The sequence below is a fragment of the Nycticebus coucang genome, chromosome 17 (genome assembly GCF_027406575.1).
Source record: "Nycticebus coucang isolate mNycCou1 chromosome 17, mNycCou1.pri, whole genome shotgun sequence".
NCBI classification, from domain to species: domain Eukaryota; kingdom Metazoa; phylum Chordata; class Mammalia; order Primates; family Lorisidae; genus Nycticebus; species Nycticebus coucang.
In genome coordinates, this window is record NC_069796.1 from 26,029,934 (window position 1) to 26,318,291 (window position 288,358).

Genomic DNA, 288,358 nt, shown 5'->3' on the forward strand with positions numbered 1-288,358 from the left:
AGGTGAGATTCTTGTATGCAGCAGATATCTGGCTTGAGTTTTTGTATCCAGTCAGCCAACCTCTTTAGAGGACAATTTAAACCATTCACATTAATTGAGAATATTGATAAGCCTTTTGAGAGTCCGGTGGACATTTTTAATCCTTTTGCGACTATGGAAGTTGGAATTTGATCAAAATTTTCTGTGTGGGTTTACTTTTGTGGTGGAGGATTATGCTGGTCTTTATGGAGGATAGGTGTGAGAATATCCCAGAGAGCTGGTTTAGTTATGGCAAATTTCTTCAACATGTGAATGTCATTAAAGTATTTAATTTCTCCATCATAAATGAAACTCAGTTTAGCTGGGTACAGGATCCTGGGTTGAAAGTTATTTTATTTTAGGAGAGTAAAAGTCGATGACCATCCTCTTCTAGCTTGAAAGGTTTCAGCAGAGAGATCTGCAGTTATTCTAATATTCTTCCCCTTGTAGGTAATGGTTTTCTTTTGTCTGGCTGCTTTCAGAATTTTCTCCTTCATATTAACTTTAGTAAAATTGATTATGATGTGTCTGGGGGATGTCTTATTCAGGTTGAGTCGTGCTGGAGTTCTGAAACTATCTGCTATCTGAATATCAGAATCTCTTGGCATGTCTGGAAAGTTCTCATTCATAATCTCATGGAGAAGAGACTGTGTGCCTTGTGAAGCCACTTCATTGCTTTCGGGGATCCCTATAAGAGGAATATTGGTTTTCTTAGATTGTCCCAGAGCTCTCTTAGAGAGTGATCTGTTTTTGCCCTCCATTTCTCTTCCTCTTTGATAGTTGGGAGCATTCAAAAGCTTTGTCTTCAATGTCAGAAATCTTTCTTTCTGCTTGCTCCATTCTGTTACTGAGGGATTCTACTGTGTTTCTCAGATCTTTGAGGGCTGCAACTTCTTGTTTCAATGTGTCAAAATCTTTGGTCATTTGTACTTTGAATTCGTTGAATTCTTGAGACATCTTTTGGGTTACTGCTTGGAATTCTAATTTGATCTTATTTACTATCCAGATTCCAAATTCGATTTCTGACATCTCAGCTATTTTTTTGTGCATGGGATCTTGGGCTGTGTCTGTTCCATTGTTCCTTGGGGGAGTTGATCTACTCTGATTATTCATATTGCCAGAGTATTTCCATTGATTTCTCCTCATGATTGTTTTTCACCATTGTCTCTGGCTGTCCTCAGAGTTGGGGAGGTGTCTCTTCAAGATTAGACCCCAGGGGAATCGCTCTATTGTTGCTGGATCTTTGTAGGGAGTGACCCTGTGTAGCTCCTCTGGGGCTGCCCCAGCCAGGTTTTTCTGGTCTGGAGCAGCTCCAGAGTGTGACACACCCAGATCCAGCAACAAGGTCAGGGGTGGGTGGGGTGTGCACATGGGTCTGGGAGTGCCTGGGGCCCAGTAACATGTTACAGAGGGCCCAAGGCTCCAGCAGTCTCTGGCCAGGAGAAGGGCTCCGCGCAGAGGCAGGGAGGGCTCTGGAGGGCATGAGGCTACCAGAGTCCCTGGCCATACTAGCAGCCGGTGTGGAGGCAGGGAGGGTACAGAAAGGAGGACGCAGGGTTGCACAGCTCCTGGGTCGTGGGTCATGGTGCAGCTGTTATGGGTCCAGACGGGTGCCAATGGCTGGTCGTAGGTCACAGCGCAGCTCTTCTGGAGGTCTGGGCTGGTGCCAACGGCTGGTTGTGGGTTGCGGGGCAGCTCTTACGGGGTCCAGGCAGGTACCAGTCACTGGTCGATGTGCAGCTCTTCTGGAGGTCCAGCAGGTGCCGATTGCGGGTCGTGGTGCAACTCTTTTGGAGGTCCAGCAGGTCCCTTCCTTCCTTTCTTTTGAATGACTTACTGTCACTCAGCTGGAATGCGATTGGTATCTCAATGCATCCTGGAACTTCTAGGCTAACGTTCCTACTGTCTCAGCATCCCAAATAGCTGGGATGACAGCCATATGCCACCACTACTCTTGGATAATTTTTAAATTTTTTGTAGAGACAAGGTCTCACTATATTGCCTAGGCTGGTCTCAAACCCTGGGCTCAAATTATCCTCCTTTCAACGTCCCATTGTGCTGGGATTACAGGTGTGAGCTATTGTGCTTGGCCCACAGATACCTATAAGGTACTTACTCTCCCAGCATATCCAGATCAAATGGGAGTAAAGGGACATTTGAATGCTAAAATGAATTAATAAGGTGGTAAGTTGACCACTAAATACTTAGCTTCCCTCTTGCACTCAATATTGTATTAAAGTTAATGTAACATAGTGATTCAGCATTTAAAAATAAGAAATTGTTAGTAGACTCTGAAGACGTCTCTGCCAGCAAAATTTTGTACTTCTTCTAATAAGAATAAATTACAATGACCTTCTGAATATATGTTTAAAGATTAGTTTCAAAAAATATGAAGTCTTGGGGAAATGTAGCTTGGCTATTAGATAATGTTTAAAATTTTATTTCTGAAGGTAAAAATTAAACCAGAGAAATAATTCACTAAAAGAAGAAGTTACCAACCCAGGCTAATTCAGGTTACCCTCTCATCTGTGACTTTGATCTCCCTCGTGTCTCCAAAATTCAACCCATGGAGTCTGGTTGATTGCTTCATTTCTTTCTTAAGCCATAGCATTTCAATAATCCATTATCCATGATTCTTCAGTGTGAGATTTATGTTTGTTTACTTGTTTGAATGTCATGTGGCGAATCAAGAGGCAGATACCATCAGTTCCCATCACAGTGGTGACAAGCTAGGTTGGCAGTTGAGCTGCTGGTCTGGTGCCACTGCCCTGGGTAAAATGATAGCAAGATCACTCAGGAAATTCAAAATCACCACAGAGAGAAGCCAAAGATGGCAGCTTATTTTGGGAACCCTCTATCACGAGCATGCATTTGGTCTTGGAGCAGCCTTAGCGAGCTTCCCTTGTATCCAACTGCCTCTTGATTAAAGGGACCACTGACACCTGCTATGGACAGAATGACTTTCCCTTGACAATGCTGTCTCACGATTGTCTGTAATTTGTCTTAGTACAAGGAAGATATTTTATTGCTAAATATTTGTCTATTGTCTATTGCTAGCAGCACAGAATGAAAGATCGTTCCTGGAAGGCTAGACAGTCATTTGACAAATTACTAATAGTAAAACCTTATAATAATGTATATGGCATTTTAATCACATAAACTATGCATCTGAAGCAGGAGGCATAGCAACATAACTGCTGTTTCTTAAAAAACTTAAATTTGTAACCTTCATTCTTCTAGTGTAGTTCACCCAAAATTATTTAGCTACTCAAATTTAAAAATTCAAAAGTGTTTTTTTTTTGTTTTGTTTTTTTACCAGAACAGTTAGATGAAAGCAAATAATTCCATGTTCATTGTGACTAAAAATTAAGAATGACAATTGTTAGGGCACTAAATCATGCTTTTCCTTTTTCATTCTCTTGAATTATTTTCTTTCCTTCTTTCATAATTGCTACCCAATCTACCTGCTATTCAGGTAACTTCTTTTGCTAATTCTAGTCAGGATGGCCAAAATGACCCTTTATAAATGGTAAATGACATGTGTATATTGAAAGGAGATGGGCACCTCTGTGTTACTAGTCTCCGGGATTTTTCACTGATTTTAGATTCAGCAAGCATCTCACAAATCTCAAGAAATAATAAAATAATAACCAACACTTGCAAGGACAAGCAATGCTTTCCTGGTTGAGAAGTGTCAGGTCGATTTGGGATTCCCCCAATCCCCGTCATGTGATATGGGTTGGATGTTTCTAATTACTATCAAGAACTGTCAACAAAACTGTTTGCCTCTTTGAATTGGTCTATTAAAAAAATATTTGTTTTCTTGTTTCTAACCTTCCATACATTAAACCTCTCCAAGGTCAAATTCTTTTTAGTTTAGATTGCAGTCACTAATTTCTTTCTTCCTCAAAATTAAAGCTAGAAATACAACATCTTTCAATAACTTTTTAGTTGTGTTAAGATGATCTTATTTTTGAATAGCTTCCATATGGTGTCTATGAGGCAAATACTGTCGGGTGTTGAAATGGGCAGATTCTGAGAGAAGTTGTGTCTCTACCTTGTGTGGCAGTAACTGCACTGATGGCTTGTGATGACTATCCTTCTAGGATGGTGTAATGTTCCCTGCATTACATAAGGACAGATGACACCGATGGTCTTTCCTGATTGTCACATTCACATCAAGTGCCAAAGCGTTGTCTTCTTCGTGAAGGGTGATGATGGTGTGACCTCCAGGTTAAAGATGTGACTTGTCATAAAGCATGTTCAAACTAGTAACACGGGGGATGTTCAGAGCAGAGAACTCTTTCTTTGCTTCGGTGACTTGGTGTTAGTACTTTTGTAAGGGAAATATGTGTTTCTTTATCACATCCCTGTTCTCTCTTGTCTTTATCTAATTCTGAATCTTCTAACCTCTCTCTCGTTCTGTGCACTTCCTTGTCAATTTGTGTAAACACCACACACCTGCATTCACACACGTGCACACACATGCATCCAATGCTTACTAGACTGGCTGGCAAAGAGTATGAACGAGTGAAGGAATGGCTGATAAAATAAAAGAATAACTAATAAAATGAATTCCATTGGAATACGAAGGAAGATTTCAGTATTTCGGAGCTGAATCAAAATGTTTTGTTGCTGGTTTTATCAAAGTAAATATACAGATTCATTATTTGGGGGAATAGAGAGATTCATAACACATCCGTAGACACAAAACAAATCTCAAAATGATTCCTAAGCTACAACTACTACATTCAAAGTGACTGGTAATTTTTGTGAGTGTAATAAGATAAGTGAGCACAAAATATTGTAATATACGTATTAAGTCCTGAAAATAAATTATAAACAATTGGTTGATTACTATTTTTTAAGTTTATACTTTTGTCTAAGACACTAATTTTTAAATTATTTTCAAATCAAAGTTTTAAGTGTTCTCTGCCCCCCTTTTTTACTTTTTGTTTTTCTTATTGGTCTATGATACTTCATTAAGAAAGAATCGAAATATGTTAATGATTGCAATAGCAAATTAATCTTACTGAATATTTTTCTAGTCTAGATAATGTGAAAAAATTATGTAAAACATATGTATATGGCAACACCTTATATTAGTAAGATATGATGATTATTTAATGATTAAAAAATTAAAGAAATATATGTGAATTGTATACAAACTACAGGCAATATCTGTACTGGATAGTGTCTGAGCCCTCCAGATATATTTGACCCTCCCCCACTACGTAGCAGGCCTGGAATGTGAGTGAGGTTGATCCCACAGGTGCTTCTAAGGCTGGGTTCTGCTGGGTCCTTTCCCACTGCCATAGTGACTGCTTTGGGGTGGATATATATTTCCGACTAAAGCCAATCAACATTTCCTCATTCACAGTGATTAGCTATGTTGGATTACTCAATTAGAACTAAACAATGAACTTCTGTTCTAAGGTTATGGAAGGAAATCCTCTCTCTCCAGCCACAAACAAAGTCACCTGTAGCCCTGGTTACTGCTGGCAGCCACGCCAGGCCCATGAGGAAAACCAGCCTTCAGAAGAAGCCACATTGTTTATGGAAGAATGGGGAGATGGAATGAGACTATGCCCTGATAACATCACTGGGTAACCTTGAAGCACCTTTAGCCTCTGGACCTTCTAGTCCCCTGAGCCAGCAAATTCCCTGAGAGGATGTTCACAGCACAATGACCACAGAAACATCTTCCATTTGGCTGGGAGCCCTGAGAAAGTCCTAGAGGAGAAGACGTCTGAGAAATGGCTTCTCAGGATTCCCTACGATCACCTTGTTTGTTTTATACTTAGTTAATATTAGGTGCTTTATTAAAAGTATGTGAAAATGATTAAAGAAATAAAAATCTAATATTTGCAGAAATCGTATTTAATTTTACAGACAAGTCTCTAAGAAACTTTGTTAGAGACATGATTAGAGATATAAAAGACATGGAACCTGGAATAGAAAATGCATTAGAAAAGACACAAACAACATCAAAAAACATATTAACTGCACAAACATGGAATTTCTTGGTAGGTGTACTAGGCTAACAAATAGATCTTGGAACCTCAGCTGTTTTGAGCCAGACCTATCTCCAACATTTCCAATTGTGTTAGGTGCATAGATAATAAGAAATATTTTTAAATGAATGAACAATTTACTCTCAAGAAGTAAAAGAAAATTAGTATAAAATTACTGGAAGAGAAAACTAACCATAGGAGAAACATCAATACGTGCTCCCCAAGACAGTGGTGACATTTTAAGGAAGACAGGGAATGCAAGCAAAAGAATGAATGAGGATTGTGCCCTGAGTTGAAAACATTTCCTGGTTAAAAAATCAACACTAATATGAAAAATATAAGTGCATGAATTAGTCTTTTATTGTTTGGAAGTGACTGGAAACAGTGCTGACAAAGAAGAGAAAAGGGGAATTCATTGGCAGCGTGTCGGGGCTCATGGAATCAGCAGAAGGCTGAGAATGGGCAGAAACCAAGACTACTCCAGAGACTAAACACAGGATTTATGAGAAGAAAAGGTGGAATGCATGTTGCCTTTTGCTTTTTATGTTTTTTTAAATATACTTTTCAGTTGCGCCTGTCTCTGAACTTTACATCCTTTCTTGTTTTCTTTTGATTTTTAATTAATTTTCTTTTATTTTTGAGACAGAGTCTCACTATGTCACACTCTGTAGAGTGCTGTGCCATCATAGCTCACAGCAACCTCAAACTCTTGGGCTCAACCAATCCTCTTGCCTCAGACTCCCAAGTAGCTAGGATTACAGGTGCCCCACCACAACACCCGGCTAGTTTTTTTCTATTTTTAGTAGTGGCAGGGTCTTGCTCTTGCTCGGGCTGGTCTCCAACTCCTGAGCTCAGGCAATCCACCTGCCTCGGCCTCCCAGAGTGCTAGGGTTACAGGGTGAGCCACCGTGCCCGGCCAGGATGGTGCTGTTTAAGGACAAGGTGGAGGTTGGTGATGACCAGAATGAAACCCATCTCAGTGGAGTCTATGAACATTTGCTTTGAGAAGACTGGAGAAAGAATTGGAAAATAAGGTACTACTCTTTTGAAGATCGCTTTTTCTGTGAAGGGGAGCACAGAAAGACGGTCAAGAGAGGCTCATGTTCTCTAGACGGTGCTGCCTATGCATGTTCCAGAGTGTGGAACTGCATCACAGGATGGCATCCCCTTCCCTGCAAGTGTCCGAGGCTGCTTCCTTCTCATCCTTCACATCTCAGCTCTATGTTACCTGTTGGTCCTGGTCTTCTTACATTCTTTTATTTGTTCCATAGCATTTCCCCCCGTCCATAATTATCTTCTGTGTTTCTTTTATTCCCTCTACCAAATAAATTATGAACTACATGGGCTCTGTTGCTTACCACTGTAAAATCAGCATCCGGAAAAGTGCCTGCTACATAGGAGAACCTCAAAAATTATTTGTGGGATAATTAAATAAATGAACGACTAGAACTTCAACTGTTTGAGATTCAAAGACCCAAGATTCAATTTGCTGAAGAGTCAAGTTCAATGCTGTATAATCCTCTGTCTAGACAGGGTCCACTCCCACTTAGGTTAAGTGGTAAGGGCTAGGTACCTGAATTTACTGTCCCTTCAAAGCTGTATACATGGGGAGAGAGGCAATTCTCACAGGAATATCAAACACCATACTAGTAGCAGTTTTCAAATGGCAAATGCTCACTGCAGTAAAGAATAGTAAGGAAGGGGCAGGAACTTTTCTTTCCTGCCACAAACAAGGCAAAAATGAAAAGTTTACATTCCTATTCATCAACGAATAGCCATCATTTTATCTCCGTGTTTCCAGAGTACAGACTTTAGGACCAACGAGGCAGACCAGTCTCACTGCTTGCACAGGTAAACATCCCTCTCTATTAAAACAGGCTGGAATCTGGAGATAATTAGCCCCACTTTATCAAGCAATCAACAACACAGGGAAGAGGTCACAAAAACAATAACAAGTGAGCTAGCTCATTCCTAAGAAAAACAGAAGTGAAGCCTTTGCAATCAGTAGGCAGATGTTTTGGCCGGTAAGGATCGTGGCCTGATTTGTGCTTGTTTGGGTGCTGTTACTCTGGCCTCTCTGTCACCTTCACCCTCTCCTCTTGTCCTCCCTGAGCACCAACACACTCACTCAGACGCCGGGACACAGACACGGTCACAGTGTGTTCACCGAAATGAGGGCAGAGTGAACTTCCCCAGGTCAAATCTGCAAAAGGCGGCCATTGCATCTGCAAAGGAGGGACCACTAGGAGGTACCCCTGCTTGAATTTATTTACTTTTTTTTTTTTTTTCAGTGCTTGGGATACGTTCAGTTAGAAGAGTATTTTTGAAATCCAAGACCTGCTTCATTTATTTATGGTTTTCCAATCGGACATTAATGGCTAATGGAATGGTAACCCTGATAGAATAATCAACTCTCCCAACACAGCAGCATATCCATTCTGTTTCTGCCAAGGATCATGCCTAGCACACAGGGTGTTTTTAATATTTGGTGGAAAAAATGAATAAATAAGCAAATGAAAGAGTGAGTGAACCGATGAAAACTAAGGGCTATTTCCTGGAGCAGAGACCCTAAAGATCTCGCCTATGGCTCTCTCTCCTCTCTGCAGCACGTCGCCTCATTGTAAATCCATCATCTGTTCTGTCTTGCTCTTTTCTTGTGGCTGTGTTTTTCCTTCTAGCCTCCTTTCTGGACTATTGACACTCAGCCAAGTGTGGTAAGGCATCCATTGGCAGCAGAGCATATAAAATATCCATACTCCTTGTTGTATGCACACTCATTTGTGATTTCTGATTCTAAGAAAGGGTACATTTTTGACAGCCTACAATGTAAGTTTTCAAATTGTATGCAACAGTCTGCAAGAGTCCCTCTAAGCTTACAGCATTTTTCCAGTATAAAATAATGTTAACAGAATAAGTGCTAATGATTTTACATCTATCGCTGGAAGTTTTATTATAATACTCTTTTTTACCCTTGAGGTTAATAGGGAAGATGATCATTCTTCGTAAAATTCAGTTGATCTTTTTATTTTCCTCTTTCAGATATTTTTAATTTTTGAAAATCTATTGTTTATTTCAGAGTATTACACATAATTTGCATTTGTACATTTTAAGTTGATGTTGTAAGTGTGCCCTTCACCCAGAATCTGTGCATTGTGTCAGTTAAGTCTGAATTTACCCCACCCTTCCTTTCTCTCTCCCTTACTAGATTTCCATTGAGTTTTGTTTCCATATGGGCACGTAGTGATAATTGCCTAGTTTCGATTTAGTATTGGGAACATGTGGTGGTTGTTTTTTCATTCTTATAATACTGTATAAGCTATAATACATTCTTATAATACTTTATAATACTTTCCATCTAGGTTGTTACAAAAAGATCCTAGATCGCCCTCAGCTTAGATTCAGAGATCAGATCAGAAGGAACCAGCCAAAAATTCTAGAAATAAGAAAAATTAAAGCAAAAGTTTAACTTTTAAAGGATCATTTCGGTGACTTTCACTCATAAGTACTTTTCCTTCACTTAATCAGAAAAGAACAATGTCAGTAATCCCGGTAGTGGCCTAGTTAGTCTAGAATTCTGTCTGGCCAATGTGTTTTAAAAACATCTGCTAATTTCTTCAGCACCACCTTCTGAAATATAGCCTCTATGCAATATTCCTTTTAGGAGGAATGAGAATGGAAAAGTCACTTGGTTTTTCAAGGACTTTTTGAAAGCCTGTTTTTGTACCAGCAGTATCTCTGCACCTCTCTTTTTGATCAGTAAGATGTACGATAAGATTAATAACCATTATAAATAATTAGTGCCTACAGTGCCTTTCACCAGCCATGATTGGAATGACCTTCCTTTTATAAAATATTATGAACTAACTACATGGCGAGCATCTGCACATTCCTCTAAAATGCACTAAAATATATCCCATTCTGTGAGTTTTTTAATAAGATGGACCAAAGAAACAGAACCATGTTAGAGCTAGAGGGCATAACAGAAATAGTTCAAGTGTTTCTTTTAAAAATAGAAAACCAAAGCAAAGAGAGGTACGATGATGTTTTCACTCTGAATGGGCGGCTACCTAGATGCAACTCCCATAGCCCAGTCCTTCCTTTTCTTCATCTACCCAGTTCGCGCAGACTTTTCCACCCAGAATACCAACTGCTCAATAGTTCTTGACTTTGCTCAAAGGGTCATTTCACCAAAGGGATGGGTAACTTAAAATTTTATTAGTGAAATTGGTACTATCACACTCATTAAGTGATAAATTCTAACTATTCGTTCCTGATACTATTGCAGTTATTTGCTCTATATGCCCAACTCTAAAAGCAAATTCTGTGATGAGAAACATAGTTGTCATACCAACCTAACTTGTTGTGGGGTGGGCTGTGTTATTAGGTTGGATGAGTCTAGGACTTATAAGTCAAAAGCCAGAAGTGATTCTGAGCTGTAGACTCCAGAGCTTTTATATATACTCTCTGCCATAGACCATCGGGGTCCACAAATGCATCTATCCAGGGAGAGAAATAGCAATTGGCTAGGAGAAAGTGGCTGGTAAGTTCAATCACCAGGAAAGAAGGAGCAGCGGCTGCAGATGAGTTGTGACAGGGAGCAGAATACCGCTCATCAGGCACAAGGCAACATCCCCTGTCCAATTCTGTGTCTCGAAAGAAGTTTCACCTAGAACGTGGCTGGGTGGGTCTTCTCTGGGGACCTATGGGGCCTAGGAAGCGCAGATCATCACAATGAGGGGTCAGTCTGTGGAGAAACTACTTTTCTCCTATAAACCAGTCCATTTCTGTCTGTGCACCCCTCTCAGACAGCAGCATGGCTGTTTCCTTGGTTTGGGCACAAAACCACTGCGTCTGTTCCACTTCGAATGGGTTTTCCAGAAGTGATAACTATGTAGTGATTCTTCATCTGTTCTCATGCCTGCATTTGATTTGTGAGATGTTTAGAGGGGTCACTGTGGCTTTGTAGCTGAGGATTTTTATTCTTTGGGGCGTTAACTGCTCTTTCCATAGCCGTTGTGGTTGCCAAGCAACAAGAGACCGCAGAGCTGTAGATTCTGAAACTCTATGGAATGGGGAAAGTTGGTGTCTGTCCCATGGACAGGGGATCCTAGTGGGCCTGGCTTGAGATGGGAGAATGTTATAGCAAGAAATCTGTGGTCCCAGAGTCTGAAACGTCAGAGAAAAGCAGGTAAGTTCCTAGATCCAAAATACTTCATGGGAATTTCTGGGTAAAGTACTGAGCCTTTACTCGGTACTTCAAAAAAAAAATAAAATAAAATAAAATAAAATAAATAAAATAAAACCCTTTCTTTAAAGTCTGGGGAATAACAACAGACAGACGTCTCATCCTTTCCTGGAGAATGAGCCTTTGAAAGCTGCTGTCTTTCCAGATCTTAGGACAGGGCCTACACACAGTAGGGGTTCAGTAAATTATTTGTTGAAGGAATGAAATGTTCTTCACTTTCTCTCCTCAAAATCACATACCCACCCACCTCAACCCTTTTACTAGCGTGGGAAGGGGCAGCTGCTGAGCCAGCCCTCTATGAACGACTAAAGTGAAATGTCACCTTCACCACTCTCGCCGAGAGATACCCACAGGCACACAAAAGCTGGGTCATTCCTTCTCTCCGTGTTCCCCAAATAAAGACCAAATCAACTCTGGCTACAAATAGGGAAGTACGGTCCATCTCCATAATGACCTACAGTTTATTAAGGCAGTCCCCAAGTTACAAGCATCCAAGTTACACTTACAAATGGCAGCTATTAACAGTAAGTTACAAACATCCAACTGATGTATCACTTATACTTGTGAACAGAGGCTATTAAAGCTAATAGGTAAATGTACCTGTTCCAACTTATATGCAAATTCACCTTAAGAACAAACCTCTGGAACCTGTCTCATTCATGATCTGGGACTAGAAATTTTCCATGTTGACATAATACCCATTTCTTCTTCAGATGTGGAAATATCTTCTGTTCAGAATTTTCTTTCAAGTCTTGAGTGATAATGTGACTGCACCTTCTCTGTAAGGCAGTATCCTGTGTGGTGTGGGGCAGTCACATGCAATCCTGGCAGTGTGATAAGTTTTAAACCACTCTTTCCTTATATGAATGTATGAGACTTGTTTTTATTTGTTTTTCACCTTGGGTCTATGGTCCATGGATAATAAAGAAAATTTATGAATTTGCCAGATTTTCTGTTTTTTCTATGTGCAAAAGGAGTCCATGACCCTCAAAAGATGAAAAATATTGAGAGGAAGAAAAAAATTTTTTTTTGTTAAAGCAAATGAAATTTAGCAAATTCTCATTTTCTTTTATTTTCCCTGCTCAAAGAACCTAAAGAGATGATATGTCAATTTGTAGACAATTAGAAAACTGAATATCAGGTTGCCAAATGGAGGGAGAATGCCGGGCATTTAACAACTTTGAGATGAATAGCCTGCTGTGCCACTAGCAAAAACCCCAAATGAGAAGCTGGACTTTGCTTTCATTGTAAATTGTCACTAGCATTTTTGTCCTCCTGATACATGGAGCTGAGTGTTCTGAGCAAGAGGAGAGCAGGGCTTTTGAGGCAGATGGGAGAACCACTCTATTCTTGTTGACCTGTAGATGGGTTCAATTCACCTCCTTCACTTCTAAGCAGGAACAAACTGGTCCCATGTGGCTGTTGGCTGCCCTTCCCTTTTTTCTTCTCTTCTCATGCCCTTGAGACAGACCTTCTCCACAGTTTACATAAACTGAATGGGAACTTGCTCCTAAATCGTCTAAGCAAGAGAGAGTTAGGTCCCACACGCCATCAACCTAAGGAACAAAAAAGCATTTTCCCAGGAAGGCCTCTCCTGTAGGAATTGGATGTTGAATAGAGCTACATGAATTGTATTAAAATCATTTATTCACATAGACTAATGGGTGACTAATTGCTATTCCAATTCTATTTAAAAAGCATGGAATAAAATGTTCGGAAAGTAAATAGAAAGGCATTTCATTTGAAGGAAAGAAATTTTTATATTCTTGTAAAGCACGGAGAAATAGACTATTCTAAGGTTTATGTGTCACGTTACTACATATTAGTCCTTGCCAATAGAAATTTAAAGACGTTTTCCCAGTTGCCCCATGAACCCTGAAGAAAACACTAAACAATACAAACAAGCTTTATAAATACATTTGGTAATTATAATTTGTTTTATCTCAAGGCTAATAGGCTTTCTAAAACTTTCTTTTTTCTTAATTATTGTACAACATGTCTTCTATTATGTATGCTGAGTTACTATGGTTACTCTGAGGCCATGACTCATGACCTTTAAATATTATTGTCAGGCAGCCAAAGCTCCCTCATTTTTGAATCACTAGTTTTGCTGCAGCCTATTCAAAGAAGGTGGTTTCAAATAGTTCTTTCTGTGGTACGTTTGCAGCATATCTGAATAGGCCCATCAGGGTATTGTACGCACAAGGTCTTGTTTTGTTTGGTTTCATTCAGTGACCAGATAGCAATTTCTCACTTGCTCACTATGGCTTTAGGTGGATAAAAAAAATAAACAAAGCATCTCTGAAAGTGGCACCGAGAAATGCAAAAACACAGATAGACTAGTAATTGTATGTATTGCGAAATATAATAAGGACTATAAAAGACAGATGTCCAAAAACCATCTGTGGAATATAGAGTCAAGAAACGCTAGTAGGGTTACAGGGGGAGGCAACATTTGAGTTATGGTGTGAAGAAATGGTAAAATTTCAAAAAGCAGAAAAGAGGGCATGAGTGTTCTTGTTGGAGGAAACAGCTTCAGAAAAGGATAAACACCCTTCACAACTATTAGCTGGTAAAATTTAGTGGCTGTATCACTTTCGCACGGCAGGATAAACTCATAGAAGACAAAATTTGTTAGAAGGTGAGAGGATTCAGTTTCTTAAGGTCTTTCAAAGCCATTTGTTGGTTTGTCCAGCAGCTGTGTGACCAAAAGCTTATTTTCCATTGTATGACAAAGCGGTATTGTCAAGTAGAAAACTCCAAAATACAGGTTTTTGCTGATTCAGGGATGATGCAAAAGAGTCATTATCTCTCTCAGAACCCCAGCGTCTCCTTCCACTAAGTGAGAATTTAATTAATTTTGTTCAGTAATCACTGATTACTTTGTGAACATTTTTAAATGGCTCTAAGTTTTTTGAAAAGCGAATACAAGGGAGAGACATGCACAGAAATACAAAAGCAATATGTTCACCAGGGAGACGGAACCTAAGGATTTAAAAGAAAGGCTTCTTGATTGGCAACAATAGAATGGACCCTTTACATCAATGAGGTTTATTTAAATCATTTATTCCTTCAACAAGTCGTTCTGGATCATCCTGTCCCTCTTCGAGATGCTAAGGATGAAATAAGAAAAACAACAACAACAAAATAATTCTCTCTCTTCAAGGAATTTACATTTGCAGTTGAAAGGACACACAAAAATATAATAAATAAGCAAATTACATAGTATGAGTTCCGGCAGTTAAGTTCGTGAACTTATCCTAGAAAAAGCCTACAATACCTCACTGCTGAATGTCACTGTGGTCACCTGCGGTGGACTCCCCTTGGGAAGCTAGGCCCCAGCACCCGTGCCTAGTACACCCTTCAAAGCAATATTGGAACTCTTTGTCTGGAACGACCATCAGAGCTGTCCTCAGATGAGGACCCTCAATTAAGTTTGTGAACTCATCCTAGAAAACGAGCTTTGCAGGGTGGACTAGACCCTGACACGGGTGCACAGCTTCCCCGGGGAGTCCTTGGAAGGTGACTGCAGTGATATTCAGGACTGAGGCATGGAGCACTTTTTCTAGGACAAGTTCACAAACTTGAATTGTCAGACCTCATATATTGGAAAGTGGTATGTACTACAGAAAAATACAAAATATGGGGATGAAGTGAGGGGCTCAATTTTAAATGACAGGCAGAGGGTAGAGATGGGGATGTCTGAGCCAAGACAAGAAGGGAGGGTGAATTCCCACCAGGATAGATGTGGAGGAAGTGGGAGGACGTGTTCTGGAACCATGGGATGTCCTGGGGCTGAGTGAAGAAAATAACTCTAAGAGGTAGTGATGAGTCACTGTCCCACGCTGTTAGGGAAGATGAGTCATGACAGACGACCCCGGGGCTATATGGTACTGTGGGGATCCCTGCTGAATTTGACAAGTGCAGTTTCAGTGGCCTGGTACTAGTGAGAGCCTGACTGCACTGACTTTAGTAAAAAAAAAATAGGAGGAAAGGAATCGCAGACAAAATACAGTTTTGCTATAATCTTTATGACGAGGGGAGTCAGCGTGACCTAGCAGAAACCGAAGGGGTGAGAGACTTCCAGACGTGATAAAGAACAAGTTTGTGAGCTTATGGGACCACCGATCCAGGAGGCGGAGGGCAGGAGCCCAAAGTGTACGAGGCAAAGAATTCCCTAAGTCTGCTTCCTCCCTCTTTTTTTTTTTTTTTTTATTTAGTTGAAATAAGAGATTTTGCAGGTTTTCAGAACAGATTGTACTGTTCAGACTGCTTATTCTCAAGAGAAGCTATAAAGGCTATTTTATCTTCTGCAAGAAAAGTTTACATTCCATTATTCTTATTTCCTTTTGAAAAGTCCAGAAATTGACATTTGGAGGAAATACTTTGGAAAATTTATCTTAAATGTTACCGTGTAAAGAGCTATTTGATGTGTTGGGGGCGGGGGTGGGTGGTGATGGTGGTGGTGGTGGTTGATGTGCACGCATGCGCACACGTGTGCCTGAAACGCAATTTCAGAATTCTAAATTCTCTATTTCAGCCCGTCCTCAAGCAGTTCAGATTCAGATATAGAACAAAAAAACAAAGCATCGGTAAGAAATCCAATTTGTATGAATTCTTTTTTAATTAAACACTTATTATAATTAATGAAACAAACTTCTTTAATTCATATTGAAGTTTTCTTGATGTAATTTAGTTTTCATAGTTTACTAGAAAAGATGTTTAAAATGGAACGTGGAATATTCTTTTCCAAGTAGAAGACTAAGTGGGGTGGAGTGGTAACTTGGGGATGTGGTGTGGCCTTTTGAATTGTGACCTGTAATAAACTCCAGGCTGTTCCCTGTGGCCCTACAACAATGTTAGAGGCCCTGAGCTGCTCTGAAATATTCACTTATATTCTATATGAGGAAATCCTGGAGTTCACACATAAGTGGTATAAATCAGATACGTCACATTATTCGGCTTAGTTAAGTTTAAGTCATGGTCTAGTCCAGATATATTTAGTTTCATTCTCTTTCAGGTCAGCTGATGACATGCTTAGCTCTGATGCTTGAGGTCTTGTTATTCATGCCTGGGAAAGCTGGGCCCTTTCTGCCTGAGCACCGCTGGGTCTCTCCCTAGGCCCACTGTGAGCTGCTAAGAAGTGTTGAAGCTGGGTGGTGGATACATGGAAGGTCGTTACACTAGCTCTCTACTTCTATGTTAGTTGGAGAATTTTCCTGAAGAATGAAAAAAAAAAAAAGCTATCTGTATTTCTCTGAGGCTCCCTAGGTCAGTTTTAGGACGTTCTAGACTCCACCCAGAGACATTTGTGGAGCTTTCAGCACCAGTGTAGAGGCAGTGTGTTATAATCCTATGACTCAGAATCCAAATACTTGAAGTCTGATATACATATGCCTGTTCCAACCTGTGTGATGACAGCCAAGTCGTTTAAACTGTCTGAACCTTATTTTTTTCATTTCTAGAATGAGGACAATGTTATTTCAATAGTCTATTTCAAAGTAAGATATTTGGGATATGAAAATGTTAGATAAAGTACCCACAAACGTACAAAAGTATAGTTAGTTGAATTGCTAGCATTTAAATGGACTCCCCTGTGGGCCAGAGGACTTTGCTCTTCAATTTCACTATTTCTTTGTGGATTCAGCATCTCTGGTCTGTTGCTCCCTGCCCACCCCAGCATCATCAGCTACAAACAACAGATTCCTTTGGGAAAGACATATGCAGAACCCCACTTCTGCCCCCAAATTATTCTTAAAATATTCATATTCTTATTCTCAGTGTAGTTAGTTCATTTCATCGGGCCCCAGACCAACTGGACATAGCTGTCCCTTTCATGATCATTTTCAGAAAGAAGATTTCTTTGAAGAAAAATAAGTCAAAGGGAAACACAATTAGATGGGTAGAATGTAGTTTTAATTAAAGTTGTGTTTTCTTCTGCTAGCGATTCTTTCATCTTGGATTGCTCTTTTTCCAACTAGGAAATAAAACACCCAATAATGAATTTTCATTTTATTTAATGGAGCTTCTTATGATTCTGTTGTCTAAAGAATGTCCCTTGTTGGACCACAGGAAAACAATTTTTCTCTGTGTGATTGGGACCTTTGGGTTTCAGAGACAGGAAACCTCAGAAAACCAATCTCTGCTAATGGTGCTAATCAATCAGCACCCTAGAGGTAATCCTCTTGTTGGCTGCATCCCGCTGAGAAGGACAAGGTGCCAATTACCACATTTAGATGTCTGCCTGGGGCTTCCAATTAGCTTCTTGGAGTTCAGAATCTATCCCCTTCCAATTTATATTTGACAAGGTTGGGAGCCCTAGGACTCCAAGGAACTGGTTCTGCTTTCGTTTCTGTCTTTTTATATTTCTAAAAGAATACGTTCAGCTGGAGGAAGTTAGGATGGGATACCCCAAGGTTGTGGGATAACCCTGTGACTGCTGCCTCCTTCCTCAGCACTGTCCTTTCTAAATCACAGAACTCATAGAACATAGAACTTAGCAGAACAGATCCTGGGAGCTACGAGAGACCAAATTGCAAGTGTGTCTCAGGTGCCTGTTTTATTTATTTATTTATTTATTTATTTTTTTGGTGGTTTTTGGCCGGGGCTGGGTTTGAACCTGCCACCTACGACATATGGAACCGGCGCCCTACTCCTTGAGCCACAGGCTCCGCCCGCAGGTGCCTCTTTTAAATAACTGTGTGTAATAGTGGTGGGGAAGATGGAGGTGATGAAATCATTCCAATTCTGTGAAGATTTCTTGACCACCCCAGCAGAATGAGCCACACTCCACCTTCGTGCTGTGGTGGTTCTTTATCTGCCATTACTGCACCGTTCTCTGCATCGACTTGAACTTGCAGATTCCTTTGGTAGACTGTTCATTCCTAAAGTAAGGACTGAGCTTTCTTAGTCTCTGCATCTCCAGGACAAAATTTTAGATCTGAGAAGGGTTCTCAATCTGTATCCTTTGAAATAAACAAATGGACTGAGAGCCAAGCATAGTAACTAGGTGATTGCCTTACTCTTTCTCTGAATCCTTAGAACAGCATGCGAGGGCCCTGTCTGGGATCATCACTACTATACTGATACTTCAAAAATATATATATTATTGTTACTATCAAATTAGAAATTAAGAAGTTGAGATTCATGGAGATTCAAGGAGCTCCAAATGTTAATAACCAAAGCATATGTGTTCACTATAGCATTGTGGGAATGTCATGGGATAATCCAGGGAGAGTTTATTTTATTTAGATCTGCTTGCCAGGTTGTCCCCATTTATCTGAACCCTATGCCTTTGGGTCTGTTGGAGGATTAGGATGTCACACATGTATAAACTGTTGCCTTTGCTCCATTGTAACATCTTCTCACAGAACAGCTAGTGCATATAAATCATCTCATTTGAAATTGTTTAGGAAATAAAAATTCTATTGCAAGGAAGCTTGGCTTGAACAGGATAAGGTTTGCTTGCTCTAAACTATTTATGAGAATCCTGACACATTGATAGGGAAATGAGTGATATGAAACAGATGATGTCACCGGTTATGTGGAGCAGCACATCCCAAACTGAGAATATGGGTATGAATTCATTAGTGCTGGAATGTATGTGAAGTATTTCACTCACTCTGCAAAACTGGGCTTGTTCTAAAATCTCACAAGCCCTTTAGCATTCAGGTTGTAATTTAGGGATGACTTTATTAAAGAATCATTACATGCCAATGACACAAAAGTACTTTTAGAATTTCTGATCTGTGAGATCCAAATCATAGCCTGCTATATAGAAAGTCAGCATTCCAAAAGACCTTAAAGTAACTAAAAGATTTGACTTTTGATAAATGGAAGAAAGCAAGTGGTGTCAAATCATGTTAATTCTGTTCTTCTTTTACTACTTGCTGTGATTGATTCTTAGTTTTGTGGGAAACATATATTCGGTCACACTTCTGTTCTCTATAATTTTTCCTTTTTTTGGAGACAGAAAAATTTTGGACTTTGTCATCCCTAGTAGAGTGCCGTGGCATCATAGCTCACATCAACCTGAAACTCTTGTTCTCAAGCGATTCTCTTGCCTCAGCCTCCAAGTAACTGGGACCACAGGCGCCCTCCACGACATCTGCCTATTTTTAGAGACAGGGTCTCATTCTTGCTCAGGCTGGTCTTGAACTCTTGAGTTCAAGCAATTCATCCATCTTGGCCTCCCAGAGTGCTAAAATTACAGGTGTGAGTCACCACACCCGACCTGGTATCTATAATTTTAACACTCTAAGATGACTTTCAAAAGATTCTTCCCTTTGATGAGCAAATTGTCAAATCATTAATGAATCAAGCTTGGCAATATATTGCTTGTATTTTAAATAAACTTCAAATTTCAGATGTTTTAAAGTAGATATTCCTATTTATTATTAAAATGAGAGTACTATAGAACTGTATTTCTACGTACATCTAAAGATTTGTTGTTGTTCTAAGAAATAGGTTATTTTGTTTTATATTCTAATAGGTAAGAAGTGATATCTCAGAACTTGTTGTTTTATTGTTTTGCCTCTACCCCCTACCTTTTTTCTTTCTTCCTTCTCTTTCTTTCTTTCAGCTTTACTGATATATAATTAATACATTTAAAGTAGTCACGTTGATGAACTTCGAGATATGTAAACACATATGAAGCCATCCCACAAGGTAATGAACCTATCCACCACCCTCAAAAGTTTCTCATGCCTCATAGTAATACCTCCATCTGCTCTTCCCATCTGTCCACATCCCTCAAGAATAGGGGCATATAATATGAACCCTTTTTTCCTGTCTTCTTTCACTCAGAGGAATTAATTGAAAATTTATCCATGTCATAGTGGGCGTGAATAGTTCCCTTTTATTGCAAAATTTTATCCCATTATGTTGGATGTACAAATTTGTTCATCCTTGCTATAGTTTGGATATGGTTTGTTTGTCCCCAGCAAATCTCATGTTGAAATTTGATCCCTGGGGTTGGAGAGGGGTCTAATGGGTCTTTGCATATTAAGAACAGATCCCTCATGAATAGATGAATGCCTTCCACTGGGGGGCTTCTCACTCTATTCCTTAAGAGCTGGTAGTTAAAAAGAACCTTGCAACTCTCCATCCAGCCTCTCCTGGTTCCCCCTCACCATGTGATCTTTGCACATGCCTTGTTCCCCTTAGACTTCTGCTGTGCGTGGAAGCAGCCTGAGGGCCTCAGCAGAAGCTGAGCAGATGTCAGTACCATGTTTCTCATACAGCCTGCAGATCCATGAGAAAAATAAACCTCTTTTCATTATAAATGGAAGATGTTCCTATATAGTAATGCAGAATGAACTAAGTTCTTTTGCCTGTTGACTAATACTTAGTTATTTTTTGGGTTTTGGCTGTGAATAAGGTTGCTATGAACGTTCATGCACAAGTTTTTGTATTGATGTGCTCATACACTTTCTTTTTCTTTAGGCTATAAATTTATTTTACCTTCTCAGAAGAAGAGAAGGGGTAAGAGAGAGAAAGAGAATGGGGAAAGAGAGAGAAAAGAGCAAGGAGATGGGGTGGCATTCCAAAGAAAGAAAGGAAGAATGCCTGCCCTTGTATGCTTCCTTTTCTCCTGGATAAATACCCATGAGTGGAATAGTTGAATCATGTGGAAAGTATACTTTTAACTTTTTAAAAAACTACCTGTTTTCTAAAGTGGTTGTATCATTTTACATTCTTGCCAGCAGTGTATAAAAGGTTCACATTATCCGCATTTTTTCCAACCCTACTAGGCCTTTTTATTGTAATTTTAGCCATTATGATAGATGTAATTATAACTTTATGGACTTATTTGCATATCCTTAAGAACTAATGATGTTGAATGTATTTTAATTTGCTTGTTTGCCACCTTTATAGCTTCTTTCTTTGAATAGGTATCTATTCAAATCTTAAAGTATCTATTCAAATCTTTAGTTCATTTTTAAGCTGTATTGATTGTTTCTTATTAGTAGTTTTTTAAAAAATATATTCTGGATTTGAGTAATTTTTCAGATATGTTTTGCAAGTATTTTTTGCAGCTTACTCTTTTTCTTCTCTTAACAGTGTTTTTAGAAGAGCAGAAGCTTTTTGTTTTCATGACATTTAATTTATCAATTTGTACTTTCATGGATCATGCTTTTGGTATTTAACCTAAGAAATCTTTGCCCAAGGTCACAAATATTTCCTCCTAAGTTTTTTTCTAGAAATTTTGTAGTTTTAGAGATTACCCCCACCCTGTTTCTGTTTCTTTTCCTTTAAAAAAAAAAATAACACATAATTATACATATTTGTGGAGTACAGTGTGATGTTTTGATAGACAAATACAATGTGTAATGATCAAATTGTGGTAATTAGCATGTGAGGTCTAACAATTAAATTTGTGAACTTGCACCATGTGCTTACATTGGCAGCACTGTACAAACAACTTGCTGAGGTTTCATAACCTTGGTATATCAGTGTCTCACAGATGTGTTCATGTTGACACGTGGCGGTGTCTTGCTGAGTAGTGTTCACTATTGTCACATGGTTTTGTGTGCCATCAGGAGAACATTGAAGATTGAATTAGAACAACAAAGAGACATTAAATTTCTTTTTAGACTTAGCAAGAATGGAAGTGAAATCAGGGGTATGTTAGCCCAAGTTATGAGGATAATGCCATGAAGAAAATGGGTTAAACATTTTCTGAGGGAAGGGAAAGTGTCATTGATGAAGAATGATCAGGGCTGCCAGTAACAAACACAACTGATGAAAACATTGCAAAAATTTGCCCAGTTGTGTCTCAAAATCGTAGGCTGATTATGAGAAGTGTAGCAAACCAAGTAAACATTGATACAGAAACAGGAAAATCTTAATTGAAAATCTTGGCGTGAGAAAAGTGTGGCTTTTCCATCATAACAATACACCAATTCACATAGCACTGTCTGTGAGGGAGTTTTTAGCCAGTAAACAAATAACTGCATTGGAACAGCCTCCCTACTCCCCGATCTTGTCTCCAGTGCCTTTTTTCTTTACCTGAAGATAAAGGAAATATTGAAAGACGTTTTGTTGACATTAAAGTCATCAAGGGTAATATGATGACAGCTCTGATGGCCATTCCAGAAAAAGAGTTCCAAAATTATCTTGGAGGGTAGACCAGGTACTGGGATTGGTGCACAGCTTCCCAAGGGGAGTACTTCCAGGGTGACCGCAGTGGTATTCAGCAATGAGGTATGTAGCACTTTTTCTATGATGAGTTCACAGACTTAATTGTCAGACCTGGTATTTATCACCTCAGATATTTATCATTTCATTTACAATTCCCTAGTCCAGCTATTTTGAGATATACAGTGTATTACTTTTAACTATATTTACTCTACTGTGCAATGGAACACTAGAACTTATTCTCTTACCTAACTATGACTTTGCATCTATTAACCAACCTTTCCCTATCCCTTTGCAATGCCCTCACTCTTCTCAGCCTCCGATGCACTTTCCTATTCTTTACTTCTGTGAGATAAACTTTTGTTTTGGATTCTTCATATATGTGAGATCATGCAGTGATCATTGTCTTTCTGTGCCTAATGAATTTCATTTATCATAATGTCCTCCAGGTTCATCCATTTTGCTAGTGACAGGCTAAACAGTAGTCCATTGTGTAAATATACCATATTTTCTTAATCTATTCATCCATTGATGAACACTTAGGTTGATTCCTTGTCTTGGCTATTGCAAATTGTGCTGTAGTAAAAACATGGATATGCAGGTATCTCTTTGACACATAGTTTCATTTTATTTGGAGTTATATCCAGTAGTAGGAATTCTAGCTCATATGGTGTTCTATTTTTAATTTTTGAGGAACCATCATATTCTTTTTCATAGTGGCTATACTAATTTCCATTCCCAAAAGCAATACATAAGAGTTTCCCTTTCTCCACATCCTTGCCAGCATTTGTCTCCCCCCACTTTTTATAGTATTCATTCCAACTAGAGTAAGATGATATATCATTGTTGTTTTATCATTTCCCTGATAATTAGTGATTTTGAGCATTTTTTACACATACCATTTATGTGTCTACTTTTGAGAAATATCTACTGATATCTTTTCCCCATATTTAATTGGATCATTGGTTTTCTGCCATCGACTTAAATTTCTCATACATCCTAGGTTAATCACTTCTCAGATGCATAGTATGCAAATATTTTCTCCCTTTTTGTAGGTTGTTTCTTCATACCATGATTGCATCCTTGGCTATGTAGAAGCTTCTTTTAAGGGAATGTTTTATTTTAATTTTAAAATGACATTTTACCTGCTTAACTGTGTAGAATTTTGGGGGTGGTTTGTAATTTTCTAGATACACTTGAATGACAAAAATCAAAGCCAAAAGCCATGTCTTTGGACAAAAAACTAAATTATGCCTGCATTATTTTATTTTATTTCATTTACTTTATTTTATTAGACATCTTTGCAATTGTGAATTGCGGTATGATAAACATTTGAGTACAAGTGTCTTTTTGATGAAATGACATCTTTTCCTTTGGGTAGTTACCTACCCAGTAGTGATTTTGGATCACTACCCAGATTGCTGGATCAAATGATAAGTCTACATTTGTTTCTTTGAGAAATTGCCGTATGTTTTCCACAGATATTGTACTAATTTACAATCCCACCAATAGTGTATGAGCATTCATTTCTTTCTACATCCATGCCAGATCTATTGTTTTTTGACTTGGTAATGGACATTCTGTCATGGGTAGTGGTATCTTATTGTGGTTTAAATTTGCATTTCCCTGATGATTATTGATGCTGAGCACTTTTTTTTGTTTGTTTATTGACCATTTGTCTATCTTCTTTTCTTTTTTATTTCAAAATATTAAGGGAGGACAAATGTTTTTATTACATGGCTTGAGTTAGGACAACAAATGTGCCCATCATCCAAATAATACTCATTGTACCTGTTTGTCTGTTCAGATTCTGTTCATGTCTTCTGCCCACTTTTTTAATGGAGTTGTCTGCTTTTTTCTTCCTGATGTATTTGAATTCTTTGTAGAGACTGGATATTAGCCCTTTGTGAATGCATAGTATACAAATATTTTCCTCCATTCTATAGATTTATTTACTTTGCTAATTATTTCCTTCACTGTGCAGAAGCTTTTTAATTTAATTAAGTCACGCTTATTTCTTTTTCTTTTTGCTGTTTTGTCTTTGAAGTCGTAGTGATAAATTCTTTGCTTTGGCCATTGCCTAAACGAGTTTTAGCTATGTTGTCCTCCAGAATTTTTTTTTTTTTTTTTGTGGTTTTTGGCTGGGGCTGGGTTTGAACCCGCCACCTCTGGCATATGGGACCAGCGCCCTACTCCTTGAGCCACAGGTGCTACCCTGTCCTCTAGAATTTTTATAATTTCATGCCTTATATTTAAATCTTAAATCCATCTTGAATTAATATTTGTATATGACAAGAGATATGGGTCCTATTTCATTCTTCTGCATGTGGCTATCCAATTTTCCAAGCACCATTTATTAAATAGGGCTTCCATTCCCCAGTGTATGTTGTCCACTTTGTCAAAGATCAGTTGCAGATAGATGGTTTTATTAATGGGTTGTATATTCCGTTCTTTTGGTTTTTGTCTTTACTTTTATATAAGTAGCATGCTATTTGGGTTACTATAGCCTTGTAGTATAATATCGAGTCATGTATTGTGATACCTTCAGATTTGATCTTTTTGTTTAAGATGATTTTGGCTATCTGGGCTCCTTTTTAGTTCAAAATGAAGCTTAGAACCTGTGAACTATAACACTGATGTATTAATGGGGATTATGTTAAATTTGTAAATCTAATGGGGATTATGTTAAATTTGTAAATCACTTTGGGCATTTTAGTATGGACATTCAAATAATGTTGATTCTTCCAATCCGTGGGATATTTTTTCATTTGTTTGGGGGCATCCATGATTTCTTTCATCAGTATCTTGTAATTCTCCCTGAAAAAATCTTTCACCTCTTTGGTTAAGTATGTTCCTAAGAATTTTATTTTCTTTGTTGCTGTTGTAATGGTATTGGGTTCTCGATTTCACTCTCGGTTTGACTATTATTGGTGTATATAAATGCTACTGATCTGTGTACACTGATTTTGTAACCTGAGACTTTGCTGGATTTATTTAACAATTCTGGGAGTCTTTTGTGGTGTCTTTAGAATATTTTAGATACCAGATCATATCACTAGCAAACAGAAATAGTTTGGCCTCATCTTTCCTGTTTTGGATGCCCTTTATTTCTTTCTCTTGCTTGATTACTCTGGCTAGGCCAACTTACAATACTATGTTCAATAGAAGTAGTGACAATGGGCACCTTTTCTTGTTCCAGTTGTTAGTGGGAATGCTTTCAACGTTTCCCCACGCAGTTTGATATTTGCTGTGGATTTGTCTTATATGGCTTTTATAATTTTGTGGTATGTTTCCTTTATATTTGTCGAAAATTTTTATCAACAAATTGCGCTGTATTTTAATTGAATGCTTTCTCTGCATTGAGATCAGCATGTGGTCTTTGTTTTTGGTTTTGCAATAAATCACATTTATTGATTTGCATATGTTGGATCTTCTTTGTATCTTGGGGATGAAACCCACATGATCATGTGAATAATCTTTTTGATGTGCTATTGAATTTGGTTTGCTAGTATTTCGTTGAAGATTTTTGCATCTAAGTTCCCAGGGATATTTGTTTGTAGGTTTCTGTTTTTGTTGTATTCTTTCCTGGTTTTGGTATGAAGGTGATGCTGGCTCACAGAGTGAGTTAGGGAGGATCTCCTCCTTCTCAATGCTACAGAATAATTTCTGTATGACAGGGTACCAGTTCTTTGTAGGGACTGGTAGAATTTGGCTATAAATCTGTCTGGTCTGGGAATTTTTCCTTGATAGATATTTTACTAGTGTTTCCATCTTACTGCTCATTGCTTGTTACTACTTGTTCAGGATTTCTATTTCTTTCTGTTTTAGGCTTGGGAAGTTGTGTGTTTTTCAGGAATTTATCCATTTCCTCTACATTTTCTAGTTTTTGTTTTTTTTTTTTTTTGTAGAGACAGAGTTTCACTTTATGGCCCTCGGTAGAGTGCCATGGTATCACACAGCTCACAGCAACTTCCAACTCCTGGGCTTAAGCGATTCTCTTGCCTCAGCCTCCCAAGTAGCTGGGACTACAGGTGCCCACCACAGCGCCCGGCTATTTTTTTGTTGCAATTCAGCAGGAGCCAGGTTTGAACCCGCCACCCTCGGTATATGGGGCCGGCGCCTTACCGACTGAGCCACAGGTGCCACCCTGAGATTTTCATAGTAGTCACAGATGATTATTTTTTATTTCTCTGGTACCAGTTGTATTGTCTCCTTTTTCATTTTTGAATGAGCTCATTTGGACTCTATGTTCTCTATTTCTGGTTTATTTACCTAGAGGTCTATCAATGTTGTTTATCTTTTCAAAGTACCCACTTTTTATTTCATTGGCACTTTGTATTTTTGCTTGTTTTTTTTTTTTGTTTTTTTGGGTTTTTTTTGTATTTCATCTAGTTCTGAGCTTTATTTATTTTCCTCTGCTGGCTTTGGGTTTGACTTGTTCTTCTTTTTCCAGTTCCTTGAGGTATAACACTAAATCTGTCTTCCTTCCTTCCTTTCTTCCTCCCTCCCTCCATAAATTTTAGTCTTAACATTACACTTACTGTATGCCATAGATTTTGGATGTTTGCATAATGATTATTGTTGAGTTCAAAAAAAATCTTTTGATTTCCATGTGAATTTTGTCATTGACCCAAGCATCAATGAGTAGTAGGTTATTTAATTTCCATGACTTTGTGTAGATTGGAGAGTTCTTCTTGGAATTAGCTTCTAGTTTTATCCCATGAAAAGATATATGGAATGATTTGTATTTTTCTGAATTTCCTGAGACTTTCTTTGCAAATTAACATATGATCTATCTTGGAAAATATTCCATGTACTTATGAGAAGAATGTGTATTGTGCAGTATATGCTGAAGTTTAGGGTAGAATATTCTGTAGGTGTCTGTTAGGTCCATTTGTTCTGGAGTTCTGTTTAAGCCCAGTGTTTCTTTGTTGATCTCCTGCATCGATGATCTATCCACTAGTATCAGTGGAGTATTGAAGTCCCCAGTAATTATGGTGTTGTTGTTGTTTTCTTTGCTTAGATCTAGTAGTATTTTATTTATGAATCTGGTAGCTCCTATGTTAGGTGCAAATAAGTATTTAGAATTATTATATCCTCTTTCTGAATTGTTTCCTTTATCATTATATATGACTATCTTTGTCATTTCTTTTTATCATTGTTGATTTAAAGTCTGTTTTACCTGATATGAGAATCTAATCTTGCTCACTTTTTGTTTCTATCCATGTGGAGTGGTTTTTTTCTTTTTTTCCATCCTTTACCTTGAGTCTATGAGAATCCTTGTGAGTTAGATGAGTTACTTTGAGATAGCAAGTACTTGGGGTGTGTTTTTTCATCCATCCAGAAATCTATATCATTTAAAAGGAGTATTAAGACTGTTCAATATTAGCATTGATATGTGAGATACTACTCTGTTCTTCATGTTAAATGATATTTAGTTCTTTTTTTTCCCCTTGTTTTACTGTTTTATAAGCATTGGGATCTTTAACTTTCACATGTTTTTCCATTGGTGGGTATGATTGTTCCTTTCCACACATAGAGCAGTTTTAGGCATTTCCTGTAGGGTATGTCTAGTGGTGACAAATTCTCTTAGTGTTTGCTCATCTGGGAAAGACTTTATTTCTCCTTCATTTATGAAACTTAGTTTTATAGGACACAAAATTCTTAGCTAGCAGTTATTCCATTTAGAAAGACTAATAATGGGACCTCATCCTTTCTGGCTTGGAAGGCCTCTTCTGAGAGGTTTGCTGTTGGTCTGATGGATTATCCTTTGTAAGTAACTTGTGACATTTGTCTTGTAGCTTGAAGGATTTCCTCCTCTGTGACTTTGGTCAGGCTGATGACTATATGTCTTGGTGATGTCTTATTTTCTATGAATCTTCCAGCTGTTCAATGACTATCTCATATCTGGATATCTAAGCCTCTAGCAATACCAGAGGACTTTTCTTCTATTATTCTCTAAAATAAGTTTTGCATGCTTATTGCTTTTTCTTCTTCTCCCTCAGAGAAACCTAAAATTCTTATTAGTTCAATTGCATAATTTCATATTTCTTCAGTGATTGTTCATTCATCCCTGTTCTTTTTTTCTTGCATGTTTTCCTGACTGGCTTACCTCAAAATCTTTACCTACAAGCCCTGAAATTCCTTTTTCCACTTGCTCTAGTCTGTTGTTAAATATTTCTAGTATATTTTGAAATTTCCTAAGTGACTCTTTTTTTGAGACAGTTTTACTCTGTCACCTTGGGTAGACAGCCATGGTGTCATCATAGCTCACAGATACCTCAAACTCTTGGGCTCAAGCAATCCTCTTGCCTTGGCCTCCCCAGTAGCTGAGACTACAGGTGCCTGCCACAAGGTTAGGCTAGTTTTTCTGTTTTCAGTAGAGATGGGTCTCACTTAGGCTCATCTCGAACACCTGAGCTCAAGCGATCCACCCACCCTGTGCTCTCAGAGGGCTAGGATTACAGGTGTGAGCTATTACAACCGGTCCTATGTGACTCTTTCATTTATTTACATTATATTATCTTTTTTCTAATGTTATCTTTCTCTTTAGTGAATTTTTCATTCAGATCCTGAATTTTTGTGTGTGTTGGGGGTTTGATTTCAGATGATACTCTATTGCCTCGTCAATTCCATTCTTTTTACTTGCCATCCATAATCTGAATTTAGTTTGCTGATATTTTTGTTGAAGATTTTTGCATCTATGTTCATCAGAGATATTGGCCTGCAGTTTTCTTTTTTGTTGTTTCTTTGTCTGGCTTTGCTATTGGAGTGATAATAGCCTCATGTAATGTTAGAAAGAATTTCCTCATTTTAATTGTTTGGAATAGTTTAGGAAGAACTGGTATTAGTTCTTTAGATGGTTTAGTAGACTTTCAGTGTCATTGCTGGTTATTGGTCTGTTCAGGTTTTCTATTTCTTCATGATTTAATTTTTGTAGATGGTATGCCCCCAGTATGTTTTGGTTTTTATATTTAGGTCTCTGATCCATTTATAGTTAATTTTGGCTACTGATGATTCACAGCTGAGTCTCTCCCCAGGAATTCCCCTCAGCTAAAGAACTCCATTGCCTTAATACATGCATTACCTTAATGCATCAACCTGCATTCAATGACTGATTGATACAGGACCAAAAGATCTGGCTTCCTTGCTTTGATTGGGGACAATTCCAGTTCTCCCCTTGGGATTGGCTGAAGCCTCTGTTGTAGTCTTGCTTTTTTCCTTCCTTTATAAATACCATCTTAATAAGCCCTCTGCAGCCAAATCCTTCTTTCAGAGTATTTCCTGGGACCCTAACCTCATATAATCACAAAATCAGAGCAGGCCATAATTAAATGAATGCAGTTTTTTGGATGGAAATTCATAAGAAATGTGCTAAACTTCTGTGTGCTGACGCTGAGAGCAGGATGAAAAATATGAATAGAAAATGTCATGGTAACTTTGACAGCCCTTTAGAAAAATCTTTCTTAATATAAGTAAGGGATTTAATAAATATCTGTTTGCAAACATTAAGGAAGTAAAATACTTCATTTAACAAAACATGGTAATATTTATATATTCAATCTAAAACATTTACTTTCTGCTACAAAAAAAAAAAAACCCACAAATCGTATACAAATAGAATCTTTACTTCTAGAGACTTTGGCTAAAGAGAAATAGTGTTATCTCCCCAGATCTTGGGAGATAAGATGTTAGTTGGAGTTCCTATCCATTGTTCAACCTCTCACATGGCTACTTTCATGTTGCAATCTTACAATAAATGGAGTACATGTATAACCATCTTTACCCAGTTTACATAATGTAGCCTAAATTCTATTCAGAAATAACTTTTTCACAGATTTTCAGATCAAGGAGTACTAAGAAGGGTTATAGTAGAAATAGTATATCATTGCAATTGGTGGGAATTTTTTTCTTGCCTGGTATCTATAAAGATCAAAACTTTAATTGATTTTGATTTAATTTGATTATTGTTACATTTTTGTTTTTTTTTTTTTGTTTTTTTTGTTTTTTTTTTTTATTGTTGGGGATTCATTGAGGGTACAATAAGCCAGGTTACACTGATTGCAATTGTTAGGTAAAGTCCCTCTTGCAATCATGTCTTGCCCCCATAAAGTGTGACACACACCAAGGCCCCACCCACCTCCCTCCTTCCCTCTTTCTGTTTCCCCCCCATAACCATAATTGTCATTAATTGTCCTCATATCAAAATTGAGTACATAGGATTCATGCTTTTCCATTCTTGTGATGCTTTACTAAGAATAATATCTTCCACGTCCATCCAGGTTAATACGAAGGATGTAAAGTCTCCATTTTTTTTAATGGCTGAATAGTATTCCATGGTATACATATACCACAGCTTGTTAATCCATTCCTGGGTTGGTGGGCATTTAGGCTGTTTCCACATTTTGGCGACTGTAAATTGAGCTGCAATAAACAGTCTAGTACAAGTGTCCTTATGATAAAAGGATTTTTTTCCTTCTGGGTAGATGCCCAGTAATGGGATTGCAGGATCAAATGGGAGGTCTAGCTTGAGTGCTTTGAGGATTCTCCATACTTCCTTCCAGAAAGGTTGTACTAGTTTGCAGTCCCACCAGCAGTGTAAAAGTGTTCCCTTCTCTCCACATCCACGCCAGCATCTGCAGTTTTGAGATTTTGTGATGTGGGCCATTCTCACTGGGGTTAGATGATATCTCAGGGTTGTTTTGATTTGCATTTCTCTAATATATAGAGATGATGAACATTTTTTCATGTGTTTGTTAGCCATTCGTCTGTCATCTTTAGAGAAGATTCTATTCATGTCTCTTGCCCATTGATATAAGGGATTGTTGGCTTTTTCCATGTGGATTAATTTGAGTTCTCTATAGATCCTAGTTATCAAGCTTTTGTCTGATTGAAAATATGCAAATATCCTTTCCCATTGTGTAGGTTGTCTCTTTGCTTTGGTTATTGTCTCCTTAGCAGTACAGAAGCTTTTCAGTTTAATGAAGTCCCATTTGTTTATTTTTGTTGTTGTTGCAATTGCCATGGCAGTCTTCTTCATGAAGTCTTTCCCCAGGCCAATATCTTCCAGTGTTTTTCCTATGCTTTCTTGGAGGGTTTTTATTGTTTCATGCCTTAAGTTTAAGTCCTTTATCCATCTTGAATCAATTTTTGTGAGTGGGGAAAGGTGTGGGTCCAGTTTCAGTCTTTTACATGTAGACATCCAGTTCTCCCAACACCATTTATTGAATAGGGAGTCTTTCCCCCAAGGTATGTTCTTGTTTGGTTTATCAAAGATTAGGTGGTTGTAAAATGTTAGTTTCATTTCTTGGTTTTCCATTCGATTCCAAGTGTCTATGTCTCTGTTTTTGTGCCAGTACCATGCTGTCTTGAGCACTATGGCTTTGTAGTACAGACTAAAATCTGGTATGCTGATGCCCCCAGCTTTATTTTTATTACAGAGAACTGCCTTAGCTATACGGGGTTTTTTCCAGTTCCATACAAAACGCAGAATCATTTTTTCCAAATCTTGAAAGTATGATGTTGGTATTTTGATAGGAATGGCATTGAATAGGTAGATTGCTTTGGGAAGTATGGACATTTTAACAATGTTGATTCTTCCCATCCATGAGCATGGTAAGTTCTTCCATTTGTTAATATCCTCTGCTATTTCCTTTCTGAGGATTTCATAGTTTTCTTTATACAGGTCCTTCACCTCCTTCGTTAGGTATATTCCTAGGTATTTGATTTTCTTTGAAACTATGGTGAAGGGAGTTGTGTCCTTAATTAGCTTCTCATCTTGACTGTTATTGGTGTACACAAAGGCTACTGACTTGTGGACATTGATTTTATATCCTGAAACATTACTGTATTTTTTGATGACTTCTAGGAGTCTTGTGGTTGAGTCTTTGGGGTTCTCTAAGTATAAGATCATGTCGTCAGCAAAGAGGGAGAGTTTGACCTCCTCTGCTCCCATTTGGATTCCCTTTATTTCCTTGTCTTGCCTAATTGTATTGGCTAGAACTTCCAGCACTATGTTGAATAGTAAAGGTGACAGAGGACAACCTTGTCTGGTTCCAGTTCTAAGAGGAAAAGCTTTCAGTTTTACTCCATTCAGTAAAATATTGGCTGTGGGTTTGTCATAGATAGCTTCAATCAGTTTTAGAAATGTGCCACCTATGCCTATACTCTTCAGTGTTCTAATTAGAAAAGGATGCTGGATTTTATCAAATGCTTTTTCTGCATCTATTGAGAGGATCATGTGATCTTTATTTTTGCCTCTGTTAATATGGTGGATAACGTTTATAGACTTGCGTATGTTAAACCAGCCTTGCATCCCTGGGATGAAGCCTACTTGATCATGACGAATGACTTTTTTGATGATAAGCTGTAATCTATTGGCTAGGATTTTGTTGAGAATTTTTGCGTCTATGTTCATGAGTGAGATTGGTCTGAAATTCTCCTTTTTGTTTGGGTCTTTTCCTGGTTTTGGTATCAGGGTGATGTTTGCTTCATAGAATGTGTTGGGGAAGATTCCTTCTTCCTCAATTTTTTGGAATAATTTCTGCAGTACAGGAATAAGCTCTTCCTTGAAGGTTTGATAGAATTCTGGAGTGAAGCCATCTGGACCAGGGCATTTTTTGGTTGGAAGCTTTTTTATTGTTTCTTTGATCTCAGTGCTTGAAATTGGTCTGTTCAGGAGCTCTATTTCTTCCTGGCTGAGTCTAGGGAGAGGGTGTGATTCCAAATATTGATCCATTTCTTTCACATTGTCAAATTTCTGGGCATAGAGTTTCTGGTAGTATTCAGAGATGATCTCTTGTATCTCTGTGGGATCAGTTGTTATTTCCCCTTTATCATTTCTGATTGAGGTTACTAGAGATTTTACTTTTCTATTCCTCGTTAGTCTGGCCAATGGTTTATCTATTTTATTTATTTTTTCAAAAAACCAACTCCTTGTTTCATTAATTTTCTGAATGATTCTTTTGTTTTCAATTTCATTGATCTCTGATTTGATTTTGGATATTTCTTTTCTTCTACTGAGTTTAGGCTTAGATTGTTCTTCTTTTTCCAATTCCATAAGATCTCTTGTGAGATTGTTGATGTGCTCTCTTTCAGTTTTTCGAATGTAGGCATCTAAAGCGATGAATTTTCCTCTCAAAACTGCTTTTGCAGTATCCCACAGGTTTTGGTAGCTTGTGTCTTCATTGTTGTTATGCTCAAGGAAGTTAATGATTTCCTGTTTTATTTCTTCCTTCACCCATCTGTTATTCAACAGAAGATTGTTTAATTTCCATGCCTTTGGGTGGGGTCGAGCATTTTTGTTAGAGTTGAGTTCCACCTTTAGTGCCTTATGGTCTGAGAAGATACAAGGTAAAATTTCAATTCTTTTGATTCTGTTGATATTTGTTTTGTGTCCCAGGATATGATCAATTTTGGAGAATGTTCCATGGGGTGATGAGAAGAATGTATATTGTTTATCTTTGGGGTGGAGTGTTCTATATGCGTCTATCAAGCACAGTTGTTCTAGAGTCTCATTTAAGTCTCTTATATCCTTGTTTAATTTCTGTTTAGAGGATCTGTCCAGCTCTGTAAGAGGAGTGTTAAAGTCCCCTGTTATGATGGTATTATCAGATATCATATTGTTCAGACTGAGTAAGGTCTGCTTCAAGAATCTGGGAGCATTTAAATTGGGTGCATAAATATTTAGAATTGAAATGTCTTCTTCTTGTATTTTTCCCTTGACCAATATAAAGTGACCATCTTTGTCTTTTTTGACTTTAGTTGCTTTAAATCCACATGTGTCTGAAAATAAGATTGCAACTCCTCTTTTCTTCTGAATTCCATTTGCCTGAAAAATTGTCTTCCAACCCTTGACTCGGAGCTTTAATTTGTCTTTTGAAGCCAGGTGTGTTTCTTGCAGACAGCAAATAGATGGCTTGTGTTTTTTAATCCAGTCAACCAATCTATGTCTCTTCAGTGGGGAATTCAAGCCATTAACATTTATTGAGATAATTGACAAGTGTGGTAGTATTCTATTCGTCTTATTTTGTGAGAGTCCATTGCTTAGTTTTATCTTTTGCATCAGTGTGGAGGTTAGGTTCTGTCCTTTAATTTCTGAGTTCTTACTTTGCTGCTGATCCATTGTGGTGGTCAGTGTGCAGAACAGGTTGAAGTATTTCCTGTAGAGCTGGTCTTGTTGTGGCGAATTTCCTCAATGTTTGTATATCCGTAAATGATTTGATTTCTCCGTCAATTTTGAAGCTTAGCTTAGCAGGGTACAGAATTCTGGGCTGAAAATTGTTCTGTTTAAGTAGATTAAAGGTAGATGACCATTGTCTTCTTGCTTGGAAAGTTTCATTAGAGAAGTCTGAGGTCAATCTGATGGATTTGCCCCTGTAGGTCAACTGGCGCTTACTCCTGGCAGCTTGCAGAATCTTTTCTTTTGTCTTGACTTTGGAGAGGTTCATCACAATGTGTCTTGGAGAAGCTCGGTTAGAGTTGAGGCGACCTGGGGTCCGATATCCCTCTGAAAGCAGTGTGTCAGAATCTTTGGTGATATTTGGGAAATTTTCTTTTATAATATTCTCTAGTATGGCTTCCATTCCTCTGGGGCATTCTTCTTCCCCTTCTGGAATTCCTATAACTCGTATGTTGGAACGCTTCATAAAGTCCCATAATTCTGACAGTGAACGTTCTGCTTTCTCTCTCTTCTTTTCTGCCTCTTTTACTATCTGAGTTATCTCAAAAACTTTGTCTTCTACCTCTGAAATTCTTTCTTCTGCATGGTCTAACCTGTTGCTGATACTTTCCATTGCATCTTTAAGTTCCCTGATTGACTGTTTCATTTCCTTCAGCTCTGCTATATCCTTTTTATATTCTTCATATCGTTCATCTCTTATTTGATTCTGTTTTTGAATTTCCTTTTGGTTATTTTCCACTTTATCAACAGTTTCCTTCATTGTTTCCATCATTTCCTTCATTGTTTTCAACATGTGTATTCTAAATTCCCTTTCTGTCATTCCTAACATTTCTGTATAGGTGGAATCCTCTGCAGTAGCTACCTCATGGTCCCTTGGCGGGGTAGTTCTGGACTGGTTCTTCATGTTGCCTGGAGTTTTCTGCTGATTCTTCCTCATGGGTGATTTCTTTTATCTGTTTACTTGCCCTAATTTTCCTTTCAATTCCTCTTGCTCTTTAAGTTCTTGTGCCTGTGGACTAAGGGTTACAGGACCAGAAGGGTGAGAAGGTTTAAGAGCAAAAAAGCGATGAAAGAAATGAGGACCGAGTGATAAGAAAAAAAAAAAAATGAAAAAAAAGAAAAATAGAGAAAGGAGAGTGGTTGGGTGAAAGGAATATTGACAAAAAGAAGAGAGGCACAGAAAGAGGGAGACAGAGCAATATAGGTGTACAGTAGGGTACTTTGATACAACCTTAAAAAAAAAAAAAAACACCTTCTGGGGGTGCCAAGTGGGGTGGTTCACTTGAGGTCAGCAGCTCTTTGCTAACCTGATCAGACACAGTACCCCACCTCCACCAAGTAGAGAGGAAAGACAAAAATGCTATAAATCAAACCAAAACAAGCAAACAGAAAACTTTACGGGATAAAATTGGCTGGAAAAACCAAATAATAGTGGTAGAAACACTAACAAAAATGAAGTTCTGATTATTGAAATAGGCAGCAATGGGAAATTATAATTAAACTAGAAAAATTGAGAAAGAAAAAGGATCTGTATGGAAAAGGTTGAACTTAAAAAACAAAACAACAATCTAGAACGTCAAAATAAACAAAAAAAAAACCAAACCAGAAAAAAAACCAAACAAACAAACAAACAAAAAAAAAAAACACACACGCAACCAAAACCAAAGCAGTATGTATATGGAATTGAATATTGTCTGGGCAACACGTGGTCTTCTGGGGTATGAGATGTTAATCACAGTTCTGATACGACTGGAGGCTGCTAGTTTCTCGAACCCCAGCAGGTAGACACCCTAAATCTCTCTTCAGCCCACTTAAAAGGCACTTTGAACTTGTTCACTTACTGAGCAGAAGCTTTCTCAGGGAAGTGCTTGTTGCTGGAATCACTGCTGAAGTGGCTATCCACTTACCCTGTGTGTCAAAACTGGTCTCCCTCTGCCCCCGAGGGTTAGGGCTGCAAGGCGGCTCAGACCCCGCCCTTAGGCTACTTGGTCGCTGGGTTACCAGCTCCCACCCAATTCCAGCTCTGCGACCCTGAGGGCGGAGCTTGCCAGGGCAGATCGCTCACAATGTCTGCCTGTGACCCAGAGCCAAACTCTATTAGCTCCGTCTGGCTCAGCGGCTCAGACTGGGGCCCTAGACAAAGGCCAGAGTTCTCCGCACTCCCGCTCAGGCTCTCCCCAAGGCAGTTCAGCTGAGTGCCAAGTCCAAAGACACCAAAACAGTTCACAGGTAAGGCCTTTCTGGTTTGCAGTCTCGCTGCTACTGAACTTACAGTTGCGGGCGGGTTTAGGCGGATTGAACACAGGCGACCACTTGCCGGTTTTCCACTGTTTTAGTCCTCCTCTTGGGGTCCAGAAGTCTCTCGCTGACTCCCTGTATCCTCTCAGGGGTGATGATAGGCAGATCCCACCAGCCAGAGATGCCTGGAGTCCTATATCCCCAGACTCACGGTGCCCAGATGCAAGGAAGCTGTTACTCGGCTGCCATCTTGCTCCACCCTCCTACATTTCCTATTGTTACATTTTTGGAAAGTTATTAGATGCAACTGGCTAAATTCTTAATATTTTATTCACCTTAATAGTTTATTTCTCCTTTACAAACCCATCCAAGGTGGGAGGCACAGAGGATCTAAGGGACTCTTTGGATGGATGCTTCACCAGGGAATCCAGCATTCGGAAGGAAGGGACAAACTGTTACAGTGAATGCTCCCCCCAAAAGTTATACCCGTCACTCTCTTCCCCTTTCATTGACCCAAGAAATCACATGACCCAAAAGAACTTCACTGCTGGGGAAACACGATCATATCATGTGCCTGGGAGATGTTTTAGAAATACTTGGTGGACAGAAAGTTACAGCAACATAAAGCTTGATTTAAAAAAATAATAATTAAACATAAGAAAGGAAATACTATAGTTTAGTACAAAATAAAGGAAATCATTATTTCCAAAAGCTCTCATTTTAACAAATTCTATTTAACTTGAAAGTAGAATCCATAAAAAAAGATCTTAGCAGTTTAAGATGAGGTTGGCCAAAGAACTGGGCAGAATATTCTTTAGAAAGTGATCCTTCACAAGCATTTGGGCAACATGCCCTATTTCATTTATGATTTCTGTTATACGATAAATGTATAAGAAACAAAAGGTTCTGTTTTCATGCAAATGTGTTCTTTTAATTTTTAAAAATGTCAACAGGCAAAGAAATTTAGAAAACATGTGGTGCTGAAATAGATTGTTTACAGATAGATGTTTTTCAGAATTTCCCCAAGAGGCACCAGTGTTATAAAGGACCTCTAAAAACCGAAGCATTTGAGTACCTTCAAATCTGTTTTATCAGATGCCACTGGCATTTCTTCCTCCATTTGGCTCTTTCAAATGGCAAAAAGTTCCAAACAACTGGCATAATTTGGGGAAAGCATGCTAATTTATGCTGTGTGGAACTGACACGTTTTATTTTCTATGAAGGTGGAAGGTTGAGAAGTGTGTGTGTATAGAAGGAAGGGAATTTTGAGATGAAAGAAGGGGACAGAAATTAAATATACATACTTAGAGGTCAAGGGCTACTCCGTATTAATATTTTGGATGAAAGCAAATCTCCTGACCATTTAGATCAGAGGAAGACTGGGTGGAGCACATGTGTGTTGAGATCCATCTAATCAGTGAGCCTGACTTTGAGAGAACATTTCAATTGCTGTGACATGAAAAATTTACTTTCCAAAACTGTTCACAATTTCCTTGAGAAAGGATACCCTTCTCAAGGGCTAAAACAGTTACTTAATCTAGCCTTTCCCAGAGGGTAAATTTCCCCTTGGGAGGTTCTCTCCTGAAGGTTGGTGAGTGGTTGGCAGGAAATGGGGTTCGCAGGGGGTGAACAGCACATGGATGCAGGCTCTTAGGGAGAAGGCGTGACCTCTGGCTGCTCTCAGCCTCACCAGGCAGATTAGATAACATTGGCTTAATTTATTTTGATAGTTCTGTTAAACTGACACTTGCTGCTGGGAATAATAGCCCCAGGTCTTCATGTTAATAGCTGAACTGTTTGTGTTAGATCAGGTATCAGAGACAATTGGTTATTTCAAAATACATTTAAGACTTTCAATGAATGTGATATGTTATCTGTACTTAGTGAAGTTAAGAGAAATGGAAGATTTCTCCAAGTTTTGATTAGCGCTTGCTTCTTCAGAAAATTGGCTGTCTCCTTGAACAAAGGTTACGCATTAATGCACAAAAATAACAAAACAATGTAGTCTCTGAAAATTCTGTATCTTATAAGGAAACTTACCCTTTAGCATTATTTTAACCGGTTTAAGAAGACTGTGACTCAAAGGGGTAGGGCACCAGTCCCATATGCCAGAGGTGGCAGGTTCAAACCCAGTCTCGGCCAAAAACTGCAAAAAGAAAAAGAAGAAGAAGCGTTCACAAATATCCCAAATAAGTAACAGAAAACTCTTTGTAGCACCTATTGCAATATCCTTGATGTATTACGTCTTATAAATCAACGAGGAAAGAGTAGAACTTAAACAGAAAATGGATAAAGGATGTAAAGCATACCTACAAAACCAGACCCAGTAAGATGTCTATACTTGTAAATCCCAAATAAGATGTCTAAACTCAATTGAAAATAAAGAAACAGACACTTTCAAAACTTAGATGTCATATTTACCTGAAAATTTGACAAATATGAAAAATATTAAAATGTCATTGCCAAAGATATAGAGACTCAGAGTCTCATATATTGGTGGTAGGTGTGTTTGTTTGAGGAATATACTCTTAAATATGTAGCAAGTATATACTCTTTAAAATCCAATAATCATTTCTTTAATTTGTAGTAAGAAAATATAAAATAAAGTCACAAAGATATGTATACAAATATGTTTATCATAGCATTGTCTAACATAAGGGACAACTGCATATGCACATAAAGGAATTTATTGTGACCGGTACAAATTATGGTAGTTTTAAAGATAAAAAATTTAGGGAAGTGACATTTATCATTAGTGAAATATGGACTGCATCTGTGACATACTATTAATTCAAAATGATCACAAATTAACATGTATAGTATGAATCCAGATTTTATATAGTATGCATCTTACAAGAATACACACACGAGATTAGAAAAGGTAATATATTAAATGTAGAAATCATAGGGTGGTGAGATTCTGGATTCTTACTTTCATTTTTTATGCCCTTTTTATTGTCTAAATTTACTATGCCATAAATCCATCAATGTACAAAGTTATGATTTAATAAAAAAATTAAAAAATTTAATATGCAAAATCTCTGTGGCACGGAGATGATACCGAACACATTTTTTGTTTCTTCTTCCCATCCTTATAATTTTAAAATCCATTTATTTGACCACCTCTGATCCCATTCTCAACTTTCATCATATTATGCACTCCTGAAAGGTTGGGACTGTAATTAATTTATCTTAAGCCTCCAAGGTTTCGCTCTGGGCCTTATGTATAAAAGGCACTCAATAAATGTTGGGATGATTCTCGTGTGTTTGTTACTGAATAGCTGGACACATTTCAGTTAGGGAATACAATTCTCTTGAGTCATACACTTAATGCAAAGGAAAATTAAATTGTAAGATATTTTAAAATCAAATGGGGTTCAGAAACACTCTTTGGAAAAGACTAAGTCCTGTCTTGTCTCAAGTGCCTAAGGAATGCTTTAAATTCTAGAACAGCTTGCTTTCCCTCGGGGCAGTTACTACTTGGAATCTTCCTTAAAATAGAAATATCTATGTCAGTGGTGAGTACATTCTGGATCCTGTTAATCTTTCTTCTTATGAATACAACAATGTTTGGAGCTTTTGCTTCCCAATGTGCTCATACATTCTTTTCTGATAATTGTGTTACTGAAAATCTAGGGGAAAAGCGTTCCATAATAACCTTCTTTGTGACCACAAATCTTGTCATGCTGAGATCCAAATGGTCCAAATGATCAGAATTGGTTTGTGGTTTTAAAATGCAGTCTACTACCTGCAAGGCAAGGTAACTTGCAAATAACTCAAATTTTTAACCCTTAGCAATTAGGAAAATGATCAACATCATACACTATCTGAATCACATTAACCCATCTACACTTTATATTTTTAAGGTCATTTTTCAAATAATTTCTAGAAGAAGAAAGGCATAGTAAAAAAATTCATTAGAAATTTAAATGAAGTGTAACTATATCAAATGTCTTTATGTCAAGTAACAATTCTGGCAGGCAAACTTTACAAAAGTTGGAAGAATTTTGTCACATATCCTCTTAGCAAAGCAAGGAAGTCCAAGGTTTTGTTAGAAAATACTGTGTGATAGTCGATCCTATATGAGATATCCTGTTTTCTTTACTGTCCCTAGAGATATACTGTTTACTCTTTGATTCATGAATTTGAGGACATTCGTTTAAGTCTGTAGGAAATCATGACCTGAAGATTCAGTCTTTTCACTTATGTGATTAATTCCATCATCATCAGCATCTAAACCAGACACTAGACACTAGTCCAGTAGAAATAAACTGCTAACCACAAATGTAATTTAAAATTTCCTAGTAGCCACATTAAAAACTTTAAAATAAAGAGATGAAACTAAAATTTAGTAATGTATTTTATTTAATCAAATATATTGAAAATATTATCATTTCAACATATAATTGATATAAAAAAGTATTAATGGGCTGTCTGACATTCTCATTTATTGTGCTAGGCCCTCAAAATCTAGTCTGTATTTTATGATTTATAGCACATCTCAATTCAAGTTAACCACATTTCTAGTATTTGAAAGTCATGAGTCTTTTGCAGCTACCGTATTTGACAGTGTTGGTTCAAAGTGCTTGTCAATGGTCTCTATATTCATCTTAGAATTTGTCTGAGAATTTTGAAGTCTTCCTCTGTCAATTTCCTTCTCTTTGTACATTACGGATGGAAAAATTCAGTCTTCTCAGCTGTGCTGAATGGGAACTAAAAACAGACCATCAACATGGTATCTTCTCTTCAATGCCTTCTTGAAAGATGATTTAAAAAATGGAAAGATTATGATTAGTTTCACTATTGTACTGGCATTCCAGGAGTGTCCATCACTTTTTGGTTTTCTCTTTAGTCTTTTTAAAAGTCATAATTAGAAATAATTGATGAATAATGATACAAAAATTCTAAAATGACAAAATGTGTCAAATATTGGAAAAAGAAGATCTCTAAGGTCCCTCAATATATCTTAGATTTATAAGAGGCTCCAATACACTTTTATGGTAATTGCAAAATAGAATGAATTTTATTGTATTTTTAAAAAATAAATACGTGATCTTTGTTATTTGTAAGACTGTTAAGAAAGGATAAAAATTCATGAAATATTAATTTTTACACATGAAATTGGTCAAAAAAAGAAACAAAACTACCATTGGGTCTAATGAACTCTGATGGTGTAGGGAGGGTTAAATTGCAGTAATTAAACAACATGTCCGGGTAAGTTTCAGGCCTTTTTTAAATTTCCCTTTTGTCCCCCATAAGCTATCATCTTACAGGACAGCTTTCCCCCAAGTTTTCTTTTCAAAATTTCCTGGAAAAACTTTTTCCTTTAGCTGTAGTCCACCCTCCTCTTGTTCCTACGTATTCTCCCCTATCTCATCTCAGAAGCCCCAAAGAACATGTCAGCTAGAAGGTGAGGGAGGAAGACATGGAGCAGACCAAGTTAAAATTCTTTTTAGTTGGCAGGGTGGGATACAGGATTGCCCTTCCCAATTGCAGTTTTGAATTTTCGCTCTTAGATTATGTATAATGTTGTACATGTTCCAATCTGGCATAACCAGGCTAGGTATAGTCACCTAACGCTAAGACTACCACTTTCTAGCCCTTAGAATCACCTCCTAGGCTTTCTCCCAGAAGCGACACTACAGAAGCATAAACCTACAACTTAAAAAAGATTTATTTTTTTCTTATTTACTACTATGGCTCAGGCATTATACTGAGCGTTTTCCTGCATTGCCACACTTATTCATCACAGTAATCCCTAGAGTTACCATTTTTCCACTTTCATAGAGAGTAAACAAAGGCTCAAAAATATTAAGTTGCTTGCTTAAAGTCACATAAACAATAATAATTATTTCAAGGACTTTGTGTCAATTAGATTCACATCTGAAATCAACAGAAGCCATTCTAGGTAGTGTTAAGAGGGAAATGAATTATTAGAGAGTATTAGGTATTTCAGAGGCTCTTTAAGAGAGTCAGAGAATTCAGCTTGGAAGACTCCAAGCTAGGTAGCCTAATTCTACCTAATTAGTCTGCAGATGCTGGTGACAAACCTGCTATGGCTGTCACTGGGCAATAGGCCCCACATCACTTGTCACTTTGCCTGAGTATGAGATATTACTTCTAAGTCTTCTGTCATTGTAGTCTTTAGAAACAGAATGACCCTATCCACCTGGCCAGATTCTGTTGTGTTGGGCACCTTTTCCAAATCTCTGTCATCTGTGCTGGTGTGTCTACCTGGTGGAGCCTGAGTCACATGCCTATTTCTGTGACTGCGAAGGATGCTTGAGATGGAGTTAAGGAATTCTAGTTTGGACAGAGTGATTCAGGAGATAGGAAGGCAGAACAGAACGGCAAACAGCCAGCACAGAATGAATTTGGTGTAAGGGTCTTCTCTTCTCATTTCACAGATTAACTGAGGCCCACTGAGTAGCTACATTGGCTGTGCAGTGCCTTCTCCACCATTCTGACCAGGCCTCATAGAAACATTCTGACTAGGAGACCTTAAAAGAAGTGGAAATTCACAGAAAAAAAAAAAAAAAATGAACCCTGTCTCTGTCCTCTGCCTGCCTTATCGTATTGGAATGCACTGTGGAAAGTGTGGTTGAACTTTTATCTGATACAGAAGGATGCATAACACATTTCTCCTTCAGATCTTGGGGAAGGAGGGGGTCTGTGCAAATGTCGGGCTGGGAGGAAGAAAAGGTTTCTTGTGAAAACCTCTCGGGGAGCATCAATCTCAACTAAGGATTTCCTTGCTAGGTTTTGGGATCAGCATCATTGGAGTATTGAGGGCCTTCTTATCGCAGTTACATTTTTTGAATTTTTAAAAAATTTACTTACTTAGAATTTAAAACTCACTGGCAGAAAAAAGTTCCCTTCACTCTGACCACTGCCACTTATAAAACATTTGCTGTTGATTCTACACAGTACAGCAAAATTTAGCCAACAACACTAACTTTAGAAAAACCACAGTCAACTTGGGCAAAAAAAAAAAATCTATCAATTCTATCACCTCACTCAGAAGCTGACTTGAAAATCATTCTTCCTAGGGGCATGTATCTTTCCTAAAATATTGGGATTCAGTGAGAGAACGAAGACATTGTTGGTCACATGTCAAAGTACTCAAAATCTAAACTTACGTATGTTGTATAAGAAAATAAGTAATTTTGTCACAAAAAACTCAACTACTCAAAGCACCATCTTTACAAATGAGAAAAGTATTTGCAATTTTATACCCCACATAACTGATAATTTTATTTAAAAAGGAATAATAATTTGGGGATTCTTTAAATTGTAAAAATAAAAATTCTTTCCTTCAGCAAGATTACCTGATTTTTTTCCTTTTTAAAAATTTAAGATTTCACATATTCAATCTTTTTTGAACTTTATTGTTCTCACCACAATCCTGTGAAATGGGTAAAAAACATTTGAATTAGTTTGAATACAGGCTAATTCCTTCACTTCATAATTTATCTGTTATATACATTTGTGTTGTAGTTAAGTTATTTTTAGAAAAAAAAAATTATCTTAGGTAGCACTTGTAGATCAGTGAGTAGAGTGCCGGCCACATATACCCAAGCTGACAGGTTCGAACCCGGCCCAGACCAGCTAAACAACAATGACAACTGCAAAACAACAACAACAAAAATAGCTGGGTGTTGTGGCCGGTGCCTGTAGTCTCAGCTACTTGGGAGGCTGGGGCAAGAGAATTGCTTAAGCCCAGGAGTTGGAGATTGCTGTGAGCTGTGATGCTGTGGCACTCTGCTGAGGGTGACATGGTGAGACTCTGCCTCAAAAAAAAAAAAAAAGAAAGAAAGAAAAGAAAAAAGAAAAAGAAAAAAACGACCTTAAATGGTGGTAAAATACATTTTAACAATTTCCCAGTACACAGTTTAGTAGTGTTAAGTGTGTGCACATTGCTGTGCGACTCGCTTAAAGAACTTTCTCATCTTGCCAAACTAAAACTCTATACCCATTAAATAGTTACTCATTTTTCTCTCTTTTTTTTTAAAGAAATTGAAATGTTTTCCAATGGTTAGACTGCCTTGCTTTGTCTTTTTTTCCTTTTGTTTATTATGAAGAAAATATAGCCATGTTATAAAAATCTTCACTTCATGGTCAATAAGATGGGTTGTTGCTGGGAGGTTTCAGTTCCAGAAACCAGACTTCCCTGGAAGGTATGCTATGGAGACTTGCTCTACTGTTCAGAGATAGGAACAATTTTGTTTCTTTTGAGGTTTGGCATTTCTCTAGAAATAAATGATTATTCATTCCTTTGCACAATTTACAATGGCGACAGCAAGAGCATAGTAACTCTCATTTATTGAGATTTTTTATTTTATTTGAGAATAAAAATTAAAGGTGACTGGCGTACAATATTCCTTTTAAATAGAAATTTCTTTCTTCTTGTATTTTTTTGTTTATTTTGTTTTGAGACAAAGTCTCACTCTGCTGCCTAGTCTAGAGTGCTGTGGGTCAGCCTAGCTCACAGCAGCCTCAAACTCCCAGGTTCAAGCAATCTTCCTGCCTCAGCTTTCCAAGTAGCTTGGACTAGAGGTGCCTGCTGTGAAGCCCAGCTAACTTTTTAATTTTTTTTTTTTAAGTAGAGATAGGTCTTGCTCTTGCTCAGGCTGGTCTCGAACTTCTGAGCTGAAGCAATCCTCTTGCCTCAGCCTCCCAGAGTGCTAGGATTACAGTCATGATCCATTGTGCCTGGCCCAGGAAATGTGAGCTACGTGGATGGCACTGAGAAGGGTGTTTAAACAAAAATATACAAAATTATGCATATGCGTGCAGGTATGTGCCCATGCGTTTTTTCTGCTAAGAGAATCCACAGATTTCATCAGGTACTCAAAGGAGTTTGTAATGCTTATAAATCAAAATGGCTGAGCTATTTTTCTATTGTCTATAAGATTTGGCATGATCTGTTTTTGAAATTATCTTTTATTTTTATTTATAAATATTAGTTGTCTATTTTTTGATACTTTGAGAAAAAATAATAATAAGTTAATTAATGACTCCATACTGAACCTCAGAGTCAAAGCATTCTATAATAGAAATACTCTTATTTGACAATGTGAATGTTACTTTCTTTGCATTACTATTATTATTATTGCTTAATCCTTCGTTGCAGCAACTGTCTGATTTCTTTTCTGAATGTATTTGTCTTCGTTTGTTCTTTGCAAGGTTTATATTTCTGGTCCCTATCTTAAACATTGTTATTGTTGTTAAATTTTAAGCCCTTTTTAATTTTGTGAAGGCAAAAAGTGGAAACCTAATGAACACATGTGTATGTGAAAATAAAAAAAAAATATATATATATAAAATGGCGGGGCTATTTTAGGTCATAAAACAAGTTTTGTAACATATAGAATATTACACAAACTCAAATTCAAGTCTCCTTTAACCCAGATTCTGTTTTATTGTTAACTTTAAGTTAATTTAAACCATGGAAGGTATATATTGTTTACGAAGTCCCTTTCTCTTCTGATGCTGTTTATACAGGGTCTCTAAGAATCTAAAAAGGTTCTGGGATGTTCAAAAACAAATTAGGACTGCCTCTCACCACCTTCCAACATCGACCTGAATCCTCATAAAGAGAAAGCAAAGCCCCATGGCACAGAGCAGTATATATGAGTGAGCATAAAAGTATTCAATTAACCACCAAATGTTGGACATTCTTTGCATTTTTATATAAACCCAAATCCCAGGCTTTTTGTATTAGAGAAAATTTCTAAGCTGAGGCTTCTGGTGGAGGTATTAATCATGTCTGTCTTGCTACTACTTATTTTCCCATTTAGCACAGTGCCTGGCAGATAGTGAGCCCTCAATAAACATTTTTTGAATCTAAGTGAATTAAATTGCCTTGAACTGAATTGCAACGAGAGTTGGCATGTTAAGAGTTTTGGGTAAGCCATTATTTAAAGTTATTTATGAAGCTATCAAGTATCACATGGTCATTTCTGTTCGAATTTCATGCCAACAATCGCTTTATAAATTAAAATTGGAGTCAAAAATTCCTTCCCTTTTCTTCTATCAGCGATGCTATAGAAATGGAAAAGTAGTTAAATCTTTCACAGGATGAAAGGTTGACCTTTAGGAATATATTTATTTCTAGAAAAATAGTAACCTGGAATCTTGCTAAGGCAGACAACTTAATATAGAATACAGATTCATCTTGGACTAGATCCAGGGGAATTCAGGGACCATAGTTCTGAAAAGGCTACCTGGTAAAACATTTAATTCATAATTTAGCAGAGACCGCTTGAGTTGGGGGGGGGTGGTCTCTATGCTTTTAGATTTCATAAATTAGTAAGAATTTTCACCCCATGTATAATTAGGGTTAGTTCTTATAGGACTGCCAACTTTTGGCTTTTTTTTCAAGACACTAAAACACAACGATTTCCATATACCATCATCATCTGTTAGACAAAGGCCCTCTTAACAACAAAACAAGTGGAATGATCCTAATCTCAGAATGAAAAACAGTCCTTTAAGTGCAATAAATTTAACTTTATGAAAATGTCACAGTGCTCTTTTAAAAAGTTTGTTTTTGTTCTTTCATTGCTGACTGGTGAAAATGTTATTACCATCCAACACTGATGTATGGGCTAGCATTTGGGAAGCACTAATATAATTGAACCCCTTTGGGCTGAGGTTTCTTTGCTTCCCCCTCCGGATTCACTGTCCACCCTACTCCACTCTGCTGTTTTCAGGAAAAGCTCTTCTCTCTGGACTGGTGATTTAGCCTCTCTTGCCCTCTGGCTTTTTGTTGGGTGCAGCCCAAGGGAGATACAGACAGGAGAACAGAGGGTGAAAGGAGAGAAGGTCAGGCTATTTATTCCACTGATCCATTTCTTCTCCCTCCAACCACCACTGCTGCCCAGGCGCAGGTTGGCCAGGGCTGTATTCCTCCCCTCAGGCTCTCTGTCTAGATCTGCCAGCCGCGCTCTCCCCTTATCTCTCCTGCTCCCTCTTCAGGTCAAGGTAAAGCAAATGGCACCTGATTTCTAGGGGCCACCTCACCATCCTTTGCTGATGCCCCTGATTACATCCACATCTTTGTAAATAGTCCCTTCATTTAATTCCCCTCAATCACTCCATAGGAGTGGCCTGTTTCCTGCTGGGGCCTGATCAAGACACCCTTCATTTAAAGAGGAAAACACTGAGGCACAGATAAGTGAGATAGCGGCCCAACGTCACACAGTCACTTAGGATCAAGTAGGATCCAGACCAGGGCTTTTCAGGTCACGAAAAGTGCTCCTTGGTCTGTGCTTCCCTGGTGTCCTCCCAAGCCGCCTCCTGCTCAGTCATGTTGACAGCGGCAACTACGGTCTCTAGTTGTAGTTTGTTCATATTTTGATAAGATTGCGGCAACCCCAAACACAGAGGAATGTAGTTTTCACTGAAACGGATTGGACAGGAAGATTGAGTTTTAGACTCACAAAAGCTACACACATAAGGATATGAGAGTGATGAAATTTCCACTTCCAGTGAATTCTGATCATGAAAGGTGAGAGGGGAGGGATGACAGAAATGTGTCAGGGTAAGGGACTGGGGTGCAGTGATGAGCTGGGGGAGGATGCTCGGTGGGGGAAAGCCTTGGATCTGCCAGAGGAATGTGAACAGGGATGTAGAAGGATGAGGAAGAATAGGGCCATAGGTGCCTATCAAGCAGGGGAAAAGAGGAATGGGCGGCGGTAGGAGTGAATTGATGAGCTATTAAACAGGAAGCTCGCCCACTGCAAAACGTGTTGAAAGCACGTTTTGTCTGGCAGGAAGTTACTGCACCACTGAGCAGGGGCTGCTGCTGAAACTCTGGCTTTTTAGAAGATTGTTAGGACATTTCTCTAAAACTGACCCATGTCAAAATTTTTCTACAAAGGTGGAATTTGCTGTCACCACACTTGTATTTAGTAATCCTACTTTCAAATCCTACTTTTAAACATGCACATATTTAATACATTAGCTTTGTTCTTCATTACATACTTGACTGAGTTTCCCACTGCTGCTGTCTGATCGCTTGTTGCAAAAGTGCCCCTCGTGATATTTCCTTTCATTAGGGTTTCAAAATAAGTTTTGATATCAAATTATTTTCTTTAAAGAAGTTGGGATAGTGGAATTATTAGCGTTTATGGAGCACTTTATCGAAGCGTTTACCTGATTAACTTCATTCGATGTTTGCAACAATCTTCCCATCACCCAACAAGGCCATCTCCTTGTCCTCTGCTGTACCTTCTGGCCCCTGGCCTTGGCAGTATCCCAGACCAGATGCATGGGAAGTACTGTTAAAAGAAGTCAGTGTTACAACTCTGAGCCTGACCCTGACGGACTGCAAATTCTACCACAAACACCTTCCTTGACTGCTGACATTAAGCCATCCTCTGGCCTTGTCCTTCTGGAGTGATAGGATTATAGGCGTGAGCCACTGCACTTAGCCTTGGTTTTATTTACCTTTTCAGAGAAGCAATTTTTGTTTCATTGATCCTTTGTATTGGTTTTTCGGTTTCTGTTTAATTTATTTCTGCTCTGAGCTTTATTTCTTTTCTTAAACTGGCTTTGGGTTTGGTTTGTTCTTCTTTTTCTAGTTTCTTGACATGTGATGTTAGATCACTAATTTGTGATCTTCCTGTCTTTTGGATCTAGGCAGTTAAGGCTATGAACTTTCCTCTTAGGGTTGCTTTTGACGTATCCCACAGATTTTTGTAAGCTTGTGTCCCCTTTGTCATTCAAGGAATATTTTGATTTCAGTCTTAATTTCATCATGAAACCAAGAATCATTCAGCAACAGGTTGTTTAATTTCCATGACTTTGGGTAGATTTGATTATTTCCCTTGGAATTGATTTCTAGTTTTATTCCACCTCGATCTGAAAAGATACGTGGTATTATTTTTAATTTTTAGAATTTGCTGACACTTGTTTTGTGGTCCAAGATATGATCAATATTGGAAAATGTTCCATGTGCTGATGAGGAAAATGTGTATTCAATAGTTTTGGGGTAGAATGTTCTCTACGTCTGTTCCATCCATTTGTTCTAGAGTCATTTTTATTTATTTATTTTTTGCAGTTGTTCTAGAGTCATTTTTATTTATTTTGCAGTTTTTGGCTGGGGTTGGATTTGAACCTACCACCTCTGGCATGTGGGGCCAGCACCCTACTCCTTTGAGCCACAGATGCCGCCCCTTTCCAGAGTCATTTTTAAGTCTAACATTTCTTTATTCATTTTCTGCCCTGATAATCTGTTCAGATCTATCAGTAGAGTGTTGAAGTTACTGACAGTTAAGGTGCTACCATTTATTTCTTAGATCTAGAAGAATTTGCTTTATGAAACTGGAAACTCTTGTGTTGGGTACACATATATTTATATTGTTGTGTGTTCTTGTTGCATTCCTATCATCTTTTTAGACTTTTAGAAGTTAGATGACTAACATCATCTTTTTTTTTTTTACCATCGATGATTGGAAGTCTATTTAATCTTATTTGAGAATGGCTTCTAATGGGAGGGTTCTATTTGTATAAAATATTTTTTCCATATCATTGCCTTGAGTCTGTGTGAACTCTTGTGGATTAGATGTGTTTCTTGGAGATGATAAAATACTTGGTTGTGTTTTTCAATCCATTTAGCCAGTGTATGTCTTATAAGTGGGGCATTCAGTCCATCCCCACTGAGCATTAGTGTTTTTATGTGGGATATTCTTCTTTTCAACATGTTGGATGATACCTTATTGTTTTATTTCTCCTCTTGTGCTATTGTTCTATAAGAGCTGTGGGCTCTAATTTTGGGATGTTTTTGCACTGGTTGGTGTCTATTATGCTGTTGTATATATAATGAACTTTGTAGGGCAGATCTAGTAGAGACAAATTCCCTTAGTATTTGCTTGTCTTGGAAATGCTTAATTTTTCTTTCATTTGTAAAATTTAGTTTAGTAGGATACAAAATTCTTGACTGGCAGTTATTCTACTTATGGAGTTTAAAGGTAGAACTCTATTCCTTTCTGGCTTACAATGTTTCTCTTGAGAAGTCTGCTGTTAGTATAATGAAGTTTCCTTTGCAAGTTATTTGATGTTTTTGCCTCATGGGTTGTAGGAATTCTTCCTTCACGTTGACTTTGGCCAGTCTGATGACTATATGTCTTGGCGGTGCCATTTTTTGCAATGAATCTCCCAGGTATTTGTTGTGCTTCTTATATCTGAATGTCTAAATCTCTAACAATTCCAGGGAAGTTTTCCTCAATCATTCCAGGCCTTTTGCTTTTTCTTCTTCACACTCAGGGAGGCATATGATTCTTAGATTTGGCCACTTAACATAATCCCATATTTCTTGCAGACTTTGTTCATTTCTCTTGATTCTTGTTCTTTATTTTTGACTGTGTTTATTTGAAGAGTTGTCTTCAAGCTCTGAGATTCTTTATTCTGCTTGGTCTAATCTATTCCTATAACTTTCCACTGTTTTGAATTTATCTAAATGAATTTTCCATTTCTAGAAGTTCTCTTTTTTTAAAAATATATCTATCTTTATAGTGAATTTTCATTCATTTCCTTGTTTGAAAGGACATGAACTGTTTTCCTTATTTCTTTTAGTTGGTCTTGCATTTTATCTTGGATCTCATTGAGATTTCTTACAATATCTATTTGTAGTTCTTTATCTGTCATTTTGCTATTTTCACTTTGGTTAGGATCCATTGCTAGAGAATCGGTGTGCTTCTTTGGGGGTGTCCTTTCACTGTAATTTTTCATACTTCTGGAGTTCTTGCTCTAATTTCTTCTCATCTGGAACAGTTGTTGCTTCTTATTTTTATTTTCTTTTGTTTAGATACCCCCACCCTTTTTTTTTTGTTTGTTTGTTTGAAAAGATGTACTTGTCATTCTTGATAAACAACTACTGTAAGAATACATAAGAGAATCAGAGTGGTATCTTTATATGATACACAAGTGTATGTTACAAGATCTCCCCTCACTCTTAAGGCTGTGTCTGTAGGATATGTTGGGAAAGGACATTTGGCTTTGCCTGTGGCTACTTTGTTGGAGGTATAGGTTCTGGATGGATATTTTGGTTCTAGATATCCTTAGTGTGAAGGTTTGCTCAATTGCTAATTATTTGTAGGCTGTAGTAGTTGTGTACTGTGTACATGAGCAAATTCCCTGTCTCTTGTTGACAAGAGAAGATAGAGGTCTTTGAAATCCTTTCTTTTCCCAGCCCTGTGGTCTCCTGAACAGCGTAATTTAAATTGAAATGCCCAAATTTTAATCTCTAAGACAGTAAGTGAAGTTTGGGGGTAAGAGTCAGTCACATCCTGCATTATCGAGTCAATCTATGTGCTAATGGGCTGCACAATTTGTCCTCCCTCCCAGTAGGTGGCACACAATGGGTGGAGAAGTGAGATGGTGGCCACCGCCTTTGTTTGGGTCTGTGATGAAGGGGAGCAACCCTGAGGGGGCTGGCAGCCTGATGCTTTGTTTTCAAGAAGCTCACAGTTAATTGGCAGCAACAGCTCTTGGGCTCATAAAAATAGAGAAGCTCCCCAGCAGCTTAGGAGCCTGCTGACTACCAGAGGAGTGAGGGAATGTGAAACAAATCCCCTACTGCCTGTTTCCACTGGGCTCCAGGTTTCTGGGGGGTCCCTCTGTGCTAAAATTTTGCTGCTTCTTCTGCTATGCAACTTCTTCCTATGCAATCTCTGGTAGCTTCCAGCACTTTTCCTTCAGAATTGCACATGAGCTCTGTTTTCTGTTTTTTTTTCCATGTAAAAGTTTCCCTTCCTTCTGAGATGATCTAGTGACTGATGTCTCTAGACAGCCATCTTGCCCCACCCCTTCCAGTGCTTTTATCTTCCTGGAAATTGTTATCTTTCTTGGCTGTGGAAATTTTAGGTGTCTGGATAAAAAGGCCTGAAGAAATAGATTAGGTGATTGTCGAGTCTACTCATACAAAATTTAAGAAGTTTCTCTTGAGATCAAGCATCCTTTCCAAAGAGAGGCTCCTTGGAGATAGCAGTATAAATCAGGGATTCCCAATCTTTTAAAAACTGTTTGGCCTCTTGACGGTCCCCACTTTCTGCATAAAATGTTTTGCAGAATGCTTTTATCTCTAAGTGATAATACCAAGAATTTGTTTTTGTTTTGAGAATTCTTACACCCACTCTTGAAATTATTGGAATCATCATAACATACTGAGGATTATTTGTTCGTGTCATCCCTAGTATCACCATACAGCCCAAGATGTCATCCTTTAAAGGTAAACTTTTGAGAGTAGGTATGTAGCCATGTGTGATGGAGGTTGACTTTACAGTCAACTTGTTTGTGAGACATAGAAATATGTTTCTGCCCCTCATGGCATAGAGTTTCTTTTATATCAGAGGCCAGTGGCACAGCCTTGTGTTTTAGCACACAGTATGAACCCTTATAGGACTTGCATTAATGTGTATTTTTATGACTGAGTCTATTTGCCGCTAGATGGCTCTATTGTATCATCAAGAAATGCACACGTGTTGAATTGGTCCTCTCAAAAATGACCGGGGGAAAACAAAGCAGCAGTTAGACTTTTAAAATATATAGGAACACAGTTCATTTTTTTAATGGGGTTAATTAGAAGCAGCTGCAGCAGCAGGAGTATTCTCAAGAAAACAGGGCACACCCAGGGCAGCTATAGGAAGCTCATAATCCTAGCACATACAAAGTTTTCCTTTTTCAGTTTTCATATTGCTTGGTAATTAGTAATTATCACAATAGGCAAAGAGTAGTTAGAAAGCATTCTGTCTCAGCAAGGCCTGTAACTGATATTTCTATACCAATTTTATATACTCTTCACCTTGCAACTGAGAAAAAATAACTTCAGAAAAATTTTGAGAGGTGAAGTCTATACATCTGCTGATTTGACTCAGATTAGCCAGGCTCTGAGGAAGAATGATCTGACTCAAAAGCACATGGTTGTCTTTGCTTCAATGATACTTGTGATAAGAATAAGATGGTGAAGGTCAGAGCGTGCGGTGGTGCTTCTCTGAGTTCCAATGGCTGTACCTCCTTGTTGGTGATGTTAAAAACACAGGCATTCTAGGTAATGTCTCCCATGTGGGATATAAAATTTTGATCCTAACATCTTGAAATAAGAGGAAAAGTTACAGAGTAACTTTAATTACTCATTAATGTGAGTAATTTTATCTTAATTTTCCAAAACTGTTCATTATCATCATTTAATTTTTGCTCTCTCTTTAGGCTTTAAATTGTTAAATAAGACAAGTATCATAACATTTTATTGTTTTAGTACTGTGTTAGGAAAAGAGGAGAACTTGTGGTGAGTTTATCAAGCTTATCCATAGTCTGTGAAAATTGTTTGAGATGCACTGAGGAAACTATGTCAAAAAGTAATATTTCATTCTTGTTTTAAAGAGAGAGCCCCTGAAAACTGGATGGAAGCCATTTACTTTGATCCAGCTTGAGTCCTTGGAGAGTTGCCTAAAGGAAGCAGAAGAGAAGGCTAAAGCTTTATCTGAACAGGTAATACCTGTCATGGGAACTGGAAAAAAATGTGCAGCATGGCAGGTGTAAATCTAAACACACTGTGCAGCTTATGCCCCATTGCCACACACTCATGCTGTGACTACATATGACGCACACACACCGGCAGAGCATCTCAACATTTTAGATGTAACAACGCTTACTTTCACCTGCATGGACCTTTTCAACCTTTAAAATTTTTTTTCACCTTTGTATTTTACTTGATTTTCATTTGCCACAGGCCGTGAGTTAGGAAAGCCTTCTTTAAGCAAGGGGTTTCCTGAATAAGCAAAGCCTATTTGCATTATAAACAGATAAGCTCCAAGAGGAAATAAAACCAGTGGGAATCACATTAGACTTACTTTCTTGAAGTATTTGAAAAAAACTTCCTTGGAAGAGAATTTTTTCAATATTGACTTTGATCTTGGGTTTATGAAACTCAACAGAAGCAAAGCAGGAGCAGGTCATGGGTGGAGCTGAGTGTGCACTGGGTATATAGGTACTTCTCACGTGCTCTGCATAGGCAGTGGGTTTCTGATCTCAGAGGCAGTGGCTAGGGTATCAGAAGAGCTCTGACCAGGGACTGGACCATTTCCCAGTAAGATTATACTTTGCAAACACTTTGGGACAAGCAAATAGTGCAACTATTTGTTATTACTGCCTTTTCCTCCTGAGCAGAGGGGTTGGCCCCAGAAAGCCAAGCTGCCTGAGCTATCTGGACTCTGGTTCCCCCCTCTGGCACATGGGCACCAGTACTCTTGGTGACAATCAATGGAGGGAAAGGACAGAGAAGGCCCTGAAATGTTATAAAAACTCATTAATTTCTCATGGATTTGGATGAGAATATATAATATTCTAGAAACTTTCAACTTTCTTTTTGAGACAGAGTCTCACTCTGTCACCCTGGGTTGAGTGCCATGGTGTCATCATAGCTCACAGCAACCTCAAACTCTTGGGCTCAAGAGATCCTCTAGCCTCAGGCTCCTGAGTAGCTAGGCCTACGGGCCAGGTTAGTTTTTTTTTTTTTTTTTTCAGTACAGACAGCATCAGGCTCTTGCTGAGGCTGGTATCAAACTCCTGAGCTCAGGTGATCTACCCACCTCGGCTTCCCAGAGTGCTAGAATTATAGGCGTGAGCCATTGTGCTGGGCCAGAAACTTAAAAAAAATAATTTTAAAGATTTGAAAAACAATAAAGGTAGTGTTTTTGTACAGAAAACATTGCATCAGAATTGCATCAGAATTTTATAAGAATGTTTATAGAAACTAAGGAGTTGCTGGTACTACAAAAAAAGAGGATGATTAACTTGTAATGTAATAAATTGATACACACACAAATGGCCTTCATTGCTTTTTTCAGCTTACCAAAAAATTGCATTCCTTTGGCATGTTTATTGTTTATTAACTAAATGTGACTGACACAAAGGGTCAGCAGGGGACATACATCAATTAACAAAAGAGTGTTGCCCTTTTGGGAAAGTTTCCATCTCAGCCTCAAGCCAATAGCACTAAGCTGTAAACTGCTTTTTTTCCTCTAAAACAAGCCTCCTCCGAGGGTGGCAAAATTATAAATGACAAAAAACATAATGATGATTATGAGGTACGATGTCAAAGAAAAAGACTAAGAATTTCAGAGCCTCCAAAGTGAGAAAGATTTTTGAACTAACTTAAAGAAAGCACCTCGGCTAGTATTAGATTGCCCTAAGATGTATGTTTCTTTTGTAATCGAATGGCTTAAATGATTTCTCATTCAGCTCAGCAAGGTTCAGTTCACTCATAAAAATGCCCATTCCTCTTGTTCTTTATAAAATATTTTTATCCAAAACAAATACTCCTAATATTTAAGATTCTTAACCGGATGATCCCTTTACGTAACACAAAACATTTAGATGTATTTATTTTTTCCTGTGCTTAGCACATGAATATATAAAGTGGAAAACGGGATTTCATTCAGCTTCTTTGTACCTCCCATCAGTAAGATGCTGGTTAGATGTTTTGGGGAGAAAGACATATAAGCCAGGGCTTCACTACTTAAGTAGGTCCCAGACAATAGTATCACTGGAAAAGATGGGGAGTGAAAATAGACGTTTTTTATGACTCCAAGATAAACCTCACTGTAGTCTTCAGTTGCAGGGTCTGTGTGCGCTATTGGCTTGTAGTACAGTTCTTGAAGTTGCCAACTTTACATAACCAAGTAAATGTAATTGGAAGTTGGCCATGGTTTGAAGAAAAGATGAGTATAATGTGCAAGAGCACAGTGCAGGCATTTTCAGTCTTACATTCTTAATTAAGTTGAGCATTTTATTAAATTTGGCTGTCTCCTCTGTTACCATTGATACCTGTCAGCCCAACATAGACACTGTTCTCCAAGGATTTCATCTTGAAGTTTTGCTTTCCCCAAGTGTTTGAGTCTAGCCTTATTCTTGAAAAGGTTTTTACTGTGCCTTTCCCTCTATTTTAAAATTGAAATTGACATCTGACATCTTGAAAAGTGAGATGAGCAGATAGGGAAAGGAGGGCAACTGCTATTTCTTCAGAATGTTCTTAATTTCAGCGTGGAACACCTGTCTCGAACAATCAAACGTTTGTCCACTGGGTGCCACTGTCTTCCTTAGCAGGCTGTGCCACTAAGGCACTATGGAAAGATTGTCTTCAGTGTTAAAGACAATGAATACACTCTGTGTGGTGTGTGTGTGTTTATTTTTTTAGAGACAGAGTTTCACTCTGTCACCCTTGGTAGAGTGCTGTGGCGTCATAGCTCACAGCAACCTCCAACTCTTGGGCTTAGGCAATTCTCTTGCCTTAGCCTCCCGAGTAGCTGGGACTACAGGCGCCTGCCACAATGCCTGGCTATTTTTTTGTTGCAGTTTGACTGGGGCGGGGTTTGAGCCATACACCCTTGGTATATGAGGCCAGCGCCCTACTCACTGAGCCACAGACACCGGTGTGTGTGTGTGTGTGTGTGTGTGTGTGTGTGTGTGTGTGTGTGTGTGTGTGTGTGTGTGTTTTAAAGGAATATTTTTGCTTGCTATACTTGCTATACACATCAAGGCTTCTTTTAAATGTCATTAATTTAAGATTTGTCACAAGGATGTTGGAAATAATCACAGCCTTCACTGGTAACCCAAACTGTATATGTTAGCCATGTGGCTGAGCACTGGCCAGATGGGCTGGCCCCGTGGGGTAGGAGAGAGCAGAAGCAATGACAATGACCAAGATCTGTGCTGGGACCAAGGAGTGTCCATTCATGGTATCGTCAGTCAGTGAATCTCCTCACTGTTAGTCAAAGCCCGACCTCCTGACTTTGCCTCTTAGACGAGAACGAGGATTTAACTCCCAATGAAAAGTATAGATGCCTGGGGTTGTCACCTACACTGAACATCTGTTAATCCTGGGCCCCAGGGTATTCACGCTGGACATTTCTAAGGTCCCTTTCAGCAAGGTCTTCCTTGGTCCATTATGAAAAAAAAATTGGAAATAGCAAAGAGATAAGGAGATTGTGGTCGCTTCCTCTGGCCAGGTCACAGAGTAAACAGAATTATTTCGGGGACTTCAGTCTCACCAACAATTTTTCCATCCTTCTCTGCAGTCATGTCACAATCACGACTGTTACATACATTATCTCTCTATGTGTATGTCTACGTATACGTGTATGTATTTATGTATATGTGTGTATATATATAATATATATAAAAGATCCAGATAATTTATAATTAACTTTTATCCTGAGTGATAAGGATAAATAACTCAAAACATTACCAAGTTTTCCTTAAGAAAATCCTTGATTGTGTTTCCTGTTGGTTAAGATGAGTGGAAGGAAAGCCTATTCCTGGAACCTGGGTAGTAAGTAAAGAGGAAAAGATACATAAGAAAGGCGGGGAAAGTTTTCAGACTGGGAGAGAAAGAAAAAAAACAAAGATTTCTGGATATGCCCCTAAAAAGCAGTTTATTTTCCCAGTGCCTATGAGAGGACACATACGGTGCTCTGGGTGACTGCTGTTTGTGACATAGAAGCTTTTGTGCTGACACAGTTTCTACCAAAGTGTCAAGAAAACTCAGCCCACAGTTTTACCATGGAGCACGCAGCCAGATGCTCCCACATGCAGAGTTCCCCAGCCAGAGCCCCTTCTGGCAGCAACTTTGGCCTAGAGCGTCTCCCCTTCATCAAGGCTCTGGTTCCCAGCTCCAGCCGGCTCCAGCCAGCTCCACTGACTGCTTGCTTTACGACCATGGGCAATTCACTCCATCACCCTGTCATGGTTGTCTTATCTAAGAGTGGGTAAACATGCTAGTTTCAGAGGGCTGTTGAGAAGATTAAATCAGATGGGTGTCTGCCTTTCAGTAAGTGTTATGCTCTAAATGTTTGTGCTGCCCTCCAATTCATATCTTGAAATGTAATCCCCGGTTGATGGCATCTGTAGGTGGGATCCTTAGTGGTGGGTGAATGGGGTCAGTGCCCTTGTAAAAGATGTGCAGTGGGGCTCCCTCGCCTCTTCTAGCACGGGAGGACAGAGCAGGAGGGCATGGTATGAACCAGGAAGTGGGCCCTCATTCTGGCTTTGATCTCTTCAGTCTCTGAACTGTGAGAAATAAATCTGTATTGCTTAGAAGTTACCAAGTTCATGGTACTTTGTTCTAGCAGTGCACGTAGACTGGGACTGTAGGTTGTCAATAAATGTCAGTTGATCTCAACTCCTACCCGTGATCATAACAGATCACTGTGTGACTCTCTTCATGCCTGGAGCCACATCAATTAATCACAGTCCCAAAGGATCACCAAAGTCTCACACACACACACACTTAGACCACACACACACACACTTAGACACCTGTGTGTGATGTATGTTTATATAGTTTTTCTTTTCTGGTGTCTCTCAACACTTAAAGATGGCCCAAATCCTAGCATGGCTGTCCTTCTCCAAGAGGAGCTCTTACAATCTCTCAACCTGGAAAGCACCCCGCCCTGAACCCTGCCCCTCAGAGCCCTACCCAAGCTCCCCTGCCCTAACTTGACGCCTTCCCACCATCCAGCTTTCTCTTCTACTCTTTCTCAGCTCTTTCTTTGGTAAAGGGAGCTTAGTTCTTTAACCTTGTTTTTTGTTCCTGCTTTACCTCTTGGGGCTGTTTCTGCCTGTTTTTTGACTTTGCCAAGACTGGGAATTAAAAGAATAGCATGGGTCATTTTAGGATTTGGTTGTTTTTTTTTTTTTTGGCAAACTGAGGATTATTGAGGGGGAGGGTCTTCCCTCACCAAGGAGGTGACTCTAGTCTCAAGTATATAATCAGAAGTAGTTTTGAACATTTTCTGGGTACTGTACCTAGCAAAATATTAGTTACATAATAAGTGTACAATAAACAATGGCTAGAAAAGAGATTTCATAACTTGATGCAAGGTCTAGGAGGTGGGAAGCCGGGTGGGAAACTTGACCTTTTCTCTTAGCCCTTGTTTCCCCCCAGTAGGAATGAAACTTAGACAGCCATGGCAAAGGGCCCCTTTGTGGTCTTTTAGACTAGTTTTGTCTGTTTTGCTTCCATAAAGAAAGATTTATTGGTTGTACTAAAAATGCAGAGACATTTAAATGGAGAAGAACATGGTAATTTCATTTCCCAGTTTTTGGAAAAAGCACACGTGAGCATTTTTCTTACTTTGTAGTGATAGCTCATGTGCCACTGGGCGTTACTTTTTTTCTTACCTGATGAGAGAGACCTTTTGTAAAGCCTGAAATAAAATGAGTAATAGGGCACTCCTGTATCCCCATTTGAACTCTTCTGACCAGGTGTGTCACGTGCCAAGAAAATCCCTTTACCTTTCTCCCCCACTACCCCACAACCCCACCCCGAGATTTCCCTGCCTAAGGGTCTCTCCCACCTTGAAGAATAGCTGAAGCAATAATGGAGACAGAACATGAGGAGAGAGTGGGGTGGAGGGTGTCCAACCTCCCATCCTCTAGGCATGCATGCCTAAGACCAGATCACCATGACGCTCTGTAAATGGTGGATGGAGTGTGGAAGAACTAACATTTACTAAGAACCAAATGTTCTGGGTGCTGTGCTTAGATTTGCAGACATTTTCTTTGACCCACACAATAATCCTATGAGGGCTACTGTTAGTATAATCCCCATTTATTCTGAGGACAGTAAGACTCAAAAAATTATCATTTGCCTAAGGTCATACAATCCATAAATGGTGAATCTGATATTAGAGTCCAAGTATTTTTAAAATGTAATGCCCATGTTCTGAAGAGTGCATGGTTATAGGCTAAAGCCACTTAACACAAGTTTCCTGTGGTGTAGCACTGAGCTGGAAGGATGTACCTTGGTTCCCAAACTGGCACCTGAAGGGTTTGTTAGACAGATAGCTGGGCCCTAACTCCCCACAGATTCAGCATATCTGGGGTAGGGTTCAAGAATTAGCATTTCTAACAAGTTTCCATCTAGTTTAAGTTGAGCACCAGACACTAACACAGACCCTCCGGCTGAGGTTCGTCTTCACCCCTGCCTTGTGCACCCCAGCTGCACAGGAATGACTGCATCAGTTAGGATTAGGTTTGGGTGCATAAACTAGACAACCCAAATGAGACACAGCAGACATTAATTTTTCACTCGCATAAAGTCTAGACATAGGCATTCCAGGACAGGAAGCTCCGTAACTCTTGGAGGCCTGAGCTCTGTCTCTTGCTGCACGCACAGACGTGGCTCCCTCCCTCAGGCCCCAGAGGCTGCTGCTGCGGCTGCCTGGCTCACATCTCAGGCACCGTGAAGAAGGAAAAGCCAAGAGTCAGGCAGGGATGGACATGTGGCAGCTGAGCAGCCCCTTTGAAGAGCCCTGTCTCTGCTAAAAACAGAGAAAGTAGCCTGGCATCCTGGCAGCCACCTATACTCAGGAGGCTGATGCAAGAGGATCTCTTGAGCCCAGGAGTTTGAGGTTGCTGTGAGCTATGACACCATAGCACTCTAGCTGGGGGCAACAGAGTGAGACTCTGTTTCAACAACAACAAAAAGATCTTTTCTGGAAACCTAAGTTAATGAATTCTTATATATTGCTGACCAGCTCTATTGGTATGAAGGCTGAGAAATATTGGTATTTAGTTGGGCACATTGCAACCCCCAAGAGTATGGAGATCCTTTTATTAAGAAGGGAAGAATGGATATTTGTTTGGCAAATGGCAATCTCTGACTCACTTGTCCAACCCCTTGACCATATTAGTGCACACAGAGTATTGTCTGGGTAACCTCAATATTCTTTGTAGGTGGTCCAATTTTCTCAGAACCATTTGTTGAAGAGATGATTCTTTCACCATTGAATGATCTTGACACACTTGTCAAAAATCAACTGGGCATAAACATATTGGTTTATTTCTAGACTCACAGTTCTATTCTCTTGGTCTATGGCTGTGTGATATTTAGTGGTACTGCCAGTTGGAAAACATGGTCGTCAGATTTTGTGCCTGGAAGATATTTACGTTCTTAGAGCACTTCATATGGAAAAAGAAAAAAATACGGGATATGTTTGTTCAGCATCTCAAACCAAGACAAATGAAATGAGGTTTTCTTCATTTGGTTTCTCAATTCTCCAAATCCCTGACATCATGACAATGCCCTATAAAGATGTGTTAGCAATTGGATGCCCTTTTAATGGGGAAAAGATGTGGGAAGGATGACAAAAAAATATTGTTCCGACAACCTTGTGCTCCAAGGTTGAGAAAATCTCAGTAAGAAAATCTCAACAAGACAGAATGCCAAGTCCCAAGTTAGCAGAAGATGGCAAGAGCTGAACTCTTAAGATACCCCTTCCCGTTGGAGTCATATGATTGCCTGGAATGTAAGAGGCGGGGACAAACTATCTGTGATCTTTAGTTGAAGAAAGAAAACATTATGTGCATGTTGTTGGAATGAGCAAGAAAGTTAAAGAGAATCTGAGAGGAGGGAAAAAAGGCAAAGGATGGAGTAATTCAGTTCTGCAGAAGGCCTGTGTCTATTCTGACTGGCTCCCCCACATCTGCTCCCCTGCAGGTCCAATCTGACTTACTGCAAAGACCTAATCTGGGGCGCTACTGGCTTTGCAGGGTATTCAAAATCAAGATCAAGCCAAGTTTAGTTGGTTTTTTTCTTCTTTGGTTTTTGGATTTTCTTGAAGCACTCATTCTTTTGTTTAACACGTATGCATTGAAGGCCCACTGTATGCCAAGCACTTGCTAAGAAGGAGGAACATAGCAGGTACCAAGACTGGTAAGATCCTTGACTCAGCTGACATTGTAGGCAGAGGACACAGGCAATAAACAAAGAAGCACTGAAAATAAATAGAGCTACAGGTGGTGCGAAGGAAGCATTTTGCTGGGCCCCCAGGAAGGGTGCGGATGGGTCTAGCAGGACCTTAAATATCACTGGGAAGTCTGGTTACTCAGAGTAGACTGGTTAAGAGCGGACTTTTAACCTTGAGAAGCTGGTGATTGTAGCTCTGTGTGTGTGTGTCTGATTCTTGTTTTTGATAGCGAACAAAGCTGAGGCCAAGTTATTGCCCTGGGTTTGCTCAAGGTTCTTGGGCTCAGGTTTTCTCCTCAAGATGGGTTTTACAAAGATCATGGAACTTTTTAAGACTTTTTTGGCCATAAGTTACTAAGAGTGCGCCCCACCCATGAAACAGGACTCAAATAGCAGTTGGTGGGGAAGGAGGAAATGGTTCATAGTAACATATAAAGGAGGATTCTGACAATTTACTTTCTCTGAGAAGTCTTAGCCACTGGCTAATATGTATCTTCAATTCTTTAGGCATGTCTGTGTGTGTTGTTATAAAGGTTGGACTAGAAACAAACCAAAAAACCACCAAAAAATACAGTTATGTTTGACTGTAACAATTATGAAATTGTCAATCATTTTATGCCTAAGGCCCTAAAATTTACACCCATTATTTTCCTTTTAGTATATCTTAGTGTTCAATTTATATTTTAAGTTTAGAAATGGGAGGAACAAAGATCTCCAGCAAATTTTTAGATCCTGAATATGTGTATTGAGAAGCTAAAAATAATTTGATGTATACTGGATTGTCTAAAAAAATGTTCTGGTTTTTTTTTTTTTTCATTGTTTAAATGCAACAGTGGATCCCTTGATGTCAACTTTTTGAAATAAATAATGTGCCCCTGGTAGGAGTATTCATTTCTGCAAATGCTCAGAAATTATGCCTGATGTGCCAATCTGAAATCATGAGTTTTTGTGAATGAGTTTTTGTTTTCTGAACTATTTTGAAGTCTACTTTAATGCCATAAAATCACAAGCAGTTTATTTGACCTGGAATGGGTTCCTTATCACCACAAAACCTAGTTATAAGAAACTTCATTAAATAATTCAGCTATCCAGGCTTCTGATGGATTTTACAGCAGACAAGTTCCCGCTTTAAAATAACAAAAGTCAACAACCTCCCATTTAAGCAGATGTTAATCATCACCCTTTTACTTGAGTTGTGTGGGGCATAAACTGGGAGACTCAGAAAATGTAAGGAAAAACAATACAGGAGTTGAAGAGTTGTTTCGAATAGGATCAGAGGCAATGACAAACCAGCTTCTGTTGTTATTGTTGTTGCAGGAGGGATGTGTGGACTGCTGTTACATAACAAAAGACTTCCTTTTGCTTGTAAATGTCAAGATCAAACAGAGGTCAGTTTTAAATAGCTGACCGGGTGGTAATAAATGTGACTTTCTTGTCTTAGAAAAAGCAAAGGCCTTGTCCCTTAAGAATTATGGCTCTGCTGATAAAAAGAAATACCTTTTTTTATATGGGCATAACCTGCATTTGTTCATGAGGTTTTTTCTAAGACGGCAAACTAACTTTCACTTAGCTTAATGTCTACAGGTAAATTAGAAACATATATGCTTTCGTTCAATTATTCATTTATTCATTCAATAAACATTGACTGTTAGCTGGGTATTCTATTAGGTACTCCGTGCATTTTATTTAGCTCGTGCATTTCTCCAAATGGTCCTAGAGAATTGCATAGCCCATTTTGCAAATGATGAAAGCTCCTTTCTGGGCTTAGAGCCCTTTGTCTGGTCATTTTATACACTTTCCCTTGGGGATCTGGCTTTAGAGTGTCAGGTCTGCTGAGAAGGACCAGTCCTCATCAGTAGTCCAGATCTTCCCTGACCCCCGACTTGATTATCTACCTGTCCACTGAACATCTCTACCACAGTTCTCACAGTCAACTCAAGCTCCATGACTCCAAAATTCAACCCATCTACGTCCTGCCCGGTTCCTGTTCCTCCTCCCACATCTCCTAGCCAGTGATGGGGGCCACCAGTCACCTGTGCTGCTTTCATCCTTTCCGTTCCCTCACCCCTCACATACAGTCAGTTGCTAAGTACTAAGTATGATGACTACCGTGTGGTTCTTGAATCCATCTTCTTTTCTCTGTCTTCCACCATCATGGCCCTTGTCTGGGCCAAGTCCAACAGCCTATCCTAATGCTAACTTCATTAAGGCCCTTGTTCAGAGTGACTCCTCAACACTATGACCAGAGTGGAGATTCCCCAATACAGATCTCATATTCTCTTCCACTTAAAACTCTACACTAACCCCCTTTCCCTGTCCACATGAAATCTCTCTTCCTTACCACATCTCATGATGCCATTTATGATCTGACCACCTACTTGTTTCTCCAGCTGTATCTTACACTAGTCCTTGCGTACCCAACTTTCTTTTCTTTCTTTCTTTTTTTTTTTTTTTTGAGAAAAAGAGTCTTACTATGTCACCCTCGGTAGAGTGCTGTGGCATCAGTGCTCACAGCAACCTCAAACTCTTGGTCTTAAGTGATTCTCTTGCCTCAGCCTCCCAAGTAGCTGAGACTACAGGCACCTGCCACAATGCCTGGTTACTTTTGTTGTTGTTGCAGTTGTCATTGTTGTTTAGCTGGCCCAGGGTAGGTTCGAACCCTCCAGCCTCGGTGCATGTGGCCAGGACCTGTGCTAAGGACACTGAGCCAACATACCCCCACTTTCAATGACATTACTTTTAATTCCTTGAATATATCATAGTCTTACCTTTTGCACCTAAGAAGAAATGAAGCTCTATTCTTTCTAGTCATATTGCACTTACTGTATCCTTTTTCCTTTGCTTCTGCCTATGCTTTCTCTGTCCTCCTCCCACCACCTCCTCTGTCCTCTTTATCATCACCTGAAAAACCTCAAGAAACGCCTTCATTTCAGAACTTTAGTTAGATGCCACTTCACCCAAAGTGCATTTCTTCTCTCCTTCAAATTTGGGTTAGACATCTTTCCTAGGTGCTTTCATAATCTATCTTCCAACACCCACCCCCCGATCATAATTGTCTGTCTGCCTGTACCCCCTACTACACCACATGTCCCATGGAAGCAGCTGGTCTCAGAGTTCAAAGAATGAAACCATGGACCATGTGTATCAACAAAAGGACAGAGTTTATTGACAGAGAAAGAAGTAGATAAGGGAAAGAAGATCAACAGAACCTCTGGCGATGGAGGTGAGGGGAACCCTAGTGGGAAGCATCCATGGGCCTTTGGTCTAGGGGTTCACATTCTCCCTGTGGGGGTACAGGGAGTTCATCTTGGTAATGTATGTCCAGAACATGTCACAGTGGGCAAGGTGCTAGCAGACAGAAAACAATTAGGAAATGAATGCAGTCCTGAAAGTCCCCATCCCGGGTGAGGCCATTCTAGGAGGGTCTGTCCAGATGAGATACTTATCACGCTGTTTTTCTCCGACTCTGCTGGAATCCAGAGAATGAGGTCTGGAAAAGGCCAGTTTGCCCAGGCCTAGAAAGAGGGGCGGGGGTGTCACTATCCAGCTCTGAACAGGGAAACCCTGTATCATGTCTATACCCCACAAGACACCATTTGTCCCATGGAAACAACTCAGGCAGTAACTGCCCTGAGGTCGCGAATCAAGTTAGGATCATCCCCTGGTCTCTACTATCAAAGCCCACACTCTTTACATTTTGACACTTGGGGTTGCCTGTAGAGTTAGAAGGGTTAGAAGGAGGCATATTAATATTTGTATTCAAGAGAAAAAGCTCTGAGGGCACTGAGAAGGCCAGATGTGAGAGATCAGAGCAGGCACATCAATGTACAGGAACTTGTGAAAATGCACTTTAGAAATAATAAAGACCTAAGTCAGTGGTGGAGAGAAAATAGAGATAAAAAATGTTTATAAATTGTATTCGGCGATTAATTAAATGTAAGGACTGAGAGAAAAGTAGGACTGACCCCAAGTTTCAGGTGACCGTGTGCCCGAGATCACCTCAACTATCTTACACCTGAATCATTAGATCTTAAAGATGATTCATTTTCAATGGAAGCTTCCACGCAGGCTCAATTTATCACTTACGCTCTGGACTCTTCTTCAAAGTTTAAGATGATTTTGAATTTCCTTATTTAGATCTTCTGAATCTTGGATGTCCTTTGATATTACATCAGACTCTTGAAACTCATTTCCTAGAAATAGGGTTTTCTTCTACCCACTTTTCAGTTCCCAGAGTTTCGGGGAGAAAATTTTGGGTGACCACGTGCTTTGTGTATGAAGATCTCATTCATTAGCCTTAGGAACCGTTTAATGTTCAAAGCTGGAGTGACACACAGGCAGGTCTCCTGAAGTGTTTGAATAAAATTAGAGGGACAAGCAGCAGCCCAGTGCACAGCTTTCCAGAGTGTGGCCCAGGGATGGCTAGAGGTCGCTGATACCCTCCAGATAATCTGCATAGTTAAAACTACTTACTTAATTACACTAAAATGTTCTGGACCTTTCTGCTATCATTCTTGCATGCATAGACAAGAGTTCTCCAGATTCTACATGGCAGATTGAATGCAAAGCAGATACAAGAATTCAGCTGTTCTCTATTAAGCCAGATGCTAAGGAGATTTGCAAAATGAAAACAATACCACTCTCTTCACTAAGTTTTTTTTTTTTTTTTTTTGTAGAGACAGAGTCTCACTGTACCGCCCTCGGGTAGAGTGCCGTGGCGTCACACGGCTCACAGCAACCTCTAACTCTTGGGCTTACGCGATTCTCTTGCCTCAGCCTCCCGAGCAGCTGGGACTACAGGCGCCCGCCACAACGCCTGGCTATTTTTTTGTTGCAGTTTGGCCGGGGCTGGGTTTGAACCCACTACCCTCGGCATATGGGGCCGGCGCCCTACTCACTGAGCCACAGGTGCCGCCCTCTTCACTAAGTTTTTTTTTTTTTTTTTTTTTTGTAGAGACAGAGTCTCACTTTATGGCCCTAGGTAGAGTGCCGTGGCCTCACACAGCTCACAGCAACCTCCAACTCCTGGGCTTAAGCGATTCTCTTGCCTCAGCCTCCCAAGCAGCTGGGACTACAGGCGCCCGCCACAACGCCCGGCTATTCTTTGGTTGCAGTTTGGCCGGGGCTGGGTTTGAACCCGCCACCCTCGGCATATGGGGCCGGCGCCTTACTGACTGAGCCACAGGTGCCGCCCCTCTTCACTAAGTTTTATTGTGAGTTATTTTTAATGAAAATATTATGTTATCATATACTAAGTTTGTTATTATTATTATTATTATTGTTATTATTATTTTCAGTTTTTGGCTGGGGCTGTGTTTGAACCCTCCACCTCCGGCACATGGGGCCGGTGCCCTACTCCTTTGAGCCACTGGCGCCACCCACTAAGTTTATTATTTTTTAAAAACAGATGAACAGAAGTACTTTTAACATTTCTAAGTTTTAGTTTCTAATACAGTAAATATCAATAGATACAACCACATGCATAAAGGCTCTTTGAAGTCCTCAATACTATTTAAGGGTATAAAAAGGTCCTGACTAAGCAGTTTACAGACTTTTGATTCTGTGGTAGTGTGTGATTTAAGGAGCCAGAGCCGGTTTCAGAACATGAATCGTGATGAAAACCACCATTATATAAAATGGAGAGTAAATTGAAATATGTCTGGCTGGGCGGCGCCTGTGGCTCAGTGAGTAGGGCGCCAGCCCCATATGCCGAGGGTGGCGGGTTCAAACCCAGCCCCGGCCAAACTGCAACCAAAACATAGCCGGGCGTTGTGGCAGGCGCCTGTAGTCCCAGCTGCTCGGGAGGCTGAGGCAAGAGAATTGCGTAAGCCCAAGAGTTGGAGGTTGCTGTGAGCCGTGTGACGCCACGGCACTCTACCCGAGGGCGGTACAGTGAGACTCTGTCTCTACAAAAAAAAAAAAAAAGAAATATGTCTGGCTGATAAACAAAATGGTAAACGCTAAACAGGACTTCTAAAGAGAGGAATCCCATCGGTTGATGACAAACTTGCACAGCTGGTCATGGCCTGTCATTGAAAAGAAAATATCCCTCAGTTAGGATGAGGAAATCGATGAAACAATACATGTTGTTTATACTTCCATAAGACCTAGAGTGAAAAAAGAATTGTCTATGTCGTGAGACTCTTCTTCACCCCCACCCCGCCACCCTGGAGCCCCATCAGTATCTGCCCACCTAAGTTCCTCAGGAGCTGTTTCATCCTTCCTTCTCACTGAACTTTGATCACCACCTGTCTTCAGTTTCTCAAGCTGGTTTTCACAACCCCAGCCCACTTACATATGCCCTACGTTGACACTGCACTTCTGATTCTAATGGGATCATTTTAAATTTATAGCACCCTCAGGAAGAAATATATCTGTCTCAGAATTGTATAAAGGAGGAAAAGGTAAGGGCTGTGCTCTGATTCTGCCTACGATGGAGATTAGAGTCTGGGTTTCAGCGGTTGAGTTCCATCCATTCAGTCAAGGAACAACTCCAGGGAGTGTTCTTCAACTTGGCGTACCCCAGAAAGGCATTTGCTGACACGGACTGATTACATGGTGTGTAATATGTGAACGCTTATAGAAAAATAGTCTATGAGGATTACAGTGGGTTGTGCAACCAATTTCTAATTTTTCCTCTAAAGAACAGATAAAAATAGAAATCTCTTGCCTAGTTTAACTATGGGACAGTTCTGGTCTGGCTTCTAATTCCAGGTCCTGGGACATCTGTGGGTTCGACTCTGTTCTCATTCTATCCCTGTCAAGATGTCTGCTGCTTCCTTCGAGGTCACTTACTATCTGTCTGTGTGTCTAGGTCCTGTGTCACAAAGAAAAAGAAAAAAAAAGTCTTTAAAGTTTCACTGACCTTGGTTACTGTCAAATATATTTCCCCAAATAGTTTCTCTTGGTAAGGCAAAGGACTGGTGCACCACACGGAGGCCTGGAGTGTGCGGAGCCCTTCTCCGCCCCCTTTCCCCATTTCTACTTCTCTCTCCTTGTCTTGAGAGTTTTCTGTTTTCTTTGGAACTCACACACACTCTAAAGATGCAATATGTTGCATTGTGATTCCATTCTGGTGAGAGCATTAACTTTCAGCTCTAAAATTCATCTGGGAGCCAGAGTTTCCAGAATGGGTACCTTCCTCCTTCAAACCATGTAGGAGACTCCCTTTTATAACCCCAGGAGACTTTTCTCAAAGTTGCCTAATTTTTGTTTCCAAAGCCCTAAACCCATCAAAGAGACTAAACGTGGACTTCAGAGAAAAGGAGACCCAGAGAAACTGAAAGATAGCAGAATACATCTTCCCCAGTCTCTGAGGAGTGCAGAGTCAGCCCTGGGAGACCCAGTAGCAGGGGAAGCCTGTGACCGGCTCTGTGAACGTGCTCTGAGAATGGGCCACATTTGGAGGGTCAGGCTGCATCCTAGGCATGGCGTCTGGCCCTTTGCCGTGAGACTGCAGAGTTAGCTCACCTGGGCAATCTCTGCTTGGGGACAAGGAGTTTCTGAACAATGACAAGGGTGCAATCATGGAGGTTTCCCCAGTGCCCTGAGGATATAAACGGCTCTCAGGGAGAACAACTCTGGGGAAGGGAGATCTTAACAAAATGATTGCCTAGTGGTGGAGACTTTGAGTTAAAAAACAGGATTTACAGAAAATAAAAAAGGTGGTAAGTGTGGCACACTTGAGTTGTGGATTGATAGCTGTCTGCGTTACCCAGGCAGCAGTAGCTCTATTTCTGTTTAATGGCTTTCTGTCCAATGAGATGTTGGCTTAAATTTCTCAGAACTTGATACTATTGCTTTTTGATTTTCATGTTCAGCTGTTGACCTTTACATCCAAGCCCTCGATTGATTGCCGCACCTTCTGCAAGTCTCTTTGTTTCTCTGCTATTCGTACGGCTCATAAGACCTAGACATCTTTTATGGAGATTAAAGGAATCTTAGAAATCCCTAGGCCTGAACGCCTAACTTTGTATTTCGATTATTGATTGACCTTTTAGTAAATATTTTTATTTTCACTCAGAGTTTAAACGATCCTTTATCATTCTGGGTTTACCCGTGCCCAAACAATGTGGGAGTGTTTTGAGTTGAATTGTATGTCCTCCAAATTTGTATGTGAAAGTTCTAACTTCCAGTACCTCAGAACATGACTTTAGCTTTAGAAAGGGTCATTATAAATGTAATTAGTAAGTTGAAGTCATACTGGAGCAGGGTGGGCCCCGTCATCTTATATGACCGGGGTCTTTATAAAAAGTAAAAATTTGTACATAGAGACATGGGGCGAAAGCCAGGGGAATATGAAGGCAAAGACCAGGATGAGGCTTCTACAAGCCCAGGAAAGCCCAAGATTGCCAGCAAACCACCAGAAGCAGGGAAGAGGCATGGAAGAGACTCTTTTGCATGGCCTTCAAAAGGAACCAACCCTGCCGACACCTTAGCCTTAGCCTTGTAGCTCCTGGAACTGGGAGACAATACATGTCTATTGTCCAACCCAGCCTCCTGTGGTATTCTTCTATGCCAGCCCTGGCAGACTAATACTGGGGGCTACCCATGCTTCTGAATGATGGGCCTGTGGAGGTCTATTTTAAGACCTAGAAACCTGTGCATAAACCTAGAAATGGCTGTAAATAACCTGTTAAGGCAAAAATATAATATAATATAATAACTGTAAAAGTCTGTTTGTTTAGGATGAGGTCAGGATGAGGAATTTGTTGTTTGTTTTAGCAGTAAAATGGAAAGGAGACCAAACCAGTTCTGTGAGTTAAATGTATCTTCAGATACAGGGGTTCCTGCTCATTCCATAGGTAGGATGGATTATTTTTAAAGTGCTTGCCTTTCTTGTTTGTTGCCAGGAAATTTCATAATTTGTGGTACTAATCCAAGCCAGCTTGCAAAGCATTTAGCACAAGGGAAGCCTTTGTTTTTACATTAAGTCCCTCCTCCTCTGTAGCATGAGTTCTGCAAGGCTTGGCAAGTCTAAATTTGTTTTTGTGTGGTTTTTGTGTGACCTTGGAGAGCTACGCTACAATATTAATTGCTGAGTATCTATGTGTGGGCCATGGAGGAGAAAATCTAGGAGAAAAAATAATGAGAGGAGATAAATACAAAAATTTACATTACTTAATGGGATGGTTTTGATAATTGAACTTGGTGATAGATTGAGCAGACACTGAGGGAAGACAGTCCTTTATCTTTGTGGCTTAAACATATGTGTAGATGGGTAGTGCCATTTACTGAAAGGAGGAAATCTGGTAAGGGCATAGATTATCAGGAGTTCATTGCAAATATGTTAATTCTAAGATGCCCAATATATATTGAAGTATCAAGTAGGTTATTGGATATATACATAAGTCTGAGTGGTTGTACATTCAAATACTAGGAGTCATCAGTGTATTATTAGTGTTTAAACCGTGGTGCCTAAATGAGGTTACTTAGAGAAAGAGTAGAGAGAAGGCAGGAGGGCCTATGAGCAAAGAAGAGGAAAATTTGGCAAAGAAAACTGAGAACCAGGAAGAAATCCAGAGAATGGTGTCCTAGGAGCAAAAAGGGACAGTGTTTTAGGAGGCATGAGGTGCTCAGACGGATAATTGTATTACCGGGAGGCTGAATGAGAGGACCAGAAAATTATCCATTGTGTTTGATTGAATGGAAATCAGAAGTAATCTTAACAAGATGAGTTTCGGTAGAGTAGTGGAAGGTAGAAGCCAGATTGAAAGAGAAGATTGGGAGAGGAATAGAGAGAGAGAAAGAGAGAGAGATGGGGGGGAGGGAGCAGGACTCAGAAACAAGCACAGTGACAGTGGCGCAGCGATAGATTTTGGTAAAACTGGACTCAGCATCCAGGGTGCCTCTGCTTCCCAGTTGAATGAACCAATTCATTCTATTATTTTTAAATTAATTAATTATTGAGATGGGAGTCTCACTTGTCACTCGGGCTGGAATGCAGTGGTGTGATTATAGCTCACTGCAGCCTCAAACTCCTGGGCTCAAGCTATCCTCTTACCTCAGCCTCCTGTGTAGCTGGGTCTACAGGTAGGAGTCACTATGCCTGGCAATTTTTTTAAATTTTTTGTAGCAACACATCTCTCTATGTTGTGTAGACTGGTCTTGAACTACTGGCCTCAAGCTATCCTCCTGCCTGAGCCTCCCGAGTTGCTGGGATTACAGGCATGAGCCAATATTCCCTGCTAATTCTCTTTGTAATCTAAGCCATTTTGCATTCAGTTTCTTTAACATAGCTTCAATGGTTCTGACAAATAGAGAAATCGGTGATATACCTAAGACCGGAATTTAGTATTAATTCTCCACCTAGAGAACTCCCTCTGCCTCTTTTCTTGGTTGTAGTCATGGAAAAAAAAAAGGTCAGGGGAGGCTCACAGAGGTCAAAACAGAGTCAAATAGTTAGGCTGCCTCCACTCACTGCACTGCCAGGACAGTGAGGCCTCCCTATCTCTGAGAAATAGTATGTGGATTCGCAATGGCTGGTGACAATTGTAAGTTGTTTTTCTGTATATTGGGCATGTCAGGAGTGATACATTTTTTATGTAGTTTTTAGGCACCATATCATGAGAATTCTCAGCTGGATTTGATTGAAGAGGAGATGACTATAATTGGACATATAAATGCGGAGCTAAATGCAGTAACTTGATGGGATTTTGACTTGTCTCCTTTTGGGAGATGGTGAGTGCATTTTTGTATTAATACAGAATAGATGTGTACATTGTATCAGGCAGGAACATTCTGGGAAATGCATATATTTTTGACCATAACAGTGTAATTGTGCCAAACATCCAGGAGGTGGACTGTAATTTGCCCTGTTTTTTTGTTTGTTTGGCTGGGGCTGGGTTTGAACCCACCAACTCTGGCATATGGGGCCGGCACCCTACTCCTTTGAGCCACGGGCACTGCCCAGTTTGCCCTGTTTTTATGTCTGCTTTCTCTAGAGAATGGCTTTTTTTTTCTGACTCTAATCTTGTAATAATTCTGTGGCTGTGAATCACGGTTTTTCTGGCAAGAGGGAATGACTTTTGAGTACATAACATATGTTCAGCCAATGATGATATCCCATTTTCTTGACCATAAATATTGATCCTGGAGAAGTCAGATGAACTAAGATGGGGTGAACAGAGTTCTTCCTACATTTTTTCTGGAAGATAAATTGCCTTACTATGAAGACCATGAAACTGAAAGTCTGTAAGTAACATTTCCCCCACTGTGTGAAGACAGCTTGTCTATAGGGGGAAATAGTGAGGCCAACCCATCGGAACAGCACCAAGATGTAGATTTAGAAAAAGACAGAATACTACAATTCTATTGGAGTGTCAGGAATCTAATAGTAAGTTAAACAATACCTACTTCTGACTTCACAGTTATAGAAGCCAATAATTTTTTGTGCATCTTAAAAAAAAAATAAGATTGTAAGAGAGTAGCAATAGTAGGGTAAGGGAAAATTTTAAGAATTTTGGGAAAAGAAGCAAAGAAATGGAATGATAATGAAAGGGAAGGCAAGAGAGGGTCAGTGGACATCTTTTGTTCATAGATATCACTATGATGCATTAATATGCTGAATGGAATCCTCCAGAAAAAGTAAAGAACGCAAAAATTGAGTGGGTGATGAGCGTGCGTAGTTAAGGAGCAAGACTTTGTGACAGGTAGAAGTGATGGGATTCAAAGCTACATGGAAGGGCCAGGCTTTGATAGAATGTTTCCTCCATTCATTTGATAAGGATGCTTTCCTCTTCAATCAATAGAAAGTCAGTTAAAGAACTATATTAAGACCATAGCTATCATTTCACAGAACAGTACAAGTTAAGTCTAGAGGTGAGGCAGTTTTGGCATTGGTTAATTCAGTGGCTCAAGAATGTGTCCAAGATCATAGGGGCTATCCATCCTTTGCCCTACCATCCTTAATACGTTGTCTGTGTCATACTTGTATGATATCTTTAGCAATTCCAAGTATTATATGCAGTTAAAACAACTCCCTGATAAAAAGAGATGTGCTTCTCCTGTGTGTCTTTTTAAAAATCTCGTAAAATCCTCCTCTAGCTCCAGGGGTATCTATTGAGTAGAGTATTGGGCTGTTGCACATCCAAGTCTACCCTAATCTCTTATGTCTGGGAATGAGACCTACACAGCCAGCTTAGTTTAATCATGGTTCACGCTCTGGGGCTGACCAAGACCAGGCTCCTCTAAACACATGGCTGCTAGCTAATCCAGATTGGGTTTTGGTTAGCAAGGGATACATGGGGAAACAACTATTGGGAAATAAATTAGCAATGCCTCCTGCAGTAAGTTTGCATATTAGCTGGTGAGGGAATAGCCATCTGGCAGCTTCTAGTTTTTCAGTGAATTATTAATGAGATTGTCATTTGGGGTGAGGAGTAAGGGTAGAATTTTGAATAAAATAGAAGTATAAAATGATATTTGAGGAGAAAGTCAAAGGAAATATGTAGTTCATCTCAAAGAGCAGGAAGGCCAATTTACTAGGAGAAAAAGATAATGGCATTTTGATTTCAGGGCAATATTGAGTACCCTTCTGAGATTTGTGTTTATTAATTTAAAATGAAACTAGTTGAACCAATTTTGTGATTTTTTTCTAATAACATTCAGTGAATTGTTGTAATGCTAACAACTTTATAAACTTGAGTGCTAACCAGAAGGTCATTTTATTTAGTTAGTTGTTTTAAATCTTTTTTTTTTTTGAGACAAAATTTCACTCTGTGGCCCAGGCTGCAGTGCCCCGGAGTCAGCCTAATTCACAGCCATGTCAAACTCCCGGGTTCAAGCGATCCTCCTGCCTCAGCCTTCCTAGTAGCTGGCCCTACGGGCACCCACTACAATGTCACCTGGCCCATTTTTTCTGTTTTTAGTAAAGACAAGGTCTCGCACTTTCTGAGGCTGGTCTCGAACTCTTGAGCTCGAGCAATCCACCTGCCTCAGCTTCCCAGATTGCTGCTGGGATTACAGACATGAGCCACCATGCCCAGCCACATTTTATTTTTTAACAGAGGTAAAATTCATACAACACACAATTAACCACTTTAAAATATATAGATCAGTGCCATTTAGTGCATTCCCAATATTGTACAAGCACAAGTTTCAGCACTTTTTGATCATTCCAGAAGAGTATTTAATGGTACTTTGTATCTATCATTGCTTTCACATCCTCTCCCTCCCATTCCCTAACAATCACAATCTGCTTTCTATCTCTATGTATTTACCTATTCCAAATATTTCATATGAAAGGAATTTGAGGATTCACGTTTTCATTCTGAAAATAAAAACCACTGTCATTTTAATAGGGATTATGTTAATTCTGTAAGTTGCTTTGGGGAATATTGCCATCTTAACAATATTGAAATTTTTAATGAATGAACATAGGATGTCATTACATGTGGTTAGGTCTTTTTAAATTTCTTTCAATAGTTGTTTTATAGTTAAATATATTCCTAAATAAATTTGATAATAGTACATAGTTTATTCTTCAGATAGTATTGTGAATGAAAATGTTTTTATTATTTCCTTTTCAGATTGCTTTTCGCTAGCTGTATCACTCACGCCTTTTCCTCCCTGTGTTTCTGATACTTTGAAATCTGGGGCTTTGTTGACCTTGGACAGCCTGGTCCTCCCAAGGATAATCAATTCTTAGAAATAGCAAATGACTTGCCTGAAGCATGTATTTTATATGCAAGGTAACCAATCTAAGGCCCAAACCTCCATTGCCTCCCTCGTTGGGGCTCTCATACTCAGGGCCACTATTCCATTGTCCTAATCACCCCAGGTTAAAGTACTAGACAACTATGATCAACCCCTATTCCCCAGAGTTCACTGAAATTTTCAAAACTAGCCAATCCCAAGCCTGCTTACCTGGACTCACCTGTCTCATCTTAAGAATGCCAGAATAAGAGCCCATGCTCATGTCTCCCCCCTACTCCCTCGGCCTCCTGACCAACTCTGATGCTTCCCTGTGTGGCCCTGTGATCAGGCATGCTTCTTCCTCTGTATAACTGACAAACTATCTTTTCAATGGCAATCATCCCTTGATCTGAGGCCTCACTTCATCTGAATAATAATAAAACCTACACTTTAAAACTTTAGAGCACTGGTATATAGAAATATGAACCGATTTTTCTGTGTTTATCTTCTGCTCTGCAACTTTATCAAATTTGTTTGATAGCTCTACATGTGTATGTGTGTGAGTGTGTGTAGGGATTGTTTGAAATTTTTCTGTAAGTAGAATAATGTCATTTTCAAATATAAATAGTTTTACTTTGTTTCCAACTTGAATGTTCTTATAGCTAATTTCTCTGGCTAGGACCTGCAGTACAGGGTTAAATAGAAGTAGTGAAAGCAGACATCTTTTCTTGCTCTTGATGATCTTAGTAGGAAAACTTCCAGTCTTCCACCATTGAGTATGATGCTAGCTGTGGGATTTTTATAAAGGTCCTTTATCTTACTGAGGAAATTTTCTTTACCCAATCTGATAAACATTTTTATCACAAAAGTATGTTACATTTTGTCAAATGCTTGTTTTACACCTCTTGAAATGATTATGTGCTATTTTCCCTTTTTTCTATTAATGCAATGAATTACATAATTGATTTTTAAAATATTGAACAATTCTTGTATCCCTAGGATAAATTCCACATGGTCATGAAGTGTAATCTTTTTAATGTGCTGTTGGACCCAGTTTGCTAACATTTTGATGAGGATTTCAGCTTCTATATTCATAAGGGATATTGGGCTATAGTTTTCTTTTCTTGTAGTAGCCTTATCTGACTTAGGTATTAGAACAATATATCAAGAAATGTTTCCTCCTCTTCTATATTTTAGATGAATTTAAGTAAGATTAGTGTTAATTCTTTTTGAAATTTGGGGTAGTTCCTTGACTGCAGTAGCAGATCTATTGCTGACACTTGTCCCCTTTGGGATAGAAGCTGGCTTGCCTGTTGTGTTGGCTCAGACTGGAACCATCTTCCAACAGGTGCTTGCACAGATGAGGTAATTCCCCAATTGCATAAAAAAGGGGTGGCACTGAGACTGGGACCCCCTGAAATCTGCTGTCAGACAGAGGATGGAGAGCCCCATCTTGGTTCAGAGGGGTGCATATCACCAAGTACATTCCTGCACCAATAAGATAGTCTTTGACTGCAGAGGGAGGGTCCAGAGCTGAGACTGGGCACCTCTGCTGTGGGATAAAGGCTGAAGAGCCCCACCTGATAGACTTAGAGGGTCATTCTTCCCACAAATCCCTACAAATTCCCTGACTCTAGCAGGAAAGGTTCTAGCTGAGACTGGGTCCCCTCAGAATCTTCTGTGGGGCTGAGTCTGGAGAGTGTATCTCATTGGCTCAGACAGATATGATCTCCCCGAAGATTTCAGTAAAAACGGGATAGGTTCCCAACTGCAGTGGGAGGGGCTAGAGCTGAGACTGAGTCCTGTTGGGATCTGCCATGGGAGGGAATCCTTGTGATAAGCCCATCGGGGAGGCTTAGACTCCACATATGGTAAGATATGGGCAAGCCTCCACCTGGGTCCTTATGTGAGCAGAGCTAAGCTGGGACCTCAGTTGAGAGCAGTACCTGAGGGTAACTTTTAAGTAATGAGACTGATGCCAGGGAGAAGACAACACTTTCTGCCAAGGTACTAGTGTGCACAATTCCTTCTGGACCCATTGGGGAACTGAGCTGTTTCTGGGCTTGAACCTAGAAGCAAGATCTGCACGGTAGATCAACCCACTGAGGGTCTATCTGTAGTCTAAGAATTATCCTTCTAGGTCTTGGTCTCCACCAGCCTTTCCCCAAATCTTACATGAATCCTAATGCTCCCACATAGAGACTTTTGACTGTATATAATTGCAGAATTCTTGCTGTTATGGGGGGTGGGGTGGGCAGGGATATGAGCAGTTTACCTTCTATTCTGCTATCTGGTAACATCACTTAAAAGCACATAACTTCTTTGGTTTCGCAGATTCACAGCTGGAAAGAAATTTTACCTCAGAAAAAATTGTATCTTGAATCTTGTATCAGGTTTAGATGATATTTAGATAAGCCTTTGAACTTTAGACTTTAAAGTGGATTCTAGGACAGGTTAAGGTAGAGGCTGATGGGATCAAATGAATTTGCATGTTAGAAGGACATGAATTTTGGTGGGGGGTCCAGAGGCAGAATGCTATATAATGAATGCTTGTGTTCCCCTAAATCCCTGTGTTGAAGTCCTAATCCCCAGTGTTTGAGGTGGAGGCTTTAGGAGGCAATTAGGTTTAGATAAGGTTATGAGGGTGGAGCCTCCATAATGGGATTAGTGCCCTTATAAGAGAAAGAGATCAGAGTTCTGTCTCTCTCTACCATTGGGGGTATGTGCGTAGAACAAGAAGGCAGCCATTTATAATCAAGGAGGAGAGACTTCACCAGTAGCCAATGATACTGACACCCTAAAATCATATATATTATTATTATTTATTCATATCTAAAGTTTCATATCATGTAATTGCTGTTTTAAAATTGTCTGACTTATACTAAAAACTAAAGTATAAGTTTTTCGAGGATATGAACACCATTACTTTCATTTTTTAACCTCCAAATCTTTGCATAAAATACAGCTTATTTCTTTTTTTTTTCTTTTTTTTTTTTTTTTTTGTAGAGACAGAGTCTCACTTTATTGCCTTCTGTAGAGTGCTATGATGTCAGGACTCACAGCAACCTCTAGCACTTGGGCTTCAGCAATTCTGCCTCAGCCTCCTGAGCAGCTGGGACTATAGGCGCCCGCCACAACGCCCGGCTATATTTTGGTTGCAGTTCAGCCGGGGCTGGGTTTGAACCCACCACCCTCGGTATATGGGGCTGGTGCCCTACTCACTGAGCCACAGGCGCCACCCAATACAGCTTATTTCTTTAAAAAAAAAATGAGTGGATAGGCTCGGCGCCTGTAGCCCAGCGGCTAAGGCAATGGCCACATACACCAGGGCTGGTGGGTTAGAACCCAGCCCGGGCCTGCTAAAACAACAGTGACAACTACAACAAAAAAAAATAGCCAGGTTTTGTGGTGGGTGCCTATAGTCCCAGCTACTTGGGAGGCTGAGGTAAGAGAATCGCTTAACCCCAAGAGTTTGAGGTTACTGTGAGCTGTGACACCATTGCACTCTACCGAAGGTGACATACTGAGACTCTGTCTCACAAAAAAAAAAGACTGGATAAATGAATGTCTGTGGCTTGAATGAGTAAAGACCTGAAAACAATAGAAAGTAGATTGAAAAGAAAGGCAGCAGTGGTGACTGAAGGGATTACAGCTGAGACAGGAGGTGGGGACACAATGGGCCTGATTGAGAGAGAACATACTTGAGATCGAATAATGTCAGACTTAGAGAATGGTTTCCACTTAAGATTAGCATGGCCGCAAGAAGTGAGCAAACCAAATACAGTCTGGGTTCAGGGTTCATGGCTTGTAGAGGTCATGATGTCTTCAGATATTTTGTTTTACAGTTTAATAAACAACAAATACTTAGATAAAACCCAGAAGAAACTGTTTATCTGAAGGAGGTGGAAGAATAATTATAATAATAAGAGCTAGTAGGTGCTTGATCTGCTCCACCTTTTGTCCTGAGTGTCTCCTCTTGTATAAACTCACATAATCCTCAAAACCAAACCCCGAGGTAGGGAGTATACTTTCCATCCCCATCAGCATTTACAGGTTAGAAAATCAACCCCAGAGAGGCTGAGCAACTTGCCTATATCACACAGAGAGTAAATAGCAAAAGTGAGATTTTACCAAAGGGTTTGACTCAGGAGTCTGTGTGTTTAACCACTGCACATACTGCAGCTCTAGTACCCCAGAAGGTGCTCAAAGAGGCCAGACTCCAGTCCCAAACCACTTAATGCCATAGGGAACACCCAGCACAGGTCTCCAGGTCACTGACAGCCAAAAGGCATAGTCCCAGTTGGTAACAAGTGCATTCCCTCTGGCCTCACATTGGGTTTGATGATTCCCCAGCACAAAACACAATGGCTATGCAGGGTCTGACAGAATAAACATTTGCTCAGGGAGTGAATGTTCATGTAGATGGATGGATGGGTGCCAGTACATGTGGCATGCTCACAGGATATATGATGGTCCAGTATTTATGATGTGCTTATTTCTGTGACAGACTGACCTCTTCATACATCCCCATTTGGTAAATTTTTTCAAAATGAGACAGTGTGCTTTGCAATAACACTCAGGGTAACATGAAAGAGATAAGTAGATATGATCCATGCTTCAGAGGATACACTGGGAGTTGCAATGAATACAGAATTGCGTGTCCCTTCCCAGGGACTCTTTCAGAATTGTTGCTGAGCTCCAGAGAAAAAGCACAGTGAGCTGTCTGAATGATAGCAGAAGCTGTTCCAGGGGCTCACCATGGGACTTAAGGGACCAGGGACTATCAAACTACCACTTTCCTCAGGAAGAATCCGCAAACATACACAAAGCCTCTGCTAGTGATTTTTTGGTTGTAGTTTAGCATAGAATCTGTCTTTGATCAGACTTAGACTTGAAATTCCTGCATTTCAATCTAGCTCCATGCACCCTGCTGCTAGCATAGTGAACATTCACAGGCTTCAGAAGGCCCACTCTGCCCACTCTGTCAAACGAGCTGTAGCCCCCAAGAGTCAAGATTCAAGAGCCATATGGAGACCACAATATGGTTTGCAACTCAGCTGTACAAATAAAGTGCAATCTTGAAACATAGTGAGATCCTTGCGCTAGAAATTTTTCTGCCCATGGTAACTATGTGGTCTCATCTCTTGTCCAGAAAGATCTTAATTATTAAAAGTAAGTAAAATGAGTTATTTCCTTCTTTTTCTATACTAGTCATTTGTCATCTATGAGGAATATTCCAAAAGCTGTTTTGATATTTAGTAGATATTGGTGAAAGATAATTCACTTATAAGTTGAACTTTTAAAAAGAGCTTTTGAAATGTCACTATACTTACGTATTTTTATAAGAAAATATCTTTAGCTTGCAGTCTCTGAAGGAACAAAATCAAAACTGCTTAAACAAGTTTCCTCGCTGGAGGAAAAACTACAAGCTCTGGGCCATAAGGAAGCCAGTGGGGAACCGTACGAAAAAATGGTTCTTGTGAAAGACCAGGTAAGTTGTAGAAGAGAAGTTACCTTTATTTTAAAAGTTACCTAACCTTATATAAACTGACAGTCATACAAAGCCATTTGTAGCTGGGTTAGAAGTTCATATTTAACTTCACAATGGTAAATAACAACCTGTATTTCCTGAAAATAATTGTATTCCTTGGTGAATATTGACATATCAAAATTCATGTTGTTACTAGTAGTTTCAAAGTTTGTTTGACATGTATGCTTTTGAATACTATTAGCTGCATTATTTTAGTTATTCTATAAATGATATTAACTGCACAACTGTTTCTTAGTTGTCAAGGTTAAACCTAGTCAAAGAATAGTTTCTTTTATATAGTAAAACAGTCGATCTTAAAATTTGGCATATTTTTTATAAGAAATAATTAGTCTCTAAATCTCTAGATATATATGTGTATATATATATTTTTTTATTACATACATATACCTTTTGTTTAACCCCAAAGGCTGTGCCTTTGAAATACATGAATGTTTTATGTGAAGGTGTATGCATAGGGGTGATACATGGTGTATTAACATTGACCGTAGCACATGAAGCCAACACTATTTTTTCCCCAACATTTCCTAGTTCTTATCACATCTGTGTGTTTCGTCTTTGGGCTCTTCCATAGAATGGAAAAGGAACAGGGACAGGAGGGATGATTTTTTACAGTGATGATTTTCTTTTCTTTTTTTTTTAAAGCAAACTTTATTATTATTATTATTATCATTTTTGCTGTTTCTGGCCAGGGCTGGGTTTGAACCCACCACCTCTGGCATATGGGGCCGGTGCCCTACTCCTTTGAGCCACAGGTACCGCCCACAGTGATGATTTTCAAAAACAATCTAGCTGAGATAATGCTGCCATTTACAAGGCTAGAGAGCTGGTACATATTAATATTTGGCATATGTTTAATATGAAAAAGGAAAAGTTATGCACTTGGTTTCTAAACTTTTCTCCTTTTCAGTACATTGAGAAATTACAAGCTGAAGTAAAGGCTTCCCAGGAGCAACTTATAGCCCATGTAAGTGTTTTCCTCCTTTTTTCATTCCTTTGTTTGTATCATCGTTATCCTGGAAATGAACAGAAATTTGCCATAAGTTATGAATGAGATTTGTCTGCGTCAAACCGAATCAGTATTTTTACTGCCTCCACAGACGTGTTTTCCAAAAATAAAATCCTTACTTCTTGTTGATGATAAAAATTACAAACTGAGTTCTTATTATAATCAGATGGTCTAAGCAAGTACTATCAGGATAAGAGAACTAACGCTAAAGGAAGACTAGAAGTCAGGCTTGTTTAATGAGTAGATAGATGTAGAGAGACAATTGTCATGGTAATTATTGACGCATCCAATACAGGTCTAGAGCAGTGCTTCTTAAACTTCACTGTATGTGAGAATCACTGGGAAAGATTCTTAAAACAAATTGCCCAGAAGTTCTGTTTCCTGCGTGCCTGGGTTGGTCCTGGGGATTTGTACTTGTAGGTGATTCTAGATTCAGATGATCATGATGCTGCCAGTCTTTGGACCATACTTTGAATGGCACTGTTGTGCACACACACACACACATACCCAAACGTACACACATATACACATGTATACACAAAAAATGTATACACATTTTAAGAAAGGGAAAAAACCTGGGTTCGTATCCTGCCCGGGTTCGTACCCTGCTAAACAACAATGACAACAACAAAAAACTAGCCGGGCATTGTGGCGAGCACCTATAGTCCCAGCTACTTGCAAGGTTGAGGCAAGAGAATCGCTTAAACCAAAGAGTTTGAGGTTGCTGTGCACTAGACCCCATGGCATTCTACCGCCGTCAATGTAGTGAGACTCTGTCTAAAAAAAAGGAAAAAAAATCCCCAAATTTGTAATATTCAGGTCATGTTTGACTTCTATAATTGCAAGAAGTGCTCAATGTGACTATTGGCATATATTGAGTATTGCAATTTTAAAACAGTTTTTTCCTTTCTTAAATGGTGTATACATTTTAATTGATGTTATCTATATATTACTTTTCGAAGTTGAATTGAATTACAGTAGCAATGTGTACTATGACATTCACTCAAAGATGGCATTAATCAAATGAATCCGAGCATAACCACGTGGCCAGCAGGACAGTCAGAGAAAATGGTGGAGGCGTGGGTGTCTTTAAAGGAGCACAAGACCATTTTGAAGTGGTATTTGAAATTTGAGAATGTTGTGGAAGTACAACAACAATGGAAGTGTGAGTGCGCAACAGAACCTCGAACGCACCTAGAATTGCACACATCTGTGATAAGTTTGGGATTCAGGGTACTGTCTCTGTGTGATGTGCACAAGGGAAGATCCAGGGGACCTCGCCCAGCAAGTCCTGCACAGTGATAGGAGTGGACCCTTGGTCAAGTTGCTCAAGCAGTGGTCACTGTCATCGCAAGTGTCTGAACACTAATGGTGATCACTTTGAGCATCTCTTATAATTGCAGAACTCAAACATGACTTGTTTTCATCTTTTGTTATTGGTATATATTGAGTATTACAATTTGAATACAGTTTTTTCCTTTTGTAAGATGTGCGTACATTTTTTGCATCCTCTGTGTATGTTTGTGTGTGCATAAACACACACACACACATATATATGTACACACAATCACACACACACACCCCTCAATATATATACTCATTCTAATCTAGTCTTGTGATGTTTAGGGATATGCCCATATAAACTAATCAGAGTATATAATTATCCATTTTCTCTTTCAAGTAATTCCATAAAGGAAGCTTATGAATTTCTAGGGCAAATTTCATTTAAATGTTAACCATGTTTTTTCAGAGAACAACTCATGATCATCTTGAAAGGGGGGGCACTCAACCAGCAGAGATCTCATAGACCACCAAGGCTTGTACGAAAGATTTTTATCGGCGAGGGAGGGATGCTGCAGAGCAGCACCAAGAAGGAGAGAAAAGCAGAGAGAGAGAGGGGAGAAAAGAGAGAGGAAAGAGAGAGGAGAGACAGAGAGAGAGAAGAGAGAGGAAGAGAGAGGAGGGGAGAGAGAGAGAGAGCATGCGTGCGAGAGCTATATAGGTTCAGTTAGGGGAAGTCTTAGAATGGTGATGGGATGGTAGAATAGCCAATAAGGAGTTACTGCTCTGGCCAGAAGAGCCATTAGGGGCAAGCCATAAGCTTGAAATTTTCAGCGGGTAGCTGTAACTTTAAGAGTGAGACAGCTAAGCTTGGTCTGTAGAAAGCAGGAAGGGGCTTTTCTGGAGGAGGGGCTTTCTCTGGGGCAATTACCTAACACATCTCCTGCCAAAATGCCCTCGTGTATTATTCACCCTTAAAGCAGACACCCATCACTGTCTTTTCCAAAGGATCCAAACAACTCTAATGCCTTGGGCATTTCCTCAAAGACTTGCTCCTTTCCTTTAAGTCATCTCCTCTACTTACATTCTGGCTGCCGTGGGATGATTTCTTGATTAAGGATGCTGGCCAGTCATGTTAATGACCAACCTTAGTATCATCAAGCTCCTCAGACAGACCTGAAATCTAAGAAGCTGCAGTCCAGAAGACCTGCAGAAAAGACTGCAAAATAATAAATTCTGGTGACCATCCCACTGGGGATTGAAATGAATAGACTTGGGTAAAATCTTGGTAATTGCCTCATTTTTGTGCTGGAGAAGAATAAAGCTAATCTGCTGTGGCAGTTAGCAGAGACTTTAAATTCAGAATCCATTTGGCCTTCTATGCTCAATTGATCAGTGTGAAAATGACTAAGGGCTGCCTTTGTGGCACTGTAACATATTCAGACACAAATATGTCACCTTAGCCCTGTACTCTGTAGCAGAGGCCTCTCCCCTGGCCTGCCCCTGAGGATGCCAGATAATAACTATTGTCAAAGGATGTCCTTTCATGGAAGATTGATACCTATAGCTATTTGCATGAAGGGAGATTTTAGCTCAGAAATTTTTTTTTTTTCTTTTTTATTGTTGGGGATTCATTGAGGGTACAATAAGCCAGTTACCCTGATTGCAATTGTTAGGTAAAGTCCCTCTTGCAATCATGTCTTGCCCCCATTCACTAAGCTTCTAATACTAGCTTCTAGCATCTCTTCATAAAAAAACAAAACAAACAAAAAAAAAAAACAGATTTAAAAAAAATGTAATCCCTGTGTTCTTAGGGCAACTCCTGTGGTGCCTTCTTCATTGCGTAGTGTCTATGAATTCTGTTCCTATATTATGCTGTGACTGTCTTGTGTAAACTGGAATTTCTTCCTTCCATTAGGGCACTGATATGAATAACTGAGATTTCTCATATATAATTGACCAACACTCAGGTTTCAATCTACTAAGGTATTTGTCAAGATTTTGCTTCAATTCATTAAGAAAAACTTAAAGTGAAAACACTGTTCATGGTAATGTGTACACTGAGGGGATTGTGTGTCTTCTCCCTCCCTCACCTCTCCTACCTCTCACTGACCCTACTTGTAAAATAGAGCCTCTGTTTTTCTTCGCACTTTCTGTATCATTTGATGCTCTGTGACTTTGCTCACAGTATTCTTTTGGACTGGGGTACTTTTTCCTTCCTTACTTCATTCAAGTAACTTTTACTCCTTTTTTAAGATTTATATCAGGGACCACTTTCTTCCTTAGTCCCCAGATTACTGTCTCTGGATGCCTATAACCTTCCATAGATACATCTGTTAAAAGAAAGACTTCAGATAAATTTAATAGAGTTTATTTGATTGAAAAGCAATTTATGAACTGGGCAGTACTCAGAATTAGAAGAGGTTCAGAGAGCTTCATCTAACAGTGTGAACTGAGAGCTTTTATAGGCCAAACACAGAGGCAAAGTAAAGAAATTATCTAACTGGCTACAGCTAGGCATTTGCCTTATTTGGGTATGATCTGATCAGTTGGCTGCCTGTGATTGGCTGATGCTAAACTATTTCAGGTAGGCTGAAACCCAGCTATTTGTTACAATAAATATATTCCTAAATTAAGCATCTGTTTGTATATTATATTAGGTTGCAATCTGTTGCCTAGGACATTGAGGTGCAGAGATAGCTTCAGACCAGTGGCCTCCTGCTTATTTCATTTAACAGAGCTCAACATGTTATAGTTGTTGACAATATCTCTTTAGACATATGTTCCCCATTAGACTCTAAGGTCATTGAGGGCAGGGCCAAGAATATGTCTCTGTATCCAAGTATAGGATTAAGTACATTCTCTACTCAGTACATTTTGCTGAATCGAGTTGTATCTTACCATGATCATGTCATTTCCTCAGCTCCAAACCCTAGACTGAGAATACGGTCACCTATTACCCCAGAATAAATCTATCATGCTGATCATGGCATTTATCACACTGACAATGATGGCCTGACCCCTTTCCTGTCTCATCTTCAGCATATGTCTGGGACCCCCAAGTGCTTCATGCATCCCTGCCTTGAAGGCTTTCTTCACAGTTCCTTTCCACCTGGAATACCTATCCCTGCCATTGAGCTTGCCAGGTTTCTCCCATTCTTTATCAAGACTTTTCCTTCCAGGAAGTTCTTCTTGACCAGCAACCTAGAAGTAATCTCTTCTTCCTTGGTGCTTCCACAGAACTTCTCTGTACCTCTCTCCCATGGCAGATGATTTGATGTGGCATATCACTTTTCTAAGACTGAACAGGGAGTGGGTCTATTTACCCTTCTGCCTTCCATAGTGTCTTGCTCAAGGCTTTGCATAGATTTCATTTAAATGAATTGTTCAAATAACTAATTAAAAAATAAAATTATTTTGGCATTTATAGGAGCATACTTTATAACTCACGGAAAATCGCTTGTTAAAAGGCATTGTTTTCTTTAAATATTAAAGGCATTAGTTTAACCAGTGGCTGATGCTTTTAAGGTGCAAAATGCAAAGACCAAAAGGATATGATCTCAGAGGGAAAAACGGAAGGAAAAAGATAACAGAGAAGGACAACACAGTTGTGGGAAATCCCTACTTCAGTTGAAGTAAGAAGAGTATCTAAAGAAACATTGTCTTAACATGAAAATTAACAACCTAGGGTCTGGGCTTGCTTTTATTCAGAGTTCACTCATCTAGAACTTCATAGTTGAATGATATTAAAGTATAATTAAATTGATAGCCACAAAATGGAGAAAAGATACAAGCCTTAATATTTTAGAGTTATCATTTGTTTGTATTCTGAAAATTAAAATCTCATCCTATTAACTTTACTGTGTCTAGTCACAAGTTATACTTTTAAAAAAATTATTAAGAGTTGTTCCTCCCAATGCAGAGGTCAGTGCCCAGGCTAAGGTGCCCTGGGCGTTTATATCACTCCCTCCCATGTGATTACTTATCCACTTAGCAACCTACATGGGATAAAACAAATATTTGAAGTGAATGTCTGTAATCACTTTAGAGATTATTGTTATAAGTTAGGGCAATTTGGGTTAAGACTAAGTATCTTAAGGAAAAATTCCTTTTAAAATTAATGCCTTCCGACTAATTGATCCATTTCTTGCCTATGTTTAGTATTTAGGGGTTTAACCCCATCTGTCCACAACATCACTGATGATCTGCAGTAGCCCAAAAGTCTGCCTCCTTTGATCCCCACTTCCATCCCTATGGTCATCCCAACTTTTGGTGTCTAGCTACACACAGAACCTGACCAAGGCCAAAAGTTCTATAGTAGTCAATGGGATTAGTTTAAAAATGGTCACCTCGGTAACTGGCAGTTGGCCCTCAAATGTCATATCATTCTCTATACTGTCCTGCATGCTTAAAGTATTTTATAATAAACTAAAATGTTAAAAACATTCAAATGAAGGAATCTTTCAAATGAAGTCTGCAATATGCTTTAAGTGGTAGGATAGATGAGTCTGCCCTTGAAACCTGAAGTTCCTGAGTCATGGTTCCAGAAGATAGATGCACTTAGACTTGGCAACTCAGGGTGAGAAGCACAGGGCATGGGAGAGGCCACCATTAGTACCTATGGGAGGGTTTCCCCAAAGAGGAGGTATAACTCCTTTCTGCCCTTCTCTAAAGAAACTACACTACCATTTTACCTTCTTAATTAAGAGTCTACAAGAGCTTCAAATTAGATCACGTGCAGGCTCCCCTGCCAATTCTAAGCCCTCTCTGCACCTTTCTCTAGTCACCTGTCATACTGTGCCCCACGGTAGATGATTTGATGTGGCACATCTCTTTTCTAAGACTAAACAGGGATGGGTTTATTTACCTTTATGCCTCCCATAGTGTCTTCCTTGAGGCTTTGTATAGATTTCATTGAAATGAATTGTTCAAATAACTAATTAAAAAATTATGTATAATCTATGCAAATTGATCTTTCCTTGCCATGAAAGGAGACATGGACTGTTTTCTTGGGTTTTGTTCTGGGACTATTTTTTGCTGCAAGAGCATCTATTACTATACCTGTGGCAGTAATAATTTCAGTTGCATCTCTTCATCAAGCTCTTGTAGACTCTTGGAGGGCCTGTAATTGAAAGCACCCTATCAGATACTAGCTGGGGAGTGGACATGTGCCCTAAGCCAATTGGATGTTTTCTTCCTGGACTCTCCCATATTAATTCAGGTGAATTGTCCTCTTCCTTGAGAGGAAAGACAGTGAGCTGATACATTCTTCCAGTGATGCCCAAGGCATCATGGTTTACTTTATGCTGCCCAGACCAGAATGGCTGTAGATTCTGCCTCTTCTAAAACTGGTTCCTGTGGCTTTTAGGAACCACGCAATAACTGTCCAATAAAATCCCTTTTCCTTTAAGCTAGTTTCAGTGGTTTATAAGTAAGTTGTAATTCTTATGTTATCCCAGCAGTTCTTAAGTTGTGGCCCTTGGACCAGAAGCATTAGTATAACCTGGTAATTGTTTGAAATGCATATTTTGAGATCTCATTCATACCTCCTGATCAGAAACTCTCATGACAGGATCTGGCAATATGTATTTTTAAAAGTCCCCCAGGTGATCTGATGCTGGGTAACATCTGAGAAGTAGTAGGGTCCCTGTGGCTTTCAGCCCAGACCCTCACCTTCTGATCAGAGTCTCCAGGGCCTCACTGTCCTGGTGCTGGGAAACCTCTCCAGGCCCAATTCCTGGCACAGTGCCATGCTCTCAACATGGTGTGGCCCACCATCTGTATCTGTTCAACTCATCAGTCAAGTGGGCACCATCTGCCTGCCTTTCTTCTCTAAACCCTACACTTCTGTGTGCTCTAGAAGTATCACTTCATTCCTGAAGCTTGTCATGATTAATTGTACTGTAAAGTGACAGTGATGAGTAACATCTGAGAGTCGCGTCACAGTACATAGCTTCCTCAACCTGCCCGCCCACATGATGGTATTATATTTCACAACAAGCCTATGAGGTAGCTATTACTCCTCTCCTCTTTAGATGAGGAAAGTGAGAGTCAAAGACACAGAGCCTGGCTCACCGTGGGTGGCTGGTACGTTGTAGCAGAGCAAAGAGCAGGCGTTCTGCCTCCAGGGCCCTGTGTAAGCTTGACTCCACTCCCAGTGTGGAATTTTTGCTGTATATATATGCTAATGCACAGATGCTAGCTGTGATGATAAATTAATTTTTATGATCGTTTAACGTTATTGTATTCCTCAGACCCCACGGCAGAGTAATCAGTTCGGGAGACTTTAGCTGTAGGATCCAATTGATGGTTGTACCTGGAGCCAGTGAGAAATGGGGAAATTCCTTTCCTGTGAACCATTCTTTTCAAGCCAGATATATTAATCTTAATGATTGCATGTGGGATCAGTCAAGGAAATATTTTGGTTGTGTGTTATTTACATTATTATGGGATGAACCCCTCTCTGCTCCCACTTCTTTGTCTGGATTATCTGCACTGGATGATTATTTAGCCCCTAATTTTAACCCTTTGTGTGGTTAGTCCATGGTTCATCTTTCATGTGCTTGTTTTTGATCAGGGAAGAATGGTGGCTTTCCAATCCCATTGGCATGGGTGGCTGCCGGGCTGCTGCGTGAGCTCAGAAGAAGAGGGGCCTGAGCCCTCCTTCACATCAGTAGGTTGTTCCTAAGCTAGAATCAGTACTCTCTGAGCTGTGAGCCTTTAACAGATCCCACCCAGTAAGAAGTGATTAAGTGGGTAATTTCTAGCACATTGATGAGATGATATTCAAAATAAAACTTCAGAGCTCCAGCAGGATCATATTATGTTTTTCTTTAAATCTCTTTCTCAAAAATCCAAAGCATACTACATTGCTCTGGGAGCCATGAATCTTTAATCCAATCTTGTTGGATTTGCCAGTGAGTGCAGTTTGTGGAGCAGGGGCCTAAATTATGAGTTGAATCAGTAACATCACACAAGCTTGGATTGTGGCTGGAACCTCAAAGACTTGTTTTTCCCTTTCTGATGAAGCCTCAGTATTATTCCCTCATTATCTTATTCCCTCACTATCTATCTATAATGGAACTAGTAAGTTTAAGCTGAACGGCCACCCCTGGCCAGTTCCTGATCCCCAGGCTACCACTGCATGTGTCTGGTCTTTGTGTAGCTGCCTAGTAGGACACAGGGTGTAAATTTTTCTCATAAATACATATTAGCTAACTTTGTATTTCTTCAGTCTCTTATTTGTCTTGATAAACTTGGAAGACATCGCCCACTAACATCCTATCCAAAAAAAAAATATATATATATATATACATATATATACAGATTTTAAAGGCCTCAATTTTTCAGTACAGATCACTGTTATAATTTCTACCTACTTATCAAAAAAAACAGATGGGAATAATGTAGGACTGTTCCTAGCAATTTTTCCCATTGATCTAGAGCTTTATTCGTCTATATAAACCTTCAGCCATTAATGTTTACCCAGGAATTACCCTTTCCTATACGAATCTAATGGAAATAATATTGTTATTACTTGTTCTCTTAATAATTAAAGTTACTTTAAGAAGAGTGAGGGGGGCGGCGTCTGTGGCTCAACGGGTAGGGCGCCGGTCCCATATGCCGGAGGTGGCGGGTTCAAGCCCAGCCCCGGCCAAAAAAAAAAAAAAAAGAAGAGTGAGGGGCATACCCCACCATTCTAGAGAGAAGCTGTGGGTGTAAATCACAAGGATATTTTACAAGATTGCTGATCTCTCTGACCAAGTCCTGCCAGGGAGGAAGACAGTGATGGGGCATCCGATGTCCCCGCCCGTGACCTTGCAAAGGTTCCTTAACTTTTGCTCCTGTTTTTTGTCCAAAGAGGCTATCTACATTACTTACCTGATAGGATTCTTTGGAGGCGATACAAAATTGTGAAGCGAGATCACCCACATGAAGCCTTTGTACCGTGCCCTGCACATACTAAGTGTTCAGTAAACCTCTTTAGAAGTTTTCCACAATGAAATTATCTTTTTCAGTAACTATACCAAGATTTCATGGGGTTACTGGCAATAATCATATAGAATAAGGTACCTCATTTTAGCTGCCTATTTATTTTATGGGTGATATTAGGAAATTAATTAACCAAAAACTCAACATTACTTTCTGAGAATCCTGTCACGCCCTGTCAGATCAGTGCTATCTCAGTTCATAGAACAATCTCCTCGTCATTTAATTGTCTGTTTCTTTGTCTTTATCCCCCATTGGATTATAAGCTTCTTGAGGGTAGAGCCTGGCTCTGGTTCTGTCTCCTGAGTAGTAGATTCTCAGTAAGTATCTGTTCAATCAGTCAATCAATCAGTACGTGGTGGGTGAGCAAATGTAGGGGGCTTTTGATCCAAGAAGTGTCATTGCAGTCACTGCATTTGTAAAAGATGTCAGTTCTAGGCACAACTGATCATTTCTAGCCAGCTTCACTCCACTCCAGGAGCTGATATGGAGTCAATGTTTGTGCTCAGTCTAAGCTTTAAAAAGCTTGCATGAAAGGAAGCATACAAAATACAGTCTAGTTTTTCTTTCAGATAGTTAGCTTAAAATTCTTTCTGAACTGAGTGAGATCAGCAGAAAGCCAAATTTCTAGACAGCAGTAAGGTTCCCTGGAATTGCTGTTATTAAACGTCAGTGAGGGGGGCAGAATAATGCTAAAAACTGAGTAGGGATGAATCGTACAAGAAACTGTCCTGTGAAGGTTCTCACTGTGTTTACCGTCAGATTATCACTGAGGACATTTATTATTCTATTAGAGAATATGCCTTTCTGCACCAATAATGTTGATGCTTCTGATGAACACCAGACTTGATTTTACTCCGTGGATTCCCTTTTTGGTTTCCAGAAATGGTTATTTTAACTATCAGGAAAGCTAGAGCCAAGTTTTTGCCTTGCCCCTAACAAATGACGCTATCAGGGTGTGAATCGTGTGGACCATCTTCCTTCCTGTCCTATCTTACCACTTTGTGCTAAAATTCCCTTTACCACATCTTTAAGCTCTAGTCTTAGTGGCTTCTCCCTCAAAGCACCTTTTCAAGTGCCACTAAATCCTTTCTGAAAGGATTTCAGAAGAAAGGACGTAAGGGAATTATCGACTGAGACCGTAGATGACTCTGATTAGTTCTTTCAGAGTCAGCTCTGTGGACTATAGATTTGGTTGCTTAAATCTCAGGTCTTGGTCAAAACCCTTAGCGACTGCTCCCTGGCCACAGTGTTCTCTCCTGACATTGCCCCTGCCCTCTACTGCCAGTTGATGCCCAGCGATGGTATTGCTTTGAGGTCTTGGAATTCACTAAGGATTCTTCCAGGTTCAGACTGTCACCCCTTTCTGGAGTGGCTTTTCCCCCTGCCTTCCCCTCTACTCATATTTCAATCCCAGCTCATCTCCACCGGGTGACAAGCCTCTTCTGACACCTCGGGCAGCTGTCTCTCCATCTAGTGCATGTTCTACGGATCCTCTTTTAGCCTCAATTCTTCATTGGTTGAGTTCTGAGACTTAGCCTTAGTCACACATAGTTGGTGACACACAGTAGGTGTTCAGCAGATGCCTTCTTCAATGAATGGACACGTGCATGAGAGAAGATATAAATGTCACACTTGCCACTTATTGTTTATTTTTAAAAATAAGCAAAACAACAACAATAATTGGGTCTTTCTAATTTATAGAAAATCATCCAAAAAACATAATAAAACATTGTTTACTTATATTTTTTTCCTACTTTCAAAAGGGAAGAAACAAAATCAAATAATAATTTTGCATATTAATCGAATTTAGCCTGGATATTAAAATTTTAGCTGTTCCCTTGATATGATTTTATACTCTTATTAAATATTAAAAATAATGTTTAATTTAGCCATATTTACTTATTTGTACTCTATTTAATTTCACAAAGGATTTCAGATGGCTTATAAGAAATGGATTTATGAAATAGTTGATTTTTAAAAAGCACTATAAAGTACCATAATTGAGAATATGTATCTACGAAACAAAATGGCAACATCGGGAAAAAAATTGAATATGCGTGTGTAAGTCTCAACTTCTTATACAGTACAGTTGAAACAGAAATATAGCTTTGATCTTGCTAACAGCCAAAGGCAAAAATAGGACAAATTATGAGATCAATAATTCTTATGATATGGTATGGGAGGGAATTGGAAGGGATATTGTTATTTGTTTTCTATTTAGTTAATTCTGAAATGAGAGTTTATGTTGGATTTCATATGGGGAATATTGACAGACATAGTGTGGGGGAAACCCATTAATAATATGAGACTAGCAAATGTAGTAATGGATTTTGTTTGGCTGTTTCTGTAATTTTCATCAAGAGAAGCCAAAGAATAAGGTGATTATAGTCTAGCTGGCATTGCATACTCTGATAATCCGTCAGGCAGAGTCAGTGGTAGTCAGAGTGAGTAATGTAGGAGAGAGAAGTTGATCAGTACCAGGTGTGGGGGTCGGGAGGTGCCTGCCTTCCATAACAGAGAATGAGGCCCAAGGTACCAGCTCATCCAGTTTTTCAGGAGATGAAAAATCCACATTTTTGGGTGAAATCTCACTTATTTAATGTTAGCAACTAATTAAAATAAAATAGAATGTATGGCAAACAAAATATATTTATAGGTAGCCTGAATATGAGGCTTACTCTGGATTTTAAATTCAAGCTACAATTTTCTTACATGTGTTCTACAATTTGAGAATGTTCTTTACATGCTTGAAGTATACGGGGATTGTAGGTAAGGGGGAATTGTTTCAGCCACTTTAATTTTGCTAGTTGGATAATGCGAGCTTTGTAACCAATCGATCACAAGATTCTCTTATAACCACAAGGGAATATTTCTTGCTTATTCAAGTGATAGGTGTCCTCTTTGGTGGACAGTGAATTCACTGTTATTCATCATCATTCAGGGATAAAAACTGATGGAGCCTCTCCCATCATTGACATGTAGGATTCAAGATCGCTCTGGGGTTGACTCTGGTCTATGCAGTTGTCCAGAAGAGACCAAGGAGGTGTGTGCTGGGGAAGTTCCTAATGGGCTATAGCTGGAAGTAATGCACCTCATTTTTGCTCACATTCCATTGGTTAAAACTCAGTCATGAGTCCATATTAATTTCAAGGAATGTCAGAAAAGGTAGTCCAGCTGTGCACCCCAAAAGGACATGGAAACACGGATTTTGACGAGCAATTTTGACAGATTGGTCACACCAGTGTTTCAGTCATTTATTTTGTCTTGGATCTATACGTCTTCACAGTTTGACTCTAGGGTATAGGACATTACAAATTGGCTTTTTGTTATTATTATTAAACCAAGTGAAACTTGATATTAAAATTTATTCAGTAAATACCAGAAAATGCAAAGCTACGGGAAAGACTGTATGATGTACGTCCACGTCTTGCTCCATGATACTCGTGGAACAAAAAAGTCACCTTCTTATTTTTTCTTTAATAAAACTCAAATCTGACTCAAGCCTCATTTGTTATTGTTAGCAAAAAATTCAATTACAGTCATTTGGGAGGAAGAGAGATCCTCTCTCCTCCCTGAGATTTGTATAGATACCCCAGGGATTTTACTCTCCAGAAGCTGTGTGGAAGTTGTGGTGGTTGTCCCCTCTGCTCCATTTCCTTGCCTTTGATCTTATTCAACAACTTGTGGCTCTTTTTGTTCAGTGCTAACCTTTGACAAAGGGTTTATGGGATCTCCTGGTCTATATGCATCATTCACTTTCCATCCTTTCTAAATACACCTACCTACCTGGGGGTCTTATTACTTAAGGACCTGTGTCCTAAGTGAGGACCCTGCTATCTTAAGGACTCCCAGTACTTAATTAATTCTTTCTGCTTTTGATAAAGCTCTTCTTAGATTTGTTTACTTCCTTTTACTTCTCAAAGCACCAGCCTCCCTTTCTTCCTTACTTGGGCATTTTTAGATGCTTCTATTAATTAGAACAAGTCTCTGGACCAAAAGCCTTCCAGATGCTCAAACTCCACCAGAAATGTCAATTTCCTCCCTTTGTGTGGGAGTTGAGGGCGGTGGCAGCGATGATGAAACAGAGATAATTCCTCCTCCTGAAAAAGTTGATGTTTTCAGGTTAGATTTATTTGAAACCTGATGTTTAAGAGAGTTGTACTATGTATACGCAGATAATAACACATGAAAAGGTGTAGACAGAAATGCTTAGATAATTGAATACAAATGTAGTGTACACGGTTGTTTATTTTATTGCTAAATGTGAAGAAATATTGAAATGATTAAGGATAATAAAATCTGAGCTGTTAGCTTTAGCTACAAGCACTGACATTGGCTTTGACTATCCGTTTGCATGTTAGATATCTTCTAGTCCTCAATGATAAGTCTATCACCATTACCCGGGTTGCTAGGCGGTAACACCCAGGAAGCGAACTGTGAGTGCTTGTACCAATAATCGGAACCTATGATAGCGGCATGGGCAATTTCCAAGGAGAAAAAAGAAAACAAATGGCTGTCCCCCCTCTTCCCAGTTCTGTCCCACTACCCAGACACTTTGTATACTCTCTGCCCCTACAGGAAATTGGAAGAGTTGGTTACTACTGTTTTTTCTTTTTTAATTTTATTGTTGGGGATTCATTGAGGGTACAATAAGCCAGGCTGTACTGATTGCATTTGTTAGGTAAAGTCCCTCTGGCAATCATGTCTTGCCCCCAGAAGGTGTGGCACACACCAAGGCTCCACCCCTCTCGAGCTTCAGCCACTTGAGAAACGATTTTCCCCTGTGAATTTTCCCCTGTGAACATTTAAGACAGAATGTTCAATAAATATCCCTTTTACTAGCTGTGTGTCTTTGAGTAGGTTGCTGGATCTAAGGCTTAATTTCCACAACTGCAAAAGGCAGATACTAAATGCTTCTAGCTCGCAGCAGTGTGACACAAGAGTTAAATGAGTTAATATCTATAAAATTCCTAGATCAGAACCTGCAAAAGAATAAATTTGATATGTATTCGCTAAACAATAAAAGAACCACCAACCCCTCCCCCCCAGCAAACCAAATAAACTATGGTCTATTCACTGGTAAGCCTTATCCGCATTCTTTGTGACAGAATTCTCTTCAATGTTCAGCATTGTGACTGTCTGTAAAATGGGATAATCATGGAACCATCCTCACTGGGGTTATGGTGAGGATTAAATAAGATGCTACAGGTGTAGCGCTTAAGGTGGTACCTAGGACACAGCCAACAGCCATAAATGCTGATGACTTTTAATATTGCTGCAGCTGCTGTTGCAATATATGCGTTAATGTTTATCTAGCAGTTTATGAGCATATGTACTTTTCAGTACCAGATTCCATTGTACTAACTGTAACTTTTAATTACTTCACTGTCATCACATGTCGATGTCGAGCCCAGGGAATCGCTCATTCTTTCCACGCTCGAGGAGATGGTGCAGGAGGCCACTCTGTGGCTGCCAAAGGGGCCTCAGGAAATTAGCACGGGTATTTGTACTCACCTGCACTCCAGCAGGAGCACAGCGATTGCATTAGGCAGCTGTCAATGCCACGGGGAATGGAAAACTACTGCCTAGGAGTTTTGCAGCTGCAAAAGATAGTCCTTGATGCTTAGAGGCAGTTCTGACCGCAGCCTGTCCGTCCAGCTTTGCCCCGCCTGCCAACCTCTGCTTTCCCACCCCCTGCAGAATGTCATCCTACCTGTTTCTCTCCACTTCTTGCTTGACCCCATAAACAGATGTCCCAACTGGGAGTTTTTATGACGCATCTTCCCTGGGCTTGGTGATAAATGAAATACAGCTGACTTGCCCAAGTTTCTTTGACATCCATTTTTGGACACGCTGTTTCTGGAAACACTTGTGTCCCTTTAGTGTGGGACCCAGTGCGGGGTGGAGAAGGGCCGGACAGCTCGTGCCTTTCCGTGAGAACTTTTAGATGTTACCCTTCACCTTCCTGAAGTCAGTGCGTGGGACTTAAAATTATCCCTATTTTATTCTTCCGTCTTTTTTGTTTTGTCTTGTTTTTGTGTGAATCTTCCCATTCGCAAATTCGCTGTCAGGAATTTCTCTAGAAAAGAAGCACCCTCTGTCAGATCAAATGAGAAACCCTGGAGCTGTAGAGAATGTACGCATTAAATTAGTAAATTTTAATGCAGTTTCCTAAAAATCATTGAAGATCTTAGTCCCCTCTTTTGCAAAACAAAAAGGAGAAATTGTTTACAATTTTAATTGTTAATTTAAGTAACTGCTTGTGTGCAGATGTTTATCATTGACAAATAGAAATAATTTCAAATAGAAATAATTCTTTCCGATAGAAATAATTCTATCTTTTGCCCCATCTTTTCCCTTTGTATTAAGGGCTGACATAAAACCCCCTTGGGAGATGCAGGGAGGGAAAAGGGGTCTGGGAGAGTATGTGAGCCTTTATGAATGAAAATATGTTTCATAGCCTTGGAATTTGTAATAATACTCAGTGACCATATAAATAAATCGTTTAGACAGATTTGTTTAAACGGGTGTGATTTCTCAGAAGAGGAGAACCAGGTCAAAGAGCTGACAAATGGTTTAGATCTGAGTCATCTTAAAATAATGAAATACTAAAATAATAACTCTACACCTTTTAAACTTTTTCCATTAAACATTTATGACACTATTGCGTTGTAGGAACTAAGGAAGACTTGAGTTTCTCATAGAAAGGATACTAGTAAATCACAAAATTCCAAGAAAAGGCGAAGGAATGCAAAGCCCAGAGACTGTTCATTCTTCAACTATTTTTACTGATGCAAACTGACCAGTCTCTTATTGTTGGTTCTCAGCGGTGCAGGGAGGCCTGGCTGTGAGTGTTACTGTCTGTCTTGAGGAGGAGCAGGAGGCTGGGGGTGCAACAGAGAGGCTGCTGCAGGTCCTCACAGAGCACAGCAGGGTGGGCGTGGGAGTAGGAACAATGTGGACAGTCAAATTGGAAGTTCAGCAGAGGGACTAGGTGGAAATGAGAATAGCAGGCGTTCTTCTGCTTTGTAGAATGCTAATGAGAACACAGCTAGATGTTTACATTGAACATTAAAAACAAGTCATGTCCCATTTGAGCTCATGGGAATGTTTTCCCCTCAAGACTCCTCTAGGCACAGAACACGCTCATCCTCAGAAATAGAGCTCAGGAAGTAACCAAAGTAACTTCGGAGCTCTGCTGACAGTCACCCTGAAAGACTGCAGTGTTCAGTGAAGAGTCATTGTTGTAGATGAAACTTTTACTGGGTGGAAATTTAGGACTGAGGTGGATGTTAGCCTGAACGAATGGCATGGTAAATGCTCGGTGAATGTACAGCTTTTAGTTCATTGGAGTAACTCCCAGTTTAGTTGGGAGGGGCTCATTCACATTTCTGGGCATAGGTTTGTGACCTCTCCAGAAGTGTGATACAGGGAGATTTATTTTGCCTTTATTAAATTAAGAATAGACTTCAGAATAGACTTCCCAGCAAATTGATCTCTTGCTGGTCATTCGCAAGTCTGACACCTTTGGAAAGCAAGCCGCCAAATGAAATTACTGCCGGTTCCCCTGCTCCTCATTCACATCGTATGTACCTGTGTTGTCTTAGACACTATGGAAAGTAAACAGTGTTCAAAATCGTCTTTTAAGTACAACACTTTTTTTTCTTAAGGTACTTTATTTTTGATCAGTTTTCATGGATGGGTTTTTGTTTTATTTTTATTTTAAAAACCATGTGTTCTGGGGACATTTTTAGCCTCCAAATGTAGTTCTCTGCACACATCGTTAATAAATATTGTGACAGCAGGAGCTCTCTCTTTTAGCAATGACCATATGTAGCCTTAAAAATGCACAGGAGGAGGACTTCAGTCTGCTATTTCTCAATCTGAAACTGTAGGCCCCTGGATGTGTCCTCATGTCCACATGGTGTCTTCATAGACTGCGTGCTTGGGAACTATCGTATACGTCATCTTTAATGTATTTTAGGGAGGGCTGGTAGATAGTTGTGTCATTTTCCATGGACTCCCACAATCAGAGCAAAGTAAATCTGAGGTAGATGGTGAAATGTCAGAATATCCAGTGAAACCCTGCCTCTTTCCTGTTGGATTTCATTTAGGAACAAGTGATAAAAGAGACTCAGTCGTGAGGCTGGATCTGTGCAGTGGTTCACTTACGATGTGGATGGAGAAAGCAAATTGGGGTTTAATATGATTTATATAAATTCGCAGATTCTTTTATGGAACTTACTTTAAACATGATGAAGACAATCTCCTCTTAGGCCTTCCAGATAACCAACTAGCGTATAAGAGTTTCTTTAAATAGAAAAGCGTAAGAAAGAGAATTTGTCAAAATCAAGGGTTGACTATATTCTCAATCAGGTTTTTTTGTTTTTTTTTTTATTAAATCATAAACACATAGATCATGTATACATTAATGCATTTATGGGGTACAATGTGCTGATTTCATATAGAATTAGGAATGTTTACATCACACTGGTTAATATATACCTCATCTCGTTTACTTAATTATTGTATTAAGATGTTTATACTCTGTACTTAATAGATCCGAAGTGTACCCTTGCATTATGCACCATAGGTGTGATCCCAGCACCATTCACCCTCCCTCCATCTTCCCTCCCCCCTGCCCTTCCTTCCTCCCTCCTGCATCTTGGACCATAGTTGTGATCTATTCTTCATATGAAAGTGTGAGTGATTATAAATTGGTTTCATAATAGTACTGAGTACATTGGATATTTTTTATCCATTCTTGAGATACTTCACTAAGTAGCATATGTTCCAGCTCCATCCATGTAAATGTATCAGGTTTTATTAAATATACAGTATGTATATAGAAAACACAAAAACCAGAGATCCCTATTTTGTCTCTAAAACTTTCCATACATCACTGATACTTAGATAAAGCTTTGAGATAATGTATATTCGTATGTGTTTGAGAGGGGGGGAGAAGGAGATTAAGTAGTAGGAGGAGGGGGAAGGAGATTAAGGAATAGGACCACCGACACTTACGACATGACGGGCTTGGCAAAGAAATTAGATTCAGGGTTGGCATTTTGGGGAAAGTACCTTAGCAAGCAGCACATACTCTTTTGTGGATAATATTGTATCATTAGTGTTAAACATGATGAAGGGTTCAAGTTGCATCAGTAAAACTTTGTCCTATTTATACCCTGAAGGGTAGAGAGAATTTGCCCAATTGAACCAAGAAATGGCGGCTTTTCTACAAAGGAGGCAGATAGAGCTTTGCTAGAGCCTTAAAGGTGATTAGCCAACTTGGGGCAACCTCGAAGTTCACCCTCAGTGGGGCTTATAAGGTAGAGTGCTAAGATATCAGTCGTGTTCTTGTTTAACCAGAATATATTCTAACCACTTTAAGCAGAATAAGTATTAATTTGAAGGTCATGGGTAAATCCTAAACCCTCCAAGAGATCCAGAAGACCAGACTTGGAAACTGAAACTGGGAATGCTGGTCCAATCACACCAGAGAACTTCCCCACCGAGCCTGCCAGTGCTGCTTCCTTGTAGCTAGTACTTCTGATCCTGAGCCCTGGATGCCACCCCAAGAGCAGGTGTTTTTGGCGTGAGTGGAGTGAGCATAGCAACCGTTCCGCTCTGAATTCTGACATGAATGCTTCCGAATGGTAAAAGGGAGGCCTCAGGCCTGCACTGAGGACGCATGGAGGTAGCAAGTGAAATTTAGGCTTCTGAGGCCTAGGAAGATGGGGAAACTTAGGAAAAGATGGTTGGCAAGCAAAAACAGAATGGTGAATTGCTACCATACCTACGAAATCCAAAAGCTGGTTCCTAGGGTTAGCCTGACCCCGTCAGTTCCTGGTTCTCAGACAAAAGAAAATCACAGCAAATTCAGCTGCTGCCTGGGAAAATACCAGAGTTCTTAATGATTGACTTATTCAGGCTCTTTGTTTCTTTAAACCTGGTCCTTATTATATCTGGTTTTAAATTTGTCAAACAAAGACGATAATGTGATGTTATTAGTTATTCATATTGTTAGCCTTAGTAGTTACCTTTTTATTTATGAATCATAATTGATTGGATGCTGTGATAGTCTTTCTTTTTCACCTACTACCAGGTACAATGTCACACCTGTTGGCAATTGTTGGATGGCGGGTACAGAGCCCTGGAGGAAATAGTGACACCCTATGAAAGTGGTTCTCAACTTTAGTGAATCCTGGAATTACTTGAAAAGATTGTTTAAAATATAGGTAGAAGAGTTATAATATGACCTAGCAATTCCACTCCTAAGTATATACCCTAGAGAATTAAAACATATCCATAGCCCAAAACTGGTAACAACTCAAACGTCCAACAACTGATAAACATATAAACGAAATGTGAATACCCAACCAAGTGGAGTATTATTCATCCCCTGAAAGGAATTCTGATTTATGGGTGAACATTGAAAACACTATTATAAGCAAAAGAAGACAAAAAAAAAACAAAAATCACATATTGCATGATTCCAGTGATGTGAAATGTCCAGAGGAGGTGGATCCATAAAGCTACCACATAGATTACTGGTTGCCATTGGCCTTCTGGGGTGAAATGGATAGGGAGTGACTGCTCATGGATGTGGATTTTTTGGTATGTTTATGAAAATGCCCTGGACTTAGATAGTAGTAATAGTTGCACAACTTGGTGAATATGATAAAATTTTCTGAATTGTATACTTTAAAATAGTGACTATTATATCTCAATAAAAAAGAGAAAAAATTACAAGTAGATTTCTGAATATTTTCTCCAAAGAATCTAAAACCATATTTTAGAGTCCATAAAATGCCAAATACAGAAATATATTTTTATTTGGATGCAGCTGGCCTGTTAACTATACTTTGAGAGGGAAGGCGTCTGTTCCTTATATGTACAAACCTCCTAAGCTATAGCATTGTAGAAATATTCATATACATTCACAGTTCTGCAAAGTTCATCATCTTGCCTTAGAAAATATCTGTAAAAGTTGTACTAAATACTGTCAAGAGTCTTCAGAATATAATATATGGGGAAAACCCACAGTAGTTTCTTTCCTTGCTACGTTGCTACATTGTACAAAATCATTGCTAAAAATCAGTAAACTTAATGCTTTTTGGTCCACATGATAGGTGTATACTTTTACTCTTAACCTACTTGTGCTCCAGAATAAACAAATTGCTACCTCTTAATGTCACATAATAAGAGCCTAAAATACTCTAATTTTAATTTTATTAATTCATTATTTTAGCAGAATTTAGCATCAGGCAGGCCTGTACATTGGTTTGATATACTAAAGACCCAGCCTCTAGGGCAGCGATTCTCAACCTGTGGGCCTGTGGGTTGCGACCCCTTTGTAACAATGAAATACATCCTACATATCAGATATTTACATTACGATTCATAACAGTAGCAAAATTACAGTTGTGAAGTAGCAATGAAAATAATTTGATGGTTGGAGGTCACCACAACACGATGAACTATATTAAAGTGTCGCGGCATTAGGAGGCATTAGGAAAGTTGAGAACCACTGCTCTAGGGCCTCGCCATCTAATGGAGTGGTTCTCAACCTCAGCTACACGTTAGAATCAACTGGGAAGCTTTAAAAAGTATATTAGACCCTGAATTCTACCCCCAAGAGATCCTGATTTTATTGATATGGAGTGCAGACTAGATATCAGGGTTTTTAAAATTTCCTCAGATCATTCTAATGTGCACCTGAAGTTTAGAACCATTGTTATAAGAAAGAGATTAGCCCAGACATAGGTCCTGCAGCATTTTATGACAAGTGGAATGGCAGAGTTGCCAGACATTTCTGTGGGAACTCAGAGGACCCATCCCTCACCCAGGCTGAAGGTGGAGGATGGCTCTGCAGTAATACCTGAGTAGAGGTGTGGGAAGGAATTGTCCAAGTGAAGATGGAGCAGAGAATAGAAGTGATCCAGAAAGTGGAAGGACGCAAGAAGAGGTGACAGAGCCTGCATGTCAACCAGAGGAGAGGCTCAAGAGACGCGTCATGTATTTTCTAGCTGGCAGCAGCCATTGGAGGTTTCCTGCGACACTGCCTTGAGTTGGTAAGCCTGGGACTTTGATGTCATCTTTAAAAAAATATCGGATCCTGAGTTCTTTGATGTCATCTTCTTTTCTTTCAATTGAGGAAAGGCACTAATATCCCAAACCCTGAATGGTGGGCTCACAGTAGAATAAAATTTAGCAGTGCTGACTTTTCCAGCAATCCCGAAATGGATCCTAGTTTGTAAAGTGTTTCATACATGTCTACCCGTATCAGTCTCGGTGCCACTTTTTTGGAAATGGTTACACCCATCGTCCCAGATCCTTATGGTCCCCAAATTAAGTAGCAATTGAAAGTAGCAATTGAAAGAAAGCAGGCACAGCACAACGACCAGGCAACTGCTGGGAAGGAAACTAACAAGGTCTTTCCTTCAGGAAGTGCTGTTTTTGTTTTTCTTTTCACCAAAAGAACTCTGGAGGTTGGATAGTCACTGTCTAATCATGTCAACAGGCCCTGCTGTGGGGTCCTGGTCCTGAACTCTTGCTATCTTTCCTGTCAGATTGCTACACAAAAGCAGGTGGTTCTCAAGCACGGTAAACAGCCCGTGCGTTATTTCTACAGGAATGTTTGAGGTTGTAGAGAGGTTGCCTTTATCTGGTGTGGTGGAGTCAGTGATATGACAAGGTATGTTTTCTTTTGTTGAGTCTGGGTGGTCACTTCTATCATGTGACTTTAAAGACCTGACATGAAAGAAGCTTAGATCTTGGCAAACTTTTAATACCATAGGAAAAATTAGCATAGAAGCCAGAGCTTCTGTTAGTCCTTTCTTTTTTAAATGTTTTTACTTCTAAAATGTATAGATTGTGTGTATTGCATCCTGGCTTCTGCGATCCTTTCACAAAGAAGTTTGCTTTTTTCTTGAATCCCACCTCAAACAAGGGAGATTTAACAGCTGGCCCAAGATTAGAGTCATGTGTGTCCTACTGTGAATAGGCAGAAGGACCTTTAGGCTTCTGATCCACGATATAAATGAATGGCCCATTGTCTATAAGGTATTTGTACTTGAACAGCCCCCTTAGTCTCTATTTTCTGGGGTACTTTATGCTTATTGGTTTTCATAAAGTATTTTAAAGCACACATGCATACACACACACACTCTAATATTTTAATTAACTTTAGCATTTCATCCTCATAAATGCTGATTTGTGCATTTCTGATTTGTCCTTTACTGATTTGTGTTACCTTAAAATAGTCCTATCCTGAGCAGATAATGCTGTGATTTTTGCGTGTGACTGAGTGAAGATAATTTCTCTCAGAACTTTTCATATACATCTACAACATGTTATTTATATTACATTTTTAAACAAGTCATCTTTTAAAATTATTTTGCTCAGCTTTGCTCTGTGACCACAGAATGTAACCAATGAATATTTGGCCAAAAAGGTCAATAATCTAAAGGTATATGAATCTTAAAACTTTTCTTCTCCTTCCTACTTTTTTATTCCCTGTGTTAACAACATGCAATTTCTATACTCCATAACATAACAAAACACATACATACATGTTATTTTTCTTAGGTTAAGATTTTGGGGAGAGTTTGTTTTCATAAAAATGTGAATTTCAGTATGGGTCCCCTTCCAAATACATATATCATATGTTTTCATTTCTTTCTTTTATCAATAAATCATAGATATATTGCTAACATTATTTTATTTATTTATTTATTTTTATTGAGACAGAGTCTCACTTTGTGGCCCTTGGTATGGTGCCGTAACGTCATAGTTCACAGTAACCCCCAATTCTTAGGCTTAAGTAATTCTCTTGCCTCAGCCTCCCAAGTAGCTGGGACTATAGGCATCCACCCCGATGCCCGTTTGTTTTTTTTTTGTAGAGACAGGGTCTCAATCTGGCTCAAGCTGGTCTTGAACCTCAGGGCAATCCACTTGCCTGACCCTCCCAGAGTGCTAGTGTTACAGGCATGAGCCACCATGCTCGGCCTGTAACATTATTTTAAATAATATACTCTTAAATTAGGGAAATACATGCTAAAGATTATTTATATCTAAATATATATTTAACATAAAAGTGTTTCATTAACTTTTAGACCTCACTTCCTGTCTTCCCTTGCCCTCTGATCCCCATCTGGCTAATTGGTCTTCAAACATTCTTTCCCCCCCTTCCATCCCCATAATAAACAGACGCTGCACACACACACACACACACACACACACACACGTGCAAACACGCTGAAAGCTCAGGCCAGCAAGGAGCTCCTGTCATGCTGAGTGATAACTACAGGCTACTGATGTGCTGGCAAATGCTTAGCAACCAGTTCTTGGAGGCAGGGAGCTGATAGTGTTTGCCCATTTTCGGTGGTTAAATATTCTCTCCCACTATGGTCCTTTTTAGGCTACTAATGTTAGATCAACCAGCTCCCAACTTTTCTGGAATTTTAACAACTAGCTCTCACAAATCCGTATGAATAGTCAGGTTGCGGCTGACTGAGGCTGTGCTGCCAGGGTAGAAGGCCGCCTGACACCAGCACCCTGGAGTTGGTGGAGGAACTCATCTAAGCAATCGCTTCTTTCTCAGGAAATCCAAAAAGTCATCTCATCCCCTTGCTTTAATCTGAAGTTGGGAAGGTTATTCCTCGCCTTTCTAAGAATTCCGTGAGTCCCTTCTAAATACTCCAGGGATATTTAATGTGGGTTCCCATCTGAGACTGAACGACCAGGCTTCCACGAACGGTGTGAGCTCCTCTGTTTTACTGATGCTGATGCTAAGAGTTTGCCCGGGCATGCTGCAGGTGGTCTTAAAGCCCAGCTCAGAACCCACTGTCTCCGGCATCTGGAATCCAGAGTAATACTAAAAAGGGAACTTGGAAGGTCAAGTACCATCCTAGGTGGTCCTTAGGCCCACTGTGTTTGAAGCCCCCTCTCCTAGTGGGTGACTCTCCCTTCATGGCAGCATCATGATAACTTGCATGACCCCCGAGGTACAAGGTGGTGCCCAGCAGGACTGACTTTAAATCTTCAGGGATCTTTGAATTAGGAAGATAGCTATCAATGTCTCACAAGCTCTGTGGGCTCCAAAACTTAAGTCAAGGGACAGCAAAGGGAAGATTTAAAGAAATTAAAATCTAATAGCAAGTCAGTAATTATTAAACCCCAACATTTTCCTGGGCCTCTTTTGATTCAATTGCCCTGCTTCTTTTTTCTTGATAATCGGGATCTTAGAAATGCAACTCCAGGAATGACATTCTGGGCTTCGTAGGGCTGGGCCTTAGACAGCTAATCAGGAAATGTTAAAAACCACTTGCGCTTCTCAGAGTAAAGGGCCTTTCAGGTTGGCCCATGGTATAATCACTGGCCTCGGGACCCTGGCTTTCTTCTCAGGAAAGCCTTTTGGGGCTGAGATGGCCTATGGGACTTAGGAAATTGAGAGATTGGAAAGAGATAAAAGCTCTGCTTAAGTCCTCATTCATTTAATTATCAAATATTTACAGGATCCCTCTGGTGGGATATATCCTTCCATGTGGAAATGATATTTGAGTGGGCAAAAAAGACAATAAGCAGATGAACTAGTAAATATATAAAATATCAGGTAGTAAAAAGGGCTAAAAAAGAAAACAGAATATGGGCTCAGCGCCCGTAGCACAGTGGTTATAGCGCCAGCCATATGCACTGCTGGTGGATTTGAACCCAGCCTGGGCCAGCTAAACAACAGTGACAACAGCAACCAAAAAATAGCCAGACATTGCGGCAGGTACCTGTAGCCCCAGCTACTTGGGAGGCTGAGGCAAGAGAATCACTTAAGCCCAGGAGTTTGGGGTTGCTGTGAGCTGTGACACCAGGGCACTCTACCGAGGGCAACGTAGTGGAAGAAGAAGAAGAAGAAGAAGAAGAAGAAGAAGAAGAAGGAGAAGGAGAAGGAGAAGAAGGAAGGAGGAGAAGAAGGAAGGAGGAGAAGAAGGAAGGAGGAGAAGAAGGAAGGAGGAGAAGAAGGAAGGAGGAGAAGAAGGAAGGAGGAGAAGAAGGAAGGAGGAGAAGAAGGAAGGAGGAGAAGAAGGAAGGAGGAGAAGAAGGAAGGAGGAGAAGAAGGAAGGAGGAGAAGAAGGAAGGAGGAGAAGAAGGAAGGAGGAGAAGAAGGAAGGAGGAGAAGAAGGAAGGAGGAGAAGAAGGAAGGAGGAGAAGAAGGAAGGAGAAGAAGAAGAAGAAGAAGAAGAAGAAGAAGAAGAAGAAGAAGAAGAAGAAGAAGAAGAAGAAGAAGAAGAAGAAAACAGAATATAGAAGAGGGTAGGGATCCCAGGAGAATTTGGGAGCCATTCTACACAGCTGATCAGGAAAGCCTCACTGGGAAGCTGTTATCAGAGGAGAGATCGCAGGGAGGGAGGGTAGAAGAGAGCTCTAAGAACACTGTCTAAAGGATGTTGCACCAGAGGCTTGAGGAAGGACAAAGACCAGGTTTGGTTTGAGGGCACAGTTCTCTGCAGGCTAAGAGATCTAAGCATACAGGTAAATTGGCCTTCCAGCCTGAAGTGCTGTTGCTGCGGGGTCAGAGGCTGGCCCACGTTGGCCAGGCACTGAGGCACAGAGAATGACACCCGCTCTCATGGTTCTAGCTCTTAAGGCAAGATTTCCATGGAGAGGAGGAACCAGTGCCTCTGCAATGCTCCTCAAGGAGTGCCCCAAATCTAAACAACTACCAGATTACTCCCCGAGAATGATAACCCTGCCAATCAGCTCTGCCTTGCCAGAAGGCAGTCCAGGGGCCTGCCCCTCCCCCGTCTCAGAGTGCTTTGTAGAATCCTGCTTGTCCTCTGAGGACTTGCTGACAGCAACAGTGCCCTGACAGTAATCTCATTGTCCAGGTGTCACTCCCACACTTTGTATGGGTGAAGTCTGTCTTTTCAAGTCTGTGGGTACAGGTGATATTGACAGAGCCCGGGGCTGTTTGCAATCACGCCCCTTTCCTCTACCACCTGCCCAGCTCTTTGGTCCCTCTGATTTTGATTACTGAGTGCCAGGTTGATCTGTTTGCCCTTGGGATTGTCCAGAAGTTTCCATTATGCCACATTATTGGGCATCACATTTAATACGTCCTTGACATAGTTTTCTCACCTCTCCACTGATTTTACCAATTCAATTCTGCCCACGGAAGTTTATTTTATTAGTGAGTTACCCTTTCTCTACCACAAGGGTTAAAAGCTGCTAAGCTGTTGTAGGCCGACTTGCCTCTGGGCAAGTTGATAAATTTCTACTCTCAAGCCTTGTAGGGGTCTCCGTCTTCTGAAAAGCCATTGAGAACATGTAGGACAATAAGAGTAGTCCCCAGGGCTCCATGCCCTCTCTGACCTCTACAGCCACCTGAAGAGTCCTTCTTACATGTTCCAAGGAGGTCATAGGACTTTCCCTGATGCCTCTCTACAATCTTGTTTTACAGGTTTTATTAAAATTGGTGAAAGACTTTCTGGTCCAACTGCCCACACAAAAGAATGCTTAGCGATTGGACCTGTTAGTTGCCAACTGACCAATTTTTTATTTGCTGATGGAAATCATGAGCGTTTCCAAAATGCACAGTCCTTGTGTCACCGAGCACAACAGGTCACCCAGGCTGCCACCTCGTGCATGTACCTCGGCCCAATGGCAAGGTTCCTAACCATGAAGCACATCGAGAAAGAAAGAAATGACAGCACACAAATGGAAGACCAAGAGCTTTTCTTACCCCCCCTCACACTTTTGGAAATAGTTGCTACACCTAAAAGAGTCTATCTCCAAGGACAAGATGAATATTGAAAGATCTGCTTCACTTAAGGAAACAATTAGCCACTGTGGTTTTCCGAAACATTAACAATAATATCAAAAACTTCTTTCTTAGCCACTAGAAAGGAAAGAGAAAAGGTAGAGAGAATAATATAACCTTTAGTTTTGATTGAGAAAGATGCCGGAATTGCTCAACGTCCCATGAAATCCATTTGAAGGGATCCTGTTTCCGTGTGCCAGCTGGAGGGAATGTTATTTATAAAAGCAACAAGCAACATTCAGTAAGGAAGCAGAACCTGTGAAATAATGTGCAAAATTTTTATTTCTAAACTTCCATTCTTAATGCTTTTTCTCACTGGGGGTTTATAGAAATTAAACAGTTTTACTTGAGTGTATTTCCAAAACTCCCCAAATCTTTCCCTTAATGGAGTTCTTTCTGAGCATTTTTATTTGCATGGAATTTCACAGATTCAGTTGGGCAGATTTGGAATATCATTAAATTTAGGCATTGCCTCCTACATCAAAATGAAGTCAGAGACTATGTTAAAAAATCCATTGTGATTCTTGGAGGATGGGCCTCCTGTGGGTTCTGTGGGATACAAGTCACTTTAGCAAGCCTCTACCTCCCACCTCCTGCCCCAGCAGGGTCAGTCTCTGAAAAGAGGAGATTCAGGAAGAGCTCCTTATGAAAATATGTTATTTGTCACCACCTGCATTAAAATAAATAAGGTTGTTTTGGTGCTAAGTCTTTGAGGTCAAACATACTTGTTTCCAGAGAAACAATGAAAAGTATTAAAAGGTTTTTTTTTTTTTTGTAGAGGCAGAGTCTGCTGTATCGCTCTCGGGTAGAGTGCCGTGGCGTCACACGGCTCACAGCAACCTCCAGTTCTTGGGCTTACGCGATTCTCTTGCCTCAGCCTCCCGAGTAGCTGGGACTACAGGCGCCCGCCACAACGCCCGGCTATTTTTTGGTTGCAGTTTGGCCGGGGCCGGGTTTGAACCCGCCACCTTCGGCATATGGGGCCGGCGCCCTACTCACTGAGCCACAGGCACCGCCCGTATTAAAAGGTTTTAATATGGGAGAGGACAAGCTCATAGCTGTTCAAGCATATGAGCTGGTCTTTAGGATGTTTAATATTGCACGTACCTTGACAGGAATACCATGACTAAGCTATCAAGCTCTTTGCCCAAATTTTGATACTCTTAGAAGACTAAACATAAAGGTATCTTCATCAAGCGTTGGCTTTCTTGTGGAGATTGACCAAGAACAGGTAGTCACTTGCAAAAGTTATGACAATAGCATTTATTGTTTTAAATCTATTAAAAACCACTCTTAATTTACAATTAATATAAAAACATGTCACCCATAGTGGCGTCAGAGTAACAGTTCAGAGACCTAGTCTGGAAGCTAATAAGTCATGAGTGGTGTCTGTCTCAGAACATCAAGAGAGCCACCTTTGAAATAAAACTTAGAGCTTAGACTATGAGCAGAAACATCTCATCAGTCATAAATGGCAACTCCCCAAAGTAGCAGGAGCCTTGGAGGCCATCTTATTCAAAGTTCTTGCAAGACTGGGACCTGTCAGCAGCGCCCCAAGGCAATCAGCCATGCTCTGTCAGGAATGTCTCTAGTCCTTAGAGGTTCCCATCCCTCCTACTCATGGCATTAGGGGCTAAAGCTGTCCTCTGTGTTGAGACCTAACGAAGTCATACACAAACCCTTCCCCCACCTTGTCCTTTTCCCTCCCCTCCTGTGCTCCTAACACAAAGACACAAAGGACCTAGTTAGCTCCACCCCTGAAGGTCCTGCTGAAGGACCCTAACTGACCAAAGCCCTCCAGGCAAGCTGCAAAATTAGCCCACTCCCCATGGCCCCATATAAAAAGGATCTCCAACTGCTCCTACAGGCAGACACCACCTTTGCACTGCACAGGCGGGTCACCCTCCCCTTTCAATAAACCTGGCCCAAACATCTCCACTCAGGTCTTAGCTGTGGCACTGCCACTTGCACCTTTCACTCTGGACATGACTTGGGTTTCCCAGAAGGATTCACCTCTCCCCACCCCAGGTACCTCTGGAAGGGCCTCCTGCCAGTCCCCACCTCATCCAAAAGCACAAGTTCTTCCTTCCATTTACAGTCAATGGTGCACATGTCTATATACATTTGCTTTTAGGGGAGACTAAAGATTATCTTACTAGACAGAAGATGAGTTGGTATGGATTATTAATGTTCGAGGTTCATAAACCAAATACAGCACATTGTTAGAATTTGAGGAGGAAGATATTCTGTACGTGGCCAGTCTTGTGCAATGCTTGACAAAGCTGCAAATCTACTGCTGGGAAGAGAAACAACCAGGAAGCCTTGTTCTCAAGACTGCCTCAGCTTATGAGCTGATTTTTCATTTTCATTTGCTGCCCCCCTTTTGATTTTGCTTCGTAATTATAGATTAATGTGAGTTTAGCGTTATCCCTTTCAATTTAATTTATTGATGGTTATTAGGTTAAGGATTATTTGGATATTTGGGTGATGGGTAGTAGCATTAATAGTACCTTTGGTTTCTAGCTTTCAGATAACTAGTTATTAAGATACACACACATTAAAGCTTTAAACAGCAATCATCCATATCACTAATGCTAAAGAAGATGTGTACGACCCCCACACCACCAAAGGCCACCTCTACCTAATGGCCGGAAACCTCTTTGGTGTGGTGTGTTAACTGAATTTGTGAGGACTGAGTGGCCATGTGCTATCAATATAAATGTAATAAGATTAATGTATTCATTTTCAACTTACAAGGCATTGCTTTAGAGCACAGTATAATCTATAAGCTCAAACTGCGAGCTGTTTCTTTTCTTGGTTATCACCAGGTTCTTTTTCAGTTGAAACGGAATAAAGAATCAGGTAGGTAGGTTAGAACCTTCGGTTTCCTTCATCCCACATCCTGGAAGTAGGCCACAATTAAAACAAAAGCTCAGTGGGTAGGGTGCCGGCCACATACACCCAAGGTGGTAGGTTCGAACCCAGCCCAGGCATGCTAAACAACAATGAAAACTCAACAAATAATATCCAGGCATTAAGGCCGGCGCCTATAGTTTCAGCTACTTGGAAGGCTGAGGAAAGAGAACCGCTTACGACCAAGAGTTTGAGTTTGTTGTGAGCTGTGTCACCACAGCACTCTACCCAGGGCAACAGCTTGAGACTCTGTCTCAAAAAAACAAAAAACAAAAAGGTGGAGGAAAATCCACTGCTTTAAAACACAACATACTCTACAACATGTTAAAGTTGCAGAGGGATACGCATAAACTTTCTCTAGGGGATATGGTCAGGTCACCAAAGAAAATGTTTTTGCATAAAGGAAACTAAATGGGTGAAGAACTTGTCTAGTTTTGGTTGTTCTACACCCAACCTGTGCATTTTCTGAAACACAGATAAAATTGTCCTGGCTTTATTTCATAAGAGTCGTTTATGATTTTAGTAAGAGTTGGCATTAAGTAAATCTGAAAGGCATGTTCTTTAGAGACGACTGTCTCAGTTCTTCTGAGGTTTAAACTCTTTATTTTTCTTGCTGAGGTGAGGCTCATGGTAATCTTGAATTGTGTAAAGACCTTAGAAATAAATGTTCTTCCAGAGAACAGGAATGAAGAGCATCTCTTAAGTTTCTTTACTTCCAATGTCTTGGCAATGCCTTAGAGATAATATTAATAGAGTAATTTCTTCAAAAAGAACCATGTTTTGATCACTGTACTTTTCTATAGGTAATTTGAAATCAAATATTGAAATATACATGCATACTCATTTTTTAAATAGCAATGACAATGTTTAAGATAAGGACTAGAGGGCGGCGCCTGTGGCTCAGTGGGTAAGGCGCCGGCCCCATATACCGAGGGTGGTGGGTTCAAACCCAGCCCCGGCTGAACTGCAACCAAAAAATGGCTGGGCGTTGTGGCAGGCGCCTGTAGTCCCAGCTACTCAGGAGGCTGAGGCAGGAGAATCGCTTAAGCCCAGGAGTTGGAGGTTGCTGTGAGCTGTGTGATGCCATGGCACTCTACCAAGGGCCATAAAGTGATACTCTGTCTCTACAAAAAAAAAAAAAAAAGATAAGGACTAGAAACAAAAACCATATAAAGAACGAATGAAGATAAATACAATCAGAAAGAAATCAGATGACTGCTGCAAAGAAATATTGAGCAATAAATAATAATGCAAAAAATTAACATTCACATTGTCAGATAAAAGTATGTCTATCATAGAATACTTTGACTCTGAGGTTCAGTATGGAGTATCAGTTAACTTCTTTTTTCTTTCTTTTTTTTTTTTTTCCCCCAAAGTATACTCATTTCTAAAATCAGGATAACATGGAAATGCTAAATAAATCATGATTACTGTAGTGGACTAATTAAGTCTCCTATCTAGGCTGGGTTCCAAGATGTGGGTCAGTGGTGGGGCGTGAAATACATGTAGGGATGGGCAGATTTCACAAAGCAGGAAATGATATGAAGTGCTGAATATTCTCAAAATGCAGAACCTTTTCCAGAAAAGCCAATTTGTCCTTCTTTCTAGAAAGAGTAAAAGGAATATAGGTCTCCCCGCAGGCACCAGAGACCCATTTGCACTGTCAAGACATTGGATGGCAAACTTCAAAGGGCACTTGGAACACTTTCTTCCAGCATCTGCTTTTCTTGGGCCCCACATACCATCCATTGTGTCCTTTGGGAATAAAACCTGAAAGAAAAAGAACTGAATTCACTTTCAGTTGAGATTAGCTTAGCAATTTTTATGATTCTAATGGTGAATTATTAGCCTGAAGTCTTGGAGATGTCTGACATTTTAATGATCTTTTGATTTAGATTGGCATGCTTTACAGTGTCTGGTGTCTTCAAATACAGAACCGTCTGTTCTTAAAATATTTAATCAGTGTAAAAGAGCTAGGTGCGGCCGCAGAACTCCTTGTGCTGTCGTGAATGCAGGCAGGTCTCCCCTGCTGGACACAGCTGTGCAACGTGCAAGGGCCGTCCTCAAACGCTGGACCAACAGGGCCATGTGCAAACAATAAAGGAACTCGCCTCCAACTTGATCCTTCTGTCAGAGAGTAACTTCCTACTCTGCTCAGCAGTCCCAACAGTTCCCAGACAGAAAAGTGAAGGGGATATACCTCCTTCCCCAAGTTCAGCAATTTCCCATCCGTTATTGGCTAAGAATTTAAAGGCTTGACCAGTGTATTCTTTTTTAAATCTTTGCTTAATTATTTCAAAGAATTGAAAGCATTCTTCCCTTTTTTTTTTTTTTTTGAGACAGAGTCTCAAGCTGTTGCCCTGGGTAGAGTGCCAAGGTGTCATAGGTCAAAACAACCTCCAACTCTTGGGCTCAAACGATCCTCTTGCCTCAGTTTTTCTATTTTTAGTAGAGACAGGTTCTTGTTCTTGACCATGCTAATCTTGAACTTGTGAGCTCAAGCCATCTTCCCACCTGGGCCTCCCATAGTGCTAGGATTACAGGCGTGAGCCACTGCATCTGGCCCTTTCTTCACATTCTATACATGCAGTTGACTCCTCTTACATAAATAGAAACCATTAGGAAAAGCATATTATGGGGGTGGAGACAAGATGGCTGACTGAAGCCAGCTTTCCACAGAGGCTCCCATCCAGAAGGAGAGTTAAAGGACATAAATTTAGCAAGTAACCTGGTGGATTAGAGCTGCACCAAGAGAGAAGGTTGAAGAATGCACATCAACCCCGCTGAGATGAGCTGCGACCCCAAGGATACAAACAAAAGGTACAAATCCATCACCAAGCAGACAGGAGTCCCCTCCCCCATGAGAATGGCTCCGAGTGCCCCACAAACAAACGAGCAGAGTTCAAAGGTCCTTCCACTACACTCCATGGGAGAGACCCTCTAAAAACTGGATCTACCTCCCCTACTAGGGTGCCACAGCGTTCTCCTACCAGGCATAAAACTGTATAAAACTGTATATATTCTCTACCTGTAACTCTGAGCTCCCAGATTCTCACTCTGAGGTCTGGAGGCCTGTCCCCCAGGAGTCCAGATTCTTGGGTGATTTCTCGAGGGGTGTGGACAGGGCCTAAACTGCAGCTGGTCAGTGCTGACTCTGGGGCATGGGAGTGAGGAGAGGACGGTCGGCTGAGAGGGAACCACACCGGAGCGGCGGTGCTCCAAGGTGCAGAGCAGCAGCCATCTTTTGGCAACAATAGGGCTCACTCCTGGATATTCTGAAGCCATATCCCCTGTCTCCCTGGGCAACCAGAGGAGGCCAGGCATCTTCTCAGGTGGCAACCACCACGGAACAGATCTGGAATGGAAACGCAGGCCCCGGGAGTAAAGGGTTTGCCTGAAGCGGTACTGGCCTGGGTGGAGCACAGGGACAAGAAATGCACACGCAGAGCCGGGAAGTTCCCAGGGCGGGGCTGACCCAGAGGACCGCTTTACTGAGCCTAAGACGCACCCGGCCCTCAGGGGATCGTCAGCCTATAGACAAAGGAAGACAGGAGGCTAGAACTGACAGGTAACTGAATACAAACCTGCAGGAGCAAAGACAGGGCCTGGGGCACAGGCTCTGGGAACTCAAAACAGCTTCTCTTCTGTAGGGGAATTTAGCAGGGACAGAAACAAATTCCTGCAAAGTTGTTCTGTTCTGCTCTGTCAGTAACATCAATCAGGGGCGGGGCTGGAACTGCGTGAACAACCTCCAGCCTCCATCAAGCGCCGGAGGTTGTCAGGCCTCACCTCCCCCTGCTAGATAAAGGCAGAGCATAGTGGCCTGGCTGAGCAGAAATAGATTTCCTTGTGATTCAGGCAGGTGCAAACCCCTGGAGTATCTATACTACAGGCAACTGGGTCAAAGCCCTGTGGGACTATCAGTGACTAGGTGTGACAGAGGTGCAAGGTGGGAAAGGAGGCATCAACCTTCCCAGACTAATCTATTTTCTGGGTGGGTTCTCCTGACTCTATGGAGCAGTGGAGCAAGCCATATCTGAGTAGTCACCAGACCCCTGTGATCCAGTTGCCAGAGACCTTTTAAACTCTCCTACCTGAGACAGGTGCTGACTGAGACAATTGATTTGGACCTTTTGAACTGAGCCAATCGCCCGAGGACTATTCAGGTGGTGCCCTGGGTGTGTGGTTGTAGGAAGGTTTGATTTTCCTTTTCCAATTGTTGCCTATGGGGGACAGGGTGACTTAATTGCTGGTATTTCTCCACAGCTGAGACTTCAACCCAGAGTAACTGTTTCACTAGGGTCAAAAACAGACCAGCTGAAAACAAGACAGAACCACTTAGACCCACCACACCAAACGGGTCCCCAGTTTCTCAGGCCATAGCACTGTACAGGTCCTCGACAAAGCTCCAGGGGAAAAATCAAATGGTGTAAAACAATTATGGGGCAGAATCAGCAGAAAAACTCTGGTAACATGAATAACCAGAATAGATCAATCCCTCCAAGGAAAGATATGACAGATGTAACTGAAGATCCCACTCATAAACAGCTGGCCAAGATGTCAGAAATTGAATTCAGAATTTGGATTGCAAACAAGATTAATAGAATGGAGGAAAATTTGGAATCAAAAATTCAAAGAGCAATTCAAAAGTCAGAATTAGAAATTTGAGAAGAAATTCAAAAATTGTCTCAAGAATTTAACAACTTTAAAGACAAAACCACCAAAGATTTTGACGCACTGAAGCAAGAATTTGCAGCCCTTAAAGATCTGACAAATACAGTAGAATCCCTCAGTAACAGAGTGGAGCAAGCAGAAGAAAGGATTTCTGACATTGAAGACAAAGCCTTTGAACGCTCCCAAACTCTCGAAGAGGGGAAGAGCAGCCAGTCACACCACTCACTTATTTGTTCTGTTATTAAAGAACAGGGATGGCCTCATTAGTCCACACTTTGATCCATCTGGAATCAGCACCACTTAACCTCCCCCCACCCATCAGCATACCGCCCTTGAGAGTTAAGTGAGGAATAAGATAAAGATTCCCTTAAGATGTTGTAACTGCTGGATCTTTTAAGCATGTTTGCGTGATGTGATACACTACTCACAAAAAGACAAAAGAAGAGGTCCATCAGAAACAGAATCTTTGTTTACCAATTACTTCTCCCTGTTCCCACAATCCTTAGGAATCATCTATTATGTACCAGGATTTGTGTCCACACAGCGCTGAACAGCGTAAAGATCACTCTGCCTTCTAGTGCTTGCAGAGAGGTGAAGGACACCATCAATTTAGCAGACATTTGCGATGCAAGATGAAAATGCTAAGATACGATAGAAGTACCGCCTTTGTGACAGCACCTGGAAACTGCCCCTAACTGAGGCTGAGAGCAGACAGGGAGGTTTTCTGGTGGAAATGCTGTCTAAGTTGAAACATGAAGTGTGGATGGGAGGCCAGGTGAGAGAGATTATGGAGAAGAGCAGTCTCACATTCAATTCCTGAAAAAGGGGTGTGAGCATTTCCTGGAACAGAAAGGTGTCCAGAAAGAGGGCTTAAGAGGTAGACATTGCCAAGAGCAACCGCTGGATGGTTTAGAATAGTCAGGTTTCTATTGTATAAACATCCCAGCAGGGGAATATGTGGAGAGAGGACTAGAAAAAACCGGCCAAGAATGTCCACTGTGGTAGCTTGGGTGGGAGGGGATGGCGGCTTTGCTTGGACAGACGCAATGGGGATGGACGAGAAAGCTGCACAGGTGGGATGGTGGGAGACACGGGAGCTGTGCAGAGGGAGGACGGAAAACCCAGCGTGCTGTTGAGAGAAAGTGGGCAGGGATGTGGAAGGTGGTGCCACTGCCCAAAGGCAGGAGTCTGTTGCAGGACAGGCTGGGAGCAGGCTGAGAGCAGGCTGAGAGCAGGCTGGGAGCAGGCTGAATTTGATTTTGAACACACTGTCTTCAGTTGGTCTGTGGAAAATCTAAAGTGCACGTGGTCAAGAGTAATAGGAAATGCAGATCTGAGGCCAGGCTCAGTGGCCTATAATCCTAGGACTCCGGGAGGTGGGAGGACCCCTTGATGTCAAGAGTTCAAAACCAGCCTGAGCAAGAGTGAGACCTTCTCTACTAAAAATAGAAATATTAGCCAGGTGTTGGGGGGATGGGGCACCTGTCCTCCCAGCTCCTTGAGATACTGAGGCCGATTGCTTGAGCCCAGGAGTTTGAGGTTGCTGTGAGCTAACTAGTCCCAGTGACAGAGTGAGACTCTGTCTCAAACAAAAAAAGAAAGAAAGAAAAATAAATTGCAGATCCGAAGCTGGAAGTGAGAACAGGCTGAGAACGGCTTTAAATACAAGTTAAGTAAACAAGTGGAAAATTTAGATCTTCTTTTATATTTTTCCCCTCAGATTGTTTTGTGAACGTTAACTTTATAAGCATCTTTTGGCATCTGCAAAGGGAAAACCACAATCTCCCACATTTATCTTTCACATCACTGTGACAGCACTGTCATTTCTAATGAGGGTGTTTGCTTTTAACATTATTGCTGGTAACCAAAGAGAAAAAAGAGCAAGGAAGAAAAGAAATACCTGTGGGAGGAATTAGATGAGGAACAGCAATGAAATATAGTTTTAATATACATAAAATGAAGGATTTCCAAGTTCATAAAACATTTGCAGTAAAAACCAGATGCATAAAGTAGTACAGTGTTGAGGTGGGTTTTTAGAGATCAGTTTTTTTAAAGGTTACTTTACTTCTCAGCTTACTAATTAGTGCTTTTGTGCCTGTCTTGATTTTTATGGGGGCAGTTAAATTCAGCTCAGGGACATGGCAGTGTCTTTCCCCAATGGCAGCCCCCACCAGCGTTGTTACCAATGACAAAACAGATGTGGTTCAGACAAGACAAGGCTTTGACAAGTGACAGTAACATGCAGTGGCTTGCTGAGAGTCATGAAGAAAAAGAGGTACTCTTTTTTGATAAATTATCCATTGTCCCCCAAATTCACATTGTGAAACAATGAAAAATCAACATATTTCTGACCTATGCTTTATTCATCCCAAATTTGTTTATAATATTAAAACTGTTTTTTTTTAATTAAATAGGTGAAGAGGTAGCTCATGTATACATTAATGCATTTTAAGTATAGAGTATAAATGTCTTGACACAATAATTAAGTAAATGGGAGGGATCTAAAACTGTTTTTAAAGCAGTCTACATCATCGCATCATAATTCATCTCCTACAGAAAGGGGGAAGAAACATCATCACCAGGCTCACATACAAAAACACAGATGCCCTTTGCATTCTTAAGAAAATCAAGGATTCCCCTGGTATGCTTGTGTGTTTCTTCTGATTAATTTTTCAGCGTGAATTGTGTAGGTATGCTTGTCCTGATCAGGCTCTAAGGTCAATAAGGAACGTGAACTCTGATAGTGGTTTCTGTATATTCTGTAGCGACTGAAGAAAAGCGGTGTCCACCCTGTGCATCGGTCTTCTAGGGCTGCCATAACAAAGTGCCACAGACCAGGTGGCTTAAACAATAGAAATTTCTTCATAAATTTATTTCTTCACTCTCGTAGAGGCTCAAAATCCAAGATCAAGGTGTCAGGAGGTTTGGTCTCTCCTGTGGCCTCTCTCCTAGGCCTGCAGACTTCCCGCTGCGTCCATCCGTGCTTATCCCTCTGTCTGCATGCATGTCTGGTATCTAAATTTCTTCTTGTAAAGATGCCAGTCGGATTGGTTTAGGGCGCACTCTAAAGATTGCATTATAACTTGATTACCTCTTTAAAGACTTTCTGTCCAAATATGATTACACTCTGAGGTCCTGAGGGTTTAGGTCTCAAAGCAGGAATTTGAGGTGTCCAGGACTCAGCCCATAACAACACCCTACTTACCTTAAATTAGCAGGCAGGGGGTAAGAACAATTGGAAAGTTTGTAAAAGCAAAAGGAAATGAAACTGTTTCTTCCTACTTCTAGGATTTTCATTTTTTCCCCAAATGTATGGTTTGTTTTTGTTTTTGTCCAAAATCTACAAATGAACAAAAACAAAAACAAACCATACATTTGGGGAAAAATGGAACTTTTAATTTGTCTAAATTCAGAATAGAGAACTATAGCTTACAGACATACTTTGGCAACCCCTAGAAATTATAATTGAGTATTGGTTAATGCAAACTCAGCTAGCAAGCCCAACAAAGATGCAAAGCCTCCAGGGCTGGCGAGTTGTTTACAGTAATTTCTGAGGGATGCCACTTCTAAATTTGTACAAGCTGCAGCTCGTGTTTCTGTAAATAAGCACGTACAGGCTTTCTTATTTCAATTGCAGTTTGGAGGAGAAGCCCTAAAAACAAAATAAACTCTTGCCTCCCTACAATGTCAATTATTTCTTCTATTCTACTAAGAAGTACTGTGTTTTTTAAGTTTATAAGATTTTAGCCTCAATTGTAGTAAAAAAATTACATATATTTAAAATCAGTCCATAATTATCATAAGAATAAATTATGTTAAAAATCTTCAAGATATTGGGTGCCTCTGTGCGTGTGTGTATATATATCATCAATCACTGAATCAGCAAATGCCTTTTTATAGTCTGAGCTTTTCCACATTAACTTTTTTCCCAATAAAATGCAATACCTATATTGCAGTTTTTTCCCAGCTATTAGGGAATAATCAGATAAAGCCAATACAGAAACAATTTATTGAGGCATTAATCACTGATAATGATATATTTAAGAGTCTTCGAAGTAATATAAAAACAAGTACATACTACATAAAAGTAATTCCTAATGATAGAATTTCAACTCTGACAGCATCATGGCAGAAGCTGTGCCTTTGGCATCCTCCCTCTGTCAGTGATAAACATAAAGGTCAAGCTTTTTATTTTTCTGAAGATGTATTTTTGCTTCCTAGGGATTATCAAATCAGTAGTCACTGATTCTATCTACCATAACAGGTACTCCCCTAGCAGATTCCAGGACAAAGAAGTAGTGCTCCAACACTGGTGACCTAGGACTTGCATTTTTAGAAGTCGTATTTGACACAGGAAATTTCCCCAAGGTGTTGTACAGACAAAAAGAGTTGGATAATATAGAGCAATCCCCCCTTGACCTTGTAAAAAGCCTTAAATACATAGTCCAGATTGAAATCAAGAAAAGCAGATTCTCAGATTCTAGACATGAATAGTAATACAAAATGGGAGCTGGAGTTGATGCCAGCAGGTGCCCTGGAAATCAGGAGCAAGGTGTTGATCAATAGCGACGGCGGCAGGTGGACTACACGGGGAAGGAAAACCAGCCCCGGGGGTCACAGGAGCAGATTGCTGGAACTTAGCTTCTAGAATACAAAGAAATAGTCTAGAAAAACCCAAAGGAAGTTAAAAATCAAGCCACGAATGCATAAAATATATGTAGATACTAGTCAACGTTATCATTTACTACCATAAAATATACACAAATCTATCAGAAAAGGTTAACATTCATCAAAACCTGTGCATACGCACCAATTTATCAAAACCTATGCATACAAGCACAGACCGTACCTGGTTCATTCACGGTTGAAGAAAATGGAAACCAATGGAAGGATGGATTCAATGGAAGGATGGATTCTTAAACCATAACTGCATAAGATCAACTGCGGTGCACCTTGTACTGTTGTTACAGATTCGTAACCACCCCTTGCTGCTACTGCAGTAAGCTCAGGGGATGCGAGTATCTGCTTAAAACCTCCCATGACACTCTTCACCTCTGCACGAACAGTTTCTCTCCAGTATTGGTATTGCAGTAAAAAGCAATCTCTCACAGTTCTCACGTGTTTTTCATCATGTTACAGCAATACGGTAACACTGGGGACCCACCCAGAGTTCCATTAGTGATTTCGGCAGCATTCACAAGAAGCAGACTAAAGTCATGGCATTGCAAGAAAAGCTGGATTGTTCCAACAGACCGTGGATTGAGAGCTGTAGCTGTGATTGTCACCATTTCAAGATAAATGAAACCAGCGTAAGGACTGATGTCCAAAAAGGAAAGAAAAGTCATGAAGCTGTTGCTGTACACCAGCAGCAGCAGTGGTTAAGTTTGGGGGAGTTAAAAGTTACACACAGATTTCCAGCTATGTGGGGGGTGGTGCCCCTTACTTGGGTTGTTTAAGAGTCAACTGAATATTTGAATTCATTAACAAACAGGGGTAAAAATACATTTGAAAATGAAATATGAACACTCACATGTACTCATTGAGATTTAAAAATTCCAATTTGCATTGCAAATTACTTAAGAGTGTATAATAAAAATATAAATCTTATAGAAAAAAACAAATACAAGAACAATCATGACATTGAATTCTTTAAAACTGGAAATCAATTAAATTGCTCATTTTAAAACAATAGATAAAAATAACAGTGCATTCAAATAAATAGAAAGAATGGAGTAAAGGAATAGAAAAATACATATAATGTTGTACAAATCAATTTTTAAAAGATAAACAAACCAATAGGAAAATAAGCAAAGGCACAGACAAGCAAAACTTACAAGTAAGACTGAACATCCAATACATATTTGAAAATATCTTTAATCACACTACAGATCAGGAAAACAGAAATCACTGTAATGAGGCCCAATTTAACACCCACCTGATTGGATAAAATAGAAAAAGCATCAAAGATTGGAGAAGATATGAAAAATAGGAAGTCTCCTGAATGCTGATTAGAGTGCACGTTGGTACAATCACGGAGAGCCATCAGGCAGAGTCCAGGTGGACAAGAAAGCACGTGTTCTGTACCTTACAGCTCCACTTCTGTGAACATATCCTGAAAACGATTCCCCCAGGACACTCACTGCAAAATGTGTACAGAATATAATCTCATTAATATGAAATTTTTAAAGAATACATGAAGAAATGAAACATACCTATCATAAAAGTGTCTGTAAAAAGCCCAATAAAATAAAATGGAAGAATAATTTTAAAAAAGAAAGAATTCCAAAAAGAAGTTGCTCAGGGAGAAAGGAAATTTGGAAATTGAAATTGGGGATTGGATCCAAGTGGATTTCAAACGTATTGGTGTACTTGTATATATGTATACACATACACATCCCTATAAATATGATATACACACATGCGTATGTATATGCATGAAGAGGTACTCCCCTAGCAGATTCCAGGACAAAGTAGTGCTCTTTGGCACTACTACCTCTATGGTAGTAAATATGATGTACACGTATGCATATGTATGTGATACTTTATCAATTTACATTAAGATAGTAATGTATACAGCCTCTGAACCAAATCACTAAAACCCAGACTGCACCATTACATCTTGTCCATATCTAGCTAAAAACCAAATCTTACAGAACAGAGTTACTTTCTAGCCTAAGTATCTTTGAACTATCCTAAATGTGTCAGCAGATCCTATCTCAGCCCAGAACATATAGCTTGGACCAAAACTCAACTGTTCACATAATTATAGCTCTTTCTGTCTCTCTCTCACTTCTCAATTCTGCCTCATTCCCTTTTGCTGCTGGATTGATAGCAAATAATCAGCTAATTAATTCTACCATCACATATAATTTATATCTCCACCCTACCCTCCACCTGAATTGTTCTATTCAAATTGTATTTTGTCAAGTGTAATTATGTGTTCATCACTTTCAAAATTATTTAGACTTCTGATTCACTGTCTTAGGGTCCAAATTTGGGCATAGTAAGTGCTCAATAAATACAGATTGAACTTTGAATTATCTCCTCTGATACCTGCTTCTACTATATCCTAAATACAAAACAGGAAACTTCTTAAGAGTGGAGCCATTACCTTCCGCATACCGTCTTTATATTATATGCTACTGTCTATTAAAAATTTGCTTCATGTTATTTGATTATTCAAGTAGAAGGATGTTTTTGCTTTTTTTTCTTTACCAAGTAAAGCTCTATGTCTATCAAGTTTCAGAGAGTTTCAATGTTTGAAACAGATTCTTTTTTGGATTGCTTGTGCTCTTAGAATGAATAAGCCTATTAATAAAAAAGCGAATTTTTTAGCTTTTCAAGATCAAGTCACTGTTGTTAACAATAAGTGTTAGAGTAAGCTGTATAAAAACAATTCATTCAAATGCTTAGGAAATTTCTCAATTTCCAGACAAGGCAGAGAACTTGAAAATTTCTTTCTTATCAGACACCAAAAAACTTACACATTTTTTTTTCTATGAATCCACAAGTAAGAGACAATTAGAAGAAAACAGAAGTCATACTAATGGAAGGTAAGAGAATGTGCCATCCCCAAATATGCCACTTTTGATATAAGGATTATGTTGAGCTGGAGGCAATAGAGAAAAAAACAGATACAACAAAGCTGTCTGTCTTCCCCCTATTTCCCTTACAAAGGTGTTCTTCTCCCCTCCTCCGCCCAGGGAGGGCAGAATTTAACCACGGAGAAGACTCTCAGCCTCATAGCAGAGGAATCTGCATAATCTTAGACCTTGTCTTCCATTAGTCCCGTGTATATTTACTTTCCCACAATTTGCTGCCATAGAAACTCTAAGTTCTTTTTCTTTGTCATGTCACTTCTCTCCAAAATTTATTGTTGTTTTGTTAAGAAACTATACAAACTCAAGTTCAAACCACTCCTTTGAGCTACTCAACACGGAATACTAGTATCCACTATGCCTAGAAAGGGTCGGCCAGTTCACGAACTCATCCTAGAAGAACACCACACACCCTAGGGCTGAGTATCGCTGCAGCCACCTTGAAGTACTCCTCCTGGGAGCGGGTCATGAACACCAGCACCCAGCCCACCCTTCAAAGCATTTTTGGAACTGTTTCCCGATTGGCCATCAGAGCTGTTGTCATATTACCCTTGATGTCATGAATGTCACCAAAATGTCTTCCTTTCAATATTTCATTTATCTTTGGTTAAAGAAAAAAGCCATTGGGGACCAAATCAGGTGAGTAGGGAGGGTGTTCCAATACAGTTATTTGTTTCCTGGGTAAAAAACTCCCTCCCAGACAGTGAAGAGTGAGCTTCTTCCACACTATTTTTGCACACACCTTTCTCATGCCAAGATTTTCAGTGAAGATTTGTCTACTGATGTTTACTTGGTCTGCTGTTTCTCTACTGATGTTTACTTGGTCTGCTGTGCTTCTCACAGTCAGTCAAAGATTTTAACATACAATTCGATGCATTTTTGCAATGATTTCATCAGCACTGCTCATTACCAGCTGCCTGACCTCTCCTCATCAGGGATGCTTTCCTTCCCCTCAGAAACGTGTTTGATCTGTCTGTACCCATTTTCTACATGGCATTTTCCCTATAAACTTGGACTAACGTGTCCCTGATTTCACTTTCACTCTTAGCACGTTTAACAAGAAATTTAATGTTTGTTCATTGCTCTAATTCAAACTCTGACATTCTTACAATGGCACAAAAAAACCCTCAACAACAGTAGTGAACACCACTCAGCAAGACACTGCCACACCTCACTCACACCTCACACCATGGTCATAAAACCTTACCAAGCTGTCAACAACTCATGGGGGCGAGTTCATGAACTTCATTGTCAGGCCTCATATATTTTTCCCTTATTAATCTGTCTCTTGTTGATTTATTTTACAAGACCCTAACCCATGAACCTAAAATGGGTAGAGGAATAACAAAAAGCAAAACATTAGTATCAATTATTACAGAGCTGAAACCAAGTTTATAAAATGTACAGCTTTGTTTTATACCATAACATGTTATAGACATAGCATCTTTGCAGGCAAAGGATTTCAAATTGAACAATAATCCCAAATCCTCACCAATAGAATTTTTGGAGGGGAACAACATTTGTGTGCAAACAAGTAGTCTCCTGGGCAGAGTCAAACACTACCTTCCCTGAGGGTCAGTGCCTAATTGCCTAAATCTCCAGTGAAGGCTAACAGCTGTGGGTATCTTGAACTTGTAAAAACATCATCATCTGAGTGAAGAACATGTGACTGCACAATAATAAAAAGGGGCAAAAGTGTTAAGCTCCTTTTAGCATAAAGGAGCTGGTATATATTTTTCTTTCCCAAAGCAGAAAAAAGCAGATGTTACATTATCGGTAAACTTGATATAAAACTACATGATTCCCAAACTTATTTTTTCCCTTCAGCCAGTTGTCCAACTGTCTTAGAAAATATCTTCAACTTGAGAGAAGAAAGAAAGATAGGGCAGTGCCTGTGGCTCAAAGGAGTAGGCTACGGGCCCCATATATCGGAGGTGGTGGGTTCAAACCCCGCCCTGGCCAAAAAAAAAGAAAGAAAGATAATGATCATGCCTGTGAATCCCATTCAAGCTAATAGGCATGATGAAAAAAAATAACCTCAGTTCTTTGTGTTTGGTCCTATGGTATATATTAAGTGCACATAACATGTCTCATTCCACAAGAAATTCAGAAGGACTCTCATATATGGTATCTTTATTGAAATTGAAATATTAAGGAGGAAATTGGTCTGGCTTATGCATCAGGAATTATTTCCTATGTTTCAGCAGTCAGTACAGAATCTGCAAAGTTTCGCAAATTCTCTCTGATGTTACCCCCTCTGGAGTTTTTTCTCAGCATGTGCCTTTTGCCCCGTTTCCAGGCTAAATTCATAACCGACTTTCACAATCAAGTCTCCCCTAAGAACAAACATAGATTTTTCTTCCTTTGAATGTTGGATCTCTCTTATGGCCCTTCCTGAATAAAGGCTTAGGTTATAATGATTCTGGAGAAATCTCTCTTTCCTCTTCAGAATGTAAGTACTTGGAGCCCAGGGATCATGCTTTAGCTGTGTGCAGGAGGCATCTGGACAATGGCACCCGGGAGTCTCAAAATAAGCATTATTTCATACTGAATAATGAGAATTAGGCCAAATTTCTGAAAATGTGAACTCTGTAGTAAGCATTGGTTTTACAAATATGCATAATGTATCCAAACTTTGTCTGCCTTGGGTGCAGCCTTATTCATTCTTGTTTCATCTTCCTGACCTCCACGGTGGTAGAGGTCAACTTTACCTCAGTTTGTAGCCTCCAGGAAAGCAAGAAGCCTGATCTTATTTTCATTTGGCAGTTGGTCTCCAGCTAGGGATGATACCCAGCCCAGTGTTACACATATAGTTGGCATGTAGCAAGTATTGACAAGGACAGAACTGCTAGGGATCATGGGGTGCTTTTGTCTAATTTAAAGAAAATTATGACTGTGGTTCCTTAGGGAGTTCTGGATTGCTCAACTGGAAATTGAAAGATGTTATTCAAGACTTAATTGGCAATACTTACAAAATACTCCTTAGTCTTCCAGGGACATTAGTTTGGAAGACACATTTAAATCACATTAGTAAACATAAATGTACCCAGGAAATAAAAGCCACTGTTGACAGTGATTATTTTCTGAACTGGGGATTAGTGGAGGGGGTTGACAGGAATGTACTGTACTTTCCGGGGGCTCTGTTAAACTTCCTTGACTTTGGTCCACTGAGACCTTTTTAAAAACTGAGCTTTGTTACGATGGTTACTTGTTGATTTTCCCTCCCTGTTGTCAATATGCTGAGAAGAGGTAAAAAAAAAAAAATCATAATAATGATGAACATAATGGGACTAAGAAGATCATTGGGAGCCTAAAAATGTTCATATGGGCTCCCATTGCCATGGCCACTGCGTACTGCACACTTTATACTAACACTGCGAACCCAGCATCCAGTTTGCAGCCTCTACCTCCATGATGTGACCAGCAAAGGCTCTGTGGCCAAAGTGACTCACTCTCAAATGCACCGACAGCCTGGGCCTCTGCTGGTGAGGATAAGCTGTCCTCCCAAGGAGGAGAACAATGCCAGGCAGCAGCTCCACAAGAGGCTGCCGCTCTCTTTAGATAAATGTTTCCCACCTGAACTCGAGATTTTTGAAACACTTTAGGCTTGCAGCTCTTCCTCCATGTGGGAGGCACATATTCTCAATCTACTGATAAGCTGAGAAGAGCCTAACAACTTTAAAAGAAGCATAAACTGTTCTTGGAATTTGCTAGAAGGATGAAAACTTAGAAACAATGGAACTGTTAAATTATAGCACAGCTTCACTATGGAAAGTCAAATGGCCCTTCAAAGTCATGCTTTCCCAGAACGTAGAATGACATGGAGCAATGCTCATTACACAGTGTTAAGAGAAAAGAGAGATCAAAACCATATCACTAGCATGCTACAAATGCTATAAATATGTTTTAAGGTACACAGAGAAAAAACGCAGGAAAACATTGGCAATAGTAATCTCTTAGTGGGATTCCAGGTAATTTTTATGCCTTCTTTAAATTTTGATTGAAATTTGTTTTACAATAAATACATGTACACTTTTATATCACAAAATGAAAATAATCATTGATTCTTTAGTAATACCTTTGAACATGATTATGAAAAGGAAATTATGGAGCAGAGAAAAGTGGCCAGTGCCAGGATGCCATGTTGTGGGGTAGTGTTCAAGGGACTGACTGGGCTCTGGTAGAAGACTGTTGGCCTCATGACCTTAGGTTAACTGATCTGAACTGTGCTTCCTTGGCAATTGGATAGAGATACTATATTTCATCAAATTAAGACACCATGCATTGTGAGATACATATACACCATCCTTTTACGTACAAATTAGAGTTTTTAAGATACTGTCAATACTTCATTTTAAGTCGTATTCCTGTTTCAGAGATGTAAAATAACTCAGAGCATCAGTGAAATATGGTAATATATGTACTACTTCATCAGCTTTTGTGGGGATTAAATGAAGCGATCTATGTAAGGGTCCTAGGAAAGTGTATGACACTTAACTGCTTATCAGACATGAGCCATTATTGCAGATGCATTTTAGATGACTAGCAAAGACCCCGAGGATGAAGGCAGAGGTTTCAATTTGAGAGGTCTGAGGATGACCTCAGTGAAGACTAGCAGCCCGAGCACCCTCTTCTTCCCGGGTAGGAGTGAGAGCCTCAAGTAGAAAACACGGTCATTGTTTTTGAAAGCAATGTGACATAGGGACTTTCTACTTGGTGTCCTCAAATAACCGCGTAGGGAGTTATATGGGTTGGATTGAGAGAAGAAGGTTTGAAATCGAGTGCCTTAAGTGTAGTCATCAAATTATTTCATTTGTCTCTAATACTATTGTGTAACCACAGGACACAGAAAGCCCTGCAGTTACATGGGTGGAGTAGGGACAGCAGCACATTTGCAGACCTTTTACTTAAGGATGTTCCAGATAAACAAGATAAAGACATCCCTAGGACTACGTGCAATTTATGTGCCTATAATGGTATGTGTAAATGTCAGTAGAACAAAAACAAGTGCAAAAACAAGGGTTCGCCAAAATTATTTTATTAAATTATTTCATGTTTCCTGAGCTACATAAAGGTTCTAAGAAGTTAACGCTTTGTCTTAAGCACTTTTTTTTTTTAAAAAAAGACCTATTATGATTAAATGTAGAGTATTTGTGATTATCTTGGCTTAATAGCAAGACTAGTAAAAAAGTTATTAAAAGCATTAAAATGCAATATGTTTTATCATCTTGGAGACTTAAGGGATAAATCTATTATGTTTTTATTTACTCAACGTATAAAGTTCCTACCAAATATTTACCATGTGGGTTCTTAACTTAGATGAATAGCACTGGCACAGACCACAGCGAGGGAATGAGGTAAAAATGTTGACCAAGTGGGAGAAATCCTGGCAGAATGAGTCAACCAGAACCCTGACCATTGAACCTTTTCGGGTTTTGTGTAGAACAAATCTTGTATAGAAATAAGATCTGACCTGGAAGTGGTCCAAAAAATACCCTGTTGTGCCAGGAACTACATCAAGTCAAACAAAGGGGAAAAGGAACTGTCAGCACAAAGGTATTTCTTCAGTTTTTATGTGTTTTTCAACAGATAAATTAGTTTTAGAGCACAGAGCAATAGCCACGGTGGAATGAACTTCAAGCTTATGGGAATTTTGAGCCTTAAGAGAACAGAGCACGTCATTTTGGAGTATATCATTTTGAGCAAGTGGTGGACCCTTCAACTTTGTCCTCCAAGTTTCCAGACAGCATGATTTCTTTCTCCCAAGGGAGCGATTCATCAGCCTGCATCGGATAGGTTTGAAGGGAATGACTGATACTCTACGCTCTGCATGGCTGTTGATTTGTAGAGTGAGCTTTTTTCTTAAACTAGCATTTGTGTTTGCCAGTATTTTTTGTTTGTTTTAGTTTGGAAAGACATCTTTATCAGGTATTCATAAAAATGATAGACTTCTTTTGCATTCTAGAATGAAAGGGACTTCATCCATCTCAGCCATCTCAGTGTTGCATCATTCCCTGTAACCCCCCGGGGCAGGAAAGCCTTGTTAAAGGCATGGAGGAGGAAGGCCTCGGAGGGCCAGGCTGAGCTGCCTCTTAGCACGTGTTCACCCTTGATCACACTGTCTTTGAACATAAGGAGTTATCCAACCTGTGTGTGGCTGTCTCACATCTTCAATGGGCCGTAGAGCCTTGGGTCACTGGCTCACTGGGTGATCAGTAAGCATGCCTTGATATGGGAAGTTTTAACCTTCAGACCAGAGGGTACAACTCTTATTTCTACAGGAGCCAGTCAGGTTGTGTAAATAATCTCAATGAAACTGGGCTGAAAAAAATAATTAATTGAGCAAGTGCAATGATGAATACTGACTGAAGGTTGGCCTTCATGAGGACAAAAAAGGGAGTGAAGGAGGCTGTGCTGACCCAGAAAAGGCAAGCTCTGTTTTAAAGGGGCACCCACACCACAGTTTCCATTGATTGTTGCGTGAGGAATGTGGGCCCAGTTGCCAGCTTTTCTGAATCATCAAGCAGGGCCGACTTCCTGGACATGCAGCCTGTGCACTGGCCCAGGGCCTGCACTTCGAAGAACCAATCTCAGTTGCATGATCTGCTGTCATCATCTTGAAATTCTCAGTAATTTTTGAAAAAGAGGGGCTGGGCTTTTCACTCTGCACTGGCCTCCAAAGATGACGGAGGCAGTCCCATTTTCAAGATCAATTACACATGCAAAGTTTCCTGCAACATATTCCAATGTTTAAGTCTTGGCAACAAATTCAAATGTTTAAATGTAGTGAACGCTGCACTGGTCTGGGAGCGGCCACCACATTTCAACCCTATGGCTTGTCTCAGTAATTGTCCTGGAAGTTTAGAACTTAGAGCTAAGATGTTTTAGATGCAGTACCCTAATTTTCCAGATAAGGAAACCGTTAAAAGAAACAAAAATAAAAATAGTCATTTCTAACTTCCACGATACCGAGGCTTGTTGGGAGCAACTTTTCCCAACTGCTCATAGTAACACACGCCAGGCATCTGTGTTTTGTGGCATCTGTGACAGCGTGACAAAAGCTTCATCACTTGAATGTCTTGGGCTATGGTTCAGCCGAGAAAGTTTCTTTTACCTTTTGCTGACTTTAGCTTTTTTCCCCCCCTCGGATTTTAAGCCACTGTTGATTTTATTGTCATTTGCACAGTAATTATCCAAGTAATAGCTCTAGACTTAGCTAAGGGTTGTTAGGTTTCTAGGGCTCAGTCTACTGCGGGAAATACATTACTACGTGCTACCCAAGGGCTGCAGGCCTTTATGTGAGTGATTTCTGTCTTTCCCTCTTACTTTGTGCTACCAGCTTTGATAACACTCTGGGATATAAGACGGAATAATATAACATAAAAAAATGTACAATCATATTCTGGGATGACTATTTTAATTTTCTTTGTTGTTAATACTCTAGAAAGGCATGTGGTCCTGGGCTACTAGATCTTATACAGACCACCTGTTTGTATGGATTTTAATTTGTGTTGGACACAGTCCTATAAAAAAATGTGCAATAAACAATGTACTTTATTTTCAAAAGTTCCTCAGTACATATATCTTTGCCTTATACCTCTACTTCTGTGTGTTTCTCCTTGCCCTTTTTAGTGGTATCCCATGAGCTAAAAGAAGTCTGGGGAAGCATTAATGATTGAGTATGTGCTTTGACAGACCCTGGAGCAGGCAGTGAATATATTTCTAATAGTGAAAATGTATACCAGAAGCCACTAATTAAATCATTTCATGCCTGTGTGCCGCAAAGTCTCATTTTCAAAGTAGATTAAACTTAACGAGTCAGTAGGATTGAGAGGCAATTTAGTGGAATGAAAGCATGATGATTAAGACAAGTGTTAACCATGGATTTGACAGAGACTAAACTTCAAAGGTCAAAAACAACTCATGCCCATAGAATAGAGCCTAGTCTAAGCCCCATGAAGAGTCTTTCTTTGGGATGCTGGCCCCGGCCTTGTGAGGGGATCTATTCCTGCACGGGGCACACTGAACAATCCAGTGGCTCTTTAATGTCCAGCACTGGACTGGATTTCTTTTTAGCAGAGACTAAGCTCAGGAGGAAGGGCTGTGTGGTGGGTGAGTGAGATGTTTTGGGGACACAGCAGGATGCGGATGGTGTGACTGCTCTTCGTGCATTCAGGTGGGCAGCCTGCCGGGCAGCCCGGCCAACAGGGCCCTGTTTGCTCTTTTGTTGTTTCGTACCATGTGGTGCCAGCAAGATTCTGGCAGCTGACACCGTCAGCAGGTGCCCTTGAAATACCAAGAAACCCTGGGAAGACAGGAGGAAGAAATAGTGTTTGTGGCCACATAGGGCCTTGTGCCACCTTTTCACAGGACATTGGCTTTTGTTATTTGTTTATTATTCTTTAAACCAAAGGGTGCCACCCTTCTCTTCATGGTTCTTTGAAGACAGCAAGATTCCACTGCTACTCTCTGTTCTCAAGAAGGGTCATGTGCGGAAGAATAAACAACCGTGAGATATGAAGAGTTGGACCGACTTGAAAAGGCCACATTAGGACTAAAATGAATGAACACAACCATCCAAGCAGAGCAGGAAGGATGAAGTTTCCATTTTAAGAAATGGTGGCTATCACTGTGTACAATGGGTAGGACTTTTTGGTGTCGGTTTGAGTTGTTGGTGAAGGATGCTGAGGTCTACATGTGGACCACAGAGATTGCATTGGGTACTCAACCACAATAAACAGCCCTGTGCCCCTATTTACATGACAGCAAGCCTCCTATGTACCCACATTTCATTGTATTAATGAAAAATGTGGTATTCTAAAATAAGAGTGCCCTGCAGACGTATCTGTGACAGTCAGTGACTTCCACTAGGGAGGTAAAGGCTTGAGGCTGGAAGCAATTTCACCCCTCTGTGGTTCAACTTCATTTTCACACTTACTTCAAAACATTGGATATATGGAAAGGAGTCAGTTTTCATTCAAAACCTGGTCTATCAAATGCTAGTACATTTTTTCCTCTAGATTTCATTGAGTGACCAGTTCTGAGAGAAGAAAAGTTTTACATTAGAAAATCATGTGCCTCAAGTATTAGGAATATTTACTTTCTATACACTGTTCCCAAGGAACTATCACATCTTTTATATACACCATATGGACAAATCTTACTAACTTGGAATCTTACAAATTATTTAAAATCTGAAAGTTACCTGGATGGTTTAATTTCATTCAATCAGTCAGAGGTATTTTTATTTACTGAAAACTTTAGGTCAGTGGTGAAGACTGGAGCTGCTCTGGAGGGGCTGAGGAGTGAATGGGAGATGGCAGGTGGGCAGTGAGGGTGGGCTGCTCTTTCAAAGAGTTTGTCAAGACAGAGGGCCCCAGGAGTGGGATATGCACAGTGAAGAAGGTGGTTCCTCTCCTGGTCTGTTTTTAAGAAAGAAACAGCTTAAGCATATTTACAGTTGTTAAGAACTCACTGAGATAGAGACAATCAGTCTGAAGATACAGGAGAAGGAAGGGTGAGAAGGGAAAATTCCCTTTGGCGGTAGAAGGTGGGGCCCATGGAAGGCATGAGCCATAGGCAGATGGAGGTCACCTCAGCCCCCGGGACAGCACAGCAAGTAACTCTGTGGGGTGTGATTTTGAGGGAGGTCCTACCTGTGTTGTATAGCTGGGTGACTTTGTTTCTTCCAGGTGGTAGTGGTGGAGTTACTAGATTGGAATTGAGAAGAATAGTGAAGGGTGATCTGGCCACTGTGGGAAAGGAGAGCTGGCTGCAAGGTCAGCTCAGGATTGCTGCTCCACTTGGAGGACTCAGTTGAGACTCGAGACCCTGGACTGTGCAGTGTCATTAATGGGCAAGATGGTGGCATTTCTTTCCCTGCAGAACTCAGCAGTGTCAATGTTGGTCTCAGACAGACAAGGATCAGGGGAAGTGGGTTGTTAGGGGCCAATGGAACGATGATGGGGGAGGTTGTATTGAGGAGAGATGTTATTGAGGACAGAGTTGATGTAACAGAACAAGGAAGTCACACTGGATAGGCCCAATTGAGCTCAGGGAGGTGGCATTTAAGCTTATTTGTGCAGGGGCCCAGGTGTGGTGGCTCATGCCTATAATCCTAGTGCTCTGAGAGGCCAAGGAAGGTATACTGCTTGAGCTCAGGAGTTTAAGACTAGCCTGAGCAAAAGTGAGACTCCATCTCTACTAAAAATAGAAAAACTAGGCGGGTGTTGTATCAGGCACCTGTAGTCCTAGCTACTTGGGAGGCTGAGACAAGAGGATCAATTGAGCCCAAGAGTTTGTATTTGAGGTTGCTGTGAGCTATGGTGCCATTGCACTCTACCCAGGGCAACACAGTGAGACTCTGTCTCAAAAACAAACAAACAAACAAAAAGATTATATGTGCAGGCCCCTTGGTGCACAAGTAGGGAAACTGAGATTCAGAGAGGTCACATTTAACCGGTGATTTTTTTCTGGAGAGGATGTCATCAAGTAAATCATTCATTATAATGCTTTTGCATGTTTCCATGTAAATTTTGTAAGAAATGGAGACTTTATTGCTGAACAAGACCTGAGCTTCAAGTGTATCATAGACAGAAACAACAATCTTCAATAAAATGAAATAAAGCTGTAAACTATACTTTAACATACAAAAATTATGCTGAGTGAAGAGAGACATACATGTCTTTTTCTATATACAGTGATGTCCAAAAGGCTTCCATGTACCTGCATTACTCTAAGAGTAAAATATCCTTGTTGTATGTCATAAATTTGTCCTAAAATTGATATTCCAGCTACTTTCCATAGCATGTTACCTCTATAAAGGCCAGGGCTTTATCTTTTGTCTTTCTGACAATAGGATCCCCAGAACTTAGTACAAGACCTGGATAAGTAGACACTCAATAATATATTAATGTTTGAGGGGATGAATGAACACATGAAACAAGGCTGGATCTTCCCCTGGATCTCTTAAATGCATAAAGTTAAAACTGGACTTTTTTTGCACCATTTTCATCCTATACACCCCATACCCACAGAAGAAGGCAGCCCTTCTTCCTGTTTAGTATTTCCTATTTAGTTAAAAACTGTTTCCATCCACCTATTCAATAAAGCAAAATACAAAAACACCCCCCCCCCCGCCCAATAAAAAACAGGGAAATGTTGGTGTTTACTCACTTGTCCCCATTTCTAGAGTTTCTTGGTTCCCAGGCTGTCAATTCTGTCTTAGATAAAGTTTATTAATACTTTGTCTTCTCAGCATTCCTGCAGTCCCTGTCTCTACAGACTGTTATCATTTCTCAACTAGGTTGTTATACTGGTCCCATATTTAGTTTCTCTGATCCAAGATTTCCCCCCACTATTTCCAAATGTCCATCCATCTACTAGCTAAAGGTATGACCCATATTTTCTATAGAACAAATTTCCAGGCCAGATGCAGTGTTTCACACCTATAATCCTAATCCTTTGGGAGGCTAGTAATTCAAGATCAGGTCAGTAGCAAGACCTCCTTGCTACAAAATATTGTTTGTAGCAATATTTTAAAAAACTTAGCCAGGTATTGTGGTGCAGGCCGGTAGTACCAGCTATTTGGGGGGCTGTGCCCAGCGTTTGAGGTTACAGTGAGCTATGAGGGCAGCCCAGCACTCCAGCCTGGGAAACCTTATCTTAATTGAAAAACAAATAAATAAACAAACATACAAAACCCCACCCAACAACAAACAAACAAAAAAACACATAAAACAATAAATTTGCCTGGTGCAGACATTGAGAGTTTGCACAATCTAATCCCTCACTTTGGGTTTTATCACTTTCCACAATGCACTCTTGTCATTCAAGGTTGATTTCTATTTTCCTAATTCCATTTTGCTCACTGGATAAAATCGCAATTCTTCCTCACATTTTCCCTCCACTATTAACCCATTTTTCAAGGAGCTTCTTCCCTTAAAATTTACATCATGAATATTCAGTTACAATTTTGCTGCTGATGGTATTTCTCAAAAAAAAAAACACCTAATTCCAAAAGACAAGGAACAATATTTCTAATATAAAGTTAAGAGAAAACAGAAAATTTAAATTAATGTCTAAACCAACTATAATAATGGACATAAAATAAAAACAGATATTTGCTTTCTTTTCTAAATAAATCATGTCGAAATAAATGTAAAATATGATTTTGTACTTTTCTGATGGACAAAATATTAAAGTTTTATTTAAAAAACATGATGGGCTAGGATATGAGCACTCTAACACCTGCTCAGTAGAATGTAAGTTGGTACACCATTTGTGAAGGGAAATTTCATATCCGTCAAATTTTTAGATGCTGGTACCAATTAGTGTATATAAAATTATTTCTTCTGTGGGGATTTTTTTTCCTAATTCCTCAGTTGTCCCCATTTTTTTTTTCTCATCAGGCAAGAGTAGGATCTAATGGGAAAAGGCCAGCCTTCGGCATATTTTCTATATCTTACCCACTTTGATTATGGGCCTTACATTTATTTCTTTGAACAATACGGTTTGTGTTTCTGAAAAGAAAAAAGAAGAAAAGGCCCCTTAAGGGTTGAAGTGAGCAAGGTTTCCACAGCCAGCGGATTTGCAATGGCTTGTCAGGAAAGTCGGCCCGTGTGCCAGTGCCTATGTGCTGACCATCTCTGAGAAGCTTTGCAGGACTTGGTTGGGAGACTGAAGACATTCCCTTTGCAGGGCGCTTTATCAATGGTAGCACCAAAGGGTAGCTCGGAGAGTAAAATTCCCTCATCCACCAAGCTGCCCCTGATGAAAACATGAGCTAACCTAATTGAAGCAGGTTGCTCCCTGTGCCAACACAGCCCTGGCCACCGGCCTGCTGCACCTTCCGTCTGGATCATTTGTGCTCCGAAAGCCTCTTGTCTAGAAATTCTGGACCCATCACCGATGCTCATTAAGAGCTGTGCCTGGCATCTCTAACATCACCCCAAGTCCAAATCACAGGTCATATTAAGAACTGTGACGGGTGTGTGTGTGTGTGTGTGTGTGTGTGTGTGTGTGTCTAACCTTTAGGCTTGTGTTTCATTTTTAACTTCCAACTTTTTTAGAAAGAACACGAATCCCCTATAATTTTTTAAAAAATAAATAAATAAATAAAAATAAATGCAGGCAGTGAGCAAGAAAAAGATATATATATAACTCCACTATACAAAATCAAATTTCTTTTATTCTTTTCCATTTGAAATTGATTTTCTATCTCTATCTGTTTGGCGGCCGAACCGTTGAGTGGCTGCTATTTTCTTAACTTTGCTGCTCGTAAGCCTGGGCCTGGGTTTTTCTTACAGTATCAGTCAAGGAAGCATTTCCTTATACTCCTAGAGTCGGTCCTGTAGGAAATCCTTAACATAGTCACACACTCTCTGTCCTTTTATTCAGGGGGTGGGAAAACACCCCCTTTACGGTAGATGGACTACAGAGGAGGTTAGCCTTTGTCCAACTTAAGAAGAAACTCTGAACTCTCTACTTCTCCAGGTCAGTGTCCATTTCTGTGCTTTTGTTTTCTTGCTGTGTTTACCTGATAGCCTTTGGCTATCCCATTCCTGACCTCACTTCTTCTAGCTTTCATCCTCTCTTCCTGAAAAGCCTACGTGGCTTTCCTTCCTCAAGCCAACCTAGCACAGCAGTGAAGAGCTCAGACCTGAAGCCAGCCTGCTGGGGTTCAAAAGCCACCTCTGCCACTTATTGGGTGTGACCTCTTAACTACACTCTGCCACTCACTTTGGCCAATCTTCTGTGCCTTTATTTCCTCAACTGCAAAATTAAAATGCTAATAAGGGTCTCTACCACAGAATTCTTCTGACGTTCTCTTAATACCTGCAAAGCATGTAGAACAGTGTCTGACATATAGAAAATACTGAGTAAGTGTTAGTTATTATTATTATTCAGACACATTCAATTCATTCTTAAAGGGAAAAAGCAGTATTCACTATTTAAATTTGAAAAGTTCTAGTTATGTCAATTTTACATGGAAGATAGAATATGTTATATAATAGGAGCAAATCATCACCTACTCTGAGGGAAGGACTCCTGCCTAAGCTTTAGGAATCCCATCTACAGCTTACATTGAGTTCAGCTGAAGTTAGTAAGGGTAGATTGCCTTATTCTGCCCATTTATGGCTTGACCTCCTCTGTGCTCCCACCCCAGCCACAGCCAGTAATCCACAAGGGCTGGATGCTGACTACATCTGGCTACTCTATCTAGGATGGTCTCAAGAGATGCATCCAGCCTTGCTCACCTCTGTTCAAGAGAATTTCTGAAAAGTAGTGAGCCTCAGAATCTCACAAGGTGGAAAGAGGTGGCTTTCCTGGGATGTGGGAGCGATTTCACTAGCCCTGAGAAATCCTTCCTGCACTGCCGGCCAGAATCTAAGTACTGTGATTGGACAGACAGTCATTCTCTTGGCCTTAGGCTCCTACAGATTAGAAAAAATCAAAATGTTGCTAAATGATGAGTGTGTATGTGACTTGGGTTAGAGATCTGTAGGAGCCGGGAAGAGGGGAAGACATATGAGGTCAAGGGGGTGGAAACAAATCTTCAACTTCTCAGTAATACCTTTTCCTAAAGCCAGTCTTTGTTCCTATTCTGAATCAAGACTTATGGTGCAGAATTTTCTAGCCTGAGAAAAATTTTTTTTGAAGAAGAATTTCTCAAGATCACTTGCATTTATCATACTCGCCAGACTTCTGGACTTACTCAGATCAGTACAAGGAAAATAACAACATCAAAATTTTTTCTAAAGGAGTAGAGCAGGCTTATCTGCCTTTTCTTAGAACATCCGCCAACTGACTCTAAAGCAGTAGTTTATGGCTTTAAGGCTGGTTGTAAAGTAAAGGCCTTATGGATCACGCCTTTGTGATCAGTGCTGCCCCGGGAATCTGCCACTTCTTTGCAAGTGGTTTTATAACCACAGTTAATCCCTTTATCTCTGGCAGGTATAGAAGCCTTCAGGAACATTGCATAAAGCCAGACAAGAGCACCCCGCTGAGGGGCAGGTGGAGACTGAAATTCAGCTTTGCTTTTCTTGCATGAGCACCTGCCTCAGGAAAGGATCTCCCTGAAGAAAGGGGTGCCTTTAGCAATCCTCTCCAAAGTTCCCCATAGCTAACCCACAAAGGATGCCTCTGCCTCAGTGGTGTGGCTTTTGCTAATTTCCACAAAGGCACTTCATGGGGTGTGGCAGCAATCTTGATGGATATTTTTAGCTGCCCAGAATCCTGAACCCCTTACCTGTAAGAAGGGAATTCTCTATTATACAGGTTTCCAAGGGAAGCGGAGCCCACCATTTGGCCAAGGGGGGCAGATAACTTTCCAGCCGCCCTGGCAGCCAGAGGGAAAGATAAGATTAGTCAGATGCCCATTCAGTGGACTGTGAACTGGGAGTCTGGGATGCACAGAGAAGGACAGCCGGAGCTTCCAGCTCCCACAGCAGAGGCGGAAGGCAGAGGCGATAGGAGGCAGCCAGTCCTGGGACCCCAGTGGAAGCTTCGCCAGCCATGCTGCCTGAGACTCTAGATTAGTTCTGTTGGAGGGTTTGCTCTTTGTCCTGGTTATTGCAAATCTCTCGTCATTCGCCTCTGTTCTGATCTCATTCTCCAAGTTTCTCAGCAATAAAGTCTTTTTGTACTTTTCTTGCTTATGCGTTTGAGTTCTCTGTGGATTCTGGTTATTAAACCTTTGTCGGTGACATAACCTGCAAATATCTTCTCCCATTCTGAGGCTGTCTGCTTACTTTACTCACTATGTTCTTGGCTGTGCAGAAGCTTTTTAGTTTGATCGGGTCCCAGTAGTGTATTTTTGAAGCTGCTTCAATTGCCCGGGGGATCCTCCTCTTAAAATATTCGTCCAGACTGATTTCTTCAAGAGTTTTCCCTGCACTCTCTTCTAGTATTTTTATAGTTTCGTGTCTTAAGTTTAAATCTTTAATCCAGTGAGAGTCTATCTTAGTTAATGGTGAAAGGTGTGGGTCTTCTGCAGGTTACCAGCCAGTTCACCCAGCACCATTTGTTAAATAGGGAATCTTTTCCCCACTGAATGTTTTTAATTGGCTTGTCAAAGATCAAATAACGGTAAGTATCTGGGTTCATCTCTTGGTTCTCTATTCTGTTCCATACATCAGGCACACGGCCTACAGACATATGAAACGATGCTCATCATCCTTAATCATCAGAGAAATGCAAATCAAAACTACTTTGAGATATCATCTAACTCCAGTAAGATTAGCGCATATCACAAAATCCCAAGACCAGAGATGTTGGCATGGATGTGGAGAAAAGGGAACACTTCTACACTGCTGGTGAGGATGCAAATTAATACATTCCTTTTGGAAAGATGTTTGGAGAACACTTAGAGATCTAAAAATAGACCTGCCATTCAGTCCCATAATTCCCCTACTAGGTATATACCCAGAAGACCAAAAATCACATCATAACAAAGATATTTGTACCAGAATGTTTATTGAAACCCAATTCATAATTGCTAAGTCATGGAAAAAGCCCAAGTCCCCATCAATCCACGAATGGATTGATAAATTGTGGTATATGTACACCATGGAATATTCTGCAGCCTTAAAGAAAGATGGAGACTTTACCTCTTTCATGTTTACATGGATGGAGCTGGAACATATTCTTCGTAGTAAAGTAACTCAAGAATGGAAGAAAAAGTATCCAATGTACTCAGCCCTACTATGCAACTAATTTATGGCTTTCACATGAAAGCTATAACCCAGTTATAACCTAAGAATAGGGGGAAGGGGGAAAGTGAGGGGAGGAAGGGGGGAGGATGGGCGGAGGGAGGGTGATTGGTGGGACTATACCTGCCGTGCATCTTAGAAGGGTACATGTGAAACTTAGTAAATGTAGAATGTAAATGTCTTAGCACAATAACTAAGAAAATGCCAGGAAGGCTATGTTAACCAGTGTGATGACAATATGTCAAATGGTCTATAAAACCAGTGTATAGTGCCCCATGATCACATGAATGTACACAGCTATGATTTAATAATAAAAAAATAAAAATAAAAAGAATTTGGTTAAAAAAAAGTCTTTTTGTAAATTGGTCTCTGTGGTTTACAACTAAGAACCCTGAGGATAGCAAGAATCCTATCCTAGAAATGTCATCAGACTATTCAGCTGCCTACCACCACACACAGGTGTATCTCCTTCCTCCAGGCCAACATTCACCTAGCTTTGAACCCAGTCCTCTCCCACCATCTCAGGAATCTTGGAATATCAACTATTCATTTCTTTCTCATATATTTAAAACTCCCCTTTTCAACTACCTTCTTCCTTCAATATTGGGACATAATTACATAGCGCCCAGATAAGTAAAATGATTGTGGCCTTGAGCCCACATATCTGTCTAGCCGTTGCTCTATCTCAGAGTTTACCAACCAGTGTCCCAGAGTACTGTGTGTTCCAGGAATGGGTTCTAGGAGTGCTGTGATATAATGAGCATTGTAAATATTTGTGGTAATAGAAAATCAAACCAGTTTGACAACATTCAAACTCTAACAGTTGAAATTATATTTGGATACTACTTTTATGATTCCCTCTCTAAACTCTCAAGCCAATAATTATTATTTGTGCTCTGCACGTTTTGTGTGATGCCCAACCCCAGAATACAAACACTGGTGTCTGTGGTGTGTGCCTCCTGTACCTGATTTCCCCTTCAATTATTCCAGTCCTCTGCGTTAGTCCTGGTTTATTTGTCATCCCTTTGCAGGTGTGTGTTATGTGAAATAGTAGCAAAACCATCATCTACACTTGTTTTGATTTACCCACATTTTCGTAATTTTTTCTTTAAGCATAGAAAACATGTTTGATTATTACCTTGCTTTTATCATAATAGAAGAAAAACTGGGGTAGCTCTCAAGGGTGGTACCTGCTGAGCCTTGTGGGGAAGAGGCCTTTCCAGTGGGGAAGCGGGCTCATGTGAGGGAGTGTTAGCTGTTACTGGAAAGACCCAGCACACCTACATGCTTTGAAGGTTCAGGGTAGTCGTCAGAGCCAGTCATCTTTTAGCATTCACCCAGATGTTTCCATCCCATGTTCCCAGGTCCTAGGATGAACCAACTGGAGCTCTGGCCTGCCTTGCTAACCCTCAAGTGTTTTTGGAGTTCAGCAACCTAACTAAAATTCTGAACTTGCTCTTCACTGTGGCCATTCTGTTTGTTTGTTTTAAATTTCATATTAATAGGAGGATATAAGTGATTAGGTTACATTGTTTGCTTTTCTAAAGTAAAATTCAAGTGGTAGTTGAGCCCATCAGCCAGGGGTGTGCTGTAGACCCTTACAGTGTGCATGTTAGGGGAGAACTTATCCATTACCCACTCCTTCCCCTTTTCCTCCCCCCCACACCCTCCCCACACTTGAATCTACTTGGAGTTTTCTCTTGTGTGGGCTTGTACTTGTTTATCTATTGGCTTTCATTTTAGTATTGAGCACATTGGATCCTTGCTTTTCCATTCTCATGATGCTTTACTAAGAAGAATGTGCTTCCACTCCATCCAGGTAAATACAGAGATGTAAAGTTTCCATCTTTTTTTATGGCTGAATACATGTACCACAGTTTATTAATCCATTCATGTGTTGATGGGCACTCGAGTTGATTCCACATCTTGGTGATTGTGAATTGAGCTGTAATAAACATTCTAGTGCAAATGTCCTTATGGTAAAATGATTTTTTTCTTCTGGGTAGATAGCTTCCTAGTAATGGGATTGCGGGCTCAAATGAAGGTCTACCTTTAGTTCTTCGAGAATTCTCCATACTTCTTTCCATAGAGGCTCTATTGGTTTACAATTCTATCAGAAGTGCAAATGTGTTCCCTTCTCAATACATCCATGCCAGCATCTGGAGCTTTGGGACTTTGTGATGTGGGTTATTCTCACTGGAGTTAGGTGATATCTCAGTGGTTTTGATTTGCATTTCTATGATGATGAGCACCTTTTCATGTATTTATTAGCCATTCATCTGTCTTCTTCAAAGAAGGTTCTGTTAAAGTCTCTTGCCCACTTACTTATAAATGGGATTGTTTGCTCTTTTCTTGTTGACTAATTTGAATTCTCTGTAGATTGTAGTTATCAGACCGTGGCCATTCTTAGCTAGCAAGAGTGACACTTTGTAAACTACTAGTGATGCCTGGTGCCTTTCACACTTAGCTCTTAACATTTTGGTAAACACCATTGGTTTCCCATTATGCCCCTGAAGTCTTAATCCCAGTAAGCAATTCCATTGTGTTTATAGGTGCCATTGTTCTTATACTTGAGTCTGAACCTTTGAAGCCGCCCTCTACTGAAATATTTTCTCAATACCAGTGGAAGCTTGAGCAATTGGACTGCGAACTTATTCTAGGGACTACATATGCCCCATATATTACCCAGAATGGTATATTTAGAATCCTTTAAATATTACTTTTCATACCAGGTCTGACAATTAAGTTTATAAACTCATCCTAGGAAAAGGGCTACATACCTCATTGCTGAATATCACTATGTTCACCTTAGACGTACTTCCCTTGGACATCTGGTGACCATGGTGACATTCAGCAATGGTGTATGTAGGATGAGTTTTCAAACTTAATTGTCAGACCTCACATAGGTAATGATGTGAAAAATATTAAAGTTCTTCCCTTTCTCCCACACGTACTATGTTCCTAAACCAGCGCTCAGACAGAGCTGTCTGCCTCTTGCCTCCACTTTCTAAACTCTCGGCCACCTTGTTTTAAATTTCTCAATTTTAGTAGATAATACATTCACAACGTACAATAATCAAAGCATCAAAGGAGTATAGAGTGAGAATTGTTCTCCCCAACTCTTTCCTTCAGATTCACAGTCCTTCTCGGACACACCTGCTATTCCCAGGGGCTGTGTGTACTTCCAGAAAGAGGTCTGCTTGTGAATTCCTGTTCCATTCGCTGTTCAGCCTACTCTTTCTGTCATCCTATTCCTAGCTCTCCAACAATACCCTGAGAGGTCAAACACACACACGGACGGGCCACTGGGTTCCGTGTTACAGCACTCGCCTGGGGCCTCCACCCTTGCCTTCATTCATTCCTTCAGCAAGTTCCCCCTCATTAAATACTTGAGTCCCTCAGAGCCCAGTACTATGCCTTTTTTTCTTTTCACTACATGATATCTTCATTGGCAATCTCTTCAATAAAATGCCTTCATTTCCCATATTTGCAGATGACTCCCTAATTTATACAGTAGAACCCCTTTACTTACACTTTTGCTTTCCAAAGTTTATTGCCCTATGGTAAAATATGATAGTTTGAGAGAGAGACCATAGTCACATAACTTCTATTGCAGTATATTGTTATAATTGTTCTATTTTACGATTAGTTATTGTTGTTAACCTATTATTGTGCCTAATTTATAAATTAGACTTTGTCAATTACAGTATAGGAAGAAAGAAACATAGTACAGTATAGGTCGGGTTAGGTATTGATACGACACATACTTTCAGGCATTGGGCAGCACCTGTGGCCCAAAGGAGGAGGCCCCATATACCAGAGGTGGCAGGTTCAAACCCGGCCCTGGACCAAAAAAAAGTGCATAGTTTCAGGTATTGTGGGGGTCTTGGAACAGAAGCCTTACAGATAAGATGGGACCATTATATATCTAGCCACAGAAGCCTTACAGATAAGATGGGACCATTATATATCTAGCCCAGACCTCATAGCACCACACCTATATAGCTAAATTCCTAGTCACATACTTGCATATTCTGAAGATAACGCAGGTTCAATTGCAGACCACTACAATAAGGCAAATATCATATCACAATAAAGTGAATCACGCAATTTTTTCTTGGTTTTCCAGTTCATGTAAAAAATTGTGTTTGCACTATACTGTAGTCTATTAAGTGTGCAGTAGCACTATGTCAAAAAATATGTATATGCCTTAAGTGAAAAATACAGTGTTGCTGAAAAATGCATCTGAGCTTTCAGCAAGTCGTTACCTTGTTGCTGGTGCAGGGCCCGGCTTTGATGTTGATGGCTGTTGACTGATCAGAGTGGTGGTAGCTGCAGGTTGACGTGGCTGTGGCACATTCTTAAAAGAAGACAACAGTGAAGTTTGCCACATGGATTGACTCTTCCTTTCATGAAAGAGTCTGAAGCCTGTGATGCTGTTTGATAGCATTTTATCCATGGTAGAACTTCTTTTGGAATTGCAGTCAATCCTCCCAAATCCTGCCACTGCTTTTTCTGTAAGTTTATGTGATATTTGAAGTTCTTTTTTTTATCATTGCAACAACGTTCATAACACCTTCACCAGGAATATATTCCATGGCAACAAACCACTTTCTTTGTTCATCCATAAGAAGCAATTCTTCATTGAAGTTTCATCCTGAGTTTGCAGCAATTCAACCACATCTTCAGTCTCCATTTCTAATTTTCATTCTCTTGCTATTTCTACCACATCTGCAGTTACTTTCTCCACTGAAGTCTTGAACCCCTCAAAGTCATCCATGAGTGTTAGAATCAACTTCTTCTAAATGTCTGTTCATGTTGATATTTTGATCTCCTCTCATGAACTCCAAATATATATTTTTTAGACAGGGTCTCACTCTGTTGCCCAGGCTAGAGTGCTGTGGCATCAGTTTAGCTCACAGCAATCTCAACTTTCTGGGTTCAAGCAATTCTCCCGCCTTAGCCTCCCAGATAGCTGGGACTACAGGCCCCGCCACAACACCCAGCTAGTTTTTCTATTTTCAGTAGAGGCAGGGTCTTGCTCTTGCTTAGGCTTGTTTCAAACTCCTAAGCTCAAGAAATCCTCCCTCCTTGGCCTCCCAGAGTGCTAGGATTACAAATGTGAGCCATAACACACAGCCAGAATCACAGATATTCTTAATGGAATACTTTCCAAAGGTTTTCAATTTATGTTGCCCAGATCTATCAGAAGAATCACTAGCTTTGGCAGCTATGGTCTCATAAAACATATTCCTTAAATAATAAGACTTGAAAATTAAAATTATTTTAATATCCGTGAGCTGAAAAATGCATGCTGTGAGAGCAGGCATGAAAACATTATTTATCTCCTTATACATCACCATCAGAGCCCTTGGATAACCAGGTGCATTGTCTATGAGCAGTAATATTCAGAGAAGAATCTTTTTATTTATTTATTTTGAGGCGTAGATCTTAACAATAGGTTTATAATGTTCAATAAATCACACTGTAAACAGAAGTGTTGTCCTCAGGCTTTGTTGTTTCATTTATCAAGGACAGAGCAGACTTACATAAGGGGTCTAGGATTTTCAGAAAGGTAAATGAGCATTGGTTTCAGCTGAAAGTCATTATTTGCATTGTCCCCTGAGTCAGCTGTCCTTTGAGACTTTGAAGCCAGGCATTGATTTCTCCTAACTATGAAAGTCTTAGATAGCATCTTCTTCTAACAGAAGCTATCTTACCTCCCCACTGACAATCTCTAAAATGTTTCCACCTTCAACAAGAGTCTCAACTTGATCTTTTGGATAACTTCCTGCCATTTCTCCATCAGCACTTGCAGCTTCACCTTATACTTTTATGTTAGAGAGACCACTTTTTTCCTTAAATCTCATGAACCAACCTCTGTTAGCTTAAAACTCTTTGTTTGTTTGTTTGTTTTTTCTGAAGTTTCTTCAACTTTCTTAGCTTTCATGGAATTGAAGAGAGTTAGGGTCTCCTTCTGAATTAGGCCTTGGCTTAAGGGAATGTTGTGGCTGGTTTGATCTTCTATCCAGACCACTCAAACTTCCTCCATTCAGCAATAAGTTAATTTCGCTTTCTTATCATTTATACTCCCTTTAATTTCCTTCAAGAATTTTTTTTCTTCACATTCTCAGTTTGGCTAACTGGCACAAAAGGCCTAGATTTTTGCCTATCTTGGTTTTCAGTGTGCCTTCCTCACAAAGCTCAAGCACTTCCAGCTTGTGATTTAAAGGGAGAGATGTGTGACTAGTCCTTTAACTTGAATGCTCAGAGGCAATTGTAGGGTTGTTAACTGGCCTAATTGTGATATTGTTTTGTCTCAGGGAATAGGAAGGCATGAGGAGGAGGAGAGAGACAGGAAGGACTGTTTAGAGCAGTAAGAACACACACATTGTTTATTGAGCAAATTCATTGTCTTCTACAATTAGAATGGTAAAATCAAAGATCATGGATCACAGATCATCATAACAGATATAATAACGATGAAAATGTCTGAGATGTTGCAAGAAATTCTCAAATATGACAAAGAGACATGTGAGCCCATGCTGTTGGAAAAGGGCCTGTAGACTTGCTCAACACAGGGTTGCCACAAACCTTCAATTTTTAAAAAACATACAATATCCGCAAATTTCAGTAATACAAAGCACAATAAAATGATGTATCTGTGTATTCTTGTGGAAATCTCAGACATCTCAAATGAATTCGACATTATTCAAATTAGAGTCACATCTCCATGACACCACCACCAACCAACATCCCACCACACATATAAACTTTTACCCACCTTACGTTTTTGATCTTCTCATAATGTTACTCAACTCAGTGACTATCATTATAATCCCCTGGTTATGTAAGCTGAAAACTAGGACTTATCCTTGATACTTCCCTCCCCCTTGCCACCCTTATCTAAACCATTACAAAACCTTACTGATGCCATCTCCTGAACATCTGTAGAATCCATCCTCTTCTCTCAATTTCTGCTGTCATTACTCTGGTCTCACCATAACATGTCTAAGTTATTAAATTAGCTTTCTAACTGGTGTTTCTGAATCTATTCTGGCCTACTTAAATCTACTTGCTACATTGAAAACAGAGTATATTAGAGTTCTCCAGTGAAATACAAACAACAGGATAGAATGAGTGTCAAGGGAGGGGGGGAAAAGAGAAATTGATACTACGTTAAGGAACTGGCTCCCATGGTAATAGTGGGAGCTGGAAAACTTGAAATCTGCAAACTTGGCCAGAAAACTGGAAATTCAGGTAAGAGTTGACACTGTAGTTTTGATTTCTAAATCTGTAGGATGGGCCAGTAGGCTAAAAACTCAGGCTGGGTTTCTGTGTTCAAGTTTTGAGCCATGTTTGCAGCTTCTTCAGAAAGCTTCAGTCTTTGCTCTTAAGACCTTCCAATGAATGCTTGAGGTGCACTCACGTTATGGAGGGTAATCTGCTTTGCATAAAGTCAACTGGTGGTAAACGTCAGTCATACCCACAAATACCTTCACAGCACATCTGTACTTGCGTTTGACCAATGGGGCCCATAGCCTAGTTGAGTTGACACACAAAGTTAACCACCATTTAGGACAACAGGGCTAAGTCTCTGTTTACTTATAAGTGTAATGAGAATAGCAATAGTATCTATCTTATGGGGCTGTTTTGCATGTAAATGAGTTAACACATATAAAACACCCAGAACAATGCTTAGCACATAGCATGTGCTGAATAAATGCTAACTACTGTAGTTATTAGTGTTAATTTTTTTTCACTCTGTTGCCCTAGGCTAGAGTGCTGTGGCCTCAGCCTAGCTGACAGCAACCCCAAACTCCTGGGCTCAAGCAGTCCTCTTGTCTCAGCCTCCCGAGTAGCTGGGACTATAAGCATGCACCACTATGCCCGGCTAGCATTAAATCATTAATCAGATCCTATCAATCACCTGCATAAATCTTTCCAGTCATCCCTCATTGCTTTTAGACTCACCTACCAAGCTTCTGTCTTTGCAGCTGCTCACTTTCTCTCCTGGAGCCCACTGAGCTTCCTCCACATCCAAGTCTCACCATTTCTCCTCTGTTTCAAGACCTGTCTTTACACATAAGGTCTCCTCTGCCTTACTGTTCATTTCTCCTTGCTTTGCTGAATTAGTGCTTCTTATCCTTCAAGTCTCCTTCTATTATGAAAATCTTTCCTGACTTGTTTCATGAGGTCGCTTCTCATCTAAGCTCTCAGACATCTGTGCGTCACTCTGTCATACTTGTCACAGTTGGCAACTGACCGTGTATGTCACTGTTTTAGTTCTGTTTCCATAACTAGACGGCACACCATGAAGGAAGGGACTGTGATTATTCCCTTATCCCAGTACTCCCTGGGTTGCTAAGCATGTCTGTGATAAACAAATAAACATTCATATGTCTCTTCAGGAGGCATTTGCCCCCACGTGGCACCAACTTACAAAGAACACAGAGAACAAGAGATATCCAGCCACTGTATAAACTCATAGTAGCCACTCTCCAGCTAGGAAAGTAGAAGAAAGAGACAAAGTCAAGTCCATAATTAACAGCTGTACTCAAAATGAAGCCAGCTAATAGTTTATAAGGACAGGGAAACAGTACAATAAGTCCATATAGAGTCATGATCAATAACCTCAAATACTTCGACAACATAAAAATATTGCTGCAAAAATTTTGTGCTCTCTCTCTCTCTCCATGTATATATATATACTGACATACTAGCATATATATATCTCCCAAATAAAGAAATGAGCCACGAACCTCTACCAGGAGCATTTGTTCACATGCCCATGCCCTCATGGAATTTATACATGTATTATTGTGACTACTAATGTTCACACTGCCTTTTTCCCCCTTAGGATGGAGAAGGATTTATCTCTCAAAGAGAAATCCATGAATTACTTGTTTAGATAGACAAACTAAATTGTAGAACCAGCTGTAACATTCTACCTTACTTTTATTTCTTCCATAAAACATGTTTAATTGTTAATATTCAACTCAAGGTCCTAGCAGGGCTTTCTTCAAACTAATACCTCTCTGGTCAGACTTGGGAATTTGCACTTTAATTAATTCCTCATGTGATCCTTGTGTGCACTTATGTTTTGGGAGCCGCTCCTTTGGTTTTTGATTCTGGCTGTTCTGCAGAATCACCTGGGGAATTTATACAAAATGCAGATACTTGAGCTCTACCTCAGCTGGGTGAATGGCAATCTCTAGGAAGAAGACCTAAGATGTCCATTAAAAATTTTCTTTGGCTACTACTCAATATAATTTTTTAATTTGAGGGATTATGCCATCTTTCATTTCTGGGAATTTCTGCACTATTTTTATTTCAGATCTTGCCTCTCTTCCTTTTCTCTGGAAAGCTTGTCAACTTGTATTGAAGATTCCCTTCCCTGCTCCATCAGGTCTCTTAGACATTCTTCCATTTCTTTCATCTCTTTATTCCTGTGGATTACGATTTCCTTGAGATCATCCACCAATTTACTAAGTCTCTTGTCAGCTACATCCAGTCTATGGTTTTACACATATATTTCTCAATTGCTGTAATTTTCATTCTCACATTTTTACTTGGGTCTTGATCATGACCGAGACTTTATTCTTTCTGCTTTTCATCTCTATACTTTGCATTTCATATGGTTTCCTACCTAGACAATGCTGCTTATTAACCTCAGCCTGTGTGCACTGGAATAACTTCTTCTTATATACCTATTTATATTTATAATTTATTGTCTACCTGTTTCTCTCACAAAAGCTTCCATAAGAAAGGAATTACGTTTTATTTATCTTAGCTTAATTTATCCAGCATCTGGCTTAGAGCTTGGGACGCAGGACATATTCAATAAATGTTTGTTGAACTGAACTAAATTATCAAGAATCTCAGAAAAACAAGTTCTTTATAATAAGCTGTTATTCCCTCTTAAAATTTTATCCTCTTTGAAAAGTGTAACCTGGTGGGGAAAACATGCAAATCTTAGACTAAAAAGTTTTTCAGTACATTCAGTGCTTGGAAAATTGGGATCAGTCCAGTAGAAACGTTCAGTGCTTGATAAATGCCTAGGTGTCTTTTCCAGGTTAAATATTACTCCTAGTATAATTTTCCTTATCTAATTTATAGGTTATTCCTCATTTACTCTGTTGTAGAAGATACCAATAAAAGTCCTTAAAAAAAAAAGGCGGGTGCTATTAAGTAATATAGAAATGGCTAGATACAATATTTTCTGTCCTTAAAAATATGCAAGTGTGATGAAGTTTTTAATAGAAAGAATAAATAAAAACAATACAAATGATCAAAGCCTGGCTAGTAACTATATATCCCATTAAGCCTTTTCAGATGATAAAGTTTCTTTTTTTTCATACATTAGAATAATAGACTACTTCAAGGTCCCATGAAATTTTGCCCCCATGATGGACAAAAATTAGGTTAGCCCTCAAAGATCGCTGAGTATTTTATGCCACAAATCTGACAAGTTTTCTTTTTCTTTTATGGGGTGTATGCGCGTGTGTTAAGTATACACAGGGATTAGCAAAGGATTTAAAGCATTTGAGAAGCATGGGTTACTTTTTTTTAACATCTTGGTTTACTTTTAAAATAAAAAAAGCAATAATTTTGAAGTTTAAAAAACATATTTTCTGCAATTATTTCTCATTGTCTGTGTTCCACACCTCACTTTGAACATTTGAGGCTCAAAGCATTTAAATAGCATGTGTTAATTCATCCCTATGTAAACCCTGAGGTAGTTTTAAAAAAATTCCACTTGGCATTCAGAGAAAGTGAGGCATTTGCTTCAGAGTACCTTGTTGTTGATGGAGTTAGGGAAAGGATTTAGAATTTTCCTGCTAGAGTTCTTTGAAGCTTATGAAAGTCATTGAAATAACTTTGAGCAATGTAATAATGTGTGAAGACAGGTATGGAAATTTTTTTTTAGCTGTTTTAACCTACAAGGAGTTTGAAGGGAGTTGTGAGTGGGAAATAAGAATCAGACAGACTGATAATAATAAGATAAAAATAAGAATCAGAACCCTTCCACAAAGGGGCTTTGTCCAAGTCGGAGGGAGAGAATGCTAGAACTTTGAATGACCTCATACAGTTTAGTACTTTGATTATTATATGTTCATATTTACTCTAAGAAAGGAAGCTGATTTACTCCACAAATTCCTTAGTTGCACTGCAATATTTATAATGTTTAAAACCTACAGTTTCTTTATATCAACTAATCTCTCACTAAAGCTGAAATTGGCTTTCCACAGAAAAATAGCTGCTATGTGACATGGACCAAAACTTTCCATGGACACCTCTGCCCTCTGCGACTCTCTGGAATTTTTGCTATCCCTGTTTCCCCTGTCCTCACCCTGATGCTTGTCTGAGCACCTGCGTGTACACAGTCACACACATGTCCCGAGGACCCTCATACAGGCTTTGTGGCAAGCACCTGGCTCTCGTCTACAGACACTCCTCCAACGGACCTTTGCAGATGTGCACGTCAGAGCAAACCAGAAAGCCTAAAAAACAGATTATAGTCCCACAAGCAAATCTGATTGAGTAGGATTGAAGAGAATTTTGAGCATATGTATTTTTATAAAGCTCCTCAGATGGATCTGATGTGCGGATGTGAAACTGTAAAAAAAGAGGGGAAGCCTTAAAATCCCTTTTTTGAAAGAGTAGATGAAGGCAGGAGGCTCCCTGCATTAGCTTTCTTGTAGAAATCATCTCCTATATATTTCTTTCTTTTTTTTTTTTTTTTGTGGTTTTTGGCCAGGGCTGGGTTTGAACCCGCCACCTCCAGCATATGGGACCGGTGCCCTACTCCATGAGCCACAGGTGCCGCCCGATCTCCTATATATTTCTTTTCTAACAGCCAATGGATGTTTATCAAAATTAACCTACTTCTTAAGCTATTGAGTGGGATGATGTCCGCTTGATGACCCTAGGACTGGCTCTGTCTGCTGGTGGGGTCTTACATTTCCAAATAAAAGACTTATAAGCTACAGTGACAATAGTATAGGCCTTACCTTCATAAAAACAAGGGAGGCTCCAGGTCAGACAGAAAAGGAAAGCTTGCTTTAGAAATCTGTGATAAAAATTGCCCTACCATAATCATATAATAAGATCTGAGATGGCTTCTAAATGTCTTCCCACTTTGGGATCATTGTACCTGGTCGACAACAAAAACAAAAAGTAAATATTTGGGGGAAATAAGAATGGAATTTTTAATTAAAAGATGAAAAGTTTCAGTTCATTTGGAAAAGGCAAGTCTTGTAACCATTGTACTACCATGATCACAACTTCCAGAAATGTCTTCCACAGCGTAGCCAGGAGGTGAAAGCAACGTAAGCATACATCAGTGGATGAATGAATAAACAAAACATCACCTGCACACATAGATGAAATATTATTCATCCTTAAAAGGGAAGGAAATTCGGGACGCATGCTACAACATGGATGCACCTAAGGACAGGATGCTAAGTGAAATAAGCCAATCACAAAAAAATAGATACTGTATGCTTCCACTCAGATGTGGTACCCAGAATCCTCAAATTCATAGCTATAGAAAGGAAAATTGTATTTTCCAGGGGCTGAAAGGAAGAGGAAATGGTAAGTTATTGCCTAATAGCTATTAGATAGTTTGGAAGAGGAAAAGATTTGTGGAAATTGGTTGCACAACAACGTGCCTATACTTAACACTTCTGAACTGTACACTTAGAAATGATTAAGATGATAAAGTTTATATGTTTTTTTTTTTTACCACAATTAAAAAAAGAGGAAATGTCTTCTAGTTGAAAAGTCAAGTTCATTCGTGACTCAGAGTAACTGGCATTGTCAGTTTAGATGAGGCACTATAGAACTGAAGTTAGACCAAGTAGAAGTCAGTTTCAACTTTGACACATGTTATTTGAACAAAATTAGGAAGCACATTATTCATCTATTCTTTCCTGTAGACTGTCAAATAGAGTTTACTTGTTGTCCATCTCCTGAGCTTCAGTTTGGCTGATCCTGGGTCAGCCTCACTCTTAATTAGGGGATCAGATTCAATCCAAGGGTCCCAAGGATGTATTTCTGGGCACCAGACATTTCCGTATCTGAGTAGTCTTCTGTCAGGTCAGGGTTGCTCCCACTATTGCCAAGAAATACCCAACCCGGAAGTTCAAGTCCAAATCAGAACTGATCAAATATAGTTCCTTGTAGGTTTTCTGGGTCAGGACCACAATAGGTATTTAGCTTTGTTTAGGTTGAGAAATCCTTAACCTTTCCTTGATGAACGACTCATATGATTATCCTCAAATCTGCAATGTGAGACTTTGAGAAGTTGTGACACCACAAGTCACTAGCAAGAGATGAAGCAAGTCATTTTAAGCCAAGTCCACACGTCCCCTCCCTGTTTGTTATCCTTGCATATCTCACAGGTGAGAGTGTGCTGATGGGAACAGACTTAGAGGTCTCCTAGACAAAACGCAGAGATTTGCTGAAAGATCCCTGCTTAGGAGTTCAGACTGGTGTGCTATCTTTTCAGTGCTAGGTTCACAATGCAGTTAGAGAAGGCACCTTGCTAGAGAATGATTAAGAAGAGAGTCAGAACTTTGAGTCCAGCAAAGCCAAGAAATAATCTATATTTGATGACTTGTTTTATTGCAAGAGCATTTGTTTTGACTTGTTAAAATATGAATCTGAAACTTACTAATATCTCCATAGTAAAAGTTCACATCACCACCACACCTTCCCCTCCCTCCCAGACTCTTTCCATGCTATTCACAGGAGCCAAGTGCTGCTTTTATTGCATCATCCCCTTGCAGCCCCACCTCATACATATAACCCAATTCACATACAACATCAAAGTCTGAAATTAAACCTTTGTTCTAAAGAGTATTAAAAATAACCATATCAATAAATCAAAATATTCTTCTCTCTTCACCTATAAAATTTTGGTTTCATGACATGAACGAAAAAGACTTCTCTAAATAGTGGAGAAGGAAAAGACAAAAAAATATATAAATAATGAAAAAAAAATCACAGCTAGAATGTTGAGTATGAGAAATGAAACTTGATGTAGACTGCAAATAGTACTTACTGTTTAGCACAGTTCTCCCAGTGCTAAACTACTTCCTCAACATAGGGCTGACACCTTTTAGTGAAGAAGTCTGCAGGGGCGGCCAACCATTGCCATTTCTCCCATCACCTTTAAAGTTTCGAGGTGTAGGTTGCCCCAGTGATCAAGGACAGGAGATGCAGGAGAGCTGAAGGGAGAGATTCAGTGAACAACCATCAGACTCCAAGGATTCAGCTCAGAAAAGCAAGGGGTGATTTTATTTCAGTGTCGAAAACACAATTTCCTTGTCATTGAATGGACACAGACTGCAATGTCACTCATAGTAGATAACATATCTTCAGTATCCATGCATAAAAACATAAATGTGAACAAAATTGGGGAGGGACTGCCAAATGTGTAATGAGATCTCCCAAGGGACCTTGTCTTATAGCTCTTGTGCAAATGAACTTAAAGGTAGGTCAGCTTTGATCATTAGGTTATATCTATAGTTATGAAGACTATATGATTGTAACTTACTTGAAAATCAACTCCTTTCTTTACACTGTGTCTGAAGCACGTGAGGAACTAAAGGATGCTTACTGTCCCCTGTATTACAGTGGACCTCTGAGAAGGAACTGAGAGGAGAAAAAATATCAAGCAAAGAGAACTTGCAGGTCGGGTGCGGTGGCTCATGCATGTAATCCTCTAGGAGGCCAAGGTGGGTGGAGCACTTGAGGTCAGGAGTTCAAGACCAGCCTGAGCAAAAAGCAAGACCCATCTCTCCTAAAAATAGAAACAAACAAACAAACCAAACAACTAGCTGAGTGTTGTGACAGACACTTGTAGTCCCAGCTGCATGGGAAGGCTGAGGCAAAAGGGGTCACCTGAGCCCAGGAGTTTGAGGTTGCCGTGAGCTGTGATGCCATAGCCCTCTACCCAGGGCACAGAGTGAGGCTCTATCTCAGGAAAAAAGAAAAGAGAACTTTCAGAGTATCAACATTCTCTCAGGTTCTAGCCAAAAATAGAGTTGGTCTCAGCATCTGCAGACTATATGTCGTCGGTTCTGTGGCTCAGTAATGCTGAGTGCGTGCGACTTTCTCCAGGAAGAAAACATCCACTTCATCAACTTATTCTAACAACTAATTTGCCTGGTTTTATATTCAAGTGAATATTATTTTTCAAGTAAAAGTCAAAAAGAAAAAGGAAAACCAAATTTTGAGCTAGGAGTCAAGTTTGATGCTTTAATTTCCTGTAATTCTTTATGTACATTTAAATGTTCTTAGTCAAATTAATATATATATATATATATTTTTTTTTTTGGAGAGAGTCTCAAGCTAGTGCCCTGGGTAGAGTGCCGTGGCGTCACATCTCACAGCAACCTCAAACTCTTGGGCTTAAGCGATTCTCTTGCCTCAGCTTCCCAAGTAGCTTAGACTATAAGCACCCACCACAATGCCCGGCTATTTTTGTTGTTGTTGTTGTTGTTGTTGTTTAGCAAGCCCAGGCCAGGTTCAAACCCACCAGCCTGGGTGTACGTGGCTGGCGTCCTACCCACCGAGCTATGGACATTGCCCAGGAAATACATTTTAATATGAAATCAGGTCCCTTTCACTTTAAACCTAGATATGTCTACTGTAAAATTGTTTCAACTCTGCCCTAAGAAAGCTGCAGTTTTTAAATATTGTATGTTATGAGAAAATAAGACATATGAGAACTTTCCACTTCCCTGCTTTCTCAGATTTCCCCTGGACAGTGTACAAATCTCTTTCACGCGGTCAGAGCATCATTTCCACTGTTATGATCATTTCCCTTTCCTCTATTTGGATTTATGTTTTGTTAAGTTGGTCTTGAGGTCAGCTCTTGCACCTCGCAGAGCCCATATCCCATATAATTTCACTGCTTTCAGGGCAGAGTGAATGGGGAGAATATTGGGAAGGTTAATTTAATTAGGTTTTCTTTACCACACCAAAAAGATCCTTAAGATGATTTAAGCATGCTGGTGCTGCAGAGACTCAATTTTCTGGTCCTTAAACACATACCTTTGCTTCATGATTCAAGATAAGTCACAGATTTATGGCTGCTAATTTTCTTCCAGAGGGCAGCCTGAGTCAAGTTCAGAAAGGAGTGCTGGGTGCTGAGAAAAAAAAAAAAAATCAGTGTCTGCCCAATTACACAGTCATTGCAAGGAAAAGCTCTTCATTACTTTTGCAATCATGCTAGAGGATGTCAGCAGCGCTTTCACTCAGTGGGGTAGGAGTTCTTTTTCACCACTTGTGAATTCCATCCTCTCCGGTTTCTCTTCTCTTCCACCCACGCCCCTTCTTACAGCCCTTTGCCAACACCTGCGGAGGTGGGGCTGAGAAACTGAAATTGCTTCATGTACAGCGTTGGCCCTTTGGGTGCTTTCTGTCCCCAGGGAGAATTAGAAGGAGACAGCTTCCTACCAGACTCTGGTAGGTGTGACAATGAGCTTCTCTCTCTGTTCTCAGGGTGCGATGTGAGATTGTGAGGCCAGGAAGGAGGTTCGCGGTTAGCAGGCACTGGCTGCCTTGGCTATGGGCATAATCCGCTTGTGCGCTGGGTTTTGTTCTTTGCTCAGCCAGGAGTAGGGTAGCCTATTTATTGCATTACAGATTCTTTCCTTCTCACAATATCCTGATTATTAGCCTGATTAATGTTTACTGAGTCAAAAAGATGAGACATCAAAGAAAGGACTATTCAAGCAGAAGCCCTTCGCTGTCAGAAATGGCCGGTTTTGACTTTAGAGCACGCCATGTGGCGGAATGCTCCGGAAAAGCAAGTTTGCTGATGGAAATTGATCCAGCTTATTATTCTTTCAGATTGGAAAGATCTCCACTGCCTATAGGGCTTCTGTAGATGAAACCCTGACATATACTACAACCTCTGTAAGGTGACCACTCAAGGGACTGTAACAAACTGGTCTGGTCAACAGACCAAGGTGGTCAGCATAAGGATGGGGCCTGCTGAACTGGCACCTACACGTGGTGCATGTCCATCGAGGATAATTAGGTCAACTTAAAGAGGTGGGCAGTATAGGGAGGTGATCTATTCTGGAGGTCCTACTGTATACAGGATGAAGTGTGTCCAGTCCCCCCTGGCTTTCTGTATAAAGAGGGCTTTAAGGGAAGGCCGCCTGCCTAATGTCCTGTGGCTTCTGATGCTGGGACCTCAGACCTGAGGAGTTTAGGTACCACTCTAGGCTCCAGTCACATGCCCACCCCATTGCCCTATAACACCTACGGCTAAGGAGCTGCGTAATGGGGGTGGTGTTGAGATGAACAGTTACAAAACCAGGCTCTTGCAGCTTTATTAGCTGTATATTTGGGAAAATCATTTTATTTCTCTCTGCTTTGATTTCTACATTTCCAGAATGCTAGGGGTGGTCAATCTGGCCTCTGAGAGTAAACCCAATTCTGTGTCATCTAACATTTGATGGTTCTGTCTGACTAATTATACCGAGTAGTCAAGTCCAAGGCTTCAAGACTTCATGATCAGAAGTTCTTAGACACTTCTCCCACTTGCTTTAGAAAGAGATGTATAGAATCTGAAATGCCTTCCTGTTTAAATTCCCCACATTGAAGTGTCCACAGCATAGTGATGGGAGACAAAGTCCAGAGGCAGAATGCATGGATTTGAACTGTGACTCAACATTTCACTTTGGGCAAGTTACGTAAACTCTTCTGTGTCTCAGTATTTACACCTAAAAATGAGATTAACAACAATCTTACTTCTTTGAGGTATATAAAAATGAAATGAGCTAGTATGTATAGTTATGAGAACCATGCCTGGCACATTTCCAGTGGTCAATAACTGCTAGCTTCCCTCTGGAACATTCCCACAAGTGGCCTGTACACCTTGATCAGGGAAGGAGAGTATATTATATTTTAGGGCTAAACGTTCCAATTTTTGGACAACTCTTTTATTAGAAAGCTCTATCTTATCACTGGAATTCTTTCCAAGTGTAACATTATCTCTTCATCTTGTATTAATTTGTAGTTTCTCTTAAACACTTACAAGGCATTCTGGAAAGCAGAACATCTACTGGCAAGCTCCGCTTCTGTCTCTAATGACTATTTATCCCACAGAAAGAAAGAATAGAGACTTGGCTCCAATGATAGGCAGATTCTTCCCCCACGGTGATTTAGGTTGTTTGTTTAATTGCTAGAAATTTGTTTTCTCTTTATTAGAAACCCCAAACCTTCTGGGGTTTCTTTATAACATAAGATTAGGTGAGTTGAGACTCAGATGAGAGAGAGACTGCAAAGAACTAAAAGATGGCAGCTCTAATTTCCGAGATCAACTCTCTTGACCATTAAGCACCAACCAGGGGTCATGTGGGGCTAGGCTGTAGGTCAAGGTTATGCTGAGTCCTAAAGGTCTATGTATCAACTAGACCTTATGAAAAAAAAGTAAAACTAAGTTACATTTGCATTCATGATTGTTTTCCATTCAAGGCATTTTGTAATAAAGATTCATCTGATCCATTCCCAGTCACTTCAGATGACTCAACAGAATTATCACTATCACCAGAATTAATTCAGGATCCTCTGATGAGAGATACTAAGGGTAAAGAACAATACCTGCATAGACTGCCTACAGCTTTGCTCATCCGATCTTTATTTCCTAGGCCCTCCCACAATATCATGGCAACCCATACAATAAATGCCCCCATCATACTTCAAAGCTACTCTGTTATAACCAAGCCTGTTACATTGCCTTTCTAGGTTACCTTTAAGTGTTTCTGCAAGTTAATGCCTTTATTGATCAGTGAGATTGCTATTAAAAAGGAGTACCAGCATCTAGGATCTAAAAACCTTGGTCTAGGTTCATATAGCTATTCACTTACTGCACAGCCAGGATTAGGTGCACTTGACCTCTGTGGTCACTCATCTTTCTCATCTGAACAGAAGATAGTAACATGGATGACAGTTGGGTTGTATCAATGAGCAGTGGCTGCCGGGAGTGTGGGTTAAGGATTGTGAAGCAGGGGGTGAAACCCAGGGTCAAAAGAATCCCCAGATCAGTGGCCTGCCATGGGCTGGCAAGGAACATACGTAGCACATATTGAGCATCCCCAGATTTTAAAATGTTCTCCTGAGGGTATTATGAACATAAAACAAAATAAAACACTTGAAATTGATCCTTAAAGTCAAGTTATATCCAAATGCCACTCCCCCTTTAATTAGTGCCATTATTAATGATGGACTATTAGAAGAGAAATGCAAAGAAGAGCCTACCTATCCCTTCTCCATTCAAATCAAATCCTCTGGTATGTCCTTGGGAACATGCATTTTAGCAATGGCCTTCTAAGACAAACCCCTATCTTTGCTACATGTGCCCTATAAGTGAAGGAGAGTGGAATGGACACAGTAGATTTTAGACAAAGTGGGAGTAAGCTCTCTGGTCTGGAAGTCTGGAGAGAGAACTGCCATGGGAGCAAGAGGCAAGGCCTCAGTGTGCTCCTCACACCAACCTGTGTAGGCAGCCAGTGAATTAGCCCAGGCCCTGGGCCAGCTCTGGCGGGAGACTGGGTCAAGGCTATTTGCATGTCTGTTTTCAGGACAGTAAGTTAAGTTTTGTCTACCCATTCCAAGTGAGGAGGATGTCAATGCAATCATGCAGAAAACTTAATTAAAAAAAAAAAAAGAAAAAGGAGATAAAAGTCTTCCTTTCAATTAAGTACAAAATTTATTCTCGGTGAAGTGTGACCAGGACATCTTAAGAAAGATACTTTAGTGTTTTGTGAAGAGTTGAAACTTTCCCTTATGTATTTCAAGGAATAATGATAAAAACAGAAAGACATAACTACTATTTTGTAAGCATAGTGCCAGGGCCTGCCATTTCTATGTTATGTCGCTGAATCCCCACAATTGTTCTATGAAATTGGATCTAAGGCTTAGAAATATCATGTGCGTGGCCCAGTTTCTCAGGCCAGTAAGTGACAAAGCCCAACTTCAGATCCAAAGCTATGATTCAAAGTGTGTGGAAATACCCAGAAATTGAAACAGTACTGGCAACTCGGTGTTGAAACTCTTCTATAAATAGTTCCCTGGTTATTTCTAATTCTCATTGACTTGGTAGAATGCAAGCTATTCAGCAATATGATACAGACAGATATTTCCTTTTCAAAACATTGCACAAATACATGATTTCCTCTCTCTTTCCACCCTGTAGGAGAAGTAGGAAAAGAGCAAGGTAATAGGAATTTACCTCCAAGCTATAAAGCTTTCCTCTCCTTTCAGTAATCTCTGAGGAGAGTTCCTAGTTACTAAGGAGACCATAACAGGCTCCATTAGGTTCCAGTACAACACTTGGGTTGCCTGGCTAGTGAATGCCAAAAAAGCAAAGGAAAATATTATTGTTGCTAAAATCCTTTGATGTCTATGACTAATAAAAAAACATGTTGGCAAATTGAATTACTTGAAATGTCCAAAGGCCTTGGTTAAAGTTATGAATTAATAACATATACCAGTTCTGTCTGGAGAAAAGAGAAAGAAAAAAAAAAACTATTGGAAAATGTATCTGAATAACCAAAGGTCTCAATGGTTGTTTCTAAGACAACCAATTGAAGCCTTTTATTCAATTTTTAATATAAATTTAATTTTCTCCTCCTCTTTCCCATATAACTGAACAAACAAGGTTGTATATTTTGAGTCACTTCATCCTTGAATTCTAAGGGACTCAGAGTCCTTTGTGGCCTTTTCATTCAACTTCTCACAAATACCAGAATGAGCTACCAGAAAGTGTCTCTGACAATTGTACCAACCCTAGAGGCTTCCGGGGCTGTGGTGTCCGTTCACTTTCAGTCTGTGCCCTTGGGGGAGCTGGAAAAAGCCAGAGGTGAAGAGTTGAGAATAAGCCAGACTCCCAGTTACGTCCTGACTTGAATCCCAGAGGTCACCCAAAGATGCTCATCCAGCCTCTGCTTGATCATTCCGGGAGCAGGAGGTCTTTGCCAGGACCCATCCCACCTTATTATGGATGTAGCTCTAATGGTTAGGGAGGATACTTCCCCGCGTTGTGCCCTAACCTGCCTCCTTGTGTTTTCTACCCATTGTTCAACCAGGTCCTGGACCTGCAGGTCCTCTTCAGAACAGCACTGTTTGACTCAATTCCTTCTCCTCTTGAATAGTCCCTTAGTTGACTAAAGTTGACTGTCATGGCTGTTCTCTGTACTCCACTATCTTCTCCAAAGTAAATATCCTCAATGTCTTTCTCAGATCACAAGGTAAATATATAATCCAAATATTATAACAGTAAGAGGAGGCAGAATATATAATCTACTGTAAGAGAAATGAGTTAAATATATTAACTGAAAAGCTGAAAATTTTAACTGATGCTAAAAAATACTGTGTCTGTAACACCAGGCCCCTCATCCTCTGTCAAGTCTCATCAAAATAGAAATGCAGCTTGTTAGGACTCTTTCTTAGTGACAGACACCATGCCAGCTCGACTGACTGCCCATCAATTCTTACCAACCTGGGCTTATTTGTTTTTTCTTTCATTTAGTTACTATCAATGTGTATGTTGAGAAAAGTTTCTAGAAAAAGTACATATCTGCATATGAATAGTTGTAACATAATCTGAAAATCTGAATACCTTCTATGAAGAATTAAGGGAAGGGTAATAAGGAAACTCAATTCTTCAGTTCTTTCTCTACCCAATCTCTTATAATGAAAATTCCAAACATAGAGAAAAGTTGGAATAAGCGTCTATTGAACACAAGAGGCTACAGGGAACATTTTGCTATCTTCAATTTATCACATCGCTACTCTTTTCTTTTTTTTTACTCTTTTCTGTATCTACCCATCAACCTGTCTTATTTTTTATGCATTTCTGTGAAATTGGCTCTCATCAGCATACTTAATCCTTAACACTTCAGCACGTGTATCACTATCAGTTCTTTATATACATATATATATATATTTTTGTTAGCACTCTTTTCTGACTTCCCCTTGCCATACTTTTCTTCATTCTCTCCACTTTCTCAATGTTCCTGTCTGCACCCTTCTTCCCCCTTGATATCCTCAACGTTCTAAGTGGTAAAAGGAAGTGTAAAAATATGATCATGAAACGGTCTTAAAGTAGCATCTGGAAAGGTAACTGGTGACCATGCAGGGCATCCTAGGAGCTTTCACTGCAGGCTTCAATGAACAAGGTCCTCACTGAACAAGCTGGCCCAACAAAATAAGAGAGGGAGGTATTTATTAGCGTGCCAACCTATAATTTATATCATTAGAAATAGCCATCAAGTGCGCAACTATTTCTTGATCAATTCAGTCTCTCCCTGAACTAACCTCTGTGGCAGGCCAAATTAGGAAGGCTTTTAGTGACTAGATACTCATAGGAAGGGAAAGAGGATCTTAGTGTCCTGGAGGACGAGACTTCACCAGCTCTGAAGTTTCAACAATCGGCCAGCACAGAGGATGCTTCTTAACTATTAGTACAATGATGGAAAGAGTCCATGGATATTAGCTATCACTCTAGAGCAGTGTTTTTCAAACTTTCTTATCTCACAGCACACGTGAACCTAGTCACACAATTGCAGCATACTTACATTATGTTAATCAAAAAAAGAGTAGAAAAAAAGAATATATTTACTGTGTTTTGAAATTCTTTTAAAAATAATTAATGATCTCTAAAAATTTTCACGGTACACCTAAGATCCTCTCATGGTACACCAGGGTGCTATGGCACACCAGTTGAAAATCACTGGTCTAGAACAACCATGAAGACCAGGCCTTGTGTTGTAGCTCAGAGCTTCTGTCACCTGGATTGCGCTGGGGGAATCCTGCCACATTCTACCCCTCAACTCAGCTCCCTTTGAAGAAGTTCCATCACTGCCATTCTCCTTTGAGTAAGGCAGTCACTTTTAGTCGTGTTTATGCCATTAATTAAGCCTTAGTGAAGTCCTGATCTTCCTGCTTCGGGTCTAGAAGACAGCATGTGTTTAAAAATGGGATGTCTGTGTCTACTTGGTCTCACCTTTAATAAATTTGATTTACTGCATTTACTCTTACAGAGGAGAATGATTCCCTGGCGCCCGAGTGGGCTCCTTTCATAGGTCAGGGAAGAATAGACTCTTCCCTGGTGAGGAAATATCTTCCCTTTCCCTATCTTAAGATTTATGTCTAGTAAGAAATGTTGTTTATTGGGGGGGGGGAGGACTTCCTAATTACCGGCCCGCAAAAACTCATTGTAATGGCAGCTACACAAAAGTCCAAATATACCACTTTTCAAAATAGCTTCTGCAAAGTGGCAGACAAATCCAGTTTTGGTAAATCAAACCCACTTTGAAATCCAGAAAAGGAGCTTTCTGGTCTAAAGTCTCAGGGTGAACCCTTTGGTTGTGTGACAGCTTCCTACTGCAGCCCTCCCAAAGGTTTAGATCTCATAAAGCAGATTATTTTATAGCAAGTCATTCCCACCCCCTGCTGCTTAAAAGCTCCTTCTTACCCTTGACACTTTCCCTATATAGATACTCTAGTAAATATCTGCAAAGATCAACATTTTGTGGTTACATGATATACCTTAGAAGTTATTTGCATGCAAACCATCATGGTGTTGGGGGAAAATGATTCAGAATCAAGGCTGTATTTCACAAATCTACGCATAGGTTGCATAAATACCCTGATACTTTTAAACATTAGCACCTCTGTAGTAACTAGGGTTCTTCTCTGATTGCTCCTGTTATAAACAGCCAATCCATGAAGGCTAGATTAAAAACTCTCTAGAAGGGGGAATGATACTGTGACGTAGAAAGTGGGTTTTTTGTTTTTTTTTTATCTGTTTGTTTTTGCAGGGCTTCAAATGCCCTGCCTGGAGCACCTACACTCTGCTTCCCAAAGCCCAAACAAGACTCCATCTACAGCCTTTCATCTGAGTGGGCCTTCAAAGAAAGTGTTAATTCTGATATCATTAATTCCTTTTATTCCTTCCATGCCTCTGTCCCTAGTGACGGAAACTCTCATTTTTTTAAGAAACTAAAGCACAAAAAGAAAATGAAAAAGCTACAAATTGATTTGGTAACAGCTAAGCAAGAGGCTGCCATCACAGTCCTGGAACTCAATGAGAAGATAAAGGCTCTATGTGAAGGAAAGCCCGCCCCTAGAGGTCAGTATTACCATGTGACAGTTGCGCACTGGCCCACCATCCTGGGTGATGCATACGGTGTTATTGGCCTCAGAGAAAAACAGTGCACAGGACTAGGCAGCCTGGTGGCCCGGAGGCATGCTGGCCTGGCCTGACCTGGCCTGGCTTAGGTAATGGGAGCGCAAGAACTGCTAACTCCGGCTGGGTGAATAAGCCGTTCGTGAAAGGAAAATCTCTGAGGCTGAAGAGCTGGACTGAAATAGATCTTTTCGTTGAACAAGCTGGGTGGCAGTGGGGGACATCCAGGGCCTAGGAGGGAAGGCTGGTACCCGTAGGAATGGGGATCTGGAGTAAGGCACAGGCTGGTCAACTAGACTCAAGAAGGGAAGTGCTTTCTTCTTTTTCTTTCTAATAGGTGAATGAATCAGAAACAAGCAGAGAAGGCTGTTTGGATATGAAATTTGGGTAGTTGAGAAAATTTTTAATAGCCACATTGGTTTTGATTTTTTAATACCAGATTTCTCCAATTAAGAAGCTATAAACACATCTTGGGAAAAAAACAAACCAAACCAAAACTTCAGATTGTCATCATTTGCCATTAACTTAACATTGAATAGAGTATTGAGCATTCCACGTGTATTTAATTCTCAGAGTAACCGCCAAGGTAAGTACACTTATGAATTCCACAGGAGTAAGCTGAGGCTTAGAGATGGTAATTTTCTGGCCCTAGGTATATCCACGCAAGCAACACTTAGCAATTTGCCTGACCCCAAGGCAGCTTTCTCAGCTTTGAGAGACTACAGACGTTCCTCTCTGAGGCAGCAGCAATCTCCAGCTTTGTTTCTGCCTGGTAGATCTCTGGCAGAAGCTGTGGTTCCCTGGGATAAAGGACTTTCTTTGATGTGTGTCACTCTTGCAAAGCGGGGAACATGCCATTGTTCTTACCCGGCTTCCTTTATTACTCATAAGTAACTTTGGAAAAAGAGGAGCAACGTGGAAACAAATCGAGGTGTGGCGGCTTCAGAAAGGGAGACATTCCCGCATCCTGACTACATGGTAAAGCCTTTCACAGGAGTTTGGTTTTCATTTTCAATTGTGAACAGTGCTCTCCTGGGCTCCCAATGGCTTGTAACACGGTCACCTCGCGACACACACAGAAGGTCAATTGTTTTTTTTTCTCTTTGAACTAAACAACATAAAGACAGTTCATAAATTTACTTTTACCACCCTGAAACCTAAAAGAATAAAACCCAGTAGAGGCTATTACCCATGCAAAGGTCTTAATGCTAAAGCAACACAGCCGGAAGTTAAGGATAAGGGCATAACACAGCACAGGCTGGAGAAAGTTTTCCAGCTCATTTGGAAGAAGTTTTCAACTGCTTGACTGTTTTTTTTTTTTAAACCAAGTGCAAAAGACATATTGCAAGGTATCCAATTCTTGTTTCTTTCATTTTTTTACAAAAAAAAATAAATCATTTGCTATTTACCCATAGTTTTGTCTCTCAGATATTTTGATAAGTCAAAAATTATATAATACTAATGTACCAGGACTCTAAAGGTTTTGGAGACAGGAAAAAAAAAACACAAACATTAAATCCCACCTTTCTATCTTCACCCATTTCTTCTTTATATTTCAGTTTAAAACAACAACAAAGAAAAAAACCCCACCAGTATAGGAAAAACAAAAACAAAAACCTGATATGTTTATGAATAGATACAAATTTAAGATTTAAATAAAACCAGTCATCCTAAGGTCTTTCATAGATCAAAACAGTCATTTTTTTTTTTTAATCTACATGTTGCTTCTCTTGTTTGGAGGGGAAACTGAGTCAGTGGACTGGTCTACAGCACTAAGATCTTAAATCAGATACAGCACTTGCACACGCTTACTCTCCCATCAGTCCCAGGCAGCCTCACCCGGAATTAAGTCATTCAGGGGATTGTCAAGGCCATTCTGGCCCAAGAGCAATATGACCTAGTATTTTCAGAGACCTTGGTCATTTTGCTCTACCTCTCAAGTCACTTCAAAATAAAATCTAAAAAGACGTCTGGTAACTTTAATACACAATGACCCCTATTCAACCACAGAACAATTAGGCCTGACCCACCCCTCCATATGCATGTATTTATGGACCTAGAACACCACTCCTCCCCTAGTTATCTTGTGTTATTTTATAAAATGTTTGTTTTGTGTTATCAGACCTCTGTTTGCAAATGGCAGATGCCCCGTCATAATAGCTTAAGGCAAAAGGGCAATTTATTGGCACATGTAAACAAACCAGGAGAGAGCATGTTTACTTACAGACAGAGGGGTGGATTCCAGTGCTCAAGTAGCATCAGGACACTCTCTGTCACTTATATCTGCAGCTCTTGCATTGAGTCTTCCTTCTTCCAGGCAGACATCAGTAGAGACTGGAAAAGCAGCCAAGAACAGCTATGGGCTGCCCTCCATATTATCTATTCTCGGGGGGGTAGGGAGGGGGTGGGACACCATTTTTTCTCACTAGTTCCAGTTAGAAAAAGTATAAGAAAGGACTCTGTCCTGTCTTGGATTGGGTACCCATACCTGGACATGAACTACTCCCGTGGCCAGAGGAGAGGAACTGTGGTTGGACAAGGTTTGGTCATGCCCCCTCCACTGGAGCTGGGGAAAGGGAAAGAAGGGCGGGGAAGGAGGATGCTCTGCTGCTTGGCAGCCCCCACCAGAAACACAGAGCTGGAGTCGGAGAAAAATACTCGCAATTCAAAGGGTCATCCCATTCCTGGAAAAAGGAGTGATGGACAAATCCAACATCTCTAATTAACTCTCAGCTAGAGCTCAGGTTAAGATATAATGGAATGATTCATGAACCCCTGAACCTTCTATCCCATGGGTATTTGCACTTTGAAAGCAGATTCTTCTCAATTAACAAAAGAGCTTCATGATTCAAGAAATAAAATTCCAGTGGTATAATTTAGGATCCCGTAATAGAGAGTGAACCACTTTTGGAAAGGGATCCTTCCTCTTCAAAGCCTCCAACAAGTGATATGTAGTTGCCTGCCCTGAAGGTCTGCCTGACTGTAGCTTTTCACATTGCAAGAAGATGGTAAGAATTACCTTCATACCCGTGATATGGATATTAGGGTGATATGTGTTACCCTAATATGTTGATTCTAAGTGACATGACAAAGTTACTTTTACAAAAGACCTTATTGACTGCATCCTGTTGTTGGTACAGGAGTAGTCACTTGATGTGATGAAAATTCCTATCTTTGACCAGATGATCAGGGACCTGGGTTTATAGATTACAAGCTAGCACACTTAAGGGAATTTTTTTCTTTTTTGCAACAGAGTTGCACTTTGTTTCCCTGGGTAGAGTCCCATGGTGTCAGCCTAGCACACAGCAACCCCAAACTAAGGATTAAGGTTAATCTAATTCTCTGTTATAGTTACAAACTGAGGCAAATGAATGGCATATTTCCAAATAAATTAGAACATCTTTTTGCCAAAGTATGTAATTTTTCCTTGCATGGCTCACTTTCTAAGTAGTCTATAGATGACCATTCAGTTATGATCAGTGGGATGTTCCAGAATATTTGGAATATTTTAAGCATATCCCTATTCAAATTGATGAAGCAGTGAGCTATCAAACTTTAAAAAAAAGAAACATAAACACAGTAAACTATTTCACTGGCTATGTTCTTAAATTACTTCCAAGGAAATAAATGCTTTAAGTCAATGGAAAGTTTAGCTGAAAAGAAAAACAGCTTTCTTATAAAACTGGCACAACAGGAAACTTACAGCCTAAGAGGTGTTTGTTGATTTTACTTTGCGCACATAATCGCAGCCCAAGGCAGATCCCTTCTGTCATTTCCATAGGCAGCACCTGAGGTGCTTACAGCTTTATTTAGCCCCAGAGCTCAGAGAAATACCTACTTGTACACCTTCAAAGCCTGAGTTCACCTCTGGTAAAACTAAGTATGCAGGAACCTAAGGTTCAATTTCCAAACCATCTTTGATTTCTTTGGCTTAGGAGGAGAAAGTTACTTTTACAAAAGACCTTATTGACTGCGTCCTGTTGTTGGTACAGGAGTAATCACTGGACGTGATGAAAATTCCTATCTTTGACCAGATGATCAGGGACCTGGGTTTGTAGATTACAAGCTAGCACACTTAAGGGAATACACCCTTTGGGAATTTTTTCTTTTTTGAGACAGAGTCGCACTTTGTTTCCCTGGGTAGAGTGCCAGGTGTCAGCCTAGCACACACCAACCTCAAATTTCTGGACCCAAGTGACCCTCCTGCCTCAACCTCCCCAGTAACTGGGACTACAGGCACCCACCACAACGCCCAGCTAATTTTTTCTATTTTTAGTAGACATGGGGTCTCCCTCTTGGTCAAGGTACTCTAGAACTCCTGAGTTCAAGTGATCCTCCTTCCTTGGCCTCCCAAGAGTGCTAGGATTATCAGCATGAACCACCGTGCCTGGCCTGGAATTTTTTCTTTTAATATCTTTTCACTCTTTTCTTTTAATCTGTATGGCTACCAAATAAGGCATCCAGCCCCACATGCATGTTCCGGTTGTCCCAATGAAAGTGCTGTCAATTCTAAAAGTCGCCCCTTGGTTTTACTCCCATTAAGAAGAGACTCCCCAGGTGATGCTGGTACAGCCCAGGGTAGGCTTATCCAAAACTCGTTGTCTGAATGGAATAAGCCACATTTTTGAGAAGAAACTTGTAACAGGACCGACATTTCAGTTTTTTCCAGCGACACAAGACAGTTTGTAAACACTATACAACTTGTCCCATTAATTTTAACCATCAAACTTCTACTATCCTACATTCTTTTTTTTTATTTTTTTATTAAATCATAACTGTATACAATGATATGATTATGGGGCATCATACACTCACTTCATAAACCATTTGACACATTTTTATCACAGTGGTTAACATAGCCTTTCCGGCGTTATCTCAGTTACTGTGCCAAAACATTTACATTCTACATTTACCAAGTTTCGCAAATACCCCTGTAATATGCACCACAGGTGTGATCCCACCGATTCCCCTCCCTCTACCCACACCCCCCTTTCCCACTTCCCCCTATTGTTAAGTTGTAGCTGGGTTATAGCTTTCATGTGAGAGTCCCAAATTAGTTTCATAGTAGGGCTGTGTACATTGGGTATTTTTTCTTCCATTCTTGGGATACTTTACTAAGAAGAATATGTTCCAGCTCCATCCATGTAAACATGAAAGAGGTAAAGTGTCCATCTTTCTTTAAGGCTGCATAGTATTCCATGGTATACATATACCACAATTTATTAATCCCTTCGTGGATCGATGGGCACTTGGAGAAAAGGGAACACTTCTGCACTGCTGGTGGGAATGCAAATTAATACATTCCTTTTGGAAAGATATATGGAGAACACTCAGAGATCTAAAAATAGATCTGCCATTCAATCCTGTAATTCCTCTGCTGGGCATATACCCAGAAGACCAAAAATCACAACATAACAAAGATATTTGTACCAGAATGTTTATTGCTATCCTACATTCTTGAGAAAGTCAGATGTAGCTCTTTACGGGGCCCCAGAGCCAACTCTAATCACCATTTTAAAGAGCACCTTTTATCATGCTGTGCTCCCTAGGCGCTCAGCCCAACTGCTCTATTATAGTGTTCTTCTTACTTTTCTTCCTGCAAAATTCCTCAGGATCAAGGCTCGTCGCAACGCGGTGTTAAGAAAACAGGGAGGTGGAAGTGATGAAACTGGGGATTAGATATGGCCAAAGTTGCACAACAACGTGAATTTCATAAAAACCACTGTACTGTACACTTTAAAATGGTTAGCAGGGTGCACTTCATTCTACGTTTGTCTCAATTAGGAAAAAAAAAAAAAAACAGTGGTTAAAACGCTCCTCAATACTCTGTCACGAATAGCAACCCTGTCAAGTGTATTTTAAAGAAAGTACATTGGGCCTAACTAAAATCTTGGTGAAATTCCAAGCGTTTAGAGAGAGGTCCTTTTAATCTTTATTGGATTAAGGCCAGTCGCCAATGGCTGTCCATTCGCGTGTAGATTTTTTTGAATAACGCCTCCTTTCTTCTACTTTCCCTCAGCCCAGCTCTTTCAAACCTGAGATTCCTCAGACTAGGAAGCAATTACTGCCCAATAGTCCTATATCTGATTTCACCCCTGAACACAGATATTTATTTTACCACTCTAACCTAGAGTTTTCTAAGAAAGTAACAAAACTGGTCTTGGGAACCCAACCACTTCCACTGTTGGGAATTTGTCGTAGACTGCACAGGGACGCCCACTCCGTCTGGTTTTTAGTCAGAAGTGCAGACGGTGGTGCCTCACACTCCCCGCTTCATAGTGCAGCTGGGGCTGTTGTAACCTTGACAGACACCACCAGAACTTGTAGAGGTTCCTCCCTGCCCTCCACAGAAATCTTTATACCACCATTTGCAGGAAAGAATTTTCTTCTAAAAGTCAAATGCTGAATCTTCAGCTACAGAAACTACTTCAAGATGGAATATTTTACGTTTAGACCCATAAACACCAGCAATTAACTTTAGGCAGAGCACAGAAATGCTAAGTTCAAGGTATGCTTTCTAAATATGACAAGATCCTCAGGAGTTTTAATATTTGCCACATAGAAATAGCTCATACTTGTCTTCCTAACCTGCCGGTCTCACTCAGAGATTACCTGTCGGGTTGTCTCTCTTTATCTACTGAAAATCTTTTCTGGAAATAGAGTCATTGTAGCCCCAGACCGCAGTCTTCTCACTGATTTCCCAAGTTCCTTCAAGGATAAGCATCTACTCCAGGAATCCCTGCAAAGTGTGGAGATTTAAGGCCCAGAAGATCCCATGAAATGCTACTTATTCTTGCTGGAGGCTAGGTCCTACTTCAGTGTGTACAGATATAGCATAATTCTAATTTTTAAAACAAGAACATTTGAGAAACCTCTAAGCCTAAAAGGCAGTGATGTAAAAATTAAGCATTGACCAGGACTTTGTTGATTCCAAGTGCCAGAAACCAAACCAAAACCAGTCTAAGCAGGAAAGGAATTTGCTAGCCCCCGGGTCTGGTGAGGAGGCTGAGCCTCAGGGCTTCTGGACCGGTCTCTTGGCTCCTCTTTGCCTGCTGCTGCCATTGGGCTGCTGCAGGCACATATTAGGACAGGGCGCTGGGCTAATAGTCCCCAGTGAACAGCTTCTGTTTCTGCCAGCTCTGAACCATAACGAAGGTAGGGTTTTCCTTTGGGAAGTACCCCTTCCAGTCTCTGCAGTCTTCTGTGACTGTCCGTCTAGCTGTTTCTTTTCTCATGGCCTGGGGGAAAGCTTGTGACTAGTGAGCCCAATGCACTTGCTCTTTTGCAGGAGTTTGAATCTTGAGCTGGAGTTGAATGAGGGAGGATGGAAAGTTAGAACTGATTCATCGTGGAGGTCGGCCCCTGGCCCCTGAGGAAATTGTCTTTTAGTTTGGGGTGCCTATATCCCTAAGGCTGCCTGTATAGGGTCTGGTTGATAATAAGGTTTCCTTTCAATAATGACAGCTACCTTCTCTCCTTTTCTATCCTTCCCATATATATATATATATATATATTTTTTTTTTTTTTTTTTTTTTGGTAGAGACAGAGTGTCACTGTACTGCCCTCGGGTAGAGTGCCATGGCGTCACACGGCTCACAGCAACCTCTAACTCTTGGGCTTACGCGATTCTCTTGCCTCAGCCTCCCGAGTAGCTGGGACTACAGGCGCCCTCCACAACGCCCGGCTATTTTTTGGATGCAGTTTGGCCGGGGTTGGGCTTGAACCCGCCACCCTCGGCACATGGGGCCGGCGCCCTACTCACTGAGCCACAGGCGCCGCCCACAATTTTTTTTTTTTCCTTAAGATAGTCAGCATTGGCTTATAGTACTTACAGTCAAAGAACCAAGTCCATACCCATCTCTAAATAACAGAGCTTCTTTCTCATGGTCTATACAGAAATTGCAGAGAAGGAATTTGAATGGTTCTACTTGTATCACTTCTTAGATCAATCACTGAGGCAAAGGCAATGGGCTTTATCATGTGCCGGAGGTCATGGCCCAGGGAATATTATTAGATAAAAAATGATGGGAACGCTTTCTGGACAGAAGCCAAAAATACAACTTTCACTGCCCCCTGTGATCTGTTTTGGTTAAATATTTTATACTTGGAGAAAAGAGCTATTCACCCTTTTATCTTATCAAGAAACTACAAAATATTTCTCCTTTCTGGCCCCATGACTATTTTCAGACTGCAGACTTAGGCCTTTCCCTTTGTCAAATGTCTGGAAGTTTATTTATTTTATAATAATAAAGGGTAAGAGGATCCTTTCTGAAATTTTTGGTTGGGATCCAGTATTTTCTAGTGACACCAGCTGTGGGAATTCAATGATGTCATGGTTCCCTCCCTTCTTTGTTTCTAAGACTAATTTTGGAATTATACCATTATCAGGAAATGGAATTCCCTTCCTTCTGTCCATCCCTTAGGAATTTTTTTTTTTTTTAAACAAAAGTCTTCTGGCTTTTATGTCTAGAGAGGTTGGATAAAGAACAAGCAGCAACTAATTGTCAAAAAAAGGCACGTGGGAACTAGAGCTTAATCAATTCCAAAGGTTTCCTATTTGACTGTGGAGACCTCTATGATCACCAGAAGTCACGAACTGTTTGGGAATTCTGTTAAATAAGCCAGACTAGAGCTGAGGAGGAAAAATACTTTCTTCCAGGAAATTTGCGGCACTCCTTTGTCAAACATCAGCAGATGGACATCTGTTTGTCAATATAAGTCAAACTGGAGACTTTGAGGTTGCAAACAATTGTCAACCAGCTGTCAATACTGGTACAGCTGCCCCTGGTATAAACCTCTTGTTGACTAAATAGAAAAAGTGAATGTCATTCTCTCCTGCAGCTCCCCAGAGACCTCACTATTATTTTATTTAGTGACTCAGTATTTCCTGACAGGAGGTGGAGGTTAGAGATTCGCTACACTGATCATAAGAGTAAATATGGAGGAAAATGTAAGTACTTTAAGGGAGCTTGAGCTCATCAAATCAAATTTAGAAAGGATTCATAGAACCAAGTTCTGCTGGACACAGGCTTTATTAATTATTTCTGCCTAGAGGGATAGCATTATTATGCCCACACACACACAAACGCACATTAGGTATATACTTCTATATGCTTTGTGGAAGTCAGGAAGAGTATGTTTTTAAAGATATGCCGATTTAGACCAAATCTCCCTTCTCTGCCCCTAAATTCTTGATCAAATAAAGCCACTGTGTAACTAAAAAAAGAAAAAATGAAAAACATGTGAGGAACAGCATTGTCCTGAGTCGTTCTGTATGCGGTTGGGTCCCAGAGCGGTGTATTAGTGCATGCTGGCATCATAAATGGGGCCAGCAAGAATGAAAACACTACTAACCTTTGGCAGGTGCTTTTCTTAATCCCAGAAACTGTAGCTGAGAAGGCCCCCTGCTCTGATTTTCCTAGAAATCTTACCATGCCAAGCCATAATCTCAACCCAGGTACCTATACAGTAACTGTTCCACAAAGATGGTCGAGACGTGTTGAAGGGGCCACTTTTCTCTTCCTAATGAAAAAAGAAGAAGCCCCGTTTCTATTCTAGAGGATTTTGAACAGAATTTGACAAACAAAGGAGAGAGAAGCCCTTGGCCACAGACTGAGCTTATGATGTTATTATTATACAGTTGACCTCTGAGCGACACTGGTGTGACCTGCCTGGGTCCACCTCTGGCACTCCTGAGGCACGAAGATCAATCTCTCTTTTCCCTCCTCCTCAGCCTACCGAACTTGAAGACTTTTATGATGATTTGCTTTTCTACTAAAAATGAGTAAACATATTTTCTCTTCCTTATGATTTTCTTTCTTTCTTTCTTTGCTTTTTTTTTTTTTTTAAAGAGACAGGGGTCTCACTCTTGCTTGGGCTGTTCTTGAACTCCTGAGCTCAAGCAATCCACCAACCCTGGCCTCCCAGAGTGCTAGGGTTACAGGTGAGTCCCTGTGCCCAGACCCTTATGATTTTCTTAACAACATTTTCTTTTTTCTAGCTAACTTTGCTGTAAGAACATGGTATATAATACATATAACATACAAAATATCTGTTAACTGTTTGTGAGATTGGTGAGGCTTCTGATCAACCCTAGGCTCTTAGTAGCTAAGTTTGGAGAGAGTCAAAGTTATATGTAGATTCTCAACTTTGAGGGAGGTTGGCATCTCTGACCCTCATGTTGTCCCAGGGTCAACTGTAAATTGATGAATTTTAACTCAAAGAGGTGAATTTCTGAGGCCAAGTGTCGGTGTCGCTCGGCCGCCGACCAGCAGGGACGAACACACCAACGCAGACAGCTTTCAGCAGGTTTATTATCGGGGGCAAGCAGCTTGTCCGGGGAGAGCAGGATGGAAAAGCTCTAACCTTGTCCGGGGAGAGCAGGATGGAAAAGCTCCCTAACCTTGTCCGAGGAGAGCAGGATGGAAAAGCCCTCTCTAACCTTGTTTACAGCACTCTGTATATATACTCTAGGACACTTCCTGTTGTCAGTTTCTTGACTTAGATATCTCTCCAATGAGCGCAAAGGGCACGGGCGGCAAGGTTGTTGCCAGGGCGCAGCCTGCAAGCAGGTTTTTTTTGTGCCTGATCGATACATTGTATAAGGGCCCTCCACACCAAGAAGCTAAAAGATGCAAAAGATGGCCAAGAGACACACCTATGCTTCACCAATGGGGGAAAAAAACACCAAGATTGCTTATGAATCCTCATAACAAGTACTTATAAGACAGGTCCATGCATAGAACTTAGTTCTATAGAATCTCAATATTGCTTACAAAATTCCTGAATTTATATAGAAATAGGATAGCAAAATTTTTTCACATACTGCACTATCTATAATGGGAATCTGATTTCAAGTAAACGTGTCACCCTTTAAGTTGACTCAATACATCAACCTATTTGATGAAAACTCCCTTTCTATCCCTGCATCCCAGCAGAGCAGAGAAATGATCTTCCGGGGGAGGAGGTCTTTCTAACACTAGATGAGTGGCAAAACAGAGGCAAATTTCTGACAAAATGCAAATAATTTTCAATATGCTTTGTTTTTGTAAGATAAGCCACAAACAGACACTATTTATTTTCATTTTAAATTATATATAATGTTAATAATTTATATATAATTTTTTTTACTACCTTTTAAAGATTAACATAAGCTTTAAAATGAATTATCAAAATACCCTTTTTTTTTTATTTTGAAAGATTTTTGTTTTTGAGACAGGGTCTTGCTCTGTTGCCCAGGCTAGAGTGCAGTGGTGTTTCATAGATCACTGCAACCTCAAACTCCTGGGCTCGGATGATCCACCTGGCTCAACCTCTCAAGTAGTTGGGACTACAGGCATACACCCCACTAATTATTCCGTGTTTTGGAAAGACAGGGTCTCACCAAGTTGCTTAGGCTGGTCACAAACTCCTGGCCTTATCCTTCCACCTCAGCTTCCCAAGTGCTAGGATTACAGGCATAAACCACTGCACCCAGCCTGTTTTCAAGTTTCAATATATCAAATATCTGTAGTGATCATGTTATTAGAACTAAAAGTCAGGACACTACCTGATGTAAGTTCTGGCAAAAATGGACATTCTGATTCAAAAGTATTTGAAATGAGGACCATGCTCCAGAAGTGTAGATATATTACCATTGCACTGATAGTTCAAACAGGATTGCATGAGAGGATAGAAATGCTATATTTATTCCACTGATCTCATTTATGAATGTTAGCTGTGAAGTGTCTTGGGGTCTTAGAGGCAAAGGTTAGCAGAATGTAATTACAAATCTAAGAGAATGTCAATGACACTGATGGAAATACACAGCTGACAACCCTAAAAGTGAGAATCAGTGTTTAGAAATTATTAATTGTAGCAAAGGAAGAGGAAATATTAGATCCAGATCTTGAATGCTCTATCAGTCTTGATACTATAAACAAAATCTTCTGATGCAAAGGGCTAATCTTTTCTTTTTCATAGCCATAATTTTCCACATTAAGTCCCAAGAGTCAATAATTCCATTTTAGAAAAGTTGCCCTTCTTTTGAGGTTGCTTTAGATCTTATGCCAAAGGGAAGTAATTTATTTAGCAGAAACTGTGGGTTCTGAACAATGATTTATGGAAATGTTATCAAACGAAATAAATTACCTTAATTTATCCATCAATAAAGCAGTATTAAGATGCTAAGAATTCACTTCAGAATAAATTCTTAAGGTAATGGAAACCAGTTTGAGGTTTTCTTTTTTTTCTTCCCTGTGAGCCCATGCTACTAAATACTTATATAAAACAGCTTTGATCTTTTGAAAATATTCCTCAAGAAAACAGATAGCTCTCTCAGTTTTTTATTGCCCTAATTACATCAACTTTCTTCTTGGTTAATTTAATCTAAGGCAATAAATAATTACCCTTACCCCTTTGTTTTCTTTATTTAATTTCAAAATATTAAGGAGATACAAATGTTTTTGTTACATGGATACATTGTATATAATGCTTGAGCCAGGGATTTCAGTGTGCCTGGTACCAGAATAGTATTCACTGTATCCAATAGGTGAGTTTTTATTCCTCACCAGCCTTCCACCCTCCCCACCTTCTGGGGGTCCAATGTCCTTTACATTTCTTTGTGCTCGTGTGTACCTATTGTTCAGCTCCCATTTATTAGTGAGAACATGTGATATTTGTTTTTCCATTTCTGAGATACTTCTCTTAAAATAATGGTCTCTATTTCCACCCAATTTGCTGCAAAAGATGTTATTTCTTTTCTTTTTATGGCCGAGTAGTATTCCTTTGTATGGTATACCGTGTTTTCCTTGTCCACTCATGAACTGATGGGCACTTAGGTTGATTCCACATCTTTGCAACTGTGAATTATGCTGCAGTAAACATTTGAGTGCAGGTGTATGTTTGATAAAAATTACTTCCTTTCCTTTGAGTAGATACCTAGTAGTAGGATTCATGGTTTGAATTTATTTCTTTGAGGAATCTCTGTATGATTTTCCACAGAGATTGTACCAGTTTTCACTACCACCAACAGGATACAAAGGTCCTTTCTCTCGCCATCACATCAGCATCTATTGTTTTTTGACTTTTTTGATAATGGCCATTCTGATGGGGGTAAGGTGGTATATCATTGTGGATTTAGTTTTTACTTCCCTGATGATTAGGGAGAAGCATTTTCTTCATATCTTTGTTGGCCATTAGTCTATCTTCTTTCGAAAAACTTCTGTTCATGTCTTTTGCCCATTTTTAAATTTTCTTTTTCTTGCTGATTTGTTTGCGTTCTTTGTAGATTCCAGGTATTAGCTTTTTGTCAGATGTACAGTGTGTGAATATTTTCTCCCATTCTGTAGGTTGCCTGATTACTTTCTTGATTGTTGCCTTTGCTATGCAGATGATTTTAGTTAATTAAGTTCCATTTATTTATTTTTGTTGCTGCTGTATTTGCCTTTGGGTCTTAGTCATAAATTCTTTGCCTAGGTTGATGTCTAGAAGAGTTTTTTTTTTCCCCTCTAGATTTTCTTCTAGAATTTTTATGGTTTTATGCCTTGCATTTAAATTTTTTATCCATCTTGAACAAATTTTTGTATATGGGCAAGAGATAGGGATCTTGCTTTATTCTTTGGTGTGACTATCCAATTTTTCCAATACCATTTATTGAAAAGGGCTTCTTTTCCCCAGTGTATGTTGTTTTCTGATTTGTTGAAGATCAGTTGGTTGTAATTATATGATTTTATTTCTGGGTTCTCTATTCTCTATTCCCTTGATCAATGTCTCTACTTTTACATCAGTACCATGCTATTTTAGTTACTGTACACTTGTAGTATAAGTTGAAGTCAGGTAGTGGGATGCCCCCAGATTTGTTCTTTCTTCCTAAGATTGCTTTGGCTATATAGGCTCTCTTTTGGTTCCAAACGAAACTTAGAATTATTTTCTCTCAATCTATGAAATATGGTAATGATATTTTGATAGAGAGTGCATTGAATCTATAAAGCACATTGGGTAGTATGAACATTTTTGAAAGGTCAATTCTACCAATTCATGAGTAAAGGGTGTTTTTGCATTTGTCTGTGTCATCTATGATTTCTTCCATTGGTATTTTGTAGGTCTTCTTGTAGAGATCTTTCACCTCTTTGGTTAAGTATATGCCTTAAGTATATGCCTACTTTGGTTAAGTATTTTATTTTCTTTGTAGCTACTGTAAATTGTATTGAGTTCTTCATCTGATTCTCAGCTTGACTATTATTAATATATAGAAATGCTACTGATTTGTGTACATTGATTTTGTAACATGAGACATTGCTGAATTTATTTAACAATTCTAGGAGACTTTTAGTGGAGTCTTTAGGGTTTTCTAGATACAAGATCATATCATTAGTAAACAGGGATAGTTTGACCACCTCTTTCCTTATTTATATGCCCTTTATTTCTCTCTCTTACATGACTGCTCTGGCTAAGACTTTGAGTACTGTGTTGAATAAACATGGTAACTGTTGGGGTCCACCTCAAGAGCAGGGTCTGCTAAAACCTGTGAAAACTGACAGCAATCGACTGAAGAAATACGGAGTTAGAAACAGCGGTAAAGAAAGAAACATGAAACCTAGAGTAGAATTAAAGGTGGGAGCTCAGGGGTCCATTGCCCCTGGCGGGCTTCTGGCAATGGCCCAGAGTATTTGCTCCACTCTGATTTTATTGAAGTCTATTTGCCCAAAGGATAAGATGTGGAAGGGAACAAAGACGCCAGCAGTTTCTCTGATTGAGCATATCAGCTCCTATTGTTATTATTATTAACTTTAAGGGTGGCCTTCAATAATCTGAAATCTGAACCTTGTTTTGGAAGAGCCTCCAGCTTGAGATCACACACACAGATTTCCAGGGAGGTGTTAGACTCCTGGAGTAAAATGCCACCAGCGTTAATCTCCTCTGAGGAATCAGTAGGAGGGAGGCATTTTCCTCCCAACACCACCACAGAGGATTTTACTCTGCAATAAGGGATACAAGCTCTTCCGCCCATATCTCAGGGCTCCAGAGCTGCTCCATTGATCTCTGCCCCAGGCAAATGCAAATCTCCACAATGGGTATCTGCTTTGCCTGTTTAATGGGCAGGAAACGCCCTAGAAGATGTATCTTTTCTAGGACTTGCCATAATCTCTTCTATGGCCATTATTTTCCTCAGAGTGCTCACAGACCCAGCAGGGTGTTTGTAAGCTGTATCCCCAGCAGGCTAGAATTTCAGAAAAGGCAAGAAACTTGCTAGCAATGGCCAGCTTAAATGTAAACTAGATGACTTTTCTTTGTTCCAACTCAATCAGCTTACTTTTTTAATTTTCCTCTTTTTCTGGGGGTGCTTTCCTTTGCCAAGAATGGGGTCTTTGGTCCCCATTCTCCCAGCAGGTAACAGTGGGTACCCTTGTCTTGTTCCAGTTGTCGGGGAATGCTTTCAACTTTCCCCCATTCTATATGATGTTGGTTTGTCAGGTATGGTTTTTATAATTTTGCAGTATGTTCCTTTTACAGCTGGCTTCCTGAGGATTTTTGTCATGAAAGGGAGCTGGATTTTATCAAATGCTTTTCCTGAATATTTGAGATAATCATATGCTCTTTGTTTTTGCTTCTGTTTATGTGATAAATCAAGTTTATTGATTTACATATATTCATCCCTAGGATGAAACTCACTTGATCTTGGTGAATTATCTTTTTGATGTGATGTTGAATTTGGTTTCCTAGTATTTTGTTGAGGCCTTTTGGATCTTTATTCATAAGGCATATTGCTTGTAATTTTCTTTGTTCAATTTTCAGTTTTCTGCGTCTTTTCCTGGCTTTGCTATCAAGGTGATACTGGCGTTGTAGAATGAGTCAGGGACGATTCTCTCCTTCTCAGTTATGGAATAATATTTTTAGGGTAGATGTCAGTTCTTTGTAGGTCTGGTAGAATTTGGCTGTGAATACTTCTGGTCCAGAATTTTTGTTGCTGTTGTTGATAAATTTTTATATTACTGCTTCAATGTCATTGTTAATTATTAGTTGGTTCAGGATTTCTATTTTTTCCTGATTCAGTCCTGAGAGGTTGTGGTGTTCCAGGAATTTATCCATTTCCTCTAGGTTTCCTAATCTGTGTTCCTTGAGTTTTTCATAGTTTTCGTGTATGATTAATTTATATTTCTGTGGTATTCGTTGTAATGTCTCTTTTTTCATTCCAGATTGAATTTGAGTTCTTTCTCTTCTACCTCTGACTAGTGACTTTGTTTTCTATTGATTTTGCTTATCTTTTCAAAGAGCAAACTTTTTTCTTTGATTTTTGTTTTTCTCTTACCCTTTTTGTTTTTTTAATTCTTCCTTTCTTCTGTCCATTCTTTCTTTCTCTTTCTTGGTAGAGTGCCATGGCATCATAGCTCCCAGCAATCTCCAACTCTTGGGCTCAAGTGATCCTCTTGCCTCAGTTTTTCTATTTTTAATAGAGACAGGGTCTCGCTCTTGTTCAAGCTGGTCTCAAAAGTCGTGAGTTGAAGCAATCCACTGTTTCATCCTCCCAGAGTGCTAGGATTACAGGCGTGAGCCCATGTGCCTGGCCATTACCCTTTTTAAATGACTAATTTTACACATATATTTTCTCTCTTAGTGAAATTTTATTTCAATGACATTAAAGCAATAATACAAAAATTTATCAACAAGAACAACAACAAAAACCCTGGACCAGAAGCACTTTTCATGTGCATCTATTGTAGTAAACACTATTGATGCTTATGAAAATTAAGCAAGAAAAAATCTTAAATCAAGGGAAAGAAAAAATATAAAATGAAGATTATGCTAGAGAAATAAAATCTACATGAAATGAGTAAAATCCAGACCTAATTGAAATGTGTTAGTGGTATCTGCAGCAATTTGCAACTACCAGGACTTTTCTCCCCAGTAATCGCTCTGCTTTGTACCTGCAGGCTTCACATCAAGTAGTTCCTTTTTCTAGATTATCTGAATGTAACCCTTTACCCCATTTCCACTTGTCCCCTTTGTTTTGTGATGACCTCCACCACTTCTGCCACTTCCCTGCCCTTTTCCTGGCCTTCTCATGAGTTATGCACCCATAAGCCTTTTGCACACCACAGTTACAACATCTACTGTAATTAACTCTGATTTTCTTTCTTTACCAATATATTGTAGTTTTCTTGAAGAGAAAGGAGTTGATGTCTTATTTTTTCTTTGTATCCGCAGCCTAGCGCAGGGTCTATTGTGTGATGGCAATGAAGTGCTGGATAGATGGACATTGAATAAACCTTAATGTCTTGGTGTACTGTTGCTTAGTATGTTTATTAATTGTGAGGTAATAGAATTATTTAAAGCCACAGCTACTGCCTCCCAGGTTTAAGAAGATGATCAAATCCTGGAATTGGTTTACATATGATTGATTCTTTTGCACTATATTGTATTTATCTGATTTTGACTTATCTCCCATTATGTTATTTTATGACTTTACATTTTAAAATCTCAACTCATGTAGATAACATATGCAAATATTAAGAGGGCTTAAAATCTAGAGCTTAGTATTCAAATCAAAGCTTTGCACCAAATTGGCCAAGCCTATAAAACTGAAAATTCATTCCAAAGTCCTTTCTAGTCTATTCTTTAAGCTGGCCAGCCTCCCTGTCCTACTCAACACCCTGGCCTAGCACCTGGCCCTTAAATTGGCCATACCTATGCGTGAGGCCCTATGATACTGTCCATCCTATAAGATCTCACTTCCTGAACGCTTCCTGACCTCCTTTGGCAACATCACTAGTGAATAGTTTTATGATTTTTTTTGGCTCTAATATTCAAGGTAACTTTTCTGGTTCTCACTGCATTCATTAATTAATTGATATGTCTGTTGATGTATATTTCCAGCTGCTTTAGGTAATATCCTCCCTAATTCTGGTCTAGCCCTTAGCATTCTGTCTTATGTGGCCTGAGGTCTCCATCAACTTGGTCTGATTTTCAGAGACTCCAAGATCTCTTAGGAATTGCATCTGCACTCCTCTGGCTCAAGTCCACTATTACTTACCTTAAATCTACTCCTTTATTATCTAATCCCTGGTTGGTCACAAATCGTAATGTTGTTTCTTTTTTTTGTTGTTAATTGCTCTACATTAAAAGCAGACTAATGATGTAAGAAGACAGTTTTATTAATGTCACTTCCATAGAAATTTTTCAATGGCTCCATTGCCTATGAAAGAAAGTTCATATGGCCCAGCATGGTGGCTCACACTAGCACTCTGGGAGGCCAAAGCAGGCTGATCCCTTGAACTCAGGAATCTGAGACCAGCCTAACTAAGAGAGAGACCCTGTCTCTACTAAAAATAGAAAAATTAACCAGGTGTTGTAGTGGGCATCTGTAATCCCAGCTACCTGGGAGGCTGAGGCAGGAGAATCACTTGGACCCAGGAATGTGAGGTTGAGCAAGGCTGAGGCCATGGCAGTCTAGCCTGGCCAACAAAATGAGACTCTCTCAAAGAAAAAAAAAAGAAAGAAAGAAGAGAGAGAGAGAAGGAGGAAGGAAGGAAGGAAGGAAGGAAGGAAGGAAGGAAGGAAGGAAGGAAGGAAGGAAGGAAGGAAGGAAGGAAGGAAGGAAGGAAATTTATATAGTTTACAGAAAGAGAGAAAGAAAAGAAAAGAAAAGAGAGAGGGAGGAAGAAAGGAAGGATTGAAGGAAGGAAAGAAGGAAGGAAAGAAGGAAGGAAGGAAGGAAGGAAGGAAAGAAGGAAGAAAGGAAGGAAAGAAGGAAGGAAAGAAATTCATATAGTTTACCCTGACATTAAGGGCTCTCCATGAACTGGCCTCAACATATCTTTCTAGCTGTATTTCTTAAAACTTTTTTTCACATACTCATAGTCCCTCTCTCCATCATTTGCCTGACAAAACATCCATTGGAAACACTCTATCTCAGATCTCCAGCCTTGCCTGATTGATGTCACTGTGTTCACACGATTACAGACTTCAGCCCAGCTAAGCAGCCATGACTCTTCTATAGTAGGCTCCTCCTCGCTGTTCAGGGCAATTTTCTGTACCCTCCTAACTCTCTTCCCACTTCCCTTCCCCTCCTCTACACATGCATTCAGGAAAATGATCTCACCTATGACTCACTGACAGCACACAAGCTCAAAGGGGGAACCTTATCTTTCCACAGCCACATCTAAATGCCCGACTCTTATCTTCACCTGTGTTCTCCTAATTGCTTTTTGTTATAGTGAAGAAAGGGTCCCTCCTGCCCTTTATGGTCTCTCTTGTCACTGGTGCTCCAGACCATCATTTCACCTTCCCAGCCACGTCACTTATTTACCTTGTTTCGCGCTTGCATCGTACACTCTTCTTTATTAGCTCATTCCTGTTCAGGAACACTTTGGTGTCTCACAATCTCTGCAGAAACTTCCTTTGCTATCTCATAGCTCAGACCCCTTGTCTCACTCTTACCTTAGAATAAGGCAAACATTTTGAAAAGATTATCTCCATACATTGTCATCACTTTTCTCCCATTTGCTTTTTAATCCACCATATACTAGTTCTTCCCAGCACACTTAGATAATAGTATTCAACTACAGGGCTCTAATTCAGGTCCCAAACAACCCTCCCACTGTCAGACTTCATGGAAACTTTTCTGTGTTCGTCTTACTTGACCTCATGTCCTTATACAACACAGATGACCACTCCTTTCCTCTTCACTTACGTCCATTCTTGGCCTATGTCAAACCACATATCCCTGACTTATCGACTTCTTTATTTGTTACTCCTTCTCTAACTTGCTGAATCCTACTCTACAGAAGCCTGACAGATCTTCAGGATGTAGTCCAAGGTCTTTTCTTCTTCCGTATCTTCAGTTTTCCCCTGGATTGTCTGATTCTTGTCCCTAAATACCACCTATAGTCTAATTTTCCCTAAGTTTGTATCTCTAGTCAATCTCTCGCTCCCTCACTCTTAAACTCTAGATTCATGTATTTGTAGGTAAACTTTGTATTTTCTCTTTTTATCTAACCTTGCTCCAAACATGGTCTTCCTCTATCATCTCCTGTCCCAGGCAATGACATCACCACCACTTTGTCACTCAAACTAGATACATTGATAAAAAGAAAAAGTACAAATTAGGATAAGCACAGTGAAGGAAATAAATGGAGTGCAATGATGTAAAATAATAAGTTGGAGTAGAAGTGGAGAACATCTTAATGAGGTAGGTCAGCAAAATCTCTTTAAGAATTTGACATTTCAACTAAAACACAAAATAAGAGAATGAATCAGACACCTGGAGAGGCAGGGGAAAACCATCATTCTGAAAGGAAATATCAAGGGGAAAATTATTTCAGGAAAACAATATTTTAGTAGTAGTCATAAATCTAATGTCTCTGGAGCAAAATAAATGGGGAGGAAAGTAACATGGGATGCGGGTGTAAAGATAGACTCGGTCAACGTAAGCATTTCAGTAGTTCAGGTAAGAGTGGTGTGGCTTCAACTTGAGAGGTGAATTGAAGAGAATAGATTTAATCTTTTAAAAAACCGTTTTGATTTTTATTGTGGAGAAACACCTAACATTAGATTTATCATTTTAACTACCTGCATATGTACAAACCAGTGGTATTAAATATGTTAGCAAAGTTGTGTAACCATCACCACTATGGATAGCCAAAACTTTATCATCCCCAACAAAAATGCTGTAGCCCCATTAAACAATAACTCCCTCTTCCTTCCAGCTCCTGGTTACCTCTATTCTATTCTGGTTCGATGAAATTGTCTGTTATAGGTACTTTACACATAAGAGGAGTCATACAATCTTTGCCTTTATATATCTGGCTCATTGCAGTAGATGTAATGTTCTGAAGGTCCATTCACGTTGTGGAAGGTTAAAATGTCATGCTTTTTTATTGGCAAATAATGTTCTATTCCAACTCATATTTTATTTATCTAAAGATATATTTAACATTTATTTTGTATGCAGACTTGGTAAAACTCGGTCACGGATTAGATGATGAAGGAGATGAAGGTATCCAGAAGGTTTCTAGCTCGTGAAAGTGAGTGATAGGCAATTGACTTAGTGAAATGAGGAAGGCCAGACAAGGCTATTCCTTCCTCCATATCAAACTGAATTAAAAGTCACAGCACACTAGATAGAGGGAGATTCCTGAAGGTATGGCCCCCAGATGCCTCTTAAATGATGGTTATAAGTTAACCATGTGGAGAGGTTTATATGAGAAAGGGTTGGAAACAGAAGAAAAGAATGAACGAAATGATAGAAGTCATTTGCTGAGAACTTTGTTTTATTCCTTTTGCCTGGAATATCCTCCCCTAATTCTCTATGTCCCTGTCTAAAATACACCTGACCTTCAAGTCCCAGGTGAAATGCCAGCTCTTCAGATTCCCTTAGGCACTTACCTGTGGCATTTGCCATCTTTACCAGATTTGCTTCCTGCCATAGGACCCAGTACTGTTGTCTGCCATACAGAAGACTGGCAGCAAATGTGAGGACTTTATTCCCATCAGGAATGGGAATAAAGTTGTGCCAATTACTAAGCATAAAACAAGCCAAGAGGTTTATAAAGAATATTGGCTGCAATAATTCTTATTTGATGATTTTTAATTTAAGGGCTTTGTGTCCTAATTAAGCTGTACCATTACTTGATGTCATTACATTTTTGGAGCAGTGAATAAAGCCCCCAAATTAGAGATTAAACATCATAAAAACATATTATTTCAAAAGAAGAAGTAGACAATCCTAAAATAATTAAGGGACTGCTGGGGTCTTTTTGTTGTTGTTGTTGTTGTTGTTATTGTTACCATGTAATTCTGATTACATCAGAAAGAATAATTTCTGGATAGAACTAACAAAGCAGAAAAATACAGATGTAATTATTTCTAAGGGTGTATGGAAACTGGGCTAGTATCTAAGATGCTAGCATTAGTTGAGATGCAACTTGCAAATACCAAATGTTTTAAAATGATCTAGTAAACTCAAAAGGTATTTTCATTGTAATGAGAAGTATATACTTGCAAGCATGTATGTAGATTTTGGATATCTAGGTGCTGTGCAGAGAATTTTTAATTTTATCTTTCCTAGCTCTAACAGTTTACTTGGCTACCCGGCAGTACGGTTCTCTATTTCTAAATGTCCAGTTTTATGAAAATGTGACATTGTTTTTTTTTTTTACCACGAATGTCACCATCATATATTTAGGTTTTAGAAGATGATTTACATTTACATAAACCTCACATTTGACAAAAATTAACACAGTTTTATAGACACAAAAAGAGAGGCAAAAAAGGGAAAGGCATAATCCAATAAACAGTATTAGCATAGCTATCTGTGTCCATTATACTCTGCCCTTACTTGTACAGAACAGACACTGACTTGGATACGTCTATATTTTTCTAAATTTCAATTTGGTGATTTATTTAGAAAATGTGAAAAGGCAAGTTGAGTTTGGTTAAGTAGAGACAATTCAAAGCAAATGTATCTTATCAATAATTTAAGCATGTTGACAAATACACTGTAGTGAATTTTCCCACAAGACATATATGCTCAATCATCTCGTTTTATACCATGTCAAAGGGAATTAATAATTTAGTCTCTCCTTTCTTGTCGCTCTTCTTTCTAAAATACGTACACAAGTTTTAGAAAGTACAGAAAAATAAAGGCAGCTAAGAAATCATCTGTGAAGCACTTAGAGGGGCTTGGATAATTTGTACAAAAATGATGACAAAATCGTCACCCTTCTTCATGTCTTCATGACTTTAAGTAATTTCTTTCTTTTCTTTTTTTTTTTTTTTGTAGAGACAGAGTCTCACTTTATGGCCCTCGGTAGAGTGCCGTGGCCTCACACAGCTCACAGCAACCTCCAACTCCTGGGCTTAAGTGATTCTGTGGCCTCAGCCTCCCGAGTAGCTGGGACTACAGGCGCCCGCCACAACGCCTGGCTATTTTTTGGTTGCAGTTTGGTCGGGGCCGGGTTTGAACCCGTCACCTTCATGACTTTAAAAAATTATTATGTGATAGCCCAGATTCTCTACTTTGATATCCTACCTGTTCAGGTGTGTTATTTTCATGCTCCCACTTCCTGAAAGTGAATGTTTTGTACATTGTTTTATATGATGTTCTAAAGAAAACCTGGATAATTATGGATCTAAGTAAAGTACTCAGAAATCTGTACAATATGTGTCAAATGTGCAAATATTTTACTTTTTACAAAAGGCAAGAGTCTGGTTAAATATAAACCCACAGTTCAGAGTTAAGAAGAAAAACATTATAGAGTCGGTTTATGTGAAAATGAAAGAACACAGAAAAGAATGCTCTCCATTGTTTTGAGTGACACAGAATTGGCAGGAATCCAAATGCCACAGGAGGCAAGATTAATATTAAGTATATCTGTCAACATCCTGTTTGAAAATCTCAGCCAGGATCAGAGGTATCTGAAAACATCCAAAGGGGGTTTCGCCTGAGAGTGACTCACAGTCTCTGTAGCAGAAAGCCCTAAAATAGCAGCAGAAGATGTTAAAAGTCGAACAGAGCATAGTGATCATCTTGTCCAGCTCCCATGTTTTTCAGATAGGAAAACTGGGGCCCAGAAAATTCTCTCTTCTGCTGTCCTGGGAGGCATCAGGTAATAGAGAGAATATGAACTTTGGAAAATGTAGAATTAGGTTCAGATCGCAGCTCAGTCTCTCAAACAAACTCCTCACTATCTCTGAGCCTCAGTTTCCTCAACTACAACATATGGATTAAAATAGCTACTTTGCAGGGCAGTTGTGAAACTAGGAGGGATATGCAGAAAACATCTGGCACTTTTATATTAACTGGATGGAGTGGAAACACATTCTTCTTAGTAAAGCATCACAAGAATGGAAAAGCAAGAATCCAATGTACTCAATACTAATATTGACGAAGCCAGTAGATGATCTAATACATACTCACATTAGAGAAAATTTCAGTTCAAGTTGGGGGAGGAGGTCTTGGGGAGGATTGGTGAGCTTCCACTTAATGGGCACAAAGTAAAGTTATATGGCCCACCTCTTGGGTGTGGGACATAACTACAAGAAGGACTGTACCTAACAAATGCAAGCATTGTAACTTAGTTATTTGAACCCTTACATTAATCTGAAACTTTTGTCAAAATCTGGCACAAAGAAAATGAACAAATACTAGGTCTTATTGCCCACAGTCCTGAGATTAGTAGCAGAAGAAGGACACTCATTTCAATCCATGTGTATTGTTTTTAACATACCTTTAGAGACCCCTCATCAGTAGATCCCTTCCCAAAAAGGGGGTAAGGGGAAGGATTCTTACACTCTTCTATAAATGCTTAGGCTTTTAATAATCTGGAAATAGCAAATGAGTCAGTATTGTCTAAAATGTCAAATGGAACTTACGAATTTTTTCAGAACATCAACCTAGCAAAGGATACTTCAACACAAAGAGCCAAAATCTAATAACTTGAAAAAACACTTTTAATTACCATCAGAGGAACCTTCCTGAATTGAATCTTTCGTACTTAAATATGTAGGGATTCGGTGCCAATGTTGCATATATGTTTGCCAAATTAGGTTTTGTAAATTATACAATGGCCTACATGTTTTTTTAATTCAGCAAGATCACGTTAGATTTATCTAACATTTAAGATAGAAAACAAAAATCCAAATCTTTAAAGCCTGAATGAATTAGAGCATAGAGATAAAGGAAAATTGCTTTAAACCTTATGATTGATCTCTGTTGGGTGAGATAAAGCTGAACTGTTTACTTACCCTAATTATCTGTCTCCGCTCTATGTGCACACAACATGGAAATACAGGCCCCACTCCTCATAGGAGAGACTTAATGAACCACAGACAATCTGACTGCTCAGATCTTTTAGTTTCATCTAATTCTAATTTACCTTTATGAATATAGTCATTAGCCACGACATGTTAAATTAGGACAATTTAAGTTTCTACAACCAGGCATCTGCTTTACTGAACACCTTTTGAAACTAGTCCAATAGTCCCTTTGAAAACCAATATGAATCTAAGTCTATAAGCGAATGCTCTGTAATTAGCTTCTCCTGGTTACGATTTGGGTTGTTTCCAGGTGTCTGGAGTCACCCATATGTAACATAGAACATAGCCGAGAAAGGTAAGAGTTTCGAACTGGAAAAGATATTAAGGTCACAAATTAGTCAACAGGCTAAATCTCACCAACCAAAGGGTTTTAATTGTTCCTCAAAGTATTAGCCCGTACTTTACATTAGATATTTTGCCATAGTTCAATCAGCCAAGAGGTTTCACACTGCCTTCAGAAGCTCCAGTTTCCTTTGAAAACTTGGCTAATGGGGCAACATTTGGCCTGAAATCTTGCACGGCAGCCTTTGGTTAGTGCTGAACGTTGGTCACCCCTTAAATGCAATGGGTTCTTTCCAGACGCCCCATTTCCCATCAGTCCTGAAGGGATAACAGGCCAGTTCTGCTCACTGACCTCACAGCTCCTGATCTGATCCAAATCCACATTTTATAGACGAGATAAAACCAATACCCAGATAATCCAAAAGAGAGAAACTAGCTGCAGAACCCAGATCTTCCAGTCAACTATGCCTTTTCCCATTAAAAGCAGACTTGTGAATTAGTCTGTTAGTTACGCCTTAAGAAATAAATGAGCCCAGAAATACAATCTAGAGCAAGATTTATAAGAAATGAAGTAACTTTGGTAAAAAGTAATACCACTGCAGACAAATTATCACTTGCTACTTAGCTTGATCTTAGAAGAAGAACTAATTATTATCAGGCAAATGGTTTTTTTTATTTTTTTTTTTTAAATCTCTGAATTGGCTTTTCTTGAATCTTGAATGTTAACACAGGCAAGAGTCACTGGAGAGAATTAGTGGCATTTAAGTCTTTGGCTTCTTTTTGAAGAAGTTCTAATTCAGTATGTGGATGTTGAGATGCAGGATTTTGCATTTTTAATGAGTATCATAAGGGATGTCACTTCCGTTCTGATCTTGAGTGCGAGATCATAATCCTGGTACCCTGTTCCCCTTCATTCAGAGAGTGCACGTTTTCTGGGTATGGTCCATGATTCTTTTCTTTCTTTCTCTGTGTTTTCTGTTTTGTGGTTTATTAAAGAAAACCCTAAAGAACACGTAATGACAGGTGTAGTATTAAGGACCAACCTCCTAAATGTAATTGCTCACCCAGCATATTTTTACATGATGACTAGGTTACTAGTAGGCAGTAGCTTTTCTTTACTCTGTACTGACTTTGCTCTTTTTTTCTAGGGAATGCTTTCTTTAAATTAAAAAAAATATTTTCTTTCAGAACCAAATCTATCAGAAGTTTTAATAACTTTAGTTTGAAACTTCAAGTCCACTTGTTCTGTATTTCTTCCATGAAACTTAGGTCTTTGAAATGTCTACACCTTTTAAACAGACTTTTACTATAACCAAGTAAGTAGAATAAATACCGTTACATAGAAGTTCCCTCACCTTTGATCATTATTTGATTCCATTTAATTGAACTAGCTCTGATATCCTATATCAGAATCCATTTAAGTTTATATTAGAATAATTTTAAAGGGAAAAATTTTATATTCACCTCAAAAAAAAGGAAAAAAATCAATCTTTTATATGGCAAAGATCGCCAAAAGGGGGTATGATTTCTGTCTATATTGAAACATTGCAAAAATAACATATTAGAGAAGATAAAGGGGGGAAGAAAACTTCATCAAAGCACTGAGTTGGAATCCCAGAAGGATAGTTTTGAATGTCAAAGTTAAGGTTCTCAGGTTATAAGTCCTTATAACAGACTTATAATCCTCCTTATAACAGGAGGATTTTTAATATTATTCAATGGAAAAGAACTATATATATATATATATATATATGGAATAGTATAGTTTTAGAAAAAGTGAAAAGTGCTTATGTAATATTTTCTTTTTTTCTTTTCTTTTTTTTTTTAGTTTTCCCCTTAGGAATTAGTCTTTAGAAAGTTTTCTCATTTCTTTTTCTTTCTTTCACAATTTTGTACTACAATCGGTGTTCTACTTTATGAAAACACTTGAAAAAAAATCATTCACGATATGAAAATATTTGAGAACTTTTCAACTTCTAATGTATTTTACTATGAAAGTGACTTCTGTAATATTACAATATAAGTTTAACATGCTGCAGAAGTAATTTATTAACATGATTCTACCCAGTAATTAAGTCTCTCTGTGGTAGCACATGAGAAGTGTAACATGCTGGAGTGTGTAATAGCAGTGGCTTAAATGAGTTAAGTGCGTCTTGACGATTAACATTGGAACTTAGGAACTAGATGGCTTAAAAACAACACTGGGGTTGTTTGGATGGCCTGGAAGAGAGCCTACTATGGCCCAGATGTTAGTTAATAGAGAAGAAGAGCTGGTTTAGTGACTTGATTCAGAATTTCTGATATAATTGAAAGCTCATTTGTAGGTGTAGTAATTGAAGAAAAGGAAAAAGAAAACCTGAAATCATACCCTACTCTGAGCAGCAGTAAGGGGTCCTATTTTGCAGGTGTGAGGAGGACGGGGCAGAAAGGAGGCGGAGCTATGGGGGAGGCGGGGCTACCGGGGAGGCGGGGCTACCGGGGAGGAGGGGACGTGAACACAGAAGAGCAGAGAAGTTTGATTTCATGAAATACTGCAATAGAGACAAGGCCGACTTCGGGGAGCCTCTCCCTGGCTCTGTGCAGGACACTCTACGCTCAGGTTGTCCTAGAGTGCCGGGGTGGGGGAAGGACAGGGCAGGGAGGTGGAAGGACAGAGGTCACTCTGACTGAAATGGTTCTAGAGTAAATCTGTAGCAATTCCTTAGGACAGAATTACGACTTTCTAAATTACCCTTCTGCCTCTGAGGTGCAGGGATCACGTCTAATGGGAGATTTTTTGCTGTGAACAGAGGTCCTTGACCTCAGTTTTGCTTTCTCTGCGGAGCCTGTCCTAGATCTAGAACCTTGGAGAACAGCTGGACAGTGGGTTTCTTAGCGTTAACTAGCTATTTAGAAAGAAAATAACAACTTTATCCTGGCTTATTGTACCCTCAATGAATCCCCAACAATAAAAAAAAAAAAAAGAAAATAACAACTTTATGAATGAGGAATTAGTCATATACATGTTTTAATATTTAGTTCCAAATGTTATACAACATTGCTAATTTTAAATTCCAGAGCAAAAGTTAGAAATTATGTCTTTATTTCTCTGTTTTGCATTTTTTTCAGGGGGGTGGAGTGGGGATGCTTCTTTTCTGATAAAAAAAAAATGCTTCGTCACAGAGGTGCCCCCAAAGCAACTATTCCTTCCAGAGAGAAACGCATCCCCTGCTCTGAGGCTATGGACCACGGTCCCCAGCAGTGCAGGCTGTGTGCACAGTGTTGGCAGAAGAGGCAATGTTTGGAGAGTTTCTGGGACTACAGGGGGACAGGCTTCGTCCAAAAGCCACAAAGTCAACAAGCCAGAGGGCTGCTCCTGAACTTGAGGCATGTAAACACAGCCTCGCCACTGCCGACCATAAATTCCAAAAGTTGTCATCCTGCTCCGAAAAGAAAAAAAGGATGAGAAAAAGAGAACTGTCCATTCCAAGCTGGTCACCCAGCAGAGAATCTGCTGATTGGAAGCTCTTGCCTGGGTTTGTGGAAGCTCCGTGTAGACCCAAGCCTGACCTGACTCTCAGGACCACAGTCACAGTTCGTAGTGTTTTCAGTATTACACTAAATTCTCAAAACAACCTGCACATTAATCTTCATATGTTTACCCAAATACCTTAAAGGTAAAGATGCCCTGTCAGGACAACAATGGGCAGAACAAAGGGGCACAGGCTCTGAATTCTGTGTGGGGTCCTGTGTACATTTCCCCTGAATCTTAAGTAATGGCTTCATATTCCCAGAGAAAACTGCCCAGCTGGTTCCCAAAAGCACCTGCATCACAGGTGTTTAGCAACCCATGTGAATTTATCCCACATTTATCAGAGACACTTTAACATTTACTTTGCATATCCAATTATCAGAAGAAAGAGCAAAGTGTGAAAAGAGTCAGAAAATCAGGGATCTGAATCCCAGCTGGCTACCCTAGCATTTTGGCTGTGCCTCAGTTTTGTCCTTGCTCTAAAACTGTCATAGCATTGTAAGATTTTGTTGAAAAAAAATATATATGGAAACTCCCAGCACCATGGGTGTCTCTTCCTTTTCCTGGGGATGTCTGCTCCTCTTAGAGGTGCTGTGACTACAAAGCAGGGTTGCATCCTCAACGCAAATATGGTGTAAAGGGCAATTGTGTTGATTCTACTATCAGTAGGCACAAGAAGGCCCTTAGGGCCAGAGCAGATTCAAGGGGGAAGGGATTAGATTCTCTCTCTCTCTTTTTTAGGATATAAAAAACTAAGTTTATTTTATGTTAGAGAAAGGAAAGAGAGTGGGGGGAAGAGGTGAGAAAAAGAGAGTGAAGGGCGCAGAAAGCAGGGAGCCTAGGGGTTCTGTCTCTTGATGAGATGCAGAAAGGTCACATGTCAGAAGAACATGTGGGACCAGACAGAGTACTGTGGTCTTTGGAAAGTACAATCTGCCACATGTTTGCAGCATAACCCAATTTTGAAGGTCAAAAGCTGAGTATAGCCTGTTGCTGTGTTCTTTGTGATGAATTCCAATTTCTTCATAGACAGATGCTTAGAAAAGACCAGTAGAGGAAATGATTTTTTTATTGAAAAAGAAAAAATACATTAATGTTGTAAAACGCTAGCACAAATGCACCTGTAATCAAGGTAAGTGACGATGTTTCTGAGCCATGACCTCCTGGACAGAACTGAGTGATTTCCAACAAATTTAGCTAACAAATAAGAGGGGTGCAGCAAACTTTTCTATTTGATTAAGTTTTCTTAAGAATCTTTTATATTAAATAAAGCAGCATTGTAAAAAAATCGAGATGGCTATATGCCTCAGGTCTTATTAGCCCTCTTTTGAAAAAGGACTGATTTGAGAAAAAAGTTTACTTAAACAAAGTAAGTCTATATAAGTTATTTTTTAAATAGAGAGATAGATTAGTCCCAACAATGAGACATGACTTAAGTTATAAACTATTTTTTCCATGTGACAAAATTGAACATCTACTTATAATAAACAAAGGAGACAAATTCCTTTTTTTCATGGAGCTTATGTAATGAAGCTCTTTCCACGTTGTTTCACTGAAATTTTCTTCAAGAAATTAAACTGTTTTGTTGAAGCATGACATGGGGAGGTAAGGTGTTAGAAAATCATCCCTAAAAAATAATCATCTGTGGTTTGCAGTTACCTTGGAAAGACGTAAGGCAAGGAAGGAACGCTGAGGTAATTATCTCCAGAACTGCCCTTCATTTGCATTGTTATTAATGATTAGTAGAAGTTTTTGATAATGCAAAAAAAATCTATGTGTGAGGTGATGGGCACCTTGTAAAACCATGGTTAAGTTCCTCTTCACTTTCGTTTAGAAAAGTGAATAAATCTAAATAGTTTGAAAACCCATAGAGAAAATTAGAGAGCTTGGATATGGAAAGCAAACACACACACAAAAAAACTTAAAAATAAATAATTCTTGAGGGATTGATAGAAGAGAAGATGGTTGTTTCTGTACCATTGTCAGAGAAAGCCGAGGAGAAGAGAAGGCCGTCCAAGGATCTTCCCTCACACCTGCCCTCCTCACCATTCATCTCATCCCATCCCATGCATTTCTGATGGTTCATCTCCAGCCTCAGTGCCCTGCAGCGATTGCAGCCATCTCATCCTATTTGACTTGGTCCTTTACTGATTCACCATAGCCCATCTGGGTTTCCTATTTTGGCCTTTGCTTTTGTCCAATTTTGTATCAGCTACTAAGTGTCATATTTTCAAGCATTGTCAAACTAATACCCTAGAGCCAGAAGCAACCAGGCTACTTTCACGATTATCTAGTCAACAACAGAGAGTAGGAGGAGAAATCGACAACCTTGTTTTCTCAAGATGGAAACATGTCACATGCAATGAGACACAACTGAGAATGTCAGGGTGGTCAAAATGACATCTGTGACTTTTTATAAGAGTCCCTTCTTTTTATAAGGGTCATGGGTGTACATTCCTGGACCCAGACCAAAGCCTCCAGTGGGCAGGACTAACCAGGGACCATCCCCAGCCTCAGTCAGCTAAAAACAAGCAAAACTAGGCTTCCCAGACTTCCCTGCCCTCCTGCCCCTGCCCAGGGAGGTAGAGACCAGGTGCTGTGCCACAGAAGAATAGTGGTCTTGAGCAGTTGACGGAAGGTGACCGGGAGCTGACACAGTACCCCTCACCTGGTGAACACTAACTGCCAGTAAAGACCTAGAAAGTACAATCCAAATATTAATTTGATACTTTTTTTTTTTTTTTTTTTTGTAGAGACAGAGTTTCACTTTATGGCCCTTGGTAGAATGCCGTGGCCTCACACAGCTCACAGCAACCTCCAACTCCTGGGCTTAAGCGATTCTCTTGCCTCAGCCTCCCAAGTAGCTGGGACTACAGGCGCCCGCCACAACGCCTGGCTATTTTTTGGTTGCAGTTTGGCCGGGGCTGGGTTTGATCCCGTCACCCTCGGTGTATGGGGCCGGCGCCTTACCGACTGAGCCACAGGCGCCGCCCTAATTTGATACTTTTTTAAGATGGTATTTTTCAAAGCATGATTCTGAAATTATCTATATCAAAATCACCTTGAATTCAAAATCCTGGGCCTACCCCAGAGCAACTGAATTGAAATATCTGCAGTGGGAGCCAGGAACTCTCCTGTTCAACAAGCTCCCACCTGACTCCCCTGCCTGATTAAGTATGTGAACCAATGTTGGATGCCGTCTTGTTAAGGCTTTTAGACTGTTGTTTTAATAAAATAGGCCAAACATGTTCGCTTAGCATTTCCAAGTTTAAGTATCAGAAGGTTTTGCATTTTAGCGATCTTTGTCATTTAGCAAAAGGCAGAAGGCCTGGCCACACAGGGCTGCTTTCAAGCATGGTGAGGAGCAGCCAGAGCCGTATGGCAGCCTCCCCTGTGGGGCATGAGCACCAGAATCATCACAGTCCTCACTGACCCCTTCTCTCACTCTTTCCCATTTGCCTGGTTGGACCAGGCAGAAATTTGCACTTTTAACATCTGTTGAGAGCTTTCCGGATTCTGTGATTGGGGAGGACCAGTGGCCTCTGAAAAATCATTTGTTAACAGATGTTTCCAGAAAACTCTCCTGCCTCATTACCTCAGCTCAGAACAAAAGTCTAGTCAGTAACACAGCGACTCTGATATAACAATGACTACTTTTAGCTTCCTGAGAGTTGGGGAAAGCTTATGGCCCTTCTAAGTACTCTGAAGAGCTGTCAGCAAGCTAGCCGAGACGTGATTCTGTGAGCTTTATCTCTGATGGCTGGAATAAGCAGATCAATATGAAATATCTTTATGTAACCTCATCTATAGCCTTTAGGGAATTTAAGAGGAACAAATTAATTTAAGAAGGACGGTTTCCCAAGACCAAGACCATGTTAATTCTGAGCTTTGGGAAACAAAGCTCAGAAAAACCAAGTCTTGGGAATAAGAGAAAGGCAAACCAATGCTATTCCACTTAAATAGCATTGGAAACCAATGCTTGGAAACCAATGCTATTCCACTTAAATAATGAGTCATGATGACACCAGTACACTACTCACATAATCACAGCTTGTGTGGATAAACATTCTCACACACAAGCTGATTACTATGACCTCTACCAAAATGTAGTATTTAACAAGTATGTCCAATAATGATAATATTGACAGAAATTTTAAGTATGAAAATAGATGATAATTATCTTCAGTCTTACTGCTCTACTAATGTGTGTTAATTTTTGCACATCAGCGCTATTGTCTACGTAAATATATTTATACAAGTACCTGTTTTTATAATTAAAATACTCTTCTGGGTCCTGCAATTTTAATAAGATGCTTTAATTTCAGTACCATGGGGATCCCAAATGCGATGAGTAAATTATGTGCGTAGAAGAGTAATCGTTGAGGAATGTAAACCTTTCTTTTAACAATATTAGCCAGATAATTTAGAGAGAGCCCAACTCCAGTAAGCTGTAAAAAGTGTTTCCGATCTTGGATCTGGGTCCTGAATATCACAACATGCTTGTTAAGAAAAAACAAACAAACACACAAAAACTTCCTGCCCTCGTTCAAACAGTACGAACACTTATGAAATGGTCTTCGGTTTACTGTCATAAATGTTCCTTGCTTGAGCATCACCCCCAGGTTTCGCATACCTCCACTCCACATGCGTTCATGAGATGTAGATCATACTTGGCAGTGAAAGTCAAGTGATGATCTGATGTTGGGCTCTTCTCAGCCAAGTGTTCAACCACTTGCGTGACTAGGAAGTGTGAAGTGAATGCCTACAAGATTGCTGCCTGCCATAGCTCTATGGGGCAATTAGCAGCGGTGTTTTTATAAATGACAAAACCAGTTATTCTAGGCAGGTAGAGCCTGTGAAGTACCCTTGTGCTTCTGCAATTGCTTTGAGTGTATGGGCCAAAATTCCTATTTGCCTGGAGTTGGTTATGGAGCATGGGAGCTTAACTTTATTGGTTCTGCCAGTCAAGACTCATGTGGTTGCAAGGGTCAGAAACCCAAATTAAACTTGCTTAAACAGAAAGGGAATGCATAGGCTTTGTCATTAAAATCAAAGGAAACCCATGGGGATTTTTAGCTATTGTGTAAAATTACTTGAATTGACATGAACCGATAATCCAGATACTTAATTTATAACATTTGTCTATCTAAACCCAGCAAGAGCGTCTACACCCTGCAGGTAGTACAATCAAGATGTAAGAAACAGGCAGTGTCTTTGTGGAGGGATGTAGATTAGGGTTTACTAGAGATTGGTGCTTTCTGAGAGTATAGTTTTAAGTCCGACTGGTTCAATGCCATTGTTTTGCTCATCTGTAGAGGACCCACCTCATTTAAGGCCTTCTCTTAACCACTGGCTGACTACACCCGTCTTACAGCTTGTTCAGCTCTGGGATAGCTAATTTTGTGGTTCTTTCCTAGGATAGATGATGATTGTGGAGAGAGAAACACTCAAAACATACTGGTTATGCAAAGCCATTCATTTCCCCAGATCATATAATTTAACAGCTCTTTAATTTGGGAGAAATCCATTTCTCCATTAGGAATTTACAGGTCTGTCTACAGGTTTTTACTAAGAACTAAATTAAATAAAATTATTGATACATGGAAAGGGTTTCTGAATCTTAATTTTTATTGAAATGTAATAGAGTATTGTTCTTTATACTACAAGCCACTCTTGTCTTTCATTTGCCCAAAACAGAGGGAAATTTGAAATAAATTAGATCAAAAATGGACAAATTTTAACATCACTTCTTCCTGATAAAATATAATCATGTTAGTGCTATTACATCTTCAATGAAAAATTAAAACTATTATGTTGGTTTCTGATTTGAATTTTTATAGTGGTAGAAAAATAATGTCTTGAAATATTCTCTGATAGAATTTATAGTCTCAGTTATTTAATTTTGTTTTTATTTATCCCTCAGATTTACTTCTGCAGTAAGTATGAATATTGAGGCTTAAGTGAAATCCTCAGGGTGTGGTAGATACTGTATAGTACAAAGAATAATTATTTAAATTTAGATTTTTATGATCCACAGGGAGATCATACTTGTGAAAATCAGGCTTTCAAGGGAAAAAGTAATTTTCTCAGACTCTATATTTTCCTAGGCTGAACCACATAAAATTTCTAATATTCAACTGTTTTGGCCTGAAAATGGTAATTGATTATTATCAGCTTATAATGTAGATCATTATCTATAGAGTATACAATAACCATAGAGGAGAAAAGGGGGGTCGTGTGATGAGCTATAAAGAAAATTCTTACCTTTCTGTTGCAAGATTAGGAGACAGAGAATAGAGAGAAAAGGTCTGTGAAGACAGGCACAAGGTCAAAGCCATGGGAAAGCCATAACCTACGACATGCTGTTAGATTGGGGACTAATTCACTGCTTGGCCCCATGGAGCCTGGGGAGTTTCCAAGGCTCTCCACAATACCCTATGTGGACTGGCCAGAGCAGGAACGCCTCTGGTTCCTAACTGCAAGGACAAGTTAAAAGTTCATTTTTTTCCCTCAGCCACCAAGTGAGAATAAGAGATAAATAAAAAGAAGAAATCTATTAAATTTTGAGGAATACCACACTGGATTTAAATAAACATGTTCTTCAAAATGGGTTGCATTGGCCAGGTGCATTGGCTCACGCCTGTAATCCTCACACCCTGGAAGGCCAAGGCAGGTGGATTGCCTGAGCTCAGGAGTTTGAAACCAGACCCCATCTCTATTGAAATAGCCCAATGACATTGTGGCGGCACCTGTAGTCCCAGCTACCAGGGAGGCTAAAGCAGGAGGATGGCTTGAGCCCAGGAGTTTGAGGTTGCTGTGAGCCATGATGCCATGGCACTCTAGCCTGGGGCCATAGAGTGAGACTGTCTCAAAGAAAAAAAAAGAAAACAAAGAAAGAAATGAGTTGCATTGCATTTAGGGGCAAAACAAACATTTCCTATTTTTTTTTTTTTTTTTAGAGACAGAGTCTCACTGTACCACCCTCGGGTAGAGTGCCGTGGCGTCACACGGCTCACAGCAACCTCTTAACTCTTGGGCTTACGCGATTCTCTTGCCTCAGCCTCCCGAGCATTTGGGACTACAGGCGCCCGCCACAATGCCCGGCTATTTTTTTTGTTGCGGTTTGGCCGGGGCTGGGTTTGAACCCACCACCCTCGGCATATGGGGCTGGCGCCCTACTCACTGAGCCACAGGCGCCGCCCAACATTTCCTATTTTTAACGTGTTTACAACCCTTTAAATTGCTAGCTAACAGTCTTTTGTGTCCTTAATCAACAATAGTCACAATCTCAATAGCTATAAAAGCTATAAACTTAAATAATTTGTTCATTGTTATTTGTTAATGAAAGAATTAGAAGCCACATTTATATTTTCTCATAATTGGTCCAGGGCATTTTCTAATACATTTTGTTATTTTGTTTTCAAATTTTAAAGTGCTAAGACAATGAGGCATTGAAGTTCACTGGACTAATGATAAACGCTTTTTTAAAAAAAAAACTTTTTCTGGCCAAGGTAGAAAAATTCAAGACTGGACAGAATGGTTTATATATTTTTTCACTACTTAGGAGAGAACAGAATCTCAATTTATCTCTAAGACGGTTTTTATTGCCTCTCCTATGAAAAAGAATGAATACAGGGATCACATTTCTGTATTTTCAAAACACGCTCATTTTAACTTGGCACAGCTTCTTCGCTTCCCCTGGGGCTGCCAAGACAAGCACCCGCGTGAAAAAGACTGATGTTAAACTTGGACAAAACCGAGGACATGTCTATAGGATGGAAATAATCAGAATGTGTTGCAAAGAAAGGTTGACCTTGCTGAGCTTCCAAGGCCTCAGGGTGATCTCAGATTTGCATCTTCTGTCTGAAGCTAGAGGCTAGACTCTTGCTGTCTTGTTTATACATCTGCAAAATGATATATGCCTTTGTGACTTTCAAGGTAATATATTATAAAATCCTCTGTTTCTCTACCTTTAAACTGGATCCCTTTTGGTGGGTTCTTAGAAGGATTTAGCATCTTCACTAAAAAAATGCAAAAGTTCAACACACAAGAATGGGTGGTAGCTCTTTGTACTGGCTTCTTAAGTAAATTGTGAAGAATTCACCCCCAGATGAAACCATAATGCTACCTTTCTCACAGTGGTTGGTTAATGTGTACAATTTTTTTTTTTTTTTTTTTGAGACAGGGTCTCACTCTGTTGCTTGGAATAGATACAGTGGCATCACCATAACTCAGTGCAACCTTGAATTCCTAAGCTCCAGTGACCCTCCTGCCTCATTCTCCTGAATAGCTGGGACTACAGGCACATGCTACCATGCCCAGCTAATTTCTCCATTCTTTGTAGAGATGAGGTCTTTGTATGTGTCAAACTTTTGGCCACAAGGGATCATCCTACCTCCCCAAATTCTAAGATTATAGGTGTTGAGCCACCACACCCAGCTGATTAACGTACCCATCTTTACTAGCAAGACATTATTGGTGCAATATTAAAGGAAATGTCCATCTGGGCTTATAAATGATTGGCTGTGTAACAGGGCAATCCACATGATAATAAACTCTAACTCCCAGCACTAAACTAGTCATTGTTCAGAACTGAATAAATATGTAGGATTTAAACAGTTATAGGTAGCAATTCCCCTAAACAGTCCTATTGCTTCCCTGCTGTGACAAATATGGAGATTTCTTTTCCCATGCAGGAGCCACAGGAAGGTGGGAGCCAGTAGTCAGAAGAGGACCCCTGACTCTATAGATCACAGGATTTCACATGACCCCATCACAGGCTAAAACCAGTGCTCTGCCAAAGTATAACCCATGGGGAATAAGCCTTTGAGGTTGTTTAAAAGTGGCAGGCTGTGAGAGAGAAGTATATTTCCTTTCTTAGAGTCCAATTTAGCTGGAAAAAGATCACCAGCATGTGAGTTTCCTGTAGCTTCATGCGTTGTGTCATTTCATGAGATATAAACAAGCTTGCTCGGAATAGCTTATATTAGCCAACTGAGGTAGAGTAGAACCTCCATAGTTGATCATCTCTCTACATTGACCACCGCCTTAAATTGACCCCATTTTCGTAGACCAGTCATGCACCTGCATACGTATCAGTACAGTAGGCCTAGTTCCTTATGTTGACCACCTTCGTATGTTGACCAGTTTGTTACAGTCCCTTGTGGGGGTCAACTTACAGAGGTTCTACTGTATTTACTTTTACATAAAATATGACCTTCAAACTATGTTTAAGGGCATCGTCCTATAAGAACACAAAATAGCTCCCCCTACTTTCCCACCACAGTCAGTCTAATGATCAGATGGTACAGTAGAGATTGCCTTCTTTAATTTCCCCGGGCATACATGAAATCCCACGGTGTCACTGTATGTCAACAAATATCAGTGTAGAACACCCACTGTGGGCCATAGAACTGTCTGAGACCTGGAGATACAAAGCGAGGTAACACAGGGTCTCTACAGGCCAGAAGAGGGACCGACACGCAGACGGGCAGTAATAACAATAACACAGGGGCTGAATGCTGAAGGGAGCCTGGGAGATGAATCTGCGGCTCGCGTACAAGCCTGTGGAATCATCATGATTCTGGAGACGTTACCACTTACTTTGTATTAATGGACATCTCCTGCACCCATTGCTATACATTGATCATGGGAGGCTGAAAAACCACATATTCCTCTCAGTGCCATAAGTTAGTATGCTCTATAATTTACATGTATTTATTGATAGATTTTTTTTCTTCTACATCCACGGAGGGGATGATAATGTAGAGTACATTTGAGAGAGAATTAACATTATAATTTTCTATTTTTTACCGTATACCACTTTTTTAAAAGCCTTTTACTTATTTATCTGCCTCACTTCTTAAAAAAAAAAAAAAGAAGAAGAATAAATTAAAAATGGGTTGTCTGGGAAACAAGGAAACAGCATCAAGCCAGAAAATGCTGCCTCTGGACTGTCCTCCCAGTAGCTCCTGTTAGAGCAGAAACTGTGTATCCTCCGTCACAGCACATGGCGTGGGTTGTAGAGCTGTTTTCCTCTTACCTCCACAGAGAATAAGTTCCTGGATTTAGCAGGAAAAGAAGTTGTACTTTACACTGTGTGTTTTTAAGTGCAGTAGTGTTTAGAGGTTGTACCAAAGAAGTTTGGAACTTACCCTGGGCAGCCCAGGGCCTCCGCATTTTCAGAATTCACAGGAGAACAAGGAGCTCCTTTGATGATGGGAGGCTTTTCAACAAAGGATCCAGCCTCATCTCCTGGGTGGATTCCTTTCAGTGTATGTTGGAGTTCTCATATCCAAGGTACCCAGGATGCTCAGGGAGGAAGGACCCTTCACTCTGTTTAGATTTTTTTAAGCAACTGGAAATTTCTGCTCTTGGTTCTCCTCTTCTGCTCAGCTGTCACTGAGCTCCACAGTGCTTCCAAAGAGGCTTCCTCAGGTTGCTGTGGGCACCACATAACCAGGTTTACACCTAATCAGAGAACCACAGCCAGCTCCACGTTGTCCCATCTCCTAACTGTAACACTGCATCTGTGCTGCCGTGAACACCTGGTCCCATCATTAAAAGGTAAACTGCTAAAAATAGATCTGCCATTCAATCCTATAATTCCTCTACTAGGTATATACCCAGAAGACCAAAAAATCACATTATAACAAAGATATTTGTACTGGAATGTTTATTGTAGCCCAATTCATAATTGCTAAGTCATGGAAAAAGCCCAAGTGCCCATCGATACACGAACGGATTAATAAATTTTGGTACATGTACACTATGGAATATTCTGCAGCCTTAAAGAAAGATGGAGACTTTATCTCTTTCATGTTTACATGGATGGAGCTGGAACATATTCTTCTTAGTAAAGTATCTCAAGAATGGAAGAAAAAGTATCCAATGTACTCATCCCTACTTTGAAACTAATTTATGGCTTTCACATGAAAGCTATAACCCAGTTATAACCTAAGAATAGGGGGAAGGGGGAAAGGGAGGGGAGGGAGGGGGGAGGATGGGCAGAGGGAGGGTGATTGGTGGGATTACACCTGCGGTGCATCTTACAAGGGTACATGTGAAACTTAGTAAATGTAGAATGTAAATGTCTTAACGCAATAACTAAGAAAATGCCAGGAAGGCTATGTTAACCAGTGTGATGACAATGTGTCAAATGGTCTATAAAACCAGTGTATGGTGCCCCATGATCGCATTAATGTACACAGCTATGATTTAATAATAATAATAAAAAAAAGGTAAACTGTCCGAGAGCTCTTCCACATCCTATTAATAGCTAGCTATGGTTGTTTAGAAGCAGGGGGGATGTTCTGTTTCACATGTGAACTTTCTGGCAACAGCATGACTAGTGGTTTTGGATTCAAACAAACATGAACTTGAACCCCAGTTCTAATTTTCTAGCTGAGACCTAGAGTAATTCCCCAACAGCATGTATTATGATGCCTCTGGGAACACCATAATAAGGAAAGGGCCCAGGGAAAATTCAAAGGCAGAAGCTACTTTGCCATATTTTCTTAAAATTGTGTCTCCACCTCACCAGGCTCTGAATGATCCACTTGTTCTGCTACCATCTGTTTTGAACCTACGTTTGCCTCTTGGCTGTTGGCCTCCTTGGTAACTAAGCGGTTCTACATCTTGAGGTCTCCCCAACCACAGAAGGGAAAGAAAATAATCCTGAGCTCCTGGAAAAGACATTTTCAAGTTCAATTCTACCTATACTGCTGCTTTCTATTAGAAATGAAAATGCGATCAGATTTTTAAAACCAGCTCCAGTTACAGTGGTTAAATCTTATGTGGAGATGAAGTTTATTTGAAGAATTTTAAAACACATGAAAACACTTTAGACCCCCTGGAGATATAGAGGAAGGAGCCTTAGAAGAATTTTCCCCTGGACTTCTCTGGAGATGTTGGGAGTAGTTAACAAGAATAGGCCTTTTTGATTGGCATCTGCTTCAACTTCCTGAGATAGAACCAGATGAATTGCCTGAAGACTAGATAGTTCTTCCAACCAGTAGTTCACGTGTAACAGGGCATGTGCTGGGGAACAAAATAGAGTTAATACGCTTGGCAAGCCCCACACCTCTTGATTCCTTGTCTTATCCCAGGTGGAAGTAGATGGAAAAATGATCAAGAACAGCATTGAGGGGGTACACACATACGCCTAACAATTTGAGTTTGTTTTGACCAGTATTTTACAATGTGTATTAAGTGTGGATAGAATTGGAGAGGGGAGTAAAGACTAAAATAACTGAGAGAGGGACAGGATTATCATAACACAGTAAATGGTCCAAACCGAAAATAACTAAATAACTCTTGGAAATTATAGCAGGGAGAACTCATAGGAGTTAAGATGGATCTAGTGATAATGAATGGCATGGAGGAAGTAAGTTTCACATTTTTTGGATCTGGAGAGCTGATTAGCTCAGGATGTTTATAATTGGAGAAATTTATTCCTCATGGAATAAATCTTGCCTCACAGAGCCCCAGATGGGACTTTCTTCTATAGCGTCTACCCTGACCAGTATAGGTGTACAATTGCTTATGCAAGGCTTAGGGGCCAAAAATGATTCCGAATGTGAAATTTTGGGAAGGCGAAAGGTAACCCAGTTTGGGTCTGGGACAGCACTCTATCACCAAATATATTAATATTTACACTGAGTGGAATGTGTAAATATTATAAATAGCATTCCATCAGTTCGGATCATGTTTTGCTGCCAGACGAACGTAGATCAGGTCAGGTCAGATTTTGCCACCAGATGAGTTATGAAAAAGTTTAATTTTTCCAGAAGATTATGAGATGGTAAACCTGTACTGATTCAAACTTTTATTTGTAATCATTTTACCAAACAGAAATAGTTCATTTACAGGAAGATGGAGAAATTTGATTTGGGAAACATGTTTAGAAATAGTATGCAGATAATAACAATACTTAACATTTCTTGAGTAACTACTATGTACAAGCACTATTCTAAGAGCTGAAAATGAATTAACCCACCTGTCTCTTACATTATAAGATACACTGCTGATGAATATTGATAGGCCTGTGGAAATATGAAGAAACTGAGGCACAGAAACTTCAAGTAACTCTGCCAAGTTCACACAACCACAGATTGGAAAGGCCCAGGTTGGGTCATAAATTGATCCCTTCCTGCTAAATATTCATATTAAGATTTTCTGTTCCATGTGAGGAAAACAGTACTTATACATATATCATTCTAGTCTTATTGTTCTTGACAATAGGAAACTAAGGGATTTATTTTACATTTTAAGTTACTATAATACAGGCATAGCTCAGAGACACCGTGGGTTCAATGCCAGACCACAGTAAAGTTAATGTCATAGTAAAGTGAGTCACACAAATGTACTGGTTTCCCAGAACATATAAAAGTTATGTCTGCACTATGCTGTAGTCTACTAAGTGTACAATAGCACTATACCTGAAAACCAATGTATGTACCTTAGTTAAAAATACTTCATTGGTAAAAAAAAAATGCTAACAATCATCTGAGCCTTCAGGAAGTCACAATCTTTTTACTGGTGGAGGGTCTTTCCTCAATGTTGATGGCTGCTAGGTGGTGGTGGCTGAAAGTTGGAATGGCTGTTATTTCTTAAAATAAGACAACAGTAAAATTTGCCACATTGATTGACTCTTCCTTCCATGAAAGCTTCCTCTGTATATGCGATATTGTTTGAAAGCTGTGCACAGTAGAGCATCTTTCAAAATTGGAGTCAGTCTTCTTGAACATTGCCACTGGTTTATCAACTAAGTTTATTGTCATTTCAAAAATGTTCACAGCATCTCCACCAGGAGTAGATTGCATCTCAAAAACCACATTCTTTGCTCATTGGTAAGAGTCAACCTCCCATCCATTGAATTTTTATCATGAGATTAGAGCAACTCAACTACATCAATAGACCCCACTTCTAATTCTAGTTCTCCTGTATTTCCATCACTTCTGCAGTTACTTCTTCCAGTGAAGTCTTGAGCCCCTTACAGTCATTTGTGAGGATTATCAACTTCCAAATTCCACTTAGTGTTGATATTTTGACCTCCTCCCACAAATCATAATGTTCCTAGTGGCATTTAGAATGGCCAGTCCATTCCAGAAGCTTTTCAATTTACTTTGCCCAGATCCATCAAAAACATGACTATCTATGTCAGCTATGGCCTTGTAAAGTATCCTACAGGAGCATGTGAATCCCAGATCAAGTATAAGTAACTTCAAAGATCACTGATAAGGCTGGGCAATGTGACTCCTGCCTGTAATCCCAGCACTCTGGGAGGCCGAGGTAGGTGCTTGAGCTCAGGAGTTTCAGACCAGCTGAGCAAGAGTGAGATCTTGTCTCTACAAAACTAGCTGGACATTGTGGCAGGCACATGTAGTCCCAGCTACTCAGGAGGCTAGAGGCAAGACAATCACTTGAGCCCAAGAGTCTGAGGTTGCTATGAGCTGTGACACACCTCAGTACTATAGCCAGGGTGACAAAGTGAGACTCCATCTTTTTTTTTTTGTAGAGACAGAGTCTCACTTTACCACCCTCAGTAGAGTGCCATGACGTCACAGGACTCACAGCAACCTCTAGCTCTTGGGCTTACACGATTCTCTTGCCTCAGCCTCCCAAGCAGCTGGGACTACAGGTGCCCGCCACACCACCTGGCTATTTTTTCTTTTGGTTGCAGTTTGGCTGGGGCTGGGTTTGAACCTGCCACCCTCGGTATATGGGGCTGGCGCCCTACTCACTGAGCCACAGGCGCTGCCCATAGAAACTCTGTCTTAAAAAAAAAAAGAAAAGAAAAAACAAAAACAAAAACCAAGATCACAGATCAACATAACAGATAAAATAATAATGAAAAAGTTTGAATATTGCAAGAATTACCAAAATGTCATACAGAGACATGAAGTGAGCACACACTGTTGGGAAAATGATACCTACAGACTTGCTCCATGGAGCGCACAAACTTTCAATTTGTAAAAAGCACAGTATCTGAGGAGCACAGACAGTTACACACGATGAAACAAGACATACCTATGCCTTCAAGATGCCGTTTTTGTCATGGAATGTCCTTTTTTATTTAAGAACATCTGCAATTTTTTATCTTGAAACTGAGTCAATTAATGGATTAGTGACACTAAAAATTGTATTATAAATAATATAGAAAGAATTGAACATTTATATTTTTCTTTGAGAATGGAGGCCGATTTGGGGTCATTGTTTTATCCCCAAGCCTTTACTTAGAGGCTTGTGTGTAATGTACACTCTATAGGATGAATCAATGAGTCATAACCTAAAAAAAGAATCTCCTTCAAAAATGCTGATTTGTATTATGCCATTTCTTTATACTTTTCTGTTGGCTGATGTTAATCCATTAGAAATTTTTATGAAATCAAACTTTTAGGTTGGTTTGTTTTTGTATGAATAGGAAGGGGGTGGTTAACAACTTTGCATTTGGTCAAATGTTTTATTTTATCTGGTCCCTCCTGACTCCTGATTATGCGTAGAGATGTGTGTATATAATATACCCATGTGAATGTAATGTGTAACACATCCAGATCTGATCAGGCCTCATTCCAGAAGGAAATGAGGCTGCCCATCCAGTTTTACGGCTCCAGACGCTTAACTGCCAGAGTCAGGTGCTTCCACCTGGTTCCCAGGCCTATCTCTAATAATATCTCAAAGGTGCTTTGACTTAGAACTTTGTGAAGACAAAAGAATTAAGGATCTTGAAACCATACCACAGCACAAGCTGCAGGTGCACACAGTTTAAGAAGGGAAAAAAGCAATACTAAAATTGTAATGCTCAGTATATACCAATATGAAAAGATGAATCCAAGTCACACGGAACACCTCTTGCAATTGCAGAAGCCAAACATGACCCAAGTATCACAAATTGCAGTCTTTAAAAGTTACCTTGAGGGCGGCGCCTGTGGCTCAGTGAGTAGGGCGCCGGCCCCATATGCCGAGGTTGGCGGGTTCAAACCCAGCCCTGGCCAAACTGCAACAAAAAAATAGCCAGGCGTTGTGGCGGGCGCCTGTAGTCCCAGCTGCTCGGGAGGCTGAGGCAAGAGAATCGCGTAAGCCCAAGAGTTAGAGGTTGCTGTGAGCAGTGTGACGCCATGGCACTCTACCCGAGGGTGGTACAGTGAGACTCTGTCTCTACAAAAAAAAAAAAAGTTACCTTGAACAAAACGTGTAGTTCTATTATTAATGTCCAACATTTATTCATAAGGGATTTGCGGACAAGAAAAAACTTTTTCCCGGTCCTGCCCTTATTTTTATCATTCCTTCAGGACTCATGGTTCTGTCCTGTATCCTGCCCCGTCCCAGTTTCAGACTGTATGTGGGAGAGTCACTCTCTTTCCTCAGGGCTTCTGTGCTCGTAGCCGATTTTCAGGATCCTTCTCTATGGTTGTTCAAAGTCTTCCCTCAAAGCACAAAGTCTTTCTCGCAGAGATTCCACAACAGATTATACTCTGCTGCTCCATAGGACAGTGCTGAGACTTGAGGGAGTCACTTTTTTCCAAAGTCTTGTCTGCAAAATTGCCCAATGACTGCTAATCCTTGGAGCTTTTCCCGGTACTATACTCTCTCTCTCTCTCTCCCCCCCACACCCCCACCATCCTCTGTCCCTCTTCTGTTCTGTACTGCAGCGACTAAATAGACCATTTTGGCAGAGAGTGCAACTTTCAGGTGAGGTGAGACTGGTAAACGATTCCCCATCAGCTAGCAGCCACTCACCTTGGTTACTTCCTGTGTCACACCATCACACTTCCTCTCTGGTCGTTCTCAGGTCACACAGACGTGTGTTTACACATGCAGAGATACACACACCTGCATTCTCATACTATCCTTGCAGAGAGATGATAATATGATGATTTAAGATGTTCTATTTGCTTTTCACACATTTCTTATACCAGGTGTTAATGGAGAACCAGTTTTAAAGGTTAAATTGTTTTGTTTCAATTAAAACTCTTAGCTGCCAGGATTCTTACTTTCCCCATTTGAAAGACTCATGCTGATATGCAAATACATAATTTTGTGATTTATCATCAATAGGGCTCATAATTTCCAGGAAGCTTAAAAGGGATTGACTAATTTAATTCTGCCCACCGTTGGTACTTTTGATTTTTTTCACTCTTTGAGAAAATAGTTTTGGGGTCATTAGTGACCTTAGGGACATAGTAAATAAGCTATTCACTCTAACCCATCTGTTTGTTAAAAAAGACAGAGACATAATTGTCATCACTTCCTTCAGTTGAGTTCAACAAGAGTCTAGCATTTACTGTGTACCCACGATCAGGCAACACAGATACACATGGGCTGTAAACATGTCATTAAATGTCAACATGTACATTAACAACACAATGAATTTTATTGAGTATCAAAATAGTTGAGGGTACATGTCAAAAGTCCAAAGTCTTCAATGTAATTGTAGAACTCCAGAGTTAGGGAATTGTTTCATTAATTAGCATTTTTATTTTATAAATGAAGGGGCTGGCACCCAGAGGGTTTTATTTGTCCATGGTTTTAGGAAATTGCTACAGTAGCCACATATGTGAGTGTAGGCCCTGAACCCCACCTTTGCTTCTTTTAGGAGCTGACTTTCCTCTCCATACTGGGTAATACAATTCACTCCTGGTTTTTGGACACTATTAAGTTGTCCAAGATTAAAATTTTTTTGTTACTTGGTCATATACCTGTATTGTGCTATATATGATGCAAACATTTTTGCCAATTATTTTGGGGTAAAATAAGACCATACTTTATACCTATGTAGTGCGGCTCAGGAGTGGGGGAGCCCAGCAAGTCTCCCCCATTGCGCTGGCCACTGCGCCCTCCTGCCTGGGCCTGCCAGGCACTCAGGGCTCCAATCCAGGAGGACCCAGGCTCTGGAAGGAGCCAGCCAGAGTGGCCTCCACCTAGTGCTGCAGTCAGAGGAGGGGGCAATGGTGGGGAAGGCGAGGCAGGCTGCACAGAGGGGCCCAGGGACCTGCCCCTCAGAAGCTCCCGCACCACTGGCCATGTGCCTGCCATCTCCACCACAGCCCAATGTGGCTGGGAGGAACAGGCTCCTGAGAGAGAGAGAAGGGGCAGCCCTCAGAGAGCGGGCAGCTATAGGAGGCTGTTGTGATCTGCACGTTTACCAGGGAATGATAGCCCTCTCCAGATGTGTCTCACCTGACCAGGAGGAGAAGGGATTTTACTGAAAGTCTAGGCCAAAAAGGTGGGTACACAGTATACATGGCAAAATGTACTATATGCTGACATTTGCAGCACTAAGCATCATCCTGCATTAAACAGCTGGCTCGGTGCCTGTGGCTTAGTGAGTATGGCATTGGCCAAATACACTAAAGCTGGAGGGTTCGAGCCCGGCCCCAGGCCAGCTAAACAGCAATGACTACTGCAATTAAAAAAAAAAATAGCCAGGCATATGGCGGGCTCCTGTAGTCCCAGCTGCTTGGGAGGTTGAGGCAGGAGAATCACTTAAGCCCAGAAATTTGAGGTTTCTGTGAGCTATGATGATATAGTACTCTACAGAGGGCAACATAGTGAGACTCTGACTCAAAAAAATAAATAAATAAAAAATAAACAGCACATGCTACTAAAAATACTTCTTGTTTATTTAAATGTTAAAAATATCTTCACCTAACAAATGCAATCAGTGTAACCTGGTTTTTTGTACCCTCAATGAATCCCCAACAATAAATATATATATATATCTTCAAATGATAACTGTCAAAGCCTAATTTGTACCTAAACTAATTGGATTTTATATGAATTCTTTAGTAATTGATTAAATTTTCCCAATATCAACATGTAACAAGTGAATAATTTCTTTGTCTTTGTTAAAATCAATAGATTATGTCTGAAAAAACTAGCCTCTTATTTTGCTAGAATTTTGACACAGGTGCGGCTTTCACAGGATGTTTTGCACAAATTTGACTTTTATGATTTGCTTTGTTTTAAGCTATTTGTTTTAAGCTATCTTTTAGACAACAATTACACAATTTATTAAAACTCTTATTAAGAAAATTCCTTAGAAATACTTACTAAGTCATACTTAGAAATACTTACTATGTCATACTAATAGGGTGGGACCTTTATGCATTATTTGTTTATGGTTTCATTCATTTGATTGTCTTTCTGATTTTCTTTCATTTCTGTCAGAAAATTAATGTTACAAGTTGCATTGTTTAAATTCATTACAATATTGTAAGCTTAAACACTAATCATGTAGGCCACTCACTGGTTGAGAGATGAATTTGTAATCTAAATGGGTCAATGGGATATAAAAGATACCTGTCAAAGCTTAGGGGAAAGCCAAGTTATTTTTCTATAGTTAATACAGGTATAGACTCTCTGACACTAGGCAGAAAGAAGGGTTATCCCTAGAAGACAGTGGCAGCCATCTGACTACCAGAATAGCATAAGGTTTAGGAAAACGCTGACACTGTAAAGAAAGAACAGAGACACCAAAAGAAGCCAACTCTTCAGTGACATTATTGAAGCCACTAGTTCAAGTACTGCCTGAAGCTAACGCTGTGCCTAGAGCCAGCACATTCTCTCTATTACTTAAGCCCATTAGAGAGGGCTTTCTGATTATTTGAACAAAAATAGTCCTGAATGATTCACTATTACTGGCGTCTGGCATACAAATAGTTTCGTTAACTGCAGCGGACACTATTAGTCACCTACACAAAAGACACTATTCTTCCTTGTTAATAAAACCCCAATTTTATTCATAATTAGGGCAAATGATGTATTATAAAGGTCCTTCCCATCTATCCCGGAATGCTAATTTTCTTTCTTTTTTTCTTTTTATTAAATCATAGCTGTGTACATTAATGCAATCATGGGTACAATGTGCTGGTTTTATATACAATTTGAAATGTTGTCATCAAACTGGTTAACATAGCCTTCACGGCATTTTCTTAGTTATTGTGTTAGGACATTTATATTCTACACCTAGTAAATTTCACACATACCCTTGTAAAATTTTCATTAGTCTTAACTAATTACAGTAATTTTTTCCCTTGTCAAGGGCCACTTTAGGACATAACCATTGTCAAGAAAATATACATAGATGAGGTAAATACTGCAGCAAGAATCGTGGAAGATTTCCAAACTTTTGAAAACGGGAGTTAGGGCAGGACTTTCCTTTCTTTTCCAACTTTTAGACAATGCCTTGTGGAGAACACAGCCACCCTGCAAATAGAAGGGAGAAACAATCCCAGAGGAGGCGGCCGGGCTTCCTTGAGCCACAGAATGAGCTAAGCCTGGAGTTTCCCGGCCTTTGACTTACCTGCAATGATAAATTTCCCACTATATAAGTTGCTGATAGTCACATGTTCTGTTATTTGGAGCTGAATCACCTTGACTGATATAATCACAAATAATATTGATTTTTTTTTTTGAGGCTAATCCCCCGTAAAAACCCTCTTCCTTGTTTGACAATCCCATTGACCTTATCCTAAGAAGAAACAGATACTTTCACAATTTTAGGCCTGCTTTGTCACTTGAAGGTTTGAGTTAAGTAGTTTGAAGAATTGAGGTGATGTGTAAAGCAGATCAGATCTAAGCCAGAGACACAATGAACAGTTGGCCCGCTGGAAATGAGTGTGTCCCCTAAGCCTTTGTTTACCCAGGTGGTTAGATCCAGAAGACGCTGGGAGGGTCATCCTGGATAGTAGCCAGAACAAATGTCCACAAGCCTCTGTGGCAACCCTGCTGCCAATCCTAAGATTCTTAGCATTTGCTAAATCCAGATTTAATAATAGAAAAAAAAAAAAAAAAAAAAGAATGAGACACCTGGCCTGTTGATTTAGCTTTTAAAGCTAAGAATATTCCATAAACAATTAAGGTGCGCCCAGCATAAGACCCCATGAGTATACTGAGACCCCACATCAGCAGGAGGTGCTGATGGGATGAGGCTTCCATGGGTTTCCATGGATACGTGATGGCGGAGGCAGGGGGAGGTGATGTGGCTAAAAGTTACATGTTTCCGACCTGCTCCTATCTGTACAAAGATTCTGGTAGTATCGGTCTTAATAACAGTAATAAGACACAAATATTTACTCAGCTTTGGTGTGACTGCTGATCAAGTGCTTAGGAAAATGGCAAAGAGCAGGTGCTCTGTAAATGTTTATTTTTCCCCGACTTCCTCCTTCTCTCTCCCTTCTCTTTTGCCTCTCTCACAAGTATAGACCAGGGGGCTATGGAAAAAAAAAAAAAGAAAACCTAGTCATGAAAATTCTTTGACATTTCTAAATTTCTAAAAATTTTATACACACACATAATTTTTATAATCTTATTTATGTACATTACATCCCCAAAATATACAACAAAATTTCTGTACCAGTGTAGAAGCATTTTGTTGAGTGTTCCATCTGTTCCCCTAGATAATTTTTGGTACTTCACTAAATTGACTCAGATTTGAGCTCAACCTGAAAATAACTCTGTTACCACTAGCCTTGATAATGTTTGCCAGGAATATAGTTTTCCTGATAGGGCAAGTAACTAATGGGAAAAACATCTATGTATATTATCATTTGAAAACAAAAGGTTTCCTAAAGTAAAGCTTGTTTAAGTTCCCTCTGGGAGTATTTCTACATTACTTTCGACTTACAATATCTTTCATAATTTCAAGATGAAATTACATGTTGAAACTGCAAAATACAAGATGAAATAAGATAAAGCAGATACAACTGGGACAGCAAGCCACAAGGAGAAGAAATCAAAAGAACCCTGTCCCCCAAGATGTTCTCAAGAATGGGGCATTTTTATGATGCCGTTTAAACCTAGCAGTGCATCCCTGGCCCTCACCTGAGTCAATCTTTTAGTATTATCTCACTATTGTGAAATGTAAGGGAATAGTCAGTTACAAAATCAAATGAGAGAAAGAATTGATAAAAAATAAAGTTAGATGTGATTGCTTGTATTGGAGGTAAGATTAAGAAGCAGGATTTTTTTTCTGTGACCTATTCCTCTTGTGTGCAAAGGCCTCTCATGCTGACTTTTTTTTTTTAACCAACTCCAACTCTCCTATTGTTTCTAATGTACTTAAATCACTTTCATGGCTCCTTCTCTAAAATCTGCTTTTCTCTTGGTCTCCTCTGAGCTGAAATCTGTGAATGGCAATAATAAATATGCCACTTCAAAGCCCATTTGTATCATCTAACAAGTGATCTGACTAGTCTGTTATTTCCTTATGGCTGTCTGTTGTATTTCCATGAAATGACTAAAGCCAAGAAGGGAATGCGGAGTTTGGACATATCCTTGGTACACTAGTACTGGAGAGATTGAGAATGGTTTCTGAATGAGAATTATAAGGATGTGGAGGTGAAGAGAGATGCAGCGGCTTATTGCAGGACCTAATGGAGACACAGAAATTGTGACTCAGAATTTGAACCAACAGGACTCAATGATAAGACGGAGACGAGCACAGGGGTAAAGGAGAAATCCTAAGTAACTCTCACCATGAAAGTAGATGCATGGTGATGCCATACGACTCAGCTGGGGGGTGTGGGTAGGTGGCCAATTTCAGAGGTTGGATAATGAGTTCTAGTCTGGACATAATATATCTGAGGTGCTTATAAGAGATTTCCATGGAGGGGTCCAGCATCCAGAGCTCAGATCTGGCCTACAGCTGTAAATTTGGGTCTCATTCACACCAATAGATTGCAATAAAGGCCACAGGAGGGAATGAAATTGCCTATAGAGAGAAAGAAGAATGTTCAAGACCAAGAGTGTTAAGGATCTGGCTGCAGTAATTACTCCTCAGAGTAATTACTCACAAAATGAGACCAAAGGAGTACCTGGAAGATTGGAGGAAGACAATGTTGTGTTACGGAAATCAAGGTGGGAATGTTCGTTCCCAGGGGGACTGTTGATAGGGGCAAATGTTCAGTGAGCAAGATGAACTCAAAGCAAGTTCATTGGATTTAGTGATGTTAGTAACCTCAGCAAGGCCAAGTTTAATAAGGCAGTTGAAAACAAAAGGCAGACAAAAGGACAATAGTCACCCTTTAGCCACAGTTTTGCTTTCTGAGGCTTCAGTTACTTAAAGTCAATTGTGATCCAAAAATAGCTTAAAACAGCACAGTAGAATATTTTGAGACACCACATTCTCTTAACTTTTTTAATATTACATATTGTTATAATTGTTCTACTTATTAGTTATTATAATCTCTCCTTGTGTCTAATTTATCAGTTAAGCTTTTACCATAGGTATACATGTACAGAAATAAGCATAGCATAGATAGGGTTTGGTATTATCCATGGTTTCATGTATCCACTGGGAGTCTTGGAACATGACCCCTGTGCATAAGGGGGCCACTGTTGGAGGAAGAGGAGCCAGAGAGTACAGACAACTCTTCTTGAGAGCTTTGTCCATGAAGGGGAGAAGAGCAATACAGCAGTCACTGAAGAGTCATTAAGGAAAGAAAAGGTTTTACATCCTTTTACATCTTTGTCCTTATTAAAGATGGCTGCAATATGGAGCAGGCCCATAGCCTGTGGCTCAAAGGAGCAGGGCATCGGCCCCATACACCGGAGGTGGCGGGTTCAAACCTGGCCCCAGCCAAAAACTGCAAAAAAAAAAAAAAAAAAAAATGGCTGCAATGGAGTAGGTTAGCTCGCTGCTCACTCCTAGCTTGTCTGCTCCGGGTTTACTCACGGCTTGAAGCCAGGAGAAAAGTTAATATTTACAAGGAAGAGAGAACAACAATGGCTTGAGATTCTAGAGAAGGCAGAAGGATTTAGACCACTGAATGTCTGGAAACTGTCGGTTGCTCTACTTGAAATCCAAGTCCACTGGAGATATTCCACATAAATGAGCTCTCTGGGTCTCCTCTGGTGGAGAGTTTTGTTCATTACTCAGAAGCTCATTAGTTCTCTCTTCTCGGTTCATTTCCTATTGCTGCTGTGACAAATTATCACAAGATTAGTGGGTTAAAACAAAACAAATTTGTTATCTCGTGGTTCTGGAGGTCAAGTGTTCAAAACAGGTATCAGTGAGCCAAAGTCACGGTTTCAACAGGGCTGTGTTGCTTTTGTCAGCTCTAGGGGAAAATCCGTTTCTTTGGCTTTTCCAGCTTCTTTAGGCCACTTAGATTCCTTGGTTTGTGTCCTTTTCTCCATCTTCAAAGGTAGCCAGTGGCCTCTTCAGATTTTTCTGACTCTAACCTTCCCTCACATCACCCCTGTGATTTCACTGGATCCACCCAGATAATCCAGGGCAGTCTTATCATCTCAAGATCCTTAACTAAATCATATCTGCAGAGTCTCTTTTGTCATATAAGGTAACATACTCATTTTGCTTGGGGGATTTTTTTGGGGGGAAGGTGTCATTCTGGTCATCTTTGTGAACATCTTCATGGGGGTCATCTTGCTGCCTGCCACACTGCCCTATTTCTAAAGTACTCTGGCAACCTTGCTAAAAATGATGGCTAGACCCTTCAGAGCCTCCTCTGCTTGATGTTTACCTAAGTAAAAGTCTTAGTAGCACATTTCGGCAATGTCAGTCACAAGTGATAGAGTGGTCACCCTTTGGAGAATTTGTTGTGTGAGTCATTTGAAGATCCCACTTGGCTAGTACTAATAGTGGTTGATTTCATCATTTTTAGTATTCAGGGCAAAATAAATGACACACCTAAATAAATTCTGTGTGATCCTTCAGCTGTGATAGTATTGTTCCCAGTTTATTGTATCTTATGCCCAGATTTCTTAACTCCAGCTAGGAGACACTGACTCCAGACCTCGCACAGTGTCCAAGGACAATGCAATCATTGTCACTCCAGGGCTAATCAAAAGAAAGGAAATGAGGGGTGGGGAGGAAAAGAAAAGAGGCGTCTGTGTATTAGAAGGTATAGTTGCACATGACCCTCAAAACTCTGCACAAAAAAATGGCTGCATCCAAGTGTCCTGTCCTCAGCAATGTCACATCAGCTAAATCAAAACTGCTTGCTGCCTCTCTCCACAAAGGCCATTCCTGAGCATAATTTAAACAAGCAAAATCCTGATAAACAGAAACAATGGATCCTTTATCCCATCATTGTGGGGGGGGGAAGCCCTAATTTTCATTGCCATTATTAAATAATAACCCTGCAAATATTATTATTACTATAGCATCATTTCATTTCTCAATGCCACGCAACACCAGAAACTGTAACATCTTTTGAAAATTAGTGCAAACTAACTAAATAGGCATGCTTACTTCTTAAGTAGGGAGCCCCATGTAACTCCTGTAGATCAGGAAGAGAAACATAGAAAAATCTCACTTTGACACTAGTGCAACATGAAGTCCAAAAGATGTACTCTCCTCTTTATTTTACCCCTTTAATTGGCTCTGAGTGCATGCTGATTCCTCTTCAGATTAGCAGAGTAGCAGTCTTTCACCGGCGTTCTCCCCTTTCTTCCTTTGGCACAGTCTCCTAGGTCTCCTGCTGACCTCCCACTAGGTTCCCTTTTATCTTTTGGCTTCTGTCAAGGTTGCCAGTCATTGATCTCCACCCATTATTCTTTTCAAAGTATTCAGAGTTACAGAGGGGAACTGCTGGCCTGTTCCTAGAAAGAAGAGGGTCTCCAAACTCCTTTCGTCTGCTTAGATGGACTTCCTCTTGAGACAACTGAGGTACATTTCTATGCTAATAGAAGGTCCTGTCTTCTGAACCTTGCCAAAAGAAAAACCCCTCCTGGCTTGGAGCAGTGGCTCACGCCTATAATCTCAGCACTCTGGGAGACCGAGGAAGGTGGATGGCTTGAGCTCACAGGTTCAAGACCAGCCTGGGCCAGATCAACACCCTATCTCTAAAAATAGCTGGGCGTTGTGGCAGGTACCTGTAGTCCCGGCTACTTGGGAGACTGGGGCAACAGAATTGCTGGAGCCCAAGAGTTTGAGGTTGCTGTGAGCTAGATGCCAGTACACTCTACTGAGGGTGACAAAGTGAGACTCTGTCTCAAAAAAAATGAATAAATAAAACCCTCCTATAAAAATTCCTGAGATGACCTAGACCCTGAAGTAGGTGAGGAGGTAAGTTAGCCTGTGTCAGATGCTTTCCCCTACAGGTACTCAGTAGATAGAAAATGGGGTACAACACTCTGCCCACCAGGCAACGTCTGGCCATCGTGGACCAGCCTGTGCTACTTTTGTGGCATCATCTTTGTGACATCATCACTTGCTTTCCCACACAACCAATGCCTACCGCCCTTTCCCGTGCTGGCCAGGATGTGTATTTATGCATCTTTCGGTGATACGGTCTTATCAGTCTTCTTGGACATGTGTGCTGACTTCAGCGTGCTCCAAGAATAAATCTCTAAATTCAGATCCTCGGAAGAGGATTCACTTCCTCCCTAGGTGGTGCTGGTACAGCTGGTAAACTTCCCTGGCAACTGGGGACTCACGGCGCTTCCGCCCCAAGGTGTGAGCTCTCTCTTCTCCTCCCTCTGGTACACCCTCTCTTCCCCACCCACTCCTCATGGGAAGGGAAAGAGGCTCCTCTGCAGAACAGCTTGCAAGGAAATGGATCTAGCCATCCACTGAAACAGAAACGGAAGCAAAACAGAAACAAATCCCGGAACACTCTTCATTTTCTCTGGATGTTCTGGAGGTAATTAAGCCAAGTTAGAGCTGGCAAGATGCTGCTGGGCTGTAAGCTAATTAAATGGGGGACTGGGGAGGTTTGGAGGACTGTGGACGCAGTCAGCTAGGAACATTCGAAGGCAAAGCCTTGTCAAGCAGGCAGAACAGCAGGTAGAGGTGATCTCTCCATCCTCCAGCTGTGTGGATTGCAGCCCTGTCAGGAAGAAGCTTCCCTGGAGATTTGGGGCTACCTCTTAGGATTAAACCAAACGCTTGGTTCTCCAGGCCTCTTGTAGGTCAGCAGGTGTTCATCTGTAAAAACCTAGCCAATCATCAGAATTACCTGTGAGGCTGTGAAATGGCATAGATTCCAGGCACCTCTTAGAGGCTCTCAAGCAGAACTTCAGAGATGAGGTCTCGGATTCTCCCTATGGACAAAGCGTCCCAGGTACCATTGTTTTGTAGTTTACAGTAGAACCTAAATCCCAGATCTGGAAGAGGTCTGGGGAATCAACTATTCTAACTCTTCCATTTGTCATTTTTAAAAAAGTAACCTCAGAAATGTTCCATGCATTGCCATATGATGGCAACAGTTTATTGTTATTTTTTAAATGCAGTAATGAAAAGCACTGTTTGGGGCAGTGCCTGTGGCTCAGTGGGTAGAGCGCTGGCCCCATATACTGAGGGTGGCGGGTTCAAACATGGCCCCGGCCAAATTACAACAAAAAAATAGCCAAGCATTGTGGCAGGTGCCTGTGGTCCCAGCTACTCTGGAGGCTGAAGCAAGAGAATCGCCTAAGCCCAGGAGTTGGAGGTTGTTGTGAGCTGCGTGACGCCAAGGCACCCTACTGAGGGTGATAAAGTGAGACTCTGTCTCTCCCAAAAAGAAAAAGAAAAGCATTGTCTGGAAAAAATATATCCCTAGAGAGGAAATCTAGGCTCCATCCTAAAGATGCAACAAGTGAAACCTTTGGACAGGCCCTTTCTACATGATTTTCTATCATATGTGCATGTACCTTCCATTCATTTATTCACTTGCCAATGAATACCTGCTCTGCTCCAAGCACTAAGTGGGGGGCTCCGGATATAGTGTGAATCAAAAAGCTCTGCCTTTGTGAAGTACAATTGTCCAGGCAGAGGAAGTAGCAAATGCAAAAGCCTTGGGGTAGGAACGTGCTGGTGTGTTAAAATACCCGTGAGGGTTGTGGAAATGGAGCGGAGTAAGTGCTACTGCTACGTTGACTCTGGAGAGAAGCAAGAGGCGCACCAGAGTGTCAAGCCCTAACTTAAATTTTAATGGGACCTCTCTGTGCAGAGGTGAAATGAGACTAAAGTAGCAGAAGCAGGGTGACCAGATAAGAAGCGATTGTAATACTTCAACTCTGTGTGCTGGGCAAGAGAAAATTACCATTTAAATAAATCATAAGCACAGGCATTAGTGTGAGTCCCAGTGAGCTTGAGCAGGAAGATAGGAACCTCAGCTCCCTAGGCCTGCTTAGCTCCCACACAACTCTCTGGGGAGAGCGTCTAAGTGGCACAGGAGGGAAGCGAGCACCAGGGTTGGAGATAAGCACTGTTCATTCTGTGTAGTCCCTAACTGCGAACCAAGTCCTCCAGTGTCTTCACCAGCCAGGCCCCCTCTGTGCTTCTCAAACTGGTGCAACATCCAGTCTGAGTGTTTGTGGCTGTCCACAATTCATACATCGCAATCTAATCCTCCGCATATTGCTAGGAAAAGGTGAGACCTTTTGGAGGTGACTGGGCCGTGTGCAGGCTGCAGGGGCCAGCGTCACCAGCAGAGCCTTCTTGCGTGGGGTTGGTGCCCTTACACAAGATGCTTGAGGGAGACCGTTGACTTTCCCACCATGTGGGGACACAGCTGGACGGCCAGCACAGGTTGACAACTGCTGGTCTAAAACATAATCCTAAGACTGGTCATCATTATGATCTCAAAAATTCCTAGCAAATATCATACCAACTTTTAATTTTTTTATGTGACCCAACCTATTTGCCAATCAAATACATTCTTATAATCCTGCTTGTTTTTCTCATATCAATGAACACCTGTCAGCTTCAGATGTACTCTAAGTGCTCACAGGCTTAGTGGAAGGAAATTGACACACCTTTGGTGCTATAGAGACTGCTTTCTTTGTACCAATAAAAACACTAAAGGGGGGCAGCACCTGTGGCTCAGTGGGTAGGGTGCTGGCCCCATATACCAAGGGTGGTGGGTTCAAACCCTGCCCCGGCCAAAAACTGCAAAAAAAAAAAAATTAATTAATTAATTAACATTGAAGGAGCAGAAGGGAGAAAACTTCAAGATATGAATAATCTGGTTCTTAAGAGGTAAAATAGTTGTACTAAATAATAAAAGAATTCAAAACAATAAATCCATCATTTACTTCAGAGACTTGCCATCTCAAGTGGTCATTGTGAATGTGTAGACACAAGGGAAGCTAGGAAGGTGGCTGCTGTTTTTGTTGTTTTGTTTTCTTTTATGGAAGTGGCAGGGATATAGTTATGAAGATGTGCCAGTTTGCAAGTCCAAGTACAGCAAGAGATGAAACTGGACTCCCTGCTGGTTGCTGACACACATACGCAGCTTTCAGAAGCAGCATGCAGTGAGTCAGAGCAATGGGCATTTGTACAGAGGAGGAGGCAGACATCGTCTCTTAGGCCCAGCGGGAATCTTGTGTGGCTCTGACGGAATGAGGTAGTTACTCACCTCACCAGTAAGAGTCTTACTGGGTAAATACTTGGCAGCCTCGTCATTAGCCTGAAAGGCAGAGAGAAAAGTAAACTTCCAGGAGCGAGTGCCCAGCAGAGGTGTGTGTTCAGGCTAATCCCGATTGTCCTTCAGGGCCTAACTCAGTTCTGCCTCTTCCCGCCCCCTAGCTTGAGGAGCCAACATCACATCTTACTCATTCTCCCTGTGTAGGGCCCCAAACTGATGAATGAGTGAACAAGAAGATGACTGTGGAAGAGACACAGGATCCAGCTGGGAGCAAGTGTTAGAGGTGTTTGGATCAGGAACCCTAATAGATCAGTGGTTCTCAGCATTTGTCTGTATAACACACACTTTTTAGTGGCACCAATAAAAGGATCTGATGGGAAACATGACTCTTTAGAAAGAAATACTTAAAAAAATGTAAAAAAAAAACAAAAAGTCTTCCTGCCATTCACTGGGTCATCTTTCAATCCTGTATCGCTGTTTACAGAAAACTATTAACTTTCCGGATGCATGAAGAATGTTTCCACGTGCTGTAGGCCTTTTGACCTAATGTGACACCAGACCTTTGACGTTGTGCCCCACTGTCCTCCCTGTCTGCCTATGGCAGTATCCATCCCTCAGATCTCCCTGTAACAGTGTGCAGCCGCGGTGATGACAAAATACAGGTTTACTCATTGATTGCAATTTACAGCAAACCTATGAAGAGTTGAGGGACACCCGTGTCTGAGAGCCACTCGCTTAGAAAATCATCACAGAGATGTTGCAGAAGTCCTTCCCGTCCTGGGTGGCAGGAGAGACCAGAGCACCCCCCAAAACGCATCACAGCTCTCAGTCTCCAAGCTTTAACTATAGTAACCTCTGCTGTTTTCCTATTTACATGTTATTTGTTATTTTTGACTTAACCAGCATGTGGTGCTTTACTAAGACCATGAAGGTTTCGAGGTTATTTAGAATGGGAAGTTGGAAATGGTCAAAGGCAAGGGTCAAAATTTCATTGGGGGCTTTGATCTTTCAAGGGTGACAAGTGGGCAGGACCTGTTACAGTCCCAGGCAGAAAGCCCCCACTGTCTCTGCTTTCTCTAAATCTTTCAAAACCTACCCAACTCCCTTCACCCCCTCTTGTCATCGTTTTGTCATTGACCCTAAGCCCTCCTGAAACTCCTGCTTCACGTCTACTAGTATCTTAAGCAAAAGCAGAGAGAAGGAAAATGATAAAATTGGTGTGTGCTTGGGAAAACCTCCACGGTGGTACTGAGAGTGATGGGTTCATACTGATGGAGGCTAATCACATTTGTCCCCTCTCGGACACACATAAAGGAGCCTTGTTTGCTGCAGGCTCTGGGCCACCTGGGGTCTCTGGGTGTAGCGTTAAGGCTGAGACTGCCTGGTCAGATGACAGCATGTCTCAGCTTCAGGCAGCCGCCACCTTGACAAGACTATCTGAGCTTCTAGCAAAAGCTTGGGAAAGACCATTTGAGATTTGGGATAGTGCCTCAGGCTCTTAGGGACATATGTCCCTTCCGGGTACAGAGGAGAGAACTCAGACAAGGAGAGAGAAGTTGGATGGTTAGTAGCAGAGTCCAAAGAATGCAGTGGGGTGGCCTTGGGCACTTTCCAGTATAAATAGGATGTGAGACCCTTAGAGTCCTTAGCTTTGTCGAAGAGTTTTAAACACTTTTGTTTGCTATGATGTGTTTAGAAATGGAACAAAAATATTTGTGTTGTTTGTCTACTGAAATCATTTAATAGTGAAATATTCTTGTGTGGGAAATTTCCTTCTTAGTGTCCACAGCCTTTATTTTGTCTCCCTATGCACATTTTCATTTAATGCATGAAAACAATAGTGGGAATCAAAGTCCTCGCACCATCTCTACGCTTTTCATCCTCATGTTCCTTCTCTGCTCCTTTTCCATTGGTCTTTTCCCTGTGCTGTGGTCTGTGCCCCCCCGAATTCTTACGTTGAAGCCTTCATCCTCAATGTGCTGATATTTGGAGATGAGGACTGGGCTTAGATGAGGCCATGAGCGTGGGGCCTTCACAACAGAGTCGGTGCCCTTCTAGGGAGAGACCTGAGAGAGCTTTTGGTGTCTCCCTCTTCACCACGGGGAGATCAAGCAAGAAAGCAGAGGGCCGGGCCAGGTGGCTCACGGCTGTAATCCCAGCACTCTGAGAGGCCGAGGTGGGTGGATCACCTGAGCTCACATGTTCGAGACCAGCCTGAGCAAGAGCAAGACCCTGTCTCTAAAAATAGCTGGGTGTTGTGGCAGGCACCTATAGTCCCAGCTACTTGGAAGGCTGAGGCAAGAGAATCATGTGAGCCCAAGAGTTTGAGGTTGCTGTGATGCCGTAACACTCTATCAAGGGCGACAAAGTGAGACTCTGTCTAAAAAGAAGAAGGCATCCAGTAAGAGGTTCCTCACTACAACCGGACATCTTGACACCCAGATCTGGGACTCCAGTCCCAGAACTGAAAGAAATAGGTTTCTGTTGTTTCAGCCACCTACTCTGTGGTATTTTGTTATAGCAGCTTGAGCAGACTGAGGCATCTGCTGCTGCTTCTCACATTTTCTTCCTGGATTCCTTCTCTCTGACTGTCATCCAGGCAGAGGTAGTAGACCTGGTGACTGGGACTGCCTGTGTAATGTGACCTTGCTGCATTTTTGCCACTCTATCGCTGGTGAACAAAGTATTCCACCTACACTGTATTATCGAAAAAGAAGAAAACATTTTCCTTAGTTTGACCAGAGATGGCATGAAAGTCCTTCATTCTGCAGAGTAGAGGAAAGCCTGGGGAGAGAAGAGATGGAAGGAGAGGGAGAAGAGGAGACAGGCCCCCGAGGCAGCCCCTTCCCCCCGTGCCTCACCAAGACCCTGCGTTCCCACCCTGCCCGCACCTCCTTTCCCCTCAGCATCTGCCCACAACCATCTTAAAACTTTCAACTTGCTACGTTTTTAAAAAGTAAGAATTATTGAATGAAATTAATTTCAAAATATATTAACACAATATATCCAAAATATCACCATTTAACATACAAGTAATGTAAAAAAATGTAATTAAAAAATGTAATGTATTTCAGAGTTTTTAAACTAGATTTTCCAAGTCAAATATGTACTTTACACTTACAGCAATCTCAGTTTGGACCAGCCACACTCAACTGCTTAATGGTCACATGTGGCTAGTGGCTACAGTGTTGGACAGCACAGCTCTGGCCACGTGAAGGGAAAGGCGAGGCCCTGGCAGACGGGCAGAAGAGGAAGGCCTCCTGCCTAGAGGACACTCTCTCTGGGCTGGAAAGCACAGGCCTATTGCAAAGACACGGAACTCCATGTTCCCGTGACATCCAAGACTTTTTCATTGTTCTTGGTTAGCTACTATGAAAGCTACTCAAACCAATATCACCTTAAATATTATTATTAGAATTTTAGATACTGTAACAAAAATTCGAAACAAAAATTTCCCTGTGGATTTGTACAATTTAATAAATCACTAATAATAATTTTTAAGAGCAGAGAATAGCCTGATCCCTCCTCTGATCACTTTTGTGAAGCCAAAAACATCCTGCCCACTGTACAGTACGGCACTCCAGATTTTCCTCTATGATCTGTTGGGAAAATGATGACTTCTAGTTAATTTACCTTTCTGAGAGATGGGTGATTGCTGACGTGCATGCACTAGCGCAGCTCCCCATCTTTAGCGGGTGTCTGGGTACCCCACAGCATCAGGCTGTTGTATCTAGGACTGACAGTGAGGTTTCTCACAGGGGCAGCTATGGAATTTGTTTTCACTGGCAATTGCATACAACAGTGGAGACCACATATTCCTACGCATTAGTGCCATTATTCCTGAAATGATACCCAAGCCCTCGACATCCCTTCCTATTTATTTATACCTAAGTCTGCCTTTTATTCACATATACCTCTAGGAAATGCAATGGTGGAAATTTCAAGTGGCAGGGAGGATGGTATTGCTACAGGCTAGTAAGATGGGGTTTACCTTAAGGAGCTCAATTTTTTGATGGACTAGTGAGGTTTGTTTTTAAGGACTCTGGCTGCCAGTCACTGTCTTTTATCTCTTTGTTAGAGTCTTCTCTTCCTCCTTACTCAGGCCTTTATCCTCATATGAGAGGTTAGCTGATAGAAATTAATAATGATGGCCGGGTACAGTGTCTCATGCCTATAATCTTAGGACTGTGACAGGCCAAGGCAGGTGGATCACCTGACCTCAGGAGTTTGAGACCAGTTTAAGCAAGAGTGAGACCCTGTTTCTACTAAAAATAGAAAAACTATGTGGATGTTATGGCCCCTGTAGTCCTAGTTACTCAGGAGGCTAAGGCAAGAGGATCGCTTGAACCCAAGAGTTTGAGGTTGTTGTGAGCTATAACACCACCACACTACCCAAAGCGACAGAGTGAGACACTGTCTCGAAGGAAGGAAGGAAGGAAGGAAGGAAGGAAGGAAGGAAGGAAGGAAGGAAGGAAGGAAGGAAGGAAGGAAGGAAGGAATTGTTAATGTTTTCATGTCCATGAAGTATTTATGATTTTATTAATAAATGGTAAAAAGTCTGTAGGCCTAAAAGAAATGAATCTCTATGGATGATACCATGCTAATAGAGCTTTCCCAGATCACTTCAAATTACAACCCTGCCACTTCTATAGCTGACTTGGGTTAAGAAACTAGTCTTCTCTCATTATCACTTTCACCAGAAAGGCCAATGGTAATCTATGTTTTTGTTGTTGTTGTATTAAAATTCAAATTGAAGCATAATTCTACTTGATTGCAAAAGATTCTTAGAGAAAATAATAACATGAGACTTGAGGTGGCTGTTGCTTGTAGATTGGATTTTCAAGGACAGCTCATTCCCATGGTTAATTGAAAGTTAAATGTGTATAAAAAAGAGTTGGCAAGGGCTGATTTTCCTTGCTCTCAAGAGACTTCCAAGTTCCGTTTTCATGAGCACCCAGAATCTTTCCCTTGCTGGGTCCAGATTTTGTTCTCAGGGTATCCAACCGGATGATATAACATCTGTGCTCTCTTTTAAGAACGTGAGAAATGAAGCTTTTCCATCTTTCCTCCCTTTGAGTTCTGGGAAATCCGATTAAAACTGTTCAGACTTTTCTTTTCTTGTTTACTTTAGAAGGCAACTTGATGATGGAGGAGTTCTCTGGAGGTCTCCCACCTGTGGAAGAAGGTGATCGAAAAATCAGCCTGATCATGGAATTGTCCACCCAGGTTTCTCTTCAGACTGAGAAGATCACTCAGCTGGAAGAAGTTTTAGAGGAAAAGGAAAAGAAGATCGAGCAGCTGGAAGCCGAACGGAGATTCTATTCTTCCCAAGGGGCCAAGGACCCTCCAGAATGTTTATAAGAAGCCTCAATTCTGTCTAATAATAGCATCACTCCCATGGTCTCTAATGAGGATCTGTAAAGATTCCCAATAAGAAAATAATAAAAGTTTATTAAGTGTCATCCAGGCAAAGTCCAGAACCCAAGTAGTCTCCTCATTGACAATGTTCAAGTTCATTTGGGGGGTTGAATATATTATATAATGTTTGTATTGGAAAGAAACAAAACAAAGGAAATATTCAGAAGCAGTTTCCCTTTTAGACAGCAGTCCTCACGTAAGCCACACAGCTGTTTTTAGACATTCCTGGTAACAGTTGGGGTGACACTAATACAAATCTAGGTGGCAAAGGAACCTAACATCTTAACAGACAGAGGTTTATCACTCTGCGAGGGACAGGTGGTATACAGCTCTGTTGTGAAGCTGTCACAAAGGGTCAGTTTCGAACTGGTTAGAGTCCTGAAGAGCAGAATCCTTGCGGGCAGAGTAAATAGCCAGGGTCTGCCCTTTCATGTCCTCGGGAATTTGTTTCTTCATGGCATGCATTTTACTAACATTAGTAAAGATAGGAAGGAAATAAAACTAAAGCAATAAAAAAAAATAATAAAGAATGGATGACTCAGAGCTGTGGTCCTTTGGGGAAAGTGTCCCAGTACAGCATCTCCCTGGGAAAACACACAACACTGATTTTTTTTTTTCCTTGGGAGCAAGACTAAGACCAAGGCAAGATACACTGTCTGTTACATTTGCAGCAGGGAGCTGTGAACAGCACAAAATACGGGCAGGAAAAATGGAGAATGGAAAAGTGAAAGCTACCTTATAACTATTGCAATAGAGAGAATCATTGCATATTCTTCTCCCACCAAGCCCCCTCTAATGAACTCTTTCCAGGCCAGAGGGACAAAGTAGGCGCTAACTGTGAGGAAGGCTCTGGGACTGATTTCTTACTGTTCTTGTACAGCGCGTCTCAGACAGACACCTGTACTTCTCTCCTAGATGACCGTATTGCTGCTTCTTGATTGAATTCATCCAGTTCAACACTCATCAAAGTCTTCTGTCTTCCGGTCACAATAACAGATGTTAGAAATATAAGAGCAAACATGATAACCACAACTTTTATCACCCAGGAGTTCACAGACACACAAGGGTCTCCTTAAATGTAAGGCTGATTGTAACGACGGATGGAAAATGGAAACAAGAAAGTGAGTAAATGGGGTGTAAACCTGACCGGCCCTGTTTCAGCAAAGATTCTCAGATATGCTAAGCCTGAGTAACCTGGAAGAATGTGTATTTCCAGGAATATGCATTTTAATAAACACCTGTGGCATTCCCAATGAATGGATTCCAGGAACTATATTTTAAGGACACTCTGGTTTAGGGATGGTTTTGCACCCAGACTAACAGACAATCTCTGAAAGTAAAATGGCCTCTTGCAAACCAGAGTGAGGCGCTACACTCTTTAACTACTGCAGGATCTGCTTTTGAATCAAGACAGTTTCCAAACTTGATCCTTTTTTATATAAAAAGAGAGATAATTGAGTTTTTAAGCTTAATATGATAATTTGATGAGCCTCACTATTAAGAACCCAAAAAACGTGTCCTACCAGTGGGCTCTGTTTTCATCCAGAGACAGATTCTCCCTGTATTTGTTTAGAACCTCAAGTTTCACCTGCCCTGGATGTAAAAACACACAGGTGCAGTTCAGTATCAGAAATGTAAACAATTCCTACTCACTGATCCTGAAGACACACCAACCCCAGAAAGCAGAGCATTAACCAGGGGAAATTGATCTGGAAATTAACACCCACCCTCTTGTGAGGACATTTCCTCTCTTTCTCTCTCCTCCTTTCCACACAGGTAAAAGGTAAAGCACTTTACCTTTTCTGTGGCATCTACTTTAACCTCTACAGAATCCACATCAGAAATCTCTCCCTCTGTTCCTCCCTTTTCTCACCTCCCCAGGCCCTATAATTTCCTTTGTCTTTTCTATTCCTTGGGCCCCGACTAGGTGTCCCTTCTAGTCTTAAGGTTCTGCCTACTGGCCCAGACCCTGCAGCGAGACTGAGCACTAGCGTGTTCTCACTGTGTGTTCCTGGGACAGAGCTTCAATCTTTCCCTTTGCTAGAATGGACCATCTACAAAACAATCTCTTATCTTCACAATTTTGATGTGTTATTATGCTAACCAAGTTTCTCTTTCTTCATTTTACCAAAGATTGTCTTCCTCTCGTGGATAATGGAGGGGTTAGATAGATGGAAAGGAGGAGGGAGAAAGAGAGGAAATGTCCTCACAAGAGGGTGGATGTCAATTTCCAGATCAATTTCCCCTGGTTAATGCTCTGAGTAGCCTTCAGAATGAATGTGAACTTGCAGTGGAGATAAAGTAACAGACAGAGCAAGAGCTGCTATGAATAATTAATTAAGCTTGTCACCTCCAAATATCCAAGGACCAGCCACCAAAGAAAAGAGCATCAAGGGATCATGTTACCCTGCAAAACCATCTTTACAAGAAGCTGATGTTGACTCAGGTTTAGGTTACCTCAAATCAGAAGTGGGGAGTAGATGTGACCCAAAGGTGAATGGACTGAACTCTGCTAGTGACATTTTAGTAATAAGAATTCTTTAGTAACTAGAGTTTATGGGGGAAGGGGGTGGCCAGGGGAGTGTTACTGGCTTCTTGAGGAATTTAAAAGTGGAAATGTTCATATTCCCAGCTAAACCTTCATACTATTACATGCTCCCAAAGTTCATTTCTATTTTCTGCCATTCCTCTGGGGAATTCAGCAGGAAGCTTCAAATAAGGCTAAATACCTGTTTCAGGCTAACTAAAATTCAGATTAGAGCTCACACTGTAAACCCAAATCTCATCATTTTCTTAGGAGCAAGTTGGGTTGCTGAAGCAGTGCACATTGTCCCTTAACATATCTGGTGTAATTATAACGAGACAATTGACATGCTGATGACCCTATTTCTTCACAAAATATTTAGCAAATCATCAGGTAATGTATTTGATTTAAAAATAACTGGAAATTCAGGGAATAAAATATGTAACAAGTAATACAAGCCATTCTCTAATATTCTAAAAACATTTGCAGAAATATATGCATAGTTTTAATGTTCTTTTCACCAGTTATTGTTAACTTTTGCCAGAGAGAAAGTTAATTTGAACATGTGATAGGCTAACCAATCGAAGCAAATGTTGGATTTAACAATTTAGTGTCATTATTATTTTAGTGTGCTTGTAAATATCTTCATGGTAAGCTTGAATCTTAGCAGCAAACCTGTTAGGATTAGGGGAAAAGTAAGTCATTGGAGTAATCGGCCCAGAAATATGAAGGGGGTACTCTGAAGGTTTAGTTCAGTGAAAGCAAAGAAAGTATTATAGTTTTTAAGTGCAGTTCTAGAAACAAATGAATCCAATCAAATTTTAAATATCTCTTAGTCCTCTCTGCTTAATCCAAAATTTTATCTTTTTTCTACATCCCACTGAAGTAAAGAATCTTTGCTTTAATGCAATAAATAGAGAGGCATTGGTAAATGTTGTAGGCCTACGTCAAAATTATATTTACTTGGCAATTATCAAGTAGAGAAACTACAAAGACAACATTATTTTAAAAGATATAAGAAAACATTTTTAAAAACTAGGAAAAAAGTAGACAAAAGTAAAAAATGCCAAATTATAAAGAATAAATGATTATTAAAATCACTCTGTTTTTTCAACAAAATCTCTTAAGATTTCCCAGACATGACAGAACTTTTCCACTACAACAGGAGAATCAAGTTCAAGTACGAAGTAACCTTTTTAAAATAAAAAACAAGTACACTGGGACAAAGTTCACAGTAAAAGACAGGACTGGCCAGAAAATTTCCCATACCTAATGAAATTAGGACTTTTATGGTAAAACAAAACAAAACAAAACAACAAAACTCAGTTCTCAATCTCAGCTTCCCACAGAAGTCATTTTTAAAGCCAGAGACGCACTACTTTTTTTTTTTTTTCTTTTTTCAGTTTTTGGCTGGGGCTAGGTTTAAACCCACCACCTCCTATATATGGGGCTGGGGCCCTACTCCTTCGAGCTGTAGGTGCCGCCCTACATTTTTAATAACATGAACCTGTGTCAGGATGACCTTTAATTGTCTGACCATTTCCATCTATAAGGCTTACAACTGATTTTTGGGGGTTTTGGTACTTTTTTGAGACAAAGTCTCCCCTTGTGGCCAACAGTAGAGTGCCATGGTGTCATAGCCCACAGCAACCTCAAACTCTTGAGCTTAAGTGATCCTCTTGCCTCAGCCTCCCAAGAAGCTGGGACTACAGGCGCCTGCCACAATGCCCGGCTATTTTTAGAGATGAAGTCTCGCTCTGGCTCAGGCTGGTCTGGAACCTCAGGCAATCCAACAGCCTCAGCCTCCCAGAGTGCTAGGATTACAGGTGTGAGCCACCACGCCTGGACCCTAATAACTCTTGAATCTATTTTGCTAAAAGTCACAAATCAACTTCACCAAGAGTTTGTTATGTTTATTATATCACCTTTTGCATAGAATGATATCACAGGCAATGGATGACAGTAGAGTCAGAGAGAAAGAACTAGCCCAGAACAGGGGGTTTTTAGGTGTTTGTTTGCTCTTTCATGTTTTGTTTTAACATCACACTTTAAAGAAGTTTAGGGACTGTTCCCCCCACCCCCACCCCACTGTTTCCTATTGTCTCCTGTGTGGCTGCTTAAGATATTTGTCTTATCTGCCTTACCCTGTAGGTAAACGGGTTTATAACCCCTGCCTGAAATACTCACGATTGTGTATGCCAGTTCTGATTTGGAATGTCGTGGTGTCACCGTAAGTTTTAATGTCTTGAGCTCTTGATTTATCATCTCAAACATCCCTCAATGATTGCACCACATCCTACATTCTGTGTGAATACGTGTTGCTATGTGTGTGACAGAAAAAGACAGCCACGAGCCACGAGTTTGTGCATCATCCTCAGTAGTTCAGGGTGGTTTCTAAATCTTTCATTTTTAAGGTGTATGCTACACAGAAGGGAATTCTGAGCTTAAAATGCCACTTTATCCACACCATAAGCATGGTGGGTAAGTAAGCGATCGTTCCCAGAGCTGGCATTTTCTGAAGGCATGAGTCCCACTGATAGACATTCTGTTTACTTGATCTCCAAACCTCCCTTTAGGTCAGTGGCATTTTTTTTTGTTTTAAGAATTTGAGCAATATAATCAGAAAGTTGAACTCTGAGTTTCCTTGAGGGTTATGATGACTGACAAATTTTATAATCATGTAACAGGGTTTATATTTTTCGATGTTTTGTGACAATCATGCCATTCCTTATAATTATAAACATATGAAGATTTCATTATTCATTTGTCTCCATATCTTAGAAGCAGAAAAGTGAATACATATTGTTATCCTTGTCTCGTTCAGAAAATGATGGAGATCTTCACTCGTTTAGTCTCAGTACATGGAGGACTGTTATCCACTAACTTTTGGTAGCACTTTCTAGGGAGAAATGTTTACGTTTTTTCTGTCTTAAGAAACCATGGTGAAATCACAGTATTGTTACGTATTTTACATTTTCTTTGCGTAAAATCTCAGACAAGGTATATTAAATGCTTCTTGATAATATGTATTCCCTCTCTACTTTTGATATTAGTCACTAACAAAAAGAAAAAAAAAATCCCCTGCCTGCTTAGTATTATTTGCTGAATTTTCAACTTCTGTTTATTTTGATTGCAAAAAAAAAAAAAAAAAAATAGAAAAACTACCCAAGCGCGGTGGTGCACACCTCTAGTCCCAGCTCCTCAGGAAGCTGAGGGAAGAAGCTTGCTCTACGTCAACTGTTTGAGGTGGAACTGTGATGCCATGGCACTCTAGCCAAGGTGATAGAGTGAGAGTCTATCTCAAAAAAAATTAAAAATACAGCAAATGACACACAAATGGCAATATGTATATTAGATTTAACATCCTGTGGGTGGTGCCTATAGCTTAAAGGAGTAGGGCGCTGGCCCCATATACCAGAGGTGGCAGGTTCAAACCCAGCCCTGGCCAAAAACTGCAAAAAAAAAAAAAAAAAATTAACATCCTGTAATAAAATAAGATCAATCAAAATAAACAGAAGGTCAGTGGCATTTCTGACGCTGTTTTATGCAGATGGAGAAGCATAGGCTATCATTTAAGTGACAACTACAAGGATGGCTGGTTCTAACTCTGGCTGCCTTTGTCTCTTCTTAGGCCTCCTTAATGTAGCAGATTTAGCAAGAATGACTTACATTTTAAAAACAAAGGAAAAAACTGTGCTTCAGTTTGTGGGGAAACTAACTTTAGAGCTAAAATCATACAGTTCAGCAAACTTCAGCCACAGGTCAAATCCAGCTGTTTTTACACAGCCCTTGAGGGTAGAATAATTTTTACATTTTTAAATGGTTTAACAACAACAACAACAAAAATCAAAGAATAATATTTGTGAGAAAAATACATAAAATTTAAAAATTCACTGCCTATAAACCAAGTTTCGTTGGAATACAGCCGTGTTCATTCATTTATAGTTTGTCTTTGAGCTGTTTGTTGCTATGATGGCAGAGTTGAAAATGGGGACAGAAATCTGTGGCCAGGAAACCTAAAATATTTTTTATCTGGCCCTTTACAGAAAAAGTTGGCTGACCTCCTTGTCCAGAGCAATGAAATAAATTGCTCAAAGTCATAGTGTTGATGGAATTTCTTTCTGCAGCAGGTCCTTGGCCTAGGGAATTCGGAGGATGAACCCACAGGCCACAGATCAGTAGCAAGATAGGATTTATTAGACAGAAAGGAATACAGAAGGAATAAAAAGCATCAGAGCTTCTGGCAGAGAGAAGTACCTAAGTGGGAAGTCTCCAAGTGGGTCCTTTTATCTAGGGGTATAAGGTCTTGAGAATTACATTTGGCCAGGACTTGTAGTTAGAAGACACCTTTTCTTTTTTTTTTAAGCTTTGACCTTTTTCTTTATTAATTAATTATTATTATTATTATTATTATTTTTTATTGTTGGGGATTCATTGAGGGTACAATAAGCCAGGTTGCACTGATTGCAATTGTTAGGTAAAGTCCCTCTTGCAATCATGTCTTGCCCCCATAAAGTGTGACACACACCAAGGCCCCACCCCCCTCTCTCTGTCCCTCTTTCTGCTTCCCCCCCATAACCTTAATTGTCATTAATTGTCCTCATATCAAAATTGAATACATAGGATTCATGCTTCTCCATTCTTGTAATGCTTTACTAAGAATAATGTCTTCCACTTCCATCCAGGTTAATACGAAGGATGTAAAGTCTCCATTTTTTTTAATGGCTGAATAGTATTCCATGGTATACATATACCACAGCTTGTTAATCCATTCCTGGGTTGGTGGCATTTAGGCTGTTTCCACATTTTGGCGATTGTAAATTGAGCTGCAATAAACAGTCTAGTACAAGTGTCCTTATGATAAAAGGATTTCTTTCCTTCTGGGTAGATGCCCAGTAATGGGATTGCAGGATCAAATGGGAGGTCTAGCATCTTACAACCACCTAATCTTTGATAAACCAAACAAGAACATACCTTGGGGGAAAGACTCCCTATTCAATAAATGGTGTTGGGAGAACTGGATGTCTACATGTAAAAGACTGAAACTGGACCCACACCTTTCCCCACTCACAAAAATTGATTCAAGATGGATAAAGGACTTAAATTTAAGGCATGAAACAATAAAAATCCTCCAAGAAAGCATAGGAAAAACACTGGAAGATATTGGCCTGGGGAAAGACTTCATGAAGAAGACTGCCATGGCAATTGCAACAACAACAAAAATAAACAAATGGGACTTCATTAAACTGAAAAGCTTCTGTACAGCTAAGGAGACAATAACCAAAGCAAAGAGACAACCTACACAATGGGAAAGGATATTTGCATATTTTCAATCAGACAAAAGCTTGATAACTAGGATCTATAGAGAACTCAAATTAATCCACATGAAAAAAGCCAACAATCCCATATATCAATGGGCAAGAGACACGAATAGAACTTTCTCTAAAGATGACAGACGAATGGCTAACAAACACATGAAAAAATGTTCATCATCTCTATATATTAGAGAAATGCAAATCAAAACAACCCTGAGATATCATCTAACCCCAGTGAGAATGGCCCACATCACAAAATCTCAAAACTGCAGATGCTGGCGTGGATGTGGAGAGAAGGGAACACTTTTACACTGCTGGTGGGACTGCAAACTAGTACAACCTTTCTGGAAGGAAGTATGGAGAAACCTCAAAGAAGACACCTTTTCGATGTTAATGACAGTATTAACAAATGAATAAATGCAGTCCCTCCAGCTTGTGGCAAAATTGCGGGCTTACTTAAAATTGCTCCTATGGTGCATATTGCAAGGGTACATGTGGGATCTATTAAGTATAGAATATAAATGTCTTTTTTTTTTGCAGTTTTTGTCCAGGGCTGGCTTTGAACCCACCACCTCCGCCATATGGGACTGGCACCCTACTCCTTGAGCCACAGGCACCGCCCAGAATATAAATGTCTTAACACAGTAATTAAGTAAATGAGGTGAGGGATATATTAACAAGTACGATGTAAGCATTCCAAATTGTATATGAAACCAGCACATTGTACCCCATAAATACATTAATGTATACACGATCTACTTATTTATGATTTAATAAATAAATAAATAAATAAATTGCCCAAGCCTAAGAAATAGGGAGTCCCTGTCCAGCCAGGGACTATGTTGAACCCTATATCAACATAACTAGTACGTTTTAGAAGCAGGCTTGAGTCTGGTGTTCCTGTTCCAATTTGTATATTCTTGTGAATTCAGGGTACAAATACTTTTTATGGATTCATTGCAAAAAAGGATCACAAGAAAAATGTGTTGCCCAGGGCTCCCCACATCTCACTAAACTTTTGGCTAAAAGAATGAGCTCCCAAATCTTTTATTATTCTATAACAGAACACTTTTTCAGATTATTAAGATGCTTTTATCCCAGTATTTATTCCATTATATCCCCACATTAAAAAGCTTGCTCCGGGTTCCCATGTTGAGGACCTGAGACCTTTGGGGCAGCGTAAAAACAGAAGCTGACCATGAGATACTGCCTGTCCAGACTTTTGTTTTTAACGTCTACGTCCATTAAAAATGCAAATCACAAAGACACTGCCCCTTCATTCCAAAACTTTGTGCAGGAGCTGAGGGAGGATACCCAGAAAAAGTAAGATCTAAAAGAACAGAGGTCTTCTCAAGGAGACCCCAAGGTTACACCTGCAAGGTTGTCCCTGTGGTTACTCAGCTCTTAGGAATTTGTAGCCTTAAATTCCTGGGACCTGAAAACTAGCTCTTGGTTCAGCTTCTGTAAAAGCGGGGTTCTGTAAGAGCTGGAGTCTGCTTCTCCCGCTTGATTCAAACTGACCAATGAGAAAGGTGACCATGGGCTGGAACTTTTTGACTGAAAAAGGGAAAGACCTAGGCAATCAAGGAGCATGGTCATTTCGAAGTCTTCTATGCCGTTAGCGCCCACTGAATAAAAGCCTTCTTCCTCTTAAATATGGGGTTTGAGTGTTCGTTCTCTCCATTGGGCCTCATTTTCCCACAACAGAGCCATTCTTCCATTGAGCTCTGCTCCCCAAGAAACTTATGGAAATTTGTCAGGATTTGTATGTTTTATTGATGACTCTGCACCTCAGCCCACCATTCTCACCCAGAACTACTGCAGCTCAGGGAATTGCTGTCAGCGGCTTCCATGCTGTGACTGCCCTCTTCCTCCCATGCTCTGCTCCCCACCTTGCCTGGCTCAGGCCACAGACAGAAACAGCTCCCTTAACTTCCCTAAGCACAGCCAAACCAGGCTGAGGAATTTACCATAACTTTATTATATTGCAACTTTTTGCAAAGATAGTGTCTAAAAATATCACACAGTTAGTTGCAGTTATTCATAGACTTACACGTAAGACCTCAAGGTCTCACTCTGTCCTCATCAGATTTCCATGCAGCAGACACCAGCTTACCTACTATCCTTGGCATCTTACTGCAGGTGCTGTATTACTTCTTCAGCGAGAGGAGCAGGTCTCCACTTCTCCCCAGTCCAAAATGATTTATTTTGAATCCCAGGATGATGAACTGTGACAATATTATTCTCCTTCTAGACAAAACTCCATCCCACCCACTGGGTGTGATCTGACTGCATGAACTTCAACCAACTGTCCCACAACCTGGGTTATTCAGGCTTAAATGACACACTTTGTGGGACACCAGTAATCCTATAAATATCTATATTTAGGAGGAAATGTTCTCAATATACACTACGTACTGCTAAGTATCTCAGGACATGTATCTGCATTTAGACACAGGTGACTTTATCCTCATAATTACATGACCATTTTTTTGTGACTTTCTAATATAAAGGAAAGCTTCTCTAAAGATGAATTAAAGTCTTTACTCTAGAAATCCAGCTGTTGGTAACTTGCATGGGAGTTTTTACACTAGAACAAAGTGGCTTTCTCTGCCATGCCATCCTCCCTCATTCCAAAGACTTACAGAGCAGCCACCACTCTAAGTGGAAGTAGAAATTTTCTCACCACACTGTCATTTTTGGTAAAATTTCCTATTTTTTAAGCAGATTAACAACTAGAGTATGTTCCCTCATTTACTTCACAAATATTTGCTAAGTATTTATTATGAGCTTGTGCATATTACATGCTCTATCAATCATGTCCATTGTCTAGATCTAGCCGAAATTTATGCATAGAATAATAGAGTTTATTATTACTTCAGACATGTTTACTATATTTTTAAAGTTTATTAAATAGTAAGATCAAGAAATGGCTGGCACAAAGAAATCAGGAGAGAGAGAGGTTTTCTGTGCCATAATTCCTTGCGTTCATATATTTGAAATTGGTTAGAGGGATTCTGCAATTTTTTTTTTTTTTGAGACAGTCTCACTCTGTCACCCTAGGTAGAATGCTGTGACATCATAGCTCACAGCAACCTCAAACTCTTACATTCAAGCAACCCTCCTACCTCAGCCTCCCGAGTAGCTGGGACTACAGGTGCCTGCCACTATACCTGGATAATTTTTCTATTTTTAGTGGAGACTGAGTCTCACTCTTGCTCGGGCTGGTCTCAAATACCTGAACTCAAGTCATCCCCTTCTTTGGCCTCCCCGAGTGCTAGCAATACAACCGTGAGCCGCTGCACTCAGTCTGATTCTGTTTTTATCGTCCATAATATAGACCTTCTCAAGAGGATAAATGCTGCTATATAGGGTCAGGGGACCTTCAGAGAACCAGATCATGGGTAATCTGCAGCAGACTGCAGATTCAGCCACCAGAGGAAGGGCTAGGACTTTACTGCAGGAACAGAAAGGTCTAGAGATGGAGAAAGGCTGTGGCTTCCTTTCTTCTCCACCTAACCTCCAGCCTGCAAGGATGCCAAGAATTTAAACTAATCCGATTATCCTCTAGGAGTTACTCAATCCTACTATTTTGCCATAGAAACTTAGACCCATTCTATGCGATTGTTCTCTAGATTGCTTGTTGCTACAAATTTTAATAAATTGAGATTCCAAAGAGTGCAAAAAAATTTTTCCTTCTTGGTATTTGTGCCATAATTTTGAAATATAGGAGTTCTCTCCTAAAATGCCAGACTGCCCGTGAATCAGGAGCTCAGGGCGTGGAAGGGTGATCTGAGATGGCAAGAGTCATTTCCATTTCATGTGTCAGACCATACTACAGATGTCTGAGACCCAACCAAATACTGAAATTTAATAGGCCCATAGTGTGATGTATAATTTGAAAGAGCATACTCCCATCTGTATTTTTTCAGTAAGAAGTGGAGAACCCAATGGTTACTGAGAAAAAAGGAATAAGATTTAAAAAGAGATCCTGTGTACACAGTTAAAATTTCTTTCCTAGTAACTGAAAACAGAAAATAAAATATTTGCATTACAAACCAGACCTACGAAAAAATCTCTTCCAGGGGATCAACCTCAAGAAACTTCTATTCTCATCGGTACTAGTTATAAACATTAACATGTTGGAATACTTGTGATTTTTCTCCACTAGAGAAATGTGTCATGAATCTGTAAGAGTCATAAGTCCCAAGACATAAACTGCTATTGATTCAATGAATTCTCTGCAGGCGTAGGCCTTGGATCTAATGAGAAATGTTATGTTACTAAGTGGAAAAGAAACACAATTTATTTACTATAATTGGCCTTCTATACGTTTGATTAAGTATGGTTCTTCCAGATGCGTTGGAAGCAGGCACAATTAACAACGATGGACAAAGACTTAACAGGGAACTGCCAATCTGAACTTCTTAGGTAAACATTGTCTATCACTTCCAGCCAGCAGTGATGATGCTGAGGTTTATCATAAGATGGGCTTGGTGGACTTTCCCTCAGAGTCAGGTTGTCTAGAATTTACCCTAAAATGAGATAACTTGGGAATGCACAACCACCCACACTGTGTCTTCCACAAATCAGATGCTCATCCATGATTCTTCCTTCTCTTCTGGTAGCCAAAGTCATGTTGAAGAAAAGCAGTATTATGGAGACTTTATAAAATAAATAATTTAATTTTCATCTCTATCAGAGAGCAATTTATTAAACTCCATTCTGTTCCATTTCTTTGTAAGAGTTTTCAAAATCACAACAGTTTGGATAATGAAATGGCACTGACACATCCTTCACCTTGAAAATAATACACACATGATTAATAGAATTACCATTAAAAATTCACTTGAAAATATGCAATACTGCCCACCTTCAACAGTCAATTTTAATAAGTTATGTATATGTAATGTAATACTTAAAATATTAATAACCAGTAAAAAAGCTATATAACGAAATATACTAAAAAAATGGTATACATGGATCAAGACTGAATTCTAAGAAAATGATCCAAAAGAAAGCGAGAAAAAGAAAACAGAGAAGAAAAAACAAAGATAACAAATAGAAAGTAACAGGTAAATGTCAGTTAAACCCTATAACAGCAGTAGTTACATATAGGCTGGGTGCAATGCTCCTACCTATAATCTCAGCACTCTGGGAGGCTGACGCAGGAGGATCACCTGAGCTCAGGAGTTCTAGACCAGCCTGAACAAGAGAGAGACCCTCTCTCTACTAAAAATAAAAAACTTGGCTATGTGTGGTGGCAGGACCCAGCTTCTTGGGAGGCTGAGGGAGGCTGAGGGAGGCTGAGGCAGGAGGATCACTTGAACCCAGGAGTTTGAGGTTGCTGTGAGCTAGGCTGACACCATGGTGCTCTAGTCTGGGCCAAGAGAGTGAGATTCTGTCTAAATAAATAAATAAAACCATGATCAAACTATATGCTGCCTAAAAGATACCCCTTTCAAATACAACAATAGAGTCAGGTTAAAAATTTAAAAATATGAAAGGGATATTATGCAAACACTGGTCAAAGGAAAACAAAAGCAAGAGTGGCTATATTATTATCAGATAAAGTAGACTTCAGAACAATGAAAATCACCAGAGTTAGAAAGAGAATTATGATCAAACATTCAATCCATCAAGAAGATATAGCAGTGCTGAATGTATTCACATCACAATAACAAAGGTACAAAATATGCGAAGGAAAGAGTCAATGTTACAGCTTCTATCCAAAGATAGTCTGTTGACAGAATTTCCCCTCCTTCGGGTGAGATTGGATGATGCCAACCCTTACTATGGAGGGTGATTTGCTTTACTCAATGTCTGCTGGTGTCTCGTCTAAAAAATACTTCCACAGAAATACCTAGATTAATGTTTAATCAAATAGCCAAGTTTACACAGGAAATTAACATTACAAGGATGGAATACTTTTCAATTCATTTCATAAAGCTAATATTACCTTGATATCAAAGCCAGACAGAGAAAACTAAGGCTGATATACCTCATATAGACTAAAAAATTCCTACATAAAATATTAGCATATGGTATATAGCACTAATAAAGAATATTCATACATCATGACCAAGTGGGGTTTATTCTAGAGATGCAAGACTAGTGTGATATTTTAAATTCAACCAATGTAATCTACCATATTAACTGGCTAAAACAAAATTATAGATGCAGAAAAAACATTTGAGAAAATTAAGTATCTATTTGTGACTAAAAACCCTCAGATAAATAGAGTGGGTAACTTAACTTAAACTTACAGGTAACCTTATACTCAATGAGTATGCTTTACTTACCCCCAAAGACTGGGAACAAGGCAAGGTTGTCCTGTCTCACCATTCTTATTCAATACAGTGCTGGAAATTATAGCCAATACGACAAGAAAAGGAAATAAAGGACATACGGATTAGAAAAGGAGAAATAAAACTGTTCCTACTTAAAGATTTGTAGAAAATCTCAAGCAACTATTAAAAAACAACAACAAAAAACTTCCAGGAACTAATAAATAAATTCAGCAAGTTTCTGGAGTAAAAAAGATAAAATATGAAAATTATTTGTATTTTGTATTTTTATGTAATAGCAATGAACATGTAATAAAAAATTCATTACCATTAGAATCTCTTTTAAAAAATTCTTAGGGTAAATCTAACAAAGCGCATACAAGACTTAAGTGTTGAAAATTACAAAATGCTTGGGCGGCGCCTGTGGCTCAGTGGGTAGGGCACCGGCCCCATATACCGAGGGTGGCGGGTTCAAACCCAGTCCCAGCCAAACTGCAACAAAAAAATAGCCGGACATTGTAGCAGGTGCCTATAGTCCCAACTACTGGGGAGGCTAAGGCAAGAGAATCGCCTAAGCCCAGGAGTTAGAGGTTGCTGTGAGCTGTGACTCCAGGGCACTATACCAAGGGGGAAAAAGTGAGACACTCTGTCAAAAAAAAAGAAAAGAAAGAAAGAAACTGAAAATTACAAAATGCTAATAAAAAAACCGAAGAAGGTCTAAATAAATGGAAAGACATGCTGTCTTCATGGATTAGAAGTCTCAACATGGTAAAGATGAGAGCTCTCCTCAAGTATATATATGTTTCTCACAATTCCTATCAAATCCCAACAAGATTTTTTTACATCTTAATAAGATTATTCTAAAATTTATATAAAAGGCGAAGGAATTAGAATAGCTAGGCAACTTGGAACTATCTGAAGTAACAAGAACTTTCCAGAATTAACTGTCCACACCAAATCCAGGAAGCTCAGAGTATGCCAAGCCGAGTAATAGCTAAATAAGTAAGTAACCCTCCCCCCCACACAGTTAATGCATATCACATTCAAAATGTAAAGAGTACAGAAAAAGAGAAAATCTTGAATGAAATCAAAGGGGGAGAAAATTCCTTATCTATAGAGAAACAAGGATAAAGCTTCTCATCAGAAATCACAAAAACAAGAAGAGAATAGAGTGAAATATTCAAAGTGCTGAAAAAAATCACTCCAACTTAGAATTCTATTTCAGCAAGGTTATTCTTCAAGAGCAAAAGAGAAGCCAGGCATGGTGGCTCACACATGTATGTTCTTAGCTGCTTGGGAGGCTGAGGAAGCAGGGACCTTTGAGCCCAGTTCAAAGCTGTGAGTGTGCCATGATGTGCCTCTGAATAGCCACTGCACTCCAACTTGAGCAACTTCTCCTAAAAATGAAAAAAGTAAAAAATAACAAAACATCAACAAAATCATAGAAATGGAAGACAGATGAGTGGTTGCAGGCATAGGGGTCTGGAGGGAAGTGGGTATGTTTATAAAAGGGCAACATGAATTTCCTTGTCATGTTGGAAATTACCTGTCCCTTGACAAGATCCTGGGTGTGGTTTATCCTGTAGTTTTGTAGGTTACCCATTCGAGGATACTGGGTAAGGGGTATAACAAGATCTCTCTATATTATTTTTACATACACATGTGAATCTATAATTATCTCAAATACAAAGTTACATAGAAAAGAAAACTCAGTGTGTTCAGAGCTGGTTCTTCTTTATTCTCATTCTGGGGTCCATGCTAGTAAGTTTGGAGAAGGTGTAACCAGTTGGTACCCCGTGGCAGTGGGCAGCAGGTGTCCACATCTGAGTCAGGTCCACACTGAGTCAGCTCCTGCTCCAGGTGTGACTCATCCTGTCTGGTCCTGGACAGGGAAAAATCATGGTGCCTGGAAGGGCTGCATACCTTGGCCTGGCTCCAATGTAGCATCCTGGCATCCATGTGCTAACAGGTGGCCTCACCCCCATGCTAATGATATAACCTCTAATTCCTACCACAAGGCCACATAGCCCAGTAGCTCTCCTCAGCTTACACCAGTGGCCTAGAGGCCAGGGGAAATTCCATGTGCCATTGCCCAAAAGTTCAAGAGCACATAAAACTGAGGAGACCATCTCGGGTCCTCTCCTCCCTCAGTGCACTGTTCTCACCTACGCCTGCCAGCTGCCACATCGGGGTCATGTGCAGGGATGGCCATTTCCCCCAAAGAATCCTTGTCCATTGGTCTAAACCCTGGTCATAAGTTTCTTCCTATTTTCCAAAATACACACTCAGAAAAGTTTGCAAAATATTCACACTTTCCCAGATTTGACCACATGAGAAAATAGTTCTGCAAAGATGCTTCTGACGTGTTCTGTATTCTTTCTAAACCAAGGCTACACTACCTTTGTTATTTGGGTTCTATAGCATCTTCCTTTTCCCAGGGCAAGGGGCAACTTTTGTCTAATTTATCTGAACCGAAGGAAAATATCCTCTGGTAAATAAATGAAGAGAAAAGATTTCAAGAGTTTTGCAAGAAGGACATAAACTCGTACACTGGAGGAGGAGGGTGCTCTGTGTGGCTTCAGCTGTGTGCATTAGCAAGGCTCCCAGGAGGGTAGCCTCCTGGCGGTCTGCAGGGCTCTGCTATCCATGCTGCCGTACAACTTGTCCTTCAACGATAATACAACCCTATCACAGAACTTAAAATTCCAGAGTCTCTTTGAAAATATTCATACTAATGTGAATGTTTTTATAGCTCTTGAAAAAGAAGAAACACAGCCAAGGATAAAAAACGGTGCAAGAGGAAAACCTTAAACACAAACCCTGGAAACGGACCGTTTGCAACCCCTTGTCTTAATTTTATCTTGACAGGAAAGCTTTCCTTTTCCCTTCCTCTGTGCTGTCCTTCAACTTCCTGATACCTTTCACTTTGCCCTAAACCTCTGTTTCCATGTGGACCCTTTGTGATGCCTCCCACTGTGTACACAAAGGTCCTTTTGAGAAAGTCAGGCAATATACCTGTTTGTTACTAACCAGCTGCTTACTAAGTCACCACCTTAGATCCTGGTGCCCAGAATGCTATAGATAATTAACATTGTGAATTTCCTGTAAAAATCTGAGCCAAAGAACCCTTGGTCAAAGATTTCAAACACAAGAAAATCCTTTGTGTGAACAGGAAACTGATTTGCGTACTTACTGTTAACTAGACAAACAACTTGTGAGTGAATTGCATTTGTTCTCTTGGCAGCTCTGTTTGTATAAAGAGGCTTAACTGAAAGATTAAAACAAATTCTATCTTAAAATATGGCACTGTAAAACCATACACCTGCCCAGAGTTCAAAGGACTGTGGTCTTACAGGTTGTGTAAGCATTTGGAAAGTTTTACGTGGAAAACAGTTCACAGTAACAAAATTAGATGTCTTAGGCAAATCCCCGTAGCCCCAGGTTTCTTGGGCTGGCAAAGTGAGAAAAGAAAGCCAGACTTACCTGCTTCCTGAATAAAGTGCAGGTAGACTCACTGTAGGGAGTGCTTTGGAAACTTCCGGAGTTCTATTAATGAGGGGGACTGATGACTACAAAAAGGCAGGAAAAACATGAAGCCACTGGGGGATTCTATTACAGATGCTGATCGGGGATTTTGTTAATTCCAGAGGTGGGTATAGTTCTCAAAAAATGCTGCTTCCTGGCCTGTACGGTGGTTATCCTTTATTTCCTATCAAAGATTGTGGGGCTGAGAGAAATAGAAGTAGACAGATACATAGGAAAGCCACAAGGCTGTTCAGGCTTTCGGGCAGGCTGAAACTTTCTGGGAAACTACCCACACACAAGATAATGTTAATATAACGCAGGTGTACAGTGGGTGAAGCAGGGTGAGGCCCATTCATGGAGGTGGGAAGAAAATGACTGTTGTTTTTATTACTACCTGCGATTTTCAAATTAATGACCTAATACTGCATAGGATGAATGGACCACTTCACAGAGGACAGTTGGATTTATTTTTTTTTTAACACAAAGCAGGAAATGCTCTTGCTGGGGCACTGTCCTTCTCCTGAAGCTGCTCCAGGCACCCTGCCAAGGATTGGCATGCTCCATTCTCCTTTTTTAAATTTCATCCAATCCTTTTGCCTTACTCTGTCCCTTCTTTGCTTTCTTCTCTCTTTAATATACCTCCTTCATGCTAGCTTTGTTTTGGGAGAGGCAAACTTCATCCCCTGGCTTCCTGCTTACAACAGGGGAAGATCAGTTTGGCCAGACGTAAAAATCAGTTGTTGGCTTTGTCTTTAAGACAGAGGGATACATAACAATCCTCTAAAAGTGAGACCAGACTGCTCATTCCTAAGTCTCAGGGGTGACAGTGTTTCTCTTGGATGAAACAAATGGTCTTTGGCAACTCGAACTATTCCCTAGGAACCTTCCTGTGTGATGTGCAAACAGGTAGGTCATTCATGAGCTCGATGCCACTGAGCCAAGTGGCAGGGGACTCACAGATGGCCCAGCAGCACCCTTCAATCTCCAGTCCCTTGAAGAATAAGGTACTCAAACTCCTGGAAAATTAGGCCCTGTTTCCTTCACTGAAATAATTTTATCATTATTATTCATTTACCAGAGCAATTTTTTTTATGAAAGCTCCAAAATGTAAGCCTCTTAGAAATTTCTCCTGTGGCTCAGTGAATAGGGCGCCGGCCCCATATGCCCAGGGTGGCGGGTTCAAACCCAGCCCCGGCCAAACTGCAACAAAAAAATAGCCGGGCGTTGTGGCGGGCGCCTGTAGTCCCAGCTGCTCGGGAGGCTGAGGCAAGAGAATCACGTAAGCCCAAGAGTTAAGAGGTTGCTGTGAGCCATGTGACGCCATGGCACTCTACCCGAGGGCGGTACAGTGAGACTCTGTCTCTACAAAAAAAAAAAAGAAAGAAAGAAAGAAAAAGAAATTTCTCCTCAGTTTTAGCAGAAGTTTGTTTGAAACCAGCCACACTCAGAAACGTATTCCGCCAGGGTCTCTGGTTCTCCTTTTCTTCAAATGCCTATTCTGCTTCTGGGTAACTGTCATAACACGTTTAGTTTTACAAATCCAGCTCAAATCCCCTTTAATAAACTTGGAGGTGTTTAGCTTACGTAGGGGGAATCAGGAAAGCCACAGGGAAAGCACCTGCTGGAGTCTGCTTCGCTTTATAGGAGAAGCTGTGCTTTATAGGAGCCGCTCACCTGGAAGTGGCGTTTTCACACTATCACACTGTCCACACCGTCATTTCCTGCTGTCTGACAGGCAGCAGAGCACTCCTGTTCCAAGTCTGATCATACCACTTCCTGGCCATGTAACCTTGGGGATCGTTCTTTTTGTCTCCCTAAACTTTGGTTTCTGGCTTAGCCCCATGCCAAATACAGTCTTATCTGGTCTTCCCTTCTGGTTTTTCCCTTGGAGTCAGAGGCCATTTCCACCTAAACTAAAAAAGACAAAGCTCTGACACACAACTAACAAAGAATGGACGCCTGTTCCTTGACCCTCCCTGTATAAGATTTCCTATTTCCTGCCGCAGCTGCTGAAACTAGGGATCCCTTGACTTGAACAGTTGCTGTGGACTCCTTTCTCATCTTCCTGTGACGCCCACAACACTTATATATAGAGAGGGAGAGAGAAAGATACTTAACAAGTGGTGGTAAAACCTTACTAACTGTTCTATGAATGAATGAACTCTACTTAATGGAGACTTGAATGAATTCAATTCTTTAAAAACTAAGATGGGCCTACCTGGACCCACAAATATTTTACTGTTTTATTGTTTTACTTAGCAAAACACCTTGGATCGCCAAAGTAGAACATCACAATAGCCAACTGACTTCACTGAAAAGATTTAGTGTTTTGAATAAGAATGTTCCCCAGGCCATTAGGTTTCCCCTGTCAATGATAAACCCAGAGGCCTGATTCCCCAAGTTGATAAAAGGTCAAATTATCTTCTCTGTGACACTTATCAGGTTATCAGGTGTTTCCTGAATGCCATGTGTCAAAAGCTATTTTTGTGCAGAGCCAGAAGTCTTTTGTTGCTAGAGCAGAGAATGATAGATCAAAATCCCAGATATAAAATGACCTAGAAAACACTAAATGTATAAAAAATAATAATAATAGTAGCTATTGCATATGGTCATGGTGAAGATTAAGTGAGATTACATAAATTACATAGTCAGCACACAGCCTAGTAAGTACTCCACAGACATTAACTATACTTATTTTTACAAAAGTATAAAATAGCATTCTGACAACTCACAGAGACGGCCACTAAGCTAAAAATATGCAACTATGCTTATAAATGTGTACTAATGACAAGTGTCTGCTGTCTTTTGCAATCCTGTCATCACAAAACATCTGTCTTGATAGCGATCCCTAGAAGTAGGACCTGAGTCAGAAATGGGTGCCTGGGAATTATTGAAGTAGCCCTGTTCCGGAAAAACCTGTAAAACCTTTGTTGGAGGAAAGTAAGATAGGGGAGGGATAAGTACAGAGCAAGGACGTGGTCTCATAATCAAGCCTTGCCTTGATGCACAAAGAGGCTAAGGAGCTTAAGTCACAGCACAGGGTTGTTGCCCCTTGAAATAAGGGGACTGGCAATTTGAACTCCCTTATCCTTTGGTCATTTGCTGTGGGCTACACATTCTTTCCCCCATGAGATTATGTGGACATAATCCCTAGGGCAAGGCAGTCCCCTTCAGCAGAGGACAATTCTCCAGAAAAGGGAAGGCACATAAGTTAGCTCAGAGCGCCATAACAAAATACCGTAGACTGGGTGGCTTGAACACGGAAATTTAGTTCTCACTCTTGTGGAGGAGGGACATCCCAGATCGAGGTCCAGCAGAGTTGGTTTCTGATGAGGTCTGGCTTCTAGCCCTACATATTTCCACCTTCCTTCTGGGTCTTCATATGGCAGAGAAAAAAGGAAAAATTTATTTTTTTCCTCTTCTTAAAAATTCATATTCCTATCAGTTTAAGACTACATTTATGACCTCATTTTACCTTAATTACCTCCTAAAGACTCTATATCCAGACACATTCATTTTAGGATTAAGGTGTCAAGATATGAACTTTGGGAGACACAATTCAGTCCATAGTTAGAGGCATCTGAGGCCCTCTGGCAGCTGGTACTTGTACTACGTGGGGCATTGGTACAAAGGACCAGCCAGTATGGTAGATCGTCAACAAAAATGATGCCAATTCTTCTTCTCTATATATTCATGGTCCTTTCAATGAGGATATTGCAATTTCTCTAGTCTTTATGACCTGGATTTATGTATTATATTGACCAACAAAATGCAGTGGAGGAAGGGACATTGTTCCAGTTCCAGTCTGAGAGTTCAAGAGGCAGGGTGAGTTTCTACTCCTTCTCTTGGAACTTTGATGCCACCACAAGAATAAGGTTGGATTGACCTGTTGAATGATGACATTTTCCCAGCCAACAGCCAGCCAGTCAACCACCAGACACGTGAACAGAGCAGCCAGCTCCCAGTCAATCCTCAAGCTGACCACAGACACATGAGCAAGCCCAGCTGAGATTAGCCAAGCAGAGCTGGATCAGCAGAACTCCCCGCTCACTGGTTGACTTGGGAGCTGTAATAAATGGTGGCTGTGTTCAGCCAACTAAGCTTAGGGCTTGTTAAACAGCAGTAGACAACTGGTATATTCAATAAAGGGAAACTGGACAGAAATAAGGAGTTAATGCCAGTTTTATCAATCATTTTAAAACTGTAATTCCCATTATTTTTCCCAGGGAAGCTTCTTTAAGGAGTCACTGCTTCTATGATTTAAAAATAATATAAAAACCTAATCTCAGGCACTTTGTTCTCGGTAAATATTAAATCAAACTCTTACAGTCTAGTTCAATTCCTCTTAGCCTCAAGGAGACATACCTAGATTTAAAATCAGCTTTAGTCTAAAGGCACTGGTCTCATGTCAGTCATTAAAGAAACACACAGGAGGTAGGGATGTAAAGCAGTGTTCTCAGAGAAAGAATTTCAGAGTTTGAAAACTGGCTATTCCACTTCTTATTTGTACAATCTGGAATATAACCTGTCTGAATTAATTTCCTCCTGTGCTAAATAAGGGAAATATTTTTTCAGTAACCAAAAAAATTCTCAAGACACTCAAATGAAACGTGAGTGTGAAAGTCTAGGTAAAGTGAAAAATGTTACAGAAACACGAGTGAATTTGAGGGGATAAATCTGTATCACTACCGTGGAGTCTGAGATGAAAAGATATCCAGGAGCCCTTGTTGGACAAAGGTCCTGAACCTTCTTGAGATAAATGTAAAGTGGATTTTACATGTCCAAAGTTCGAGCCTTTGAGATAAAGGTGGTCCCCAAATTCTCATTCTGGGGTGGAAGACATCTGACTTGTGCCCCAGCATGGGACTCTTACTGATCACGAAGCAAGAAAGAGCTCTTTGAGGCATAGCTCAGAATACTCCTGACCTGGTTTGAGACATGTGTTCTACATTCTTCAACAGAGGGAACCATAAAAAGGAAAAGTCCTAGTTACATATTGAAGACCTGAACAAAGAGTTGGCTTTCCTGTTCACACCAGCTAACCAAATACAAAGGTTTACTCTGAGGGGAAAAAAATACTCCTGTTGAAATGACAGGGGGAAAATGTACACACACACATATATGAAATGAATCTTAACAAAGTGGTAAATCTGAAAGTGATGTCATCAATCAAATTTCTAGAGGCTATATAGTAGTTTAGATCAGACTGAAACTGAAATGTAGAAGAACTGAGGAAGACAAAATCTCATACAGAAATAGAAGGTCAAACAGAGTGTGTTTTCCCAACTATGCTCCAAAATACTCCAAAGAGAACCATTGGGAACCAGGAGAAAGAGCAGGAAGAAAACCTTGATGAGGTGATTAATTAAAGGATATTAAAACATTTGCATCAGTGTCTACGCACGTCCCTGCCATCATGAGAGGAGTCGTTACATCTTAGTACTGCAGACTCCATATTTGAACCATGAAGACAGCTCTTTAAAAGGGACTTTTGGGCACAGAAAACTCTATAGAGTAACTGAGGCTGGAGAATCAGAGTAGTGCAGGGGCAACTTATGCTCAGTGTGGGGGACAAGGATTCCTGGTACTTGTGATCCCATGGATTCTTCTGCCCCACAAGCTGCCAGGGCCAGGGCTCCAATAATCAGAACCCACCTCTGTGTTACATGACTGGTGATTTTCATTTGGGCTGGGACTCACATCTGCAGCTAGGAACAGATAACCAGAATGTTTAAATATTTGAGGAAACCCAACTTCGAAAGTTATCAACTATAGTAACAATGACAATACCAACAACGAAGTCTTAAACTCAACCAGTAGAAGAATCAACCCCTCAGGAAATGATGGAATCACAGCAAATGAAAGAAAACTACAAAAAAATATAAACACAAGAGATGAAATGGAACAGCAAAATAAGCATAATTCACTTCCTCAAATTGGTTTGATGGAATACTGGTTCAAAGAAAAGAATACATTGCAATAAGAGAGCAACAAAGGAGATCTCCAAAGTAAAAAGAAAACTGATCACTATTATTGATGACCCAATAGCAAAATGCACACAGTTGCAGAGTTAAATGGCTGTAAGCACCCAGGGATTCTCCTAATGTGTAGTTCAGAAGGACAAAGAAGTGAAAAAACAGGGGGAAATCTAGAAAATGTGAGGAAGAGACCTGGAAGAATAATTCTTCATTTAGTAGGAGTTCCAATAAAACAGAAGGAAGTAAACAGAGGGAAATAATAATAAAAATAATAAAGCTGGGTGTTGTAGCTCAGCGGTTAGTGTGCCAGCCCAGCACACCAAGGGCAGCAGGTTCCAACCATGCTGGGTCCAATTAACAAAAAAAAAAAAAAAAAGAAAGATAAGAAAACGAAAGGGAAACAGAAAAAAATAATAATGGACTAAAACGTTATTAGCTCTTCAGATGAAAAACAAAACAAAACATATTAAAAACAAAAACAAAACCCTAAGTTCATCTGATCAAATTTCAGAACCCAAGCAATGAAGAAAATATCCTAAAACACTCCAAAGAGACAAAGAATACCAGTAGGAAACAGAATCACATGAAGATTGAGCTTCTTATTTGCAAATATGGTTGATAAAAAAATCAAGGGACAATATTATCACAATTCTGAGCAAAGTCATTTTAAATCTAAAATTCTATACCTAGCCTAATTCTCACTAAGACATAAAAACAAGGTAAAGATTTAGGGAGCATGTCCTGCAATCTTACTCAGAAAATGTATCATTAAAATGAAAAAACTTTTCTGGCTGGGCAGAGTGGCTCATACCTGTAATCAATCCTAGCACTCTGGATGGCTGAGGAAGAAGGATTCCTCAAGATCTAGAATTCAAGACCAGCCTGAGCAGGAGTGAGACCCTGTCTCTAACTAAAAATGAAAAATTAGCCAGACATTATGGCGGGTGCCTGTAGTCCTAGGCTACTCAGGAGGCTGAGGCAGGAAGATCATTTGAACCGAGGAGTTCAAGGTTGCTGTGAGCTAGGCTGACGAATGGCACTCTATCCTGGGCAACAGAGCGAGCAGATGTCTTAAAAGAAAAAAACAAAACAAAACAAAAAACACTTTTCTAAAAGAATATATAAATATTACAATGAATACATTTCATCTAATATATACTAAAAGAATAGTATTTTTAACAGTATGAGAATATACATTCTTCTTAAGCTCCATGGAAAAGTTCCCCAAATTGGTCATATATTTGTACAAGCACATACATACTCTCTCTTAATAAATTTTTAAAATGCAGAATTTAGGTGGCACCTGTGGCTAGTGAGTAGGGCGCGGGCCCCATATACCGAGGGTGGTGGGTTCAAACCTGGTCCCGGCCAAACTGCAACAAAAAAATAGCCGGGCATTGTGGTGGTTGCCTGTCATCCCACCTACTCAGGAGGCTAAGGCAAGAGAATCTCCTAAGCCCAGGAGTTGGAGGTTGCTATGAGCTGTGATGCCACAGCACTCTACCATGGGTGATAAAGTGAGAATCTGTCTCTAAAAAAAAAAAAAAAAGCAGAATTTATTTCAGCCATTTTTCTAACTCTAAAGTGTAATAAATTACCAACTAAAGAATCACAAAATGTCATTATTAAAATTTTATGTACAACCTTAAACTTAATGTTAATAAGCTGATTTGTCAAGTAAAAAAAATAAAATAAAGAAGCACAAAATATATTTCACTCACTTGATAGTGTTCAATATCTTTCAAGATAAATCCCAAATAAAATCAAAAGTAAAAACAAAGTAAAACCAGCTGAAAGACAAGTAGAACAAGACCTACAGGATGTGGTCAAAGCAATGCCCGGAATAAAATCCAATCTTAAAACTTTTGTAAGAGAACATTGCAATTGGAACTAAATTATTCAAGTATTTAAATTAAGAAACTTAATAAAGCAAAATAAATGCAAAAAAAGGAGTAATAAATGAAGATAGGTATAAATACAAAACTAAGAAAATTAATAAACATTTGATTAATAAAACAAACCAATATTGTTTTCCTAAAAGTCAGATCTTCAGCAAATATAAAAATGGAGAAGTCAGTCTCTCCAAAAAGACAGGCACAGTAAGGTGACTCATAAGGCTTGAACTGAAGGCCATGGGGGAGCCACTCTAGGGCTTTGTAGTCTTCGTTTTTTATTTTATTGATGTGATGTATTAGATTTACAGATTTGCGGATGTTAAACCAACCCTTATTTATTGTTATTATTATTTTTTGAAACAGAGTCTTACTGTGTTGCCCTCAGTAGAGTGCTGTGGTGTCATAGCTCACAACAACCTCAAACTCTTGGGCTTAAGTGATTCTCTTGCCTTAGCCTCCCAAGTAGTGGGGACTACAGGTGCCCACTCTAGGGCTTTGTAAGGAGAGGAATAACATGGTCTGATTTGCAGTTTTGAGAGAAATCTCTTGGCTACGTGGAAGGAAGAGAGGAGATTGCAGTTGGAGACACAAGTAAGAAGGATTTGCAAGAGCTCAAAGAAAGCAGTGGCGGTAGAGATAGAAGGCAGGAGAGGGAGTCAGGAGATGTTTAGAACAAATGAAGTACATACAGGCTTTGGCAGGAGTAGGGAAAACGAAGGAGAAGCAGAGTTGGAGGGTAAAGATGGGGAGTTCATGTTTAGACATGTTGGAATTGAGGAACCCGGAAGTCATTGAGATGGAGATGGCACATGCACTGGCAGTTTGGAGGAGGCCTGCTTAGATGCCAAAAAGTGGGTTCGACTGTGGACCCAAGAATAGCGTTCATCTTTGGTGCCAATTTGGATTAGTTGGTGGTGTTAGACTGAACCGTGTACAGAAGGACTGTGAGGTCAATTCAAGGGTGCTCAGGAGTAAGTACCAGGACAAATCAGCAACGTGTGCCATGCCCGTAGGCGGGAGGGGAAGCAGCAGGCAGGCAGCATGTTGGCTGACCCTGGTTAATCAGAGCTGAAGTCATGGGCGAGGACAGGTTTGGCCCCAGACAGAATGTAGCTTAAGAAGAAAATCGTGATCAAGAGCAATCCAGGGAATCACAGTATTTAAGAAGCAGATAAAGAAGGTCAGTCTTAACAAGTTTCCACAACTTTTATCAACCTGGGTTTTAGGTATATCACCCTTATCACTGGGAGAGGCCCCTGAGTTGTGCCTGTGAAGTAATGACGCAATCTGAAAGCTAGGTGGATCGATTGACTTCACTGCTTTATAGTTACAACCACAAGAATTTGAGCTGGAAGAACTGTTAGTAACAGTGCTTGGGTTCATTGCCCCAATTTTTATTAATACAGAATTCCTACTCATTGCCTTGTACCCTTAATCTAAACTTCATATGTTTGAGATCTAATAACCATGGTGCTAAACTCATTTCTAGAATAAATACCTTTTGGCTGTCCTTAATACAGTGCATTAATTTCTTTTTCTCCATCCAATAAAAACAGAAATAACATACTATCCTTACTAAGTTTAAATTAGGTTAAAAATATATGTACTGATGTCGAGTGGTGCTGGTTTGGCTGGGCAGCACCTACCCGTGCTCTGTGTGGAGCTTGGCCAGACTCACCCCAAAGGCCCTGTGTGAAACTGCAGCTTCACTACAGCAGCACCTCTCAGGGACACATGCAGCCTGTCTACACTCTGGGGCTGCCCGAGACATGCTAGCTGGGGCCCCAGCTCCTCCCTCACTTCTCATCCTCCAGCCTCTCTTCTTGTGCCTGGCAGAGAGAGGTGTGCCATTTTGGTCCCCAGCTTCTTTCTCTGACAGATAGGGCAGGAGCAGCTGGGCCTGGGAGAAGAGGTACCCTGATCTCAGCTTTTCTCCTTGATAGGAGGAAGACTAAGGAGTGTGGCTAAAGGCAGAGGGTAGGAACCAAGTTATGCCTAGGGACTGTTCCCCACTCGGAACAGATAGTGAGGTGCCCCTGGTAACCTCATACTGACCTGGTCCTATTGGGCCCATTATCATATAATTAAAAAGTATCCCATTGGTTTTTCAGGAAGGTTATGGGGGAGACACATACATATTGAAATGTTTGTTATGTTATGTTATGTTATGTTACCCCAAAGGCAGGAAGCAACAGCCAATTCTGCAGGAGGGAAAAGGTGGGACAAACCACCTTTATAGGACAAACCTATAAAAACCGTGTGTGTACAGACTTGGGGTGGAGGCTGTCTCTTCTCCACTGAGGGAGAGGGACCCATCTGGCTTTTGGAGACATATTCTCTTTATGGTTTGTGTGCTTTGTTCTGCACTAAACGTATGGTGATGGTGATTACTGTGAATTTGTCATCCCTCACCATTGGCTAGGCACAGTGCTCATTCTTAGCCCTGGGAGCCAACAACCAGGGCACATCTAACTCTAGAGGGGCCTAGCAATAATACTGAGTTCTAAGGAACACGAAGGCCTTCATCAGAAGTGAGAGAAAACTTACATAAACATGGAACATTCCATCACACTGACTATTACAGTATTCTAGAATTTTAACATGTGGTTCATGAATGAGTAAATATTTTGCTTGTATTGTGCTATCATAGAAAAATCCTTGGATCAGACAATAGCATGGGTTTTCATCTGTAATGTGTCAAACTACTGCTGTGAAAAAGCCATTAGAAAATTGGTTGTTAAGTTGACCAACATATCCCCATTTTCCTGGGACTTCCCCACTTTTAGCATTGAAAGCACTGTATCCTAGGAAACCACTTAGCCCAGGGCAAACCACGGTAGTTTGTTAGTCACTGTGTTGGTTGCTATCTCTGAATCTTACTCATTTGTAAAATGGGTAACTAAATTAGATGATCTGCAAAATTCCAGTCAACTCTAAAATTCTAAAGACAGATAAATTATACATGTAAAAATGTGGCTACTTGCATGGATTTTTCCTGTAACAAAAGGCCAACTATTCAAATACACCACTTCTGTTACCAAACATGGAATTTTATATTCCCAAGATTCAGTCCCACAAGATAACATGAGTCACATCCTTACTAACACCAAGCAAGATTAACATTGTTCAGAGACCTAAATCTAGGAGAGACTAGGAGACGCAGACGCAGGGGCTATTGCCTGGACTCGAAGAGTACCCCACTTTGAGACTAAGCGGTTACCACTTCACAGTTCTGCCCAGCCCAGCCCAGCCCAGCCAACATCAGATCCCTTTCCTTTCATTCAGTGGCCATTGACAACAAAGGTCCTGAATAGAGATCAGCCTCCAATTGGAATGAAAGCAGGGCTTTGTCAAGCTGTGAATACAACATGCAGTGACCTGGTTTGTATAGGGCTGGTCAAAATAAAAGAGATGCTTTCTCTAGCTGAGACCAGGAGGTTGCTTATCTCTGTGACTCCCAGAATTGAGTCACTCAGGAAGACAACAGGTCTATATGTGGGTTTTTTCCCTACCCCCTCTTCTCATCAAGAATCATCTTCAAAATGTCTTGACACAATAACTAAGAAAATGCCACAAAGGCTATGTTAACCAGTTTGATGAAAATATTTCAAATTGTATATAAAACCAGCACATTGTACCCCATGATTGCATTAATGTACCCAGCTATGATTTAATAAAAAAATAAAAATAAAAATAAAAAAAAAAGAATCACCTTCAGACAATTTTGTTCTTCTGAGACACAAGCAGTTTTCTGCAGGATGATATGAGTTTTAAGAGTATCATCTCTCTGGGAGACATTTTACAGCACCCAAAGAAAGCTGACTGGTCCTTTTGCATTAAATTGTTTGTTAACTCTAAAAATGTTGTCTATAGGAAAATGATAAAGGACAACTAAATATGGATCATTGGTATCCAATGGTTCATATCTCACAGCTACTGACTTGTTGAGCCACCTTAATAGCTGATGTAGAGTCAATGTTCTCACCTGAACTTTTCCAATGGCAAAAGAAAGACTATAGTATTTTCTCAAGGCACTGAATTGTGTTTAAAATGTCCTGAACAGTGCAGATGAATGTGCCCTTAAAAGAATGGGAGATGGCGGTGCCTGTAGCTCAGTGGGTAGGGTGCCAGCCACGTACACCCAGGCTGGCAAGTTCAAACGCGGCCCAAGCCTGCTAAACAACAATGACAACTGCAACAACAAAACTAGCCGGTGTTGGGCAGGAGCCTCTATGTAATCCCAGCTTCTTGGGAGGCTGCGACAAGAGAATCGCTTAAGCCCAAGAGTTTGAGGTTGCTGTGAGCTGTGATGCCACAGCACTCTACCCAGGGCGACATAGTGAGAATCTGTCTCAATAAAAAAAAAAAAAAAAAAAAGAATGGGAGATGGATTCAGAGATGCATCTTAGTTCCAGGAAGAGAAGAATGCAACTTCATAACTAGCACCTAGGAAATAAAAATGTTAATACACCAAAGATAGAAGCTAACAGCAATATTTTGTCTGCAAAGAATCAAAGAGAGGTGGGTTTAAATTTATGTTTCTGTCCTGCTCAAACATACCTTTCTAAATCCCCACACAAAAAACTCTAAACTCTTTGGACTGATGATATTCAAGACCTGCCAATATTTATTCTAGCCCAGATTTTATAGTTCACCTCCCATTTCTGAACTCAAACTTTCTTATATGAAAACTATGCCTTTCTAAAAATAATTAATAAAAGCTAACTCAAAAGTAGAAAAAAATAAAAATGTGTGTTTGTATATATAATCCTCAAAGATTGCTTCTGGGTTTTACTTATACCTTCCATTCAATGACTCCCACCGTGTAAGTGCTTTAAAAGCTTGATAAATTGACTTCAAGGTATACTTTTATAAGCCAAACGATTTCAGCATTCAAGTAGAATTCATTATATTGGGACACAACACTGCTGTCTGAAAGTATTAATATTCAAGTCAAAGAATAAAAAAAACAAAAAAAACACTTGGGCAGCGCCTGTGGTTCAAGGAGTAAGGCATCGGCCCCATATACCGGAAGTGGGGGTTCAAACCTGGCCCCGGCCAAAAACTGCAAAACAAAACAAAACAAAAAAAAAAAAAAAACCACTTAAAGAAACCATTTAAGATTAAGTTCCAGGATGACTTAGCCATCTACATTGGTCTGTAACCTCTATTTCTAATGCCCACCACTTAACTGGATGCCTTGCTGGCATTCAGTAAATGCTTTTGGAATAAATAAATAAGTCAGGATGGATAGGAAAAAGAAGCCAATAGGATTACTGGAAAAGAGAAAAAGGTGTGATCCCCAAAGACAGTTAGCCAATAAATTAAATTTCTATTAGACCTGTACTTGTAGTATACAGACTATTTTATGGACTTTGCATCATTATAATTGTCTAAATATGTTATAGAAGGAAGAGAGTGCTAGATAATAGGAGAAGGCCAAATGTGTTGGTTTATGCATGAATTATACTCAATACTATTATGAAATCAATATATAAAAACCTACTCATGCAAAGGGGAGAGGTAAGCAGCAAGAGGAGAGGGGAAGTGTGGAGGGCGATCAGTGGGACGAGGGAGGGCATTGGGTGGGATCTCACCTAATGTGCACAATGTAAGAGTATATTTCAAAATAACTAAGTAAATTTTAAATGTCTTAGCATAAAAAATAAGTAAGAGAGGTGATGGCTATGTTAATAAGTTTGATTTAAGCATTCTGTATAGTATATCAAATCATCACATTATACCCCATCAATGTACACGTTATGATTTTAATTTAAAAAAAAATTTTTTTAAGAGACAGAATTTCACTTTGTCACCCTCGGTAGAGAGCTGTGGTATCACAGCTCACAGCAACCTCCAGCTCTTGGGCTTAGGCGATTCTCTTGCCTCAGCCTCCCAAGTAGCTGGGACTACAGGTGCCTGCCATAAGACCCAGCCAATTTTTTTTGTTGCAGTTTGGCCGGGGCTGGGTTTGAATCTGCCACCCTCAGTATATGGGGCTGGCGCCCTACTCACTGAGCCACAGGTGCTGCCTGATTTTAATTAAAAAATAATAAAAAGAATTTTAAAAGCTGATTTTTAGGCATTCAGGCCTGAGATAGGAATAGCAGAAGGATCTTTAGAATTTTTCCTTTTTTATTAATTTTAATTCTTTATACTTGACACATATTGGCACATATTTATGGAGTATAGTTTGAGGTTTCAATGTGTGTATACATTGTACAGTAATCAAATCAGGGCAATTACCATATTACCATGACTTTAAACATTTAGCATTTCCTTGTGGTGATAATATTTAAAATATCTCCCCGTGGTCTTGAAATACACACTACCATTATCCTTTGCTATCATGGCCCTACTGTGTAATAGATCGCTAGAGTTTATTCTTCCTGTCTGTTACCTAAATACACATCTACAGGAGAATGGACCAAGAAAATGTGGCGTATATGTGTAATATATATACATACACTCTCGCACAAAGGAACGCTTGCAGCCATAAAACAGAATGAAATCCTAGCATTTGTGGCAGTACCAATAAACCTGGAGGATAAAGACACTATAAAATTCCACCCATTTGTGGAATTTTAAAAAGTGGACCCCATAGAAATAGGAAGTAGAATAGTGGTTACCAAAGTCAAGGGAGGGAAGAGGAGAGAGGGTGACCAGGAAAGGCTGGTGAACAAGAGCCAAGTTACAATTCACATTCTTCATAACAGGGTTATGAAGGTACAGCGTTGATAATTTTGTCAGCTGTTATCCTCACAGTAAATGTTAGGTCACCTATAAATTATACTACAGTCGTCTCCAGGGTTATTGCAGAGCTTATGAAAGGAAAATTTACTTTACTTTGTCTGGGTCCATCAGGATCTCCAGTGATGGGAAGCATAGCCCTCGTTTTGCTCTACCCTAGTGTGTATCAAGTTATCTAAAAGGGCAACCCAATTTTTAAGGACAGTTTTCAGAGGAACTTTCTTTTAAGTTAACTCTAAAATAAAAATCTCTTGCATTTAATGCTGGGATGGGGGTGAAGAAGAGGTATCATCAGTCCAATCGATCTGAGAAGAATCTGAACTTAAACCTAGCAGCAAGAAGGAAAGAAGATGGGAGCAGAATTAACAGAATGCAAATAAAAATAGCAGGAATGGAGCGGGGAGATAAATAAAGACAAGAATGAAAGAAGACGATAGGCAAAAGGAAGCCGTGTGAAGTAGCCATGGAAACGAGATACAAACACAGCCAGCGTCTCTCCTCCTACGGCTGCTCGGTGTGTCCCTGCCAGGGGCGGAAAGAGAAAAGGCAAATGGGACTTCATATTTGCTTTATCTTCTAAATGCGTGTCCCCAAATCTGGCCTGACTACCCCTCACTGAAAGGGAAAAGCCTTCTACTAAAGGCCTTCTTTCAACTGTGCAAACCTCTGAGACATTTTCCAGAAATGAAGTGATGTTTAGGTGACAATAGCGAGGAAACAGGGAAATAGGAGAGAACTGGTTTCCCAGTGTGGGGAATTGGGTTCTGCTTCTGGCCAAGTGTCCCATTTGGATGGGACATATCATTCTGACTGGCTTCCCCACACTGTGAGCCCAGAGCAACACCATAGTTAGCAGGGATGGCTCTTGGCTTCTCAGAATGTCTGTCTACAGGAGGTCTCTACCACCACACTTTAATATGCTTTTCTTTTCTTTCTTTCTTTCTTTCTTTCTTTCTTTCTTTCTTTCTTTCTTTCTTTCTTTCTTTCTTTCTTTCTTTCTTTCTTTCTTTCTTTCTTTCTTTCTTTCTTTCTTTCTTTCTTTCTTTCTTCTCTCTCTCTCTCTCTCTCTCTCTCTCTCTCTCTCTCTCTCTCTCTCTCTCTTTCTTGCTTTCTTTCTTCTCTCTCTTTCTCCTTTTTTCCTTCCTTCCCTTTCTTTCTCCGGCTCCCCCCACCCCCCCCCACCCCCACTGCAAGGCTTAACTGGAGTAGCATCAGACCCAGAGCCAGCAACACACTGACCCCACTCTCCCCAGGAGCCCCAGAGGCCTGGCGGACTGGCCCCCACTTAGCTGCCTCTCTCCCCTGTGCTCCCCTTCTTGTTTAGTCCCACAAAGGATCTGATATTATATTTAAGGAAAAGGTTCAAAGATATTAGGAAGCCACCTCTTTTTTTCCCTTAAGGATATTTCCAGATAAGTATTTTTACCTTTTATTTAATCCAGCTTTTCTTAAAATTTGAATCTTTTGTAATGTTTAATTCTAATTCTTCCGATAAAAATTCTGAAAATTCTTCCTTCTCCAACCTTGAAACAGCTACACATTACTTACATTTCCTGACCTATTTAGTTAGCCTTTGTTCCAGCATCTACCACCTCTCAGTCAGCTTGGCATTTTTTCCATATCCACAAATGTCAGAACTGTCCGAGAGTATTCAATACTCACGCTGAGCTATCCACAGGGAATGTTTTACCTGCGGGGGAGTGGTCAGTAAAACTGAGGACAATTTATCCTCCATGCCCTGGGGCTGACGTCCTTGTGCAGACTTTCCCCTTCTCCACCGTGCTTGGGGAGGAACACAGCTGAGAACTTTGCTACCTGTCCAAAAACGTGGACAGAGCTTCAGATTCAATGGGTGAAGGAAAAATTAGACTATCATCGAATGCTTCCTCTGTGCAAACTATCCATGCTAGGTCTCTTACTTACTTTTTAAAAACTTAATCTGCATAATAGCCATATGAAGTAAATGGAATTATTTCTGTTTTACAGACAATGGAACTGGAGCAGGGAGAGGTTAAGTGGTAGGCAGGGAAGAGTTCTACCAGATTCCACTACACTGTATTTATTCTTTAGTTCACCAGATGGTTTGCATCAAACCCATACAAGTAGCAGGAACAAACCTACGAGAATCTAAATCCAGTCCTGCTCTGGCTGGTGATTTCACAAAGAGGATGACCGTGAGAAGGTAGTCCTCTTCTGAGCAGAGAGGCTGCAGCACAGGCTCGCCACCGGAATCACCTGTGTGCCGAGGCCACCAAAGGTTAGACAACTGTCTGGGTACCAGTTAGCTACGTGGCTTGGAGGTGGCCTGCACATTTATTCATTCATATGTGCACGCATCCATTCACTGTACAAGGATTTTTTTTTTTTTTTTTTTTTGTAGAGACAGAGTCTCACTGTACCGCCCTCGGGTAGAGTGCCGTGGCGTCACACGGCTCACAGCAACCTCTAACTCTTGGGCTTAGGCGATTCTCTTGCCTCAGCCTCCCTAGCAGCTGGGACTACAGGCGCCCGCCACAACGCCCGGCTATTTTTTTGTTGCAGTTTGGCCGGGGCTGGGTTTGAACCCGCCACCCTCGGCATATGGGGCTGGCGCCCTACTCACTGAGCCACAGGCGCCGCCCATACACTGTACAAGAATTTACTGAGCTCCTACGATGTGTCAAACATTCTTCTAGATTCTGAGAATGTAGCAGTGAACAAAACAAGTCAGGCCATCATAGAGCCTACGCACTCAGAGACTGGAAAACTCATGCCTCTGCTTTCTTCCTGTGTGAAGTAGAAATAATAGTATATCTTTCATGAGATTGTGCTAGAGATTAAACAGTTAATGTTTAGTGCTTGCCACAGTAATAGTGCCTCACTTTCAAGAACATAGTGAGCACTCAATAAATGATATTTTAAAATGAAAATCCTTATTTCTGGTACAAATTGAGCTAAAATCATCATAGGTGACAATGGCAGGGCTTTGGTAGAGATGGGGATGGGGTGGTTGAAGAACAACTGTCCCCTGAAGTATCAGGAGTCATTTCCTGCTACATTTAGTTGAGACTAAAGGGCTCTAATGCATGTTGTTTGGCTCCATTCATTTGAACTCTAATGGAAACGCCAGGCTTGAACAGACAGTCTCCTTTCCTTGCAAGTTGCAGTGTGTAAAGTAGTCCTGGGGTTTATTTTTGCCTAGTACAAAGAATTAAGGTCTTTTCAGAGAGAGCAAAGTACAGGTGTTACAGTAATTATATTAAATAACCCAAGCATAAGAGAGAGAATTTTCTACAATATCTTTTGAAAATCACAGATTTCCCCCCTTTCCCCCCCCCCCCACCAAAAGCTGGAGTTGTAATCTGCTTTATAAGCTTCGGGAGCTGGTAGGAGTATATAGAGCAATGATTTGATTGGTTAATGGTTTTGTAGCCATTCCAAGGACTTTCTAGATGCCAAAAGTCATTGGTGCCTGCATTGCACAGAAGAGAACAGGAGTCAGCCTGAGTTTCAAATGATCAGCTTCCTAAAGTTAAGGGGAAAAGGGGTGGTGGGGGGATTGGCAAGAAATGAGACACAGATACAAAAAGCTTAATAACCTGCCCATCATCTCAGGTAATACAATGTAGCTACCAGGCAGTCTGCAATGCATTCCAGTCTCCCCCTTTGATTGCAGATCTTGGAATATCAAAAATGATAAGATTTGTTCAGTTCATTTCAGAGAATATCGTGTTCTTAATTTAAAAAAGGTGGGTGGGGGTTGCTTTATTTCAGAACTACTCATTGGCATTTAAAAAGCAAAGAACAAAAAAAAAGAAAAACAAATCCTTTCATTTAGCCTATACCTTAAATGAATATTTATTGGTTCATCTACCTTCCACTCAAGGTTACTGAGCTAGTCTGGTGGTTGCAGTTTTAGATACAAGTTTCAATTTGGTTTAAATTCCTGCCCATAAAGGTAGGGAAAAAACCCCACAGAAATGAAGTGAAATCTAAAAATAAGGATGATGAGGAAGAGCAGAAAGGAATTCCTTAAGAAACATTTTCTACCAAACATGCTTAAACATGAAAATTCCGCTTATAACTTAAATAGTCACACAATGTTTCCATGGACAAGAATTTTATTTATCCTTCTATTAAATAATGTAATTATGACTTTCCTACCTCCTCAAGTCCACAGGACAAAGCCAAGAGCTTCAGATATTTTCTGCAAGTACAGGCCAGCCCCTCCAAAGAGTAAGAACATTTTTGGCTGAGGCCTGGGGAGGCCTGTAAGCCTCCCTCCTAAAAGGATCTCTGAGGGATCATTTTAACTGACTACTCATCTCTTTGGAATATGTAAGTTCAGTTATTAGTTTCTTGGCTGGGAATCAACATTACGTTGATTTTCAACCTATATGTTTCCGAGCTCCATGAGGGTGTTCACAGGCACCTCCTGGCTGAGCTATCCAAGCTGACTTTGAACACTAACCGCAACTCACTTGCCCATAAATCTGGATGTCAGGTGGGCTGGTCCTTTGACAGAGAAATTATCATTAGGTTTTTCTGCATGTATTTAGATGACAGCCCTACTTCGCTGTTCCTGCCAATATTCCACCCCCCCCCACCAAGGTTTAAACAAAATGTAAAAGGAAAGAGAAGGTATTGACTATGAAATCCTATGAGGCAAGCTTAATTAAGACCATGACTTGGCCCATAAACAGGAATTGTGAGTACACGATAGAAATTAAACACAAACAACCATTAATTTACTCAGGAAAATAATACATGTCTGCCAATGGTAAAAAATAAAGATATGCTTTGGGCATCATAGATTTTGCAGAGTAACGTTTAGAGGTCAGCATCATGGAGGGCTAAACTACCAGGCCAAGCCACAAAATAGCCTTTGAGTCTACTGCTCTAGAGTAGACTTGTCCAAAGCCTGAGGAGAAATCACTGATTCCAGCAGTGAGGCCTGCAACTGAGCTCTAAAGTCTAACTCCACCTGTTGCGTACCACCCTGAGGCTCCCTGGTGTCACAAGGCCTGGGTTGGAGTCCTCATTCTGTGATCTTGGATCTGCCATAGAGCTTCCTGTAGGGTAAAATTAGATGATATGATGTGAGAGACTCTTGTGTGCCAGCTGTGCCAGTCAGCCCACATCAGAATCCTAGGTCTGGCTGTGCCTAAGAACTGGAAGGCGTAGTGATTCCCTAGTTTATTGCAGGAATTTATTTGCATACAAATAAAGGGTAGCTAAGTTATTAACTCCAGCAGGAATTCAGATAGGGAGGGAGAAAGGAAATAGGATTATGGAGAAAATTATGTCTAATCTCCAGTGTGAACCTCATGGTCAAGTGGCTGGATACAAAGGCTGAAGGGACCATTTTACTCCAAATTGTATGAGCACTGAGACCCAAGCATGAGCATGCATGAAAATACATGAGACTTCTCAGAAATAACTGGAGAGAATTGGAAAAGAGGAAAGAGAGGATCAGAATGTTTAGCTGCAATGCTGGAAGATGAGCAGAGCCAGAGAAACCGGGGCAAAAATGTTAACCCGACTTTGTTCCCCCAAGACATGAGAGGCCATTTAATCCTCACAACAGCTTGAGGAGGTAAATATTATTATCCCTGTTTACTCCGTTTCTGAGTTTCAGAAAGTAATAGGTGAAGTTAATACTGTTAACTGTGCATAATGAGATTTGAGTTCTTTCCAGTAAGTAGACCATGCTGTTGTCCAGCATTAAATCCTGTTCATTTGCCTATTTACAGCTGTAAAATTCTTAAAGTAGAAAAAAAAGACAAGACAGTGAAAGGGGTGTTCAAATTGTTTTAGATAAAGAAGAATGAATAGCACCAAGAAAGTGAGCAGGAATTGGGTTTGAGAACAACCTAGGCATAAAAATCAGGAAGCTCAATATTTTTTTTCTTTTTTGAGACAGTCTCACTATGTCACCCTCAGTAAGTGCTGTGGCATCACAGCTCACAGCAACCTTAAACTCTCGAGCTTAAGTGATTCTCTTGCATCAGCCTCCCAAGAAGCTGGGACTACAGATGCCCACCACAATGCCTGGCTATTTGTTGTTGTTGTTGTTGCAGTTGTCATTTTTGTTTTAGCTGGCCCAGGCTGGGATTGAATCCGCCAGCCTGGGTGTATGTGGCTGGCATCCTACCCACTGAGCTATGGGCACCACTCTTTGTTTGTTTGTTTTTGTTTTTGTTTTGTTTGTATTTTTGAGACAGAGTCTCACCTTGTTGCCCTCGGTAGAATGGGTAGAGTGCCATTGCATCATAACTCACAGCAGCCTCAAACTGCTGAGTTCAAGAGAAGGAAGCTCAATTTTTTATACTTTCTATATCAACACTTTCCTTTCTTAGACTCACAATAAAACACAATGGAAATACTGAGCGGGAGAGATCCCTTCTTTCCATGCTCTTCCAAAGGTCACACGCTTTCTTTAACTGTGATTTACTTGGGTTGCATGGATTGGTAAGCTTGGCTTAATCGTTGATCTCTACGGCATTTCAAGGTGGAGATTTAAGCCATTTTGGCCAAAGCCTTTCATTGCCTTGAAGTAACATAGTAAGCAGCACTCTCAATGAGCAGTTTTGATTATTTTTAAAGCAATGACCTCTGGTTGTAAAGAAAAACCTCAACAAGAGTGAGATACTTGCTGGCAGTTTTAGTTTTACCTTGGGTCACATCTGAGATATCTGGATTTCTTCAATTCTGAATGGAACCACACAAATCTTACCTTTCTCAGAAGGAATTTCAGTCGTTTATCAAGAGCAGAGAGTTCTTTTCATGTTTCAGAGACTCAGCTTAGGTACCATGGGGCCAGGAGTACCTTTTCTGGAGTGTGAGGCCAGCTTTGCCCAGGGAAATCATGAAGCCCATTCAATTAGAAAATATATATATAATTGACTCAAAAGGTAGTCTTTGTACTTATGTTTATATAGTTCTTCATATTTATTTCACGTTCATTTTCACAAAGTACTTTCACATAATTTTCTTGCTTTATTCACACCAATTCTCTGAGATTTTGGAAGGTCAAATAAATACTATGTTCCCTTTATAGAAAAGGAAACTTGAATCCAAAAAAGCTTAATTGATATGATGGAGGTCTTAATGCTAACAATATGTCATATTCCTGAATATTATTTCTGCTCCAAGTAATACTCAATTACAAGGAAAAGTCCAAAATAGAGATATGTGGCTCTGCACTCATAGCACAGTGGTTACGGCACCAGCCACATGCACCCAGGCTGGCAGGTTTGAATCTAGCCCAGGCCTGCTGAGCAACATGACAACTCCAACCAAAAAACAAACAAACAACAACAAAAAAAAAAGGTGGTGCCTGTGGCTCAAAGGGGTAGGGCGCCAGCCCCATATACTGGAGGTGGCAGGTTCAAACCCAACCCCAGCCAGAAACTGAAAAGAAAAAAAAAATAGCTGGGCATTGTGGAGGGTGCCTGTAGTCCCAGCTATTGGGAGGCTGAGGCAAGAGAATCACCTAAGCCCAAGAGTTTGAGGTTGCTTTGAGCTGTTGCGCCATGCCACTCTACCGAGGGTAATAAAGTGAGACTCTGTCTCAAAAAAAAAAAAAAGAAAGAAAGATAAATAGATAGATGGCTAGGTATATGACTATATATATATATATATATATATACACATATATATATGTATATATATATCTCCATAAGTACACACACACACACACACACATATATATAATAAATAGACTGCTCATTCAACCAATGGCCAATCAAGATAAAGAGGTTCAAACAATGATAGGTATGTTATGGTAAGAATTAAAGTTGGGTGCACTGACCAGGAGTGACCTTAGCTATTTCTGGAGGGAAATATTCTCTGAGGACATTACATTTAAATTGATATTTGAGTGGTAAGAAGGAGCAAGTCATTCAAAAGATCTGGAAGGGACACTTGCTATTCACAGAAACTAGTGCAAAGGCCATACCTAAGACTAAATTTAGCTTATTGGAGAAACTTAAATTCTTATGTGGCTGAAACATTGTACCCATCTAAGGTGCAGTCTGAGAGGTAAGTCAGATCATTTTGGACTTTGGAAACCAGAGCAAGAAGTTTTGATTTCATTTTAAACAAAATGTGGATCAACTGAAGAATTTTAAGTGGAGAAGTAATATCTCATAAACATCTTTAAATAGAGACGAGATGGAGATGGAATGTTAGAGAAGCAAGAGTGGAAGATGGCTGGTCAGTTAGGAGGCTATCACAGTGGTCCTGGCAAGAATGATGGGCAGGAAGGTGGAGAGGAGTGTTTGGATGAGACAGGAAGCATTGACAGGGCTTGCAGAAGCCACAAAGCAAAAGATTGATAGATGCAGCTATGTGGGAATATAAATCCTATGTATCAGTGGCTCACACTTGTGATCCTAGCACTCTGTATTGAGGTTCTGCCCTGGGGGCAGGATCCACTACGACCTGTGGAACTGGTGGCGACTGGCTGAAGAAATATAAAGTTGGAAACCATGGCAAAAAAAGAGACATGAGACATAGAATAGAATTAAAGGTGGAAACTCAGGGGTCCATTGCCCATTTGTGGAATTCTGGCAATGGCCCAGAGTGTTTGCTCCACTCTGCTTTTATTGAAGTCTATTTGCCCAGAAGGTAAGATGAGGGAGGGAACAAAGATGCCAGCAGCTTCTGAGTGAGCAATCAGCTCCTATTGTTATTATTTAAGGGTTTGACTAGCCTTGAGAAATCTGAAATCTGAGCCTTGTATTGGGAGAGCCTCCTGCTTGAGATCATACACACACATTTCTAGGGAGGTGTTAAGCTCTGCTAGTTCTCTGTGGAGTAAAACACCACTGTCATTAATCTCCTATGAGGAATTGGTGGGAGGGAGGAATTTTCCTCCCATCACCACCACAGAGGATCTTCCTCTGTAATAAGGGATATAAGCTCTTCTGCCCATATCTCAGGGCTCCGGCTACTCCCTTTATCTCTGCCCCAGAGAAATGCAAATCTCCACAATGGGTATCTGCTTTGCCTGTTCACTAGGCAGGAAACCACCCAGTTAATGTATCTTTCTATGTTTTTGCCATAGTCTCTTCCATGGCCATTTTTCCTCAGAGTGCTCACAGACCCAGCAGGGGTGTATGTAAGCTGTATCCCCAACAGGCTAGAGTTTCAGAAAAGGCAGGAACCTTGCTAGCAATGGTTAGCTTAAATGTAAAGTAGCTGACTTTTCTTTGTTTCAACTCACTCAGCTTACTTTTTAATTTTCCTCTTATTCTGGGGGTGCTTTCCCATGGCAAGAATGGGGTTTGTGGTCCCCATTCTTCCTGCACTCTGGGAGGCCAAGGAGGGTAGATTGTTTGAGCTCAGGAGTTGGAGACCAGCCTGAGCAACAGTGAGACCAACCCCAACTCCCCACCCCGTCACTACTAAAAATAGAAAAACTTGCTGGGTACGGTGGTACATGCCTATAGTCCCTGCTACTTGGGAGGCTAAAGCAGAAGGATTCCTCAACTCAAGAGTTTAAGGTTGCTGTGAGCTATGATGATGCCATGGCCCTCCACCCAAGACAACAGAGCAAGACTCAAAAAAGTAAAACAAATACAAATGAAAATAACATAAGCAAAACACCCCACCCTGCCAATAGGCAAATAATTAGAAAATAAAATAATAAATCAGTTTAATCTTTCTCAGTAGAAAAATTAAAAAGATACAAAATTTAAAATTCAATAAAAACAATCCCCAAGTTGAAATATTCTGCATTGGTTAATAGTACCAGGGGGAATATAAATTCATATGGAAATTTGGAAGGCACTTTGTCTATATCTATCAAGCCTTTTAATTGTGAAATTTTCCAGGTATTTTTTCCTAGATACATACTTTCAAATGTGTACATAAAAGTATATATGAGAATTTTTTTTTTTTTGGAGACAGAGTCTTACTTTGTCGCCCTCCATAGAGTGCTGTGGTGTCACAGCTCACAGCAACCTCCAACTCCTAGGCTTAGGTGATTCTCCTGCCTCAGCCTCCCGAGTAGCTGGGAAGACAGGCTCCCCCCACAACACCTGGCTATTTTTTGTTGCAGTTTGACTGGGGCCAGGTTTGAACCTGCCACCCTTGGTATATGGGGCTGGCATCCTACCCACTGAGCGACAGGCACTGCCCAATACAAGAATGGTTATTGCAAGGTTACATAAACCATCTATTTGCTCATTTTTAGTGACATTCACCCCAAGAAATATAATGGAAATATTGCAAAGAATTTTAAAAGAACAATGTTATACATGGGTTTACTTGGAAATAGCTATATGACATTTTTTAGAAGAAAAAAATCAAGTTGCAAAACAATATGGAGTTTGGTTTTATTTACATGGAGGAGACTAAAACTATATGTGAATGTGGATAGATATATAAAACAGTATCTGGAAAGCTATACATTAAAATGGTAACAGCAGATCAACAGTGGGGTTGAAGAGGATTAATTGGCTTCATGTAGGCTGATAAGTGAAGAAGGGCTTTTGCTTTCTGCTCTATACATGTCTACATTGCATAAATGTTTAGCAGCATATTTATATGTTACTTGAGTAACTCTCTTAAAATATGTTCAAAGAATTGTTGACTTGTTGAAATCTCAATACATCTAGGGTAATGAAACCTAGAGTCTTGGCAATCATCAATACCTTAGGAAGAACTATGTTATTAGACGGGGCTTTAATGCTAAACAACTCTGAAACATTGGGAGGAATTCAAATTTAATAATCTCCACTGAACAAGGCTTACAAGAATATAGTCCAGTGTGGAATCTGGTCAAGTGGCATTAAAAACACCTAAAGGTAAAGATTCTACACTGATGTTATCTTTGGCCATTGTGTGGATTTTTCACAAGACAATTAATAAGCTAAAGACTTTAAAAACAAACAACAACAACTAAAGGATGATCAACAAGGAGGAAAAGAGTCCAAGACTTGGTGGGATAGGAGAAGAGCAAAGGCTTGAATCTGTAACCTTTCTGGGTCTCATTTCCCTCATCCAATAATGAAATATTGGTCAAAGCAGCATTTCAAAATTGTTTTTGGAGGGAAGGGGAGAAGGAATAAAATATTTTTGTATTCCCAAATGAAATCTTCACAAAAATCTCACTCTTTAAAACTAATAAAAGCAGCATTTCTTTAGTCAATGGAAGTCAGGGGCCAGAACCTGTGGGCAACGCTGCAGTCATTTTCAGGATGTCCTGGGGAAGCTGAGGCCAGGCAGAATACTCCCTGAAATGTCCAGCCTCCATTTCTAAAGCACATAGTTCTCATTTATGGATGTAATTTTATGAGAATCAGCCAAGGGAAAGCCCCAGTGATTGCAGAACGAGTCTAGTTAGAATGCGACTGAGGGGTATGTGAAGGGAGGAGAGGAGCAGCGTTTGTGCTCTGGGTGTTGTGGAAGCCACAGCAGTAGTTTAATCCTCACAACCACCTGTACTTTGAACTCCACACAGATGAGGAAACCAGGAGACAAGGAGCTTGCCAGAGGTCACACAGTGAGAAGTAGAGTTCTAATGGATTTGCCTAATTGGGCAGGTGGTACTGGGTGGACCTGGAGCAGGGGTACCAACTATGTCACATGGACCGAGTGCTGATACTGTGAGGGCTTTTATCAACAAAGGATGCACAGATATTTGTTTCTGCAGATCAGCTTTTCATTAGTGTTTGTGTGTTTTTAATGTGTGGCCCAAGAAAACTCTTCTTCCAATGTGTGACAGAAGAAAAAATGTCGGACTAACACCCCTGGTCTAGAGCACAGTGTCCAATGAAAAGAAAGGGGACATGATAAAAGTGCTGCTGGGAGCTGCGTGGTGGGTGAGGATGTCAGGAGAGGGAGGTGAAGGCCCTCCAGCTCCAGTCCCTCCTGCTTCCCAGCTTCGTCGGGCACTAGGCCCTCTAATCATCTATTTTGGGAGTTAAGACTAGCACGTGGGAAACAAATTCAGGAAAATGTAAGGCAGTATGTAGTTAGCTTATTCAACGCCATGATGTATTCTAGAATTTGGGGGACTTGCAGGGATTTTTCTTTTCCAGATACCGAGCAGAGCTAGGGTGACAATCAGTGCCTATGGCCAAGGCACTGTGATGTGCACCCAGCACCTCTGAGCGGGAAATGCTCATGGATGTGGACACCAGGAGGCCCAACATCTTCCTGCACAGCATCAGCATTGACCTAAACACCTACCTTAATGGGCAAGCCTTTTCTGCCTGCTAGACATTTTGGCATGCTAGTTGTCCGTCCTTGTAACCTACCATCGTAATTGTTCTTTACATTGTTTTCCAAGTAACCGATTTATAGAACAGCCAGACAACAGCTGAGTCACCTTGGAAGGGAGCCCAAAAACCTCCCCAGCACAACGAGCTTTACAAAAAGATCATCCTTTGCGAATGCAACTAAAATGGCCTCCACCATTTTTAATGTTCCCAAGACCTACGATTACACACCTAGACATCTTAATACTGTTGAATCTAATTATACCAGGTGAACAGAGTATCTTCCAACAAGTTATTACCAACCAGCCCGAGGCACAGTGTTCAGCCTCCAGCTCCTCTGGTCAGATACAAAGTTAGAATGCTTTGTCTTCTGAGCTGGACGGTTAAGCAAGATTTACACTGAATGCAGCCATTACCACCAATGACTGATATTTATGCTAAGCCAGGATGCACATTTTTCTGAGTCATCACATTCTCCGGTTTTAAGAAGAATAAAATTTTGGCATATCCCCAATCCAAACCGTTGAATTCAATTCCTGTTTGTTATAAAAGGAAATTTTAAATCATAACAAAGAAGGAATTCACCAATGCTCATGCTCTGACATCAAACATAATTTCAATTTTCATATCATTCAACGTAAGCAACATAAACAGAGGTTGAGATGATTTTCTTAATTCAAAACAGCAGACAGGGACTGTGTCTATTCATACCTGAATCTCCCATGGCCTGTTTGCCTTGGTATGGAGTTAATGCTCAATAAACACTGATTATTTAAACAAAGAATACTTAATTATGGGGCTTTGTGTGATTAGTATAGCATCTAGTTCTTAGTTATTCCTGGCATTTTCTTAGTTATTGTGTTAAGACATTTACATTCCACATTTACTAAGTTTCGCATATACCCTTGTAAGATGCACTGCAGGTGTAATCCCACCAATCCCCCTCCCTCTGCCCACCTCCTCCCTCCCTCCCATCCCCTTCCCTCTTCCCCCTATTATTAGGTTGTAAATGGGTTATAGCTTTCATGTGAAAGCCATAAATTAGTTTCATAGTAGGGCTGAGTACATAGGATACTTTTTCTTCCATTCTTGAGATACTTTACTAGCTCATCATCTTTAAGCATCAGAGAAAAGCATCTAGTTCTGTTTGAAATCAAACTTTGATTTTTCTTTTGAGGTTTCTTTATTTCCAGTGCCCACAAATAAAGTCTTTTGAGATTTAAAAGTTAGTAGATTCTTGTTCATTGCAGTAGAAGGCCACTATAGTTAAACTTCTGTTTCTTTTTCCTCTGTAGCAAGAGAAATTTCAAACCACCAAATATTCTAGTTTCTCTTGTTTGTGACTGGTGTCCTGGTATAATTATGACTAATGCCCTTTCAAAAGTGGCATGATCATAGCTCACTGCAACTTCAACCTTCTGTGCTCATGAAATCCTCCTGCCTCAGCCTCCCAAGTTGCTTGGACTACGGACATGTGCCACCACATTCAGCTAATTTTTCTTTTCTTTTCTTTCTTTCTTTTCTTTCTTTCTTGGACTATGGGCATGTGCCGCCATGTTCAGCTAATTCTTTCTTTCTTTCTTTTTTTTTGTGTAGAGACAGAGTTTCACTTTATCGCCCTCGGTAGAGTGACGTGGCGTCACACAGCTCACAGCAACCTCCAACTCCTGGGCTTAGGCGATTCTCCTGCCTCAGCCTCCGGAGCAGCTGGGACTACAGGCGCCTGCCACAATGCCCGGCTATTTTTTTGTTGCAGTTTGGCTGGGGCCGGGTTTGAACCTGCCACCCTCGGTATATGGGGCTGGCACCCTACTCACTGAGCCACAGGCACGGCCTTCTTTCTTTCTTTTTCTTTCTTTCTTTCTTTCTTTCTTTCTTTCTTTCTTTCTTTCTTTCTTTCTTTCTTTCTTTCTTTCTTTCTTTCTTTCTTTCTTTCTTTCTTTCTTTCTTTCTTTCTTTCTTTCTTTCTTTCTTTCTTTCTTTCTTTCTTTCTTTCTTTCTTTCTTTCTTTCTTTCTTTCTTTCTTTCTTTCTTTCTTTCTTTCTTTCTTTCTTTCTTTCTTTCTTTCTTTCTTTCTTTCTTTCTTTCTTTCTTTCTTTCTTTCTTTCTTTTCTTTTCTTTTCTTTTCTTTTCTTTTCTTTCTCTTTTTGTAGAAGCAATACTCCCAACTCAGGAACCACTGACCCAGGCCTTATAATCACCTCTGTATCACTGCAGATTGTGCCCCAGGGACAATGATCCTCTCCCAAATGAAGAAGAGTAGCTGTGAAGCATCTGAGAATGACTCTGAAAATTTTTGAGAAGGTAAAATACTTTTGAGTTATTGAAGGTACTCTCTTCTTCCTCAGAAGAGAGGTTGTGCAATTTTTCTCCGTAAAAGGGTAATCAAACTGAATGCATCTCCAAGGACAGAAGGCAGGTGCTATGGGCCTGCAAGTGGGTGGATATCGGCCCAGACCAACCCAGCAAAACTGGGTTGCCGATAGGTGGCTGCACAGGAACCAGCCAGGCAAGCTCAGTGTGGAGAGAGAAGTATTGCACTCCCTCTGCAGACCCCTTTGGCCTCGGCAGGGTCTGGGGTCTGGATCAGTTTTAGAACCACAGAGCCATTATGGCTGTGCCAAGCACCACAGCCTAGGGATTAGTCTTCTACAGTGACATCATATGACCGCCAGAGGCAATGGAAACTGATCAGACTCCGAGTATCTCCTGCTTGGATAGGAAAGCCAGGCCCTTCCCTCTCCCTTTGTCCCCGATCTTTGGGCTATATAAACTCCCAGTGTTCTTAAAGGCCAGAAAGAAGCAAAAATGACAGGTGGGGCTCAAAAGAGTATTGGAAATGAATAAAATAATGATAGCTCTAATTTAATACCAAGTTTGTGGAAGAATTTACCCAAGACAGGCAAAAAGAATAAAATTTAAAGACGAACAAGTAATTTTAGGTAAGATTTCCAGAGAATGGCTTGATCACAGACGGAATGTCCATGCTTGAAATTGTTTAAGCCCCAGAGAAGCCCCCGGTTAACATGCACGTGATGTGCTTGGGCTGCAAAAGCAATCACTGGGATCTTCTCCTGAGCAACTCACTACAGTTCAGCTCTGGGGCCTGATGACAAAGACCTGAGGGTAATCTTTCCTTCATCTATAGAAAAATCTAGGTTCATGAGAAAAGGAACCGATTCTTCAAAGTTTCACAGCAATAATGTGAGTTATAGAGCCTGAATTGTTAGGGGATCTTCTGAAATGGAGTTTTCTCTACACAAGGGGGTGTTAACAGAATAGCTCCCTGAAACACTGCAGTCCTGGCTCTGGAAAGCTGACCTGACAGTGCCAATGGATGGTTTCTCTTTCATGGTTTCTCATCCAAAGAGCTCGTTAGAGCAGTGGTTCTCAACCTTCCTAATGCCACGGCCCTTTAATACAGTTCCTGTGGGAAGCTACCCACAGGTTAAGAACTGCTGCTTTAGAGACTTAAGAGAGAATGCAAAGAGTGGGCAAAGAGCACTAAAAACTCGTGGGAGTTATGGGAACTTATTGGAAAAGATAAACGTAAAGAAGATTGATAAGAACGAAAAAGGAAATGCAAGCTAAAAATATAAAGGAAGGTAAAAATGATGGAAAGAAGCTTCAAGGTGCCCCAAACATGGCATATGCTTTGAAAAACACTGTTGATATTACACTAAAATTTTAGGCAGAAATTCTTCAAAATGAAAGAAGGACCAAGAGATGTGAATGTGTTTACACTGGAAGGAAAATAATGAATGAGAGCCTAAGAATAAGGCCTTAAGTGTAGAACTAACTTTCCATTTTCCTTTTAGGTACAAGGCAGGCATTTATATAGCCCAGTGTTTACATTTATACTTACATAACGAGTGAGGTGGCACATCATGTCACCCAGGCACGCAGTCACACATTACATTTTTTGATCAGCTCCACAAGGTGGCACATAGGAATTTTCTACCACTTATAGATTGGGCCAGCCACTCAGTCCTGTGAAAAATAAATTTATTTCTTTGCATAGAGTTTGAGACTTCCAAGGGAAAACTACAGATGGAATCTCATCTCTCTCTTCCAAGTTGGAAAGGATTCCTTGCTGACAATTATGAAATACTTCCATTGTTTGGCTATGGTGGGGTGTCATTTGTAAAAACTGGTTTTAGCAATAACTATGGAGTATACGTTCTAATTTCTCTGTAATTTGGTTAGTGATTTCCAAATTTTGAAACAGAAGTAGGTCTTTGCAAAACAATATTCTCAAGTCCTATTCACTGCATCAAATTCTGACTTTGGAAATAAAAGCTCTCAATGAGAACATTATGATTGATCTAATTAGTGATCTGGACCCCTTTAAGAGTTGCTTTGAGTAATACTTAATATAGAATGAATCATTTCCTTAATAACCAGGCAAAAGAGCTTGTAGAGTTTTGCTCTGCTTACCACCTCACACCCCTAATCCCATGAATTGATTGGATTGTTAAATACAGTTGCGAAACAGATTCGCAAGAACTAAACAAACTGAAACACATAAAAGACATGTTCAGCATCCGGTCAGGTATAAAAAAGTAACCCTTGTGTTATAAAACAGAAGACAAAAGGAATAATTGTGAATTAATCCGAGTAAACAGGACGTGCTGTCATATCAATTTAAAATCCAACACTAGGATCTGGCAGCTGGAAAGAAAACAAGGAAAAGCTTTTCTCAGCCATTGCTAAAGAAGAATGCCAGCCCTGGTGGACACATGTCAAGGGAACATAATGGGGCCTAATTGTTGCCCAGATCTTCATTTTCATTTCCCACCTTGTTAATGATCTGTAACATTAGCAAAAGTATTTTCATTCATTCAACAAATATGTGTTGATGTATACCCTGAACCAGGTCCTCAGCACACTGTATTCAATACCTTTATTGCCTACAAACTAAAAAGCAATAAATTCCCTTTCTTGCCTCGATTTAGCAAAATGTGTAGAAAGAATCTTTGGCAATGAGACAAAAAGACCCCATTCTAGTTCATATTCTATTACTTATTAAATACTGTGCATGTAACCAAGAGCAAGTAGGATCCTTGGCTTTCTCATTTTCAAAATGGCATTCAAACAGCTGTCCCATGTATGGCCAAACATAAGCTCTTATAAAATTACAAGCAATATTGAGAAAGTTGTTATGTTGAGCAAGTTGGTCTCTTAAATCTGAGACTGCTGGATGTCAAAAAAATTTGTTGGTCATGGAAAGGGATGGTAGATAATTTTATCCCCTCTTTTGTGTTACCATCTACAAAATTCCAAACAGGAAAGAAATCTCAGAGGCCAGAACGTGTGCTAAAAAACACAGAAAATATTTAGTATATTTACAGGAGCACATGTTTAATCTTTGTTATTTGCAAGCAAATTAATTCCTGATCTAGATTCTATACACATGGGCCAGGCAAGGTGGCTCATTCCTGTAATCCTAGCACTCTGGGAGGCCAAAGTGGGAGGATGGCTAGAGGAGTTTGAGCCAGAGTGAGACCCCTATCTCTACTAAAAAATAGAAAAATTAGTCTGGCATTATGGCAGGCACCTGTACTCCCGGTTATCGGGAAGCTGAGGCATGGGGATCACTTGAGCCCAAGAGTTTGAGGTTGCTGTGAGCTATGATAATACAATGGCACTCACCACCAGAGTAATAGATTGGGGTTCTGTCTCAAAACAAACAAACAAAAATCTAAGTGTCCATCAACCCAGGAATGGATTAATAAGCTGTGGTATATGTATACCATGGAATACTATTCCGCTGTAAAAAGATGGAGACTTTACATCTTTTGTATTAACATGGATGGAATTGAAACACATTCTTCTTAGAATCACAAGAGTGGAAAAACAAGTATCCAATGTGCTCAATACTAATTTGAAGCCAGAAGATGATCTAATACACATCCACATAAGACAAAAACTTAATTCAAGTTGGAGGAGGGGGGAAAGGGACAAGGGAGACTGGTGTGCTCCCTCTTAATGGGCCCAATGTAAAGGTATATGGCCCTTTATACCCTGCATGCACCATAGACTATAAGGCTATATGGCAATGTAAGAATGTATGAGTCTGGGTGCGGGACTCGACTACAGCAGTGATGTTATCTAACAAATGCAAACATTGTAACCTAATTATTTATATCCTCATATTAATCTGAAATTTAAAAAAATTGTTTCGAAGTTTTAAAAAGTAAAAAAGGAAATAGATTCTACACACATGTGTATCATGAGTCAGCGGCAGTGCCATCTCGCTCAGATGAAGCTGATCTGAGTGTGTTTTGTCTTCCTTGTGCCCTTTTCTTCTTCCACCCAAAATCGACCCCTCCCCACCCAGAGCCCCAGGGACTAGCACATGACTCAGCCTGGGCCAATCACACCTGACCCCTCCCCTTGACAGTGAAGGGTACACAGTCCAAGCCAGGCCTGTTGTGTCCTGTAATCAGAAACCTCTAAGTTGGTGAGTCTGGAGCTGCTGGTGGCCATATCCCCAGCACATGGAGAAAGCTGCTCTGGGAGAATGAAGCCAACACTCTGCTTCTCTAGCAGAAATGAGAGGAACAGAGCCCTGACAGAATGGGAACTCCTTGTCTTGTCTTTTGAAAACTTCTCAAGGCTGTTGCTCATGCCTTCCTTCAGTTCTAATAAACCTTGTCTGGGTAAGCTAATTTGGGTTGGTTTCTATCACCAATGCAATGACTGGTTCACAGAAAAGGGTAGAAACACTCACGTTTTCTTCACTGTTACATCAAATCATTTCCATAAAAATGCTGGGGATGGGGAAAATGGCCGGAACTCTTTTCTACCGGAGATTCAAGGCCGCAATCTCTGGTTTTGGAGGAGAGGAGATGGGCACTGATTTGTTGACAGGAGAATGAGCCCAGGCTCCTCAGGCCTAGGACTTAGAGACCCCCCCAAGGCTATACCATGCTGACCTTGAAGCTGCAATTAAAGTATAGGAGGCATAACAAGATATTGATCCAGGCACGGCAGCCAAGTTTTTTACTTTGAGCCACTCCTAGGTCCTTTCTAGGGCTGGTTTCCATCTATAAAAACAAGGATGGCAGATTGCAAAGTGCTGTGATTCTCAAAACTCTCATGAAAATTTACTTTAAACTTAACAAAAAGTAACTGTGAGGGAGGTTATGCAAAGAGTAAAGAAATATTTAGATGAAAATAGTCAATTGGGCTGGTGCCTATGGCTCAAGGAGTAGGGCGCCAGCCCCATATATCAGAAGTGGCAGGTTCAAACCCAGCCCCAGCCAAAAACTGCAAAAAAAGAAAAAAGAAAATAGTCAATTGTCTGAACACAGTAGCTCAGGCCTGTAATCCTAGCACACTGGGAGGCCAAGAGAGGCGGGTGGATTGCTTGAGCTTGAGAGTTTGAGACCAGCCTGAGTAAGAATTGAATTGAATTAAGTTTTTGTCTCTACTAAAAATAACAAAATTAGCTGGGCATTGTGGTGGGTGCCTCAAACTACTCAGGAGGCTGAGGCAATAGGATTGCTTAAGCCTAGGAGTTTGAGGTTGCTGTGAGCTATGACACCACAGCACTCTACCCAGGTGATGGAGTGAGATTCTATCTCAAAAAATAGACAAATAGAAAGAAAATAGTCAATTGATACTATGTTTATTTTTAATAAAACTAACACCAGTAATAACTAAAATCTACAGCATTACTACATGGTGGGCACTGTTGTAAATGTAGTATATATGTTAACTCATTTAATCTTCACTTCAATCCTACGAGATATTTTTATTACCCCCATTTAACAGGCACAGAGAAATCTAGTTGCTTGCCCAACACCACACAATTAGCATGTCAGACATAGGACCCTAACTCCTGAAATTAGTGTCCAAAATCCATGCTCTCTTTTTTTTTTTTTTTCCAAGAGACAGAGTCTCACTTTATCGCCCTTGGTAGAGTGCTGTGGCATCACAGCTCACAGCAACCTCCAGCTTTTGGGCTTAGGCGATTCTCTTGCCTCAGCCTCCTGAGTAGCTGGGACTACAGGTGTCCACTACAACACCCGGCTACTTTTTTGTTGCAGTGTGGCCAGAGCCGGGTTTGAACCCACCACCCTCGGTATATGGGTCCAGCGCCCTACTCACTGAGCCACAGGCGCCACCAATCCATACTCTTAATAACCATTTGACACATCTCTTGTTGAGTGCACCTATTCTGTGCCTTGCACAAAGTAGAAATTCAACAAGTGCTCATTAAATGTTAGCTAGTGAATACACAGTGACCTTTGAGAGGGCATTGATAACAACCAAGTGGTACATTTTTTTAAGTCATGGTGGCAATAGTGAAGATATGTCTGTGAGACAAGATGTCCTCTGTTGGGGATATTTTGCAGCCAGGCTGCCAAATGCACACCCTTTTCTTGTCACACTCTGGCTAGAGTTTCCACATATTATGTGCAAGGATTAAGTACATTTTGTTAAAATTAAGAAAATCGTTCTGTAATTTTCTTGGAAACTGGATTATGCTAAGTAGACTGGCTTCTGACCAGTGCTTCTACCTCATGCCAATGGGGAAAATCGTAGGATATAAACTGTCAGAGACAAAGAAGTACAGAGAAGTTGGAAAATACAGTCACCAAAGAAACTTATTTGTTTTCCTTTCCATTTTGAAATGAAGGCCTTATCAGGGACTGAAATAAAAGCAGTCCTTTAAATCATGACTTTCTTAGCACATAGGGAGTTGGCAGAAGTGGCTTCTGTAACGAAAGTCTATAATTTGGAAAATGTTCTTATAATAAGAATCATTGAAGAATATGTATTATGTAAACTGGAATTTAGAACATAAAATTTTGACAGGTGACTTTGACTTCACTATCCCTTTAAATGAGAAATAGATTTTCCTACACTGACGCTATTAGAAAGAATTATGTTGCTAGAGTCAAACTTGGTGGTTTAATAAAACCACTCCCTCATTGGAATGCTGAGATCAAGTTTATTAATCCATACCAACAAAGCTTATGTAAGCAATGGGAAAGACCGCTGTAATTATTATCTACTGTGTGGTTTTTAAAAACAGCTAATGTTCAGCAACTTGCACTTGTATTGTCCAGTGGCTTCAAAGATCTAAGGCACAAAATACCTTAAAGGTTAATTCAACCCAAATCATGACAATTGCCAGGGTTTGGAAAATTTGGATTATAAGGACTATTGATAGCTCTCATGTGATCAGAACAATAGCTGTGGAAAAAAACTATTAGGTCATTGCATCTATGATCCCCCTGCTGGTTCTAGTCAAGCAATTATAGAGCTTCCCTTGCTTTGAGATTGCTTCTCTGTTTTGTGCACAGAGAAAAGGTTAACTCCTTGTGGTGTAGCCAGGTTGACCGTGGTGAGAGGTGATGGGCACGGCCCAGCCAGCCTCCTGCCAGCAGGGGACCCTGCCCTGGCGGAATACTGGTCGGAGCCCATCGCTGTGCTCAATGTGGATCCCACCAGAAAATTCAGAAACTGTTTATTTTGCAGATCTCTTCCCCCTGTGGAACGCAGCCCCAAGAGCAATAGCTCTCCACGCCCTGAGAAGATGGAAACACACCTCGCAGGGGACAGTCTGTTGTGTTCAGCCCCTGGAAAAGCCCTGCCTATATGAACCCAGATGTCTCTCCCTTGCACCAGGACACAGGTGTTTGTCCTTGTTTGTCATATGACTCTGAATTATTTGCATGAGCTACAAGACTGCAGTGGACGCACCACTATCTAAATGGAAATACAGCTTTTTTAAAAGACTGTACTAGAGGTTTGAGGCAGCCTCTATGTTGAAGATAATCCTAATAACAAAAAGAGTGTATGCCAGCCAGAAAAGAAGGGTTTTGAGCCAACCAAAAGGATTTACCCTTAGTCATGTCCAGAAAATTAACAATAAAAGATGAATGAAAAAGATGAATTAGATGGGCTTCAGAGCAGTCTGCTGTCTATTTCAAATATTGCAGCAGAAATATGTGGGAGAGACTTCTGGATTATATTGTGATTATTATTATTATTATTATTTTTTTTTTTTTTTTTGAGATAGAGTCTCACTGTGTCGCCCTCAGTAGAGTGCCCTGGCGTCACAGCCCACAGCAACCTCAAACCCTCCACCCTTCATGTATGTGGCTGGCTCTGCAACCACTGTGCTACGGGCACTGAGCCTATATTTTAAATATTTAACAGGTTAGTGTTTAATTTTTTAATCTTTTTTTTTTTTTTTTTGTAGAGACAGAGTCTCACTTTATGACCCTCGGTAGAGTGCCGTGGCCTCACACAGCTCACAGCAACCTCCAACTCCTGGGCTTAAGCGATTCTCTTGCCTCAGCCTCCCGAGTAGCTGGGACTACAGGCGCCCGCCACAACGCCCGGCTATAATTTTTTAATCTTTATTCAAATATTTCTATAGCCTGACAAAGACTATAAACTCCTTGAGAGTTGAGACCACCTTTTTTTCTTGTGGGGGGACATAATGTTTTGGAACAGTGCCTGTGACTGCTACTATAGTCGGTCTCCAAGGCGGGCCTCAGGGACCCGTGTCTCCTGTTACTCACACACTTGAATGGTCCTCTCCAGGGCTGAACTGTGTGAATTCAGAATACAGAAAGGATGGTACGTCACCTCTGGGATTAGATTATGAAAGACTGGCTTCCAGTTAGGCTGTCTGTGTCTTTCTCTCCATTGCTTGCTCTCCCTCTCTCTGTCTCTCTCTCTCAACCTGCCAGTGCCAGATGCCCAAACTTCAGTGAAGAACTGAGGCCACCAACCACCATGTGAGTGAACTTTAAGCAGACCCTGAATTCTAGCCAAGCCTTGATGTGACTGTAGTCCCAGTCAACATGAGACCCTGAGCTGGAACCACCCAGATAAACAGCTCCTGGATTGCAAAATTGCTGTGTTTTAGGGTAACTCTGATAATCAGCAACAGAAATAAATAGCTCATGGAGAGTCCAATTGTGTGACTAATTCTTCTCAGTGGCCCTTGATCTCAACGTTCCTGTCTAGCTAACTCTGGACCAGAACCACCTTTCTTGCTTCTTGGGGACGAGGACTTGGGCTTTTCTTGACTTCTAATTTCATTCGAAGCTAAAGTACGCTCATCTAATTTGCTTTAGCTTAATTTCCCTTCTGCCCGGGCTGCCTGAGATGTGCCCCTTGCATGTGCATTTATTCCTGCATTCAATGAATATTTAGTGAGTGCCACTGTTCTAGGTGCTGGGCTATAGCAGCAAATCAAACTAATATATCCGGTGGCCTCAAGGTCTTTATATCTGACATACTCTCCTGATAAACTTTATTTCCTGACTACAGTGCTATCATTTTGACCTCTTCTACCTGCTAGCTATCTGTTGTGAATCCCCATCTAAGCTCTTGCTTATGAAGAACCAGTACTAGTCAGCCTTTTCACTGGAAACCTAAAAGACATTCTCACCATTTACATTTTACACCCACACTTAACAATTACTGGCTGTCCCTTACCCCATAATCAATTCAGCCGCATGACTCCATGATCCTTGTTATAAAAACAAAATTCAGTAGAGGTAAGGATTTGCCACACATAGCTTGCTTTCATCCATCTAATGTAAACCTCCATGACATTTAAGAGCGTTCCTCAGAACATAAAATTTTAATAAATTACATTTTATCAGCTTATAGGCATCCAGTTGTGACGTTTTCTGCTTCCCAACTAGACTATGCAGATCAGTAATGTAACCAATTCACGTAAATGAAAATAAGAACAACCAATGTCATCTAAAATGCATATATAATCGTATTTCCATGACTCAGAGGCTTTTTCCACCCACCTTGCCTCTTCTTTATTTTAGCACAGCCTTTAAATTAGGGAAAATCCTTGTTTCCTAGGTCACTGCAGCCAGAAAATAAATAATATTGTCAAAACAATTATCACAAAACAATATTTCCTGGGCCAGGCTCAGTGGCTCATGCCTGTAATCCTGGCATTCTGGGAGGCCAAGACGGGCAGATTGCTTGAGCTCAGGAGTTGGAAACCAGCCTGAGCAAGAGTGAGACCCCATCTCTACTAAAAATAGATAAATTAGCCAGGCATGGTGACCGGCACCTGTAGCCCCAGGTATTTGGGAGGCTAAAGCAAGAGAATTGCTCAAGCCCAAGAGTTTGAAGTTGCTCTGAGCTACGATGATGTTATAGCACTCTACTCAGGGCAACAGAAACTCTACCTCAAAACAACAACAAAAAGAAAACAGTATTTCCCTGGTCAGGCTCAATCAGCTTCAATTCCTCCAGAGGATGGAGGATTCTCCAGAACAGCCTCCCTATCTTCCACAGACCAGTCCTCGGTGACCCCTGGCTGGTGCTCCTCTTCTCCCTTGTTATAAAGTGATATTTCCTCCTACTGTAGACACCAAAGGCAGCAGGCACCATCAGGGTCCACTGAAGGTAAAATGCCCTCAGGCAGTCCTCTGAGCCACAGCCACCTTCCACTGAAGCCACTAGTCCCTGTTCCAGTGTAAAGTTCCTGAAACAGTTACATGTGCACACCAGGGATCATTCTGGGTATTAGGATGAATTGGAGGGGCAGCCACAATGTCATCCCTTCTCTCTCCTATTGGTCCAACTCCTTCTTTACAGGAATATAATTTTGCTCAGGAAACTCATGAATATAGCATATTATTCTGCAAATTTTTCAGACTGATTAATATGTACCTGAATGCTGAATGAATTTGGCTTGGGTTTAAATTAAGATCCTTCAGTTAAGGGTATCTTTGGGGAGCCAGTTTCATAGCCATATTAATTTGTGTCATTCTGGAATAAAAGCTGCTGGTGCGAGTCACCTGAAAGACTGGAAAAACCTAAGTTGAAAAAACTATACTGATCAAAAAATAAAGTCACTCATCCACCTCCCATAACTTTAGCAAAAAAAAAAAAAAAAGTTTCCTGCCTTCAACATTTTCATTTCAGTTTTTAACTTTTCATTCAGAGCCAAAGAGGTTTATTGCCTTATTCATTCAATAAGTTAATTTTTAGAAAACCTCTGAATTATAATACAATAACAAGCTCAGCCATTATAAAGAGGAAACCTTTTGAATTTATTTAGTTGCTAGAAACAAAACTATTTTGTTGGTGTTATATTCAGCTGTGATTTTGAAACAACAAAGATAGTACCTTTTCTGTGGTTCAGAAAGTAGAGGGGTTTTAATTAAGCAGTGAAGACTGCGAACTCCAAGTGCAGTCACCCAGTCTCCCTTTGTTCTTTCGTCTGGCCCCTTCATTGTTTGGGAGTGCTCGGTTTCTTCCCTTAGGTCACACTTTGTAAGAAGAATTTGTGTCTTATTAAGATAAATTTTGAATTACATATACTGGAAGACAAGATCAATTCATTGAGATAATTAGTTGAAGTGTATAACTCAGAGCTATGAAAAAGAAAATTCTGGGAATGGATCCAAAATGGAAGTGAGCATGGGTGTTTCAATGAGACAAAAAGAAAAGAAAATAAACACAAATATCGGAGCTGTATCCTGGTCCTACATTGGGCTCGATGACCAATGCTGCATTTTATTTTCCAATAGTTGGTAAAAGGATCATCTATAGTCTGCATGCTACACTGACCTGAAATTTGACTTTTATTTTTTACTTTTTTTTTTAGTCCTTATAGGTTCTGAACATTTCTTAACTGATGAATATATACATTCATTTACATAACAAAATAACGTATTCATAAGTGTAGAAAAAATAGAAATGATAAATCTTAAAAAGGGAAGAATAAAAATTACAAAGCATGCACATTGATTATTTCAGGCTGAGGGAAAGAGTAATTTTTGTTTTTTCTTTATAATTTCCATCACTTGGCTTGACAACCATAGCACAACAGTTATGGTGCCCACCACATACACCGGGGGTGGCAGGTTAGAACCTGGCCTGGGTCAGCTAAACAACTGCAAAGATAACAACAAAAAAACAATAGCCAGGCATGTGGCAGGCATCTGTAGTCCCAGCTGCTTGGGAGGCTGAGGCAAGAGAATTGTTTAAGCCCAAGAGTTGGAGGTTGATGTGAGCTGTGATGCCATGGCACTCTACCAAGGGCGGCATAGTGAGACTCTCTCAAAATAATAATTATATTTTTTCCATCACTTCATACATGATTTTCTATAATGAACATATTTTTGATTAGAAGGAACTTTAAAAAGAAGGAAGAGGAGGAAAAGGAAGAGAAAAAAGATATCTGCCCAGTCCCGCACGTGCGTTTGCCCCTTTCCGTGGTAGAAATCTGAGCAAACTCGCTCACTTCACATGGAGTGTCCTGACCCTGTCATTCAGCTAGTGGAACAGTATGTCCCGTGAGTATCTTCAGAGGCACACCCCTCGGGGTCAGAGATGAGTATGCAGACTCTTCTCTGGGTCTTATACACTGACCAGTGCCACAAACAACCGTGGTTAGTGTTCTTTTCCATTAACAGAGGTGATGGCCGCCTTTAGAATGTTATGAGCAAAGTGCAGCTTTGAGCCTGACTGTCTTCAAGGAGAGAGAGTCAAAGGGACGGAACGGACCATGGAACAGGAAAGCAATGTGCAAAGGTGGCAAATGTCTTCTCCAGAGCGTGGA

General features: G+C 40.2%; 1 protein-coding gene across 1 annotated transcript; it reads left to right on the forward strand.

Annotated features, from left to right (window-relative positions):
* The first annotated feature begins 17,649 nt into the window (after nucleotides 1–17,649).
* Nucleotides 17,650–229,817, forward strand: CCDC192 (coiled-coil domain containing 192). The gene is made up of 7 exons (XM_053566892.1): nucleotides 17,650–17,827; nucleotides 19,859–19,944; nucleotides 54,221–54,328; nucleotides 81,583–81,714; nucleotides 82,682–82,738; nucleotides 165,793–165,925; nucleotides 229,017–229,817. Exons 2-7 carry the CDS (start codon nucleotides 19,927–19,929, stop codon nucleotides 229,244–229,246), a joined length of 678 nt encoding a protein of 225 aa, XP_053422867.1. The 5' UTR covers nucleotides 17,650–17,827; nucleotides 19,859–19,926; the 3' UTR covers nucleotides 229,247–229,817.
* The last annotated feature ends 58,541 nt before the right edge of the window (nucleotides 229,818–288,358 follow it).

What these genes read in the sequence shown, in the direction of transcription:
- CCDC192 (XM_053566892.1), top strand. An exon ending in CTAAAGCTTTATCTGAACAG is followed by an intron (nt 54,329 to 81,582) that starts GTAATACCTGTC and finishes AAATATCTTTAG; the next exon opens with CTTGCAGTCTCTGAAGGAAC. An exon ending in AGGAAAGCCCGCCCCTAGAG is followed by an intron (nt 165,926 to 229,016) that starts GTCAGTATTACC and finishes TGTTTACTTTAG; the next exon opens with AAGGCAACTTGATGATGGAG.